Source organism: Pezoporus occidentalis, unplaced genomic scaffold (assembly GCF_034315485.1).
Source record: "Pezoporus occidentalis ecotype Australia unplaced genomic scaffold, CSIRO_AGI_Poc_V1 ctg243, whole genome shotgun sequence".
NCBI classification, from domain to species: Eukaryota; Metazoa; Chordata; class Aves; order Psittaciformes; family Psittacidae; genus Pezoporus; species Pezoporus occidentalis.
Genome location: NW_026914319.1, coordinates 698,002 through 986,359, shown reverse-complemented (window position 1 = coordinate 986,359; position 288,358 = coordinate 698,002). Strand labels below are relative to the sequence as shown.

General features: G+C 41.2%; 4 protein-coding genes and 3 long non-coding RNA genes across 10 annotated transcripts; 4 read left to right on the top strand and 3 right to left on the bottom strand.

Annotated features, from left to right (window-relative positions):
• Positions 1 to 59,494: 59,494 nt before the first annotated feature.
• LOC134165602 (uncharacterized) lies at positions 59,495 to 86,735 on the bottom strand. The gene is made up of 2 exons (XR_009965580.1): positions 86,592 to 86,735; positions 59,495 to 60,439 (listed from the first exon to the last, which is right to left on the bottom strand). It is a non-coding gene; the product is annotated as an uncharacterized LOC134165602 (long non-coding RNA).
• Positions 86,736 to 91,129: 4,394 nt separating this feature from the next.
• NPVF (neuropeptide VF precursor) lies at positions 91,130 to 101,959 on the top strand. The gene is made up of 4 exons (XM_062622563.1): positions 91,130 to 91,412; positions 98,339 to 98,436; positions 100,222 to 100,591; positions 101,466 to 101,959. The coding sequence occupies exons 1-4, from the start codon at positions 91,181 to 91,183 to the stop codon at positions 101,471 to 101,473; spliced, it is 708 nt and encodes a 235-aa protein (XP_062478547.1). The 5' UTR covers positions 91,130 to 91,180; the 3' UTR covers positions 101,474 to 101,959.
• Positions 101,960 to 106,862: 4,903 nt separating this feature from the next.
• Positions 106,863 to 127,715, top strand: SPMIP4 (sperm microtubule inner protein 4). Its single transcript, XM_062622583.1, is given in 9 exon segments — positions 106,863 to 106,990; positions 107,808 to 107,963; positions 115,471 to 115,542; positions 120,965 to 120,998; positions 122,086 to 122,254; positions 124,470 to 124,551; positions 124,912 to 125,081; positions 125,278 to 125,369; positions 127,497 to 127,715. Coding segments are annotated over 9 exon segments (1,080 nt in total). The 3' UTR covers positions 127,674 to 127,715.
• Positions 127,716 to 129,263: 1,548 nt separating this feature from the next.
• Positions 129,264 to 135,724, bottom strand: LOC134165612 (uncharacterized). The gene is made up of 3 exons (XR_009965590.1): positions 135,531 to 135,724; positions 133,419 to 133,513; positions 129,264 to 129,671 (listed from the first exon to the last, which is right to left on the bottom strand). It is a non-coding gene; the product is annotated as an uncharacterized LOC134165612 (long non-coding RNA).
• Positions 135,725 to 137,873: 2,149 nt separating this feature from the next.
• Positions 137,874 to 139,532, top strand: LOC134165600 (cytochrome c). Its single transcript, XM_062622562.1, has 2 exons — positions 137,874 to 138,083; positions 138,243 to 139,532. Exons 1-2 carry the CDS (start codon positions 137,915 to 137,917, stop codon positions 138,386 to 138,388), a joined length of 315 nt encoding a protein of 104 aa, XP_062478546.1. The 5' UTR covers positions 137,874 to 137,914; the 3' UTR covers positions 138,389 to 139,532.
• Positions 139,533 to 142,209: 2,677 nt separating this feature from the next.
• LOC134165599 (uncharacterized) lies at positions 142,210 to 174,337 on the bottom strand. The gene is made up of 2 exons (XR_009965579.1): positions 174,190 to 174,337; positions 142,210 to 146,070 (listed from the first exon to the last, which is right to left on the bottom strand). It is a non-coding gene; the product is annotated as an uncharacterized LOC134165599 (long non-coding RNA).
• Positions 174,338 to 175,076: 739 nt separating this feature from the next.
• OSBPL3 (oxysterol binding protein like 3) lies at positions 175,077 to 275,346 on the top strand. 4 transcript variants are annotated; one of them, XM_062622559.1, is made up of 25 exons: positions 175,077 to 175,354; positions 181,310 to 181,390; positions 200,660 to 200,785; positions 235,863 to 236,105; positions 245,010 to 245,126; positions 245,342 to 245,395; positions 245,605 to 245,718; positions 246,485 to 246,655; positions 249,440 to 249,566; positions 250,387 to 250,490; positions 250,632 to 250,724; positions 251,342 to 251,498; positions 253,890 to 254,020; positions 256,805 to 256,912; positions 259,359 to 259,493; positions 260,173 to 260,266; positions 263,353 to 263,603; positions 265,469 to 265,606; positions 267,900 to 267,963; positions 269,168 to 269,246; positions 270,125 to 270,269; positions 270,958 to 271,102; positions 272,169 to 272,295; positions 272,873 to 272,995; positions 274,227 to 275,346. In XM_062622559.1, exons 4-25 carry the CDS (start codon positions 236,013 to 236,015, stop codon positions 274,321 to 274,323), a joined length of 2,667 nt encoding a protein of 888 aa, XP_062478543.1. In that variant the 5' UTR covers positions 175,077 to 175,354; positions 181,310 to 181,390; positions 200,660 to 200,785; positions 235,863 to 236,012; the 3' UTR covers positions 274,324 to 275,346. The 4 variants fall into 4 exon arrangements, with proteins under 4 accessions (XP_062478543.1, XP_062478541.1, XP_062478542.1 ...); XM_062622557.1 differs by having other exon boundaries at positions 181,307 to 181,390; XM_062622558.1 differs by lacking the exon at positions 181,310 to 181,390.
• Positions 275,347 to 288,358: the final 13,012 nt, after the last annotated feature.

Below are 288,358 nucleotides of genomic sequence, written 5' to 3'. Positions count from 1 at the left end.
TGCAGATCCATCATGGCAAGAGGGGGCAAGAAAACACAACAAGAACCCCCAACATCTGACAGCAGGCAAAGCTGCTTTGGGTTGTGCAAAGATCTGAACTGTGTCCCCAAAGTTCCTATTTCCTAAATAATCTCTCTGCAGAGATGAGTATGAGAAAATGAAGGCCAGAGATTTACTGCAGAGTTTATTTCCTACCTGTTACAAGTCTGTGGTACTGAAAAGTTTGTGGTGGGCGACATTCTCAAACACAAACATGAAACACATCATTATTCCTGGTTTTATTTGAAATTGCCAGTAATAAGAGTAATTTTCTCAGAATTTGTGAGTTTCAGTTTCATACACTCACAATATATTCATGCTTGAAAATTACTTTTGGCTGATAAAAGGATGTTAATACCTTATTTTATCACACTGTGCATTTTCTATTACATTAAATCAATAGAGCCATACATGACAATCTCAGTTAATACCAATATAACTCACAAGTACTTAGTCATTTCTTTTGGTTGAAGGAAGCTCGTTAACGCACTTCTGTTTTGGCCTAAGGCCCCCTCCCACACTTTGAGATTGAGTTTATGTCTGTATACTCTCTTACCCTTACTTTCAGTACAACAAAAGAATTCTTTCCTAAGCAGACCAGGACCACCCAAACTAATTTCATTCAAGAAACATCAGTGGCCTCTCAAGATAAAAGGTCAGCATGTTAATTCACCCCAGCCCAGATCCCAAATCTTTCCCCTTCTAGAAATGAAAGGCATTTTTAAGACCTCCTGTGCATGAAGTTGTTTGCATTTTTGTCCAGTGGGATTGTTTGGACAAGGTTGTCAGAGGCTTTCTGAGCACGAGGACCACAGAACAAAGATGTGTTGCCCTGCTGCTCGCTGAGGCTGCCAGGGTTTTGCTCCTGCTTCAGCGCACAGGCAGGCACTGTTGTGTGAGGCAGGGTGCTCCCATGAATGCACAGGTACCCGCATGGCTTGTCATCCCCACGTGGCTCTGACACCCCTGCCACAAGGGAAGCTCCCAATGGCATGGGAAGCATTGAGAGATGCCCTAGTAGACATTGCAGGGGAACACTGCCAGGGATGCCAGCTGGTTGAAGAGCAACTTTGACGGGCTCTGGTACAGAGAGGAGGGGGCTGTGGATTTCATGGTGCCATCCCCATTCTGTCCTCATTAGGGTGCTCCAGGGAAGTGGCCCCATGTGAGAGGTGCTGGCAATGCTGCAGGGCATAGGCTGGGAACAAATCACCTCGCCTCCTTCCTGACCCTGTGCCACCCAAACCCTGGGCCAAGAGATGGCAGTGGCAAAGTTGAGAAGATGGAGAGGAATGGAAATGTGCTGCATCTATAACACTGATTTATCTTTTGTTCAGGGAAAAGGAGTGAATATTCAAAAGTAGCTGGTAAAGGTGATGGCCCCACCACACATGCACATACACAATCATTTGCACAAGCTAGTATTTATGAATGGACTCTCCCCAGGAACCTGGTGGTGAAGCGGCTGGTATCTCATTATGGATGTAAACTGAAGACTTTGCGGATTAGTTCCTGGAATGTATCTTGTAAAGCATAGATATTTATGGATAGAACAAGTCTGTTATAGATAAAAGTAGAGTCCATATGTTGCAAGAAGTAAATAATCTTTTCCAAAATGCAACAATATATATTGATGTAAAACATGAACAGTTGAGCACTCATTGAAGATGACTTTTAGAAGATTTATCTTAAGCTGCTTTTCTGAGTGCCATAGCATTAAATCTTAAATCACTACGTGCATTGCAGCATTCTTGAGTTTTTACACTTTTTCTTTTCTTTTTTTTTGAGATTCCAGCTGTGCAAACCACTTATATGTAATCAAGAATTTATCATCATATGTGTCGCAGAAACTGGGCTAAGAAATACAAATGAATGTTTCAACATTGCAAGAAATGTGTCCTGTTGAACTTTTTGCTGAATTCCCTACTTACAGGATAGATGTAATTTTGGACCCCAGTCTTTAAAAAGGTGATAGCTTAAATTTTTTTTTAGAATTAGAAAGTTCATAAATATAGCACATACAAAATACGCACTAGTTTCCAAATCCATACCAAGACCCATATGACTGAAAACATCTACTGTATAATTTCCTAGATATTTCATTTTTGAACAGCAGTTTGATTACTTTTCCATGAAACAAATTTAAAGTTTATTCACAGAAGTAGGAATTAATGTAATCTCAGTGAGAGAGAGGGAGAGAGAAGTGAATTACATCCAAACTCCCTTAAAGGTTGAAAGACTGTAATTTAATCTTGTAATCTGATAAACCAAGACAAATGAGGCAATTGGCAAGCAGGTATTTTAATCACAATACCTTTAGAAACCCACACAAATAACAAACACATGCCAGATCTGAAAGACACATTCATTTCAAAGTGCTGATTTAAGAAAATCTGGCCAGTATGTGACCGATTGAATTACCTCCATATTTCTGTGCCTCATGTATGTAGTATTTTCAATTTCAGATCAAGAAGGTTGCCTTTAAAAATGGCAAAGGCAATATCCTAGCATAGTCACAACAGAAAGACAGTCTCTATTACATGCCAGAGTCATTAACCTAATAATTTTTTCATGGCTGTAAGTTAACCCCTGCAAGCTTTTGCTTTCAGCAGCAGCTGCATATTAAATCCTTCCTTGAATTTGACTAACCCTTTGAACAGTTTCATCCCGTAACAGGCAAGTTTCTACATCTAGTTTGTAGTCAACATTTTATGGAACAGTTCCTATTGTTATGAAAATGTTTCTCTGCCTTTTTGTTAGTGCTTTTCTTTCTAAACCCGGCTGTTGCTGTCTTTGCATTTTTCTGTTCAAAGGTCAGGTCAAAGGTACTGAATGGTTGACCATGGCTATGTGAAGTGTAAGTGAACCCAAGAATAGCCTTTCTGATTGATCATCTATTTAAACAGTGAGAGTGTTATGCCTTTGGATTAAAATGTAACCCAGGGCACTGGAAAACTGGAGCTACTGGCTGTTCGTGAAATATGCATAGAGAACTTTCTATTGCTTGCAGTGTTTGATGTGGATCTGAAATTCCATGTGAGCCTTCCAGGTCTTCTTCCCATAACCTCTGCAAATGTCTTTCCCTTTGCTTCACATGTCATTATAAAACAATGTCTTCTATACAGTGCATCGGCAAAAGTTACTGTATCTGCACAAAGAACAAGTTAAATGTGAAACACTTTTCAACACCACTTCCTAATATAAGGCAATTAAGAGTAAAACGCTGGCAACCTCGAGTCTTTCTCTTAACCAGGGCCTTATTGAAAAGGTTGGCTTGAATAGGTTTTAAGAGCTTATGACATTTTTGTAGGCATGGCATAATCTTCTTTTTAGAAACTTGTCCTTGTCAAAAATGAATCTGTTCCACACTTTATGCATGTGACAGCAGCTGCTCTTAATTTTTGCTCTTGAGATTTAGTGTAGTACATTGCAGCAAATGTACAACAAAGAAAAAATCTGATATAATCTCAGAACATCAAGCAGAATAAAGATCACTGCTAATGCTCACTCCCACCTTCTGCTGTATCATTACTTCTGCAGTTAAGTAGTTATAAAATAACATCCATGACACCAGTACCTGTGCTTGTGCATTACAATATCACTTAATGAGACCTACTTTGATGTAGCAACTGCTGTTTTGAACAGTTTCTTTTACTTCTGAAGACAGAATGAAGTCATTATGAGCAGGGAGAGCATCATTTTCAGATTATTAATTTCAAAAGCTAAGAAAGTCTCCAGCCAATTCCAAGCAGCTGGATCTGGGACTCGGTGAGCTAGCAGGGCATTTCTCACAGACTCTCTGCTGACATTACATCGTAACAGCCAAGATGACAACCTTTACTCTACAAGTCATCTACTGAATATTAAAACAAAATGGGATGGATCCTGGGAGAGAAAAAGGGCCCCTGTGTCTGCTGTTGAAGTCAAACTGTGAAAAAATATTGAGTCTTTAATACTTTCATCTTGTTTTACTAGATTCCAGTTTTACTAGCTTGGAGCTTCCAGGTTGTGGCTTGACAATTGCAGTTGCTGAGAGTGCTGTTATGCCACAGTAGGTGTTCAGGACAGGAGGTCTCCATACCCTGTCAGAAATTATTCTGGTGACCCTGTCCAGTGCATTGCAAAGTCCTTACAAGAATGCAAAAGGCATGACACCTTCTGGTTTAGTGATATTTCGCATTGTTGCTTCCCAACAAACAGGAGTCTTATACAAGGCAAAGCATCAGAGGGCTGGGTTGCATATGCTTGAGAACAGTGAGAGCATCTCTGAATGATAACTAACATTATTTAATTGCAAGGGCTTTATAGCTCAGACGAGTCCCCTATGTAAGCAGGTCACAACCTTACCTTGGAGTATGCACGAGTTACGACTTGCTTCCTATCAGCTCTTGGCATCAGCTTCTACCAGCCAATTACTCATTTTCCAAACAAGCTCTTCCATCATAAAAGCATGTGCTGTCCATTGGTCCATGTGACAATTAGGAACTAGGAGGGCCTCAGTGACCCACAGGTCCGTGACTGAGCTCTTGGTGCTTTTATGACATTAAAAAAAACCAAACCTTTCACTTTGAAATGTCTTTGGATTAAGAACTAGTTGTGAATTTGGCGTTCATTAATTTTAGATCTGAACAGGATCACTATGACCTTTGATTTTATCTTTGTTGTTGCAGCTGGGGGCAAAGTAGCAATGTAGTTTTTTCTTAGGAGACCATAATCTCAGCAAGAAAAGGACATTGCCAGCTGCACTCTGTTTCTGCCTAGCAATCTGAGATGGAAAAAGCCTGTGAGTGTAAGTGGTACAGCCCGTAAGTCGTACAGTAAATAGAGCATATTGTGCAATACAATTACTTATCTGACATTCTTCTGGACAAAACGTCCTGAATGGCTTAATGTTTTTAGTGCATATGAAAGAAGGGCAAAGAAAAGCCTCCTCAGTTTCCTCAAGGCAGACTGACTCCTAGTATTAGCGCCTCATTTGCCCTGGCTAAAGATAAATTAGCCCATTACACTACACCTCCTCTGCCCTCTGGCAATGGATTAAGTAACTTCAGTCAGGGTATGCCACAAGTTATTTTTGTGTGCTTTTACACCACAACTCAAACAACGTTCTTCTTATGCAGGCTCCGTATGCGTGTATGTATTTATTAGGGTAGGTCACGGCCCCATTATGCTAGATGATATACGTGTACATCATTAGAGACAACCCCAACTGAGACTGCACTGCGGCCTTACCTGCACCAAGTGGAACAGTTCAGGCTGCCCAATGTGTTCCCCAGATGTGCTCCCCAGGACCAGACGCTGCAGAAAAGTCCCATTCAGCCGCCTGGGCTGTGCAGCCCACAAGGGGACTAATGGCATAGTTTCAGTTAAGCATGTGCTTAAATGCTTTCCTGGGCAAGGGCCAGAACGATCTGTGTCCTGCCGGTTTCAACCCACACGGCTCCAAAGACATTTGCAAGGGTTCCGTAGAGGTAAATCAAACCCCTAGACTTGAATACAAAGTGAGCTCCATTTTCCTCACACCGCCCAGATGAATCCCATGGAAGAAACAGAAGCCTATGGGATTTTCCACTGACGGCGTTTTGCCTAGCTCAGGCCTTCTGCGACTGTCAGAGCTGTGGTTAAAGCTGGAACCCCAAAACTTTGGCAGGCTGTCATTCTCTCAGAATGTGCAGTTTCATCAGATACAAAATGTTTTACAAAACTGGTCTTGCTCGGCCAAACTAAGGTTTTGGAAAAAAACAGGAAATGTTTTTTCACTACGTTTTCAGTATTTTAAATTAGGTTTTTTGATGTCTCAATTAAAAATTTTTTTTTTTTAAAAACCATGAGTTTTAAGTTATAAATATCACTATTTAAAGTCAGAATGCCCATTCCATGATAAGTATGTCCCCTTTTGGGTAAGAAGGGAATCTCTTTCAACATGAAAGGTACAGTCATCCACTTTACCTATGGAAATTCGGACAGAGTCTCATTTATGTATAATGCAAATATTCCATTACTTATAATCAGAAAGCATATGAGCACCTGAGAGAATGCATTCCCTGAGGCAGCTGACTTACTCAGGGGCTAGGGTTCCATCTCACATCCATCTGGAGAACTCCTTCAGGCTCTCAGAAACCCCGGGAACCCTGATAGTTCTAGCACAAGCCAAGGATTTAACAACATCCAGATACTCAGCTGCAGAGCTGAACCAGCATCCCAGGTGTTTCTAAAAGGAGAATGAACGCCCGGAGGACTCCCATCCCAGACTGAAGGAAGCTGCAGAGCACAGAAACTCTGCAGTTTACTGACCAGAGTCAGCTTAAAAAGTAACACTACCTGAAGGGGATGGGAAGATTCATTGTCTCATCAGCTATGCCAATGAGCTGGTGGGAAACCAGACGAGAAGAGCCCATAGTGGAGGTCTTCTCCCAGTGACACAAACCTTCACCTGCTTCACAAAACTGTCATCCGGTGCTAACTACATCTCAAGAGAAGGAGAAAAAAAGAGAAATTGAGAATATTAATCTACCCGAAAACATTGTTTTGTTTTGTTTTTCTCTTATATAAAAGACAAATCATACATTTGGGGATGGAGGAACTGCAATTTGAGCAGAAGATAAAGGTCTCAAAATCCTTTGCCAAATGGAACTGCTGCTGTGAACACAGCTTTAATCACAGTAGGACAATGTTCTTCTCTATTGTACCTTAGTGGGAGATCTGTTGGCTCAAACAAAATAGATTCTCCTCAAAGAATGAAATGAGTTGACAATGTTGATATTGTCTTTGAATGACTTCCAAAAGAAAATCAGGAAATGCATACCAAACTTGATTTGAAATGTACTTGTTGTACTGATGGGGGGGGGGGGTGGGGGGTGGAATCAGATGAAATATCCTGATTATACAATTCATGAACATAGAGTGAAGTGAGAAACAGGAAATACATGAAAATATCCCTATTCATAGGTTTATATGGTCTTTTCAATTTTCATCAAGCATAGAAGACAATGAATAGCAGAGGATTTGAAGTTTGCAGAGATATTTCTGCAAATCTAGAAGCAGTGAAATGTTATAAAAGCACAGTTTAATAGAGGAAGAATTGCTTTTCCTTTTCAAATTGGTGTGTATAATTGTTTTGCAGTATTCTAACCATCTTTCCATGATTATCCTTATTTTTAACTATCATTTTGTTGTCAGACATTTGATTCTTTTCTCACTATTGAAAACTTTTCACACTATTACCTTTATTCTTATCCTGTTATATCTGATTTTTTTTTAAACAGGGATCTTTCAAGGTGAGTGTTGCTGCACAGTTTGGTTTTTCAAAACCTAGCTAGATCCAGGCACTGATCTAATGGTTCAATAGTGGCTTCTGTTGACTTTTTATTGCCCTCAAGGGAAAAAGAAATTCTGCCCTTGGGAACATAAGGGCAGTCCATCAGAGCTGTGATCTCAAACTTTATTCAGAAAGTTTTGAAACAAAAACACACTTTGTGAAATACATCTATAAAAGTGTTAAGTTTTTTTCTTTGTCTACTACATTTTATTGGACCCAAGGAATTCCTTGTTAAAAAAAGAATTTATGACTGTCACTTTATCATTATATTGTATTTTTCCCATTATTTTGATCAATTATATCACCACCTTACAGAAAGGCACAGCCCATTTTCAAATATGAGGCTTTGTTTCTCTTAACAGCTCAGGTGTAAGAATAGACAGGGGAAAGGGATGTTTCCCTTAACAGCTCAGGGCTATACAAATAATAAGGACCATGATAATGATGAGGCAAACTGAATACAACAGGTCTCCTGAATGGAACCCCCTGGCAATACAAATAGAAGTGCAAAAGGTTGTTTTTTAATTAGCAGAAGGGCACAAAATATTGAGTAATTTCACTGCCAAACTGCAATAGGAAATTGCTGTCTTCTGAGTACTACTCCATATTCCCTTGAGATCAGACCAAGCGGCTGTCTGACTAGGGCCTTGCATTGTCCCAGGTTTCATAAGTGGGATCAGAGCAAGCCTGAGTGACTTTAAGGGATGCCCCTGTCCATGTGTGCCCACCAGTGTGCCATGGCTGTCCAGGCAGAGTGGAGGCAGGGCTGCAGTGGGATGCAGTGCTCTCAGCTGGACCAACAGGCAGTCATGTTTGATGCTAAATCCCAAGAGCTCTTAGTGAAACCTGCCTCCAAGGTGTGTTTCCCTAAACAGTGGACATGCTGAGCCCCTTCTCCTGATGCAAGGGCATGCCCCACCTCCATGCTCTCTGAGCCACTATGTGCTTCCTCCTGTGCACCTTTGAGTCCAAGCCATGAGAAGAAGAAGGATATCATACAAGTCCTAGGTGTGAGCTGTTTACAATACAGAAGGTACAAGAAATGCATTTAGTCCTGTAACAGGAGGACTTGGCACAGGAGTGCTGGGCAAAAGAACCTTTTATATATAGGCAGATGACCACATAAATATGTCTCCCTTTCATTTTCTGTTGGTTTCCTCTATATCTGTAAAGCACCTCATTTTGGAACACTCCTGTGTAAATAGTTACTGCACAAGCAATCCTGAAACCTGACGGTTATGCTGGAAATCTGGGCATTCTCAGAGGTAGGGGAGTCACAAGATTTGGGATGGGTGTTTTGTACATGGATCTTCACAAAGCAAATTTTTCTGTGCTTTATGCTCTGAGGGATATGGTGACAAAGATATTTTGCTGTAGTTGCAAACATCCCCATCTGAGGTTTGCTTCAGATTAAAAGTGACAGTCACTCGATCCAGCTCTTAAAAGGCACCTAGGTAGTTAAGCTGAAAAGTCAAATGTATCCTAGTATGATGGTCACCTCATCACTCCAGTGTGACCCATTTGATCACATACATGTTGACGTACCAGTAAAAAGAAAAATATCAAGATCGTAAACAAAACATCATTATTACTTTATGAATTTTTATTTTCTATGGTTACTTACAAGCCAAATAAAACAGCACTCCAAGGGATTTATATTCAAAAAAGAACACTTCGGTAGTCAAAATATCAGCCTGAGATAGTATGTGGAGGAACAACTAAATCTGCTTCTCCAATCTAAAACAGGATCACCAAGGTGCCTATGTCCACACCTGTTAGTCTGAGGAATATGGAGAGCATAGGCTGAGTGAGGTGAGCAGATCTCAAGATCTTGCATGCTGAAAACAGGCACGTTGAAGTCCATCCACTGCTGTGTTCCCCTCCTTGCCCCTATGCCCTTTCAACATTTACTCCTGATGGAGACGAGATGAGTCAGACACAGCTACTAACTAAAACAGGAGTAATGCAGTGCTCAACCTTATTCTATATTGATCTTCTTGCCTATTAGTAGCATTGGCAATATTTCTGCTGCCAGGATGGATTTTTTTTTGTTATCTCTGTCCTGTTCTCTCACTATATATTCCTTTGTGTTCTCTGCTGTGGTGCCTGATTGGATTAGTCCTAGTAAAGTTAATTGATCAAGGCCTGTTGGAGTCCCAAGCTTCTAATACCTCTCCTAAAGAAGCCCATAAACAGGCTATGCTGGATTCACATAACTCTGAACACACAAGAGGACCTATAGCAGAAAAATAATGACCTAAAATCCAAGCTCCTGCCTTTCTCTGGAATTTAGATATGCATTTGCTGATTTTGAATACTACTTGGATCAGTAACGAGAGGAAAACTTCCCAGAGTCTCATCAGGAAGGTTCAGGGTTAAAAGCTGCAGCAAACAGAAATTGCACCAATTATTTCCATCTGAGATTCCTGTGTAAGAGAAAAGGCTGGTAGGCAAATTGGGATTGGTGTATTTGGACGATGAAGAAGGCATCGGTTCCCAGGAGCTGGTAATTAGCCTAGTATCACTGTTTGGACTCGTGGTTAAGCCGAGTCTGCCAGAAAAAGGGGAAGACAGATTGAGCAAATTATTTATCCTGAAAGCCATCTCAGAAACCTTGGGGAATGTTTTTCTGACCTTTGTAGCAATGTTATAGTGCTCTTGGGGGATTACAGACTGGTCGAGTAAGTTGCTCACACGTTCACTGAGAGCATTAGGCTGTTTTGTCTGAAAGACCTTCTAGGGAGGGAAAATTACTTGTCAAAGAATTAGCAGAGATGGTGGGCCTGATTTCAGCTGTTAGACTATGCCACAGGGAAAATGGTTTCTGGTTGCTGATGATATGCTATGCCTGAAGGGTGTCCCTGTGTGCCTGCAATACAACCTCTCCCCTGGCAGCTATTCACTGATGCCTGGGGATGCCTTTTCCAGCCCTCACAGCCTCATTTGACCCCGCAGCTTTCTTCAGCAGCAGATGAAAAAATGAAGAAGAAACTTTGTGGCACCTACTCAGTTACTCTTCCAGAGAGATGCTTTTTTCATGCTGCCCTTAGGAAAGCCTCATTCCCCCACAGGGTGTGTCAAGGGCTTCCTTCACTCAATTTGGGTGTCTTAGGCTCTTCAAGACTATCGTGAAGAAGCAGAAATGAGCTCACTGAAGGGCTTGCTGTGAGGTGGCAGAGCATATCCCTGCCATGCAGGGTAATATAGGAAGGACCACAGGTGGCAGGTACTAATAGGGTCACCATTTCTGTCACTAGAACTTTCCCTGTTTCAGCTGGCACAGATTAAGCAGTTAGTGAGCAGCAATGAGCTTCAAAAATAGAGCTTCCACCCCCAGGAAGTGTCCTACAATGGTGATTGCAAGTCGCAGCAATTCTCAGATGTAAGCCTGTATTCTCTCTATAACAAGACTGAAAATACTGTGGCCCAAACATTCATATGTGCTTAACTTTAAATATAGCTATCTCAGTCATCTTCTCAGAGTGACTTATCCACCACATCCCTTGGAAATCCCACACTGACATAAGCATCTCATAAGCACACCTGTAGCTCACTAAATGTCTGCCTGGTGCAGAAACATTTTGGAGACAGGCCCAAAGCTGCTGCCATCACTATTCAGAGCAAATTAGTGAAGCTGATGTGTTGTTTTGGAATCATCCTGGCTGACGTCAGAAAACAGGATAAAGTTCTAAACACAGAACTAAAATCAGTGTTGCCACAAAGGCTGTCTGGTCACATCAGAGGAACAAATGGAAGTTATTGCAACTATCCTCTGCCAATTTATGTCTATCCAGGGCGATATTTGCCATCTCATGGCAGGAAGATACTGAACTGCTCCTCAGCCACATAAAACAGTTTCCTTATCTGTGAAAGGCAGGTGCGAGGACAGTAAAATGTTTCATGCATTTTAGTGCAGCATTAATGAGATGCAGTGGTAGAGTCAGGCACACTGAAGTAAATGGCATGAGGTGTCCAGTCCCATTACTTTTGTACCCACTGACTTGTCAGAAAAGACTATTCCTAGGAGCTGCTTCGTCTTTTAATGTTTTCCTCCCTTCTCCCCATTATTGTAAACTAAAATAAAAAGATTTAGTATATATTTTTGTGTCCTATTTTGCAAAATTCTGTGCTGTGGCAAGGTGGAATACCTGAATTTTACAGCAGCTCTGTTAGTTTTGTGAATTGCTTCTGCAAGTCTCAGAGCTGCTTCCAAAAAGGAGAAGCACAGAATAAGAAAAGAACAAAAAAGAAAAGAATGGATCTCTAGAGGTGAGGTGGAACTGAGCACAGAAATAGCGATACTTTCATGTCAGACACAGATTCACAACTCTGGGGCTCAAGTTGTACATCATGTCACTTCCCAGAACAGTAAGGAGTTGTTTAATAAACTGACATATTGGTATGTAGCCTGAAAGAAAAGGAAATCATAGAGGAATTGTTGCAGTTTCTGAGAATGAGAGAGTCTTCACATACACATACATGTTACAGGCTTGCATAGGCCCACTGAAATCAAATACTTGTATGTTTGAAGTTACTAACAATGCTTTCCTGCCTTAGTGGATCAAGGCCAGCAAGCTCCACACCACCCAGAACAATCTTGAAGCAGTTTCTTCCTCTCATTTGGCTCTCTTGGTATGAGAAAAAGCTTTCATAGGTTGTCATCTCTGCTTAGCAGAGGCTCTTTTCATGGATAATATGATGTTAAAGGAGAGATGAGTTGTCCTAGGAATACCTCAGTGCATTAAATCTAATATGATGAAAGGAGACAGCCCTAATCTGAAGAGAAACACAGCCACCTCCACCCAGACTCTAGTGGCAGAAGAACATAGTGCATATCTATTAAGGCACTTTAGGCAGTGAGTCATTTCTGGCAGAGAAATAACTTTATTATTCTTGATCTGCAAGAACAAGAGGCCTTCCAGGTCCACAAAAAAGAAACCAGACCAGCATCACTTCAGTTTGTAGACAAGGCAAATGGGTAAATAGATTTAGGTGAGAGACTTAGTCTTCAATACTGCATAGAAGAAAAGGGTTCCCATACTTACCCAAACCTGCTTAATTAGATCATAGCATCATTTATGATTAATTATTTCCAGGCCATAGGAAAGATGGAGAAAAATTATTCCAGTAACATTGGAAAGAATTTTGAAGGAATACAATTGAAAAGGGACTCTAACCCATCCCAAGGCTGTCATCCCATTGCTGCCTATGTTTGCTTTCCACTACACCATTAGCTGGATGGCAAAATACAGCATGAAATCTGCCATGGGAGTAGAGTCACTGCACGCAGGTCTAAGTGAGTTACTTGCTCTGCCTCCCTGCCTCCCTACTGCCTGTCATAGATGGATTTCCACAGTAACACAGGTGTAGCTGCATCACCTGCCTCTTTGCCTGATGCTGTCACCAGAAATGGCATCACAACCATGGTATAAAAGGTAACGATTCTGTTCTCACATCTGAAAGGGCTTTTCATGTTAACACATCAGAGCCTTGCTCCCTTTGGGATTGTACTCTCAAGGAGTATCCTCTCTCTGTCTGGTTTAAAGCAGGAGGTTTCTGAAGCTTTGAAGGAGCAATCGCTGGGACAGCCTGGCTTTGGTGCAACAGTAACTCTCTATTCCAGCTCCCCAAACCACCACTTTTGAAGCGGTCCCTTTGATTTCACCTGATGTATTAATTCTGTAGCACATAAAATACGTGTTTTTCTGATTACTGTACGCAGAAACTTATTAATAACTGGACCAGACCCACTCACTGAGGTTGTCCTGCCACCAGATTCACCTTCAGTGAAGTTGCTCTCAATTTTAATTGCTTCAACTGAATGGGACAAGAAAAGGGGTAGTGATGGTTTTGCTTTGTGCTTGACTGTTCACTGAAAAAAAAAGAGGGAAATCACACTACCCAGCTTGGCTTTTCTCATGCTGTTTGTGTCTTTAGTGTCTATGTGTAATATATATATGTGAGTTTGCTACTTCTCAAGGAGTCGGAACTGTGCCAGATGTGTGGCAGAGCAAAAAGCAAAAGAACTCTACCCAGAAGAGCACATAATTTTATGGTGGCATTATAAACTTTTCACTACTTCTCCTACCTCCCCAGCTACAAAGTTCCTTTCCTGAACCTCAGCCCATAGAAAAGCTGAGGTACGTAGTTAAGGAGTCAGATGCAAAAAAAAACCCAAGTCAAATGGAAATCCAGTGTCTCAGCTGTGGATGTTTATAACAACAGAAGAAAATCTTCCTCAGCCAGCAAAATTTACATTTTGTTCAGCTTCACTGCTTTCTTTGCATATGAGTGCCCTGAATGAATTCACAGGTTTGAAAAAGAGGCTGAAAAAGTCACTGGTTGGATGGACTTACCTCCAGAGACAGCTAAACAAAGGATTCAGGCAACCAAACCAGGTTTTGTCTTTCTGCCCTCTGATGGCTTTGGCCTGATGTGCTTAGAGGGTGATAGTCTTAAATCAGGGAGATGAGAAAGAGAGGAAGCAAGCCATTCAAAAGCATCCAGGAGACACAGCAGCCTGCTCTGGTACAGTGCAGCTAGCCATTGCCTCAGAACTGTCACTGAGCCTCTGCTGGACTGTCGTGTCTGTGTTAATCACATACTCCTGGTATAGAAATAAAGTGGGGCAAGCGTATTCCAAGCATATTAATGATTATATCTTTATTCATCAAATTTCCCTGTTTTTTTTTTAATATATTGTCGTGGTTTAAACCCAGTCAGGTAATTCGTTCGCTCACTTCCCCCCCTTTCTTGCCCTCCCCCTGCTCTCGGAGGGACGGAGAGGCGAATCGAAAAGAATGCAACTCCCACGGGTTGTAAGTTTAGTATCACAAATCACTACTGCTACCACCAGTGATAATAATGATAAAGGAAATAACAAGGGAAGAGAATACATCATCTCACCACCAGCCGACCGGCCCCCCCCAGCCCGACCAAGCTCTGACCGATATTCCAAGCATATTAATGATTATATCTTTATTCATCAAATTTCCCTGTTTTTTTTTTTAATATATTCAGCCTGATTCTGCTGTCCCTTCCACCTGCTTGAAACACAAGTAGCAGAAGTTTCAAAGCCTGGTGCCTGTAAGGTGGGAACTGAACCTGTGTTCCCCCAGGATAAAATCCCAATTCCACTCATGCCAAGACTTTGTGAGGCAGAATTTACCAATTTAAACCCCATTTCTTTCACTGACATAAAACCTGACTTACACAAGATGTTGTTCATAAGAAGAGGTTTAGCAAGATGAAAGAGGAAAGGAAGGAGGAAGGAGTTTAGTTAAGAGGTTTACTTTAGCTTCTTATTGGAAAATAAAAGTAGAATTCCCACTGAAACTAGCAATGATTTATTTATTGGAAAAAAAAGGCAATTAAACTTTATAGTCACTAGTACTCTGTAAAAAAAAAAACCAAAACCCATAATAAAACCAACAGATATATTAAATAATACGTTTACACTAATGGCAAACAATGTTACCATCTGCCTGCCAATCAAAGTGCATGCTAAAATTCTTCACTGAACTGGAACTGCAGAAACAAAAAGGGATACAGGAGCATTATGGCAGCCTGGGTTATAAATTACAGGCAGTAGGTATATTGCTATGAAAGTTATATCATTCCTTACAATGAATTCAACCTCTTGACCCATCCCTTTTCTTCAAAATTTCATCTCTTTATATGGCCACTTCTTGGACAGCCAGGCCAGAATTCAGGTGCCTGAAGATCTGCAGCATGTTTAAAAAGATGAGAAACGACAAATACTTTGACAAATTATCTCTCAAGCCTGGCCATTTCTGTAGTACTTCATGCATTCTGATCAGACCTCCCAGCTTTAATGAGTTTGCCCTTGGTGGAGGCTGTGAGAGCAATATTAGTGCGTTTGCAAGAGGGTGAAATCCAGTGATGGCTGTTGCAGAGGGCAGTGCCAAAACCTGGCCAGCTTCTAGCCTGAGCTGGAGAACCAGGGAAGGAGAACCAGCTCTAGGGAGGACTGGTAAGATTGAGATAAACCAGATCTTTCCATGTCTGAAAATATTTTTCCTGGTTCCTGAACAAAACAGAAACATTTGTGTGCAAATGAAATTCTGTGCAGAGTGGAGGTCTGATAAAATGTTACTTTGGGTCAATCAAAACTTTCTGCCATTGTGAAATCAAAGCATTTTGGTCCAAGCTTGTCCTTTGAAAACTTCTTGGTGTTTTCTTGTGTGAAAATAATAACAATGAATTGCATGTGGGAAAAAAAAATCATTTCCAAATGAACACTGAAAAGATTCCATTCCAGAAATGTTCACATAGGCCACTTCAACCTTAGGGGAATGCTTTGTTCTAGGACAAGAAGTTCTGGAAACAGAATCCTGCCAGAACTGACAATTTTTTTCAAAACACTGAGTGTTTTGAAATGGCACTTTTCTCTTAGAGGAAACTTTGGTTACAAAACAAATAGTTTGGGCGTACTTTGCGGAGCTGAACCATCATGGTCTGAACCTGAGTGTCAGGAGATAACCATCAGGCAGCTTTAGCTCCTGCTAAGGTGACACTGAGTGAGGATCCTGGTCCTTGCTGTTAGTCAAACAGCATTTACTGTCGATCCTGGTAACCTCATGTGTGATCAATACTACAGATGCACCTTGGTGGATATAGTTCAGGCTCAAGCCTGTATCATTTTAAACTTGTAGGCATCCTGACAGTTGGGTACAACACCATGACGTGGATTTATTGTAACTGGCTGCTTTCAGGAGCAGAGAAGCAGATCTCTGTTTCACAGGAGGCAGCTTACTTTCCTCGTATGGACCATGCTGAAGGCCTAACTCTGCCTATGCAGAGGTCTGAAAAAGAAGGGGTGTTTCCCTGTGCCTCCCTACATCGATATTTATTCATTTTCCATTTACTGGCCAGAGCTGTCTAGGGGAAAGTGGGAAAGCATTATCGGCAGCAGTGCGACCCACGGATAGACCACCAGATTAAGATAAATTTCCTAATTTAAGAATTATTTTGATGGGGTGGGAAAGGGCAGATCAGTTTTGTCACCTCTGCCAACAGCCCCCGGCATGCACGACTGCTCTCATTGTGGAGGAGAGCCGTGCCTATCAGCACGGACATTAACTCTCAGCCATTACTGCAGGCAGAGCAGCTGCAGGAGCTTAGCGACCCCCCCCCCTACGCTTACACTGCCGGGCTATTTTAATTGCAACCCATAGCTTAAAGTCTTCATTAAGTTCTCTCCGAGCCCTGCCTCCTCCTCTGTAAGATCAGCCGCTTGTCGCCCTGACTGGCGGAGCAGCGAGGAACATCTGCAGTTCAAAAGTGATGCATATGCAACAGCGGGCTCAGGATTAAAGGTCAACAGACTCCTCCGACACCCAGGACCGTCCCTCCCTTGCAGGGTGTCTGGTGTCTTTTGTTGGAAACTCTATACTTCCTGCCAGGCTTTTTGCCCACTCGCTCAGCCCAACTGCCGCAAGGCTGGCGCGGCACCTTAGCAAGCTGCCCGGGGCTGCCCTCGCACAGTGGCTGCCGCAGGCGAATGGTAGGGTCCTTCCCTCCGCTTCTTGTCGCAAAGCCCATAGAGAGGATGACTGCAACAGCTGCAGTGCTGGCTTGCTCTTGACAAATGGTCCTGTCACTCTTCTTATTGATTAGCAATGTTATGACATTTCCCTTCAAAAACACAGATGTGGCATGGGCAGCGACAGGAGCACCGCTCTGGGAGGAACATAATGTTTGCTGTTGTTCCCATTCTCCTCTCTGCATCTGTTCATATCCTTGGCGATGGTTTCATGCACTGACTCTTTTATCAAGAAGCAGTGGGAGCAGGTGAAACCTTTGCCTGGGTTAAAGGCAAATACGTCTTGTTCCATCAGGGGACTGAGCGGGCAGATGACAAGCCTGGTTTTCCCCCACCTTGTACCAGTGTGCTTGGAGATAGCTGGGGACTCAGTCAAGCCAGTTTTTGCAAGGGAAAGTGAAAGTGTGGTGGATCCATATGTGATTTCAGACTCCTTTTGTGAGGTCCTTGGGCCAATTTTCTGTCTCGAGAAGTATTAGTAAAACTTCATAATCATACCTATGAAGTTTTGGTGGTATATTTGCATCCAGCAGGTCATCCCAGAAGCACTGAGTCCTTGCAGAACACTGCTTCACCTCCACACACAGCACCTTGCCCAATCAATCTTGTGTAGGTACACAGCTCTGCACAGAGACATATCCAAGCCCATGATCTGGATCAGGGGAGGTTTTCTCATGCCTTTGTCAACTGTGTGCAAAACCTGGAAGCATTTCAGTATGCCTCTCAAAAGCCAAGCTAGAGCCTGTCTTGGGAAGTTGTCCAGGTGAATGGGTTTTACAGCCCTTCAGGGAAGCCATTCTTTCATCCCCTGGAGCCCCCAAAGGGGATGTTTGCACATCAGCAGAGCCATTCTCATGCAGGTGAGCCCTAACTGCAATCCACCTCCATGGAAACCTTTCCTCCTGCAATAGAGAATGGTGATCTAGTATTGCCATGTTGCAGAGGCTTGGAAGGGGTGGCTAAGGAGGGAGGACACCAGGACCCATCTTTGGCATGAGGATAAAAGCTTCTGAGAGGGATGGTCTGAGATCAGCCTTTCTACATATGGTTAAACTGCGTTTCTGGCCAAAGCCTGCACCAGAGAGCTGTGGGTATCAGCATTTATCTCTGCTCTATGCTCAGATTTTCAGTGTAAAGGCAAGTCCTGTCCATGTGCTCTGACCGCATTGGAGAGAAATCCCAGCTGATACAGTGAGAAGCAACATTTTCCTCAGTTAGGGCATAGAAGCTGACCTTCTTTTATCAAATATTCATAGGCCAAAACACAAGTTTTGGAGGTTCTCTGTATTTTAAAATGACTTAAAGCCTTTCTTAATAGTTTGAAACATTTAATTCAGCTTTCAGTAAATCCTTTGTGTGCTTCACAGATTAGAGGAAGAGTGCTTACCTTCCAGTCCTAAAGGCTGTTCCTTAGACGCTGAATTGCAGAACCACACACGATCTGCATTAAAAGCCTTGGAAATTCATGATAAGCTGACCCCATACACAGCAGTTAACGAGCTTGTTGTTCCATTTAAGGAATCTCTGTATCTTTTGAGTCAGAAAAAGCAAAGTGTGTCCAATATAATTTCTTTCCTTGACTAAAGTCTCTTACAGTGCTAATACATCTAAAATGGACTGATCCACAAGCTTGATTTACATGAACTTGAAGCAAAACACATTAGCATGATTGTGTAGGCATTACTGTACAGAGCATGCTGGTAATGAGAAGCATATTTGTGAATGTCTCTTGTACAGCTTTCTGCACATTTTGCAGCCAAAAAAAGAGATACAGTCTAGAGGGAAAAACAGAAAAATACAACAAAAACAAGATTTTGACCCCCAGGCAACATGATGTAGATTAATATGAGTTAAATGGTATGTGACCAATTTGTAAGGCATTTGGTTTGTATCTTGAGAAATTGAAGACGAGATCATTTTTCCTTGCAATCACAGTAAGCCTTAGGCTACAAGCTCTTGTAGTCTCTACAATTGCCACAGGCCTCCTCTTTAATATACTAGTGTATCCTAGAATATTTCTTACAACTTTCATAGTCCAACGATGTGATAAATTTGCTTGCATGATACTCCTGCTGCCTTTCCTTGGGAAAAGCCTCCATTAGTTGTAATGTGTGTTTATAGCTTCTGTGAGTTTCATTAATTTCTTTGTAATATTTTGCCCAGAGCTGTTCATTTATGCAAGAGTTGCAGTAATCTACATCCTATACAGTATGCAGGGATTATACAATAAGAAAAGCATTTTTCTGCCACAGGTTCATCACTGTTTCTGAAGAAGATTGTTCCAGGCTGGTAAAAGGCCAGTAAATTGTGGTTTCAGAGTCAACCCACCTCTTTTGTTTATATAAGAAATTTTTGTTTATTTAACAACAGCAACAAAAATGTCAAAATGATTTGGTTCTAAGTGTTTTATTGAGGTTTAGAGGTGAAAACTTTCAAGTATTTTACCAAACAGGTTGTAAGACAGCATTCTCAGTGGAGCAGCTGGTCCAGAGACAGACTAATTGAGGTCACAAGGAACTCAGTAGAAGGCTTCAAATACACCTGAGGAGCTCCATACTCATGAAGCAACCTCTTCCTCTAAAATTCGTCTCCCTTATCACATCACATCGCATCACATCACATCACACCACCTTCCTATGTGAGCAAACAGCCAGAAGACATCTCAAATGTCTCAAGTTCAGTTTAAGTTTCTACCCCACTCTTTGCAGCTATAATTCAGGAAATGAGTTGCCTTTGCTTTTCAAATGACCTAAAGAAAGTGCTCCAAAGGCAGCAAGTAGAATATGCCCTTCAGGTTTCCATGCTTAAGAAAAGAAATCTATGATCTGTTTGGCAGTCTTCCACTTGGGTGTGTGGGCAATATCATTCAGGAATATGTGGTAGATATAAAGACAAGATGTTCTGTAATTGTTAAGCTCATTTGCCTGAGTAGTGGACAAGGAGGGTCAAATAGAGGTTGCTTTTCACTTATTTATTTATCTCTTTATTTATGTAAGAATTAAGATACAAGGACTGAAAGATGGGCAATCAGGCAATCATGGGCTCAAGTGCAGATGTATGGGTCAAAGCTCACCCAGGACCTCTTTGCGCCTCCAGATGCCAACATCCTTGCCACTGACAGAGGCAGGTATGCAGTTCTGCAACTGTTAGAGCAGAGAAGCAGCACCCATGAACAGCTCCTCCTGCCCACCAGAGAGCAATAACAGTGCTTGAGAAATTTTGTCTCATTACTGGCTCCGGGTCCTGGCTGGTTGCTGTGTCCTTTGCAGAGTTTTGCATCACAAAATACACAAACCTATCCTTGGCTTTGCAGGCAGCAGAGGGGCATATTTCCTATGACACTTTGAGCAGTGCTTGTTGAAGAGAGAGATGTGGGATTGTGCTCTCAGTTAATGACACCTTGTTAAATGCTGGCTGCGCCATGGGAAAGGAGGGCTGAGCATTTTGACTCTTCACTGCTGTTGCCACCTTCTCTACTGTGCTAATGGTTATGGTGTGCTAGCCCTCACAAGCATGCCAAGCCAGGATTAGACTCCCTCTTCCTTCAGTGGCATTATAGATGGTTTGGAGAAGAGAGGGAAGGCAGATTTGCAATAGATACCCATCCACAAAGAAAACAGGGGAAATGAGTCTTCATCCTTTTCAACATCTTCTATTTTTCAGTGAGAATATTACGGGTTTAAATGGGGCTTCTAGAAAATGGGCATCCACGTAGAATCACAGATATGTTTGGGGTGAAAGGGGCTGCTAAACGTCACCTAGTCCAACCTCCTATTCAAAGCAGAGCCAGCTTGACTGTTCAGGTGGGTTTCAAATACTTGTCAAGCGGAAGAACCAGGATTTAAACAGACATTATTTTGTTTACCTTGAGCATCTCAAACTCCAGATATGACACTCAAGAAGGTACATGTGGTAACACAAGCTGCTTTTCAAACCACTTCATTTGTATTCGGTTTTCCTGAAAGCACCCCTGTTGGAGGAGTGTACGTACACTGAATTCACGGGGTCACAGCCCTTCATGTCAAGGTTGAATCTGTCCTTTCCCATCCAACATAGCCATTTAACCCTGTATTTTCAAGACTTACTGTCCTTTTTCCCCCACCTCGTTACAGGACATAGCCTCCAGTTCATCTGGCCTGCACCCTTTGGCCTTGGGAGGATGGCAGGCTGCTCATTGAGGGCATTGGTTAGGCAGGAATTTTCTTTTCCCTCCTGCTCTCCACCATGGGATAATTACAAAACTGATGGGCTATCTCTCCTCTAAGCCCAGCAACAAAGCCTCGCAGCTTGTAAGAATAATTCAGACACAATTAGCCTTGGTGTGAAGCCAGGGCCTCCCACGGATGCGTCTGCTTGGTCCAGTGCAGAAGCTACAATCTCTTTAATGATGGGAGGTTCAACTAAATTAAAGTTGACCCTCAGGCTTCTGGCAGCTAAATTCCAGCTGTAACCTTCCCTCTCACCCTTTCCTCTGGAAAAAACCTTACCAATAACAAAATGCAAGTGAGAGGGGGAGGAAACCTCTCTGTTGTTAACCTTTACAGGACAGTGGATGTATCCAAATCAGACAAAAAACATGATGTCTCCCGCTGAAGTGCCATAAATAGTGCTATCTCCCAGTGTGATCTTTGAGAGAATCTGGTTTGGGGAAAGAACAGAAGAGTCCTAAAAAGAGTGCGTGAAAAATGATGAAAGTTGCTTTGAAGTGAGTCCGAGAGCTGCAGTGCTTTCAGCAGCTTCCCCCTGGAAGCCCTTGAAATTCTATCTGCAATAAAAGGTACCAAAAGAAAACAGCTGGCAGGAGCTGTTAAAGTGGAAACAATATGCAGTTCAGAAGAGATAAACAGGATGGGCACATAGTAGAATGAGAAAGAAGGTATGGATCTGTTACCTGATAAGAGCAGCACTTCTGTCCTGAGCTGAGACTGCTCAGCCAGGGAGATATCGCTGGCTTCAGGAAAGTGGCCTGGGAGGAAACAGGTTTAGCCCTTGATTTACACGGGCACATGCATTTTGCTTTGCACTGGAGGACAAGGGCAATCGGATCTGGTCCCCTGATTCTTTTCTGAATAGGTCTTGGCTTGCATAAAACAGGTTAAGGTGTCATGCTGAATGACACTGCCAAAGCAGAAGCCAGTCTTCTGTACTGATAATTCTCTAGTACCCAAGACAATGGCAGCTGGAATGGGAGCTGCTTTGCAGTTTTGGGACACTGAGGCACTCTTGCTAGCTGGGCAGTAACCCTGCTGCCAGCTGCAGAGATGGATCCACTCCTTGTGCAACTCTGAAGCAATGCCACAGCTGTGGCCAAACCTAAAGCCTGCAGCCAAATATAAAGCTGGCTTTTGCCCTCACTGATACTACAATCTTTAAAGAGAGGAACTGGTGAAGGACTAACAGTTGGGTTGGAACAGGATCTGTCAGTTTATGCAATGCAAAGTAAAGTATTGCTAACGGAGAGTGCATAGACCTTTACCTGTTTTAATTTAGAGAAATCATAGACCTTTCTGTGGTCCCCAAGATCTTTACTGAAGGGACTGAGAGCAGAATATGGCCATGGGATGATGGTGAGGAATCCACATGCAACCACATCTGTGAAAAAATCTCCCATGCTCTGATCTGCTATTGACTCTGCCCCTGTCACTACTGACAGAAAGTCTGCTTAGAGACCTCTGCTCACTGGGAACGAATATTAATCAAAACTTTTGTCCCGTCTCTACAGATGCACTTCAGATCAAAAGCATTTCTAGGGGAAAACAATAATTCAGAGATGTGGTGGGAGTGGAGCAGAATGGAGCTGAGTCATTCTTTCCATATGCTTTCATTTCTGTTTTGCACAACTCTCATTCTGCAGCTCCGATGTAATTATTTGTGTAACCATTAGATTGCCCCAGTGTTAGGTTCAGAAGCAAAACGGCAACCCACACAGCTCCACTGATTTTCCAGGCTTGTGTAATTTCAAGGAATATTAAAATACAGAGAACTGGCCTCCAGTCAATTTTAGAAAAGGTGTGAAAATGTTCATATCAAATCATTGTGCAGATGACCCAAGACGTTGTACAAATAACATGTGACATGGTGTACTTAGAGTTTTGGTGAGATGTCAGCTTGGGCAGGGTCATGCTGAAGAGAAGAAAGAATAGCCAGGATTTATGTTTTCTAGATATATGTTAGATCTCCTTCATGTGGCAAGGGTCTGACACCTTGCGGAACTCTAAAGGATAACCCATAAACAGGGAGAGGATTGCATCTGTGATAGTAGGTATCATTTTACATTGTGGGCAATTCCTCTGTCTTCAGAAAGGTCCCAGTTACTCAAAATGCTTTGGGGGCTTAAATACTACTGAAGACGTGGGTCTAAAATGCTTATTCAGAAAAGGAGTCAGGCAGTCACATAGTTCCAGCAGCTCCAAGTACTTTGATATATCTGAGTCTGCAAAACTCCTTCCCACTTGCACCAGTTTTATCCTGATTTACAACTGATTTAGCTCCCCATAGAATCAGTGAGCATCCCTCTACTTTCTGTAATAGGTGCTTGACTGGGTGTTAGGGAAGAAAAGTTCAGTCTGGCTAATCCATATGCACAGATACTGTTGAACTTGCTTATTAGGAAAAGAGCTTGGGATGGATGAAAATGAAGTGCTAAACACATCCAGAAGTCAGGAGACTGAAGATGCCACCAGCAATGGAAAGATGATTCCAATCCATAGGAGTAACAGATTGTATGATATTCAACTACATTTTGTCTTACAGGTAAATCCTCTGGAAGTTAATAAAATCTTCAATCTCTTTTAAAGGCTTTTGAGCAACTGAATGAAATTTAATTGTCACTTACAATCTGACCATGAAGTGCTAGATCCAGAAAACTTACAGAGAGACTCTTTCATATTACATTCTGTAGCTTTTATAAGCAGAAGATTTCATTAAAGCATTGAGATTCATTCTTTATAAATTCTTCACAAGTCTTTCACTGAACAATTAGCAATAATATATTTTTACCTGAATGCATCCAGCTAGCAATTGATCTGTACACTGAAAAAAAGGATGTTTCTCTTGTGAGAAATTCTCTGTGAATTTATAGTTCAGATAGAATCAAGAAAAGCGAACGATATTGCAGTACAGTGAACACCATTCGCCATCCTCTCCTCCAGGTCAGTGCAAGATCTGTTTTATACAGGAAGTGGTCTTCACTGCCACAAGACCAGTGTCTTGTGTCATTGAGATCTGGTTGTACATTGGATTTTCCAGCCTTCTTATATACAGAATCAATAACACATGTGAGGAACTGAATGGTTAGTTTCCATGTATGATTTTTTTTTTTTTTTAATGTTTGCCGTTTGTCTACCCTGATTTTTGACTTACCAAATATTGTTATGTTGGCCAGTTTTAAACTTGAGCCTGTGAGGACTTCTTTGGCACTCTGCAGAAATAAAATAAGGGAGAGATTCCTGTGCTCAGCAAATTCTCTGTATCTTTTGAGATGAAACCTAATTTTCAATCTTCCTGACATTTTATTCCAGACTCAGACCCAGTAACCCATTGAAGCCACTGTTACTGAAAACCACAGAAACCCTGTAACACTGTTTAGAGTTAGCCACATCCTGTTCACCCAGTGACAGCTCTTTGTTTTCCACCATCCATCACCAGGAAGGTTACCCCCAGCATCCAAGGACTGGAGCAACCAGATCCCCACCGCCTCACCAGAGCTCAGTCCTGAAGCAGCTGCCTGCATCACTGGCAACCACCTTCCAGGAGCACTGGCCCTCGAGATGCTGCAAAATGAGGGCCTCAGGCAAAAGATAGCAGGATGGGTCTTGTCTGAATTGGACATGATGCCATTGCAGCCAAAAAGCTATGGGAGAGCAAAAGGGGAGACCAAGGACTTGTAATCTCGTTATATCCCCATCCTCATTTTCCTCCCCCTGATCAAATTTAATTTGATAAAGTAATGAGGGCAATAACTGCCAAAGCTCAGGCCACCCAGGGAATAGCTGAGCACATGCAAAATGATGGATTCAGAGCAGCACATAACATTTCTTAACACAACATGTTTCCCTTTAAATCATCATTTGAGTCTTAACTCCTGGAGCAACCTCAATATACACTGCTTGTCTCCTCAGAAGTGCCCTCTGACAGGGAACAGGCTCTGTGTGCAATGCCTTTGTCTAATTGCGTTTTGGCAGAGCACAGTGAGGAAAAAAAAAAAGAGAATATGAACCAGTTAATTCCATGGTCAAAGCCTGCCTATGTCTGAAAAGTGGAGGAAGGTCAAATCCTTCTCGCTTTGCTGAACTGTCCTGTGTAGGATGTGAAACACTGCTGTCCTGGTGACTCCAGGTGAGCATTAAGGGCAGCTTTCAGTCAGCTGCTCACATTTGTGCGCGTTCACTGGTAATGGTTAATGTGACTATAATTACCGCATGGATATACTTGGTTGGCTTTCCCACACAAGCTATTTGTTGGTAGATGTAAACTGGGGAGAGGCAGGAAAGTATTACAGGACACAGGTACTTTTTGCTGACAAGTTAGAAGTATTTCTTACAACCTGAAGCTTTGCATGAAAGTATTTAAAATATTTTCAACTCAAGATGACAAACACATTAAACATCACCATGCAGAATATCCCACTTTACATCTCATGACACGAGCCTGTGTTTGTGTGTCTTACCTCTCAATTACACAATCAGCTTTTGCTTTTCTGTATGTCTTACATTGTAAAACATGCCCTACCTTCTACAAGAGGCTAAGACAGCTGGGAAAGGTGGCTGCCCCTCTGAGCTGTGCTCCAGGAGGGGATTTAAGGAAAGGCACAGTCTCTTTTAGGAGGCTGTTGATGCTGCTGCTGCTCAAGGGAGGCAAATTAAGATTTCGGGAGATGAAAATCCTCCTTGCTCAGGCAAAGTGCCTGGGCTCTGTACTAGAACAAAAACTGTGTCCTAAGACAGGGTCTTGCAGTGACTACTGTTTAAAATACATGCTTGATATTGCAGAAAAATAGGGGATGATGATAATTTCTCCAGAGATGATAAAAAATAACCTTTTCTTTGTCTCTCATTAACAAGGACATGCAGGCAGATGAGCCTGAACCCTGGCTTCAAGAAGCATCTACCTGTCCTTTTTAAATTGGTGGGACTACTCTTGAAAACAAAACAAAACAAAACAAAACAAAAAAGGTAGAACATAAGCCAGCTTTATTTTTCACAATTTCCTATATTCTGGCTGTGCTAAATCAGGGTCAGCAAATGACAGTCACACCAGGAGTATCCTCACAAGGATGAAGGTGTGGGAAGGCATCCAGGATAGTGTTAATGGGACTCTGAGTCTTGCAGCAGCTCTCTGCTCTGTGGCAGTCTCAAAATTCACTGTAGAGGAGGAAGGGGGAGTGTGGTCCGGAGGGGGAAAGATGGATTACCTTGTAGCTGACCTGTTCTTTGTTCATCTCTGTGGCACCACATCCTTTGCCACACAAGTCATAAAATTTCCTACCAGTAGCTATTTTGACAGCGACATAATAAACTCAGAAGGGAATGAAGAAACACATCCAGAAGTGTCAAAATAATGTAGCCTACTCTGTTTGTACTAATGTTATAATATAGTAAATTATCAGTCGTTGTATACCAACACAAAAGTAAAACTCATCTTTTAAAATTTATTTCAGAGGTTCAAACATATTTTTGCTTTTGCAAAGTAACATCACATACCTTGATAAAGAGTCCTTTTTGTTAACCTAAGAAGGAATGATTACCTCGGAAATGAGCGTGATTGCTATGAAAACCTCTGGCAAGAACACAAACAAGAAAAATATAGTCTAGTATCAAAGTGGCCCGGAAAGACATGACTCAGATCATGGGTTTAATTTATTTTGGACAATTTCTCATCTGGTAGCATTTTTCCATACTATTTTAATGGCTCTGGTACTCTTACTGCATTCTAAAATTAACCTTCACCTTACATGCACTAAGGAAATCTCATAACTACATCCGTATGCAACATTGCATAGGATTGCCAGTTGCTGGTACTATGGTATTAATTTTAAATATATTTCAATTTTCTTTGAAAAGCAGCATAATGTAAACTGAAATTATATCAAATGCAATAATAATAAATATAAAAAAATCTGTATGTCTAAATGTAGTAGTCAGAAGCTCCCCTGCTACTGGTGTGCAGTTGTGTCAGACAATTTAGGAGCGCACTCTGTGCAGCAAAAGGCTATGAGCTGCTAGACCTGACACTGGTATGAACTAGGAGGGGCAGCTGGAACTAGATGGTCCTTTCCAACCTAAACCGTTCTATGATTCTATTATTTGAGGTGCCACAGAATGATGTGACCAAACCACATTGTCAAGTGCTGGAGGGGCAGCAGATAAAACATAGGACTGAGAAGTCCCCCAGTAGATAATCTGCCCACTAATGATGCTGTCTCTGTATTTTGTGCAATCCTTGTACAGCAACAAAATAAACCCAGCAAGAGTAGGGAGGGTTTGAACCTAGGCACTGACAAAGTCAGCCTGGTGCAGTTCCATGTGAGAGACCCATTTTGCCTCTCTCTAAAGGGAGGTGGGGCCAAGCCTTGCTGGAGCAGGGAGTCACAGTGAGTATTTGCTCCTGCTCTAGTGAGCACCAGGTACATCTGGCCCACAAAGCAGCACCCAAGAAAATGGACCTACTGCAACATAGCAATAGCAGGGCAGAGTGCCTGTTGTGCTGAGCACAAGATCACAGACCTGGTTTATCCTGGCCCTCAGTGACAGCAAAGTATTTACCAATGGACCATGATGCCTTTGAAATGAAGGGCTTTTCTGGGCTGAGGGTACCGGGGGTAGCTCAGGAACTCAAGCAGAGAGGAGTTGCAGAGCCTGGCTATGATGATATTTGAAGTGGAAAGAAAACAGCCTGATGGCTTTGGCTGCTTCTTCAGGCTGTGGAAAAATATAGTGTAGAAATCAGTATGGAGAAGCCACTTAAAGGGATGGCATTTTTACAGTTAATATGCAATTTATCCCCTATGTTCCCAGATGCCTACTAGAAGACGATGGTGGCTTGTTTGGGGTTTTTTGCTGCTTGCTTTGTGCCTTTTTTTTTTTAATTGGTACTAATGTCTGTTCATTTTTATACACTTGGCAGGGAGCCTGAGGGGCAGGTAGATGGCTTTCAGATCATCTGTCCTATAAAGTCACTAGAAATTACCTGGTCCTCCTTTGCCCAATTATTTGATTCTCCAAATGTTGATAGTAGAGGAAGACATGAAATTGGCTCCAGGGCAGGCTTAACCTTTTCAAGAGCTCCATAATAGATTTTTCAAGCCAATTCCCTAAGTTTTATTAAGAGAAATGTACAGCAGTTCGGGTTTGCCTATATGGCCACTCATCTTTGACTGCTCGGTGGTGGTTTCGAAGCGGACTGCCAATTAGTGCTAATTGCACAGGGGTTTGTGTGCATGTACGTGTGCGTGTAACATAGACCTGTGTCTCCTCCTCAGGCCATCAGTCATGTCACACATGCCACAGGCCCATCCAACAGCTGTGAGGTGACCTGGAGATGAAAAGCTCACATCCCATATCCAATCCCCAGAGCCAGCTGGGTCCGTCCCCTAAATGACTATATGAATCCTAATAACAGCTAAGGGCATTGTCAACAGGTACCCCAGGCTTTCCTGCTGCCCCCAGGGAGCTGCCATGGTGGTGTGATATCTCAGCTGGTCTTATGGAAATCCCCATGATACTGTGTTTGCCCCCACCACAGAGGGTGTGCCTCTTGGGTCAGGGGTGGGTGGATGGATGGCTCCTCACCCTCTGCTCCTAATGAGCATGACAGGTCACTGAGGAAGGGAAAATGGCCCCATTTTCCCAGCCACTCCAGCAAAGTTGTACCATCCCCAGTGAGCGGATGGTGTGGCCCTGGCTGGCGGGACAGCAGGGTTTTTTGGCTCTTGGCACACCAGGAATGGGAGAGCTGTATGCTCCCAGGTGCTTGCCCACTTGCACCCAGCTCCCCACCACTCAGTCCTAATAAAAGTCAGTTTTGCTCTTCTGTTTGCTTTGCAAGTGCTTAGAGTACAGCACTTAGTAAGAAGCCTGCACCCAGCTAAGTAGGACATTTGGACCATGTGAAAAGCCTTCCTCGACCCATGTTGTCTTAAGGTTTTAATCTCTTTTTGGTTCACTGGGAATGTCTGCAGTTAACTTGCCATGGTGGGAGCACAGCCTGTAATTCACTGTGGTGTGTGTGCTGCACGTTTACAAGCTGACACTGGTAGCTGGGCCTTTTAAGACTAAAACTGAGGAAATGCACAGTGAGAGCAGCCAACTCAACACTTGCAAATTGTTGTTTCCTAGAATCACAGTAAGAAATAAGATTATCATGAGGAAAGATTTTCTTTCAAAACCATCCAGATAGGGTTCATTTTAAAGCACAGTTCAATATCTGCTTTCATGGATCTTAGCATTTCTATATAAAAAAAATTATTAAAAAAAAATATAGAATCCTCTTTGCACCAAAACCATTAAAAACTGCTGCTGGGGAAAGTTCTGATACAGTATCAATGTTGTCATTATGGCATGTATAATAAATTGCTTACCACTGTATACTGCATATAGTTCATTAAAGAGTTGCAGGTAAGAAGAGGTAAACAGTATTTTTTCTGGAAGGGAGAGATCACATCCACCGAGGAGTTAAAACTTTCGCCTGGGAAAGACCTGCAGAAAATTGTGCGCCCTGATTTACACTCGTTAGTCAGGAAAGACGAGATCTGGGATGTGGTGGCAGAGGCATTTTGGGACTTTCTATGCTGTTGCTGACTCTTTGCAGCAGAGCTTGAGAAGCGAAACTTGCGCAGCCCTGTGCTGTCACCGGTAATGAAGTAGCTCCACCATCTGGGGCTTTTTAGAATTGCGTTTCTTCCTCCGTAACCCCAGACTCTATGCATGGGTTTGGTTTTGTTGTGCCTTGTTTAATTGGTAAGACCGCATATTCGAAATAAAAGTCATTATAAGATAGAGCTGTAAATGCGGATGGCAACATCCAGCTGGTCCTTGTGGTCTATCCAGCAAGAACTTCTGTCTCTGAACTAAGAGGAATCTTTGTTTTACAAGCTTCCCATTGCGTTGTGTTACAGCTACTAAAGTCTTTAGCAGTCACTGCCCCAAGAGATAACAGTAGAGTGGAAGAAAGGATGTATCCTAAAAATATTTTTCTGACACACATCGTATTTATTTAATTCCATTAATTTATTTAATTCCATTAAGGCCAAGTGGAGTTATTCCTGAAATGCAAGGGTATGAAAAAAGGCAGATGCAGAGCAGAAAATGAAAGGCTTTCATGAAAGAATGAATAAGGCCAGTGCCTTTATAGCTATAATTTGGTTTTATTGTTAAGAGCCTTGTCCTAAGCTCCTTGCACTCTGTTTTCAAGTAAAAATCCAGTATGTAAGCATGAATTTCAAACAGTAAGAAATTCAACCCAGCCAAAATCAGCCTGGCAGCAGAAGAGTATAATCAAACCCAGACCTTGCCCACAGTGTGGCTCTTCTCAGTTGCTCCCACAATAGTGTTGTTGGATCTCATATTATGCCCCCAAAGTCTTTATTATTTTGTGTTCTTCCATACTTCCCCACACCCATTAGCTCTGGACTGGTTGGTATGAATTAACTGTGAGTCCACACATATGCAATTTAAGGTGGGGAGTGAGCAAGTGGCTGCATGGTCCTGAGTTACGGGATGGGCTTAAACCACGACAGACAGGTGGGCAAACTGAGTGAAGGTACGAACTTTTCAGAGCTATCTTGGAGCTCCAAGGGCTCAAGGGCTCCTATCCTGCTGGCACTGCTGTCCCCAGGGCTCTCTGACAGTGCTACCCTGCCTAAGGCTATGACTGAGAACCAAGCACCGAGCAGGTCCAAGTGGCGATGGCATCCCCTCTGCCACCCCCCTGCAGTCCTGCTATCAGCCCTTGCACAGCTTAGGACTAAGTGGCTTATTTCAGTCCCACCTGCCTTTTCTGTCAACATGGGCACCCCTTTACATGGGACTCATATACAACAGGTCTCAACAGCCACTGACCCCAGAGGATGTGTATGAGCAGCCTCAGACCTCTGAAGCTATGCAGAGAGAGAGGGAGAGGGATGGTGGTGCCCTGGATAGACTAAAGATATCTTTTTCCCAGCAGTTCTAGTTTTAAGTCCCACTGCACACAGAAAATGTTTATTCCTCTATCGCATGTGGCTAAAAAAGAGCATACCTAGTGTACAGAGAACTGGCATTTGGTTTTCCTGTTTGTGACCTTACCTGCAGCAGCTAAAATCCCACATAGAGATCAAATCTATTTTGTAAGTGTTTTACTGGGCGTAGCGGAAAATTTGGCATCAGAGCAAAGAGATGAAAGAAGGCAAAAGTCATTGCTGACATCATGACACAAACAAAATAGACACACTCACTCCCTTTCAGAAAGGAGATAAAGAAGCATATGGGCACTCACAGTTCTGATGTTTTGTTATTTCTGTTCCTCCCCCAGCCTTACTTCCATCCTCCCTAGAAACCTCTGCTTTCTTTTCTAACTGCTGTCTTCTTGGCACTCCTCAGGATGAGAAGAAAGCAATCCCAACAGCAAAAAGAATAATGTCCTCATTTACAGAAGCTGTACGAAATCCAACAATATTCTTAACAATATCAACAAGGCAACAAGGTCACGTTAGAGTTTTGAGAAACTGCAGACCTGTGTTTGCTGGTGAGGCAATAGGGTTTACACTGCTGACCATGAACGGTTGTCCCATTTCCTCCAGTCACACAAACAGTCAGAGTCCATGACCTCAGTGTTGCTGCAAAAATCATCGCACTGCTTTAACTGGTGGACCAGTAAGTTTATATCCTGAAATCAATGAAACTTAAGTAAATGAGAGAAAGAATGGGTCCACCAGCAGACACTCTTGGATAGCAATGCCCTAGTACTTCACCTGGTTTTTGCTGGAGGAGGGCAGACCCCTGCTTTCATTCAATAGCTGTGCTTGCTTCACCAAGGCAGCACTTTTTCTTGGCAAAACAGAAACCTGGAGTGCAAGAAGCACTTCCTGCCCGTACCAGTGTATACTTTCATAAGCAATTGTTCTAGTCACTAGTTTTCTCAGACTGGTCCCTATTGCTGGGTTATACTAAGTCAGCATCCAGCCCAGGACCCTGTCCCAAAGAGCAGGCTCACAGAGCCCAAGTCCCAGAGCAGCGGTGAGCAAACCAAGCCAACCCTCCCTGTGTCCTGGCTATCAGTCAGCAGGGCAGTTGGGACTTACCCAACCAGAAACTGCACCTACACCACCTGTGTTTAAAAGCCACCATCAGATCTATTCTTCAGATTCTATTGAGTTTTGTTTTGAACCTGTCTAATCAGCCCATAGTTAAGAGTTTCATGGTTTAACTATTCATTGTGTGAAGAAAAGTGGTTACTTTATTTTGTTTCAATTTCCTGCCTCTCAATCCATCAAAGATTTAAAAAGAGGACAGAAAACAAAAGAGATCTTAACCCTCTTGTGAAGCCAAGTTGAAGAAAAGGAAGGTGTTTGATTTGAGATGAGATCAGGCTTCCAGAAGGGCTTTTTAAACCTTCCTAATTTCATTTATTTAAGCTCAGTGAAATAAGCTATGAAAAAACACATAAAAAGTCTCAGATTTTAAAGAACCAAAATTACCAGAAGCTTCTGATAGTATAAAATTCCTCTATTATATATTTGGCAGCGAAGTGGCTGCATAGACAGATGACTTGCCATTAGAGCCCATATAAGTAACCGCTAGGGAAAGCACCTGCTGCAATACAGAAGATGTCGTTAGAAATGCAAAGGTCTGATTGAAAAGCAATTTGTATTCCAAGCAAATGCATAATAAGAGAAGACATACTACCCAGCATAGAGCTTCCTGCAGAGGAAAGTGACAGACAGTAGAAAGTAGTTAATCCTCTGGAAATAATTAAACAAGATTAAGGGAAAAATATATTTGAAAATATACAGTGCTTAGGCAAAACACACCTGATTCAGCTTACTGAAAAGGGAGTTTTGTCCTCTTGGTCACAGAGTCTTGCAATCTAGAGAAATTCTTTAAATTAAGAAATAGATACCGAGTCTAATTCAGTAATGAGATAATGCTATTTCAGTGGCTGTACTTGCCTATTGTTAGAGTAAAATGAATATGTACAAGGAAATTCTGGTTTTGTTTCAGAATAAATGACATTATTGCCTTCCTGTCCTGTTTCTGAGAGCGATGGGAACACAGAGAACAAAGGTTCTTGCATTCACTTTTAATACTGGTAAAACAAATGAAGCTGAAGTCAGCCTGTGTTTTCTGCCCTATTTCTTTGCACTGATTGGGTCTTGCTCCAGTGGATGTTAACAGAAAAAGTCCCATTAAAGCTGGCAGGAGACTGAGTCAGACCCTGGAGTTAAACACAGAAGTGGGATGGTGATGAAGAAAATAAATAAGATTGGCTGGTTTGTGCTGTTCAACCCACAGGCAACACAGGGCAGAACCTAAGCTGGAAAACGACAGAGCAGAAAGTCTTACGAACGTTAACAAATTGAGCATTTTCTCTCTCCTGGTATGAGAGAAAGAACTGACAGCTGTGTTTAGGAATAAGTCTTAGGAAAACTGAGCAACTGAACTGATCCTGGTAAGACTATGGGACTTTTCTGCAAGAGTATTGATTGCCAATGTCTTTCCTTGTCCACTGTCCTGTGATGTCCACTAACCTGTGGTGAAACCATGTTGAAATGTTAGGGGCAGTGTGAGAGAGGCAGGAGCAGACAGGAAGAAGGAAATACAGACTGTCAGTGAACTCTGCACTGCACCTATCATCTAAGGCTTGAAGAGATCTGCAGGCTAAGCAAGGAAACTGACAAGTTCCACATACAAGTATATTCAGTCTCCTGTCCTCACAAATTTGCCTTTCACTTCTTAGTCTGTGAGTATTCATGTAATTCAGAAGTGTAGTCTCATGGCCAGTGTTCTATTTACCCTTGCTGACACTGAGTCCCTGAAGGGTGAAACCACATAGCCTGTTGGAGTAAAGCTCTGGCAAGACTACAGGAGCTGACAAGGGCGCATGTGATGTCCCCTTTGGCCTTGGGATGTTCATCAGCTGGACTGTACCTTATGAAAGTATGTTGGCATTGGTATTTCTTCCTTAGGAGCTGGAAAGTTACATACAGAGCCAGGTCTGGGTGCTGGCTGAGAGCAGCAGAACGAAAGGATTTCTCTCATGCACAGCAGCCCAGCATGTTGGTTTACGCTCAGTGAAATCCCTCCTGCTTGTCTGCAGTGGGGCTGTTGTTAATGCTGGGTTTTATCTTTCTAAGGTGTGATGCACAGCTCATTACAGTAATTTCAGTGGTCACAGGTGAGGTGCTGAGTATCTGCTCAGAACTGAGTTACTGAATAGGTGACATGGGGCTTTACCTCTGAGTGCTTTTGCAAGCAGAAGCAAGAAAAATGCTTCCAAAACGAAAATGACAAGAATCTGACTGCGATCTGCAAGTCAGATAGGAACACAAAGAGCATTTCATCTCCTTTGTGATTAAGAGTGAGCTTGACACATGGAAAACAACCAGACCACACAGACAAAGGAACACTGGAAATAATAACCTTTAAAGAAGCACATCTGAAAAAAATAACTCTTCCAATGTTTAAATTTGCCTAGCAAGTATAGATGCCAAATGCATTTCAGGAATAGCTTGGCAATGACTGAGTACAACATTTAATTAAGTGATTATATAATCAACCCTCTGTTTTATGAAGCAATAATTCAATTCCCAAGTGAGTAAGCTATGAGGCTGAAGGCTGTGCAGTTTATCACAACGAAGGAATCTGATTACTGCTGAGGAAAACATAAGGACAACAATGTCATTGTTAAAATGCTAGTTTAATTAATATAAAATTAATAAGTCCTTTTTTTGGTTCATAGCAATGCGTGCCCTGCCTGAAAGATGGTGCTTCCTCCATTTTCCATGTGGAAGTGGTGGTTATTTATGGCCACACAGAATGTGCGGGAAGTTAATGATGTCACACAGTCAATTTATTGGGTATAAAATTATAAGAGTCATTTTATCAGGGAATGATATAGTTCTTTTCCTGGAGCATAGGTAGACAAGAGACCCCAGTTATGCTGTAAAAGAGAGATCAGACAAGGTAACTTCATTGCTGGAAAGCTTTGCACTGGATTATTAGTAATAATTCCACTAAATCAGAGGTTCTAGCCCCACTGTGCTGAGGTTTCACATATACACAATATGTGATCAGGGAGATTTGATCAGCAGTTGGTGAAAATACATATGGTATCAACAACATACACAAAGTTGTACCAACAGCATACATGAAATCGTACCAGCCACAAGACTTGCTCAGAGAAAAATATAATATCTTCTGCAAATAGGGTATTACAAAGAGATACAGAATGGATTGCATTGATTTATAAGTGTTTGGGGTTTGTTTAGGTTATTTTATTACATATTTCAGCAAATCTGTGTAGGAATACGCATAGAGGGCTTTCTTGAAAGAGATTCAGAGAAACGGATCTTGTGGATGCAAGAGCAATTTACTATTTGAGCATCAGAACCACAGGGAGAAAGGAGAAAAAAGCAAAAGGAGCATGAATTTGGGAAAACAATTGGACATAGGGACAGGACAAGGAAAAATAAGAAAAGAGATGCAGTGATCAGTGTGATTAATATGTGCAGAGTGTGGTCTTCAGTGCTGAAGTGAATAATGACTTCAGGAGGGTATGAAACCTCCTGTCGCTGCTGCTATTGCATTTGCAGAGGGTCAGGGAACCCATGTGCAGACTCGGCATTTCTGAGAGGCACCTGAGATGATGTCCCACCTGCTTTGAGAGATCTGGATAAGAAGAAAGAAAACTAAAATCCCAAAGAGTCTGAGCATTGAATTTAGCCTTTTGCAGTGAATTCTACTTTTACTGTGGCACTAGGATATTAGGGGCTGTATTATGTGCTGGGTTCCCAGGATGGGCAATTCAGTGCACTGCATGCCATATAATCATTGATTTGGTGCCTTGAAACAGAGCTTATAGGGAAAGCTGCTGGGGGAAATAGCGCTAATATAGGCTGAGACTGGTTACTAAAATGAGGAGGAAAACTATTAGGTTGTAATCATTTTATAGGAAAGTGTTCTTAAGTGAGGGAGAATGGAGTTTATGTTCCATGTAGAGGAATCCCCACAGAACAGTTTCTGCTTATTAGTACTAAATTAGCCACAGCAAATGAGTGCCACTATTGTCAGTGACCTGGCATTTTATAAGCACACTGGGGCTCAGTTTTAAACTATTTTACACACATAAAGAATGTGAGATGGAAGATAAAAACAAGGAAATCCACCCAGCAGTCACAGCTTCAAAGACTGCTGTAGGAGTGTTCTCAAGGGTGCATATATAAGTACAATGAAATTTGCTTTGCTTCTGGAGTTTGACCACTTGGCACTGAAATATGAGGCTTGTATAGAGCAATGATAGCCCTTAACAGGGAAATTGTTGGGGGTATGCACAAGTTGCAAAAAGATGAGGAATTTAAACCTTTTGAAAGAGAGGAGTCAGTGAAGGCATTTAAAAGTGGGAAAGTAATAACACCAATTGATGTGGAGGAATGACCTGGTAAATGGGACAGGTCCTTTGCGTCACCGCACAGCCCAGGATTTTTCTGTGCCGTGTCCCAGAGACTTCCTGTGCAGAGCTTCTCTCTGCCCTGCATGCTGGGGCTACAGGACAAGCCCACCGGCCACTCAGCTGGACCTTCCTTTACAGCAGGGACAACACAACTCCCATTACTCCAGATTTTGAAATCATGCCACAAGAGAATAGCCATCCTGCAAGCTGTGGGCTGTGACAGGGACTCTACCAGCTTCTCTTATGCAAGTGCAGCAGGCGTGGTGATCCTAAAGCCCTCGGCCAAAACAGCCCATCTGATCTTCTTCCTCCATGTCTATCTGTTGTGTAATGTCTATGTACTCATCCTCATGGACAGCATGTTTTTTTCACCAGGTGAAGAACAGCTGCCATATCACAACCTAGATGAAAAGAGGGTAATTTATTTTATACAGGATGTGTTGCAGTGTTCTCTGGTGAGGTTTTCTGGGGTGAGTCAATAATCACAGCACAATCTCCTTCATCTAAGGCCCAATGCCAGTGTTGATTAAACTCTGTGTTCAGTGAATCTAGACTTGAAGTTTTGATATCCGTGGGATTTCAGATGTCAAATGGGCAATCAGATAGCCAAAGCAGAATTGGTAAGAGGCCACAGGCAACACAGGACAGATTCTGATGCCAGTTTCCAAGTGCTGACAAATATTAACCTACCAAGACAAATATTAACCTACCATCCAGACTATCAATCAACAAGCAAAGCTGTTGATACACCAGTGCCAGATACCAAAGAGCATCAGATACTTTTATGTTCTTCTTTCAATTTATTACACTTCAGCACTTTCCTTCTTAAAAGTTTTACAAGAGCTCTGAATTCTTAACTCAGATTTTAAAATGCACTGAGCTTCCAGATACGATGTCTAACAATGTTAACGACGGCTGGTTTCAGAACTCCCAGTAGAATTTGTATGCAATTAATGTTCTCCTCTTCTGAACAGAAACCTAGAGGTTTGCAAAACACACCATATGTTTGTCAGTTTGCCAATGAATCAAGATGTTTTTTGCAGCCTTCTGAGTTTCAATAATTAATGGTAATGTCTAAAACCTAAATCACAGTTCAGGGGCTCAGAACAGAGCTTTTGCCATGTCCAGGGTTGTTCAGCATCATCAGAGCGAGACATTTCAGGTGAGAAATTAAACATTTGTACTAACTCCCATTTTTCCCTTACCTGGCTGATCTCCCACCCCATCACCGTTGCTCCTTTTAAAATATCTGACTGGATTCCTGCAAAAGGCTTACTTATTATGCAGAGTAATGTTATTACCAGCAGGCTTTAGTCTCAAACACCTGAATGTTCAGTACTCCAGTGTAATCTGCTTAGGTTGACTTGCTGTTAGTGACTGAATGATGTCTAACAGTTCACAGGTCTGAAAATCTACTTTATTCTCATCAAGTGACTTATTATTCACTTTAGCAGACTATTAGCAACCAATTAACGCAAGAAAATTAAACAAACAGAATAAATTGGGTCTTAAAATTGTGTTCACATGCAGAAGGGCTAATTTTTATAAGCCATATTTTATCAATGATTATTTTAAAATGTGACTGCTTGAAAGGCTGGTCCAGAAGAGATTTCATGTTAATACCTCATATACTTATTTCTTTCACCCTTGGGTAATTCTTCTGAGACCTCTTCTGCTTCCACACTTGTGCACAAGCATCCCTGCCTTAGCTGTGACTTTATGAGTAGGTTTCCTTTCTTTGAGGTGATGATTTTGCTTTTTGCTAGGCTACTAGAAGTCTTTTCCTTTTTATTCCCCTGTGATTTGACCTATTCCAAGTCTTCTTCCCCAGTCAGATCTAAATTGGCAGTTCAAGATGGCTGATAAAGAAGCAGGAAATTCCTTAAGTGTCTATACTATGCTGGACTGCTTTTCCCCTTTTTCCCCTCCAGAGCAGAAGTATTGCAGGAAGTGTTCTAATGATAATGTCAGTTGCACTTCTGTTTCAGAATTATAAACACCACTTGAAATGGATTATTCTTTAGTTTGACTAGTATCATGAGAACATGCACTTTAGGACTTGCTAGTTTTAATAATACTTTCCAACACAGCACATCCACAAAACATGGAGTACATTAGAAACGTTCAGAATAACTCCTTCAACCAATTGCTCCTGCCTGACAGAGGTGTGGGATGTACCAGCACCATTTGGGTCACTATCAACCTTTCCATTTCTGGGGTTAGAACACCCTTAACAGCATCCAGTGTAGACTGGAACTGCCAGAAGATTTTCTGGAGATGGGTCAGGAGTTCAAACCCTATCATGAGAACTGCAGCACAACACCAAGTGATCACAGGCATTTCATTATGCAGCCTCTTTCCCTTTAAAGATGACTGTCAGCAGCAGCAATAAAAGTTTCTGGTTTAAGCCATCTCTGAATATCTCTGGGTTTCCTATTAAATGATGGTTTGCTTGCAGTGCGTTCTTTACTAAATTGATGTGGCAGCACTAATGGAGTGCCTAGCAAGAAAAAAAAGTGTTAATGCTAAGTATGACTTGCACCAATATGGTCTATTTCAGTTTGAAGCTGGCTGCAGAAATCTCAGCGCAGATAACATCTCAGTCCTATTGAGCTTAATGCGAAACTATATTATTAAGATACAAACTTGGCAGCAGCAAACACAAAGGTTTTCTTTAAAGATTCACTATCTGTTTTTTGTAAAAGCTATGTCCAGTCCACCTCCATGTGGTCATTTTAAGCCAATTTTAATCAAAAAAAGTTCTGTTTTTCTTTTTGACAATCCAGTTCTCAGCTCCATGAAAATAGTCACGAAAAAAATCTCCCTTCACTTGAGACAAAGATGGATTTGGAAAATAAACCCCACTAATGACTCCAGAATTTAAACGGTTTTGCCATTCAAAATAAAAAATAAAAAAACAGAAAGAAAGAAAAAGGAACATTTGAGCAACATCCCTGCCCAGTAACCAAATTACTTTAGCTGGAAATCCTACTGCAAGAAATACTTTAGCTGGAAATCCTAGCGCAGTGACTCCTGGGTGCTGCAGGATAAGTATCCGATAACCCCACGCTCCCACTTCCCATTAGAAAGTGCTCAGCTTCTTGCCCCATTTCTACCTGAAAGATTGCTTTCCCAGCCTTCTGCAGTGCAGTGGGTCCTCCAAACAGGAGACCTGGCTGTCCACCGGACTCTCAGGCTGGCCAGGATGGCAGGTCCTTAGGGAAGGGCAGGGACATCAAGAACCAGCACTAAAAACCCACAGGCTGGACAGAAAAATTCTGACAAAAGCAATTTTCCATTGAAAATTGCCTGTTCAGGAAAAGGGATGGTGATTTTCACTCACCTTGCAGGAGTTCCAGCAGAGCACCGTCTGCTTTCCTACCCACAAACCCTCTCCCTTCCTCTCTCTGCTAAACTTAGCAATCATCAAAATCCTGGGGGCTGAAAAAGCTTCAGATTTCCCAGGCGGGTACCAAAAGCTCAAAAGCACTTGTGGCTACAGATCATCGACTAGGGCTCGTAGGGCTGCTACAGTCCACGAGCAGAACTGGGTCCCACAGTAGGAAACAGGGGAAGGGGTGCCTCCTGGATATCAAAGAATGAGCTCCCCCACTGATGTTTCCTTCTGAAAGCCTTGAAGTGAGACATTTTTGATAGTTTTATAATTGTTTCCTTTAAGAAAATCCCTGCTGAAGGGAGTTTTCTAAGTTGTTTGAGGTTTTTGGGGGGTCTGAATTTCCCAGAGAAGGGGCAGTTTAGCTTTAGTCTGGATTCAAACAGGAAAATATTTTTCAAAGTTGTTTTTTTACTTTTATTTTAAATGAAGTCAAAGTTCATAATGTCAACTGCTAGAATGACTCTTTTTTAATCAATGCGGGAAATTTCCATGGGGGCAGAGAGAGAACAAATACAGAACAAGAAGAAAAGAAGTCAGAGAATTTCTCCTGTATGGAGAAATCCTCTGTTACTGTGCAGCTGTCATCAGGACTTTTAGGTCATCCTTTTCTCATCTCCTATGCATGAGAACGACCTATTGTATAAGGGGGTAAGAAGACAACTACACCGTCATGTTTGCCTGCCACAACGACACCTCAAGGCCCTGGGTAGCCACAACCATAAACCTGCTTTAAACTTATACTTAAGTCTGACCTAGGCTTTTAGCTAGTCAGAAAAGAAGTGAAAAGAAGTAAAAATAAGTGAGAAACGTTGGAAGCAAACTGCAGAAATAGCCTGAACATAATTTGTTTTGCCACCCTTAACATAAAGCAGGGCATGGGTTGGCTGGTCCACAGGATGCATCCATCCCACATACTCCGAATTCTCCAAACAAACCCCCATCAAAATATTTCCTCTATGTGCCTGTTGGTGTTTGCGAGTTGTCAGGGCTCCCAGATTCAGTAGTACATCTTAGCAATTCAAACAGAAAACAGTGCACTCTTGAGGGGGAACTGGGAGAATTAAGTGTGCAACCCTTACTGACTCCCGCTGCCTGATGAAGGCACAAAAATGGGCAAAGGCAGGCAGATATGTCACACTGGGAGAGAGAAAACTTGTTCTCTGCAGCTGAAAGGGTCAAAGAAATGCTGTCACCCTGCCAAATGCTCTTACACATGCAAAGTCCAAGAGCGTGTTTAGCAACGACACACACAGGACTGGACCAAGAGATGGGGAAGTAACTCCGCTCCTGGTGCAGTACAAGCAGGTCATGGTGTCGTTGTTGTGTGCTGCTGCCAACGGTCAGCAAAATGGCCATGCCACTGAGGAGGCCCCCAGGTGAGGGGAGACCAAGTGCCCCAGGGAAGGCAATGAAGGAATCTGCCAACGATTCCTCCATGGGACCAGCATGATGATGCTGGGGCAGTGGAAACAGCAGGCAAGGAGGAGGAGGAGGGCCTCCAGAGCACCCTCCAACCGATGACTGCTGCCATAGCAACAGCAGCTATGTGGGAGAGGAGGAGAGAGGCACCAGCTGTGGCTGCAGGATTGTGTTTACCCCTTATTTTCAGCAGAACTGCTCAAACACAGTACAGTGTTTCTGGGTTTGAAGGACGAAAGGGCAGATGTCCCTCTGTCAGTGGTGCTGGCTGGGCAGCTCTGCCCATGGGCTGCAGGTGCCAGTAATACTGCTCCAAGCAGAGGAAGCTCCCAGCTTTCACTGATCCCTGAGCTCCCTCACACTATTTTCACTTATTTAACACAGTTGCTCCTAGCTTTCTGTAGATGTGAGATAAAAACAATTGCCAGAGTGCCCCCATGACTGTAATTTGCAGACTATGAGCATGGCTGTACCAGTACAGACTCACATAGCTTTGTACCAGATTTAATTCCTCGTAACCAAGCCATTTTGCCCTGGAGTGTCTTGGATCAAACTTGGTCCCTGGCATGATACCTCTGATCCTAGCCATGATCACCAAGAGTTTAGTGTGCAAGTATAAGCCAGGCAGGATCCATTGTCAAAGGCACCTGCAGAAGGCGAGTTATCCACAGATAAGGAGATGACATGTTCTGGAAATGCAGGCCCTTAGCACTGATAGGATAAATTGCCCTCTGAGGGCAACAGAGAGCCACTACTCAGCCAAATTAAAGTGCAATATTCAAAGCCTAATGTCTGATGAAGTGACTCTCATCTGCAGAGTAATGTTGCCTACAGACCTACAGAGTCTCATTCATCTCACACAATTTACTTTCATTTCTTGCTCCCTGCAGCTGAGTCAATGGCTCACATTTTCAGAGCTGCAGTGCAGCCTCCCTCTTCTCCGCTTGGCGACCCCACGTCAGGCACAGCTAAAGATGATCCTGCCTCCTTGTTGCAAGATGCCAGCTTCAAAATATGATGTGTTTTTCCCAGACAGAAATTATCTGAGTAATGTGATTAGCAATCGTACCTATAGGGCACATTCTGTACTCCAGTTACTGTGTGATTGCCCAGAGAGTCCAGAGAAACTCAAATAACCCATTTCAGTACATTTACCAATTATCGTGCAAGGATGGGTAAGAAACAATTTGCTGTTTAAAATCAGCAAATGAAATCAAGACAACTTTCAGCTTTATGAGTTTCATTTGATTTTCTTGTACTCCAGATGAACCCCCACCCCCAAACCAGGAGTCACAAGTGATTAATATACATATATTCCACTGAAAGCCACCAAGGGCACTAAATTAAATCTGCGGTGCTCTCTCTCACTCACCCCTACACACAAATGGTCTGGAAGCCTGTGCAAGGCTTCCTATTGGATTGAGATTGCCAGCCAGCCTGAAAGCTATTAGTACTGGTTAGAGAGTCGCAGAATGATTTAGCAGAATTTGAAATGATTGCTGCAGCAGCGTGTTCCATGCTGGAGCCTGGATGCTGCTCTTGGAAAAAGCTCATGATTTTAAAGTTATTTGACAGATCTATTGGTGTTTTGGATTTTTAAGGATCCAGACTCATGCACAATCACACTATCTTTTCATGATTTACCATCAAACTTCCTGTTTTAAAGACTAATCATGTGTAATGCAAGTGTTTGTTTCAACCCTTCCTGTTGGCGATCCATGCCAGCAGTTGCTGTGCAAATGGATGTTTTCAGAAGGGTCAAAGGTCTACTAACATATCAAAGGGCAATTCCTGTAACAAGTGATGGTTATATACCATGTATATTGCACTGACTTGCTGCCTGTGTCTACCAAAAGTGCATTCTTCTAGAAGTCGATCACGCTGAGACAGAGAAACCCTGAAATCCCCCAGGCCCTTCAGCACTGCCTGTTCTGATATGTAAGAGGAAAGCATCCAGCAGCACACATACATATACTCTTCTGTTCACACAGATGGTTTTTAAAGAATATTTCTTATCAGACCACTGTAAAAATGAAATCCTCTTAGCAGAAAAACTGGAATCACATTTGGAACTTGAACCGTGAAATTCCTATTTGTACCAGTGCAAAGCAGTGTAAGGATCTTGGGGTTACAGGGTGAGAAAAGGGACATATGGACATCCTTCAGAAGTCTGTGCAGAATAAAAGCCATCTTGCAGTTTGCAGTCCAAAATGGCAGACTGAACTAAAGGCTATGAAAGAGTATGATTTTGCCCAATCCTACCAGCCTTGGTCATCATCTTGACAAGGACTTTACCCAATCAGGCCACTGAGGTTAGGAAGAAACCTTTTTTCTTTTGAATTGTGACAGACCTGTCTGGATGGGGAGAGCTCTCTTATTTTCCTGCAGCATACAATCCAACATGAATGGCACCCTCCAGTGGGATTCTGCCTCTGCAGCTTGCGCTAGCCATTGTGCTGCTACAGGTTTTTCACTTCCTATGATTCAGTTTGGACAATTTTGAATCTGGGAATATACAGCAACTGAAAAATCTCAGAGTCGCATGGAAGACTTACGTTTTGCCTGCAGGAATCCAGGCAGAGGTGAAAGAAAGCTTGTATACTATAGAAAAACATTTTTTTCCCCTACTAATTTGCCTTTGTGAGAAGATTTATATAGAGTGCTTACCTATTTAGCTTGGCATTTCCTTGCTGGTTTTAGGTCTAAATAAATGACCAGGATTTGAAACCATAATCTCTATTGATCAAGTACTGCAATTGCTCAGTCATAGAGAAAGGGTAATGCTGATTCCTCAGACTCAATAAGCCTGAGGCACTTTGTAAGGGCAGTGGCTTTCTTGAGTGTCCCTCCATCTCAATTCTGCCAGACAGTAAGATCTTATATCACAAAACACAAGCCTTTGTAATGAATAGAGAGGTTATTACTCAGACAGGAATGGGTATTTTTCAGCTGTCTAGGCTAGTTATTCCATGCAACATTTGGTTTTGTACCATCCTATTTCCTATCAGAACATGCCACTGTCCAATGGTGAGGTCCACTTCATGGTTGTCTGCTGACCTTCCTGGTGCCAGCCCATCTTTCAGACTGCCTTCAACTCATCCCTCTTGTTTTGATACCCGCCCTGCCTCGTTTCCCCCCTTTGCGTGTGACCCACACCAGCAATGATCAAAGACTGACGGATGTTGTAGGTTTGTTGTGGGAGGAATAAGAGAACTGTTTTTTCAAGCCTGTTGGGTTTTTTGTTTGTTGGGTTTTTTTCCCCTATCTTTATATGTTGCCCCTTGAACCTGGATTTGCGGATAGTTTCTTTTCATCATGAAAAACAAGGTGAGCTAGTTGTCAAAATAAATGAGCTGGGAGAGCATTTTCCTTGCAAAGCCTGACCTTAGAGTGATGCTATGAGGTGTCACAACATCATTGTGAAGTTCTTGGTAAATAAAAAAAGCTATACAAAAGACATTATGAGCTGGAGCCTTCAACCACTGCAGTCAAGTGAAAGACTTCCAAGGGCTTTGGACCAGACACTTAAAAACCATTAAGCATGGGAATACATAATTCCCCAATAAATCCTAATCTCTGAGAGGCAGTTTCTTTGTGGGAGGGCGAAGCTGGAGAGTGCTATGGTGAGGAGTGATGCTGCCTAAAGCTTCCTTGTCTGGTAGTGTTGCCTTTCACAGAGAGCAGGATTGCACCAGAGCTTCACCTTTTCAGCTCACCCACTGAGTGCAACTAGTCTCCTTCTCAGCATCCTCACTGTCCTTTGTAAAGACCAGGGAAGTCCATCACATCCTAAAATCAAAGCACCTGATCTTACTTTAAAAGTACCTAAAGCTCCAACACCCCATCACTTATCAGAGTCACTCAAATTCAATCAGTTCTCCTGCGTGTTTTTCTTTTCCTGTTTTGGCTTAAAGTCTGGCTTGGGGCTGAATCTCAGTATTGCTGCCCTGAGCAAGGGCAGATGGAGCTGCAGGAGCCAGAGGTAAGGTGCAGGCTTCCCTGGGGCTGCACACCCGCAGATGCGTGGTAAGCAATGGGAGAGCTGCCCCAGGGCTTTTCCCAGTTCAAACTGTGTCTCAGGGCTGGCTTTGGCTTGGCTCCAACTTCACGTTTTCTGGCTTGGCCAAGTCATTTCTTCTCCTTGTTTTCTCTCCTCCTTTTCTTGATACCGTGCCACAAGGGTTTTTGTCTCGGGGCCAAAGACAACTACACAGACTCTTCTGATCCCATGACGGGGAATGTAATAGACATCCCAGGGATCTGTCTGACATTAGTCTGAAGACTTCCTTGCTAAAGCACACAAATACGGTTTTGAAGGAGCTGATGTGAATAGGACTCCACATTTTTTAATTTCAGGCAAGTGAGAGTTTTGTTTCATATTCCTGTGACTGTAGATATGTGCCAGCTCTAGGTGGGCCTGACCTAGCAGACAGAAAGGAGGAAAAAGCCCACCAAAGAGATTTTCAAGATGTGAGGATCAAATCTCCATAAATAAATTCACTAGCAGTTAGAAACAGGACATAATCAAGATTACAGCGTCTTAAAGGAGAGAACATATTCTCTGTGTGTCTTTGCTATGGCCTTCAAATGGGCCTCTGTATTTAGCACTTTTCGGATTAGCTTTCTGCAAATTTGAGTGGAAACAGCAAATCCCAGGTCCAAGGTCCAGCAGGCAGATGGGTGGATGAAGAAACATGAAGGCAGTTCCATAACACAGAACACTTGGAAAACAAAACAAAAAACACAAAACCCAAGTTGCCAGTATAAAACACCTCCAAGCTCAAATGAAGTACTGATTTTGTAATCAGTTCTAGAGAGGCCAATTTCTTCCTCTCGGTATAACTGCATACATATATATACACCTATATATACACACATGTGTATATGCCAGACTATAAAAAGCTGTAGGGAAGTGCTGACTGTGTTTCAACTGGTGTAGGTTTGTGCATCCTTTAACTGGAGATTGGATTCTGCTTCTGCTGAGAAAATCAGATCAATCTGTGAAAATGTAGGTACCATTTTACTGTGTCTTTGCTACCCTCCCCTTCTCTTCCCCCAGCTTTTATTGCTGAGCACAACATCATACAGTGTGGATATCTATTGAGTCAGTTGTGGTCAGCACCCCCAGCCTATACTGTGGTGGGGTGAGGAGCAGAAAATGCCTTGCTGCTGTGTAAACGCTGCTCAGCAATAGCTAAATCATCTCTGTATTGCCAACACTTTTTTCATCACAAATCCAAATCATATCATACAAGCTGTTGTGAGGAAAATTAATTGTATCCCATCCAAGCCCAGCACACCATGGTTCCTCAGCTAATAGAGTTTATTTGCTTGGGTTGGTTTTTTTTTTGAGGGCTGTGTATAATTGTTTTTTTAAGGTTGTTTTTTTTCCTCCAGCCATACATTCATTTATTTTTTTATGTAACTTTCCCCCTTGATCCTCATATTTCTGTAGTAACACAAATTTGAGATGTTACAGCACTGTCAGGAGCAAAGTTGCGTGAGGAAAAATTAAACAGGAGGATTTTACCTATTCACTGCTCTTGAAAGTTTAAGTCAACCACTGAAACTTGTATCGTCCATCACTGACTATTATCATCAGCTTTCACCTCCAGTTTGTTAGCACTGCATGCAACTCTTTGTCTTGCTGGTTCCACTGTTTGGACAGACACAGCCAGACACCAGACAGCTGTAGTGCAAGCATGTAAGGTAGGAGGGAGGAAAGGATCAACCACAAAAGCCTTACACCCCTGGCAATAATTTGATGCCGCTCCTGAATCTCAGGGGGAAGCACAGTCCCTGCTTCATTGCCCACCAAGAGAGCAAGGTGAAGTCAGGCACCAACACTGTAGCTGTCTGGGGCTAGGAGAGACAAGTCCCACACTTTTTCTACAGAGGCAGATGTGGAAAGGAGCAATTATCTATTCACCACCTTCCACTTCCCCTCTGGGCCATGTGTCACCCATCAGAGCTGATAGGAAACCCTGAGAGGATGGAGAGGGTTTCAGACTATCATCCAATTCACTGTTCATTCATTTCAGCAGCAGCTTGTGACTCTTACAAAGCAAACACTTTTTATGGATCCTCAGGAAAAGTTTCAACAGGTATAAAATCCATGAACTAATCAACCTGTCAAAACTCTTCTTTTTCAGACCCTGGTCTCTTCCCTCAGAAGTCGCCTTCTGAAAATCTCTTTCTTACTCTGCACAGCCTACTGCAACTGTGAAGTTTATTTCTCTATTTTTACCAGAGCAGTATCAACTACAAGAGTTTTATCTATCAGATCATTTTTCATGGGCAATGTAGTAGAGCTGTCAACAGGAACAGAGGTGTGGGAGGGTTGAAGAAAAGGCCAGGCACCCAGTGCAAGAAATATTTAAGTCCTTTCCCATGAGTAAAGCCTGAAATCTCCTTGAAGCTTCACAGGCAGTGCTGTTCACAAGAAACTATGTGCATATTGAGCAGAGCAAAAGGCTTCAGAAGGCTGGTTGAAGAATCATACAGCCACAGTAACTGCTGACTGCTTTTGTCTTATGCACACACACAAAGTGGGGCTGGGAAGAATATCTGAAAAACTGCTGCTGCCAGTTTCATTTACTAAAATACATTTCCCTTGGGTTTAAAGAAAAGAGAAAACAAAAAAGAACAGAAATGTCATTTGCTGACATTGTCATTCCCTGCTGCCCAGTAAATAAACATAACAACTACTTGTCACTATGGAAACTTCTTCCACGGTCCAAATTATGTAAAGGAGAGGTACTGGAGAAACTCAGAAGTCTGAGGAAATGAGCAAGTATCTAATCTAGAATTTCACGCTGTGTCTCTCCTGCAAGCATTCACACTTCTTCTAAGGTTTTTTCCTCTCTAAGGTACAAGCACACTTATTCTAGAAAGGGCAGAACATTTATCTTAAAGCTTAAACATTTGCTTAACATGCTGTGTCCGCTGTGCCTAGTGCTTTCTCCCTCTTCCCTGCCAGGGAGGCATTTGTAAATAACTGCCTTATTTGTACATCTAAAAGGCATTTGTCCCTCTAGGGAGACTGCATTTGTTCTCATTTTGTGTATCAAAGTTAGAAAGACATTGCCACAAGCAATATAAACAATGTATTGGTTTACATCAATAAAGCTAAAGCTCTTCCTCTGCCCACACTGTGTAGGAACTCACCTAGAGATGTGACAAAAGTGTCCCCTCCTTTCCGGGGGACTGTGCTGCCACTGACAAGGGTCTGCCCACCCTGCTTCCTCAGGGACAAATGCACTCTGAGGTGGCACCATGCTGGCACCCAGATCCTCACAGTGAAGTGCCCTTCATTTACGCAATATATAAGTCATTCTTGTTTCTAGGTCTCTAAAGAGCTACAGACTTGGGAAGATGTATCCATGTTGATTTTCTGATTTAATAAAATCTCAGCTCTCGCAGCTTTTTACACACTTGCACAGGAATACAGCTGAGCAGCACACCACCTCAGATCCAAATTTGGGATTTTCTGTTCAATTAATTGGTTTATTTTGCTGAGAACCATTTCTCCTCAGTGGAGCACCTCCTGGTTTTCACCAGTGCCACAAAGGGGAGAACTGATTACTGAGGAAGTTCTTCTTTCTAGTTTTGATTTTTTGATTTCTCTTCAGCTAAAGAAATGTCATTAACACTGCAAAGTGCCAGTGAATATGGAGCTTGTCTCATTTCCACACCTGTTTCCTGAGCAGCATGGGAGCAATATCTGCTTTCTTTTGTTTTTTGTTTTTTGGGTTTTTTTTTTTAGCAGTTTATCACTTCTTGGGACTGTGAAAACCCCTCTTAAACCTGAAACACACACACAGAGGTTTTCCTTCATCATCTTCTCACAGACTCCCAGTGTCAGTCCCTCACACTCAGGGATCACCTCCCTGCCTGAGATATAGCCCAAGATGTGTTCCTGCACACAAGCCAGACCAAAGCAGGTACAGGTTTCTGGAGGAGTTAGTATGTGGAGTTTGGGTTCACACTCAGCTTTAGTATTTCTTTGGGTTTGTTAAGATTCCTTCTTGCCCTCTCATCTCCATGACATCATACACACTCCACTAATGCATCTCATTGTCTTCTTTCCACAAATGGGTATCTCTCATGCTGTTCTTCCTCTCTTACTTTAGTAGTGTAATTTCTTTTTCTCATCCCAAGTGACTTTTGCCTTCTCACCTACCTTCTTCATAGACCTGAGACTCTGCTCATATCAATGTACAACTGTGTAACTGTCCATCATCTTTAGTTAAGTAGTCTTGATTCATTGTGAGAAAATCATTTGTCTACACTGATCTCTCCAGTACCAAGCTTCACATATTGCTTTGCTTCTCATGCCCATTGACATAACTATAGCACATGCCCTAGTAGTAACTTTCCAACTACAGTTACTTCCTTCCCCAAGTACCAAGGGTGGATAAAAGTTCCTCTTCAGATACATTTTTTAACATGTATTTCCCTATGTTTTTCTTTTATTCAAGAAAAATTGCATAAATACAAATAAATAATGAGACCCCAGGGAACTGGCAATGGAAAAATAGACACAAAGATGCCTAAGGTGGTATATTTTTGCATTGTCTTTCACGTTAGGAAAAAAACCCCAAACTTTTGATCTTTAAAAAAGGTTGCAAATAAAAAAATGGCCATTTTTCCCCATCTAATTTCTTGCTGATCTGTGCAGACCTGGAAAATCAGAGGCAATACTGGTCAGATGTAGTTATGTTGGCTGAACTTTGGCAAAAAGCTGGTGCAGCTTTTGCTTTCACAGTACTCCATTTTCCAAAGTACTTTTGGATCCTCACATTCAGGAACATTAAAATTCATTGATTTTAACTATGTTTTTTATTAAAAAAGGAAAAATGGCACAATTTTTTAGCCTGCGATTAGGAAGCAGTCGTTTATTTATAGACCCATTTGTTGCCTAAAAGCATTTCTTTTACATAATTGCTTCCTCAGAGTGTTTGCTTATGTCGATCAGAAAGCGGTTTTTGGAAGATTAGGTCATTTGTACTTGTGCAAATCTGAGCAATAATTCACATAAAGCAAGGTCAGTTTAAATGAATACTATATCTAGCACAGGGGTAAACCTATTAAATTAAAATCACAACATATGACTATGCTGATCATGTACTTACAGTGGAAAACGTCAAATGAAGATACTTTCTATTTACTAATTCATGTCAATGCCACAAAGATGAGATGAAATTCTCTTTAAAGTTGAAAGGTGGTTAGTGCATGTCAGCAGGTCAAATAGGAACTCTTTTCCAGTTGGCAGTAAGATAATGCTACTTCCATCAGTCATTGTAAATAGCTAATAGTTGAATGTTTTAAAAAAACAAAAGTAAAACCAAGAACCCAAGAGTGCTAAACAACTCAGCCAGCCAACCGAAAGAGCTGGCTTGATCTTACCATTACATTTTAAGAATACAAAACAGAGTAATTAAATTCATAGTATCTACCATCTGGTTTTTGAAACAATGTGGTAATTCTGTCCATAATATTGGCGTTTTAATCATTCATGGACAAAAGCATAATTTCAGATGCATACCTCAGGCCTGCAAACTTCACACAGGTGCTTAAATTCACGTGTGAGAGTAGTTACACTGAATGCAGAGCTGCAGACTTCTTCTGCCTTTGGTGATCAAACTGTTCTTCTATTTCTAATAGTCAGAACCTGTTGATAATCATTACACACAGGATGCGTAATTTTCAAGTTGTTTGCAAAATGTTTGTGTTAATATTTAATACCTAAATTGCACAGTACTGTCTTTGTTTTTCCCATGCATGACTGAAATGGGTCAATTCAACGGAATTTTATCCATCCTCAGTGTTTCAGGAAAATACAGAAGTATATGTTTCAGCTAAAGAATGTACACAAAGGCTTCGCTGAATGAAGCCCCAGTGGTTAATAGAGGAGAGCTTCACAATGGCCATGATGATTCTATGATATTTTATGTATGCATTTATGTGTACACAGAAATACATATTCATGTAGGAAAAGCTAGCCAGTGCACAGACATATGGCCCCTGTCCATACCACAGCCACAGGACATGAAATTCCTGTTCTGATAAGAACCATGCTGTCTAAAAATTGAGTTCACGCAGTTTTGATCCTCTTTCCCACAATCTCAGTTTTGTTCTGCAAGCTGGCCTTAAGCCAAAGCCCCCTGTCCAGCGCCCTGCTGCCTGATGAGCCCACTCATGAACTATTCAACCACCCTGGCACAGCACAACCTCACCCATTCTCATGGTTTGCAGACATAACCGTCCTAATTCATCATGTATGTCATTTGCTCTGTGATGCTGTCATTGTTTTTTTACACAAACAGTCCCTCTTAACCTCCTGAGATATGACAGTTACTATTTTGCCCTAATAAAACCACACATTACTCAGGAGATGGCAGCAGTCCCAATGCCAAGAGATATTTCATCCACAGAGGGTCTGTGTGCTTTTCCTATACTTGGTTCATCAAGAAGGGATAAGTCATAATTTGTAAACAAAATTGAGTTTAAATAATTTTTTGTGATGCTTTCTGCTTCAAGTATCCCCTAAAATGTATCACTTAAAGTTAGCATTAAGAGGAAATGCTATTAAGAGGGCACAAGGTAAACTCATTTAGTTGCTCAAATTGTGTAACGCAATGAATGAATATGGTAATGTATCTTCAGAGACCACAAGTAGATAATAGAGGTGAGCAGAGGTTTTCCAGCTTGGCTTCAGAAAGGCAAAAGTAATTTATCATTCTGTTGCGGTTTTGGAGGGAAGCATTTCTCATTTCTTCTGACTCTACCTCTGAAATTCTCTTAGTTTCCTTTTTTAAACCATCCAGTTTTTAAGGTTTTGCTTTCTTTTTATTTCAGACAGAGCTCCTATTGAATTCAGGCACACATAGCTTCCCCTGGAGAGGCAGCAAGCACCAGGCACTTTGAGCTTCAGCCTTGTGCTTACAGGCTTTAAGGGGCTGCAGCAACCTAGGGGTTGCCTCTCTTGGGTATCCAGCCCTCTTCTCCAGCTAGCGTAAGCAGCGTTTGGAAAGAATAAAATCATACTTTTCTCCTTTTTGCTTCTGTTGTCAGGGTCAGGGTGAGACTCCAACTATGATTGGTGGTCTATGAATAACCTCACTCCCTTTCTTTATGGCCACACAAATACACATTACGTCTTTACTACTTACATGCATTGTCTGATATGAGCCTATTTTTAATTAATAGAAAACAAAGCCCTTTTGACCTTATCCACAGGAAATATTGCCTTATTGATGCTAGCCATAAATTAAGCTAATACATCCTGAGTGTCCAACATATTTCTCTCAGGTAACACTCACTCAAATATTAAACAGGGAGAGAAAATAAGGGAAATCCTATTACTAAACCACTGGCCTCAAGACAGACTCTGTAATTGCTAAAAGGCATATCAGAGAGAGAGATTTTATCGTGCCATAACGGTTGCAGAAAGTATCTGATACGATCGAAACAGAGGGCAATTTTAGCAATGCAAAATCTAGTTGCCCAAATGGGGATGTCATCTGATGCTATAGTGAGGCAAACATCTTCAAAGGAATTCAGTGGAGAAGAGCAACCTTTACAGTGGAGAATAAAAGCTGCTGTACAAATATATACTAATTAACCTTACTAGTTTGTCTGTATAATTAGTTAGTCTCTTTGTTTTGCTTTTGTTTTTTTTAACTTCAAGCAGGGCACAGCAGTAGCAATACAAAACATTTTACTTTGCCTTATATATGCTCAATGCTGGCAAACAGTAGATATCTCCTCACAAATGAGCTGTCACAAATTACTCCTTGTTTGGTGGTGACATCTTTGGTCTACATGGTAGCTACAGGAAGCCTAATCAATTATGCTTCTAAAATGAAATAAAAGCTCTGTGGTGCTGGGGCATAGCTCATAAAATTAATTACAAGCAAGTTTAGGTATTGAAGTACCAGTTTATGGAGGGACACATAACTTTTCATGAGACTTTGACAGGATATTACTCACAAAGATTATGAAAACACAAAAATCATTTGCAACTAGGTATTCAGACAGTGGCTTGCCTCTCACAGCTGTACATCCCAGCCATCACCCAGGGTCTGCCCCTTTCCTTTGTCAAGTGCAGACAAAGATACCAAATGATACCTCAGTATCATCACCCATACAGAGAGCACAGAGCAGTCTCCCTTAGCTGACAGCATCAGCTCAGGCAATGTCTTGACTCTCTGCCTCTTCCTCCTACAATTCTATGTTATTTCCTGCAAATTATGGCAATGGGGGGAAAAAAGAACTAATTTTTTAAATTTTTTTATAACACTGGGCAACCGTGGCAATGAGAAAAATGGGAATCTTTTTACTGGCTGCATTGAGGACAAAGCTGCAGCGTGAGTCATGGGATCCCAGGGAATCCAACTAGGAGTGAAACTTCACAACTGCTCCAGCCTCAGGTCACATCCAAGGTTGTGGATGTGGATGCCCAAGATAATGAAAATAGGATTACTCAGTCATTGGTGTTTGCTTAACTGTGGAGCATAAAAATATAGAAGGTGAATTGTGACAGATGGCAGATCTTTGGGGGAAACAAGTAATTTTAATGGTAGAAGCAAACAAAGCAAATTATGGCATGGATTAATGTGGAGCCTTTCATGCAAAGATTGAAAACATGTTGCTAGTCAGCCCACCAAATGGGAGAAAAGGTAGGTAAATGCCAGTATAATCATTACACTGCTGCCTAAACTGAGGCACCAAAAGGACAGGCACCTTGTCGGTATTACTGCAGCCTGAGGCAATAACGCAGGAATGCCATGGCCAGCAGTGGATGTGAGCCATTGGCTTTCATTGCCTTGCTGAGTCACCTCCTGTTCTGGCTGAAGCTGTTTAATGAATTGCCTTTATGAAGCTTCAAGACACTGAGACCCATGTAGAACGTCAAATGATGAATAGCCTGCCTCAAAGATGCCATTCATAATCAAATTTTAAATGTAATTCAGCTGAATGGAGTCATTGCTCTTCTGTGTACCATTTACAAGGCCAGATGCTGATCTCTGTGAGCAGGGATGCTGCCTTCACCTGAAAGACAAGCTGTGAGCTATCCTGCACCAGAGCTGGAGAGTGAGCTGCACAAAAGCACGCGGATTAACACATCATAGAAGGGGATACGAGAGCAATGAGACATGTGAAACCAGGGTGTACATAGGTGTGTGCATGTCTGTATATAAGCATCTTAACTTTTGAATGCATTGGCCAGTTTCAAGCAGGCAAGATCCACAGGCAGCAGTCTGGGAGATAGTGCGGTTTTCCAAGTACTGAGTATAGGGAAAACAGGTTGCTGAGCAGGCAAGAGGGGGACCCTATCCATGACCCATTAGGGGAAAAAAATAAACGATGAGCCAAGGCCATCGGCCAGAAAAGCTGAAAGTAAAATTTTACAGCAACTTAAACCAAATAATTCAATTTCCAAGCACAAAGCACAAGTATGTTCTTTAAATTATCATTACAGGGTTCCTTGTTACTTAGACTGGGCAACAGATTTTAATTTAAATGGAGGTCTCCTCAGAAGTGCAAAGGGGCCTTTGGGGAGGTGCAGGGGAGGAAAACTGTAATTTTTCAGGCTCCAAGTGTTCTTTTGTGTTTTATAAACAGCTGAGTGACAGCCCAGTGATTAATAAGTTACATAAATAATTATAAGCGACATGTAGCTGAATCTAGTCCACATTCCAGACATGGTACATTAAATAAAGAGAATTCTGCTCTTCCCCGCAGAAGAAAATTTATCTGGCAACAGCAGATAAATCAGAAATAATACTGTTAAAGCACATCCAGCTCTTTGGAGAGACAGCTCATCAAAACCAGAAATTTCTACTGAACCTACTTTCTCAAGTGAATTGTTTCATTTACTTCAGTCCTACCTTGTACTTATTCAGTATAAAAAATTACTTTCTTCAGTTATTCATCCTCTCTGGTTGAGCTTATTATTTACCCAGGAGTGTCCTTGTGAAGAGTTTTGTGCCAGTACAGCCTCAGGCATAGGAAGGTAAATGTTAGTTTGCATTACTGACCCTGGAGTTTACTAGTAGGCTTATCAGATGTGTTTAATTGGTCATGCTTTACAGCACCATCAAGAAATTCAAGCTAAATTGATCCCTCTCCCTTGCATTAGGCACTGAAAGAGGCAAAATTAAAGACAGTGCCTGCTTATGTTTTCTGTTCTAAACACACATTTATAGTACACAGGAATCGAGCAGTATCTCTTTTAAGTTGCTCTTAAGGCTTTTAGAGAACTTTTCTGTCTCTTCCACATCAAAATGTATGAGGATGTAATAGAAAAAAGTTCTCTGGCCCAGCACAGTACCATGAGGTGAGGAAAAAGCCCTGTTTGAAACCCAGATGTGCCCCAAGGTCTTCTTATTTTGTGGAAGGCAAGGATGTGACCTCCAGGTAGAGAGTTGTGTGATGGGAGTGATCCTCGTATTCAGAAAACATTGAGAAGTATTTTGAAATGTGTCTAAGATGATTGAGAAGCACTAGTTAATGTTTAGCACCTCTTCTTTCCCCAGAATTCTTTTTGCATGTGTTATTCGGGTATATATATGTGACTGTGATCCTCTGGCATACCTTGTGTTCCTATGGGTGCTTCATGCCTTCCTTGCTTTTACAGGGAAAGGGGGTCACACAAGGAGCTACTTTGGTGTGAATTAATTTATGTCAGTTTTATATTATAACACTGAATGCTTTTCTATATTTTGGAGTTCTAATGAGCTTGTGGAAATAATAAAGAAGAAGAATTCTGGTAACAAACCCTGTTCTTTTTGTGAATTTCAATAAAACCCCGATTATCTGCTATATCATCTTAGCAGATAGTAGCCACATTTCCAAGAAATGTGATTACTTCAGTAATGAAAGTGTGTTTTTAACGACTTAGATTGTGAAATGAGGCATCATTTCCTAGATTCATAGATTTTAGGGCCAGAAGGGACCTAAATGATTGTCTACTCCCTGTTCTCCTGTAAAAATGCCACGAACTTTCTCACTGCTGTTCCTGAAGCAAATGCATTGCTTCTAGTGAAGCTAAGCACAGATTTCTCCAAAATGGATTTAGGCATAGTTAATTTTGTTTAGTGACAGCACTTAAACTTGCTATGTTTATATTAAATTGCATCTTCATTCCTTTTCTTGCACTTGGGATAATTCACCATTTTAAAGGCAGCTGGTTGACAGCAACAGGAACACTAACATTTGACTCCCAGAATCATACATAGATACACATAGACACTTATTTAAACTAAATTTAAGCAGAGTATCCCTATAACAGGAGTACTGCACTGCTATTTTCCAGTTACCACTCTTGGCAGGAACAGCTCTGATGCTTGTGGCATCACTAGCAGGGGAAGCCATCAGCTTTTTGATGGGCCATGCATCCCTTCAAAGTGGGTTGCAGCTGGGATTTGCCCATCAGCCTTCCTGAGGATCAGAACACATATTCAGGGTCTCTTTGTTTATTGAGGGTTTCTCAAGTAGGAAAGCTTTGGTGTAAAAGCTTCTGCCTGGGACCTGAAGATGCAGAGAACTGCCAGCACATCTTAACCACGTCTTGCCTCCTCCCTCTCCAAGGTACAAGGGTGAACACTTATTCAGCCTTTGCTTTCCAGGCTGTGGCCATGGGCAGGGAAAACATGGTAGCACCTGTGAGATCTTTTGTATGAATTTTGTCTTCCTGGCTCTCTTTCTAACTAACCTTGATCTCTTTTTTGACCCCTCAGTGTACATAAAGGCCTTCTGGTGGAAATGCCACCTTTAATCTGCTCTTTTTACTTCTGCAGTACACACTAGTGACCCCTATTTTATCTTGCAAACTTTGCCATGACACAACATCAGCTTAATTCTCTCATTTAGGTCCTAGCCAAGCAAAACTCACCTTGTTTTCATCTCTTGTTGTAACTCATCCAAAGCTCTTCTAAGAACTTCCAAGATTTATTCTGTCATTTTAATCTGTTCTGGGAAAATAAATTATCCAAACAGATGCACACTTTATTTTTAGTTTCTGATTTGCAAACTGCAGTAAAAGTGGAAAAAATGCAATCTTCAGTAATAACTGAAATTTTCAGGGAAATTCTGATCCATCTTAGTGACTGTATGAGAAATGCAATCAAACAAGGCAAGAGCTCAAAATATACTGGGAAGATATGGGTGAGAAGGGAACATTTGCTTTTTTATTATGGCACAGAACTGATGTGCAAAATAAACCTTTTTCTTCTAAGGCTTCATGTTCATTGCAGAAATACAATCTTCCAGCAGCTGATGGAGATGCCATATAACCACATCAAGTGTCCTCTGACTCCTTATGTGCTGGTTTTGTGGCTGATTGAAAAATGAACCCATGGATGAATTTCAAATGTTTCTTTTTGTCTTACTGTACTGCACATCATAATACTGTGCTATTAAAAGTAGCTTTCAAGAGAAAAGCTCAAAAGACAGCACGCTGCAGATCATGTGCAAGTTGTTATAACCCAGTTAGTTGCATATTGCAGTTCTTAAAGGTTCTTAACTTTAGAGACAATGAATGGATCTTATAAAACTGAACACCATCGAAATAACTCATCCATCAGTAATGAAAAAAAGAGAATGATATAATTTCTATTTGTCAGGGTATAATGATGTCACCACTCATTTATCCTCTGCACTTAAAGGTTGAAGCTGTTCAACAAATCTCTCCTGAGCCACATACATCTGTTGCTTTAATGGTGGCTATAGCAAAGCTTTCTGATTAGTTCACACATCATTCATCAGTTAGAACAGAAGGTAGAAGTTATTTTTCCCTACCCACAGTGCTTCATTAAAAAAATAACCTTTAATGAAATAAACGACAGCAGAATCAAGAGATAAATAAGATGAGACACGGTGCCTTAGGAAGTCGCTCTTTGAATAACTCTTTCACTCTTCCCAACTCTTTCTAGAGCAGAGAGAAAAAAGGAGGTATGGGCAGAGGGGGGCTTAACATCTGGCACAAACACAGGCTTTTCTGTGGCTCAGCACTGTGGCTGTTAGTACAACCAGATACATATGCTACGTTGCAAGCCACTTACAAAAGAATTTACAAAGCAGAGTAATTCCAATTAACCAATTCCAACAAATTCCAACCAGGAAGCTGAGCAATTTGTTCAGATTTTCATATGAATCTTTAGCTGAACAATTTTGGTTTTATATACTGTATATGCTGAGAGAGCAGCACCAACCAAAGAGACCCACTGTGCCTCTGCTGCCCACCCCGCAATGCAAATGGCATTCAGCCTTATCTCCATGCCCTATAACACTGCAGGTAGGGAAGGCTTTCCTTGAGGACAGGTGACTGTGACTGCCTTCAGGGGAGGATGAGACCTGATTCCAGATTCCCCATTTTCTATGAGTGTCCTAACCACTAAGCTATCGGGTAGTCAGCATGAATCTAGCCCAAGGCTTTCTCTTACAAGGGACACAAAACTAGTAACTTCTTTTTTGTTTGGTTTTCTGTTTGCACCTCAAGTTGGACTTTTTGTGTATAATGAATCCATTTTATTAGGGCAGAGGTTGAAGGAGGATATTTGTTTTGCCATTTAAAGTAATAATAATAACTACTGATTCAATCCAAATTGAATTCTTTTTCTTCATTTGGTTTGTCCAGCAAAGCAAAACATTAACTTGAGCAAATACCTCAAGTCAGGTATTCATTTGGGAAGCAGTTGCTGCAATTACAAAGGTAGCTGCCCTACCTATTGTATCAAATAGGGTCAGTAGCTTCAGGCACAGTCAGACTGAGGTGATGAAAATAGATGTATTTTCATTTACCTGGAAATGGACCTGGAGCGGCTGCAGGGCCAGTTACAACACTCCAAGGACAGTAATGCACTGCAGTGGGATGGGAAGGTGGGCAGCCCCAGCTGTCCCTCACGTGGATCCCCGACAGCACCCTGAGCTCTTTGCTTTGCTCCCACTGTAGCTTCCAATGTACTGCAGTGGGCACTGCTGGGAGCCTTGTGCACTGATGGCACACAATGCAATCCCATACATGTCCCAGGTTTTGGTCTCAGCTAGACCAGCTTTGCAGAGCCCTGTTCCCATCATCTTAGTGACTTCTCACAGCTGTCCAGACTGCCGGTCAAAGAATGTTTTTTCTTCTCACAGTGCCACCAGTAGCATCAGTACAAATCCTGAACTCAATTTGTTTCCCACTAGAACTTCATCAGTAGTAATTATTTCAGCAGAGAGGAGAAAAATCAGACTGGATACTGACCCCACCATCTATTCAGTGGAAAAGATACAGCATTGTGCTCTAAGCTGCTGACTGCCAGGGCACAATCAGCCCAGAAGCAACCTCGTTTTCAGCAGCAGCAGTCAACAGCTTTGGTATATGGCACTCATCTGCAGCCAGAAAACACTTCCAGGATTTTGCCAACATCCCTGTGACTGTCAACCCTATTATAGCCCCTGCACTGGCTTTGCAGAGCTACAGCAGGCTGTGTGAAGTACACAAAATCTGTGCAAGCTGCGGACGGATGTTCCATTGTTTCATTACTCTGATGCTGGTGTGAACTGATGGGAAATCAGAGCTAGAGGCAGGACCTCTATTATTGACTTTGATGCAGAAGGCAGCAGTCTTGCTTTTCAGTTTCCAAACTGAATCTGCTAGGAGAAACAGTCAGCAGAATCGAACCAGCAGAGAAGCTGGCTATATATTTTGTTTATAGTCTCACTTAGAAAGCACAGTTTATGATCCGAGTAGCAGTAAGGCTGACTGTACAGTTGTCAGCATTCAAAACACTGTTGCTAACTCAGTCCAGGTTCAGTTTTGCCACTCTTAGGAGACGTATCCAGGGAAACCCTTGGTACAGGCTGCCATAGATTCTCCCTGTGTGATCTCACTGGTGAGGTAGGGTTGGGGTGGAGCAGGAGACGAGGTGATCCCATTCACTCCACTTCTCAGGCTGTCACACAGGAAAAGTGTCTCTCCCTGCAGAAGGAGCACAACTGGATCCCCACGTGTACTCTGATGGGCTGCAGTAGAGTGGGACTGAGAGGATGTCTCTGGCACCATTTCCTGCATGAGCAAATAAAGGACAGACAGAGATGTACCCTCACAGTTTGAGCAGAGATGAGCAAAGCCATTACCTAGCCACCTCCCTGAGATCTGTGGTTTCAAGCAGTTGTCAATGTCAGCCTGTGATTGAGGAGGTTTGATGAGTCAAGATGTTATAAACCTTCATCTCCATTTCCTCTGGAGAAAAAAATTTCTCAAGCACATTCATGGCCACAGGAGATGGCCACAACCACTTCTCTCTCCTGAAACATGCAATGAAGTAAAGCTTGCTCGGAATCATCTCACACTTCCTGGCTTTATGAAATGCATTAATTAATCCCACATTAGCATGGGGATGGATTTCCTCCCATTGTGTATCTTCTTCCAGCCATTATTTCTATTCTTTTTAAAGTTACTTAGAAAAAGCACTGTTTCCTATTAATCAGCATTATGCCCATGGGTTATGTATGTAGAGTAGACTGCACACAAATATGATATTCTAACACTGATTGCTCTTGGTTTGCTCCCATTTGTTACCTATTGATTTTCAGGGCTTTGGTATATATGACCATGCATGCAGTTAGTAAACCCCCTGTGTCACAGTGAAATGGCACAGGTTAAACAGTGCAGTGTATTTGTGCCTGGATGTGTGTATGTGCAATCTGTGAATTTCAAGAGCTATAAGCACAAGCTCGCCTGTACAAGATAGGTTTGAAGAGCTGACATTAAAGGTAATATGAAAGTTCAGAGGTGCAAAATAATTTAAATGCACAGAAGAGGTAGCAATAACGTTTCTAAACCCAGGCAGTGAATTATGTATATAAGAAACATTAAAAATGCAAAGCTGACTCTATTTGCATTTGGAATGCCCCCTAGCTGTTACCAAAGAGGAGGAAATTGCTTTATGCTGGATTCAAGGACATACTACTTAGTGCTGTATTTAAGTCAAGGAGGAATATCACTCATTTTTATTCTACCACTTTACTTGGTCTTATGTAATCTGTCTGATAGCGGAGTCAGTTGTCTTACTGTATTTTCTATCACAGAGAGAGAATATATAATTCAATCATTAAACCTTTATTTTCAACCGGTTCAGAGATCCCTCGGAACCATATTCGTGCATGTAAATCATGGGCTGTCATCAGCCCAAGAGGATGGAAATATCAGTATCGGGCTGTCCTTTCCCAAATCACTTTTGAGTAATCACGGGACAAAATTAAACTTATTCACCATTTGGGGAATACGTAGATGATGTGAAACAGTTGAATGACACATGGTTTATTTGCAGGGAGTGGGGGTAAGGTATCACTTCAGGGCAACCAGGATCTAAAACAGGAGGTCTGGTTCATCTAAATGAATTTAAACCCTGCCTGGGAGGAAATTTGTGAGTGAAAATTGCCTTTCTTGGCCCTCACTCCAACAGTAGTGACTGTGAGCTGGACGTCAGCAAGTGGCATGAATAAGTGTGTGAGCAAATGACTCCATCTAAGTAAGGATTTAGGCTTGGACGTGATACTGAGAAAAACGTCTCGTATCCTGCTATCAGGATATTTTAGCTCACAGCATCTGTAGGTTGTCAAAACTGACCTCACCTGATGTCAGGAGAGTCATCTCGGGTGTAATTCTGGAGTTCTCATAGGATCAACTGTTTTTCTGAAAAGACCAGTTACCTCCTCATCTTTTCCCTCTCTCCCAAAGAACAACAACTATTGCATGGGTTTGGTCAATTTTAAACAGAAGGACAAAAGATGGTAGAAGAATTACAGCTAAAGCCAGGAAGAAAAACACTGGAGATTAAATTCAGATATGGGAGTAAGAAACTTCCATTAAAAGAGACATTGATGTGAGTCAGTGTATCTCGCTTAAGGGGCAAAGCAAAGCTGGAAAAGTGAACATCTCCTTAATGAATATCAGAAACATGGGGGCAAGAGACAGACAAATCAGAGGTCATGTGTTGTATCACCCGTGCCAAAAAGAAGCAAGAAAATAAATGAGACTTGCAAGAATAGACTAAAGCCATTAGAACAGGGACGGCTGGAAAGGGAGGGCTGCGCACAGGGATAGAAACTAGCAGTGTGTCTGCAGAAAGCAATGAATACTGGATTCACCAGCCTGGTAATTTCTGTAACAGAGGACTTCTGGAGAAATGGCCTTTGTATGTGTTAGGGGTGAAAGAGTGCCGGATTACACTGTGCGGGGCAGTGTGGAATAACAGGGACAACTGCTCCAGAGAAGTGGTGTTACAGGATGGAGGTCTGAAGCCTGCTCTCTGAGGGGGATCAAGAAGTATCCATGGAGAAGCCCAGAGGAAGAATACTGTTAATGCTTCAGCCTGACATATTTTGTTTAATATTAAAGGCCAAACTTATGCTGACTGTTAAATCGATATCAAATCAAGACTGGAATGTTTTATGATCATGGACAGTGAACTCCCTACTGCTGGAGTCATAAATGATGTCACTTTTCAGCAGTCCTGGGGCTGCCAATATTCAGGCCAGAAATGCCCATTTTAATTAAAAACTTTAATCTTAAACACAAAGCGTCACTTGCTGACAGTGAGAAGTACTCCTTTGTGTTCCTCTTGTGCTTTCGAGGCTCTGTGTGGAGCACGAGACAGTCTATGTCCTGCTCAGCACCATCCCATCCCTGTGGCAAGGCCCTGACTGAAGACAAACCTACTGTCAGAACAAGCTTGATGTAAGAGCTGAGGAGAGCACAGGTCTTGAGATGTGAAGGATGGCATTTGGGTGTGAAGGAATGCCACATACTTGTGTACAGCACACCCCCAAAATACCCTGTGCACTTCAAGCACAGCTTAACTGGGATCGGGAAGTCCACTCCTTTATGTTCCTCCCCAGTACCAAGGAGCACGGTAGCATGTGCTTTAAATCAGTAGTGCTTAGTCTGACTTTGCTATTATTTTTGCTTGGCATGGGCTGGACCCAGAATCCTCTAAAGACAGGTGTATTCTGCATCTGAGTCTTTGAATCAGCCCCCAGAGGATGAATTTTATCAAGGATTTCATAGCCTAGAATGATTGAAATCAACAGAGACCTTTGCCACTTTATTTATGTTGCCCCACTTGGTGAATACATGCCAGTGACTGGGAAGGCTGCACTACAAGGTCATTTTTTATACCTTTTAAAGTGAAGCATTATTTAGGCACATGTCAAAGCTTTCACAGGTCTTAAGGATTAAACATGAGCCACAGGTGTGGCTCATCTCAGGGATGAAAAGGTTTGTTGGCACTGGGGGGGGTTTGAAGTAATGTCTCCCATAAATCCGAAGACTGACTGGAGGCTTGTGAACAGGAATGTCAGGAACTGACTCCCTCTTGCTGTACTCCAAATCTGTGCTGTGGATCCACAAAGACATAGCAACATCAGGATCTCATCACCATAAAGTCCATTCCCAGGTCAGGATTCCCTGCACAGCCTGCGACAGATGGCCGACCACAGCCGAAATCAACTCATCCTGTTCAGTAAACCTTTTCCAGCAGTAACAATCACAAGCCCTCTTCTGCTAGATCAGTCACCTTAGAGAAACAGCAAACTTGGAGGAGATTTCATCAGACAGAAACAATGTCAAGTCAGAAACTTTGCATTACTCTGGTCTAGTAAGCCATTCAAAGTAGCTGAGTAGGGTTATTTTGCTGTTGTGAAACACATCTGCGTTCATCCACCAAAGTAGTGTGAGTAAGGGGGATTTGCTTAGTTTTTTGCCTTCTTCAAACAGACAGAAAATATCCCCTCTGCAAAATTAATGCCTGCTTGTAAGTTCTAAGGCTAGCTGTATCCTTTGCTTTTAAATTTGCCCCAGATCTGTCAAAATTGCTTTCACAAGTGCAGGCTGACATAATGATAATAAAAAAAAAAGACAGTTTCTAATTGGAGTGGGACATACGTTACAGTCGTGTCATTTTACAAGGGGAAAGTGATGTTTTCTAGTTCATATGTTATGATAATTCCCCTTGAGAAATGTTTCTCCTAGATGAGAACTTTGCCTATATGGTGTAGATCATCTTGCAGTAAAGAGATAGAAATATGATGGGAGTTTCCACAACAAGATTTTGTGGAAGAGCTCATAGGTTAACATATTACACATGCTCCATGGAGGGCATTCAACATCTACAGCAAAACATTCCTGGTGTATAATTAACATCTCATTTTACCTCTGCTTTTCAGTTCAGAAAACTGATAAAATATGTTTAGCCAGAAAATAATTTTTGCACATCTCACAAGTAAGGAGTGGAGTTTATTCAGAAATTTAATAAAAAAATAAATCTACCTTTTACTTCTAAGAGCTATTTTTTTTTCCTATGAGCAGGCATCTCTTCCACCTTTGCCCAAAATGATTTGTGCTAGATACCCTTTGACTAAGAACACCGAACAAAATAAGCTGACAATCCAATGCAGTGTGATCCTCCTTATCAATAATATAAGAATATTACTTATAATTACTTTATTTGAAAATGGCAATAACATCCTATTAACCTGGAAATTAACTTTGGACAACTGTTCCTATGAGATAATATATGGAATCTATTTCATTGAAATCTCTGTCTTTATGTGAATAGCTTTTAGCTAATTTTGTTGGCTGCAAATGGGTCCCCCTTATTTCATTTAAATGGAGACAGAATTAAAAGGAATGGGAAGCTTCACCATGAGATCCAGGTCTTTGTCTTTTGTCTGTATGAAAAATCCTTTTCCTCACAGTGTAAAGACTACTCTGTTAAATTATGATGTAGCTTTTACCTAACAAAGTTTTCTGCCTTTCCAGCATTAGCTGCCCTGGTTATGCCAGGAGCCAAGGGCCATGAATGACAGGCAATACCTTCACTGATTTGACCTGGCACTTGCAGATCTGTGCTGTTTTCCAGGTATTTGAATACATTCAATAGCAGCAGCCACAGTGCATGCATTGATCCAGCACTAGCAATGCTGCCAATGTAATCCTGACCTGGTGCTCACTGCACCCTGACTTTTGTGGAGGGTTGGAAGCTGCTCCTTGATGTGAAATACAGCACAAAAACCTCAGTGTTCCTTCTACTTGCAGGGTCCCCCAGCTCTGAATTCCTTTTCTTTCCCCTGATTTCCATTTAGCCAGGCTTTTCTCATTCCCAGTGTCAGGTCAGCTTTGACAATTCACAAGTCATCATATTTATCCTCCAGGGTCTCTCCTATAGCTGCCTATAGGTGGTCTAAACAGGTCATGGAGGACATACTGCCTCATGGTGAACACAGTGAGCACAAGGAAGGCAGTGTGACTACAGCCTTCCCTGCTCTCCTGCTCTCCACATGAGACTGATAATCCCCTTGACTATTACACCATCTAACACTCCAGTGAAGGAAATAATGTTCTATGATCTCCATTCAACAAAATTCTTAAATACCTGCTTAAGATGTATGCCTTGCTGCCTCTGGAGTCAAAAAGATTAGTCATTTACTTGCAGTTAAAACACATGCATGAGTATTTAATATGTTTTAATGGTTCTATATATTCATTTGTCTGTTAAATGGCTGCAGCCCTGGACGTCCCCACTGAAAACAGGATGAAACTCATACATCAGATGCCTTCAGTCCACCAGACTGTTCATAGCTGGGGGAGGGAGAGGAGGGAGGAGGTGTGCTAGTAGTGAGTAAGCAGAGATTTTGTATCATGCAACAATAGGTAGCTATATTTTTTTGTACATTGATATGAAGTACTCATATTGTTATTTCTCTGAAAGAATGATTTGAGGAACTATTATGAAAGGGAAAGCACAGCTGTACTTTAAATGCTGTTTCACTGCTCTCTCCATGCTCCATGTGGTGCAGCAGACCACAGATATGGTTGTGCCAACTCACACAAATTGATAACCTTCAAGATAGACTTTCACCATGTATTTTAATTTTCAGCTTCTGGATCTTCTATATTCTTTAATCTATTAAACAATTTTCATAATATCACCTCTTTAAAATACTGATTTTATTCTGAGCTTTACCAAGTGAACAATAGTCTGGCTATCACTGACCTAAATGAATCCTATTTTAGGTAAATGGTCTTTGTCTATTATTATAGTTCATACTTAATTGCTGAACAGAACAGCAACCAACACACTTGCTTCTATTGGAATAATTCCATTCAGTAGCAGCTTCAAGAGTTATAATTCTTTAGGTTACACCAAGTAGAACACAACATTATTTCACAGCAAGTTGGTCATTTCAATCAATGTACCTGTTAAAACAACCTAACAACCTGCTATATGGTGCAAGAGGCAGCTTCTACAGTGCAGGCACTCAGGGTGGCTGTAGACCTGACTGAACCAACCACTTCAGGTGATTTGATAACTGCTTTGCATTATTAAAGCAGCATGGATAGCTAGAGCATACCAACCAGTGAGGCCCAAAGTAGTCTACCATAAAGTGCCATATGGTTATTTACAAATGTGAATGCAACTTCTATTGAGATTTTAAGCAATTATCTGTTAATGGGACACCATAGAAAGAGCTGTACAGAGTGTTAGTCTTTATTTTAGAAGCAAAGTAGAAAACTCTATCCTTGAATAAGACTGCAATAGATTCTGGTTTCATTGCATTGCTAATGTCCCTTAAATCTGAGCAGTAAGGACCTTCTTAGCAAAGAAGAGATTCACAGTCCGTGCCACTGGACTTTGGTTCTGGTCAAAATATAAACAAATGAACTCACTAGCTGAGACAATGATTTGGGCACCATGTACCCTAAAGTTCCATTCAGAGGATGTCTTGAAGCACATGTACTCATTTAAGAGCTGCAAAATGCTCTACTTACATTAGCTTCAGTGGATTTCTTTGCATACTTTAAGTTACAAGTATGCTGTAGTACTTTATTTTAGCTGAAGGCTATATGTGATGGGAACATCCTATTCATTCTTTGTTGCCATAATTAAACAACCATCACATAAAACCTCTGCCCCCAAAGAGTGAGCTTCAAAACAACAACTTTGTGCTGTCTGATTCTATTTCCAGATACCTGTTTGCACAGCCAGACAAGCCTTCATTATTTATTTTATCCATTGTCTAATAATATTTTAATATTTACAGTCTCTGAAGTGAAGGCTTTCCACACTGGGGCTCTGTCACTGCTCATCCATGGCTGAATTGTCGTTGAATAAAAGGCAGTGGTCTCATCAGCTTCCCTTAAAGAAGGACTGGGACCCCAAGTCAGTCACTGTGTATGAAATATACATCTCCTTAGTTTTCCCCTTGCCCTCTCAGTCCCCCAGTGTGAAATGAAGAAAAGTATTTCCTCATATTTCTCATGTCTGAATGTTATATCACTTAAGCCTGCGTAATAACGTTCTGGAAATGGCTGGTTAACAACTGCCACAGCACAAGCAAGTAGCTTTGATCAATCTTAAATCCTCATCCCTTGACACTTTAATCAAAATAATTTAAAATTCTATTAAGCACAATATGCGGAGCATTAACACTCTGAACCAGTGAGCAGTTAGAGCGGGAACGCTGAGTGATACATCTGAATAACAGCCTTGTTAGAAAGGCTATCATCTTTTGCTCCTTGCTGAATCATCAGCGATGATAGTGGCAATATCACTCTTTCATTGCTAATGTATGGCTCAAAGGATCTGACAAGGAGCTAAATTTCTGATTACCTGGGATAAGCTGCTTTACTGAAGTAAGTAAAATCTTCTGTCCTTTAAGACTGAATTGGGTTCTGGAGCTGCCCATCACCCAGGAGCAGGGGTAGTAACAGGCCAGCCAACATTATTCCTGCTGTGCAATTCTCCAGCCTCCCCAGTCTTGCTGCTACCAACTCATTTCATTCAGATCTGCTGCTCTGTCTTGAGGTTTCTTCTGTTCCTTACTGTTGTGGTTTTTTTTTCTCCATTGTTTTTCTAAACACCAGAATCCAGCATCCCAAAGGACAGAACCAAAAGGCTCATCCACCAGTCACTGGGCAACTGCCATCTCCCAGCACAGTTACCATTTAAGAATTGAAAACACTTAAATGCCTTTCAAAGCTTTGTACTGACTAAATGTTCCAATACTGACTCAGATTTTTTAGAGGATGGGGGGTTTTGTTTCTGCTGGCAATGCAGATGTCCATCTGGAGAATGACAAAGGAGAGTAAATGTTTTGGGTTGATCTTGGCTGTGCCTTTGTGGCCAAGCCCATCATGAGAAGTGCACACAGAAATCACAGATACCCTCACAAGCCCCCTTCCTTTGGACTAGAGCTCTGGTTTTATTTGCGCAATGCCTTAGGCATGCAGATCTGAGGTAAAGCCCGTATCTCAGGAAATATGTGCATACAAAACCTCATTTTTGTTTCCTTGTTTAAAATAGAATGGGGTAGGTTTAGGTGATGTCTCCAGGCCCTTTCAACCTTATCTTCTATAATTCTATGAAACTAAAAAAAAAGTGACACCTACTCAAAAACACAGACATGTTTTTCCTACGACATTATAAATGGGCCAATACTTACACATAGATTGAATCATGAATGGTAATAGAGAGGAATTTCATAAGAAATGAAAGAAAAAGGGAAATTACAATAATTAACTAGTCGTGACAGAAACTGGAGGAATTCCTGGATGCTGTTTGTGTAATGCAAAGAATCCTTTGAAGCAGCAGAACACATTTTCCAAGTCACACTTGGGAAATGTACTTATTACAGTCCTGTGTATATAAAAAAAATTAAAAAAAACAAAATAAGGTTAAGAATAGCTTTGAAAACTCAAAAAACTCACAGGAAAAGGCAAATTAGCTGCTAAACTATCTCAACTATTACATTGCATCTTAGCCACTGGAGTATACAAACAACAATCTCCCTTGAACTGTTTGCAAAGAGCTAGATCAGTGATTGTGATTATTAAATTCAAACCCGTGAACACAGGGAGCTTTTTAGTACAGCAAGTGAAATCATTACTAATTCCCCACTGCCAGAACACATACCTCAGTGTGTGTGTGAGCACAGCCTCTCACGTAGTTTTTTCTTTCACAGTAAGATCTGGTAAAAAGCTGCTTCACTAGGTTTTAAAGCCCACTGGAGGTGCTGTACATTAACTGAGAAGACTGATCAACCCATACAGTATTAAAAAGACATTTGTAGACTCATTTAATCAATAATGTACAGTATTAGTGTGCAATTTAGATCGAGAGAAGACAGCTGTAAGACTATGATGCGTCAGCTAATGAAAATCAGAGTGTGATTCACTTAAGTAGAGAGGCCAAGAGGCAGCTCCTAAGCTGTGGTGGGAATAGGGATGGTAGCGTGCACTCCTGAGCCTCTGAGGCCATACCCCAGAGGAGGATTTCTCCCACAGCAAAGGTCTGAGTGAGCTGTCTCTCATGCAACATCCTTTCCATGCGTATAAGCAGGAAATTTTCTGAGCCACAAAGGCACCAGGTTTCTAAAAGAGTCAGACAAGATGATAAAATTTGACCTTGAAATGTTTCAGAAGTTGACAGCCACCTGGGATATGTCGACATACACAAGCCTGATTTGAAATCCTGTTTGATTTCAAGACTCAAGAAAGAAGGATTTCTTTGTGAAAAGGAGCAAGAAGAGGAAATTCTGCACTGTTCACATGAATTACTCTAAAGCTATATAGCAAACCCATATGATAGCTTTCAGTGCCATTCTACAGAAATGGTTATTCAGTCCTAAGCACTGTCTTTTTCTTAGAGATTTGGACCTTTCTTAATGCTAGAAAACTCACAGTTCCCTTCAGGTGTGAAGTCCACCTTGCAATGGGCCTAGCTGGCCTTGTGCTTCCATTCCTTAATCACTTTTGTGCACTGAGCAAGCTGCCATGCAGGACTGGGAAAGTGTAGAGAAGCAGTGGTTACCTGGGTCACTATCCTTAATGCACTGTGCCTTGGGGTTAAAACCTGCTTTGAGTTGCCCAGGAGTTTCAGACAGGACTGGGACCAGCAAAAGAAGCAGGATTAGATACTTAAAGCTGGCTCTTCTTCCCATCCTCTTTCCATCTACCTCTTTACACCCCAAATATAAACCTCTCAGGTTGTTTAGAACCTATTCACAAGTTTATATAGATTTTCACAGACGTTCTCTACCCAAGTGCTTGTTTCATTTATGAGGCAGATACGTTTCAATGTGCAGAACATGCCAGGCTCTTGGCAGTGACAGTCACTTCATGGATGCACCATCTGCTGCTCTCCGGTGTGACTGGTTACCTACTTTTCATGGCACATTTCTTTTTGCTGGCTGAATGACTCCCAAATCCATGAGGTGCTCTTTGAGAAAGCTGTGTAGAATCTCCTGATGTCAATACTTATGCAAACACATATTTCCATTAGAATAGCCTTGTTCATCTTCATGTTCTCCTATGGAAGTGTGATACTTCTTCTGTCTGCAGTTTTTGCTAGCAGAAGTCTGCTCCTTCCATTTGTAGGGAGGCACAGATAGAAGACTATTTTCTACCACAAGTGCTGAAGAAAGTAGCTGTGATTACAAGATATGAACTGACAGAGAAGGGAGCTTGGAAAAAAGGGAAGACTTTCTGTATTTCCTTAATCTTCTGCATAAATCACCACGTGTCTCTCTGTTGTGCCAAACATCACAACTACCTTAAAGGGAGGGAACAGGGAGGGCAGGTAGACAATGATTTTTCCTGCACGAGAAAGCAGGCATTTGGACTGCTATTAATAGAAGTTCAAAATAATTTGGGGGAAAAAAATCACAATCATAAAATTTCAAGTTTTCTGACATGTTCTGTAATCACTAATTCTTGGTAATGTTCACTGTCTTACTTTACATAAAATCACTGCTGATACAAGTTTAGTTTTATGTAATACCCCATATGGTGGATTCATAAAAACCTTCTACAGGGAATACCATCATAAACTACTATTTTCTGCTATAAAAAATAATCATTAAAGTCCAGACATGCACAAACAAGGTAATCTGCCATAAATTCTGAAATGGTAAAAACACTACAAATGTAAATGTATTCAACTCCCATTGCAATGCATGTAATTTCCATAGCTTTAATAGAAATCCTGCAGTTGCAGTGGTTTGGCGATGGGTTATAAATATAGTAGGAATGAGTCAGCATGCAAATCCCTTCTGTGGAAAACAACTTGGGAGATTTTATAGCCCAAAGCTGTTTATTATTTTGTAAGAACAGTAATGCAAGTTCATGTTCAAAACCTGCTGAGAGAAGAATTTGCAAAACATCCTATTACGGAACAGGCAGGAAAAAAGCTAAGACCTATGTAATAGGACTGCGCTAGAACATTTTCACATCCCCATTTAGCTGATTTTTTCTTTTTCCTCATGTACTTATTAGGCTCCTTGTGAGATTATCACTATGTTATCACTATTATCACACTGATAAAATGAGAGCACAGCTAAGGTTTGGGATTTCATTTCTCAGTTAATGCAACAGCCCTTAAAACTGCAGACACATGGAACAAAAAAGAGGTTTCTGGAAGCTTGCTTTAAATAAAGGAATTGCAATTAATTTTTAAAGATTTGGGTTGGTTTTTGTTTGAGGGTTTTAAAAAAGAAAATATTTTTCTGTTGCTGTGATTAATAATCAGGAGAGAATGTATTTCTGATGCTTCCAGCCCCCTTTATACCCAGCTGACTCAAGCATTTCTGTTTTACATAACAGACTGTAATGAACAAATTCTATAAACATGATCTAATGATGTTGCTTAGGTATACTAGCAAGTGCAGAAAGCTATTTACTTTCAAGGCTGTCTCCATTATGCATTTCACACAGCAGAGAAACACTTTTGATGCCAATGAATAAATAACGAGGCAGGTTCTTCAACTGGACTAGGGCAGAAGGAAATTTCCCAGCCCTCAGTGCCCTGTGCCAAGCAAAGAACTTCTCTGGTGTGGTCCTATACAGTCCAATGCTGGCCCAAGGCCATATGGACACCAGCTACGCTAGCACTAACAGAGCCGGATGCATAGGGCTGCAATGGTTACACCACTCAAAAGCACAGAAATCTGAGCTACTTGGGGCTTTCAGACCTCTCACAAATCTAGGCAGAGCATATGTGTGCACTAACTTTCGTGGATTAGATAGAGCTGTCAGTGTAGCTATAAGGATTACTTTTTTTTTTACCAGGACCATAAAGTTGCTACTGGAAGTGAAAGAGTTTTACCTGTTTACCTGGAGACTGGGAGAACAAAAATAACAATTAGGTCCACATTTATTCATTCATTTATTTATTTTAACATTTCAACTATATTTTGATAGGAAAATGCAAACAAAGTGTATAGATTACAAGGTCAGTTTGCATGGAATGTTGTAGGGTTGTTGTTTTTCAAAGCAACAGAAAATATGATTTTTTGGATCAGTTTGAATCAGTGGGGGCTCATCTGGTTGCTGCAATGCTTGGTCAGAGTTGTCACTCGGGTCTTTCATGTTCCTGCTTCTCTCTGTAGGATGGAAACCTTTGCTAAATTATCCTTCCTGTGCAACCTCCCCATCTACTGATTGGCATCAGGTGAGTCAGATACCCTCAATATACAATGACAGGTATGGCCTCACCTGGAGAAATTCACACTGCAACCCAAATGAAATGCTAAATAAGATTTGCAAGATGCCTTTCAAATGGAGCCAGAAGGAAAAAAATCTGATTAAATTTGATTTAAAGAAAAATCAAAATGTTTGGACTCAAAATGCTCATGTTTTGTTTTCATCAAATACAGTCTAATTTTGACATTTTAGGGCTATTTTGAACATTTTCTTATTTTGAATTCTTAGACTGTCTTGGGAGAAATAGTAGATTTTTTTTGCAAACTGGCTGCGTAATGAAACATCTAAAATACAATTATTCACTTAGTCAAAATGAAGAATATAACTTAGGTCAGCTAGATAGTGAGGAGATATAGAATAATAGAATCACAGAATAGTTAGGATTGGAAAAGACCTTAAGATCATCAAGTTCCAACCCCTGATGTGAAATAAATAATATATATAAATTATCTATATAATAATATCGATAAAAAATGTTTATTTAGATAAAGACAACTGATTTGCAACCCACATATGCAGCAGTCATAGTTATAAAAAGCCAGTTAAGCCCAAATATATAAAATACATGTAAAAAGCCTAAGTTATAAACTTAGCCAGCACCGGAAAACAGTCGTTCCTATGGTATATCTAATTTCCACATTACTCAGAAAAATTATTTTTTTTACTTAAGAACCAGTACAAAATTACTTTTTAAGAACTTTCAGTTCTGATTTTGTTACTGTCTCAGAAGTCTCATGACCATATATCAAATCTAAATAATAATGTTTGAGACTAAAATCAACAAAGGCCACATCTGTAAAATGTATCCAAAGTGAAAGGGGCAGGAAGCCTCCATTTTCTATAAGCAGCTAACCCTGTCTAAATAACCATTATCATTACTGTAATTTCCTTCTCCAGTTTAAAAGAAAGGCATCTTTCCATATGCAGGACAGAGGAAGTAGGAATTTTTCTATTAATAAGAATAACAGGTCTTGGACTATTCCAGTCAAAAGCTGATCCCACATTTAATTATATTATTAGTTTCCTAAAGAACATACTTTCCCAGCAGGAGACAGAATTGCATGAAACTCTATTTTCCCTTGTGGCAGCATGAACGCTGACTAACCCCATTGCTACTAACAGGACAGAGACAGTGCAAGAGCAGAAATCTACATTAAGAGCTGAAAGTCACTAAAATCATTGCCACTCAGTTTCCCACTTCAGCTCCCAAATTCAATAAAATTTTGCCCAAACTTAGATCCATTTTGCACTTCTGCACTTGGCTTATCACAGCCCTGCTGTAAATAAGCACACAAAATCCCTGTTCTAGGGTAATAAAGGACATGAGGACACAAAAAGCTGCAGGTTGAAACAGCTCACAGGTGACATTCTCCTTCAGTTCCCTATTTTCTTCCAGATAGCTGAACCCACAAGAGCTATATGTAACAAACCTCTCTTAGGTCTTTAATTTCTGAACAAAGTCAGTGCATGCTGGTGCTGACATCCAAAACTGCACCTTCCTGAGCAAGTTTTGAGCTAATAGCCACCAACACCAAAACAAGATGAATAGAATAGCAGAACTTCAGTTGTCCTCATCAGATATAAAGCCACATAAAATCCCATATATTTCTAGAGCTTTCTGAGGGTGAAGTAGTCTGCCTGTCTAAAACATTTTAAAAATATAAGGCCTGTAGCCAAATCTTCCACTGCATGAAGCTCTGTCTTAGAGCACATCAGGAGACAGCAAGGCACCTTTGAGCCAGTTTCGACCTTCTTTCCCTATGGTGTCCAAAACTGGTCTGTATTACTCTTGGTTCCTCACAGGACTGCCAGCCTGGTGGAGCACCAGGAGATGTGCCATGCGCTAGCACTGCCTCTACCCTTGACAGCCACACTTCTTGTGCACCTCTTGTAAGCACTGCCCTCCCTCCCTGCAGGAAAGCAGGAGGCAGAGAGCAGAGAAGTGCCACTGCTGCCCTTCTGCCACCTCAACGTCGTCCTGAACCAGGGCCCAGGATACGAGCTCTTCTTGAAAAGTGTAGCACAGGGTGTGCATTTGCAGGAAGACCCACAAAGGTACCTCAGTTACTGACACACTCAACAGACCAGTGCCTAAAAGCTACGCCTACACGTGATGAAGCAAGATGCCCAAGGACATTTCTCTTGCATAGGTGTAGATAAGGTCACCCAGAGGTTCCCTGCAGATGTGGGTGTCCTGGGTTCAGCAGTAGCAGTCATGTTTCTCCTTCTTGGTAGCTGGTGCAGTGCAGTGTTTTGACTTTCAGCTCGGGAACAGAGCTGATAGCGATGTTTTGGTTTGGCCAAGGACTTTGTGAGGCTCATGCTCTGCCAGGGAGGAGGGGAAGCCAGGAGGAAGCAGAGACAGGACACCTGACCCAAACTGACCAAAGAGGTATTCCATACCACAGCACGTCATGCCCAGGATGTAACTGGGAGTGAGCCGGAAGGGTTGGGAGACTGCGGGGTTGGAGGAGGTATCGGTCAGAGCTTGGTCAGGCTTGGGGGGCAAGTTATCAGTCAGCTGGTGCTGAGGTGTTGTATTCTCTTCCCTTGTTATTTCCTTTATCATTATTATCATTGGTGGTAGCAGTAGTGATCTGTGTTATACCTTAGTTACTAAACTGTTCTTATCTCAACCCGTAGGAGTTGCATTCTTTTCGATTCTCCTCTCCGTCCCTCCGGGAGTAGGGGGAGGGAAAGAAGGGGGGGGTGAGTGAACGAGTTGCCTGACTGGGTTTAAACCACTACAGTGGGAATGGCAAGACATACTCAGAAAGGTCTTTGGGGATTCTCCTTTTAGGGTCTGTTATTAGCCCTGCTACCTGTTAATTCCACACCTTTCCAGTGCAAGAGACTTCAGCAGAAAGCAGGCATAGACATGAATCTGTCCCTTACAAATATAATCTCAGTTCTCTGAGCTGGGCTCCATGAGCCATGATACTGTGGCTTAGCAAATCAGCATCTGAAATTGGCAGGTTTCCACCACCAGCTCACATGTGTGTGAGTGTTTTTTCAGGCTTGTGCAACAGAAGTTGTGATTTCTCATTTCTTTCCTCTTCCACTGGATCATAATTTAAGATCCATCATTCAAGACTGCCTGATCTTGATCCACGTCCATATATCACAGAGAACATTAAAACCTGACCTTTATACGCAGGATAATAAATACCTATGAGTCACTTACAAGGTAGTAACTCACTCTCACAGTTCAGCAGAGAGTAAAGGCTGAACCTCAACATGAAAACCTTCAGTTGCTGCCAAATATGAGGGGGCTTATAATAATACTTTTACATTGGTAAGCCAATAAAGAAGGCTAAATGTATTTCAGAAGTGTGATGATACATTAGCAAACAGAAATGGAGCTGAGCAGTTGCCAAAAAAATGGAAAATCCAGGATGCTGCAATCTCCACCTGCATAATTCAAGGAATTACTGTATTTGTCCTAGAAGCCAGCTGGGTCGGTCTCACTTCAACACAACAGGCAGTGTGTCAGCCAACACAGTCATCTGCCAGCTTCTTCACTTTTACCATCTGATACAGCAGCTGATGCACTGACATTGTTACTGTGAAATGGGGAGTGGGTTTGCAGGGCTTCTTGCTTCTCAAGATCTGCTTTTTGACACTGGAGTCACACCGGTGGGCAGTGTGAGGATGGCTTTTCTGTGGGGATGGCTGATGCATGGCTGGTAAGCAGCCAGAGGGAGTCGCAGGCAGTTTCAGCATCTGCAGCTGTAGCCCTCAGACCAAAAGGAAAGATGAGCCTTGAGGTATTTTTAGGCTTCCATCATGAAGCACTGTCTGTGTGGGAGGGCACAGGCATAACCTTTAGAACACAGCACAAGAAGAAATATTATCATGATTTAAAGGGTTGACATCCGATGGCCAGGTCTCTTGAAACTCTCTTCCACCTCGATAGCTATAGTTAATATTTATACAGAGAGCTCTTGAATCAAAGAAGAGGAGGGGAAAAAGAAGCCTTGATGATGTAATTTCAGCAGCCAAGAACACCCAATACAATATTTTGTGCATTCATCAGCACACAATTTTAATGTGACATTAACATTCTTCCCTTTGCACATTAAAAGGGACCAAGAAGCAAGAGGGCACGGACAATGCCTCTTTGCTCTCCAATGCATTTCCCCACCTTGGAAGCAAGGCAGTGGCAACAATGGGTACATGTCTTTTGTGCCACCTGAGCCACCATTTTTCTATCTTGTTCTTGTTCATGCCATGCAAATATGAGCTGAGATCACCATACTTTTGGCAGGAAAGTGGCAGAGGGGGAGTTACTGCTGCTCGCCTAGCAGTGAATTACAGCCTTTTGGCTCATAATTTATACTATCCTGAGAGGAGACTCAAGGAAAATTAATTTACATAGCCTAGAGAAAAGAGTGCTAAGGAGCCCCTGTCACAGGGGGCTCACTGGTGTAAATCTTACATACCATGACCAAAATCAGAGGCATTATGAAAGGTTTATAAAGTAAAAGTGGACTTTGGTTCACAGTCCCTAAATACTAACAGCAAAGCACTTGGAAGGACAGGAAATCTTAATTTCTGGTATGGGGACAAGGAAAAGGAATAGCACAAAGCGAACAGAAGAACCCTGAAGTGAGAAAAAGGGAAACATGTTCAACGAGAAGCGTCAATGAGATATTGGAATGACCTGCTGAGGGGGGACACAAAACCACGTCTGGTTTGTTCCTTTCATTACTGGCCAGGGAACCTAGGAAATACTCAGAGAATTCAGCGTTGACTAAGCCACATGAGGCAGGCCACAACGCCAGTCTTCCCCCTTGACTCACAGCAGAGCTCCTTTTGCCTGCCCATAAGGGCACTTGAGGTCCTTGCTCATAGATGCCACCTGGTTGCTAAGCCGCAGGCAGCAGCGAGCAGGAACAGCATGCTGGCTCCTCTGGGCTATGGTGCTCCTCTCAGGACAGGGACCACAGGAGAGATTCTGCCTCCTCTCAGATTGTTAATCTGCACTGCCTTTGTGCAGAAAAAGATAGGCAGAATCTTTCCACAAAGAGCAATTTTTTCACCCCAACAGTTTCTTTTCCAGCAGCAAGGTACAAAATGCACCTTTTCTTCCTGGAGCCTTGAGCTGATTATTTCCTTCTGTGAGTGCCTTGCCTTCATTCTGTCAACAGTCAGGTGGCCTAAGCAGGCATCGTTTTGAAAAGACAGCCCCTGGCATTAAGAGGTAGAGACATTAATGGAGAATTTTGCTTCATTAAGTAGCCCATAAAATTAGGAATCATTGAACACCAGGGGTAAGAGACCACAATTAGTCAACATTATAAATGCCTGGTTTCACAAAGGAACATATAAAGGTTTTAATATAGCTCTACCTGCTGATCTGCTGGATGTGAACTACTCTCACTTGAGCAGGATCTTCATTCACTACACCACAGTAGCAAACCTCTTTGAATTAGAAAGGGCTTATTATGCATCTCAGTGATAGCACTGAGCATATTTACTGAACTGTAATGTGAGAAAGCCTTGGCAGGGCTGCTTTTGGACTCTACCAAGCTGGTGCCTCTCACGATACAGAAACTTTTACAGGAAGATGTCCTTGTAATCTCCTGCCTTAGGAAATTCTGTAAAATCCAAAAATGAATGCAGTGCAATTTGTTTCCCTGAGACTGAAAATATAAACACTGTGAAACAGAACCAAACAATGAATAAGACTATAATGTACATGTTTTTCAGTCTCCAAAAGTCAGCTTTTTCAGTGGTCCAGAGAGTGCTGTGCTTGATGCTTTCAGCAACGCCGGGAGAGTGACAAATATTTAATTAGGAATAATCACCTTTTCTTTTTTTTCCTTTTTGGTATCACAGAACTTATAATGACTTTGCTTTACTCGAGTAATTTCACCCAAAAAATATCTAGTCTGTCCTGCTGGAACAGATGTCTATGCACACAGTTCCATCCAATGCAACATAATGTAGCTTTTTTGAAACTAGTGCAATATCTATTTTCCTTTAATGGCACATGCTCAGTACTTAAACAAACCTCAAAAATCATTAGCATTCATAATTCATTCTCTATTCATTCAAACTCTGTAGTAGCCTTGCTGGGCTACCCACTCTTTTTGTAAGATGGGCTGCTCTATCTGCTAGCACCCCTGCCTTCTTTTAAGCATCTAATGCAAAATAATAATGATCTTACAAACACAAACAACATATACAGCATCAGAGAAATAGTTATAAAGCAGTAAAGAGAAAATGCAGACATTCCTTTTCTAAGCATGTTAGCCCTTTCCTATTCTTCTCTTCGTTCTGTAAATTAACATTTTTTGCAGATAAAAAAGACAAATTCATAAATTACTGCATTTGGCAGTGGAATGTAGCAATGGTGGCAAGGCACAGCTGGAGAGCTTGAAATGTGGCAGCTTTCTTCAAGGCCATCATTTTCCTGCTCCTTTGGGAATCGCTGCTAAATGTGGCTACTGCTAATGTAATGAATATGAATCCATGTAAATCTCAGATGTGGAGCTGGGAGCTGTCCCCTCACAGGCAAAAAGGGAAATTTATTATTTTCCTATGCAGATTTTGTGAGCGTGCATGTGTATATAGCTGTGACCTTCCTTCCGCAGCTCACCTGCTCTTAAATACCCAGGTACTGCCGAACTTCCCATTTTTCATTCTGCGGCAAACCACCAACATGCACTCCCTCCCTTTTGAAGATGCCTGGCAGAATAATACACCACCTGTTCAGCCCCCATTTCTACCCCCCTCCTTACTAATTAAGCTCTGAAACTGTTTCCAAACAAAATTGGATTTCTTTTCTTCTGCTCCCCCAGCCTTCATCCCCTGACTGCACCTCCGTAAACATTTTTGATTGGCCATGAAAGGCACAGAAACAGCCACAAATAAGAGGACCTGTCACTTCAGCCAAAGTCATTAGTGCTGCATGGAGAAAGCTGGCTGGGCTCATACTGAGTGACTGCGTGACATGCCCAGGGATGGAGAGCAACAGAGAGGGTTCCTAACCTGTATCCAGAGGGGTCTCAGAAAGGATGGGGTGGATAGGAAAGAGCTGCTTGACTTCCCTGCCCTGCAAAGGCTACAGGTTGACTGACTCATCAGAAAAGCAGGACATCTGAGTAGCTAACAGACATTTTCCATAGAGGAGGGGGCTGTGTGAGGTATGTGTGTTCTGAGTTTGTTTCCACCACAGAACAGGCAGTTGGAATTTTAATCCATGTAGCTTTTGCCTCCGTGCTCATACAGTGCCTCACACAATGGGTCTTTGTCTGTTGGCACAGTACTACTGCAGTACATACCATAAATAATAATTGAAATAACAGTTATAAAGCTAAGATTTTTTTTTAATGGTCTCTAGAGCTGGAAGTTGTTTCTGGGCAATTGGCATTTTTGAAAATCAGGTCACCTGGTTAGGTTCCTAAATTCTGAATGCAGAGTCTTATTTTACCATTCATTTTCTTTAAAGTAAGCCTCCAACTTGGCTCATGTAGACAAATATGACGTGAGGGAAAGCAGTGGAAACACTTGTCAAAATAAACCAAGAATAATCATTGGATTCCATTCACAAGTTTTTGGAGAGAAAATATCAGGCCAGCCACCAAATAAGAACAGTTTCAGCCAAGATCTACAAGTAGAGGGACATTGTTCTGCTTGACAGTTCTTCACCAAAGTGATTAACAAGCCTGACTGATGACCCTTTGGGCTCAGATGCACAGTTAGGGTATTGCACATCAGCTGAGCTATCAGCACACTTCCTATGTGCGTGGCCTTGCAAATATAAAATTATGTGACTTGGCTTCACCCCCTTCACTGGGACTAATCAAAGTCATGTTGTCTTATATTTGCTGTCACTAAAACCATTCATGTGGCTACCACAGGCTCAGTTGTGGCCCTGCAAACAATACTGGAAACTAATTCAAGCAACAGCCTGAGTGCTGTTTGGATTCATATAACCAAAAGCAGAGTTCCTCCTAAAATGGTCTGGGTGCCATCCACCTTCTAAAGTGCAAGTCTTAAAGTCAGAGGAATTGCACCTGAGAAGTGCAAATCTTTCTCTCCTGATTATGAAGGGAGCCAAGTTAATCACCTCACGTAACTAGACTGGAAGCAAATAGTGCTAGCTGGTGCAAGTCCCATCCCATTTACTTGAGCTCTCCGAGAACCGCTTTATCCTCTAACTTGAAAGTTCCAGTTTGGAGTCCTATATCCCAGTTCATATGCAACAGCAGAGCCACATATAAAAAAGTGTCCATTGGTTCAGTCCAGGAAGAAAGTGCTTACTGGGTTCAAACTACTCCAGGGAACCCCACCTCTCTTTTCTTTTCTGGACTAGGGCAGAATTGAACTAGTGACCAAAGGAGAGGCCATGCAAAGGTAGTCAACTACAATAATCTCCTCTAATACATTTCACAAGAAATTTTATTAGTTTAGCTAGTATCCTGCTCTGCTGCACTTCCAAGCACACTAATTCATGGTTCTGCCACATCTTGATTCAGAAGCCAATGTGATCAACTTCAGCTAATTACACATCCAACTTGTGAGTTTCTAAAGGGGTTGCACAGAGCTCATGTTACCATGTATAGCTGGACCATTGATGGGAAGCAGGGTTTTGGCAAGAATATTCTGTGTGTGAAAAAGTATGATGATAATTTCACAGCAGAATTTGGTTTTAGTGTTTGTGGATGTCAGGGTTTAAACCAAGCCGGTACCTCAGAACCATGCAGCCACTCACTCGCTCTCCCCCCTTCCTCCCCCTGCTCCCAGAGGGATGGGAAGGAGAATCTAAAGAATGTAACTCCCACAGGCTGAGATAAGAACAGCCCAGTAACCAAGGTATAGCATAAATGACTGCTGCTACCACCAGTAATAATAATGATAAGGGAAATAACAAGGGAAGAGAACACAACCGCTTGCCACCGCCTGACCGATACCCAGCCCAACTGAGCAGTGGTCTAGCCCTTCCGGGTAACTGCCCCCAGTTTATATACTGGGCATGATGTGCTGTGGTATGGAATACCTCTTTGGTCAGTTTGGGTCAGGTGTCCTGTCTCTGCTTCCTCACGGCTTCCTCTGCTCCCTGGCAGAGCATGAGACTCACAAAGTCCTTGGTCGGAGTAAACGTTACTGAGCAGCAACTAAAAACATCAGTGTTATCAGTGTTGTTCCCAGGCTGGAAGTCAAGACCACAGCACTGCACCAGCTACCAAGAAGGAGAAAAATGACTGCTACTGCTGAACCAAGGACAGTGGACCTACTTCTGCTTCTGCTGAAATTAATAGTGAAATTGCCACTGCCTTCAGCAGAAAAACAACCAAGGTCTTTATTCCACAGAAACTCTAGCAGTAAAATACAAGAAATTCATTTTAGTTATTATATTTTGGAAGGCTGACAACAGCTGCATGAAGAACTGAACCTGCATCTCCCAGGGAGACACATAACACTTAAATCACTAAGCCATTCCCTTTGATGTCCATGTTGTATTATAAAATTAATCTTTTGTAGCAATTAATTAGAGTAGTTATGAGGAAAGTCATGCAGTCTGAGGCTCACATTTATTGCTCAGTGTGGCCTTGTTTGTTTAGTCAGATTCCCTTAAGCCATTAATAGAGCTGTATGTTAATTTCCTTAATGCTTCTGATCAGCATGTTCTGAGTTACAACTCCACTAGGGCTTCATAGATTATCCCAATACATAGTACAAGTAAACAAGAGATACTACTTCCCTCTGCATGTCAGTCTCCCTGGATACCCTAATGAGATTACATCTACACCAGTCAAAATTGTTAGAGATAAGCAAATGAAACTCCTTGAGCTGTGACTGACTTTTCTGGAACATTCAGCCCTGAAGAGTTTAAAAATAAAAAGTTGCCTGGGTTTCTTGCTGAAACTGTGAATAAGTAAAGAAAGCGAATACATTCTTTAGCCAGATTTCTTTTCTCCAAAGGTATTTCTCAGGAAATGCTTGAAAAGCTCAGTAAAGCACAGTCCCAATTTTCTTGAAAGGAAGTGAGCTAAGAGTAAATCTTGAAAATGACAGACCTAAAAACTGAAATGGAATTTATTCAAATGTCTTTCATGTCTAATGCATAAAGCCTGGTTGCTCTATCAAAGTTGCTTTGAATCAACCCTAGGTGCTTAAGCATGTGAAAAACCCTAAGCTCATGTAGGAAATTTTGAGCTTATGTATGTAACTTAACAACCGGTCCAAATCTCTCACTGGTCTCACATTCCAGTAGTGATATGGAAACAACCAGGCACTTGTCTCAGGATGCCAGAGAATGATAACTACATTTGTTATGCTTGCCTAAAGGAGTCAGATAATGGAAAAATGAAACATTACTGTGCTAAAAATAAAAAGTACTGCACCCCTCAAAAACAACCGAACAAAAAACAATCCCCAGACCAAAATGAGTGGCAGTCACTACACAGTGTCTGCTTAATGCACTTGACTATGTATGTTTTCTTCTTCAGATTCTACAGCAGCTACTCACAGATGCAGAACTGGAGGAATGATCTTCAAGTCCTTCATTTCTGCAACTCAGACTGGTAAAAATGGCAGCCTGAGACTGTTTCAAAAAGCCAGGAAGCCCTTGGAACAACATGTAAATGGGAGTTTGAAGGCTGCAAATCTCACATACAGAGAGATCAAGATTTCTCAGGAGGCAGGAGCTCACGGTGTGGACAATGGGCGAGACCAGGGCAGGCCAAGCCCTCCAAGCTGCATCAGGCACAGCACTATGGTCCCCAGCATGGGATAACTGACTTTCTCACAAAGCGTTTAGCCACTGGATCTATGCGTCTCTCCCCATCTCCTCAAAACCGGCAAGTCACCCCCCCAGTTGAATAATCTGAATGTCCATTGACATCTCTGTCACGGTTTATACCTGTGCAGCTCAGCATTACTTCTGAGAAGAGGTTTGGTCCTTAAATATCTCTTCTTTGTTGTGCAGAGTACTAGCTCTTTAAACAGTCTTTTGTCTTGGTGCTGATTAGCAAAAGAAATCATAAGTCAGTGTCTCCTTCTATACGCTGACTTCTTTATTATTTACTATGGGCGGGGAAAGGGGTGTTTGTCTTGAAAATGGCCTCTTTTAATTTTTCTTTCTCTTTTTTGAACTCCCCCCCCCCCAAACCTGAGCTTCCTGTTTAGGGTCAAACTGGTTAAACCTTATACTCTATAGGTATGTATGTCATGTATATCCACTGTAGTTCAAAGCCACTGTCTTTCCACCAACTCTTTGGAAGAGGCTGCACTAAAGAAAAGCTGTGGGATGCAGAACCTACTATTGAGTAGTTCATTAAACTCTTGAGATCTTTGCTCTACAGATGAACCTAGAGGAAAAAGATGAGACGCGTATCCTGAGAGAAATGGATATGTGCATGTCAGTGGTGTATCAGTTTCTAATCAATATTAAACCTCTAAATGCCAAGATCAATAACAGCTTCAGGGTTATAACTGTCACATAGTTTCTCAAACATATGGGTCAGTAATGATTTTCGCTTTGTGTTCTTTATGTTTAGCGGATGAGGAATCTCTACTTTCATCTTTAATATTTTCAATATTGAAATTCATATATACTCTAATGATCAGATGTCAGGGCCATGAGTAAGATCACCCTTTAGCTTAACAGACAATAAACACACCACAAAGATCCTACACTCTTTCCAAAACATAGTTCTGCAACGATGAGTTGATGTGGAGTCAGGGACTCTTTTCAGTAATGGAATAGGTCAATAGGTTTTGGTTTGGGAAACTGTCTGCCAGCAACCAAAGCCATACTGCAATGGCTCAGCATGATCCTTAAATGGGAAGAGTTGTTCTGTATCATTTTGTCTCCTGCACCTTAAAGAATAGCTGGAAAATTGTCACTGCCTACAGATCCTCAGCAATATGACAGCTCCGAGAGCACCTGACTGAACCAACCACTTAAGAATTCTTTTCACCTATGATTTTTCATCAGGAGATATTGATTCCCATCATTTCACAGACAAGTGAAACAATTGCATTTCTGGTGAAGCTTTGTTGTAGTTGCAAAGATATAGAAATGGGCAGGGTCTAAACAAAAGCATTTGAACTCTCTTTGAGTTCAAATATGAAGTTTGACTGGATAATGGTAATTGTTGGACTGTCTTAGAGAAAAAATAAGTAGTTCCATTAGAAAGGGAATGGGTTACAAAGCCTCAAGTTTTTCAGCTGTAGAAACTTGGACTATTCACCCAGGAAACTGGAAGTACTATATGGGTTTTGCTCATTAGATGTAATATTCCTTGAAGTCTAGGTATGGGAACGTGGAGATGCAGTGCACCCTCATGGAGAAGTGACAAGCGTTTCTGTAGTGCCCCCAAAGCAGAAAATGAAATGAATGTTATGTATTTCTTCCCTGTCTCTGCTCTCATTCTGATAATAGTGTGGCTGTGAGGGCTCTGTTTTGTCACTGTGTACAATCTACATACACAGCTTGAGAAAAAGCCCCACACAGTAAGATCCCTGCCAAATTATTACCCTCAGTGCCAACTGCTACACAGTGGAGAAGATAAGACTTCCTTTATTCTGCCATGTCCTACCATGAAGGCATGGCCCAGCCTTTGTTTTAATTAATCACACTCAAATTTGGATTTAAAAATGAGCAATTTTTAAAATGGAATAATACTTTAATATAACTGATGTATGCATGGTAGAAGCAAAGATAATTGCTTCTATTAATTGTTTCAATTAATAAATATATTACAGGAAAATGGACATGATCACCCCCAGAAGTGGGCAGATCTACAAAAATGAACAGCTCTACTTTTAATGAAATCCTTCTTTATCTTTCCCTTATATGTGAGGTTTTGTGAAAACTAAAGCTCCCAGGAATGTCTGTAGGCGACTGGTTTTGCTCAGTTTAAAAAGTGCTTCTCTTTGTTGGCATTCAATGGTTTTACAAGAGAAAATAATGAAAACAAGTAAAACCTGTAACCATCCCCAGAGGGACAGAAGTCAAACAACAGAAAGCTGATGTCTTTGAGCTAACTGAGCCACAATAGACAGGTCTTAACGCAGTAAGACATTCCAGAGACTGCATTAGGGACTGTCAAACCTGCCTCACTAACACTAGTTAAGTAAGAGACAGGGGGATCTTACTGTTTGGATCAAAGCTTTTCTTGTCCGGATGAAAGATCACATCAGCTTTGAAAGAAAGTTCCAGATGTCTATGGGAAAAATAAATAAATAAAAATTTCCTCTTCCATTCAGCTTGTTTTCCAGCAAATTTTGAATTACTTTGTCAAGAAAACAAAATAATATCCCAGCCGGAGAATGTGCCAGATGTTTCATTTAAAAACAACGTGAAGTCAGGAAGGTGGTAGCCAACTTAGAGGGACTGTTTGATCCTTTCCCAAGATTCCATTATTTCTGAGCAAGAGCGATATTAAATCATTCACTCTAATCAGTTCTCCATTTAAGAACAAGCAATCTTTATAAAAACGCGTCTAACTGTGGTCTCCTTCATACAGGGATGTCATGGCATCAGCATGTAGTGGGTGATATAGCAAACCAGATCTAGGAATAGTGACCTTACTATGCTGCAGCTCACTAAAAAGGCTGCAGGGGTTATCAACAAAATGACTTAATAGTGTTCCATAAAAAGTTATGTGAATAGTAAATTCAAATACATTTGGTGCCTTAGTGGATCAGAAAAACTTACCGGAAAACAGTCTCTGACACCATGTTCATTGGCTCATCCATTTTAGAGAGCATATAGATGAGCTGATTGCTTTAGACATTAATACACGCAAGTGCTTCGTTGCTAGCAAGGAGCAGATATATTAGGGAACATGAAAGAAAAGCAGTCAAACATAGACTTGGTTTGGCAATAGAAAACGCACACTTAGTGTCAGTGAGCATTTTGCCAGGGTAAGGCTGACTCATCCTCTGTTTACTTATCATAATTCCTCGCATATGCTTGTGTTGTGAGTGAGAACACAGCCGAAGACGTGAGCTTCTTTGTTAAACAAGTGGATCAACAGTCTCAAGTTATTTTAGCATTTGTTGGGAAGGATTTTACAGGCCCTTAAAAATGCAAGATGCCAAGAATAAATTGTTAGAGCAAAAAAAAGTGTATCAAAGCCTAGGCTTTGAAATATGAAGGTTTGCAGCTTAGGAAAAACACCCAATAGCTGTAGTCTGCTAGTTCAAGAATGAACTCTTCTGTACTGTACCAACTACATTACATTCAGAAAGTTTTGCCTCTGACTGCTATGACAGTGGCATTATTTAGACTCCCTGTGGAAACGTATTTCCCACAAAGATGAGTTTATACCAAAGGCAAAGAACAAAGTAGCCCAAGTTTTGATGAAGTATGGATTAAATCTGAGGTGTTTTCCTCAGCTTCTTCTCTCTGAGATGAACGGGAGGACTATGTTCCCTCTTAGATTAAGAATTCACCTGTGTGCAGTGATCTTGCTTAGACACAGATCGGTATGCCAGAGGCACATGCTGAAAAGTGTGCCATGGAAAGCACACAATGTCTCAAAATACGAGACCTAAATTTATGGTTCCTTTGAGCTGTGTGAGCATTAAATATTTGGATGAGAAATGTGCAGTACAAAATCCTGATTTTCACATTATTTTGAAAAGAAACGAGCTTTCGGGTACTGTGAACACTTGTTTATACAGCCTTACTGCTGCTCATTTTTGCTCTGATTTAAAATTGCAGAAGCAGAAGTAAAAATATTCCACCCTTTTAAATACCAATAAAATGTGCGAATTATCTTCTAAATAAAAAAAAGTCCATAAAATAACAGACTTGGAAATTTTCACATAAATATTCTGCTGTAAACAAACCAGTTGACTGAGCAAAATAAATTCATAAATTTAGGGGAGAACAACAGCAGAAAACAATGAGCTTTCATTCCCTTTGGAAACCAAAGTGGATAAATAGGTTTAGTCATTTCTTTCCCAAGAGAGGCTCAAAGCGTGCATTTTTTTCAATGTAAAGTGCAAGGAATTGCATTGCGTTTTGAATTCCATCTTAAAACTAATTAAAGGTTTGATTGTGCCACTTTCTCTGTGTTGGAATGCACTTCAATATCTACTCAGCTTAAGGCATGTGCTGAAGGAGAACTACTCAAGCACTTAACATCATTAACTGTGATTTTATGTGCTTTGCTGGACCTGGGCCAAAATGTATAGAGCATATTACTCATCTTGCAAGTGAATGACAAAAATTAATGTCATCGAGGCAATTAATGAAATGGATTTACTCCAGATCTAGGTTGCTGTATCTCAGAGCAGCCTCCTTTTCATTTAATTGAAATGTTCAGGTTAAATCAGATGCACAGAGTTATATGGAAGACGTCAGATTTTGTTTAGAAAGACACAAAAATAGCATCATTAAAATGTATTTCGAGGCCAGGTTAACTAATGGGGATATTTAAAATCTGTTTAATATTCTTTCCTGTCCATGCTGTATTTTTGTTTGTTACTATATTTTAGGTTAATGTCACTTGCAATAATTAGTTGCTTAGTATTTTGATTGCAAGCAGCCAGCTAAAAGACCAAGTGACAATCCTGATCCCCGTTTACCAGTAAGGCTTCCCGCCTCACAGGTTTCTGAAGCAGGTGCCTAAAAAGCTCTCTTAAATAAATATCTCATGCCCCCATGTGGTTAAATTGAGAGATTGCAGAGTAAATCCTGTGGAGTTGCTTTTCTGTTTCTTTCTATTTGCGTACAGCACTGTGTGCCCAAAGAAATAATGATAACCAAATTGCATAACAGCCTAATTTAGATATTTTATCAATAATGAAATTATACATATAAGTAAAATCTAGAAAATGCTGAGTTGTTTTAGGCATTACCATGGCCTAACCTAGGATAGAGTGCACAAAATCTGACAAAAACTGCTTCACATTAAACTGCAGTATATACTGCATTGCCCAGTGCTTAGGAGGGAACTAGCTAAAACCTGCTCATTAATGTCTATGCATCTTGGCGTTTTAGGTATAGTTTAATTGAAAATACACCCCGAAGATAGAAATTTATATAAATCAGTAGATCTAGTGTCAAAGAGGGGATGTGTGGGTTTTTCTCCTGTACAAATGTCCTATCTTAGGAGCTTTGACAAAGCGGATATCATGATAGATTTTTGTAGTATATTTCTTCCCATCCCAGGCTAAAGAATAAGAAGAATGATTATCAGCATCACATCCAACATCTGGCTCTTTACAACAAAAAGAAACAGAAGGCAAAGTTTTGGCTCCTCTTGGCCACAGATATACTTTTTGACCTGTAGTAAAATCCCTGAAACTTGTACTGAAGGATATTAGTAGAGACACTGAGTTTTTCTAAATGCCAAGGTCAGTTACTTCCATCAAAATCAAAAGCTTTAGGGCATCCCCTACCTCTCTATGTTTTTAACTCTCCTAAGCAGCTCCACAGCACTGCTGCCAAGTTTGTGATGCCTCTGCTCTCAGTGCTCGGGGTACAATGGGTAGATTGTCCAGCTGAGCTGACTGTTAGACACTTATATTTATTTATTTGCACTAAGTAATTGGCAGTTACTTGTTGAGCAGAATATGGCTGTGATGCTACAGCAGGCTAGCACATGACACTTAAATTAGCTACCTACTGTGCTCATCCCCTTTTGCTGTGATTGCCTCCCTGCCATACTCACAACTAATCAAATTAAGGGTTACGTCCATCTGTTCTGAACCAAAATCCATGGCACAGCGTTAGGGTGGGATTAAGCCCAAGACCTGCCTCCTGCTCTGGCCTGGCATCTGCCTGTGATGTATCACGCTGACCTCCCCTCAGCCTTCTATTACAGTGACATCCTGTGCAAGAAGCTGGTGAGGTTAACTTTAATTGAGAAATTAATATACAGCAGGGGGGAAAGAAAGAGAAAAGAAAATATGTGAAAGTGGGAGTCATACAGCTGTTTGTCATATAGAGATGTGAAATTGGTAGTCATTATGCCCTCCTGCATCTGGACAAATAGTTTCTAAATTAAACAGTCTTTAAAGAGACAAAGACAGGCAAAACCAGAGCTTCCTCCTTTTGCCCCCAGCTTCTGGCAGCCTGCTCCTAAAGAATGATTGTAATTCTACAAAAACAAATGCAAGAGTATAGGGAACTACATGATAGAACTAGGTGACTGTTATCAGTATCTCCAGTGATGTACTGTTGTAAATAGAGAAATAAACAGCTCACTACTGTAAAAAAATTACAGGGCTCTAAATCCACCAGGGGATTGTGGTGATATCATAAACTATAAGAGCAAAAGCTCAAGTGGCCTTACGCAGTCACCACAATCCAGCAGAGGAATTATAGCCCTATAACTCAAGATTTACTTAGTTCTTACACTTTACAGAGCACAGAACTGAGCTTTGGATCAGTGCCCTGCACAGACTGTCCAGGTTTGATCTTCTCCCCCTGCTCTTTGTCTCTTACTCTCTTCCTTCACAGGCACCGTACACGGCTCTCATCGTTCCTAGCACTTGCCTTACAACAGCCACCGAAGCTCCTTTGCTACAGGACTGATTTTGTCTCTAATAAATGCGTGCAAGGTTCAGGGAACTGAGCAGCAAATAAACTGACTTGGCATCTGAGAAGGATTTTGGGGGACACTGTCTTACAAAACCTCCCTCCAGTACATGCTTATCTGATGCCCAAACCAATATGTCAAGAATTACAAAATGACTTTTCGAGGCCATTGGCAGCCCATCCCAGAAATGCTGGGCACTACAGGTGACTCTTAGCAGTAAATGTTCTTTATTCATGAACTAAGGGCATACTGTGAAACAGTTGTGAAACGTTCTCTTTCAAAACAAAGTGAGGTTGCACACAGCTGTTTCAGTATATATGGGTCCCAAACCAGCACAGCAATTAAACCTGAGTAATCCTGTCTTTTCTTCTAGATCATTTCAGCTGAATATGGTGTGTCCCATCCTGTATTCAGATGTTAGATTTGTTCTTTCAGGGCTTTGTTTTTTAAAGTAATTTCTTCGTATCATCCTTTCCCCATTCAGCTGTCCTGAGATACCAAAGAGGAGCTGCAGAACAGCTAGTGTTGGGTTCCAGTACTCACTTGCACCTTGCCATTCCCAGTCTTCCCATTAGAAATTTTCTGATTCCACAGTCACACCATAGGGATCAGATCTTCACAAGAATTTGCCCTCTGTATTTCGGATGAACAGGGATGCACAAACAATTAAAAAACCAAAAGGGATGGAAAGTAGTTCACCAGACCATAAAACCTCAGTGATAAAGCAGCCAAGCTGTCCAGCCAGTCCAGCATGCTATCTCAAACAGTATCCAGTACCACATTTCAAAGAAAGTTGCACAAAATATGCAATCATTGGACAACTGTCTGCATTGTTAACCTCGCCTATTTGCAGTCAAGTTGGTACCTCTCTTCCCAAGCCCTGCTTTACCTCGCTGAGAAGCCCTTGACTGTCTCTCTCTCTAGAAGGCGGCCCCGGCAGGAGGCTCACTCAGTGTCTTCTCGGCTCCTCATTTCTTCCCCAGGTGAGATAACAGCAGTCTGTCAAGCCCTTTTCTGGCTCCAGCTGATTTGGTCAACAGCAATGGGAGCTGGCAGGAGCTGGTGAGGAGCAGCAGGCTGCTTCTTGGTGACCTGGTTTGTCAGAGATGAGCACAGCCCTGACCCTGATGCAGGGAGATGCATGTCTGACATGAGGCAGAAGTCTACCCCACCTCTCCCCATGCTCATGGTGGTGAGACGGACACCTTCCATGAGGTAGGATTGTGAATTATTATTTCTATGCAAGCATCAAAAATGACTCTCAGCCACGGACCATGGCCCCATGGTGGTGGCTGTGCTTCTCCACATTCCCTTCACAATGTAAAGACATGTTACAGGCCCTGTGGGTAGGATTCAGCTCAAGGTTAAGTAATGGCACCATCAGCTCCTTCACCACCAGATGCAAAGTTTAGTACTTCCCAGTGCAATACTAATTCCCATTCCAGGATACTGTCTAAAGTCACTGTTGTAAAACAGCAAGGATGAAAAGAACAGATTTTTCTCTCCCCTTTTCCCTTTAAAAAGCTACACTGGGGGAGGGGGGTGTAGAAGGAAAGGGGGGGGAGGGAACAAAAAAATGAAAATCAACTCAAAAACTGGAGAGAATCTTTGTTTCAAATAAGCTGGACCCGCTTCTCTAGTTTTGTCAGTAAAATGCTTGCAGCCCCTTTCTCCCTCCAAGAAACATAGGTGTTTCCCTTTCATTTTTTTCCTCTCCTAAATTGTTTACATTTTTTCCTAAAGCGAGTTTCAGACCCTGCAGCCCACAACTCAGCTAATGAATAGTGCAATCTTCGTGCTCCTCTGTTTATGTACAGTGCATAGGGGAACTATTAAATGAGCACAATATTTCTAGGGAAAAAATCATTCCACAAAAGCTGAGAGCAAGGAATGAAGGTGTCTGTATCTACAACTAACACAGGTTCCAAACTGAAAAAGGGAAGGGGGAACATGGAATAATGAAATCTATTAAGAATCCCTTGGTTAATAGTTAACTTGAATAAAAGCTGCTAATGATATTTTAAAGTCCTGAAGGAGTTTTTCAAGACATAATTTAATGTTGTATTTTTTTCCTCATGCACTTTCCATTGCTGCCTGTGGACCCTAGATTTAATCAGATTTCCCATTCTTCTAAGACTTTATGAAGTCCTTCTTGATTTGCAGCCAACCAAAGCACTTTCAATAATGTATGGTAAAAGGGTTTAATTTTTAATATACAAGAATGGGCTAGAGCTGCTACACACTGTAGTAGATTGGTAAGTACAGTATTACACTCTGCAGAGTAGTTAGTAAAAAAGAAGAATGCATTTATATCCCAAATGTTATTGAAAACATGTTTATTTTATTACTAACAAATGTATAATTGAAGAACCTGTCTAATCCAGAATTACTGTTCACACCTTCTTTACCAAGATAAAGTCATTTTCAGCTTGTTACCATAATAACTCAAGCCTCCTATGGTTTTCCGTCTCTCATGCTGCTCTGCTGCTCCAAAAGCTCAAGGAAAAAATAGAGAACCTATTAAAATGTGAAGTTACACATTCATATTCTGGATTCAGCTAAGCAAGGGGGAAAATATCTTCTAACACCGGAGACCAATTCATAGGGGTTAACCTTAAAATAAGATTATTTGTACCTTGATATTTGCATGCATTTGTCCTTTGTTTAATACTACCCAGGAAACAAGAATGCTCAGAGCTACATATAGATGAAAACCCAGGTTAAAAGTGAAGGTCTGACACTGCAAATCAGAGAGGGCTGTTTCATAAAAGTTGCTTTCCTTTACCAAGCTATAGTACACAAAGAAAGGGGCTTTCATAGTAAATTCTCCTATTCTTCAAAATCCCCAAAGATGAACTAATGCTTCCTTAATATATTAATAAGATAGAAATTATCACTGTGCCATAGTAACTGTGCAGATGCTGAGGCTTTATACCTGTGGTAATTCATCTGAGTCATTCCTGATTTATTATTGGTTTCTTAATGAAATGAGGCAAATCTGTTTCTCTATGCATAAGTGTGTGCCTGTCAGTCACCCTCGATAACTTTCAAGTCTAGAAGCCAAATTCAGTTGAATTTGGCAGGGAGAAGTCTTGCTGAAATTCCACTTCATGATACCACGCATGGCAAGAGAGGATAGACACGCTGCTCATGCAGGGATCCTACAGTAAGGTTAATCCTTACTGGACCTCAGAGAATATACGTTATTGTTTACTCTTCAATCTCAAAGTCATGGGAAACCAAGCTTCACTGGCTTCCCTGATCACTGAAATATTTACTGTCAGTATGAGAGGGACACCAGGCCTACATTAGAATACAGTGTCAGGGTAGTGAGTGCACTGGAAGTATGACCATCTGCTTAGAGTCATAGATATTTCAGGCAAATACACCTTGGCTTGTGCACCAGGACTAAGCACAACACAGAAAAGCCAGCACAACCCACTGCATCCCATAGGAATGCCTGGAAAATGAACAGAATTGCTTGCCAGTGAAAAAAAAGTATATTTTTAAATCTTCTTACTTCAAAATGAGCCATAGAATAGGTCACATGAAATATAATGGCAAAATTAATATATTATGAATGATTTATCATTATGGAAATATGCAGATGCTTATTGGTGACAAGAGTCATATAACATACAATTTTCACACAATAGGTTGTTAATAATGGATAAGGATTTATCAGTATATCCTTTTTTAAAGAAAGTGCAATATTAAAACTTGCTCTTTCACTGGAATCAAATAACTTACTGTACATTGAGTTGCTTGTGAAATTGAGCTACTCTTGCCATTACTACTAATTACATTTTAATGTTGAATTTCTACAGGAAATGTACATCAAATCACTGCAGGAACTCATCACAGATCAGATCCGCCTTACTGTTACACCACTAAGCCAAAATCAATGCTTTTTCCTGTGCCTACTTACACTACATTAAGAGAAAAAAAGAAGGAAGCACTACCTTGTCCTAGTCTGTAGCATGTTCCTGGTAGGAAAACTCTTAAAACTGGTCCTGCCTGTGAGGCTTGTTTCACATGCACATGGGAGGATTTGCTCCTATTTAACTAGGAAATTTTCAGAACAGAAGCTCAGTTATGGCCAAGTCCTACGGATAGCTGGGCTGATGAGTGATGTAAGATAATGAGACAAAACAAGCGTGGGACAAGAGGCTAGGAACTCGCCATGTGTTTTCAGCAATACTCAGAGCCTGCTCCCCATCTTATGCCTTAGTCAGACCCTTTGAGATCAAACTGGAGCAACTCAAGAATAGTCAGCCCTCTTCCCAACACTGTTTGTTGTTACCAGCAGAGGTGTCTTCCCTCCACAAATAAGCAATCTTAATAGATCATGCCTCAGTTTGAAGCTAGCAGAGCCAGTTTATTCTCTGCTGAAGATGGTCTAAACATAGCAGAACTCGCAGTCACATTGATGTGTGCTCACATTATCCATTCTGGTACTTGAGTGAGAGGTTCCGACAAGTCCTTCCTCAAGAAAGATAAAGAACAATCGTCGTAACTGCTTGAAATTTCCAAAGAGTTCCTGCTGTAAGCCTTCAAAGGCAAATTAATCCATAAGAAAGGTACAGGGACGTACAGCTCTCTCTCTGCCTGGCATGCAAAACACCTGAAAACTTCACTTTGTGTTGATTAGGAAATCAACACACATACAAGGCAAACTGAATGTCAAGAAGGCCTGATGTTTAGACAACAGCAATACATTTTCCTATCCTGTCTAGGGAAAACAGAAGTTGTATTTGTGCCAAACAATGCAGGAGAGTTTTTGGAGCTTGCCAATTCCATTTAATTTAGAAAGCAAATATCTTCACACAGTTAATTGAAAGACCATTGATCAAGAAAGGTTCATAAACCAGCAGCTAGGTAAAAGGAAAGCCCAATGGTAAATGACCACATGGTAGATAGATGTTAGCGCATGAATTGCATTCATTATTGTCTTTATTGTTGCCATAAAGAAAAGGAATTTGGAAAATCCATCTGTTCCCACAGATGGAAGCCCCCTGACATGAGGCTCCAGAGAGTCAGGAACCTGTATTCAGTCCTCAGTGAAAAGAGACAATTGCTGTCCCTGACCTACCAGAGCACTAAGAGGACACGAGCTCCTTTTAGAGGTCTTCTCCATTGACAGCCTCCTTTTATTCCCACTGTTTTCCAAAGAATTTGACCCAGATTTGCAAATACAAAAATTTTGGCACCCCAAAAACTCCATTTCCCTGCCAAGAATATTTATTCTTTTTGAAGAAAAAAGAGAAGTCACTTACTCTGAGAGGAAGCTACCAAGGCGCTCTGAGGACTGATGATGCTTCCTTACTTCCTACATACATTTATGTATGTACATACAACCACTCTTCAGGAATCATTACTGGTCCAGTATCTTTCCCCTCCTCATCTACAATATCCTACTCTAAACATGTAGAACAGTCTCAGGGAATGCAAAGGTTAAGCACTGTCCCTTGAGACTATACAGAACAGTGTTTTTTCTCATCATATGTCACTTTTCCAAGCAGTTTTCTGAAGGAAGCACCAGAACTTTGAATCCAGCCTTTGCTGCTGTTAGCCGGGGCCAGAAGGATTACATACAGCTAAGAAACAAAGAGGAAATTAATGTAATTAGTGTGTACAACAAGGGAAAACAGCATATAAAAGGCAGTGACTGATTAGAAGGCATTCTTTCCTCATAGGGGCTCCTAATTAGTTTACTAATACCATTCTTATCTATTTTAACAATTTAATGGTCTCTTGTCACATCAGAAATGAGCAGAACCTGTCACACCCTCTCCACCTGGGGAAGTTCACCTGAGAGGAAACTGTTTCCTTTTCACTTCCAGCTGTCAATGAGATTTCCATCTTCCCTGGGAAGGGGGCTGCTTCCCCACATGCTCTGTGCCAGGCAGGTTCACCTCAATAGCAAGCTCTCCCCACATAACTCTGCTTCCAGATGCTACCTCTACATCTGGCTCCCAGATCACCACTTTCATCTGGCTGACACCTTAGTCTAAGCCCCACCAGAGGATAGACTAGCATGGCAAACCAATCCTTTGGTGTCCAAAAGTATAGTGGTCCTAATCTCAGGGATAGGATTACTCCTGATCCCTGGATTGCTCAAGCAGTAATGACCTTAAGATGACAGAGGGTAGATTTAGATTAGGTATTAGGAAGAAGTTCTTTACTGTGAGGGTGGCACAGGGTGCCCAGAGAAGCTGTGGATGCCCCACACTTGTCAGTATTCAAGGCCACATTGGATGGGGCTTTGAGCAACCTGGTCTAGTGGAAGGCATCCCTGCCCATGTCAGGGGCATTGGAACTGGATGATCTCGAGGTTCTTTCCAACCCAAACCATTCTACAATTCTATTATTCTATGGCCCAAGCTTAAACAGGAACTTGCTGCTCCTCCCCCTATTGGATAAGAATTAAAGTGTGGGAGAGGGAAAGAAGAAGTTGTTATTTCTCCTAGGGAGATCATTAATTGAAATTTATTTTTCTCATTTTTCACTTTAAGTGGATCTAGTAAGCAATGTGGGTGACACGTTTAGTGTTTCCCGCTATTTTAGTCAAGTTAAAGCAATAGTCATGTCAGAGCAGTTTCCAACACACCTGTGGTTCTCACAAGCCCGAAAGGAGGTACGAGTATCTTGTTAGATCTAATACAATGCCACTTAATGCCTGCAGGATCTCAGAGAATCTAAGGCAGAAATTAATCCATGCATGGCACACAGCTTTAAACCCATAAAACCTGGCAACTTGATTCTAAAATCAGGTTACTTCCAAATCCTTCAGCTTCACAGTGCAGTAAACCCAGTAACATACTGTCAACAGATAAAAAGTCAATACTATCCATACTGCCTACAACATAAAACGTTCTCTTGGGACAACTTTGCCCATTTTACGATGAGCAATCAGATTTTTTTCCTTGTGCAGCTGATTTTAAGTAGTACCATATGAGATGAAGGCAATCATTTCAAGAATTTAAGAATAACAAATGGGAGAACATCACAATATGCCTTTTGTATGGCACCCTGGCTCACCAGCCTATCTAGCAACCAATTCAATGTGCACTTTAAGGGCATATTTAGTGTGCAGCCTGAATCCCCTTTGGGGACAGAACACACATGGGCAGTCCAGTGCTTTCATAGCATGCAGCAAAGGGGCAGGTGCCTTTTTAAAACCTGCTATTGGAAATTTGGCCCTAAGAACATAGAGGTAACGCAACTTTGAAATTTCTGGAAACTTAACTGATGGGCAGGGTTCTAAAAGCATTTTCCTAATTCAGCCTGAATGCAAATTAACATGTTCAATTTAGCGCAAAGACACGATGTAGATCAATAAATGTCATTGGTGCATAACATCTCTTATGACCTGACCAACAACTTCAGTAGATACCACTTGATTTCAATAGGCCAAATGTCCCTAGTTATACATAAAAAACAAGCCTTATATGATCACTTAAAGAGAGCAATGCATATATGAAGAAAGCTTCCTTTCACAGTCCTTCTGAGGACACTGATACAAAAGAAAGAAGGTGTTTTCTTCTGGTGTTGATGGAACATTGTGGCTGTTGTAAGTCCCTATGTTATGGCTCTCAAGTTTAGTTAATTAAGACATATTTCACCAGAGGAAACTATTTGTAAAGACAGTGTGTCCCTAACAAGAATCTATGCTGCTTAAGAGGGCTCACAAAACAAATTCCCAACATTCTTCAAATAAATTCAAATTACTTCTCTAATTAAGAATTGCAGCTTTTGAGAGTGATGTCATAGGAACAAAATCTTTTTGTTTTCTGATCATATAAAATGATGGCAGTTTTCTTTTCTGTACAGATTCTGAGCTCCTTAAGTAAGTGTAATTTGAGAGAAATGAAATTCATTCCAATTAAGTTTGTTCTGTTTGCTTTAGCTATAGTGGTCTTTCAGACATCGAATACTATGTGCCTAGATGAGCTGATGAAGTCCAGTCTGCAGAGCACAGAAGATGATGCTGATAAGTATTACAAGGTAGGAGCTGTATTGCTATAAATTATTTGGGAGAACTGTGGGTCAGACCTTGAGCACTTTGAAATCTTTGGCAAAGGCTCTCCTAACCCCACTGCACAGTACTCAGCATTGCAGAACTAGCAGTATGGAAAAAGCTTGTTGGAAGAATTTTCAGGAAATACATTTGCTTGAACACATACACTGTGCAAATCAATTCGTGTTTCAATTTTCTTGTAATACAGCCTTGCAATTACATTGAGACTTACTCTGAAATGTTTCTTGCTTACATAGTGGGGCCTCACTTAAAATTCCTGTCAGGCATTTTATGCAAGGAATATAACAGATATATTATTAATCCAAAATTAATAAAGGCATGCTTGTGATACTCAAAGAATAATGATAAACAGGGAACATCTTAAATTTAATACAATTAATGGTTTTAAAATTCTACTCTGGAAATTGACTATAAAAACATCTTTGCGGGGCTGCACATTTATTATATCTCAATAGATGCCAAATTAAATTTGTGCAGTTCATCTGTATTATTTTTCTTGTCTACCCTACAAATACTCTCTGGGAAATGAGAGCCAACCTCTCTTTCTGACTCATCATCATTGGTGTACTAAAGATCCTTCAAACCAAAATGCAACTTTAATTATTTTAGTGAACTGCTGTGGTTTTCAGCTCACTGTCTTTTATATACTTCAGAAGGGGTGTGCAGGTGCAATCAGAGGGATAGTTTATTTAATGTTTTAATCATGGAATATGAACTAGAATGGTTCATTCCCCTTCTCTCTGAGTAGCTGGAAAAGTTCCCAGGAAGTCACCAAACAGGGACAAGGAACTGAAATGAAGATTAGTAACATTTGTGTCTTTAACTGAAATTGAAAAACATATTTTTACCTATTTGCTGTTAAGGCTTGGAAATCTATCATTGCCATAAAAATAAGTGACTTTAATATGCCCAGGGAAAGAACACTGCTGTAAGGTCATGTTGATATAGCTAGTTTTCAGGCAGCAGCTGCCCTTTGCATCATAAGACCAGAAATACACCAGGCTCAGTTCTTCATCGTATGCCAGCATAGACACAGAATGTAGATTTTGTGCTGGCTGCACAAAAATTAGGAGCCCAGGAGCTCCTAATGCATCTTGTGTCCTAGTGGAGGACCAAAGCAACTTAAAGCTGAGGACAATCTCTACACTGCAAGGCCAGAACAGGCATCATATCAACTTGACTGAAACACTTGCCATTCACTTCCCTGGCTGTTAGCCCAGGAGGATATTGGGCCAAAAGCATCCATCAAGTGCTTAGGAAGAAATGAGCTATACCTTCAGGTAGCTTGACCCATCCTTCTGTTCATCCAGACTAGATGAGTAAGAGGCTGGGTCTGTGTCAAGTTACCAAACATAGCCAGCATCTTCCCCTGCAGACAACTTCAGTTGGTGATACTAGAAAATGTGGACCTGACAGTGCCTCCTGTCTACACTTAACTGATGGCACAGGTACCAACAACGATGCCCAGAAATATTTCCAACTGACACCATTTGAACAGTTCTAGATACTGATATGGAAATGCTCTCTTGAGTCAGTGTACTGAAAAGGTAAGCAGGACAATGTCTGCATATGAAATAATCCACATTACAATGGAGTTTAGCAAATAACATCTAAAAAGCATTAGACACCCAAAAGAGGGTGTTACCCATGAGCTTTCTAGGAAGATATGAAAATGAATACTTTGTGTGATTGGTAGCTGGAGTAATGCCCCATAAAATGATAGTATCCTTTATTGAATTCTTTTTCTTTAGATTAAAGATGTCTTGGAAGAAAAGGAGAGGAGTCTCAATTTTGAAGAAATGAAAGACTGGGGATCGAAAAATATCCTTAAAATGAACCCTTCTACCATAAACAAGATGCCAAATTCAGCTGCTAATTTACCTCTTAGGTTTGGAAGAGGTTATCCAGAAGAAAGAAGCATTAAACCAATTGCTAATTTGCCTCTGAGATTTGGCAGAGCTTTTGGAGATAACATACCTAGGCATGCTCCAGAAGTATCACACAGGCCTGGGAGGTCTCCACTTGTTAAAAGTTCCAGTCAGTCACTTCTAAATTTTCCACAGAGATTTGGGAAGTCACTGTCTGTCAATCTGCCTCAAGAAGTTCAGGAATCTGAACCAGGTAATACTATACAAGTGTTCAAGCCATATATTAAAATGCATATTAAATCATAGGTTAGGGATGATCAAATACAACCAGATTTCCTCAAGGGATATTCCCTAAGCATTTTGATGAGTCCAGTTTGCAGTTCATCAAATCAAAAAGCCTCATCACAAGTACTAGTAGAGAGTCTCTTTATGAAATCTTTTCTAATGAGAAGATGCCAAATATCCAAAGCTGCAAATGTTCGTATGACAAGATTAGGTTTGAAAACACTTTTTTAGATCAGTTTTCACTTTGAAAAGTTTAAAGCTTTGGTGAAAAAGGTTCAGGATTATTAAAATATCTCATTTCAGCACTATAAAGTGACCAAATAAAATTACTCTCCTATTTTCTAAATTTATGCAAATTAGAGTTAAAAAAAAAAAAAAAGACAAAATTCCAAGCTGAATTGCAGCATCTTGAAAATGATGGCAGTTCTCATGCAAACCTTCTGTTTTTTTTCCTTCAGACTCCCTTACTGAGGCAAGGTTTGAGATTTTGATTCTTCCAAATTAAGATGAAAAATTTGTTTTGACATCTCAGAAATTTTTTTAGGATAGGAAAAACTATTTCTTGCCTGTTACTGGGAACAATTTAAAGCAGCTCCTCAATATCAGTCCTTCGTATCATATCTGCTGCTTTATCCAAACTCTCCATTTGCCTTGTAACTGAGTTTCAGCTGGCTCCCCCGTTGTGTATCTGCTGCATGCATGAGGTAGAAATTCAGGCCAGGAAAGGTAACTGATATATTCAAAGCCAAGGTTCTTTCTTGTTTAATCTGATTCCTGTAATTTCTTTCTCACCATCTCACCTGATTGTAACAGATTTTGTTTTATTTGTCTGATATTTTTAGGGATATGAGTTCTAACAGTTACGGTAATACTGGAATGAAATAATGAAGACAGAATCTGAAAGACTCTGAAAATCTGCAATGTGTTTTCAAAACTAAAGGTCATGGAAAGGAAACCTAAAAGAACTGTAATGCAAACCTGACTTCATGTTATGAATAATTCTGTACAAACCCTTGATGTATAAGGCAATGACAATTGTAGTGACTGTTGTAGCAGTTTACTTCAGTGGCAGTGTAGTATAAATTCTGTTTACTTCTGTGCAACTTCTGTCCTGTTGGTTGTAAAACCTGATTTCAGAACAACGGCTGTATAACTGAAAGCATTTCAACCAAAATTAAAAGAAGCATAGTATGAATAAAGCAGCATGGCACAAATAAAATGAAGTCTACAATACTAATAACAAACAGGAGCAGGATCAAAACCACTGGTACTCTTTGTGTCATATGCAGCTAAAGAAAAACAAAATGTAGAGAGAGCACTTTTCCTGTTGTTTATGAGTCATGTTAGACATAAATCTGAAAGGTAACTTGTCAAGAATTTGTCACAAATAAAACCTACTATCTTGGACCCCACTGAGGAATAACATCTAACTAAAGTCACATGCGTTGTAATGTAATGATCTTGGGCTTTATATCTGAGATAATGCCCTCCCTAATGGTCTACAAGATCTGCCCTGTGGGTGTCCCACTTCCTCTGTTAATGTGAATGACACGTACACATGCAGAAGGGACTACTCCATTTAAGCCTGAACTTCTATTTCATACTTCCTATCAAAACCATTCTCTTCTAAATGAAATATCATGTGTTCAGGCTTCCTCCAAAACTGAGTTTTCAGTAAGCTTTGAAGAGAAGCTAAATTCGCACCTGTTACAGGGAAGCCAAATATAGTAGACTACAGGATCTCAGGGATTCTTTCTTCTGGTCTTCAGATGCTGCATTACTTTTACACCACGTCTGGCCAATGGTAGAAATAGGCATACCCCCCAAAACCAGACCACATGTACAAACGTGTATGTATGTACTTGACAGTCACACCTTGACAGTCACAACTGATTACCAACCAACAAGAGAGCAGCATCATTACAGTCTCCAATTATATACCAACAAGACTGACATAAACACACAAATGGGCTGATCCCTTTATCACCCATAGGTTAATAAAACTGAAAGTTGCTAGCAGATCTCTCACCCAAACAAGGCAAACAGGTCCCTCCAGTTGCTCTTCCATATCTGTTATCTCTTTAGCAGCTGGCTTTCAGACCCTTGTTCGCTCACTGTCCTGACCTATGGTCTCCCTGGTAGCTGGCTCCTACACCTCTCGTCCTGCTCACCACCTAGTCCAGCTTTAAATTCGTATTAGAATCACACACACAAATGGGTCCCTTCATCAGCAGCTGTTAGATATTCAGTCTGTTGAAGAGCTGATATCCACGCAATCCATCTCTCCAGTTGCTAGCCCTCAGGCTTGCAGGATTCTTCAACCCTTGGTCTCTATCTCGAGCTGCTGGCACTCAGACCACTCACTCTACTCACCAGCTAACCTGGCTTGAAATCAGCTAGCAGATCATGATACGTGTGCATGCAGAATAGTAACACATTCACACAGGAAAACATTCAATTCTCAAGTTTACCAAGAAGACAAGACATACTGTGATGATCAGGCACAGGGCATAGCCTGACAAAAAATGACAGCAGCTTGACTACATGCAGCTGACCTCTTTTATCCTCTCTCTTCCTCATTTTCCCATACTTGCTCCTCTCCCATGTATCTCGATCCCTGCATTTGACTGTTTTTGGCTCTCCCCTAAACATCCCAAAATAAATCCAGCACTTTCCCACATCTCTTGAAACATCCCATAATAAATTTTATGTGATTCTGCAAGGCCTCTCAGATATCCCATTGTAAGTTTGCTGTTTCCTATGAGATTCATGATAACCAGTTACAGAGCTCTGGCTGAACCTCCTCAAGGCATTGAGTGGTTCCTTAAAGATCCCATCAATCACTGATCTAAGACTTCTGCTCTTTGTTACTGTCTTCTTATCTCTTCTTCCTTGGGGTTTGGGTATCTGAGAGTTTAATTTATTGTTTCTTCTGTCTCGTCTTAGTCTTTTATGCTGAATAACTGGTAACCAGATATCTTTACATTCCACATATCTTTAGAAGAACATGGAAAAAATCCTAATCAAACTGATCACTTTTATCAGATAAATTCATACTTGGGACAGAGCCTAAGGTGCTGTTCTTCTACAAACTTAATGAGGCTACTTGAAACAACACTATTCAGCCTGTGGCTGGGGAATCGAATTCAACCCAAAGTAGTAAGAACACAGTCTTGAAAATATCTAGTCCCTCTACTCACTTAAACATGAAATATCAAAGAGATAGGGCCATCTAAACAGATCATAAACAATGAGATTGTACATTTTGAAAGGAAGAAAGAGTCCAAAACCAATCTTCGGGCTTCTCAGTCTCAGAAAACTACCTAACAAGTGCTGGTGAAAGACCAGGTTTGTAGCATTACTTGGGTACTGCAGCCAAGTCCATGCTGAAGGACACTGGTCAACAATTTGTGGAGGGGAAAGTTGAAGGCCCAGCCTATGAAGTAGAAATCTTGTCATTGCCTGCCACCAGAACAGGATGTCATTCTTTCTTTAGTCTTGAAAAATGGGGATCTTTTAGTGATTTACAGTCAAATGAACAGCAGAAGGAGGTGCCCTGAACTTTGTGTTGTTCTGGTTCTGCAAACCACACTGCACATCATGCAACCCAAGAGCAAACAAGATTTGTGAGAATCCCTGAGCAGCAATAGAAGCTGCTTTTGCAAGGAACGTATCACCTAGCAACAGGAAAAGGGTACACATCAATTGGCATTAATGATGGCTGCTATGGGAGGAAAGCAGAAGCCCAAACACTGGCCCAGCAGCAGGTAAAATTAGGTTGCCCTCTTATTGCACGCTCCACAGCACAGATACAGGAGATGGCTGTTGATTTATTTTCCCTCAGCAGAGGAAGAGCTAGGTGAAAAGTACATAAAGAAGGAATTATGCTATGCTCTGCAAAATTTCTGTTTGGCTTGAAAGTGTGTGAGCCAAGAAAACAATCACTGCATAGTGCAATGGGAGGAGAAGGGGCACGACAGGCAACATACACAGCTATAGCTGTTACTCACCAGATTATTTATTATCCATATACAGATACTATTCATGAATTGGGAAAAAGCAAGGAAAGAACTCACGTAAATCAAGTGACAGACTATCAAGGCTTACCAGCAGGAATTCTAGAAGGGCTCAGGAGCTCCCAGCCTTCCTTGTCATCCACATAATATTTATGTCTGGTATTAAAGCCTCCATGCAAAAACAACACCGGGCTTATTTTAGATTCTGACTTAAGCTTATAGAGAGGACACCGACAACCCACTGATTAATTTATAAGTCCGAGAGCTCATCATGCTGTTGACTTCAATACATCATTTGGACAGATTTAGTGGAATGTAAAAAGACACTGTTTTTTTACTCACAGAAGGAGCCAAAGACTTGGGCATCCGGCATTCAAAATCTCTCAGTCTTAGATTCACTTCAACTGCTTTTTTAACCACCTTTTGCATTTTCTGCAAAGGATGACAACTGGGCTAGCCTTGGGCATCACAGGCCACTAGAAACTTCCAAACCCTGAACAAGGCATTTGAAAAATTGCCCCCTCTTGAAGAGTACACATTATGAGGAATTGGAAATGTTTTCATTAGTGACACCCACTAAAATACATCTAGCACAAATGCATGGAAGCCCATAGATACCCAATTCACACTTGTGCTGCTCTTCTGATGACACAAGGTGTAGAAGGGCTTCAGCTAATGCCACTCAGATCTTTAGTAGCATAAAATATGGATGAGAAAAATCTGTGCTTTAACTCTTTCCATCTTCTGGAACTCACTGACCACTTAGCTCTTTCCCCCTGTTTTGTCATATTTGGTACACCTGTTCTGGTTTTGGAGTTTTTGCGCTGTATATCTTTATCTTGTTTCTGATGCTCATAACAATTGACTTTTACCTCACTTATCAATTACCATGTTCTTTGTCCTTAGTATGACATCCAGCTACTTTATCTCTTGCAATATATTGAAAACGATAGGCACAGGCTTCACCATGGGCTGCACCACAGGCTGCCGGGGAATGTCTGCTCCGGCACCCGAAGCATCTCTTGACCTCCTTCTTCAGTGACCTTGGCGTCTGCAAGGTTCTTTCTCTCATATATTTTGACTCCTCTCTCTGGCTGAAATTGCAGTTTTCTTTCCCTCCCAACCTTAACTATGTTATCCCAGAAGCACTAGCACTGTTGCTGATGGGCTCAGTCTTGGCCAGCAGTTGGGTCCACCTTGGAGCCAGCTGACATTGTCTCTATCAGATGTAAAGGAAGCTGCTAGCAGCTTCTCACAGAAACCACCTCTGTAGCCTCACTGTGACTAAAACCTTGCCATGCAAACCCAGTACAATGCTGAACAAAGGCAGTAAGGTCTGATGAGCCCATGTGCTGTTCATTCCCAGGAGGGATCAGCTGGGCCATTTAATGGGTTAGGGAATGAATTAGAACAGAGAGGAACTTTTTAAGATCAGATGCTTCTCTTAGATGCTCAATTCTGTGGGTACATAAAATACATCTTTATCTTGGGGTAATAAAAATCTTTAGAGTTAACTATACTATATGACCAATATGGAGAATTTTATTCCTAACACAGTAGAGACAAACTTCCTTTGAACCCTGCTATTGAAGAGACAGGCTTAAAGAAAAAATAGAACCGTATGTTGGATGCTGAGCCTGTCTTTAAGCGTGGTTACCTTTCTGACTAAGTACCTACTTGCCCTTAGAGATCATCATCAATTCTAAGAGCTGCAAGTTTGCCTCTCTCTCAAGAGGCATTTAAAATGAAATGATAGTGCCTAATTCATCAGCTGATTTCTTTTGGCAGCTATGAAAGAGAAGTTTCAAGTTTAATTTAAATACCGGTGAAGAAATTAAATATCAGTGAAGGTACACCAGTGTACCTATAGTGTAGTTATACTAGGATCACATATGGCTTATGGGATCTTGAAAAGAAGTGTGAATGCAGGGGATTCTCAATTGCTCTTGGAGTATCAGTCCTGTGTGGAAAGAGCAGGGGAGTCAAAAGTGGAGACCAGCTTCAGAAGCTACTTCCTGTGCCAGCTCAGCCACTGCCATACGCTTCCCAAAGTTCCATATTTCAAGACATTTCCTTAAAAATGTATTCTTGCAGACATTTATACTGCATATGAATTTATGAATCCCTGGGGTGGCCTGGAGGATTGCAGAGCCCACCCTCATCTCAAATGTGTAACTAGTGATAAACTCTTTCTGGTCTTACTTCCTTCCCTGCTAAGCGCAGATGGTGCACGGTTTGGCACTAGCACAACAGCAGCACAGGCTGTGCCTGTGCAGTGGGGATTTTCCTAGTTACCCAAGAAAGCACAGAGATGAGGAGATGGTATCTTGGGCTGACTGTGAAAGGGGCATGTAGGTGAAAGTTAACAGGTAATGTATAAAGTAATGGCTTTCTTTTTCCATTTATCAATGTATAATAGCAAAATATTCTCTTTTATTAGTACTACCTTGACTGTGAATAATCTATTCTTGGTTTGTATAATTGCTTTCTTAAATCATTATTGCATTATATGCTCTCACACGCCTGCTACAGAATCTCTTGTTCAGATCCTCACCAGCTAACAAGCACTAGAGACATCACTGTACATGCATGTGTTACCTATTCTGGCTCTGTGTACTTGTCAGAAAAATGTGATAAGCAGCAGTCTTAACTGAAATGATACAACCTTCTGTAAGCCTGTATTTGATAGCATTATTCATACAAGGGATAATTAAACTGTATACAACATAAACAGGCAGTGTGGCCTGATCCTGACCTCAGACTGGGATAAATCTAAATTAATCAATATATTTACTGATTGATTGACATGACATGGAAAGTGAGTGCAATTTAACTTACAAGTAAACCAAAGAATCAGTGAAAGCATAAAGAAGCTGTCACGTGCAACTATGCAGCGTTTTTTATGTAAGCAGGCCAAAAGTGAGGCACAGACCAACGAACTAAAATTACCTTAGTTGACAGGAAAGAAATGGTTCTTACTTGATTCTTTGAACATGCAAGTCACATCTTCATATTCTGGGTTAGGACATAAAACTAAGGAAATTGTGTGCAGCTAATCTGACAATCCAAACAGCCAACTGCTGTACTCAAATGAAAGATGTACATAAAAGCACTGTATACAGAAAAACCTGTCCCGGAGATACACAATTTTATGTGTGTTCTCTAAAGCAAAAGCAAGACGTTTGCGGTTATCAAAACGCAATGTAGGTCTGAAATCCCCGCCGCTGCAGAACTGACCTGTGGCCACGAGAGGGCAGAAAGAACATTCCTTGTAAAGCTTGATTTTGAGGCGAACCGTGGACAGAACCTGGGCTGGGAACTGCCGTAAGAGGGTGCTGGAGGGCTGACGAACACGCGAACTACACGGTTAGCTTTACAAAAGCTACCTCTTGAAGTTTCGATGTTAACAAAGTCTGGTCACACTCAACTTTCCACCTCTAAATAACTATGCCTAGAACAAGTACAATTAAAAAAAGAAATCACAGTGGCGTTTGACATAAAGCCTCAGTAAAGCATTTCTTTGTATTAAGCTGTATACCAATGCTAACTTCTGCCTTTTAGCACTGGCTTAAGGGTTAGAATATGTATCATTTCTCACTTCAATAAGCAGCTTGCTTTGGCTCCATTTGGATCCAGCTGCATGTGCAGTTCTCACAGCATCATAGATATCAAAATCAGTGAGAATTCCGGAGAACGACATCTCAGTCCACTGAAACGCTCACATCCCTCTAGTTTCTCCGTCACAACTAGGGGGGAAACATGAATTAGATAAATTACTTTTCTCCCTATTTAGCTGAGCTGTTCTCACTTTATCTCAGCACACCACCACAAAGGTAACAGAAACACAGTTTTAATCAGTTAGAAATTTTCCCTTTCCACTGGTTATGTCACATTACACCACCTGAAGCATGTAATTTTTCAGTGTAGAGGAGGTACTGGTTTAGTAACTACCTCTGCAAATCGTCATCTTTTCTGCATTAGTCACTTGGAAGGTTAAAAGAGCTCTGTCCTGATGTAGCCTGGTAAGGGAGCTATATAGAGAGGTCTCAGGGACCTTAGTGCTCCCAATTAGCTGTTTCTCAAAGAAACTCACTAACCTGGAGATGCAGGTGGCAGAGATACACCCAGCTTAGGTACTGATAGATTTACATGTTGAATGACCTCTTCTGTGTGAAGATTTAGCAGGTAGAAGTAATGTCCTAATCCTTTTTCCTCCAGCTAAGCACACCCTCTATAGTGACAACTAAGGCAGGCTGAGGCAGGTCATTCCCATAGTATCTTAAAACCACAACTCTAAATCTTCCATATATTTTTTTGGAAGGAAATAACAGAGTTTTTCAACAGTTGAATAATAAATGAAAGAAGGAAAAGGCTCTGCTGAGCCTTTCCATACATCCAGCTCCAGATACCATGAAGCGCGAAAAGGAAATATAGAAAATACTTTTTTGTTTTTTTCAGAATGTATTAAACTTGTGAACTCTGGGAATTACTGGTACAGCTGTATCACTTGTACATGGCACCGACATTAAAGTGCAGTTCACTTTAATGTGACAGCCAACTCATCCATGTTAAAAACAAACCAGTGGTCCAAAATCATAATAAACCAATTACTGGCTCTACTGGATAATAGCAATACAACAGTGCATTTAATAGGTATTCAGAAAAGCTATTTATGTATTATCACTTGCCAAATGACTTACTTCCAGCTTTTTCACACTCCTTTTCCAAGAAAAGCAGGGCTTCCAGCTACTTTTGCCCTGGCTGGTGAAAGAAACACCAGAACAAAAACACTCTTCTCAAACACATCCATTTATTTTGATGCCAATTCAACTCAAACAAAAGCCACACTGAAAGGAAAGATCAGCAGAAGAAAGTAAACCAGACCAAAATCTATCACCATGCCTGTCAAACACAAGAAGGCAGAAACACCCAGCAAGTCAATTAACCGGAATCCAAACTCCACCAGTGGCCAGGTCCAACTGTCTTGAAGGGTGGTGTGAAAATCCCACACAAGAACTAAGCAAATAATATCGGTGTCTCCAAGAATGGGAATAAGAAGTGGCAGTTCAGGGAAGTCCTGCTGATGTGCTGCATGCCTTATTCGAAATGGTCTTGGCTCAGGTGGTTTGTCAAGAATTGAACTGACACCCACATGACTTTACTCAGTTCTTCCCAATTAAACTTTCTGTAATGAACTGGCTTTCGGTTTGGCTTGTGGCTCTATTGACCGCTTTGCTCAGGAGAGGTAAAACAGCACATCACCTACATGTCTCAGATCGCAGCTCCCAACTGCGCTCTAACATCCTCCCTCTCACGCACAAGGCAACCATCTGCTGCCATCACCAGCTGCCTCACCGTGTGTCACCTCAAATGATCCAAACACCCTCTCACTGTGATATCAAATACTACCAGAATACAGGCCAAAGCATACTCACAGTGCACTGCACTGAACAAGGACATAGGCTTAGTGCACAGTTCTGCCCTATTATTCTCAGACTAAAGCCAAAACATAGCACTGTAACAGTTTCTAGGAAGAAAATTAACAATCCTAGCTGAAACCAGGACACACAGTTTCCCATTAACCTTTTCTTCTGAAGACAGAGAGACAATAAAACTTGAGATAAGAGCAGCTACTCCCCAGATACTGTCTCCCGTTTTGGAATAATATCTCTTTGGGGCACAGTAAACACAATATTTGAAGGCTGTTACATTTAGAAATTAATTCTTACTTAGGTGTCATTCATCAGTACATGAATGTATCATCTTCATATACATACCTGCCTTCTCCCACTGGAAGCTCTTCCTCATCAAGAGGCTCATAGTGAGATAATTCATTCTTTTAGCCATGGATTTCTGAAAGCTCTGGGGATGAAATGTGAATTATCATGTTTCCTGCTTTGGAGAGACATCACCCTGGAAACCAGTGATTTCCTTTGTGGGTGATTTCTCCTGGATGAATAAGGACTTGGAACTTTGGTCCTGCCAGCACCTGGCTCAACCTGACTTCATCCTCTTTCTTCTACTGCTATCTTCCCCTACCTACTGTCAGCCCTCTAGCTGGAGTGGCCTCACTGCACTATAACCCCATTGGCTTCTTCTGCCAAGGAACTGAGCCAGTTTGCCAGGAGCAGCAATGGACAGACAGTGGATGTCCTTCTGCACGCATTGGACAGTGTCCAGAGAACATTGTTCATAGGGATGCCTTAACCCTTGTTCTGTATCCTACTGCTAAATACAGGTGTCAAGGGCTGGGAACTTGAGATTCCCAAGCCAGCCACCTGGAAATGCTGTGCTATTAACTGTTTCTGGAGATGAAGGCAGATTTTAGGATTTGTGTGGTGGCTTTGGACTAGTGTAGCTGCAGAGACATGGGATGTATGTGTTCAGAACCCTTTTGAGGAAGGGGTACGGACTACTACCTATCAGTGGAGCTGGTGTTGGTATGATGGGTATGACTGCAGATGGGTGTAAGTCTGTATATACATTGTGGATTTGGTGGTGTAGATCCCTGCCTCAGTGAGCAGCTACTGTGATTGAGCTGCAAAAAGCAGCTGTGAACTGTGTGGCACCTCCCTATATGTGCAACAGGCAGGGACAAAAAAAGCTACTAGTCATAGGTCCCAGCTGTAAGTCTGGCAGCCAAAAATACATTTATCAGAAAGCTGGATATATAGGAAATTCTGCTAGGGTCTGAATAGCATGGCCTCAGAACTGCATTACATTCCAAACCCACAGCAGTCCTGCTGGAATGGAAGTCTGGCTTCTGTTTCTTGCCCACTTCCAGATCATGAATCAACAACTCTTAACATTTGTGTCTTTGCAAGCCACTAGTACTTGAATCTGTCATCAGTAGAAGATTCCCACAGTGCTCATGTAGACACCATAGCAGACCACCCAACACTCTAGAACCAGAACTTGAAAATGATTCCATTCAAACTATTTGATATCCATTCCCTGTTACTAAAAGTATTTTCTAATGGTTAAGTTCTTCTGGCAAAACACAATTTTTTCTTTCTGTTTTAAGGAAAGAAAGTGCTTTCTGCTATGTGCAGTAGTCTGTCAGTTCCCTGGGAAATGCAGCTGAAAAAAAAGGACTGCTAAAATATGTTACCTATCTATATACGTATGTATATATATGCAGGTTTAGGGCTCAAAATCTCCTGAAATAGCACTCATAAAGAATAAAAGCATGTATATTTTATTTCTAATTTGGAATAAATGAGGACCTTTCGCAAACTTATCACCAACATTTATCATGTTATCCTTTGATAAACTCCTCTTTTGAACTTCTTTTCCTCGATTACAAGTTGGCCTAGAATGACTGCGATAAACTTTAAAATTAGAATTTAAAACTACAGGAAGATGCATTTTGCTTTCACAGTCCTCAGTGTGTATTCAGGAAGTTTCAGGAATCAATGCATTTTTACTGTACTTTACAGGCACAATTCTATTGTTAGCTAGGGGGCAGATATGGCAGAATTCCTGCAGTGGTTAAAGTTCTGGAAAGCTGAACCTCCCTGATGCTTAATACTCTTGGGGGTTTTTTTTAACCTAAATTTCTATATTTTTTTTTGCATACATATCAGTTTCCATCATTAGCCTCAAGTCCTCCAGTGTTCTTTCACCTGAGATTTTATGTTATTTGTTAGCAAAATCAAATCTTAGTTTCTGTCTTACTGACAGAATAAATCTACAGTTGTGGAAGTTAGAAATGGCAATAGTTTCTACTAAATAATTGACTACATTGACTATATTTCTGAGGTTCTTACCGACTGCTCATGATGCACTCTAAAACTTTGTTCACTCTAGCCCTTTTTGATATTCTCTGGGCAGAGACACTTTCATCTGTGTCCTTGAGATTTTCAGTATCACTGGATCAATATTAGCTATAAATGTTTCTTTAGGAGAAGGAGACTTGGAAGCATTTTAAGCTTAACAGAGTCTGTTTGGGCTGAATGGATGATCAGATCTTTGTGTGCAATGCTTCTCTTTCTGCCGAAGGTAAAGGACTGCAACTTAATAACCTAAGTCAACAGGAATGATTTATTAATGTTTTCAGAGTCAGCTTAATGAATACAACCACTACAGCCATGCAGGTGACTTGGCATCTGCCTGCCTACTTTCAAAAAGGGGAAATAAGGCTTTAGATAGAAGAAATGGATGACTGAGCTCCTTCAGAAACTTAAAAACAGAAAAGCTTTTCAGTAGTCTATAGCTCACCAGATTCATATTTGGTTCACTGTACAATGCAAACACATTGTACTGGCAAATAACTGATGGGTATCTCTTCCTAGTCGAGCTCAATGACGTACTTCTTGCAGGCAAGAAGTATTCCTTTAAACGTTCTGTGATTTTGGTGTCAATCTTCACAACACTAAATCAAAACTATGTAAGGCGAACACGCATCTAAACACATCAAACTGCTTGATCTCAAATGACACAGATGTGCGGAAATGTACTGACTGTCCTCAGCCACTAGCACATCCATGTGAAGTGCCTGACACAGCTTGCATTCAGTGTGAATTACAGCTACTAAACAGTAATGTTTCTCATGCCTCTCTAGAGATGGAGAGAGGAGCTTTTCAAAGGCACAAATAACAAATGCTGAAATCAGTGTGAATTAGATGCTAAAGCTTTCATCTGTGTCATTGCATATATTCACTGCCCATATGCCAGTATGAGTGCAGTACTGAAGGGCCAGTGCAGGTATCTACATGCTAGCAGCTGAGACTCAATTACACATGTGTATGTGCTGCACATTTCTATCACCTTTCTTCCTATCACTGATCAAAACATAATAGACTTGATTCAAGTTCATCAAACAATTGCCAGTCACCACTGTACTTCTCCTAGTGACAGTTCACCATAACAGAATGAATAATTCTCACCCAGAATAAGGCTCAGATAACTAAGCGCCAAGAAAACCCAACCAAGTTGTCATTGTTTAAAAGATATCAGGTAGCCATCACTGCTGCTTCCATTGAAAGACATTTTGGTTTGTGTTTATTTTTTCTTTCAGATATAGACTTCATGGAATCCCTTCACTTTTGCAAGCTTTCCTGGGGAGCAATTCAAAGGATAAGTCTCCACGGACGTTTGTTAAAGAACATGATAGCCTTGTGACAGTGATGTAGACCCTTGGCCAAGGTCTTCTCACAGTCAGAATGTTTAAGTGAAGTGTTTTTAACAAGAATAGCAACCGACAGCTAGCAGGTTAGCCCGAGATGTACAGACATCTGCGTTCCAAAAATGGGCAATTTAGGAATCTACTCTTTCCACAATTCCCAAAATGTTAATGGGGGGATATACTAGTATCCACAAATCTCTACACAGTATTTTGCTGAAACACTCTGCACTTTGCAGAGACACTGCTCCAAAAGATGTCAAATCTTCTGGATTTGATTAGTATTACTTAGTGAGCCATGCCACCCAATGCATCAAACACAAAAGCAGTGAAAAGTGCAAGCACAGTAGTCAAACTAGGCAAAGGCTGAGCATTTCCAGGTTAGTATGTTTTCGTTTTAATGCTGGAAGGAGAATTTGTGTCATGGCAATCTTACATATACATTGATCAACCCAGAACAGAATTCAGACCTCTAAAATCCCTGAATTTGGCTCTAAAGTGAGCGCTGCTGCACCATAGAAGCACCCTCCTGTGGCACTGTCATAGGGGAGTACCCCCAGCACCAGCTGTCCTGCCAGAAGGGTGCAGGGGACCTGACGTCTGGGATGGAAGTTAAGTGCTACCATGGTGTGATGGGGCAGAGAAGGAAGGAAGGGAACCTCAGTGACTTTAGTTTAACATGGACGTGCTCAGCACTTCTGAACACAGCCTTGCACAACAGCTGGAAGACTGATGCCTGCATTGCTCAACTGACAGCATTGTGGCACAGAAACACACATTATGCTAGACTGTGTTAATATGGGGAAGTTCTTGAAGAGGAAGGGAAGACAATAACCATTCTGAACTTGTGGTTATACCTGGAATATTATGAGCATATTCCTGTTGGATTGCTCTAAAACCCCAAGCTTTGGGAGCTCGCAAACCAGACATAAAAGTCAAAAAAAACCTTCTGATTCAGCATCATTTCTCTCCCATTCTTGCAACCAGCATCTTTTCTTCAGCCATGCAGTGAAGGCCACACATTTCTTTCAGTAACAGACACTTGATTACATGCTTTGGGCGAAGCTCAGCTTTAGCAAGGCCAGGTCAGACCAGGAAAATCCTACTGGTTATGGCTGATTTTTCCAACTGCATTTCCTTCATTTTGACACTCCCATTTGCTCTCTTCTGTTGTGTTGGTTTTGGGGTTGTGTTTTGTTTTTTTTACCTGATGTCCCATACTAACAACTGCTTTGTTTTTCCATTATTTAAACTCAAAGACATATTTGGTGCCATCTTCTCTTTAGACTGTGTTCAGTGAAAAGCACCATGCAGTTTGGCTGGATTTGGCATCAGAAAGAGATGAAAGTGATCCTTATAATGTAGGAATAATTCCTCACAGAGCCAAAAGTTGGAACATGCATCCATTCGAGGCATTCCCACAGCTCCTACTGAGTGTTACGTGTGCATGGGGTGGGGCTGTAAGGGTCAGGCTTTCACAGGGGGAAATGATCAGTGTTCTCAGGAGCTTTGGATTCAGGCATGGGTGTTCAGCACCTCTCAAGATCCAGTCCTGCACAACTTAGATTTTGAAACCCAGGACACACTTCCACACACCTATGAGTTTTGATATTAAGGGTATCTGAGAAATCAAGACAAAAACATATCAATTTATTTATAAGCAAATAGTGCATAAGCCTTATAAATTTACGCTTTCTTTTTGCACAGAGGCCTTCCCACTGAGCAATACTGTGATGTCACTCAGCAGAATAAAAGTGACGTGCGTATGAATGGTGAACTGTAAGTTTAAACTGTGCGTTAACCAGATTGTGAATTTAGTGCATATAACAGCAAACTGAACATTCATTCCACTCTGGTGATAGTACACACATGTGATATGAAGTGCAGACACCACATGAAATCTGAAGGGCCATGGTCTCCAAAACCAGATTAGTAACAAAGCAGAGCAAACACAGTTGTGAAGGAAATTCAGAGTATGGCATTGTGACCCTCCAGTTTAGTGTCTCTTCAGCAAGGGTCTCTGAGTTTGCTCTGCAGGTTGTCCATACTTATCAACTAGGAAATACTCAAAAATATTAGCCTTTCCACTAGTTAGAATTCAGATCAAACTGAAGCAACTGAAGTAACCACAACACCATGTGCATTTTAGACCATGTTTTCTGGTGTGTGTATATATACAGAGGGATGTATTTTCGGAGGAGGCTTGGCAAGTACTGTTTTCCTCACTGCTGCTGTTTTAAGAGATACCAGGTTGTGAATTTGGATGCTGCTGCAATTCTGCAATTCAACATTTTGCCACTTGATGGCACCAGCAAAATGCTTAAATTCGATGAAACTACCGCGATTTTAGATTGAGGTAATTTAACGTGTACGGGTAAATTCTTCAAAAGCAGGAAATGAACAAGTTATACCTCCCATATTAGCAGTAGAGCATATTAGAAACTCGAAAATAATTTTTCAACGAATTCTCAGTTATCTTTGAGATAACGGTGAGGCACATTGACTCCGCTGCTCTCCTTTCAGCCCTTCAGCATGAGAGGTACCTGTTCCCCAGTCTGTGTAAAAGCAGGCACTCTAGAAAAGCAGGAGAGCTAATGATAAACAGCCTGCAGAAGGTGCACAAGGAAACCTGCGACCCTGCTCTTTGTAATCCACTGTTTTTTGCAGGCTTCTCTCTCTATTACCTCATTAGAGCATGCAACACCAGCAGAAATGAGTTACCTATCAGCGTGTACAAGCCAAAACTCCTTTGTGCTAGGACAGCTGAGGCCTTTGACCTGCATCACACATTAGAAGCAGCACTAGAGGCACTGGCTGTGCTGCTTCTGCAGAATTTGATTACATGCTATAAGGAAGTAGCAAGTTTCCCTGCAAGTTTCTTCCTACAAGTTTCCTAAGCGCTAAGTGACAAGAACTGTCACACGCAGTTTTGTAACATAATGGAGCGCTTTTAAAGTTGTTTTAAAACCAACATCCATGCAAAGTGAGCACTCTCCTGTTGCACAGTCAAGCTGGGTGGTTCAGTTTTGTTACTGAGTTGATCCTCAAGAAAACTCCATTGACTGCAATGGAATGATGGAACAATTTGATCCACTGGGACTTGCTAGTGGAGTATTCTCTTATGTGACTTTTATATTAGCACCCCTGAAAGAGCAGAAATACGGGCAAATTGGAGAGTAAAATTAAAACTCTCTGTGCACGGCTAGAATGTTTTCAGTTGTTCCTAGGCTGGCCAACCTCAGATGCACCTTGGTTAAGGATGCTTTGGGACTCATTCATTTCTTAGCAAGAGCATTTCTTGTGCCAGTTGCTCACCAGAACAGATCATCCATGCACACAGGCCAAGGTAAAGATCACAGCACCTTTCTGGATATCTGCTTCCTTCTGAGGAAGCCAGCAGGGACTGCTGTGACTCTATGCCCGTTTGCTGCTAGCTATATAAGGAGGAGGGAACTTTTACACAGGAGTAGATCAAACTGTGTCCCTGAACACGCTGAAAAGTACATGATCTTGGACTCTGGTTGTTTGATCAACAGCGCACACATTATTTTGCACTCACAACTTAACTTAAAACATGTCACATACCTAAAAATATTTTATGGTCTACGCTTTGTCCTAGTTGGAGTGTTTTCCTTTTCTATAAGGTTGTATATTCTTGATCTTTGAAAGACTTTTAAATTTAAGGAAAGAATATACCCTTTAAATCAAAAAGTGAAACACACACATGCAAAAAACCACCCTTCTACGTTCATAGTTCAAGGACTTTCAGAGCAAATAGCATTCCTGCTGCCAGGGACTATTAAGTGGTGACAGCCACATGAAAACTTTCCTGAAAAATACCCTCCGAGTGGTGCTCTGCAGTCCTACCTGGGAGCTATTAACACTCAGTTTATTTACCTTACAGCCTGTGAGGGCTCCTTCCAGCCACTACTGTCTTTTGTGGGAAATTAATTACTAGGTATTTGCAATAACTCTGTACACTTTCATGGAACAACTATGCCTCTGCCTTAAGTAAGCACACTGTGTATCCTTGTGCAGTTTTGCACTAGAATGAATCACCGGGTTTGTGCAGATGTGCTTTTGTAAGTGCTTTAGCAGTGGGCCACATACATATGACCTCCCAGTCAAATGTACTGGAGGAAAGTAGTTGCCTCCTGTCTTCTAAAGGTGTAATGAGTCCTCAAACTCACATCAAATGACTGCAAAAATCATGAAAGGCCTTGAAAAACATCCTTCAGCCCTAGAACTCTAGTTATATACACACACTACACCAGACTAGAGCATTTGCAGCTATTCTTCCATGGACAAGTCACACCAATGAGGTTTTCCGTGAGTGTAATGACAGCACAGAATGAATGAAAACTGGCTTTTTTCCATGCGAGATTTAATCTGTTTTCACTGCTTATCATGTCACACAGCACTTACATTCCTCTGGCTGTCCTCCAGCTCCTCAACCTCTGGTGGTTCTCTGACCTACAGCTCCCTGACGAAGCAGGTTTTAAGGTTAAGCAAGGTAAGTGATTCCCTCCCTTCACAAAAAGGCTGCAGAGAAAGCCAATTTACACATGTGAAATGTTTTATTCTCCAGCCATAATTTCATTCCTGTTAAAATTTGCAAGACTGATACATCTTATCATCTTAATAATTTACAGAGTATGTGGGAAATTAATAGGAAAGAGCCACAGAAAAGTTCTCTGACCTGATCTAGAAAAGAAGATGAAGATCATGAGGCTCCCCACACTGCATCCATTTCAGGCCAACACCACACTTGAGAGAAGAAAAAGTTCAGAGGCTCTTACCATGTGTCAGAGAGAGGAAAAATAGTGGTAAGTGGGAGCCCCTCACGAAGGTCACAGAGTGTGTCTTTTATTACCATTACTGGGCAAGTGTGTCTCTGCACCTTGTGCTCCGCACTACAACCAGAGGGGAGATGCAGAACTACTGCAGGCAAAGCCAGTGTCTCCGTAGGGTACTCTCTCACATGAAACTGGTTTATATCTATTTTATCTAAAATAGGTTTTGAAGAGTGACCACAGAGCACTCCTGACTGAGGAAATGGGATGGTGTCCATCTGGACCACTCCCTGGATTTGTATGAAGATAAAACCCCTTTGAAAATGCAAAGCTTTGCTGGCTCTTACAACATGAGCTCACAAAGCTCCTGTAAATCATGGAAGAGTCATGAAAATGCATGTTCATCCTTACTTTATTGCTGCCTTAAATTTGGATATTATAATGAAAAGTGCTCTATAAAGGCACTTAAGTGTTTCTGCCATGCCAGAGCACAAAGCAGATGTGACTGTCCTTATTTATACCCATTTGTATCAGGAACATGTTCAATGAATGCAGTGAAGAATGTGTCAATTCACAGTGTAACACGGTGTGAACAGAAATGGAAACTGAAAATACTTACGTTTCTTTTCAATTCGCGTTGTGTTACTGTAGTAACTGTAATATTTGCATTGTAATTGTAATATTCTAACACAATGCGAATTGAAAAGAAACAGTACGATGTCTACAGCACCAGTAGACATACGGCACCAATTCTAACTGTAGAAATGGAAGAACAATTAGAAGTATCTCTGGAATAAACTTTTAAGGATTGCTGTTCTTTAAGTATGGCTCTGTCTGCAAAAGCTTTCCATTTTCAAGACAGATACAAAGCTTGAATCAGAAGTACCAGGTTGTTATAGATGTAACAATGTACAAATGGTTGTCGGAATCCAACACTTTGTTTAAGCCGTGCTATCTTTGTAGCATCACACATTAAAAGTAGATCTTTTGTTCAGCTCAGCTGAGGTGAGAGTTATGCTGGCAGGGTAATTTGTGAGATATCACACCTTATGTTGATTGCACTGAGTCCCATAGCATCACACCACAGATTTCACAATGAAATGCATGACTTCTGTACGTTGTATCAGCATGTATGAACAAAATTGATCTGGCACTTAAACTCTGAAGTTTATTTTCAAAACACCCACATCAGTATGGTAAGAAATAAGCAAGAGAGAAGACTTCCTCTTTGCAACTGTGCAACACCTACTTTTGTGGAAAATAATTCAGTGATGGAGTGGCCAAGCTGCGGCTCTTGAGTCACAGGTTACCTGGAAGAGAGCTTAGATGCAGCTCCTGTGCCACAGCTATGAATCATTAACCAGGCTACTGAGTAATCCCCAGATGTGGGAGCAGAACCCACAGGAACTCCTAAGGCTGAAATGATGGAGTCCCATGGGGCCTATTAATATCCCATATGGTTCTGTATTCAAACTGAGCAAGGGCAGGGGCCCTGAGAAGTTATCACCATCTCCTGCTTGGGAATGCATCTGGGACATCCCTCTCATCACTGAGAAACAGAAGATTTCTTTTTCTTTATCAATATGAAGATTTTGGTATATGGCTTGAAGAATCAAGAAACTTCATGTGATCACAGGACAAATAGAAAAGCCTACTCTCCTACCCATACATGGTGATGAACCTTTCAAGCAAGGTCTTGTAAGTAAGCCTTTCTCATGAAACACATGATTTGGAGCTCCAGGTGAACCACTGAGATTAGTGCAGTAATACTGTAGTTCAGGGTCTTCTTTTTTTGACTACGCCACAAAGAACCATTAAGCCAATTAATTATTGTTTTAATCTTAGATATTTTTCTGACTTGGCACAATTGCCAAGAGACTCTGAGCTAGACCCGGTGATGAAATTCTTGCCCTTTAAAGTTAGTGCTTTCATCTGATTGCCTCTCTTCGAATTTATTTGAAGCATAAAATAAGTCCCCGTGGCAAAATACAAATACTTTAGCGGCATGGCATGGATACGTATTTTCTCTGCAAGTATAAACAGGATTCTTTTTGTTTTGCATTACTGAAAAAAGGATATATTTTTACTAATAGCACATACCATTGTGCTATTAGTATAGAGCTTATTACACAAAAGTGAAAGAGGCTAGATTTTTTTTTTCCTTACTCCTTTTAAAAAGACATTCTGCACATCACTTGTTCCCAGTGTCTTTTCAGACTTTGGCACCTGGCAACACAAAACATTCCTGATGTAATGAATGGTATCAGTAAGAACACTGGCTGCGCTGCTTACATACTGATTTGTCCCTAACGTATACTGATTACACTGATTCAGATAAAATGTGGGAGGTACAAATGAACACAGGTCACTTTAGGTAATTTATTTATTATTATTCCTCCCTAATTCAGACTTCGTAAACCACCAGGCAGTTTAACTAAGGAAGTACATTTCACTTATATCTTACTGCCCCTTAACGAAATAAAAAGGCAAGTTGTTCTTACGGCATAATTGCACAGTGTAAGCTCCTTGGCAATAAGCAGCATCAATGCAACTAGGAAAAAATACCTCTCTCAAGAAGCACGTAATGATAGGTTTAGCAGGTTAGCAGTGCTTGCCTAGCACACCTGCTCTCCTAACAAATTCTGATCTTGCTGACTTGCCTATGGGCTAATTGGCTTTTCTTGGCTGTGCTGTTCATGGCCTCTTTACCTAACGGGAGTTAAAGTCCTTGGGAGCATCTACCAAGCACAGCTAACGGATCAAGAGCATGCATAAAGCAGATTTATGAGAGAGAAGCCTCTGAAAAGTCCAGTTTGGTAATCTTGTTATGCCATGATCCACAGCCTCAGGAATGCAATGTATTTGGCTCCTGTATAAGGTTGCGACTTTGTTTTATACAGCCCCTGGGGAAAGGTGTTTGTTTTCCGTAAGCTGCTGCATGCAGCTCTGGTAAAGCGTGGAAGAATCCAAACAGGGTGCTAAGCTTTCTTACTGGAGTAAACTGCTGCTTTCATTTTCTTCAGAAGATTTCAGGATTCCCTGATTTTAATAGGTTTTTTAATCATTCCATCACAAAAACCTGAAAGCTGAAAAGAACAGCTACAGGAACATGGGCACTCCATGAAATCCTGGTTCTCAGTACCACAAAAAATTCCCCATTTTAGCTTCATCCTCCTTCCTCCCTGGGAAAAAAAAAAAAAAATGTCTTCTTAGAGGCAAATTTTGATTTCACAAGCACAAACTCAGTTACTATTAATTGGATATGAATCAGAAGTCCATATTTTCCTTCCCTCAAGCCACACGGAAGTAAATGTGAATTGGTATGACTGATTCTGTACAAAAGCCGCAAAGGAATTATCATTGTGAATTCTCTGCAGCTAAGCAAGAGGATTAAAGAACTAAGATGTCACCTTTCTGATTCTCACATCTCTCCCAGTTCTTACAGTGTTATATTTAATGTTAAAATCTGAAATGCAAAATAAGGAAATTCTCTTTCTGTTCTTCTTCCTGACAACTAAAACCAACCCAGTTTCCTACTTCTCATCCCTATCAGACACACAGCTCTAGATACACCATATTCCCAAACTCCAGATCACCTGAGGATTGTGACACTGCGATCAATGCAAGCAGTCACCAGCTTTTGCATCCCAATATCCCTACCAAGGCCAGCGATGTGGTTGTTCTGAGGAAGACCAGAGGCAAGACAGCAGTCTTGTGTCTTACCATGTATTCTTGAAACCTAATCAGAAACACTACTGAACTCCTGGCTCTCCTCTACTGCAGTTTAACAGAGCCAAAATCTGAATGTAACAGTGGTCAAGCTATGCATTATGGCTTAAATTAGAGCTCTATGTGTTGACAGTTGCAGTATCCATGAGGATATCTTCAGCACTGAAAATGATGAATAAACCCAACTCATGCGACCACCTTGTAGCCTCAGAAGCCAACAGAGCTATTAACATTGCTGCTAATCCCCACAAAAGCAAGACGGATTATTTAGTGTATCTGATCTCTTCTGCCAGAGAAAATCATTCTCTGCAGTCCAAAACAGTGAAACAGAAAGGAAAAAATTGCATCAGCAGGATCAAACACGAGCAATTTTGGGGCCTAAGTCATGGCTGCTGTACCTGTGCTGAGGACAAGAGGTAGTCCTGAAATTGCAGCTGAATATTTTAATATACTTTATTATTACACACATGGTAGAACAAGGTCCAGGGAGAAAAAACAGCTCATCCCTTACGAAGACTGAGATGAAGCCCTAGACATTTGTTATTTACAGAACACCATGTAAGCCATCATGACACATTTGGGCTTAACCCCAGCAGCATTTTACCCTGAAAGTGTTTTACATAATATACTGGAGGAGAAGGGAATGAAATTTTTGTTCTTATTCTGCTTTTCCCTGGAGTCATTTTACTAGGTTGGGATTTTGACAGGTGCTTAATTTTGGAAGACTTCAAAGATCACCTGCATGAAGTGATGAGGAGTCCTTGGCAGCTGCTGACAACTCAGTGTTATGGGGAATTTACACAGGAGAAAGCCAGCAAGCACCTCTGTGTACCATAGCAGGGTTTGCCAGGAAAGGTTTGGCAATAACTGTGTGAAACAGAAAAAGCATACGCTGGCATGGATAAGAAGCTTTTCACCAGAGTAAAAGCTGATAGTATTAAGTAAGAGGCCAATTTGCATTCATTAGCTGCCATTCCTAGTCATCGGCACAGTGCTGTACAGTTATGTATGTAATCAGGTACACAAGCCATGTTTCATGGAGCATTTGTCCATTCAAACCTAAAATCTTTCCACAGAATTTGTCATGCTAGGAGTAGTCATTTTTTAGGCAATTTTCATTTATCATTGATTAGTTTAAGAAACACAAATCATGTGTTTTGCACAACAGGGGGATCTTCAGAGGCCAAGACCTATTTCCAGCAAAGCTTAGCAGGTTCAGAAGTGCTAGGCTGAGGCTGAAGTGCCACCACTGGCACTTAGAAAACACATCAACTTCATTTGCTGTTCCCTTCATACAGTCTGGCTTCTTCTGACACCAGGACACCCCAGCTTTCAGTGACCAAAGAGAAATCTCTGGTCAGGTACAGATAACCCACACCACACTCAGGTGACTTTTACCAGTGGGAGGTCGTATTTAAAAGCTTTGCAACTATTCTACATCTGAGCTTTACAAAACTCAAGTGTAGCTGTTATGTAGTTAATACTAACAGCACTATTGTGAAGTAAATAGGGAAACTGAGGCAGAAAGTCTGGGGAAAAAAAGCAGTGATAGACCCAGGGTCAAAAATTAAGCTCTTCCAAGTATGCAGTGCAGTTTCATTTTTCTAGTGCATCTAGTAGCACTCAGTTATTCCTCTGATGGTGACAATATGAGTTCAGAGCCAGCTTCACAGTTCATCAAGCTTTAGTGTTTGTTGTTGCTCTTTGTAAAAATCACACACAGAAAATACAAGAAGAAACTTCCCTGCCGGTATGTGAATCAATCCAGAGATCCTGGAATTGGCCATGGACAGATGGCCTTCTGCAGAGGCAGCTTTATCTGGTATAAGAGCCAGCCCAGAGCTGCTTGTCACCACCTCTCTGCCTGAGACAACTCACCTTGCAGATCTGGTGATGCAGATAAGTCCATTGGGTGCTTCTGAAAAGACATCTGGGTTAATTTATGCTGATTAAATGGATGATTTAATCTAACCCTGCCGATTTTGTGAAGATGAATTCTGCCTGCAGATCCATGAGGTCAGTGTCCCAAGGTAGAAGAGACATTAACAGCAGTGCACAGAAAGAACCTCTTCCATCAGCACAGACATCTTTTTAGTGAGCATACAACTACAGCTTAAAATGCAGATCCATCTGTCATGCTGATCAATGATGTCCCATTAGAGTATGTTAACTATTTCTCCATAGGTAATCCATGAATCCATAAGGTTGTCAGTACTTCCTCTGACTCTAAGAAGGCTGTGCACTGGCCAGGACACACATATTTACAATATATAGTTCATCTTGAAAAGAGCAAAATAGGGGTTTTTGTTTTTTTCAGGTTTCTTCTTAAACTTCTCTGGATATATTTTTACACAGAGAGCTACAATGAAAGACTACACGGAAGAACTGGATTTCAAGTTATTTAAATTGAATTCAGCTGAATTGTGTATCTGTTCAACCTTCCACCTCAGGAGTATACCTTACTGAAGACATTTTTCCACCACATTTTTACTTACATTAGCATTTACTAAACAGGTAATTGGGGAGGGGAGGGCAACATGACACGTTATTTCAGTCCTTTAAAATAGTCTTTTCCATCCAGCACACATATTTGGTTTATACTTTACCTATTTCTTCTTATCCTTCTGCTTCCTAGGTTCGCTGAAGGAAAAGGTCAAATACACCATCCAAATCCACCAAAGATAATGGCCCCCAACTCCACTTTTAGAGCCAGAACATAACCTCTCTCCAAGAACAATATGGTACAAAACACTGAAAGGGCTCTGGGGATCACAGCATACAGTCAGGACTTCACAGGTAAGCATTTTTTGTTATATTAATTTACTTGGAATGGCAATGCAAGACAACAAAGTGTTAGCCCCTAGATTTCTCAGTGAAATTCATTAAGGCCACAAGAATTGTAAATTATCTGAGATTTTTCAGGGGACTGTGCATTAATTTTTATTTCCCTAACCTATAAAAATGTGGGACAATAAAATATATCTCCATTAAGGAAGAGCTCCTATGAATCCCCTTATCCTAGATAACTATGACATGAAAGCTGTTGGCAAATTAACTGGAGAACTAGGTGAAGATGTGGAACTAGTAAGTGCTGCATTTACTAAGAACCTTGTGTTTCCACCACATGTAATGCTGGCAAGAGTATTATCAAATTCTTCTAGCAGAATTAAGCCTTCCCTTCGATAATACTCAAGCACAGGGCAAGGCTCACTCTTAAACAGAGGCACAAATTCAGTACACTAAATCAGTCCTGACAGATGGTTGACAGAACTTCTGCAATGAATTAATGACTTGTTCAGGGTTTGCCAGGGAGGAAGTTATTGTTATTAGCTGCTTATTTTTTATCTTATTTAAAGTTGCCACCAACATATGACAGCAATTCAAACAACCTTTTGCCTTGAGAAGTATGAGTAATAGCTTCCATAAAAGAAGTTGGCAGCTCTCATGTGAATGGTGCAGCACAGCAGAGACTGAAACATACTGGCTAGATGTTCAGCTGGTGTTGATCAGGACAACCCCACTGACCTCATCAATTGACTGTCTTTATTTCACATTGCGCATTTGATAGGTGGCCTATTACCATTGCAGACTATTGCCTTACCAGGTTAAGTCTGGCAGAGTGTCTATGATTCATCCTCCTCCATTTACATGATTTGCCTTTCTTCCTTAAGAGTCCATCAGTAACATTATCAGATTCTATTTTAATGCAAAGATTTACTATAAAGAATGTACAAATCTATACTGGAAAATTCCACATTTAATGTTTTCAACAATTTTTACATTCTGTGTGGCCTGTATAAAAATGAAAAGACACCATTTGTATTAAATGCTACTCATACAAATGAAGAATAACATGGTATATAAGCATAGCAAATCAAGTTGAGCTGCATTTTGCTAATGCAACATTACCTGTGCTGGCTTAAGCCATTCCGTGACACCTACACATTGTCATGCAGAGTACATGCACAGGTCTAATTGATTGTAACTGACCAAGCAATTCTGCGGGTAAACAGAAGGAATGGATTCCTGCTCTGCTGGCTTTACAGCACTTTCAGGTTCAAACTCCACAGACATATAATTAGCAAGGCAACTATGATAGATGCTGTCATTTTCTTAGTCCAAAAATGGCCCTGGATAGAAAGTCCCCAAATTGTCCTGGGTTTTTTTTTTTCTTCTATTGGAATAAAAAAAACCCACAGAAACAAACAAAACACCCAAACAAACAAAAAAACACCCAAAACAAGCAAACAAACAAAACCCAAGTGAGGACATCTCTTTTGAAATGGCATTTACAAGTTTCCGATAATTGAATCCCTGTATCTGAAAAGGAAAAGCTGTCTAGCTTTTTCTCCAGTGTGATGAAAAATGTTTCACTTTATGATGATGAACACTTGAATGCTATAAAGAACATTTTTAACAGCTTGTCCCTGGAAATGAAAATCCAAACCAGGAGTTTACATTAATTCAAAACTGAGCAGTTCTATTACCCTCTGGCTTCCAAAGTGAGATTGGCAGTGGCCTAATGTGACACGTGCTACTTTATCTGAACAATATTATCCCATTTAAAACATACATACCATAAATACCGAACACTTGGATTGTTCAGCACAGTAACTGCTGAAACCCATTATTTGGCTGTAGGACTCAAATGCACTTTTTGCTTGAACAGTTCCTGTGCAATGTGGTTTTAACTCTGCACCAGTATCTGAAGCCTCAACAGTACAAATGATTAATACAGGGTAACAGCATTCAAGCAGTGAATCAAACTGTGGTTGAGAAAGCTAAAAAGCCCCACATCAGTGAGCATCCTCAGTCTCACTCACAACAGTTCCTAAAAGAAGTTAAAAACACACTAATGCAAGTCACAGTTTATACAAACACACTGCTTATGAGACCACTGCTTATGAGACCACAAATGGGAAGACAGATGCTTATAGAAGAAAGGAAAAGAGAACATGAGATACTTAAATCCATTTAGATCTCATGAATTGGGGTGGAGCAGAATATTTTCTTTTCCAAAGCATAAAGACTGACTCTAAGCTCCCTATGTGCCAGGACAGTAATACATGCCTGGGCAGCTTCCCTTTACCTGGGAGACTCCTAACAGAGCTATTTCACTAGTTTCAGGCAACAGTCTTGCTAAAATAAGTTTTCCCTGCTAAAATAAAAGACTCACATGACGAGGTAAATCTTGTGACTTCCTCCATATAGAAAGAAATATTTCTGCCTAGTCTCCCACAGGTAGGACCCCTTGAAGGGTGCACTGTGTATTTACTTCAAGGTCAATGTCCCAGTGAGTCAATTCTGCAAGAACAGTGTTCAGATGCCTCTGTCTTCATTCAGGGTTTCTACTGTCATAGCCGGCTACTCAGGCACAATGCTGAGTAAAATAAAACCAGTGGCCAGCCTAGATCAGGAGTGTAAAGTGACAGAAAGCACAGACCAGAAATGGGATGTGAGCCCAGGGCAGGCCACTGTATCAGCATTACAGTCTGACTGGGAATAAACTTAGGCTGGGAATCATAAGATGATTTTTAATGGTCACAGCAGGGAGGTTGGGGAATAGCTCTTCTATAGATGAAGAATCAGGAAAAAGGCTGCTTCAGAATGCAGTTTATGAAAGGAGCTATAACACGGTTGCCAACAGCAGTGGGGGATCATAGTTACTGACCTGACAAGGCCCTTTGCAAGCCCTCACAAGCACCAAGCTTCCAGGTCAAAAGGATCCTCTACTACTCTGCAGGGAATCAAAGGCCAATATAGTCAGCACTACCATGTACACACAGGGACATAGCACATTCCCAAAGCTTTCACGCATTAAGGTTGACCGTGGCCTGTCCAAGCCTACATTCCTATGTCAAACCTATTGTAGCTTCTGTTTCAGACTCCTCTTTCTTTTTTTCCTCACCATCTAAGACAGGAATGTTTAAGAGAACTGTAAAGGCCATAGAGACTATTTAAACTACAATGAAGACTGGTAGAGAAAGAATGGGATTTAGCAATCCCTGCAGGGCTTTGAAGGAGCTTTAGAATGAATCAGGTAAACTGCAGAAAACATGTAATCTGTTATCAGGAGTTAGCCCTAGATGGCTGCAAGCAGTCAATACAGTAGCTAAGGATTAAGAGCAGGCATTAACTTGGTGGTTATAAAAAAAATGAAGAGCAAGAGATAGGGACAGAAGAGTGCTGCTGTGTTGTGCTTACTGAGCCATTTAGGATGCCCGAAAGTGTGAACAACAACCAACCAAACAGAAAAGTACCCAAATACAATATATTTAAACATCTTATATAATTTTTGTAAAGACTTTTGAAAATAAAACAGTAGCAAAGGAAGATTTAATGAAAAGGTATCTCACAGATTAGCAACTGGCTTTGCAAAAAGAATGCAAAGAATCAGTTTAAACTGCTATTTTCTATGTGCTGACAAATAAACATTGCAGCTACCCAGAATTCAGGAACATTGCTAATATTGGTTCAATGAATGTCTTAAGGACCTGCAGCCAAGCAGGGATTAGAGAAGCAGAAATAGCACATCGGCATTCATTGTGTTGGGGTTTTTAACTGCTTAATTAAACAGGGGATTATTCAGTTAACCCACAGAGGACCTGAAGAGGGAGCAAAATACCACTGTATTTTTCAATGAGAGTTTTTTCATTGCAGCCTCCTAAGCCATCCCATTAAGAGATCAGGCATATTCCTCTCTCCCTTCAAGCAAATCGCCAGAATAGAGGAGACTGCCAGGATCAGACACGGAATATACACCTTGAACAGAACCGTGCTTCCAGCTAGTCTTATCCACTGGACTTCCCTTTACAGAAAGAGATATGAGGAAAGAATCATGGCAGAAACACAAATTCCTGATTACTTTATTCATGTGTGAGATCCTCAGGAGGCCAGTCAGGACACAGTGCCCCAAAAGTGCACTAGTTTCTGTGCAAGTATTCAGAGTACAAAGGACACCGTTTGAATATATAAGGATATAAGGAAATAATGGGGTTCTAAAGAAAACGATGTGAAAGGAGTCAGAGAGCTTACTTTCCATAGAAAGTGGGAGGATACTCACTTTCTATCCCACCCTTAACACACCTCAGAAACAATCAGACTTTTGGTTCTTAAAACAGAGACAATTAATGAGTTTATCAGTACACAAAAAGAGTGCAGGAGACTATGTAAAGGATTTAGTACAAAAGTAACTAAGCAGAATAATAACAGATGAAATTTAAAAGTGAAGTATGAAAAAACATGTTTCAAAGACTGTTGAAGACAACTGAGCCACAAACGGGTTTTTAATTAGCTGTTACCTACTGGAGGAATGATTTCAAAGTAAGTGCAGACTCCTGCCTTTTGCTCTGCCTCTAGCACTATTTAGAAGAAACTGATGTTAAGCTGCAGAGAAGAAAGAATATTATGTTATTTCATAATCCCTGTGTATCTTGCATTTAGTTTTTGTTCACCACATTTCAGAGAGAAAAAAATATTAAAAATGGGGGGTTAGTTATGCCCAAGAAAGACTTGTGAAACATGAAATTAATTTTGGGGGAAAAACAAAACCCACAACTAAACCAAAACAAAACCCACCACACAAACAAACAAACACCACAAGCAAACAAACATAAAAAACAAACAACCCCAAAAACCTATAAGCTGTAATTTAGCAATGAGTACATTTACGGCAATAGAGTCTCATCAGTCATTTGTATCATGTATCTGTGAGCTCCTGAATGCAAAAACTTTGGGACATTTTGTTTGGTCAAACTGATCAGACAAAAGAAGAAATTTAGAAAGTATGCTTTAATTTACTTGTTTAGTTTTCTGCTTGGAATATGATGAAGGCAAAGATCTTAGTATTTTTATAAAAGACTTAGAGCACATCCTAGCAGCATAAGAAAAGCATCTGCAATGCTAGTAGTTTGGATTAAGTGTTCTCAGTGCTCTGAGACTTCATGCTTTAGGATAATAAGCTCATCCTTGGTAGTTTTTAGTGTCAGCAAAGCATCCAGCATTGATCATTGTCGCAAACAGTGCTAAACCCCTAATCTGCTCTTATATAACACCTGACACCTTCCTAAAGTCATATGTAAAAACAAGCAGACAGTGAAGCTGCGATGTTAAAGCCTGATTCTAAAACTACCAGCCCTGCAATTACAAAAGTCTTGAAAACTTGACACAACAGGCAGCAAAAATAGCATAAGATCTCCACAGGGAAGAATCCCACCTCTTCACTGCCAGAAACATCCCATGGGTGCTATCACTTGCAGCAGTGATTTCCTCTTAGTGAAGGCGACCTATGCATCTATGAATCATGTTCTTATGACTTAGTAAGGCTTCATATTCAACTGCTCCTCCTGCTGCTATGCACAGAACCCCCACAGCTCTGCAGAGAACTGGGTATATACTTAGAAGCATTAAGCCTGCCATAGCATACAAGTTTTAGATAGAAGAACAGAGCTAAATTTGCCAATATATGGCGTTATTTCTACTTACATTATAAACAGTTTCTACTTTGAAAATCCTCAGGTAAGCAAAGCTTTCATTTTTTAAGACTCTCATCTGAATAGCGAGGCAATGCAAATGTTCTTATTTCATGAAAGGTTCTCCAGTCTGGCCTACAGTTTAACTGTGGAGGCGTTAGTAGATTACATTAGATTAGCATACCATCACTACATAAGGAAGCCCAGCCATACAAATCTCTTTACAAAAGCAGTCTTAATTTGGAGCTTTTCTCAAGTCTAAGTTGATGCTTGGAGACTAATTTGACAATATCTTCATTAAAGTGGCTGCAGAAGTGCTTCTTCCTCTATGGCTTGGATTATTCAGAAACTAATGTCCCAACTGATCATGTAAGTGAGAAGACAGTATTCTTTCACTCCCACAGATACACACAGCAAAGGTATTATCACGGCAGGTAATTGTCATCCCCTCCAAACAGGATACAGCTGAAATTCTTCTGTTTGATTCATTAGAAAGAAAAAAATTTTTTTTTTTTTAATTTGAAAATGTGGTATCTTTGGGAATGGTTTTAAATTTAAAGAGGGAGATTTAGATATTAGGAAAAAATTCTTCCCTGTGAGGGTGCTGAGGCGCTGGCACAGGGTGCCCAGAGAAGCTGTGGCTGCCCCATCCCTGGCAGTGTTCAAGGCCAGGTTGGATGGGGCTTGGAGCAACCTGGTCTAGTGGTAGGTGTCCTTCCCCATGGCAGGCGGTTGGAACTGGATGAGCTTTAAGGTCCTTTCCAACCCAAACCATTCTGTGATTCTACGATTCCTTGCCTCCTAAAAACAGAAACTGAGGCCAGTAGAAAGTACTAGTCTTGCAGCATGTTTTTTGTCAGATGGAATCATACTCACAGACAATGCCGAAGGACATTTATTATACCTCCACTATGTTAAGCTTTCCAGTAAAAATAGCAAGAGACTAGATTTAGAGTTAAAAACATAATGGATTTAATAAACAGATACCCTTTAATTTGTTGTTCAAGTATTGAGCCCTTAAAGTTCTTTTCCAAAAGCAACAAAACTATGTTTTTAAGCTGAACTTCTGGCAAATTGCTAGGTCCCAAATCTTTCAAATGTGAATGTCCTTGTGAGTTAACTTGATTAACTTTGGCCTTGAGTCCAGAAATGGTCTTCTTTTAAATTACTATCTTGGATCACCTGTCTTTTTAGCCTACTTTCACTACAGGCACTGGCTTATAAGGATTCAGAATGAGTTTTCTGATAGTAAAATAGAAGTTGAGGCAGTCCTATCCTAGGACAACTCTTGACACTTGCAACTCCTTTTTTGCTATTCCACACTTCACTGCAAATTACCTGACATCATGCATTTATGTTTTGTACTCACTACTCCTCTAAACTCATTCAAAAAGATGCCCCTGTTGTGTTACTTGCCTCAAACCATGATCAAAGAAGTTGTTCCCCACACTTCTATCTTATAGTGAAGTCCAAGGCCTCATTGTACTCTTCTGTGAGTCTACAGGTAACTAGACATCTATCAGACTACAAGCAGCTTCTAGAACAAATGCTTCAGCAGGGTATTCCAGTGTCTCAACACAGAAAAGACAGGCACTGAGTCAATATGCTGAGCTGGAGGTCTGTGTCTAAGTTGACAAAGAGTGACTCTGAACCCTGGATCTTCTTGATCTATCCAGCTCCCCACTAGCCAGATGCTGGGAATGGCAGGGGCCTTTTCCTACACCAGTCTTGGAGACACCTCACCATAAAAATAGATCTACATACCTGTGTCATAAATCCACAGTGTCAAATAAAGGACAAAGTACTTTGCTATTTTTACACCTGGTAAATTCATTAGTAAATTTATCAGTAAGTCATGGCATTATAAAGGTTGTGTGACTGATTCAGCCATGAAGTATTCTGGCAATCTCCCAGCTGCTAGCTCTGGCTGGATTGGCTGGTGTCTCTCTGCCTGTGCTCCCTGTCAATTTTTTGGTGCTTACTGCGATGGTGAGCAGCATTGCCTCACCCTGGGCCTAACTGGAGCCTACAACAATGTCCTGGCCATGCAATTCTCAGCCTCTCCCCTCACCTGAAACCTCGTATAGTAGGATGTCTTGGTATTTTCCCCTAGTGTCAAGTAGTTGCAACCACAGCCCTACAAAACTCACTCTCCAAAACCACAGCTCTGCCTTCATCTGCTAAGATCAAATCCTTCAATGGACACTCTGCACTCTGGGGTGCAGAAAATACTTCTATATCCCATTCCCAAATATTTAATCTTTATAGCACACGCACGTGATGATGCCGCAGCAGTTCTTTTTAATTTGAGAATAGCTTTCATGTTTTCAATAACAACAAATATGCATTGAATGCAATCCACATATTAAAAAATTTAAGTCATGATGTTGTCAGAGACAACTGCACAAAGCATAAATATGGTGCCACAGGATATTACTACTAATAGAGCTTAAAATAAAACCAAAACTTCCTTGATGAAAGAGTTACAGAAAAGTAAATGCTGTGCATAAATTTAGCTTTGTCTTAAGAAGGAGCCTAATACGCAGTGGTCCTGCAGCACCTCAGAGACTCTGCCTTTCCAGCTGTTTCAAGCAGTAGCACATTTAACCTTTCTGTCTTAGACTGTATAAAACACAGCAAACAGAAGAGATTAGAGGCACACCATTCATCAGGCATTTTTATTCACTCTTCAGTTTATAATGTTTCCATCTTTGTTCCCATTTGGGTGAGCAGGCTCCTGTCTTCCATCCAAATGCCCTGTTAAAAGACATGAATAACATAAAGCCATCAGTACGTTTCAAACGACTAGACTTGCACTGTTACTGTGTTGAAAAGTAACCCTCGAAGCATACGTTTGCCACTACAGAGTATTTCCGAAGGGTGCTAGCATCAAGAACTTTTCAACACCAGCCTAGAATGACTCTTTCATGTTGATAAACCAAGCTTTGAAAAAACTATGGTGAAATACACCTTTCTCTCAAACAATTTCATAGGCAGAAAAAAAAAGAAGTGCGGGTCTTCTGGACAGCTTCAGTACAATTCAGAAACTACAATGGTGCAAATTAGTCAGTACTATCTTGAGATGAGGTAAGATTTATGACCCAGATCATAACTCAAGCTTTTTCTTAAAACCAGCTCACACCGCCGTGACTGCAGCACAAATCAGGGACTCATCAACACCAGCACAGTTAGCTGATAACTAGTAACGGCTCAAGCTTTGTCTTATTTCCCTACAGTAAGAGGATGAAAAGAGGCCAAGGTACTCAAGCACCTAATCCCTGATGATTTCGACACAAGAAATAGGTTGTGAGGTATTTGTCAAGGACCAAACAAGAAATTTACCATGTAACAGACAGGTGCTCCTGAGTGACAGTCTAGGTCTTTAACAAGGCCATCTTTCTTCTTGTATCTGCAGTGTACCTTTTAAAGAGAAGTTGCTGGCTCTTTTGCCATGTTTCCTTTCGTGTTAGATTTCGCACATTTGGTTTATTTTTCCTTCCTTCAGGACATGAAGCAAAAATAAATTACATAGCAGTAATTCTGATTGCAAAATAACTACTGTTCCAGCATGTAATGGTCTGAGGTAGTAAAAAGACAAAAGCATTTCAGGTGTAACCACAGTGAATAACTGAAGGACTAAAATATGACCCTTCTAGGCAAACCACACCAAATCTAATGAATGTTAATACATGTAGGAAAATCACAGAGCATTGAAAATGAGCCCTGGGTCATTTTAGTTTGTTCCAGCAATTCAAATCCACAAAGCCAGAAAAGCCCTGACTTTGAATTTAGCATTGCCTCTGGAAGTCACACAACACACTCTGTGCCGCAGGGGAAGTCATACAACACGTGCAGGATTCACACATATATACACTACAGATGTTTATATTTAGCAAAGAAAGGTAAAATTTCACTATTTGTCTGTCCTAACAACCACAGAATATTTCAAGAAGTCAAATACTGAGCGTCTTGAACTACACCCTCTTTCCTGCATGTCCTGGGTTCAGCAGTAGCAGTCATGTTTCTCCTCCTTGGTAGCTGGTGCAGTGCAGTGTTTTGACTTTCGGCCTGGGAACAGAGCTGATAACAAGGATGTTTTGGTTTGGCCAAGGACTTTGTGAGCCTCATGCTCTGCCAGGGAGGAGGGGAAGCCAGGAGGAAGCAGAGACAGGACACCTGACCCAAACTGACCAAAGAGGTATTCCATACCACAGCACGTCATGCCCAGGAGGTAACTGGGAGTTAGCAACGGCTGGGAGACTGCAGGGTTGGAGGAGGTATCGGTCAGAGCTTGGTCAGGCTGGGGGGGGCGAGTTATCGGTCGGCTGGTGGTGAGATGATGTATTCTCTTCCCTTGTTATTTCCTTTATCATTATTATCATTGGTGGTAGCAGTAGTGATTTGTGTTATACCTTAGTTACTAAACTGTTCTTATCTCAACCCGTGGGAGTTGCATTCTTTTCGATTCTCCTCTCCATCCCTCCGAGAGCAGGGGGAGGGCAAGAAAAGGGGGGAAGTGAGCGAACGAATTACCTGACTGGGTTTAAACCACGACACTGCACCTTCTACAGTTCTTAGCACTGTCTTGCTTCAGATTCACACTTAGTAAAGCCCAAACAGGCTAAAACAAGTAAGTCAAGTCCTCTCCACTTGAGATACTTCTTAGTGGTGAAAACACATCTTCTAAACTAGTTTATTTTTATATCAGGCAGAACCTCTGCTTCCACTAACAGTACAGTCTGCAAACCCACAAAAACATTTGTATCATTCACACCTCCATGGAAGGGTATTCCACCATGCCTGCTGGCGCTCACTCACACAGCAGACATCTGCATGGTCAGGCGTAAGGAAAAGCAGACAACAGTTTGTTTTACAGGCTGATTGTTAGTACACTGATCTTCAGTGCTGAAAGCCATTCCACTGTCTGGAATTCAGATGCAGTTTTCAACAACAGCTTCCTGGAGAAAAATTAATGTAACATAGCTACAGTGTCCTGGAGAAAAATTAATGTAACATAGCTACAGTGTCCCTCCACATGCATCAGAAAGGTTAACCATGAAGTTCAGCATGCAATGCTCAGTATGGAGCATATATACTTAGAAGGCAAAACCCAGCAGAAATCAAGAGAGCTACAGAAGCTTGAAGTCTGCCTTCTGTGAAGAAAGGGAAAACCTTTGAACGGATTCAGTGCCCATCAGTCCACAGTAAATGCTTAAAGAAGCTTAGGAATTTACACTGCTATAATTTCTTAAAGCAGCTTAAAAGGCACTTTCAGCTCCTTCCTCTTAAAGATAAGAGAGACCAGGGTCTTATCACAGGTCTTGGTATTAGTTACAAACATCTGACTCCTAGAATCATACAAGATATGGAAGCCTTCCTAATAAAATTACCGTCCTTACAATCATGGTAGAAAGTCTGAAAACATGAGTAAAGTGCACCATGAAGGCTCAAAACCAAACGGGGAATAAAAGAAACAGTGAATGCCTTTAGTTTTTAAACTGGTATTTGTTCATTCAACCTCGTGATTCCAGGAGTCTGAAATGATTTGAGATCTCAGCTGAGCAACAGCCGGAGCCATCAAGATGCCCACTTAAAGTGCTTCCATTGCGCACTCACTCACTCCCCATGAAGTACAGGAAGTTAGGTGTGTATCATAAGCAAATTAGTTTTATTGTGGTAAGTGTACTGTCACGAAGATTACAGTGATGTGAAAGTTGAGGAGCGGATCAGTATTTTATATACGCCTTGTGGTGAAATGTTTCACAAACGTGTGTATCATGGCCTGGACACCGTGAGCACTGGAAGAAACACAAAGTAAGAAGTGACAATTTAATGGACACCTTTATGAATTGCCTCTGATGAGGCTTCACCCTGTCCTCATTCCCCTTTCCTTCACGCGGGCACCTGAGGTGAGCGCTGCTCCACAGGCAGCCACAGGATGTCACGCAGACCCGCTCTAGCACAGCACGGGCGCACACAGGGAACTGAAGCATGTTAAGCGCCGGATTCTCGCAGCGTTACTGCCCGCAGCTGAGGCAAACAGCTCACTTCCCTTGCCCATCGGGTATGTGTCCCCACACGAAGCCCTGCTACCGGCGGGGCAGAGCTGCGCTCCGCACCCCCCAGGGCAACCACCGCGCTCCCCCCGCAGACTGCCACAACGCCTGTCGCCGCGGCCCAGCGGAACCGTTATGTGGGAGCGGGGCGGGAGGGCTGAGGGACGGGGTGGGCAGTGCTTTCGTCTTTCTTCGAGGCGCGGTTCCCGCCTGCGCGGGCCGAGGCGACGGAGCCTGGGGCCGCGGCCTAAGGAGGCGTCCGGGGCGCGGCGGAAGGTCACGGCGAGGCCCAGCGCCGCGCGGTGGGAGCCTGCGGCCGGGGAGCCGGAGGAGTGCGGAGGGAACTCGGCCCGCCCGGGCTCTGCCGGCCGGGGGTGGCGCGGCGCGGCCCACCCAGCGCGCCCTCGGGTGAGGCGGCAGCTGCCCCCCGGGTGCCGTGCCAGGGTCGCGTCGCTCGCCTGGAGGGTGCTCCGGGGCCGGGAGTTGACTTCCCGCCTCAAGGTCAGGCTCTGCGGGGTTGAGTCGGGCCGCGAGGTACGGGTGCCCTTGGGAGCTGTCGCCGCACCGCGTGCAGATAGCGGCGCTGGTGGCGAGTGCTCGGGGGCATGTGGGCCCGAGGCGGGGGGAGCCGGGCGGCTTTGTGCTTGCCCCCGGCCCCTTCCGACCAGGGGTGCCGGTGCGCTTTTTCAGCAGGAGAAAAGTGTAAACGGCCCTGACCCTTTATCCAGGGTTATTTATGATTGGGAAACTTCCCTGTTGTAGATACATAGGCTGCATGTGGAAGTCGTGTTTAACGTACACTTCAGCAATTATCTCCATGCTGTTTAAGTGCCGTGGGGCAGTTACCTGGGGGGGGAGCTTTTCCTGCTCTTAAAGCGTGTTTATCACCTTGGTGCTTTTTACATAGTCTAATGAATCAATTCTAATCTTCACACCCAGGAGTTAAAGCTTGTGGATAGAAAGTGTGCTGGCGAATTACTAGGCTGGTGCGCCATACATACCATTTTATAAACTATTAGGATGCTTTTAAAGTTCCTGTTCAATAGGTGACCTTGAAATTGCGACACTGACTTCCGTGTGTGTTCTTGGTCTAGTGTTGAAAATGGGAGATATTGAGAAGGGCAAGAAGATCTTTGTCCAGAAATGTTCCCAGTGCCATACAGTTGAAAAGGGAGGCAAGCATAAGACTGGACCCAACCTGAACGGCATATTTGGACGCAAGACTGGGCAAGCTGAGGGCTTCTCTTACACGGATGCTAACAAAAATAAAGGTAAACTTAGAGCTGCTCGTCTGAATCACTGGGGACAAAACCGTTCAGTTCTTGGGTGATACTTTCTGAAGCCTGACAAAAAGTGAAATAACATGGAGTACAAGAACATAAATGTTTGTTATTTTAAAGTCATTAACTATCTTTTTTTCTTCTCTCTAGGTATCACCTGGGGTGAGGATACTCTGATGGAGTATTTGGAAAATCCAAAGAAGTACATCCCAGGAACAAAGATGATTTTTGCTGGTATTAAGAAGAAGTCTGAGAGAGCAGACTTAATAGCATACCTCAAAAGTGCCACAAAGTAAAAGTTATCTGCTGCCTTATTTATTTCACAAGGGAGATGGTTATGGAAGTGTCTGTGATGAGTTTGGTTTTTAAACTTTCTATTTTTACATATACTGTGTCTAACCTTAAAATCTGTCTCGCCCATCAGATGACATTGCTCATGGTGGGTCACTGAAGTACACTCTTGTTTGGCAGCCATTAACTTAATGGAAACTATGTAATTGGGTTGATTTAAATGACAATGTTCAGTCATTCTTGATCATAGAATTAAAAAAAATATAAATAAACATTTCCTGCCTCTTCATTGTTTAAAAAAAGTATATAAATAATCAGATGAATAATTGTCAACAGCATAATAGCTTTGACAAGCCCAGCTACTTCAGGGTGTTTTTTGGCATTTTCCACCATACATCTTCTGTTACATTACTTTAAAGATTAAAAAAACCAAAACACCCAAACTGAACAGAGCAACAAAAACTTTTAAAAAACCCAAATAAACCACCCCAAGATAATATTTTTCTAAACTTAATCAGTGCTAAGTGTTGTGGTATATATTAATCTGTCTAAAGCTTGCACTAAGAATGCAATAACTACATCTGACTTAAGTACTATTTGTGAAATGGCAGTTGTGCCCAGCCCCTTTTCTTTTATCTAGGGGAAGCATGTTACCTAATTTATCCAGGCTGACAGCTGCATGCACCAGTAGAGTACATCTCCCCTTCAGAAACATCTGCAGTTTTGAAATGTGACTGAAGCCACTTTGTTCAGTAAATCTTCCAAAACAGCCATTCTTAGTGGAATGAGTAGAACAAGAAAGCATCCTTGGTGCTAAAGACCAAGCTGAGTGTAATTAAATCTTCTTAATCCAGCACAAGTGTTCACTTAAAATCCATTGTTACAGGCAATTTCAGATGAGGGGGTGCCAGAAAAATGTGCTGGTAGACTGAAGGGAAAGTCTTTCTCCATGCCTGGCTGTAGCCAATGTCATTACTTCTGAAGGTTCTGTTTTGCACAGTGTAAAGTGGTATTTTTAATGTTTTAACTGCATTTTTTTTCATACCAAGTGAATTGTTCAGATGAATGTATTTACTGTGTACCAACAGTAAGACATAACTCGGAGCAATCAGTACTGTAAAATTAAAAAAATAAAAGTTGTTTGCTGTATGTGTCTGAAATTCAGTGAAAAATGGGGAATGTAGACAGAAGTTTGGGCATCTAGCTTTCCATCACTAGGGAATAAGACAAGCAGAAGCTCACCATGAAGAGAAGTATGGAGTTGGTGTGAGAAGTACTTACACATGTGGCAAAGTTAGAAAGTATTTTTCACTAGAATGAGCAAAGCTGAGCTCTTTCACTGTTTTTCTCTTTAACAGCACTTTTGTTGTGTTTCCCTGAGTGTGACAGGCAGAAAACTCAAAAGTAGCGTGAAAGCTGTAGCAGTGCTGTATGATTGCCTGAGTCTGAGTCATAACAAGTTATAACGTTGTGCTTAATGGCTGAGGTGCAAAGGGCTGTTACACAGAATTAATGAGTGAAAAGAATTAAGGTTTCAGTGAACAATGAAACAAGTTTCAATGGTTGCTAACCCTGTGTGTTGTGATTTCCTGACTAAATACACAAGCAGAGTTTCTTGCAGCCTTAGTATTAACCAGCAGCTCTACTAAAGCTTGTTAAGAGATAAACTTCAAATTGTAGCAGTATACTACTGTTTCAGTTTCCAAAAGTGGCATAACACCTTTATGGCTCTGCAGAACTTATTTTTCACTGTGCCAAGTTCCTGGTGGAGCAGTTGTAGATAGAGAATGTAACCTTGCCTGGCTCTGCAGTCCTCTGAATGATTGGGGTGGATTGCATGGAGAGAGTTGTGACACTTTCTGCTCTGTCATCACCTTTATGAGATGAAAAAGGACTGTGTAATATCCAAGCTGCTCTTCTTACCTAGTTGAGCTGGAGAAGAAACAGGCTGTAGAGAAGAGGATTTTGCAGTAAGGTGGCATTTAATTTTGTACAGGCTACAATTTGCAAACAGGAAGTTATCCATCAGCAGAAAAACTTAGGAGAAAGCAGAGTGGCCCTTTGCCCAAAGTAAGCAGAGGACGCAGTTCAGCTTGGCTTCCTCTATCTACCTCAGAGACCTCAGTGCCAAGACTAGTGCAGCTGATACATACCACTGAAGATGGAGAAATCGGAACTTTTAAATTCTATCCTGGGGATGCATCTTTCTTTACATTTCAGGGAAGAAACTCTTCTGACCTTCAAAATTTCATCTTAACTACAATCACAGGCCTAGACAGCAACAGCTTAAAACATTTTTTGTAGTAGATGGCTAGCAGCCATTTACCACTGGACAAACACAACAGTATATTCTACTAGTGGGTCAGCAAAGTATATTGAAATGAAAGGTTAGATTATTGTTTAGATAACACAAGTGCCTGGGTGCGCCTTTTGGAAGGTGGGAGGGAGGTGTCCAGATTGGTTGTGGAATCAAGCTTTAGTTCTTTCTAGTTTTATAGAAGAAGAAGTGAAGGTGTGCTTTTGTTTTATGAAGAAGCCCTTTAGTGTTTTTCTTCCCGGTAGCAATACCAGTCTAGACTCTTGGCATTTCAGTAGTTCCAAATTAGGGAATCAGGATACCGTTGCCAAACATTGCACCATCCTGTAAAAAATGGTTCTTGGCTACTAGCTCACAGATCTGATGGAGCATGCCTTTAAAACTGATCTTGCAATATTTTCACATGTAGTTATGCAAATGCATAAATATGTCAATAACATAAAATCATTTAGGTTGGAAAAGACCTTTGAGGTCAAGTTAAACTGTTAACCAGCATTGCCAAGTGCACCACTAAACCGTGTCCTTATGCGCCACATCTGCATGTCTTAAATACCTCCAGTGATAGCAACCCCTCCACTTCCCTGAGCAGCTTGTTTTGATGCTTGACAACTCTCTCTGTGAAGAATTTTTCCCTAATACCCAGTCTAAACCTCCCCTGGTGCTGCTTGAGGCCATTACCTCTTGTCCTATCACTCCACCTAGCAGCTTTCCAGCCACTTCTCCCCAAGCCTGTAGGGGTTGGCGTGGCCCAAATGCAAGACCCAACACTTTGTCTTGTTTGCCCATCAGTGCAGCCTGTACAGATCCCTCTGCAAAGCCTCCCCTATCCTTCAGCTGATCAACACTCCCAGCCAACTCAGTGTCATTCACAAATTCACTGAGGGTGCACTCAATCCCGTCATCCAGATCATTGGTAAAGATAAAAAAGAGAACGGGCCCCAGTACTGAGCCATGGGGAGCACCACTTGTGACCAGCCACTAATGGGATTTAACTCCATTCACCAGCACTCTTTGGGTTCAGCCAGACAGACAGTTTTTTTACCCAGTGAAGCATATACCTGTCCAAGCCATGAACAACCAGTTTCTCCAGAACAGGAGAACACTGTGGGAAATGGTGTTAAAAGGCTTTACTAAGGTCTAGGCAGACAACATCCACAGCCTTTCCCTTGTCAACTAAGTGGGTCACCTTGTTACAGAAGGAGATCTGGTCAGTTGATAATGACTGGAAAAGTAAAATTCAAAAGTACAGTTTCACAGCATGACTTCTCAAAATCAAAATGAAATAGGCAGAGTGTTTTTAAAAGGATGGAAGTAATTGCATCCCATTGAAATTTAGTGATACAGAAGCTCTTTTTTTATTCAGAGTCTAATGATTCAAGTGTAATCATGCTACAAACAGTTTAATTTGGGAAAGTTCCACTTGTAGCCATCTGTGCAACTGTAGATAATCACTTCAGGTAAAGATGTGTGCATTTTAATAGATCTAATCTTGTTGGGATTATGTAATACTTTATTTTTTTATATAAATATATTATTAGTGATCCAAAACAGATGTGATACATTATGTTTCTCTTATGGAGGAGAACAGAAATTAAACAGCTGTAGTTAAATAGTTAAGAACCATTAGATACTCCAGTCTCTCTATATCAAAGGTCATTGAAGTGCACACATTTACCTCTGTAGTAAGCCTCATCTTTTGCCTCTATCCAAAACACATCCTAAAAACTCTTCCAGGGCCAACGCCAACAGAAGACTCTGTTACCATATATCAGATGAGTTGAATCATTTCAGTGATGTCCTGAAAACCTGGTTATTTGGGAGGTGAGCAGCCCAGAGCTAGCAGTAGCAATTGCTAACCCTGGCGAAGGATGTGAAGTCCTGTTCCTTTTCAGTGCTGCAATGGCTATCAGGTGGTTGTCACCATCTCTGTGTGATTCAATATTTGCATGTTTTTTCTGTGATCTTTCTTTCGTTATGAAATGCGGGAAATAGTGATGGACACCTTTTGAATAATTGGTTTCTGGTTACAAGTGTCACAGAAGGTGAGAGATGTGGATGACGTTTGCTTCTGTGACAAGGTACAGATCCACATCCTCAGATTTCCAGAAGGCTGCATTAACCACCAAACTGAATGTGTGTGCTGGAAAGAAGATTCTCTATACCTCTGTTGAAGCTGTCATTTTGCAAAAGGAGACCCAGAAGGAAAATGAGCAAAGGAGGAGCTAACTGTAGCATAGTGTTCAAAACATGTACCTTGGAGCAGGGGAGAAGGTGTATTCTTTCCAGGTTGTTTATGCATTTAATTTTAAACAGTCTTGGGTAAAAATAAACCTGGAAGTGGAGAAGTCATTACTCTGCTGGTTTTACATCTCATTAATGCTGTTCACTGCAGCTTGCTCAAGCAACGTGAGCCCTTGCCTTGTTCCTTTGAGAATAACCCACTCTCCAGATGCATTTTTCCCCTACCTCTCCACGTGTTAAAACCTATTTTTGTATGCAAGACTATGCTGTCCCTGTTTCATCACAGTGCCAGTCTCTTGGTCAGAAGCACTCAAAAGCTCTTGATGGAAACATAGAGTAGTGTTCTCATCCTTGCAATAATCTGCAGGAATTCACTGCTGACGTCCCCATTCAGTTGTGACTGAATGGTGGACAGAATTACGACTGATGACAATTTCTTTTTAAGAAGAAATGGTTCTTTAATCTATGTGATATTTCCTTTTATTGATTTCTTAAATCCTAATTTTTTAACACAGCTAACTAGAGCACATAGAGTTTTACACGGCTTTTACCTGCACTATGTCTCTGCTGGGTTTTTTACTGTGAGATGCAGCACAATGATGTGAGCATTCCCTGGTGTATGGCGCTTCCAGACAAGCAGGGAAAATGCACCACATACACTGAATTTTATAAATATCATTGGTGTCACTTACATGTCACTGGTAGCCTCAAGCATCAGGTGCTTTTACCCATGTTTCATTGCAGGAATGTGCCTACACTGACTGTAACCAGTCTTTCCCTGAAAGCTTTTCTCGCATTTCTGTTCCACTGCTGGAGAACAGGAATGGAAATCAGACTTCTGCATATCTCACCATGTTTTCTGTAAGACTCTATTTCCAATTATTCTTTAGTTTACCTGCTATTGCCATTAGATGTGGAGTTCTTCCAGTGCTGTTTTTAAAGAAAAGGTACCACATATTCAATTCCACAAATTTTAATTCTAATTTGCATGTACAAATTATCACTGGTTACCCATCTGGTCTTCCTCTTCTTCATATTACCTGTTACCATTACACTTTATACTTCTTTTGTATTGGCTGAACTGCAGGCAGCTTCTTGTACTTTACTATTCAAATGTACTTTTCAATTTACACATCTCTTAAGTGTGATAGTGGGCTGTTTTTTAAAGTTTCCAGATAGTGACTTTACTTGAAAATCCTTCTTTCATTGCCTTTCTCATGGTTAAAAATATTTATTTTAAATTCACTGGAAAGGACTTGGGTTTTAACTATCCCTCACACAATGACACTACATTTTTGTATATACCACTGCTCTGGACGCAGCTATTCTTACGTATTGAACAAGGATTGTGTCCTTCACTTGGATACCTGAGAAACAGTCTTCTTGAGAACCTCAGAAACATGATTCCAAAAAAGCAATCATGGTAAATGCTGAGAAACTTCTGCAACTGGCACTACTTGACCAGTCTATTGCTTACAGCAAATAAACAGGAGGGGGAGACAATGTACTAAAAAGCCGCAGAAGCAATAATGCGCTTGAAGGTAATCGGAACAAACCTCACGGTTTGAAAGATGAAGTTCATTTGTACAAAAAGCAGTTTTACTGCAAGTTCTCAGCCAAAAGCACCGGAGGTGATTAGTACAGCAGAATGCATTGTTATGTCTGCAATAAGTTTAGGGTCTTGTGAATTCTTAAGCTGATTCATGTTTCATATTTCATCAGGCTAGCTCAAGTTTGAAATAGCCTGTATTAAATTTCCACCTATTCAGATGGTAAAAGATTTAGCTAGAATGCAAAATGTTTCTTTCTGACTGCTCAAAGAATCCTAATCAAAAGTGGCAATCTCTAATGCATATTCTGGCTTTGTTCCTACTGTGGAGCTCACTTTGGTATTGGCACTTGAACTATTATGCTTGAAATGGATACATAGATTGTCATATAGTTTCTGCACTAGCAGTCAGATAGGATCACGAGGACCTTTGTTAGTAAAAATGAACTTTAAATCCTGTTAATACTGTTTTATGGATGGTGTTTGATTATAGACTCAAATTACTCTGAAAACCATGGTAAGTTTTGTAATACAGGTAAAACTAAATACTAGTATTGTTACTATTTAAGGTCCTAGGAAAACTCACATTTGTAATATTGAGTCAATATTATATTACAATGCAATACTGTAGCATGTTTTACTTAGCTGGGATATTTCTCAGGGGGTTATCAATGTCAGTTTAACTATCAGTATGCATTTTCTGGCACACGGTCAAACAGGAAGCCTTTGCAATTCTTCAAAAGACCATGTTGTCTTTCTTCCTACCAGTCCATGGTTGACGTGTATGTTGGAAGTCAAGCTTGGTTTTCAGTGCCCAACACTATCAGGAGCAGTGTGATCAGTCATTAAAAATTTAGCTCATATGCGTGTTTGCTGTCACTCTGAATTCTCAGAAAGATGACATCTCTCTCTGTACCAGCATGCAGTGACACATCAGAAATGTGCACAGAAAGAAGCAATCCAAAGGGAGAGCTTTGCAGTTGAAAGAGACTTCCACATCAAGAACATAGCCTTCTACAAACGAACAGGGTCACAGGATACAAGATGACACAGATGAAACAAAGACAGGGAAATAATATTGGAATAAAACAAGGTTAGTACAGGGTGAAATATTACATATTTCTCATTACATGTTCAGCAGTTACAAAGACTGTGCCTGTGCTTTAACCTACTGAGCCAGGTATTGCTGTATGACAGAAAAAGCAGTGGAAACTCAGAAGCAATAAAAAACAGACTTGGCTACTTTCAGCAAAAGGTCTGGCAGCTCTGTGTGAGTTCAGTGACTATCCCTTTGGTTGGATGCCTTTAATTTTGCTTCATCTCTGTGAAGTCATCGAATTGAAGCTACCTGGCTCCAGCAGTCTGTACTTCGATTCCACTGATTTGAGTGATATATATTCCACATTAGCAAATCAGCCAGCTGAGAAATGGTGTGATGTTTACTCAGTGCACGTATCAAATGATGTTTTGCAGGGCTGTAAGCTCTGATCCTTCTGTAACACTAGAGCATAATGTTCTCACTCACACAACATGCTTCAGTTACACTGCAGCTGATGGCATAGCTTTAAATTTTGCTCCAGCTTCAGATCTGAAAAGTACAGGTCAGTAATTTTCAGTAGCTATGATGGGCATAATGTAGATAAAAGCGCAACAAGAAGGGCTCTACACAGGAGAAAGTCGTCTTACAGTAGAGTCAGCATAAAAACCAGCCTTTTTTCCTTAGCCATGGTATATAAAAAGCATTGATGGAGAACATGACCTAAATTACATTTACATTGCAGATTTATTTTCTTCTAAGGATATTCGTTCTCTGAGCTGCTCTGTGCCAATCCAGAACTCAGTTGAAATTCAAGTCATCGAGAAAGTCATCAAGATAAAAAGACCAAAAGCCCAGTGAATCCACATCTATTATAGTGCCATCTGGCTCTTTAGCTGTCTGGCTTTTTAACACCAGTTTTCAGTTTCTAGATAGTGCAGTCGGATGCTCTGATTGATCAGGTTAGCCAGATTTATCTTTTTCTCTAATAAAATGGTTTCCAATGAATATTCTTAATTATTTCAAGATTTTAAGAAAACTATTCCTTTGATAAAGCAGTTGGTTTTATTTTTCTCACATCATTTGAATCAGCAGTCTGTATAGCACTGATGATCGCAGTTTGGGCAGGTGGGTTTTTCTGGGTTATTTGTTGGTTGGTCATTTGTTTGTTTTGCACGAACTAATAGGTTTTCATTTAGAAAGTCTCTGAATGGCCCAGCCAGTCCCTTCCTCATGGAAGAATATACTAGTATTATCACAAGGGCTATGCTTTTTTTCCTATTTCTCTGACTGCTTGAAGGTGACTCTGAGGGACTACAAATACTGGGTAATAATTGAGAATTTCTTATTACTTCATGTGCAGAAATTAATTTTACTGTTGCACATCATATGCTCACTTTCTCTTCATTTACGCACCTGAGGTAATCTGAGAGCTTGTAACTTCACTGAAAACAGTGGCAAATATCGAGTGTACGTTTTATGAGAGCACTCAACACCAGAGGTTTCAGAGCTAGTTTAACTTCCAGTAGCACAGGTGCATAAGTCTAAACAAAAGCTTTATACCAGCATGATGAGAATCTTTAACGTGGGAGTTTCATATTAGAACAAGAAAACATTAATGAAATTCTGCAATGTTTGATCCTCTGGTGGCCCATCCTGATTTCCTTTGCAGGCCTCAACTACATGTCTCCACAGAATCAAATACATGGCTACAGTGACGGCTAAAACATTCAGCTGGCAGATGCTTGTTTTAAGCTATTTTAAGGGAGCTCCTGCATGAACACAATAGCATCTTAATTTTTCTTTTATTTTTGTGTAACTGAAGCCCTTGTCTCTCTCACACACATGGAAGATGGAAGAGGAAAGAGAGGGGCTAATGAGCTGTGATTGCTTTATAGAGCTCTTTTCAATAGCTGTGGATGTACTCCATATAGGTGAGACTTTTTCCTTTTCCTGTGGCTTGTTCATGCCTATGGTTTATCCCCAGCCACAGAGGAGACCTTCTCCCTTATTGTGAAGCCACCTTTTAAAGGAAAGCCTGTTATTTTGTTGCCTAAGCCCATCTTTTCCAGTAAATGTCTATTTCAGCAGGAACCAGTCCGAGTCTGCACACTCTTGTGCCTGTCTCTGAAACTTGTTTCTTTGCAAGGACATGGAACTGTTGGAACAAGTCCACAAGGATGATCAGGGGCCTGGAGCACCTCCCATATGAAGACAGGCTGAGAAAGTTGGGGCTGTTCAGCCTGGAGAAGAGAAGGCTGCGTGGAGACCTCATAGCAGCCTTCCAGTAACTGAAGGGGGCCTATAGGGATGCTGGGGAAGGACTCTTCATTAGGGACTGTAGTGATAGGACAAGGGGTAACGGGTTAAAACTTAAACAGGGGAAGTTTAGATTGGATATAAGGAAGAAGTTCTTTACTGTGAGGGTGGTGAGGCACTGGAATAGGTTGCCCAGGGAAGCTGTGAATGCTCCATCCCTGGCAGTGTGCAACGCCAGGTTGGACAGAGCCTTGGGTGACATGGTTTAGTGTGAGGTGTCCCTGCCCATGGCAGGGGGTTGGAACTTGATGATCTTAAGGTTCTTTCCAACCCTAACTATTCTGTGATTCTACAAGCTTTAAGAAGTGCAGGGGTTTTATTTGATTAATAGAAGCAGAGTTTTCACTACTCTCAGGAGTGATATCCACTTACAATTGTAAAATTGAAACCTTTGAACTTTCTAACTGTGAGCGAACATCCATCTATTTAAAATCTGCAAGTAGGTGGAAATTTTCTGTCTTGCCAAGCTATTGCTACAGGCAATTTTGTAAGTACTGAATAGACTTTGGTTAGTTCAGAAATGCTAGGGTGTTTCTCTTGTGCTTTAATGGATATATAAGGCTGTGAACCTGCCAATGTCTAATCACAGAAAATGCAAGTGCCATTAAGTCCACCCAACATGTATAAAGCATGCCAGAGGTGTGAACTCAACTGTTTATTTCTTGTCAGTCTCAGGAAATCCAAGACCTAAGAAAAACTACAGGAGTCAAGTATAAATTAATGTGTGCATGTCACACATTCTGCCTGAAGTTTGGCTCCTACACTCAGGATTTACTCTCCATATTCACCTTGGGTTTAGTTCCCTGTCACCATGACCAAAATAAGAAACCTCTTCTGGCCACTGTATGGGCTGGGAAAGTTGAGTGTAGTCCACTGCAGTAAAGCATCTCAACAGGGGCTTGCAAGGCTAGTGTTTATATATATGTATCAGGCCTGAAGTTCTGGGGTTTTATTTGTCAGCTTTTGTTTTTCAGCTTTGTTGGCTTCTTTTTTATATGTCCCTTCCTGGATTATTTCTCTTTAGCTGCAAAAGTTGCCTTGGAAAAGCCCAGAGGCCAGTATTTGTATTCCTTGTTTGAATCCCATGCTAAGGAAGATATAGGAGAGGCAGCCCAGTGATTGAAAAGAAGCTAATATTTTGCTGCTGTTGAATCTCTTACAGCAAGAAAAGCTAATTTAATGACTGAAGCAACAAATTTGGTTAAAAAGACATACTATACCCGGAATCCCAGATTTATGTCCTAGAGGGATCAACTCTTCATCCTTCATTTATCCAGCATTAAATTGTCTATTTGGAAGGAACTTGTCTACAGTGAATGGATGATGAATCTTCCCACCTCCTCCCAGTTCCACCCCAGCTCCTTCTGGAAAAGTTGTAGTTTCCCTGTCTTCTCTGAACAGCCTTTTTTTGGTACTACTCTGCTGTTTGCTCCTTGATTGTAATCTCATATACATGTTCTATAGTCTCTTGCTTTACACTTTATGTACAGATAATGAGAGGTTAATAGTCTGTACCATATAAGTTACTACAATAACAATTACAGACTCTGTGCACTGAGTGTTTTGGTTTTTTGTTTGCTTGTTTGGTTTTAAAGTAATGGTTCCTAGCAGTTCAGAATTGATAAATAGGATATTGGATAAAGATATCTAGCCCAGGACAATGTTTTCAGCAGTCTGCTTTTGCAGCTTCTTTCCTCCTATTCGTGTGCATTTTCTTGATCTGTGTCTGCAGCTCAGGAGGAAAATAATCAGCTTTTGTGGGATTTAGACATTACAGTGCTTCTCTGTTTCTAAGCACTCAAGTAATAAAGGCATTGATAATCATTTCCAGAATACAGTATTACTATCTTTCCAAACTGTCATTTCTGTTGAGTTTAATGGCTATTCTGCAACCTAGAAGCAGCTATGAAAATCAAAAAGGATGGCACCACAACTACAGACTGAAATCCAGAAAGCTGTGGTTCTTGCTCCAAGAAAAATATTGAATGCATTAGCAGAACATGACTTCATTAACAGCATTAAAAGTTATCATTTACGGGAAGGCGAGCTCTACTTTGGCACGTATCAGGGAACAACAAAACTTTCTGAATATTTAAGCTAACTTGCACTGGCAGCTAGTTTAGGGCAGCAGGTCTAAAAGCATTTCAGATTACTGCTCCGTCCTTTAGAATAGTATGAAGAATTGTTATTGCACTTACTTTTTTCATTTTAAAAACCATTTTGCAGAATATTCATATATAATTAAAACCACAGGCATGTCCCACAGGCTCCTTATGTTGCTCAGTTTCTTTATAAAGAAGTCTTTTAGACTTTTTTCTACACAGTAGAAAAAGAAAGAGATTATAAATTTTGTTCCTTCATGGCTTTTATAATTTTGTTCAGGGTTGATTCAGTTTGGGGACTGGGGGGTTGAATTATTTCCTTCTGCTTCTCCTCCATCCTCACCTCTATACACAAAACCTTACATAATTCTCATCAGTCCTTTCTGCAGCCCTGGCTGGATTTGCTGATGATCTTCGATTCCCATCTAGCCAACAGTGAGCCTTCTCCTAAACTGCTGTCACTGCTACTGCCACACTGAGATTAGGCTTTTGTGACATTATCCGTTCTGGGTACAGCAGGACAGATCTCTTGGATTTCTGAGCCACTTGTCTGAATAAGACTATACCTCTCTGCAGCTTGAAGACTGCTGTTGCTTCCTCAGCCAGTAAAACAATATTGATATTTCTTAGCTGTTTTGACAATTATTTTGTTTTCTCTTCAGTCCCATGATTGTTGCATGAATAACTGCTGTAATTTTGATTTAGGTCATCATCATTCAGTGTTTCAGAAAATCAGGATCAATTTCAATTAGGCTTTTCCAATTATCTTTTACTTACCGTAAAAAAAAAAAATCAAAGTGAGTAAGAACACTACTGTGTCTCTGGGGATTTCTTGTTTACAGTTGTAAGGTTTAATTCTCTCCTGTTTTACAGTGATACAAACAAGGCATAAATGTAAGGCATAGTGTAAATTTAGACTGAAGTAAAAGCAGGGGGGAGAGAGGAAAGAATTTGGGCCTAAGATGAGCAAAACTGAGAGTATTTAGATGTGGGTAGAGTGCATGTTCTTTAAAGTAGAGGGGGCAAAGGCAGAAGGTCTAGAAATCTGAAGAACCAGGAATCTGAACTCAAATTCTGCAGAAAAGCATGAGAGGCAGGTGGTTTGATGTCCCTGTACAGTCTTGCCACAATTATGTTTTCAGGTATGACTCTTCAGACAGGAAAAGATACAGATAAGACACCTGGCAGACAGAAAGGGAACATAACCATGTAATACAAGCCTTCCCTTCACCTGCAAGGACTGGAAAAGGAAAGGAAAGGCAGACTGACTGTTCCCATGTCCTAACTGGTTCTGGGTTAGCTGCAGAGACTAAGCACATCTCACCAGAGCTAAGAGTACCCAGGACAGCATCTCAACAGCTGCAATGCCTGAGGTGCTGCAGGTCTACCAGGACCAGTCTTCCCTGTGCCCAGGCGTGGGAGCAGCTGGTGTAAAGCAGACTTCTCAGGCAGTTGGAGAAGTTGTGCAAGCCTCATTTGCTGTTTCCTCATCCTAACAGAGTCAATAGCTCTTCTTAATGGATCTGGGCACTGCTGCTGTCATACTAAAAGGGATGAAAAATTAAGTTTAAAGAAATTTGAGAAGACAGAAGGAAGTAAATAAAGTCAAGCTAAAATAAAGCCTACTCATTACAGTGAAAAGAGTGGGATCAAGAAATCGGCAAGTCCTTGAGGGATGGAAAAGTTCACTGCATCAGCTAACAGTGGGAACCAGAAATGCACAATGTTTGTGCTGCAAATATTCACTTGTTGCTCACATTTAACTTTTTACTAATGTTTTCAACAATAATGGCAATTAAACAACAACACATATATACACAAAAGCTTGTATTGTAGAAATGGTATTCCCCTCCTCAGTCACTACAGACCACCCTGTGGCACTAAAGAACTTCCTGTGCAATGAAAGGATCTGCTCCCTCTTGCCGCCTGCAGGCACTGGATGCATGTATCTGTCCTTGCTGCTAGTTACTGAACATGGGCTCTAGCATCCCTGAAGGAGCTGCAATGTCACCAAAACCAGCAAAGTTTCCTTGAGTCACTGAAAAATCAGCTACATCATTCACATTTGGTGAGGGTGTAGAGAGGAAAGAAAGTACAAATCATGGAGGTGGTTGGTGTGCTTCACGTCCAGCACAAGGATGGAGAAATGTGCAGGCACTGAAATAAAAGGATGAAAATTCAGTTGTGGAAAGGAGTAAGGCAAACATGGAAGGGGATGAGGGAAAGGTGAAGAGATTTCATGGGAGAAAGAAGGTCCCTAAGACTTCTTTTCATGAAGAGGATGAAAGGACTGGAGATAGTCAAGGGGAAGGAAAGCTGGTGAAGTGATCACATGGCAACTAGGGAGACAGACCTGATGATGCTTACTGGGGAGACAGCACTTAAGGGAGACAAAGTCATAAGGAAAACAGAAGGCTTTAGGAAGGAGCAAAGAAAATGCAATTTAAAAGGGCCAAAGAGTTTCCATGAAAAGTATGAAAAATTAAGAAGAATACAGAAAATTCAGCCAGACATAAAAGGATGATGCTGGAGGAACAGAAAGTAAGACTCAGAGCAGGACTAGGATGTTATTGGCTCTGTTTTATTGTTTAGCACTCTGCCCTGTGAGTGACTAATAGCTTGTTTCCCTTGCTAGATTCTGTTCCTTTGAATACAGCCTACACCAGGCTCTTTTTTCTTTTTCTTTATTTTTTCCATTCTGAAAAGCTGGCTGATCTTGCACTTCTACAGCTGAAAGTCCATAAAAATTCAAAAAAGTAATCTTACAGCAAAAAGCAATATTACAATAGCAAAGTGCTGTTCCTCCACAGGCAGCAGCTGCAGGAATGGGGTCTAATTTTCACTCTGATTAGCTCTTCAGCTGAGTATTTTCACATGCCTGTGGTCTCATTCTACGCAATAAACAAGAAATAACAACTGAAAACTATAGGGAAGCTTCATATTATTAATTATGTAGTTACTTCTTTAGTAATGAGAACATATATACCAGGAGGACGTACAATTATAGATTACTCAGTTTAAACCATGCTTACCAAAATGCCCAAGCAAATTATGCTCTCTTTCATATGGTTTTGAGCTTTGTATCTTATTTATCATAAAGAGATGAATCCTTTAATTTCTTTAATTTTTTCTCATGTAGAAGAAAGAGAACACTCATGATCCCATTTTCTTTGGAGGAATTTCAAAGCAAAGAGTATCTCTGGTAGCACTAAATAACTCATTGAGCTAAGCCTTATTTGAAAACTCATAAAATAAGAGCAATTCTTGGAAGCATCTTTCACTGCTAAAATGGGTAGTCCTATAGTGTCATCTTCTGATGAAAGTTGCTTTGGAAATATGGAGTGGGGAAGATCACTACCCAAGCTCTGTGCTTCAATATTATTGACCTATGGTTCAGTAATAACCAAAATGTTGCTTATACGTAAATATATAGAAAGTTTCTATCTTCTGATCGTAAATACATGTCCAGGAACATCTGAAGCACAGCTTTAGTTTTAACTGGAAATGAAGTTTTAAAGAAACTCTCATGCCTCACAGGACAGGCACATTACTGGGGTCTTGACGACAGTATTTTAATTTCTGATCAGCTTCCTCTATTTCTTGAATTTGTGCTTAGGAGAAGGCCTGCTTAAAAGGATGTTTCGGTAATCAAGTAAAAACTCCTTGAAGCAGCAACGCTTCCATACACCAAGTTGGCGGCAGAAATGGGAGCTCTAGTATTCTCTTTTGATCTGTGTTCACTATTGCTTTTCACTCTAAGGTTTAGGTATGCCTCTGCTGAACAATGCAGCATGATGTAAAGATTTCCAGACTAATTCTTATTGAGGTAGCATTGATATCAAAGAGGAAAGAGCTGCATTAGCAGACTGCTGCACAAGAGCCAAGTTCTCCTGCCGAGAAACTAGCTTGGATTCCTCTACTCATTTAGCACTAGGTCAGGTGGCACAGCCAGGTACCATGTTCTGGCATGGAGATGTGGCAGTGCTTCTGAGGGGAAGAGCACTGACCGCCTCCCCCAGGCAACTCACCAGGCAATCCAGCCTGTTAGAAATCCATGCACAGTGTCCTGCAGCCTTCCAAGGGACACAATTGGTCATAAATGACAAGTGAGGTCAAGAGACCTTCGCATCTTTGGCTCTCGACCAGACTCCTCTACAAGAGGAGAGGCAGGTGAGTAGCCATGGCTGACTAGGAACATTGATGTGGATATTGATTTGTTTCTTTCTCCAGCCTAAGCATAGCAGGATCCTGCCCCTCCTCTGGAAGGGAACTGGCTGGGCAGAGCCCAAAGCAGAGCAGCTTGTGTCAAGTGCCAGTGGAAATGCCTGGGGAGACTCTGCAGTCATTACAACCAATGCTTTGCCCAGCACCAGGAGCTGTGCTATCGATTTTGCCCCATTCTCTTGTCATCAAGACTCAGTTCTTCTATAAGCTACATTAGAAAAATGTCAGCAGAAGATCCACTGCACCTCCACATACTGTTCAGAAAGCCTGTGGGATTAGCTAGGCCTAATGCAATAGGATAGTATATAATCTTTTGCTTTGATTGCTGGAAATCTGTTTTTATGCCAGGCTCTGCCTGTCCTGAGAGAGAAAGAGTAGTGTGCCAAATTTCATACTGAGTGAGTGCAGTTCTTTGAATCAGCATTAATGCTTAGCTTATTAGAACTACAGGCAGATATGAGAAGGCTAAATGAGCAATACCGGGTATTTAACTATGTATGAGGTGCAATTCAAAAAGCACAAGGCCTGTGTGTTGGATGTATTGTCATTGGACTCGGTAATAAAGCTGTTTACTGGGGAACACTCATTTTCCTTCAGCCAAATGACAAGAAATCCTTTTTGGCATTGTATGATTGTGATGCGGCAAGTTTTGCAGTGCAGAAATAAACTTGACAATCTAATTTAACACTGAGCAATAGATTGCTGATCACAGACTGTAACATTTATCTTAAGGCAAATCACTTTACTCTGGACAGCAGCAATTCATGTTTAGGTGTAGAGGTATAATGGGTAGCTCACAAAAAGAGAATATCTTCATCCCTGTGTCTCATAAACTCATTTTCCAGAATGCACATAGCTCTGCTTAACCTTCACCCATGTCCTCTGCAGAACCCACTGCAAGTGTTCCAGATATCTGCTGTTGAAAGCATTATCAGAAATATAATGAGATGAAAATGGTTGTGATTTATTCTTGAAGGAAGCTGTTTGTTGCAAGATTCTGACCCAGATTCAGCCCTCCTTAGGGCAGTTTTTCACTGCACTCTGGGCAGAGTGCCCTTGAAAAGGGCAGAGCTGGTGGTGTGTTTGTGGACTACATGTCAACGTGTCTTAAGCAGCAAAAGTCAAACTGTTTGCTCTGTGATTTTTCTTTTTTTTTTTTTTTTTAGTACTAAAGTTAAAAAAAGGAAAGTATAAAGAATATGTTAGAGAATATACTGTCTAAAACCTGCACTGAGATCATGTTTGGTAAGCAGGGCATTAACAAGAAATTAAAGTGATTGTTGGAAAGAAATAACAGAGGAGATTAACCATTCCACCTATTACCCTTTGAGTTTGCACTTGGGTACTGATACTGAAAGTGTCAAGCTGGCACTCAGAGTCCAGCTTTACAAACATGACCCTACTTTTACCTTTTGCCGAAATGCTCTATAACATAACAGAGCTCTCATTTCCTTTTTTCCTGACAGATTGCCTTTTTCCATCCTAATTCTGCTAAGAGAAAGAAACATAGGAAACCTTCACTGGCTTTGGCTTGTATCTGAAACTTGCTGTTCTTCCTACAGCCTGTCCTTTCTGCATTCTCCTTCTTTACATCCCACTTTCATTTCCCTTCTTCACCCTTCTCCCTCTCCTTGAGCAGGTAAGACTGCCCATCTCTGTGACGCCTGGATTAGAAAGCTGTGCCTTAAAGAGGCTGAATGCTAATACCAGCTCACCAGATTTCACAGGCTGTGTATTTATACTAGCTGCAAGGGTGCAAGGAGTGCTGCAGCAGCACAGGCCTATTCTGTGTCCCTTGCATTTTTGCTCTGCTCTGTTCACTTTGTTTTGTCTTTCCAGAAACACAGCTAGTTTCTCAACAGCACCCCAGAGAAAGACCATGTTCTTCTTTTCTAGACTCTTTTCAGACATGCTTCAGCCGCTGCGATGATCAGAGAAGTCCATCAATAAAGATTCCTGTCTCACTGCTGCTAGACCAGACAAATTCATCTTGATACAGAAAAAATCAAGTTTGTTTTCTTTCCCTCTGTATGAATTACAGCCATATACACACAGGTAGTCTCCTACCTGTTGTTTCTCATTCCTCTGGGCCTGATTGTCACACCAGCAGTCTATAACATGATGTAAGGAAGTTTCCATTCCTGCACTGATTAGATTTGTTCAATGACATCCCCCATCATCAAAGAGAGCCAAGCTTGAGAGCATCCTCTACAAACTGCCATTTGTGGCTGATAAGCTGCACTCTGTGTTAGGAATGTCAGCAGACGTTGTATTCCCCTACGTGTAATGAACCCGTTCTTCAGTGTCTGCCCTGAATTGTCTCACTATCTGTCCCAGGACTGAACAGTGGTAGTTGGCCTCAGCACTCCACACTGTTTAACTATTTACTGTCATGCAGAGATTTGGTTGTGCTAGCCCTGATCATTTGCCTGGCCTGTCTCACCATCAAAATTAGACAATCACTTGACACCCAAGTATCTTTCACTCAGAAGCCATTACATAGGAATATAAGAGCACTGTTAAGACTCTTCAGCACGTATGTGTTAGAGGAGGCCTGCACAGCTGATCTGCAGAGCCTGGGGCCCAGTTCTTCAACATAAGCGAAGCTGTGGGGAAATGTCTGCCCACGCTTCAGCTCATACAGAAGTCAGAATGGAGAAAACATTTGTTGCAACTGATAGCAGGAGTAGGCAATCCCAAACTGCAGGTAAGCGCATGTTACAAGATTAAGTAAGCATGTCAAAATATTCAAAGCCTGATGCAACCCACATGGTTTCTATCAGTGTCAGTTTTGGCTTTCCTCATTAGAAAATAAATGGCTTTTTTATCTTCCTCCTGGAAGATTTTAAAACAAGAGTGAAGAAGGTGTGCAAGTGTCAGGAATAATCCCCATACTTTTCGTGCTGCCAGTGTCCTTAGGATCGACATTTTCCTCCTTTAATAATGTCAGTTTTAATTTGCTGACTGTTCTTAAGGAAGCTGCTATCCTGGAGCAGCTGCAGGGTCTGTGCAAAATTAACCTGAGCCATGTCCAAGCTCTAGCAGATGGGTGCTGTTCTGCACAAGCTGAGCATGCCGTGCTGACATCCCTCTTGAAGCCAAGTGCAGAAGGCTGGAAGGGGGCTATGCCATGAAGATCGGTATGTCCTGCCTTCCTCTGGGTTTATCTTCTTAGGCATTGCAGAGATGGATTTGCAGGGGGACATGAGGAGGATTGTAATTCTCCTTATCTGTAAGTACCAGAGCGTATTTTGTATGCTGAGATGGGGAAGTGATCGTGGCAAGCACTGCTTTCTCCCCCAAAACGCCATCATGACTGCTCCCCGCTTTCCGCAAACATGGTTTATCCTGGGAACAGGAACTTTTGTGTTGTTTCCAGGGCAGCTACCATGGGGCTTTTGCCTGGACATTTTTATCTCAGGGCAAGTCTTCTTAGTGATCTTGCTCTGGTTTTACCTGTTCTCTGAATGGTATTACGCAGTCTCCAGTGCTCCCAATTCAGTGCTTGGTGACAGTTTGCCCAAGACTCGTTACATCCTATCACTCCCAATGCTCTTATTTCAAATTAGGGATGTGTATCGGCAACATTATAGTAAACCTAAAAGAAGAATGAAGTCAGTTGGCATAACTTAAAAAGGGAGAAACCTTCATGTTGAAGATTTAATCCTACAAAATGCCTTTGAATCAATTCAGAGCACTCTTTCACCAAGGACTAAATCCCTAAGGATTAAGGACCACTTTAGTCCTATTAGGACCACTTTAATCCTAAATGAGGACACCCATTTGAGGCTTTAATGCATGTTGATTTCCCATGGTTAAATGAATTGGCTTAACTTACCAAGTGACCCCTTGCAGACAAACCCCAAGTCTCCTTGGGTTTGCACTTCTGCAGTGTCCTACAGCAAAGGACTGCCATGTCATGCCTGCTACCCCACCGTGTACCCAATCCTCTTTCCTTCTCTAAGTCACTGACTCATCCCTTTCATCAACTGACTCTCTTTGCAAAGTTTTGTACGCTGCAAGCTATATAAAGAAACAAATTGCATTCAACTGCATTAGCAAGCAGCCTGGAGGGGTATTTTTAATTTTATTTTTTCTCTGTACACTGCCAGAAACCAATTTTCCCAAATATTCAAACTTTCTGAAACACTTGACTCACATTCCTGAATTATTAGGGCTACTTCGTGGTTGTGTTTTACTCCTTCATTCACTGTGCTCTTTATTCAGAACTGATCATTTTTTTTCCCAAAATGATTTAGCTGATGCTACAATTAGCATGTTTCAGACAGAACTAGCAAGTCCATCTACTCATTCACTGTAATTAGAGAGAAATGTAACACATTTGAAAATAAATAGCCCCAGGCATGAGGTGGTTTTGTGGAACAATACAGACAAGTGGGTGGACAGGAACGTGGAAGTGAAGCCAGGATTCTGATGGTAAAAACTGGCTCATCTCCATCAGCCTGCTAGAGCTACAATAACTTGAACTCTTGCACTTGGCGATGAGCTATAAAACGATAAAAATACATAGTATAAGGAGAAATGTGCCCTTAATAAGCTGTTCTTTCAGTGGAGTTGTGCTGGCAGCAGCACAGCTTCAGAAACAAATGATCTAAACTTAGGTTTCTGTAGTTGCACTCTGGGCTGTAACTCACGTGGAGTTACAGCAGGGGAAGCGTGCAGAATGGGGGAGTGTCTCTGTGGTAGCTAGAGTGGCTGGAGATATACAGGAGGCAAATGAAGAGATTTCTCCATGTTGAAGTGATCTGAATGACCAGGAAATACAATGACTTCGACTGACTCTTGTATAAATTGTAATTTTATGCCATTGAGGAATGGAGAGGAATATTGTAAAGTTCCTAATTTTTCCCCTTCTTGTAGCATGGCTGCTTCCTTTCCTGGGTCTAATTCTGAAGTACCATTTTAAAAAATGCTGACATATCATCATAGAAATCAGGATACAGGTTCCAAATTCAAGGTGCTGGTGGAAGCTGTAATCTCATCCTGCCAGTCATCCCTAACTCTGTATCACAAGTCTCCTCCACCACAGCTTCTGTGTATAGTTTCTCACAGGCAGATTTCTGGTTGTGTAAATTGGCTGGGCTCCACTGGCATCTTCCAGGAGATCATAGGCAGTGCTCTGTAAAGAACAAGGCACCTCAAATCTGCTTCAGCCACTATTTTGCTAGAACTAAGAGGAGAAAATCAGATTGGTGTGTCCCAGCTTCCTGGTGCAGTATCTATGGACATATGTCTTGAAACAAGGCCTTATCTACTTCTTTGTTGCTGTTTCAGGAAGTCATGTCATTAAATCCAGTTATTCATATCAATCTTTACTTGAGAATTTTGTTCATCTTTTCTATTTTTCTGTAAGTCAAAATATTTTATGACAGCTTAGAAAGATCTCATCGTAACTGTGCTGTATTTATTAGTCAGAAGTCTGATAAGATGTGGCCTTTTCTCCTTATGACTCTCCAGTATGTTCTTCCACTCTCTTTTATTTGCTGCTTCTGGCTGACAGCAGCTCTTTATATGGCTTAATATAGCATGTAAATATCATGAATTTGCAAAATACAGAGCACCAAAAAAGATAATTACATTGGTACTGTCCTCCCTCATTTCTCAGGCTAATACAAAATGTCATATGCTTCTGTTATTGAATTGGAAACAAGTTGTTGCTTTTCTCTAGGTTATGGTAAAAGACTAAGAGTACTCCCACATGCTTACATGGGGAATATTATAAGCATGAATCATCTTTGTTGCATTTTCTTCCTCCCTGATGGTAGCAGTAGGGCTTGTGATCTCTCCCAGCAAGGTGGCTATGTATGCTGTTCCATTCCTTGGTGTATGTCTGATGGCTGGTATTGGGACCAGAACTTGGTTTTCACAGTTGTCAGCTGAGTTTCACACTTTTATTAGTCCTAACCAGAAATCAGCAGGACAAAAGGATTTGTACAGGTCTCTACTGAGCTGTTAGCATAACAGCTGTTGTTAGGAAAGTGTTGTGAAGCAAGACTCGTTTTTCATTTATTATTGAATGAAGTCTCTGGACAAGATTATTTTGTGCTGCTAACTCAGGTTCCCTACAATGAATGATTCAACAGTCAACTGCATTGCCACTGATCACGCACAGGCAGACCACAGGAATCCTGGAGAACCAGAACTTTCTGATAATTGTTAATGCAGATACAGTTGAGATGTCTGCAGCCTTTCAGATGACATCTGTAGCTCAGGGCAGGCTGGGTAGGGGAGAGTCAGAATTAAGTCTGAGAACTAGCACGGTGTCCCCCCTTCCTCTTATGTTAAGAGCTGCCTGGAACTGCCATCATCACTTATCTGCAGACAGAAGGGCATGAGTAATGCTTTGTATGTCACCCCACACCTCTCCTGCTGTGGAGTGGGGGAGCTGTTGCAGCAGAGCCACAACCCATCCTGGAATACAGGATGGCAGCAAGAATGCTGTCCCACTCATGTTTGGCATCTCAAACAAACCTCTTGGCATAAATGACACTGTCCTTGGCTAAGAAGAAATACAGAGCTGAACCTAAGGTTTTTCCCTAAATTTTTTGTGGTTCTTTTGTTATTTGGAGCGCCACACACCTCCAATCCTTAGCCAGGTTCTCACTTCTGTAGGTTCTCACTGTCCAGTATTATAAGGATGCTAAGTATGCACACTCTTCTTAGTGGGTTATTTTTCTTAGAGAGTGAAAGAAAGAACAGGTTTGCTTGTTTGTTTCAATCTCATGTTTTAAGTAAATAAAGTCTTTGTCAAAGAGTTTTGAATAGGTTGGCCAGTTTCAGCAAAAGGGATGGATGAGCAGAGATCTCCAAGGCATGAAGATCTGACAGGTGACTGGATGAGAGCAAGAAAGAGGGAGCAGCAGGGGGAACTCAGCTGAGACTTCTTTCTGACAGCAGCTGGTTAACCACTGACTGTGCCTGTAGGTCTTCATGCCATGTGCTCACTTTGTGCTCAGCAGAAAGCCTGGAGGCTGGAAACAGGGGACATAAGTAGATCTTTGGATGTTATATGAACAGACCAAGCGAGTCTAAGAGGAGCTTGAAGAGAGGAGGATTTAGGAAAGACAAAGAATGGGGGTATGGTGATGGCAGTGCTGCAAGAAACATAGGTGAGATTTGGATTACATATATGGATTAGAGCTCAGGACACAGAAAATATATTTGTAAGATGTCAAGCTTAATTTGCTTTACTGTTAATGGAATTAAGTTATTTCTCTCTTTGGCCCCAGTTGCCAGATCTTTGTTTTTGTACTTTCTGTCTCACTGGCCATAACTAGAGAGGCAGACACAAACTTCCACAGCAGCTTGAAATTTTAGCATGCCAAAAAATAGTGTTTCCTAGCCAGAAAACAGCTCCCTGATAACAGCAGTAAGCAGATGAAAGAGCTAAAGTGTGTGTGTGCTTCTGCCAGTAGCTGTTTTCTCTTTCAGTGCAGCTATCTGTACAAATCGGAGGCAGAAGTCACTACAGAGCCAGCTCATGTAAGTAGAGCTTACCCGAAGTGTAGAGTTTAGCACTTTCTCCTACTCTTGGCTTTCTAATGTGTTTAGTGTGGGTGTTCTGCAAACATGAATAGGCCTTATCAAGCTGTGACCTTGAAAGAGCAGTGTTATGCAAGAAACCAGATTCCTCTTGTACAGTGCCTGAGTAAAAGTCATTAGCAGTCCACCATAGTTATTTGCCACTTCCTCAGTAAATGGAGGTTTTATCACTTGGAGGCATGCCTAGTTCACAGTTGGTACCAACCAGAGACTAACTCTAGATCTGTTACCTCCTTCCAAGGATAGCATTTGCAATAGATCTGATCACTGTTCCCTTTGTCAAGGTAACTGTGTCACCTTTTGCAGTTCAGTGTTACATTCTTATATGACTTGAGCTTTACTGAAGTCCTAAGGCAAATGGCAACGACAATTATGTTTCTGTGAGCTTCCAAGAAAGTGGTGGGATATGACAAAGTGAAAAGTCTTGGGATAATTACCCCAGACTTCCAGTACTGATGTTACTCACTACGTATGTGATCTGACGTAAAGTATTGTGGAATTTTACAAGATCTGTGAAAGGAAGTGCAGTGCCTTCACAAAGAACAAAAAGCAGATGGAAAGCCTGGTTTCAGAGAACATCTCAAAAGCTTTGCATGATACTTGTTTCACCAAGCTGAAAGACGCTGCAAGAATATTCTTTGTAGACACGCAATCTGCAGTCTGCAAAATAATCCAAACCATAAAAAAAGTACAGGCTTACCCTGCAGAAAATAAGAAGACAATAATTTACTATTGTTCTAAACCAGGACTGTGAATATTTAGCAGTAAAAAGTGAAAAGGAATTAACCTGCCAATCTAGTGACACCCTCCATTTCCTTGCAAGAGTTATACCACAGCCAGAGTCCTTGCAATTTGGGTTGCTCCCCTCACCAGTAAGTTTCAGAAACTCTCTGAGAAGGTAATTGTTTCCAGCTTTTATGACTACATTGCTGGAATGTTGTCAGAACAAAATGCTTGACCTGAGCTGCCTCCAGGTATTGTACTGCCAAAGAAAGTGGGTCTTTATAAATGAGGAACTAGAGATCTCTGACTTTTCTCAGCTCTGCTTACAAGACTTTGTTGAAAACAGTGACAAAAAGCTATGTCCACATGGACAGCTTAACACATTTATGAAGCAAGTATCTGGCCATCAGAAGGAGTTGTCAAGAATTTATTGTGGAGACAGAGGAGAAAGAAGCAGATTGCTAACATGAGACTAGTGCTTATTATCCGGATGAGCTTAACACACAGTAAGATGTAAGATGTCATTGCAAATCTCCAGTGCTTCACTTCACACCATGAAAAGGACTTAGTCACTCAAAGGCATGCCCCTGTTAGAGGACAAGTTGCTTGAAAAATAACTATTACTACACACTTACCAATTTTATTGCATTGTAAATCGATTGTATTCCTGATAAGTTTTTTTTTAATTGCACACATTTTAACAGTTTGCAGTAAATATTGATGAGTCTCTATATTAGCTCTTTTTATTATACCTAGAAAAGGCCTTTCCTATTCACAAGTATTTAGAATATCAGCAGGTTTTTGAAACAGATCAGTGTTTACCTTTTATACTGCGTTACTCTCTTTCAGGTGCCTATTTCAAGGTTAAAAGCATCAGTGTTCCTCTCCCACTGAAATGTGTGCTTTGGAGTGCTTTTATATCAGCTGAGAAATCTTTGGAGGAAAACAGTAATTATATGACAATGTTCTTTTTAATCTTTTCTATCACAGCAGCAAAGAAATGTACAAAAATCACATGAGCCGACACCATCTCTAGCCCAGGAAATGCAGACTGCTTAAAAAAGGGCAGTGTCATGGGTGAGACAGAGTAAATGAGAACCCATGGTGAATATGGGAACTGAGGGTTACTTAACAACCAACAAGATTAGAACTTCTACCCTTCTTAATTATTTCACATACTCCTGCCACCACCCCAGTGTTACGTCCACTACGTCTCAACTTTCCTCCCCAGAGGGCACATCACTGTCCATCCAGGAAGGCCATCCCCTGGCATTCACCTGCATGCAGCCCTGTGGTCTCTAGGACCTTCTCCCACTTTCAGAACTGCTCCTCTAGCCAGGATCTTCACCTTCTTTTTTCCAAGTCACCTTCTTTTTACAGAGACCACTTACTTTCGGAAGCCTTTTGTTTTATCACCAGCTTTTCTTTCCAGAATTCTGGGGGCCCATTTTTCTCAGTCTGAACAGCCAGTGTGCAGAAGCACAATGCACATGACCAGCCTTGTAACTGGTGTTTCTTGTAGCAGGTTTCTGCTTCACAGTTCAGAAGTTCAGCTTCACACATTCACCCCCACGCACATACACACACCTATGTGTCCCCTGTTAGCTTTCACAATTTAAGCCATTTTTTCACCTAGGACAGCAGGACATTCCTTGCTCACCGCTTTAGCTGGGACGTGGATTAAAGGGCTTGGGGTGAATGCTAGAGGACAACTAGATACTAAAGGATGTCTGGCTGGAGAAACAGCGCTGGATCCTACCTGGGCTCTACTGGAAGAAAGAATCTAGCTGGGAATAACCTGGTCATTTCTATCTTCCCCAGCAGAGTCCCTGAAGGCCACGCTCAGGTTGCTGAGCCAGCTTTAGGAGCACAGTTCTGCAAAGTTGGTCGGAGGGATGTGTTAGAATAAGCTAGACAAGGCAACAACAAAGTTAATAAAACTTGTAAATCTTGCTATTGCACATGCAAAGAGATTTAATAGTAGGCAACTCTGCAGTACAAGGCTCTCCAAATTAGCATAATAAGCTCAACCCAGTGAGTTTAGAGCACATCCCAATGAGAACATGGGTATATTGCTTCCTAGATTCAATCTGGCTCTACTTGCAATGCTTCAACACAGCTTTTATTAGACTCTTTTGCCTTTTTCTTTTGTATTTCTAGGATCTGCTTTCCATTTATAGTTATTTCAGCTGGATCAGACAGCTAGGTTTTACTTCTTTTAAAAAATTATTTAAGTCTATTCATTCTGAAAAGAGGCCCCAGAGTGTTGGGCATTCACAACAGAAAACTATTTTTGGTCTGTTTTCTTAAGGAAACAATGCCTACTCAGCTAAGTTGTTTGTTCGCCCATCTATCAATTTACTTCTAATAACCATGAACCTGGGGGTTGATTTCAGGCAGATTTGGCAAATTTGCAAAGTTGCTGCAAATTATGTAAAAAAATCTATGGTTAGGTAGAAAAAGCCCATTATTTCCTTCATGATGCAGGAAAAGGAGGAATAATTCAGCCATTGTTCTTCTGGGTCAGAACAGGCAGGCTCATTAGTCTGCACTACTAATTGACCAGGGGCAGAACTCCAACTCAGCTACAGCACATCTGGCCTCTTCACTCTGGTAATTAGAGGACCTGCAGTGAGGTGAAACTATTGTAGAAGAGCTTAGGGACATGTAGGTAAACTGGAAAAGATGAGGGAGTTATTTAGTGGAGCTTTGTAGGAAACATACAGAAATAAATCTGTAAGAGATCAGACTGTAGTTCTGTTACTGTAAACAGGTAACTCCTCCTGTTTACTCTCTCCTCTTTCCCCCTGGAGTTTCTTACTCGGGGGGGGGGGTGGGGTGGGGGTGTCTGCCATTTATATTCAGAAATCTCACCTGAATGACTCACATCTTTTCAGCTGGCAGTTTGAAGATGTCACTGCCATTCAGCCTACATTTGCTGGATAAATGACAGCCACCTTTATGGGCACCTCCTCCCTGAGCTACTTTGAGAGCACAGAAGCCCAAGCAGCACACTCCATTTTTCTCTGCACACACTGTCTGTGTCCCTTTCCTTCCTTTTCTTCTTTTTGGGAGTGGATACTGAATATACACCTCACACTGACACTGGGGAACTTCTATGGTGAAAATTACGATTTGTGAAAGTGCCATCTGGTTACATCTGGATCATTTTCTTTTAAGTGTGAGATTTCATGAATCAAATGCATAAAGAGAAAGCATGCACTTGCTCAACAAGGTGCTTTTCAAATTCAAGTCACTCTCAAATACATACAGAAGTGACAGGAAGACCACCTGAGACCGTGCCGGGGGGGGGGGGGGGGGGGGGGGGGGAGGTAAAAATAGAGGAAAACTAGTAGAGAGAATGTTTGAGTCTGCACTTACGGTACATATGAATCTGGTGAAGGAATGAAAAAGAGGCAGACGAAATGAGCGAGTGGAAATGCAAAAACCTGCACAAGAAAGCCATGTGGGTTGTCTTCGAAAAAATACCTTTAAACTTCAAACCTTCCCTGTAGCAACCTTCTGTTAACTAACAAAGTTAAGACCAGAAGACCACTGCATGGTGTCCTACTATTTCATTTATCACCTTCTATTTTCTTCTTACACATGTTAATTCTTTACTCACTTTTTGACATCTGCTGAGCACTTGGCAGATGTCTTGGATGAGCTGTCAATGTGCACTTCCATCTTGAGCACCACAAACTGATTTGACAGCTACACTGGACAACTTACACAAAAACTGGTTACAAACAAGACTGAGGTCTATCTTCTCCATACCAAAATAAAACCCTGAAAACCACAGGTTCATTTGACACAAATATTCCAGTCAGCCTCAGAGGAAGGTTTTGCTTAGAAGAGAAGTAGAGGAAAACCCTCTAGCATTTACTGTTCCTGCTTCTTCAGTGAGTAAGCATGAAGCGGGAGCCCTGACCACCTGTCTGTAGAATTTTCTGGGATAGCTAAAATGAATCAAGGGTTTTTTTGACATACAACTAATTAAAAATACTAGATCAGGTAGAGGCATTAAAGCACTGCATCTTCCTGAGAATATCACTGCCAAAGTTAGGGATTCATTCTCTTTTGGTTTTTTTCTCTGACTAAATGAAACCACTCAACCCGCAACCTCTGGCACAGCTTGTGCTATGTTAGCTCTGGCATTCCCCCATGAGACATGCACTTCCCTCACAGGAAAGGAAGTGGAACTGGTTCTCCAGCATCTTTGCCAAGTGCTCCAGTTACTTCACTTCTATTAATCTGGCCCTCAAAAATTTATGGGTCTTTTCTTGCTGAAACTATTTGTCAAAGCCAGTTCATATTTGCAAACAGTCTCGAGATGACAGTAATCACACCAGCAGTTTTACTGGTCTTTTTTAATGGTCGTCTTGCCAGTTCACTTAGAGCTGCCCTTCAAGGTTACAGTTCATTCAGAGCCCACCTTACACAAGTGTGCCACAGCCCATGTTCTTTCCAACAAGACTTGGAACTTTTTCTGTTGGTATTTCATTTACAATTATGTTACTTCCAAATGTTTACAGTAGCTTTATTAGATCCATCTGGTATTCTTCAGAATCCTCCCAAACTGTGCCAAACCCAAATAACGTGTATCACAAGCAAATTTTACTACCAGACTGTTCATCCTCCCAGACTCTGAATAATATACAGAACACTGGCTCCAGCCAGGGTCCTCAGGGCATCCTGCTATTAACCTTTTTCCATTTTAAGAGGTAGTAATTTATTCTAGCTCTTCGCAGTGTCTCTCTTTCAGCTGGTTTTTAACTCACGACAGAGCTTTACCTTTCACCTCTGATTCTCAAGTTACTTTACAGCCTCTTTGGAAAAGACTTTATTGACAATGTTTCAAGGCTCTGAATTAATTGCATCCCTCATCCTTCATTAGCCACTATTTTAATACTGAAATAAATCTTAGAAAACACTTTTCCCACCATTAGCAAGTGACTTTATTTTCGCTTATTGAAGCCAGTGCAAGGGAAGCATATTGCTTGCTTCTCTCCCCCTACTGTTATGACTGTTTGCTTCCAGCCTGTAATAGTCCCACGTGGAGCAGCCTCAGAAATGCACCTTTAATTCTTTACCTCAAAACGGAGCTAAAACTTTATAACCTATGAATCCAAAATCAACATGAGTTTCACTTTAAAGAGTGAATACTATGTTTTCTCCCTGCAAAGTAAATGTTTGCCATAACACTTGCCTTAGCTCTTTGAAGTCGATAAAGAGCCTATTTAATTCCAAGTGTGTTTTTCATTTCGTGGGATGGGTTTTCCAGAATTCAGCTGCTTCTTATTTTACCTCTCACTTAGGCATTGTTGCATCACCTGCTCCCAGTTATGTAATGTGATTTAATTCCATCTTTTCAGAGACATCTCCAGGAGTTTTTTGCTTTTATTACTTCTAGAAGCCAAGATAAACCCCTGAATTCCCCACAGGTAGTAATTTCCTGCCATTCCATTACACTAACTAGTGTGTGATAATGAATGTACATAAACAGCTCCCTGTCTCTGCTAAATATTTTTCTTCTTAGGCTATGAATGGAGGACTTCCCCTTTTCCAAAGGCTTTAATATAGACTTGTTCACTCTTGGTTCCTACAAATGTGTACAGACCAATTACCTCAACATTTTTGCTCTAGTATTTGCTTAACTTTTCATCAGCTTCTGTTTTGGGGTGTGGGGGGGTTTATTGTTTGTTTTATTTATTCCTTTAAAAAAATAAGAACTTATTAAACTAAAAATCTTAACAGCCAGTAAATCCACATCTATTTGTATTCAAAAGGAGATTTTAAAAGTGGCTGGCTTTAAAACTCTATTGATATCCCTTTTCCACACCTCTTGTGAAGGCAGGAAAGTAGAAAGGCAGCTGCACAACTCTGTCATGGTTGAGGGCACTGTTAATTGAGTCTGTGCCAAGCGACTGTGGATTGAGGTGACCATGTTGAACTGGCTATACCTGGGCTGCAGGTGAGTAAACTTCCTTTCATGCCTTTTGCTAATGACCTCTCTGTGTTTGCCCAAGGCAGGCTGTGTGGGAGGTCTGCTTTTCCTCTATTTTACTTTGTCAGTCAGTTGTGTCAGACTGTGGCTCTAATGTCATAAATACTTTTGTTCCTCTTTTTCTGCAATCACCTTTGAGTTCAATGAAGACTTTCATTGCTTCATCATTGTAAAAATTTTCTTAACCACAGAGACTCATTCTTCAGCAGCAAACCCATTTTAAAACAGCACAGGTGAAAGGATGCATTGAGCAATAGACCGGCTATCCTGTTTTGCCTCAATTATCACAGGGCAGCAGTGGGGGAAGGTGGCTGTCCTTCTGACAGCTGCCAGGATGCTCATGGTTGTTTTGAGACCCAAGGGAAAAATCTCAGCCACTCAACATTTTGATCTAGTATGTAAGGCATCTGACCCAAAGCTTGTTGAAGGATGATTATTCCATTGATGTCAATACTGCTAGATCTTTCTTGTCTGATACAGCTGCCTGGAACTGTAGTGCAACTTTGAATAAAGGTGACTTGTTTTGTGTGGAGTCAGGGTTGTGATGTCTGAGAAGGCGTATTTTTCTGTCAAATAAGGTCTTCTGACAGGAAGTAAAGCCACATACTTCTGAAAACAGGAAGTAAGCTTTACTAGTATGCTTCTGAATTGCTTTAAAACTCAGGCCATGACATTGATGGATGCAGTACAGAAAGAGGAGAGACTTCTGCTATGCATCAGCAGAACTCAACCTACCTAGCTTAGCTCTTCCCCACTGGAACTTGGCAACCAGACTGAACAACAGTTTCCCTGTCAGAAATCTCTTGATGCAAAATGAACAGTTAATTCACAGCAACAGTCACGCTTTCTACTCTAAAGAAATTCTGACCTAAGTTCATATATCTAAGAGTTGTGGCTGTGGACAGGTCTGGGACGTTGACTTTTTACTGAAGTGCAGGTCCACGGGTGCAAAGTTTCAATAGGCACAAACTGGCTGTAACTATGCCTGATCTGACAACTGGGAGACTGTCTGATCACTGGAGCACGAAGGCTCTGGAACAGCTCTTTGGTTGGAGGCCAGATGCCTGACTTTAAAGTGAGTGCATAGATTGTTGATTCTGTGCTCTTTCATTCTAACGCTAGTTAGGAATTACTGCTAATAAATTTATTGTCTACAGCTGGACATGGACACGTTGTCAGGGTCATACTTGTTACTGCCATTATTGATGCTTGCTGAGTATCACATGCACCAAATGAAGCATTAGCAACTTAAAGAAGGTCACACAATGGAAAACTTTGCCCATGCTGGTAGAAAATGTACCTTGTAGGTACAATTTACAAGGTTTGAACAATATAATTTATTTTTACTTTGAACTGAAATGCAAAGGCATCTATCCCATGGCCTTTCAGAACATACCTTCCAGATATAAATTCACTGCCTTATCTTACCTTCACGGTCCTGAAAGAATGAAATAACTTGACATCAGCAGTTTTTGTGCGTTAATGTTTCCACATTTTTTCCTATTGTGTTTATTCAAAGGAAAATAATACCAAAGCTAGCCCTAATAAGAAAAATCTGGATCCTATTTTCACTGCAGAAAACATGGCAGTCTTCAAAGATTAAAGAATCTGCGTGCAGTTCCTCTGAGAAAATGGAGAGCAGGGACCTAACCTCTGGACCTGAAGCGCTCCACACTGTGTGTGATAGTTACGGAAAAAGAGTAACACAAGAGGTGTGCCTGGGCTTCACAGAGAGCCTCATGAAGTAAGCAGAAACTTTGGCTGGAATGGACAGTATATTAAGTCTTCCATCTGCAGCTGCTTAAGACTCTAGAAAGCCAAAATGCCCATGAGTGTGGAGTATCTTTGCTAATCCTTTATGGCTCACAGGTTTCTGTCTCTCCTGCTCCAGGGAAAACCCCTCTCTAGCAACCTGAATAACCAGGCTTGTTTCAGTACAGAAGGATAATCTGGCCCACAGTGCACTGAATTACACCGTTTCCTAATAGCTGTATTACTCTCTGCCAGCTGAACAGTGTCTGGATGCCAGATTCTGCAGAGATCTGTATCATATCTCTGTAAACACGCTTTCTGAATATGGCAAACTTCCATATATTCTGGTATTTTCTGCTTCAAGTAATACGGAAAAAAAAGAGACTATTTTTTTTCCATCTGACTGCATTTTAGATAAATACTAAAATCCCAGAATACTTGGAAGAATGAGTAATAGTCACCAATGAGGGGGAGGAGGACAACTGTTATAAAACAGCATCTGCCCTGTATGAAACCAGCTCAAGACTGACAAACCCAGAATCTGCAATTGGCAGTTTGTTTTGCTTTTCTTCAAGAAAAAATCTACTTTTAAAAATCAAAAAGTCTGAATAATTTTACCTTGAAAACCTTGGAGGTGCCTCTCCTTTCCAAGTCAGTATTAGTTACAACTTGAAGTGTGTCCTTGTCTGTGTGAAAGAAGAAGCTTAGTGATTCTTAACTACCTTTTTCTCTAGAAGTCTGCATGTTAGATTTGCTCATTCACCACAGGGTCACCACTTGACATTCACGAGTTGGCTCTCAAATACAGTAAGCCTGGGAGCTAGACCCAATACAACTGGGCCCTCCCAGTTTCCCTGGAGCTAAACAGAACAGACAAATGCAAGTCAAACCAACAGCAAAAAGCTACTTTTACTACCAGCAGTGAATATTACCATTTGAATTCAGCTATTTCTAAGTCCGTAGATCCTACTGTGGAGTTCACTGGTGCCTTCCAGGATGGATCAGCAGTGCCGTGGAAAGAGGCTGTAAAGCGATCGTGTGTCATGTTACCCAGCAGGTATACTCTATGGACAGTCATAGCAGCCACAGTAAATCTGTGCATCTTATTAATGCTTGCAGCCTGGTTCATCCTACTTCTGCTTTGTAAGGCTTGGGCAAGAGGAAACTTCTTTTGACTCTCTGGCACAGGGACTCTCTTGAAGAGCAATTTGGGTATGAGGAAAGGAATGTTTGCTTACTTTCTTTACTGTGGTTCACAGGGGTAATTCCTTGCTGAATACCAAACTGGTGGATATTCATTCACATTTTCACTAACTTCTGGCCACACATCTTTTTGCCAACACGGAAAGCATGCCCTCTCTACTATCATCTGAATAACTACAGCCAGTTAAGCAGTTTGTAAGGAGAAAAAGAGTAAAGGCTGCTGTGGAAGCAGATCTGTTTTACTCCACAGCTGTAGAGCTCTGATCACTGTACAAATGTATGACAGAATCAAAACTGCTCAAGTATTTCTAACAATGAATGAATTTCACGACATATGAGATGCTTTCACATATGAGACGGACTTTACTTCAGAAGTAAACACTTAACTCAGAGGTATTCAGAAGAGCTCCAAAGGGCATTTAACAGCTAATTCTAGCTGGGAAGCCAGAAAAGCCACGGAAGAAGACCCAGTGACTATGGCCATGTGAAGAGGGGACTGGGGAGATGAGGGAGATAGGCAAGCATTTAGAAATACCAGCAAGAAAGACACAGGAAATACAGTGCCAGCTTACATAATACCAGCCTGTAAATGCAACAGGACAACAGCAACATTTGCCAAAGCATTGTCAATGGTATAGAAGGCTTCTGAGCTGTGACTGAGAATGAAATAAAAGGTACTGGCATAAGGACAGAAATGACATGATGAGAAGGGCTGGTGGAAAGTAGAAAGCTACCAAGGACAGATTTATTTTGGTGCACAAGGAAAGATGTTGCTGAATTTCAGGACAGATAACTCCTGCCCGAGACTGAAGATGTATGTGCATAGTCATCTAAAGACCTAGATTAATCCAGTAACTTTGTAATGTATACAGTTCTCCTGCTGCTCATACCTTCTCAGCCACAAGGATACATTCCTCTGCTGTAAATGTAGAAGCTCTTCTCAAGTCTTATTTGTCTTAGTTGTTCAGCTCAAACCACAAGACATAACTTCTACTTCATAATGAGCTTTTCTTTGTCTAGTCCATATACATGGTATGGAAGCTTGTTCACTCACATGAGAACAAGATTACTTAAACATGAAACATCATTGCACGTCTTCAAGTTCAATAGAGATGCAGAAATTATTTTCACCTCATAATTAAAACAAAACCTGGAAATCAAAAGACAATCCCTTTCATTGCAGCACTGGAAACATTATTGTGAACTGCCTTTACAAAACCACAGTAAAGAGCAAGCTAAAAGGACACACATAATGGTAGAGTTTTCATTCAGACCATGTAATTTAAGTCTGAATTATATTAGATCAAAGGCAAACTGAATTAAAAAAATACCTGTTGGATTATGCAGAATGGAGTTCCTCTGCTTAATAGCTCTGGGAAGATTACAGTGTCATAAGGCTCTATCAATCAGAACAGAAAAAACAAAGAGCAAGGATAAATCGAAGGTTAAGTGCATGGTGCTGAGGAACACCCTAACCACCTTCCTTTTACTATTATAAACCGGATGGATTTGTGTTGATGGATCTATTAAGAAGGAAAACCAGCAATCTATATTCAGACAGAGGCTTTCTGCCTATACATTTCCTCTGATGTGTAGAACCATGTTATATTTTGGCATCTCAGTTAACAGACTGTCACTATTTCTGTCGATTTTCTAACAAAAAGAAAAGGGCTCAAAGGGCTGCTTATTAATTTATTTATAAACTTTTCTTTAGCCCAGGAAAAGACAGCACTCCAATATATTTTCATTGTTTCTGTTTAACAGAAGATCAGAACAAAAGAAAACAAAGCCCTAAATCCACAGAAAGGCAAACTCCTTCCTAATATAACTCCAGTGAAATAATTTCATGTAGCCCAGAGATGTGCTCAGTCTGTGTTTTTTGCTGTGATGAACACAGGAACAGCAAGTGTCCTAAATACTTCAGGAATCTCAAACAACGTAACACCTACACAGCAGGATTCAAGATGGAGATTATGGACTGAAGTGAATTTCATTTCTGCTTTGTTTCTTTTTTTGTTGCAGGGCCTGGAGACTGTATATCCTCACAGAACCACCCAGCTCCTTTCCAAATCAAGAGGTCATCTGAGCTGGGTTTCAGTGGGAGCTGGAACAGGCCATACATGCATAGGACACCTACTCTTACCTAACAGTGTGTTATTATATCATGCGATCCCTATAAACGTGTACCATCAACATATTCCAGTTGCCTACATACTCCTTTTTGCTACTGCAGGCTATTTGGTGCCTTTAGTTCAACAACCGCACTCTTTAAAAGGACAGTGTTAATTTTGTCCTAAAACTTCCATAAAACCTGAAACCTAAGGAATTGCTATAAGCTATTGTGATAAACACCCCGGGGCAATGCCTGAATTCCCATACAGCAGCAATCTGAAGCTACACTAAACAATATAATCAGAAGTAAAACTGCTTCTGTTAGCTTTCATTAACTTTGTTGTTTGATGCTGACCAAAACATCATTACTTGAGTTTTAATTGTGTCAACAGCACCTCCGTAAGTTGTCAGCAGGCTGTATGGCTACAGACAGCAGCAAAGGCAATAGAAGCCCTCTGCTGTAGTAGCACCTAGGCCAGCTCTGAAAGAGACATTCAGGGTGCTTGGGTCTCTTTTGTGTCTATGGTTTGGGAAACCTCTGCTTCACAGTGTTCTTAACAAACTTGATGTCTCTCATCCCCCTGTAAGATTTAATTTAAAATTGAATGTACAGCTTTACTCCTGGATTATGCTACCACAAGTTCTGATCCATTAATACCCTCCCTACCTTTGGGATGTCACTCCAGCTTGTTTTTCCTAGTGCTTCTGCTCTTTTCTAATGCAGTATGAATGGTATACATGCTGAAAAGGGTTTGTTTCCCATAATCATTCCATGTGAAAAAAGCACCAAGTTCTGAATGGAACTGAAAGGCTCAAATGGAATTGATCATTTCTAGGCACATGAGGCTGAGGAGAGAAAACAGGGTGGTTCTTCCCACCCCCATCCCTTTCTTCCAAGTATGGATTAAATCACACTTTGTAAATAAAACCTGTGCGAATTGTGTGCCAGGTCACATCCCGTCTACATCCTCACAAGCACGAACGATTCTGGAAAGATTTAGCACACACATTAAAGGGCTCGTGGAAACAGTCCAGAGCGCTTCTAACGGCTTGGATCCAATTAAGTCATTCAAGTCGTTTCTTTTTAAATAAGACTCGCAGGAACACGCTAATTTTAGGAAGCGAGGGGGCGGGAAGGGGTGTTCCTCTCCCACTGGGGAGCCCTTCCCGAGGGGGCGCGCAAAGCAGGGCAAGGAGAGCGCTCCCCGCCCGCCGATCCCCTCAGGCCGTTGCGGGTCCGCCGACTCCGCAACAAGCCCTCTCCGGCGGCGGCCGCTCGCACTTCGCCCCGACGGGGAGGGTAAACCGCTCCCTCGGGCAGGAGCGGCTGAGGGAGCCCCCGCTCCCGAGGCTCCCGCGGGGACAATACGGGAACAGCTCCGCACCTCGCCCCGCGCCGCGCCCCAGCCGCTCCAGGCCCCCTGCGAGCTCCGCCTCACCTCAGTGACCGCGCCCCACCTGCCAGCCAGGCGCTGCCCGTGACGTCATGGACACACCCCCTGCCCGGCGGGCGGGCGGGAATAACGCCTCCTTAGCATGCAGGGGGCGGGGGGAAAGGGTGAGCAGGCGCTTCCCATTGGCCTGCGCTGCTGCCAATCAAGCGCGGCGGTCCCGCCCCCAGCCCCGCTCGTGGACGTTCCCCAGAAGGCGAAGCAGAGAGCGGTGCTGCTTTGCGCGCCCCGGCCAGGGCCGGCGCAGGTGGAGCGGGCGGGCGGCTCTTTATGGTTGCAGTTGTCGCTGCCGTCAGACTCTTTCCTCCCGGCCGCAGGGCGCAGCTGCCCGGGGGCTATGGCGGAGGCGCCCGGCGGGCGGTAGATCGGCCGGTGAGGAGCTCAGGTGGGAAGCGGCGTGGCAGGGCGTATCCCCCGGGTGGGCTGGCGGCGGTTGTGCCTCCCCTCGCGGAGGTGCTAGTTCTGCACGGGAGTAAAGTGTCCTTTTACCTCACGGAAGGCACCGTTCTCGCTCGGTTCGCGCCGAGGGCGACTGCGGGCCGGGCCGTGGGCGGGCTGGCGGCGGTTGCCGTTGCAGCGCCTTACCCTCCCGCCTCCAGCAGAGCCCCTCCAGCGGCCGTCTGGAGTCCCTGCCGCCCGGTTACAGCCCCGCGCGGCTGTTCAGGAGCTGCCGCCAACTTAAACACCTTTTCCTGCTTCGGGAGGGTGCTGCTGAGGGCTGCGCGCTCTTTGTGTGACTCCCGCTGTGCGCCGTGTGGCACCGGGACGGAGCGGATTCCAGATTAGCTGTGGTACCCTTGGCACCAAGAAGTGGCTTTCCTGGAGGGAAGGGGCGAGGGCAGGGCTTCCCCCCTTTCTGTGTGTTCTGGGGAACGGAGCTGTCTGTAAGCGTAACTTGGGAAATGTTGGGCATGTTTGCAGAGCCGTCGCTCTCGTCTCAGTCTGTGGCTCTCTGTGTGCGTGCAAAGTAAAAACGCCACCGTTTTAGTTAGTTATTTGCTTTCCTTTCGCACATCTTTAAGAAAATAGGTTAATTAAGGCTAGCCGCTTCAGTTTCAAGGTTGATTTAGTTTTCATTTGAGGACAAATTAGGCATTACGAGCATTTAAATACTCCATTACTCGAGAGCTGCTTGGTGCGGTTCACTGGCACTTGCTGATTTATTTTTATGAGGGAGGTTATCTGGAATGGCTGGAGAAAAGGGCGTTTAACAAATTTACTTTGCCTTGTAAGGTGATTTGTGTGCCTTACGTTTTTGTCCTGCGCCTCTAATGCCAGTAGTAGTGTTTTTCCTTCTGCACTTTATTGAGAAGGGATACAGGGAGCACTTGATTGTTGCTTCATCTCTTGACTTTCATCGATTAATGGTAGAGTTCAGAATGTTTCACTCTAATTTCAGCAGTGCTTGTAAGTCTGGTTTCAGTATTCAAAGCAGGTATTTTCATGTACTTTTTCTGTAAAGCCATAGATAACAACAATTTTAATTTCTGTGAGCTTTGTTTTTTATTATTGAAAATGTAAAAGGAAAACAGATCTGAAATAATACTCCCTAGGGTGTAGTTCCAATAGATTAAGCTAAATATTTTCTACTTTGGCTCCTAGTCTATTTCCAAAGGAATAGCATTCACAGTTCATTATTCTGTTTTCTTTACCCTGATATCCCCCTTCCTACACACAGTCTTAGCCTGTTTGTTTCCTCTCTTAACCATTTTCTGTAATATCTAGGTTGTTTTGGGGATTGGAGATGCTCTCTGTGTATGAGTGTGCACTGAACAGTTGTGGTTAGACTGAAATTACTAGCATGTTCACTAAGGGCAGGAAGTGATGGTGAGACTCAGTTATTGCAACACTGCATGCGTGTCTTGCTCAGACACATTAACAAATGTCAGCATACTGTATTTTATACAAAACCTTATTTATTTTAGTAGCTGTGTGTATGCCATTGTAAAGAATATTGGATCTAGTTCAAGCCTCATCTGTTATAAACAGATGCATGTCACTCTTAACAGCCTTTCCTTCATTTGTTGCATTCTGAAGGTCTTGTTACATGCTGTGTAGAAGTAGAGTGAAATAGGCCATTACTCTGGCAGTCTTGGATCTTACGGTTTCTTGTTGAAAAATTGAGTTTTCAGTTGCTATAAACAGTGCTTTTAGCTACAAAATGAGGAAAGCCTTCCCATTGAAAGGAAACTCATATATGAATTGCTAATATGTTTTAGGCTTAAATCTTAGTTGCTGTAATGTGCCTTTTAAAAAGATGCAGTGATGAATGAGGCAGCAGAATATGTGACTGTGCAGACATGAGGTACTTTTACATGTGAGAAGCAGCATAGTATTTATATCAGCATATTTTGATCTTACTGAAGTCAGTCTCAATTGATTTCAGTTACGATTTGACTCACCAAAGGCTCAGAGTTTTGCTGGTAAAAGGCTGAGGGATAGACACTGTGGTACACCACTACTAAGGTAGCTGAAGAAACTTCTAGGAGAATCTAATTGCCTTTTCCTGTATCAAGTTTCAGATAATAGGTTGCAGATATTGTGAGTTCTGGCAAACAGCTCCCCAGACTGGGACTGATGTTTCTGTTACAAAATTTACCTGGCTCTGCTCTTTGAGATTTGCATGTCTGTCTTGTGCGTTTGTGGTTGTGTTCAAGCAGTATAATTTGGGTGACTAGTTTTGGTTTTGTGAAGCTGTCAGTTGTGGTACAAGTATGTAAATTCTTGAATATTATGCCTCAAAGCACATGTTACATTGCTCTAGTTTGTCGTTTATCCAAAGGACAAGGAGGTTTTGTGTATTTAACATTCTGTCCTGTTGTGGGTACTTGTCCTTATTCTGCTAATGTAAAACATATACCCTCAATGTTAATTACCTTAGAGCAAAGTTTGCTGCCTGCCTTCAAGGTCGAGTGATATGGGCGTTGATGCTAATGAAATGACAATCTAGGTAAAATTGGAAGCATAATAGCTAAGAAAAGCACAGCTGTGAGTCTGATCCTGAGAGGCAGGATATCCATAACTCCTCCTCCTTTCAATCTGTTCTAGCCTGTTGCTCATGCGAAGTTCTTGAAGCTGCTTGTGACTTTCATGTAGTGCATATGTTCAGAAATAGCAGATTCTATTATATATGAAGTTATGACATGAATTAGCACAGTGTTGCAGTAGTGGTTTTGGAGCTCTGTTGATATGAAACTTATGGCACATTGTTGCAAGTTGCTTGAAATAAAAATAAATTTGAGGACAGTCTCAGCAGAGGAGGAAAACACAAAACTTGCACAGATTCTTTATGATTTTCTGTATTCAGGTATCTCAACTGAGATAATTGTTAAATGATCAGAGTTGTTTTTTTTTTAAATATGGGTTCAATAGCAATTCTGGTACCTGCCTTGTTAGTAAAAGCAGCAAGTACTCTTACTGAGCACTAGCTGAGACAGAGAAATGTATTCGGCCAGTTCAGCCCAGTGCAGCTCAGCTTCTGCCTGCCTGGTGTGCCAGAGCAGCGCTGACTCAGTGCAAGCTCCTCAGGGTAGAAGTCACGTGTTGGTGTGTAGCGCTGAGCATGGAAGTGCTTAATCCTATTTCCGTGTCTGGGCACTCTGTGATGCTAACCACGAATGTAAAGACATAGAGTTGAGCCGCTTTTCATGTAGCAGGTGCTGAGCAATTTTTGCAATGCCTGTTTGCTGATGATTGACAGAATTTGGCTGAAGCTGTTCTAGATATGGCTCTTGAATCTTTTTCTGTGGGAAGTACTGATAAGCGTGACTTGACAGGAATCCCTGTTATGTGCAACAGGAGGAAGTTAAAAGGGTGAGAACTGACTTTCACTGAACTCTAAGCACTAAGCCGAAGCAGTACATTAAGAATTGCTATGAGTTTCTAGCTCGAGAGATCTCCAAACTTAGCAATTGTATATCTGGCTGTAAGACAGACTGAGATAAAGATAGAGGCTGCCTAATAGCATCTGGTAAGTCACAGAAGGAAGGCTGTAGTTATGATTCTTTATGCAGCTCTGTGCACTGGTTTTCAGTTTTTTTACAATTTAGACTGAACTTGAAAAATCCTTCCTTTGAACTCACTGAATAGCGTATTAGACAAGCTCTGTGTTCCTTGTCTGACCAAGAGGTGGGTATGTATCTGTGTTTCTAGATTTACCACTTTAAAGTCCAGTTGCTAAATTACAAGTATTTGAACTGAAGAGTCCCTCTTTAGTCTTTAAGTTGTGGGGTTTTGATGGCTGAATCCTGTTTAGGTTGGCAAACACAGCTGCCGCCATGCCAACACTTAATTATTTCTTTCTGGATGTTTTCTTTGACACTCATGTTAATATGGGTGTGCAAACACAACTCCCTTATTTTCTGCCTTCCAATGTAATGCGTAGATGTGGTATTAAGGAGTTTTTTTTTCTTGATTCGTCTTTCCATAATAGCAGCTTTTAAAGTGATGGCTTCAGATTCTGCCTGCATGTTGGCTGAGGTGAAACCTGAAAAATAATCACAGCAAAAGAAAAGGTACTATGTGGTGCTGCAGGTGTCATGCATTGCTTGTTCAAAGAACTCTATTCTTCGAACAGAGGTGGTAGCAATACAAAATAGTAAAGGTGAGAAACCAATCCTTGTTTGTACCAGTGTTGATAACTATTCCGTGTTTACTGAAATACCTGTTGGATTTCAGTAATGACTTTTTGTTGCCATTAGGAAAACCTGAAGCTTTCTGGCCATTTATTGTATCCTCTGATTAATGTTTCTAGGGTAGAAGTTTTAAATGTTTCCCTGGATGAATGTAGTTTATATATACTCTTTCCTCATCTTAATTTCTGCCAATTTTGTTATCAACACTTGTGATGATACTGCAAAAAGTCTATTGTCACAAGTGCCATCTCTTATCTGTTATGCCGATAAATTAGGTGACTTTTAGATCAGACTTAATGCCACTTTTTCTTGTGATTCTGGAGGCTTTTCCTATTCACAGTGTATGCATTGTTACTGTTCTGACTTCAGTCTGTTCCATTTTCATATAGCTGCTGGTGAAAATTAATGAAGCTCGGTTCCAATAAAGAAGGACTGTGTGGGTATACCCCATTTGCCTTACATGTTAACTTTGTTTCTTCCTGAAGTGTAGCTGAAACCACAGAAGAGACAATTTCTAAGCAGCTTGTCAATCACCAAGAGAACTGTGTGCGCAGGAGACTTTATGCTTCTCAGTGTACAAGCCTATCTATGTCATTGTTAATTCTGCTTGTTACAGAAAGTTAAGTCCTGCCCTTCAGGTTTTCATACGAGTGGAGTAGGATACAGATTTTGGGCACCACTTCCTTCCGTCTTGCCAACCACTTGCATTAAAAAGAGTCTCGTTCTCTTCAGAGATAATTGCTTTTCCAGGGTGGCTGGAAAAATAGCCTTGAAGAGGGATAGAGTTTATTTGTACTCTTAGTTCCCCAAGTGAAATGTCCAGTTCTTATTTTCACAGGACTTTTGCTGTTCTGTCCGCAGTGACAACACATAGCTTTGAAACCAGCCGTGGTAAGTTTCATTGTCAGAAGGGTTCTGCTGCTTCCTCAGGCTGCGAGGCACAATAGCAGCGTCTCCCCTGAACTTGATGCATTACACATCTTGCTCATGCTGGCACCTGGGACTATGCTGGCCGCAACTGTATTGCTAGAAAAGAAACTTATTTAATAGTCTTATAAAATACTGTATTCTGAAGGAGAGTGAATGGTTCTGTTGTTTCTCTATATCCCTTGCTTGTAACAAACACAAGTGCTGAGATTCCATAGACAAAGCTTTGACAGCGTAAACTGTGAATTTAAGTGCAACTTACAATGTAGGGGAGGAGGAGGGAAGAAGTTTCACCGTGAATGTGTTTCGGTCACTATTTTGTGTATCTTAAAAAGAAGCAGTGAGTGTCTGTTACTCTTCTGTAGTACTGCCTGAAAACTTTAAAATAGCAAAGTGTATCATCAGTAGCAACGGGGATCCTGAAGACCTGTTAGTGATTGCATACGGGGGAGCTGATGAAGCTGGTTCTGAATGATATGGGCTACTGAGTCTTTGCTAGCTTGTTAAGATGACTGTGGTAGGAGTTTGTGGTGGCTTTTTCAGCTTCACTCCCTGTTACCTTGCTGCTTGCCAAAGGCAGGCAGCCTAGTACTTGCTGAGAGATCTTTCTACAGTCTGGTAACTGTGTGGGATTTCCCACCTGCAGTTGGATGTATCTGTGTCTGTGCAGCTCAGTGGCACATGACCTCTTAGTTCTTGGGAGCTATGCAGCCATTTAGATAGCAGATGTTCCAAGAACTTGCTAGTCCATATTTTTTTTTAGCAGTGATCTCACCACCTCAAAAGAAGTGGGCTGCCTAGCACACACTGACTATTTGGAGCTGGCATTATTGCTGAAAGATTACAAGTCTTTTGCTTTTTAAGTAAACAGTACTGGAATAAAAAAGCAAAAATAACAAGCAAAAGGTGTTACAAAGACTATGCCTGAAGACAAAAATTCTCCTTAATTTTTGGGGGTGGTTTTGCTAGTAAGAGTGGTTAATAAGCTCTGTCTTCTAGCCTGGTGCTGCTGTGTCTTGGAAACTTCTCAGAACTGCATCTTACTTGTCGTTATTGTTAATACGGTTAGTTAAATTGCTTAAAACGGCCATTTTTAGTTTCCTTTAAAGATAACATTCTGATAATGGTTTTGTCATTTGTTAAGATGTGTAACAGGGCAGTGCCAGAGGCAGTGGACCCTGAAACACAGGAGGTTCCCTCTGAACATAAGGAATTACTTTTCTCACTGTGAGCATGATTGAGCACTGGCACAGATTGCCTGGAGATCTTGTGGAAACTCTCTCCTTGGAGATATTCAGAAACTGTCTGGACATGGTCCTGGGCAGGTGTCCCTGCCTGAGCAGAGTGGATGGACCAGGTGACCTGCAGAGGTCCCTTCCAACTTCAGCCATTCTGTGATAATTCTGGTAATGTATTTTGAAGTTTAATGGAGTGCAGCTTTGCTCCTCAGACTCTGTTAGATCTATAAGTAATTTTGGAAAAGCCAGCCTGGTGTTTCTCTCCAGTCTTGTCTGGGTATTAACTGCATCAGTAAGCAGCCACCTTTCATACAACAGGGTGCATCATTGTTGGAATAGGCTTATTATGGAGGATTGGTTGTGTTTGACAGAATTTGACTTATAGACATAAAAGAGAACTAGAACTAATGGGGCTATCTAATTTGCCAATACTAAGGTCAGATAACAAGCAATTTGTATATGAAGAGGTATAATCTAGGCGAAATTGAGTCCTGTAATTGAACTACAGTAACAACCATGTTTAGGAAGAAGATTTGATATTTCTTGTTTGTTTTCTGATTAAGGCCAAACAATGGAAGGAAAAGAATGTTGGTCTACAGGACTTTGTCATGTTTTGGCAGGAAAGCTTTTTAAAAGCTGTTTTAAAAAGTGAATTCACTATGGTACCCTTACTAGAATCAATAAACATTATTTATTGAGTAAAATGATGGACAGCTAAGATGTGGTGTGGACTTTCATTTCATTTGCCTACCACTGTGGTATCTGTACCACTGCTAAGATGCGCTGAGACACACTGGGATTTAAATTCCTGACCTCAGTATGAGGGGTGGTTTTACTGTGTTATTATTAACCGTGCATTCAAAAAAACAGATCTGAAATGAAATGTAAACTTTGGATGTTGAGCAAAATATCGTGCCAGAGTGTTGTCTGACTGATTCATGTCTTCCTTAACTGAATGGTGCTGCTGTTTTTTTCAGTAAGTGACCTAGCTAGGAAGTACCAATTCAAAGCTTTACACTACTGCCACAGCTGTTGAAATCCAGGAAGCATCAAACCCATTCATTCTTTCCTGTTTAACAAAAAATAAAAGTTGTATCTCTGAGTTTGTTTGCAGATTTGTTACTGTCCTCCAAATCTACCTTTCTTATCTGTGAGGCATTGAAACCAGAAGGGCATTATAATGAACTTATAAACCTTATAGAACTAAGGCTCACTTACTAGATATCTCTCCGTGGTTAGAAAATGTCAAATTATAGGGAAGGGAGAACTTAACTTAGGTAGAGAATTGCTGTTGTGGATAAAGTTTTTGACTTTTACCTTGTGTCCGGTTTGTTTTGTTGAAGCAATCTTTTTAACATTCCTTTTCTTAGAGTAAGAATAAAAATGCACCACTGAAATCATGTTTCATTCAATATGGAATTTCATTTCAGGTTTAGAGATGTTAAAGCTTTCCACAGGATGGCTGAATCATAGGCTTATGTGCACACACATGCACATACACTTCGTTTCACAGCTTGTATTCCTATGTATAATACTATATTGTACTGTACTCTTTGAAGTTTGACAGGATCAACACTTCTACTTGAAAATCAATAGTAGAGCCGTTGCTGGGATGTTACTTTGGTAGATGAGGCTTACTGTTTATTTTCTTGTGGGGTTTTGTTTGTTTGCTTTTCAGAGAAAAAGGAGGAAAAAAAGTATTGTCAGACTTGCACAAAATGTCGTGTTTGATGAGGGTGGCTCGTTGCATTTATTTACTTTTTTTTTTCTTTTATTGTAGGAATAAAAAAGTACATAAGGTCAGTTTCTTCTGCCATGTTACATGCATACAAATGCTGGTGTACTGATGGTCCCTTACTGGTGACAATCTCACATTATAAAAGATCAAATTTCAAGTAATGGGGCATTATTGGGTATTTTAAAATGCATGCAAAGTTACTGTTTTCATCTACCAGACTTCAGTAATCTGCTTTTAGTCCTAATTGATTAGCTTGATAAAATGAGCACGGAAGGTGCAACTTCCTGTTTCTAGCTGTATTGTCAGCCATCTCTTTAAATAATTGGCTTCTTTAATTTCATAGTAATTCAGTGAAAGAACAGTGGCTGCATTTCAGTATCATGAAGTGACAGTGTTCTCACTTCAGGAAACATTTTTGGGGCTTGTGTATGGAGATGACTGCTTCCTACTGATGAGCCTTAGGAAACCGTGGTATCATAGAATCATAGAATAGTTAGGGTTAGAAAGGACCTTAAGATCATCTAGTTCCCCCCCCCCCCCCCGCGCCATGGGCAGGGACACCTCACACTGAACCATGCCACCCAAGGCTCTGTCCATCCTGGCCTTGAACACTGCCAAGGATGGAGCATTCACAACTTCCTTGGTCAACCCATTCCAGTGCCTCACCACCCTTACAGTAAAGAACTTCTTCCTTATATCCAATCTAAACTTCCCCTGTTTAAGTTTTAACCCATTACCCCTTGTCCTATCACTGCAGTCTCTAATGAAGAGTCCCTCTCCGGCATCCCTATAGGCCCCCTTCAGTTACTGGAAGGCTGCTATGAGGTCTTCACGCAGCCTTCTCTTCTCCAGGCTGAACAGCTCCAACTTTCTCAGCCTGTCTTCATATGGGAGGTGCTCCAGTCCCCTGGCCCTCCTCTGGACTTGTTCCAATGGTTCCATGTCCTTTTTATGTTGAGGACACCAGAACTGCACACAATACTCCAAGAGGGGTCTCACGAGAGCAGAGTAGAGGGGCAGGATCACCTCCTTTGACCTGCTGGTCACGCTCCTTTTGATGCAGCCCAGGATACGGTTGGCTTTCTGGGCTGTGAGCGCACACTGCCTGCCCATGTTCATTTTCTCATCAACCAACGCCCCCAAGTCCTTCTCCGCAGGGCTGCTCTGAATCTCTTCTCTGCCCAACCTGTAGCTGTGCCTGGGATTGCTCTGACCCAGGTGCAGGGCCTTGCACTTGTCATGGTTAAGCTTCATAAGGTTGGCATCAGCCCACCTCACAAGCATGTCTGGGTCCCTCTGGATGGCATTCATTCCCCCCCAGCATATCAACCGAACCACACAGCTTGGTGTCATCGGCAAACTTGCTGAGGGCGCACTCAATCCCACTGTCCATGTCACTGACAAAGATGTTGAACAAGACCGGTCCCACCACTGATCCCTGAGGGACACCACCCATTACTGGTCTCCAGCTGGACATTGAGCCATTGACCACAACTCTTTGTGTGCAGCCATCCATCCAGTTCTTTTACCCACCGAGTGGTCCATCCATCAAATTGATGTCTCTCCAATTTAGAGACAAGGATGTTGTGTGGGACAGTGTTGAATGCTTTACACAAGTCCAGGTAGATGACATCAACTGCTTTGCCCCTATCCATCAGTTCCATAGCTCCGTCACAGAAGGCCACCAAATTGGTCAGGCAGGATTTCCCCTTAGTGAAGCCATGCTGGCTGTCACCAAGCACCTCGTTGATTATCATGTGCCTTAGCATGTCTTCCAGGAGAACCTGCTCCAAGATTTTGCCAGGCACAGAGGTGAGACTGACTGGTCTGTAATTCCCCGGGTCATCCATTTTCCCCTTCTTGAAAATGGGGGTTATATTTCCCTTTTTCCAGTTGTCAGGAACTTCAGCTGACTGCCATGATTTTTCAAATATGATGGCCAGTGGCTTAGCAACTTCATTTGCCAGCTCCTTCAGGACCCGCGGATGGATTTCATCAGGTCCCATGGACTTGTGCATATTCAGGTTCTTAAGATGGTCTCAAACCAGTTCCTCTCCTACAGTGGGCCTAAGGTCTTCATTCTCACAGTCCCTACATCTACCTTCCAAGACTTGGGTGATGCGGTCAGAGCCTTTGCCAGTGAAGACGGAGGCAAAAAAGTCATTCAGAACCTCAGCCTTCTCCAAATCCTGTGTAGCCAGTTCTCCTGAGAGCTTCCTGAGGGGGCCGATGTTGTCCCTAGTCTGTCTTTTATTTGCAATGTAACTATAGAATCCCTTCCTGTTATCTTTCACATCCTTAGCCAAGTTTAATTCTAACTGGGCCTTGGCTTTCCTAACCTGGTCCCTAGCTTCCCGGACAACATCCCTGTATTCTTCCCAGGCCACCTGTCCTTCCTTCCACCTTCTATAAGCCTCTTTTTTCCTTCAAAGTTTCCTCAGGAGCTCCTTATCCATTCAAGGAGGTCTCCTGACCCTCCTGCTGCGCTTCCTTCTAGTTGGGATGCAACACTCCTGAGCTTGTGGCAGGTGATCCTCGAACATCAACCAAGAGTCTTGGCCCCCCCTGCTCTCTAGGGCTATATCCCATGGAACCTTACTAAGCAGGTTCCTGAAGAGCCCAAACTCTGCTCTCCTGAAGTCCGGGGCCATGAGCTTGCTGCACGCTCTTCTCACTGTCCTGAGGATCTCAAATTTGACCATCTCATGATTGCTGCATCCAAGGCTGCCCTGGACCATCACGTTTCCAACCAGCCCTTCCCTGTTGGTGAGCACGAGGTCAAGCATGGCACCTCTCCTTGTCGGCTCCTCTATTACTTGCAGAAGGAAGGTGTCTTCCACACAATCGAGGAACCTCCTGGATTGCTTGTGCTGGGGTGTACCATCCTTCCAACAGATATCAGGGTGGTTGAAGTCCCCCCTGAGGACAAGGGCCTGTGAGCATGAGGCTGTTCCTGTCTATAGAGCTCTTCATCCACAGAATCCTCTTGATCAGGCGGTCTGTAACAGATCCCCACAGTAATTTCTCCCATAGCTGTTCTCCCTTTAACCCTGACCCACAGACTCTCTGTTGAGTGCTCACCTGTCCCCAAACAGAGTTCTGTACTCTTCAGCCTATCCCTAACATAAAGTGCAACTCCCTCTCCCCGCCTGCCAGGCCTGTCATTTCTAAAAAGCCTGTAACCTGCCATTCCAACACTCCATCATGGGAGCCATCCCACCATGTTTCTGCAATGCCTGTTATATCATACCCCCGTAGACGTGCACACATCTCTAATTCCTCTTGTTTGTTCCCCATGCTATGGGCATTTGTGTAGAGGTATCTCAGCCGAGCTCTAAATGAAGGTGGCTCATTGGCTGGAGCGGCTGGAATATCTCTACATTGCTCCAAGCATTTATTATAGGTGCTGGCAACAGACTGGGTGTGTTGGGATAGAATGATGCCCCCCTCCCCTAACACATCTAGTTTGAAACTTTCTTGACCAGCCTGGCAAGCCTCCTACCAAAACCACTCTTTCCCTTCAGTGTCAGACCAGCTCCACCTCCTCTGACCATATTAGAGGTATGGCTCAGCATTTGATAACATCCGTGTTTTTCTTCCTATCTGTAGATGCCATTTCAGTCTTGATAATCCAGAGATAATGACAGTTCACATTGAACTAACAAATGTTCCTTGCCAGATGAGCTCGTATTATGTACATTAATGTGACTAGAATGATAGCATAAACACACCCTCTGTTTGGCGCAGGAGGAGAGTTGTTCTGGTTTGAGAGTTCTGATTTTCTCAAACTATGAAATAGCAGTTCAGTCTGCAGAGCCCTTCTGCAAAATGATCATCTTTGCTTGCTATGAAGTGAATCTTATGTTCTAATCTAAAAAAACAAAAGCTTGTCTCTTGACTATGAGAAAGGTGTAATGCTTTTCTTGCTATGGCCTGTCTCCCAGCACTCAAATCCTGCAGAACTTGAATTCTTGAGGGATTTTCATTCTTAATGTTATTGCTTAACAGTCTGCAAGTGCATTGCCACTTGATCAACCTTGCAGTGGGTTACTTAAAATCTGTAGCCTGTGCATCTGTTAGGCATTACTTCATCAATAAAACCATACCTTCTATATTAGCCCACCCTAATGCACCTACAGTTGAGAGGAAGGGTGGTATTTGGTAAGGAATGTAAGTATAGAGGGCGGTAGATCAGATTTTTTTTTTATCAGTGTACTTAACTTTAATTCTCGCTTCTTATTCTGGTTGACCAAACTGTTTCTTTTACTTTCTTGTGGGTTTTTGACCCTTGAAAATCATGGGGGGTGTTCTGAGCAAATACAAGCAAGTGACCTTAGGAAAGTGTTCAGCCCTGTTTGTGAACACCACTGGAGCATTTGCATGCAAGAATGTTTTGTGAAATGGAGGCGTGCAAGCAAAAATCACGCGGCATAGATTGGCTAGACTTTTGCTTGGATTGGGGTTGTTGAAGAAGGGAATTGAAGAAAACTGTTCTGATCTCCCTGATTCCTCCGGGCAGTGGCGGCTCTGAAACTCTCGTTTCTGTGTATCTGAGGCCCAGAACTCGGAAAACTGCAGTCATCATCTTTGGGAAGGCATGGACATGCAAAGTGTTAACATGAAGTCAAGAAGAAAACATCAACAAATTCCATTGTTGGAACTGATGTAGTAGAAGCTACTTATCTCTGGTAGCCTAAACTTAGATTCTGAAGAGTACAGCAGACTTGATCTGCCACTTTTTGAAATTAATATGCCTTCAAAAAACCCAACAAAGCATTATTCACAAAAGAAATGCATTCAAGTGAGTAAAGCTGAAATAATTTCTTCTTATGAATGGAAACTTTAGGGTATTAAAGCAGTGTCAGTTTGCAGCCCAGATTAAATCAGCAATAGTAACATTGGTAAGTGGTATGTAAAGGCTTCCTGCTGAAAGAGGCTGTACTGATACGTCACAGGACTGGAAGAGTTCCTAGATGCTTATGTTCAATAGTTGTTGCAGTCAGTACATTTGTATATCCCTATTTGTAAAGTGGCCAAGCATAAAATAGTCAGAGCTTTACCCCAAAGTGTCTCATTAACAAACTGTTTCAAAACTTCCCTGCTTTGACTAAAACTTTTATTCCAGGATTTTGGCTAAATGTATCCACGACTACTTTGTACACCTGTCTGAAACTATCTCAGTGTTTATAAGAGCATCTGCATTCCCTCTGAGTCTTTGTCAACTGGTTAACTTTTTGCTTTGTTCATGTGGGGAGACTCTTCCTTTCCCCCAGTCATTTTAGGAAACTTGCATTTAGACTTGAAGAGATGCAGAAAATCTTGTGATGGGGCTGACTGCATATGCTCATGGTATTCACTTCAGGACAGTATTCTGCTGTTAATCTTGCATGATCTTGCATTGATCTCAGGTGTATTTTGAGTGACATGTTTCGTTTCCTGATTAGTTTAAATGCTGGCAGGGCCATATGCAATGACTTTTTTAACGTTTCCCTATATGTCTTTGTAGGAGATGTCTTACTTTGTCAAGTGTAGGTTTTTTCTCTTTACAGTCTTTCGTCAAACTGGTGATGGAGCGAATGTGTAGTCAGTTCATATATGTTTGTACCTTTTCTTCCTCGGTTGTTCCAGATGTCAGAAAAATTTCTCCTTGTCTTACTCCTTGGGTCCTGACCTTGCCTTCAGGAGTGATGAACTGTGTTTCTTGGTACTGCTTCTGTTCATGTGGTTCCTCTCACCTGGTGTTCTAGTTGTTTGATGCATCAGGGGTGCCTCAGTATGGTTTGATACCTTCATTCCCTTGCTGCTAGTAGGACTATAAAATAAAACTAGCCCCAAGATAATTCCTGGCAACCTTTTCCCATGATCTGTGTCCAGCCTGATATTTTTTTATCGTTTTCTGTGGCCAGCTACTTAGTCACTTTGCAATTCTTCTACTAAATAAGATTATTGCCAGCTTTGTTATTTTTTTTTAATGCAGCTGTTTTTAGGTCCAGATGAGAGATCCAGAATTCTCTTGTCATTTGTAAAAAACTAATCTGTTACCATTGACTTTGGTATTTCCTTCTGACTCTTTCTCTGAAATCCTGCATGTTACTGATTGTAGTAGGGCTAATTACTTTTGGCTTTTCTCCCCTCACTTCCAACTCTAAAGGCAGGTATTATGTTTGCTCTCCTGTATCTCAGAATACGTCCTGCTCTCTTTCTGTCTGCTTTAGAAGTACAGATTATGGAGTTTAAATGTCTGTATTGCCTAGAGGTGAAGTAGGCACAGTAATACGAGAATTCATTAAAGCTATGTTTGCAACTAGGTGTATAATTTAATCTGCCTTTTCTTGCAGAAATCTATGGCAGTATTATCTGGTTTCCTCAACTCATGCTCAGGAAGCTGTTACTTTTGATTCCATGCAGGTTGTGTGAAGTTTCCAGGCCTGTTTCATAGTAGACATCCTGTCTTTGTTTCTTTACTAAGAAATTTTCACTGCCAGGTTACTTCTTCACTTAGTTTCAATGTGTTGTTGAGGAACTTTTTTTAAAGGTCTTTTAAATCAATTTTTGGAAAGTTTTAACTTTATTCTGTTCTTTAACATGCAAAGTGCCACTTCTTTAGTCAACTGCTTCCGTGCCTTTTTGGGAGCTGTGGAGAAGCTATTTATCTAGCTAATCCTGTTTCCTCTTGCAGGTTGTCTACCGCACTCTGGATCCCGTGAGGCATTTCCAGATTTGTTTCTGCACATTTAATGAAGCAGCAGCTCAGCATTTTCAGACAGTCTGAATTCCTCAGTCCACCTGACTACTTAAACTAGTTCCTTTTGCTTATTACTCGCTTGAGTCAGAGAAATTAATCTCCTGTAATGCACAACTCAGTGTGGTATTTTTCATTCTAATAAAATAAAATCCATACCAGCCCCAAAATTCCATGACTTCTTGGAATCTACTGCAGACTCTCAGCACTCTGAGCGCGGCTGATCTTTTTCTCAGGTGTTTTTTTTTTTGAACCCAGTTGGATTATGTTTGTTCTTCTGTAGCGGCATGTTTGGACTGTTTAAATCTATCACAGTTTTTAAGTGGTGTGGATACGTACTACCCCTACCTCTGCTGGCTTTTCTGAATAGCATGTACATTTCAGCATGTGTTTGGCAGTAAGACTCTGTTGCCCCTATGATATCTAGTGTTTTATTTAATTCAAGCCCATTAGTTTTGCGCGCTTTAAAAGAGGCTATACTATTTCAATGTTTTATCTGGCCATGCCTGTTTACCAGGCAGACTACATGTCTGCCTGACCCCTGCTCCCATCTGTGTTTGAACTTTCAGTCCTTTCTCAAATGATCAAAAGTAAGAGCCCTTCTTGGCCATATCACCATTTTCCTTTGCTAGTGCAGAGAGGGTAGATGTGGTGATGGTGTGGGTGCCCAACTACTCTCGCGTCTCGCTTTCATCTGCAGGTCCCTCCCTGTGTGTGTCACTCTGTCCTAAAGGTCTCTTGGATGAGAGTCCATCAGCAGGAGAGTCCTGCTCAGTGGTTCTGAGTTGTGTTTCACCTATCTTTCTCTCTCCTCTTTATTTTAATGCTTTTTTTATCAAATCCCTTGAGATACAGCTGTATCAATTGTTTGAAGCCCTGCCATGTAAATAATATCTAGATTCTGTCCCCCCCGCTTCTGTTCTTTGATTGTATCTTAAGTAATCTTGAACACCCAGAAAGAATATAGCTTCAGATCAGCAGGGAAATACATAAAGTGCAAGGAGGGAGGGGAAAGGTGACATGTATGAATCATTTGATCAAATTGCAAAGCATTCACTTAAATGACTTAATATGTTTTATAAACATAGAATCATAGAATAGTTAGGGTTGGAAAAGACCTTAAGATCATCTAGTTCCAACCCCCCTGCCATGGGCAGGGACACCTCACACTAAACCACATCACCCAAGGCCTCGTCCAACCTGATCTTGAACACTGCCAGGGGTGGAGCATTCACAACCCCCCTGGCAACCTATTCCAGTGCCTCACCACCCTAACAGGAAAGAATTTTCTCCTTACATCCAATCTAAACTTCCCGTGTTTAAGTTTGAACCCATTACCCCTTGTCCTATCACTACAGTCCCTAATGAAGAGTCCCTCCCCATCATCCCTATAGGCCCCCTTCAGATGCTGGAAGGCTGCTATGAGGTCTCCACACAGCCTTCTCTTCTCCAGGCTGAACAGCCCCAACTTTCTCAGCCTATCTTCATACGGGAGGTGCTCCATAAATCAAGCTAAGTGAATAGGTGTATTTCAGTGAAAATATTTATATATCTTCTTTTTTCCCCCATAAAGTCACAGATATAGTAGTAACTGTTAATAGGTTTTCAGCAGCTATTGCTACAGCCAAGGCAATTTTGTAGGTCCAGATGTAGGGAAAAGCATCTGGTAAATAGATTCTGGATTTGTAGGCATCATAACTGGCCATCTGTTTATTTGTTTTCTGCAGGAAAAATTTTCTGAGTAAACTTAGTGTGAATAGGTTGCAGCTTCTGCAGGATTGGATAAATTTGTTCTGGTGGATCCTGGAAGGATAGTGTATATATACTGATGGATCTTATTGTTTTACCATAGCTGCTTTTTAATTAAGGCTTCTGTGAAAGTATTGGGGATGTGTAGGCCTCAACTCTCCTGACCTGAGGCTGATGAAGCACTTTTTTTCTTTGTTGTGGGTTTTTGTGTATACACATGAGACTAAGACGAAAAGAAGGGATATACTTACATAGGTATTCAAATTTTGGAGATGAAAGTGAAACATCTCTGGTATTACTCGTGGCAAGAAAAAAAATTACCTTTTTCTGGTATTTTTTTCTGTCCTGCTAATCCTCAGATCCAGACTTAGTGGAGAGTTACGTGATGCTGCTTTAGCCTGTATACTTTCCCAGACTAATGCTGTGGTTGCTTTGGCTGATCTCCACTGTTCTTCTATCCTTCCACTTATGTGGGTTTTTCTACTAATTTCTCAAAAGCAGCATGTGGGGTGTCTCTACTTGCTGCACCTTACATGTGGGTTTTAAATGTGGGAAGAGGGTGAGAGGTAGTTTGGTGCTTGAGACCTGTGTGCCTTTACGTTGCTGCCACTGCCTGAGAGTGGGAACACCTCAGCCAGGAAGAGCCCCGTGGAGTTCTAGGTCACTCAGTCTGATTCATGACAGTTAACACAGCACTAAGAGTATATTTATCTGTTGTATATGCATGATGTTATATATATTGTTGTGGAGGGATTTTTTTAAGCACTCATCTGTGCTAAATAGGCGATTGTGATTGTCGGTCGTAAAAATGCCATCTGTAAGAGTGATGGGTCTAATATGCAAAGTGCCTCCAGTATTCATCCCTATTTTTGGTGCTATTTATCCACATTTTGGTTTGTCACCAAAAGGAAAAATCCTGATGGCAAAGAGTGTCGTGATTCTGTGCTTTATCAGGAGTGGGTAAATGAAGTCTGTGCCTGCACTGACAGCAGGAAGCCTTTCTGTTCTACAGCAGTTCAGTTAGGAGTAAGAGGAGCATGGGTGTTCCAATGTAGAGTAGGGTCACTTTTAAAATCTCTCTTAAGCAACAGATGGACATAGTTCTTTTAACCTGTTCTATTCAGCCTGGTCTGCACCTCAGAAATGGTAGGTCAGAGGACAGGAAAAGCTGTGGCATTTTACCTTTGGTCATGTTCAGTGTATTTGATATTTCCTGATACACCTCCAGCTGGTGTTCCTACAGTGCATGTTCAGCTTTAACACAGGCAATCCTGGAGTCTCAGCTGCCCTGTTTCCTGGCATTCAGCAATTCGTATGTTCTGATAAATAGTCTTTTCTATAAGCTGTGTTATTCTTTTCCTCACCAAGGACAAGGATGATAAAAGACCGTAACTCTAAAAAATGAAGAGTTCAGCTCAGTAAAGAGGATGGATGAAATCAGAGAGAAAATAGGTGGAGGGCACAAGCCAGGTGATGGTTTGGGGAAAGAAGGAAATTTGCAGATTGTAGAAAAATCATTCAGTTCTATAATGAGCTCCAAACCAAAGGTGAACAAACAGAAGTGCTAAATCCGTAGGACACATTTCTAGCTGTCAGGCAAATTTTTCTGCCTGGAACCCACAGCTCAGAGAGAGAAACTGAAGCCTGCTATGTAGAGCTCTTCCTTAAATTTTTTAAATCCTTCTTTGGTATAAGAAGGCAGAAGAGCAAACTTGTTTCACACCTTTATTGGGGTGCTGCGGGGTCTGCTGCCATAGCAGACTTTGGAACCCCTCATATGTTATGCCAAAACAGTAGCTGCAGGGGAAGGGTCAGGCTGTGTGTGTGTGTGTGTGTGTGTGTGTGTGTGCACAGGAGACTTGCTCTTTCCCTTCCTCCGCTGTGGTGTCTAGCAAAGCAGCAGGAGTGTGTGGGTACGAGGGCAGCTTGCTGGTAAAGGCAACATCTTGACTGGAAACATGGGATGAGCAAGATCTGTTAGTCTGCTAATAAAGCAACAAAATGGCTTAGTTTGAAAGGTGCAGGTGTGTGTGCTCCATCACCTGCTGTAATTAGAACCAGAGGGGTGGAACAGGAAAGCAATAGGTCTCTTGAAAGTAAGAGTTCTGAATGAGTGTTGGAGACTCTAACATAATCATCTTAATGATTTGCTTCCTGCTTCTCTGTGGTAATGTGCATGCGTGTTTTTTTCCAATGGGAAAGGTTTTTCCCTCCTGGAAAGACAGAAAAGCTGAGGGGGAGCTATTAAATTCTGGAAGCTATATTTAGCTCAGAGCAGTTAAAGCTAGCACTGTATAATAACACTTTTAACTAGCTTATCCATCATGCAAACTACAAGATTTTAATATTTGGTTTCAGTCAGACTCGGTATTACTGTTAGCCTTTGCCTCATTCATGGAACTCTAAATCTTAGAAGGCATGTCTGTTGCAGATTGTTTTGGATAAATCACTTGCTTTCTTACATTGTCTATCACTCTGTTCCTAGTTCCATTTTTTGTCTAAACCAGCATAATCCTGTGTTGCTTCTGAAAGGGGTAGTTCTGCTCTACCCTCCTGTCTGCAGTTGCCTCATATACTCTTTTCACCTCCTGCATGCTGGCAGCAGCTTCATGTGGTCAACTGGTTCAGCAAAACAGTGTGACTAAAAATCTGGCATTTTTCCTGGTTAGTTATTAACTGGATTAATTTCATACTTTCATGTGTGCTGTAGTCATGTTGCTACTTGTTTTAGTAGATGTTGCAGCAGAAATAAATGGCTAACTTTGAGAAGAGAGAGAATTGGCTGGTTCCTCCCCAGGAAACCTGCTTGTTGCAGATTTACACCAAATTACAGTATTGGCAGATCAGGTCGTTGTTAAGGTCCTGGTAGGCTCTTCCAGAAATGCTCAGAAATGTGTAGCTTCTTCGGAACTAATACAGTACAAAACAGCTTAATGGATGTGTTGTAGAGTTGTTAAAAGGTCAATGTTCATTCTTCTTTTTCCTTGGGTACCATATAATTAATTTTCTCTCTTCTGCATTAAAAGAGCATCCCCCTAATAAGATGCTCACATGAGCTGTAGTCACCCCCTGTGGGATATGTTTATTGTTCAATTTATCCTTCTATTCCAACATACCAGCCTATAGATTTTTTTCTAATGCTTGTATGTCTCTGCAAGTGTGGATTTATCTTTTGTGCCAGTGAAGTAAAAAAAATAGTTTTAAATCCATCAGCAGTGCAGTTAACCTGGTCCGAATTTCCCAGATGATTTTAGAAAGTATGCATGTGTATTGCAAAATACTAGGAAACAAAATGCCATATGGGTGCATCCCTGTGCTCACCAGACTAGGTCCCTGCAACCCAGTGATCTGGGGAGTAGTGGGGAACATGAAACCTCTTTTGGACCAGCAAGTTTCAGGGAAAATTTCTTTTTGGGAGGAGGAAGACTTCCTGTGTGTTCAAAAATGTGGGAAGATTGTGGAACAACAAAGGCATTAGTTGGCTTTATGGGGTGACTAAGTGGCTGATACAAGCCTCAGTTCCCTGATAGCTTTAGAAACACCAGTCAAAAATAAGGCCCCTGCATTTGGCTTGTCCTGGATGGCGTAGAGTTCATGGATTCTGCAGTTGTGAAGACATCGAACTCATATGCAGGGGGCTGCATAATTAAGTGGAAAATTCTAGTTATTGTTTTAGGTAACTCTTAGATTGATAAAGGCTTTAAGATTGAAATGGTAGAAGTGACAACTGCCCTTTCCTGTCCCTCAGCATGTGGAGTTGCTGCATAAGGTCTGACTTGGTGGGCTGTGTTGAAAAGCTCTATTATTTTCCTTGCTGTTTTGGGGGTTAGTGATTTACTTATTTTTAATATATTTATTTTAGAGGGGCTTTTTACAAGAACATGTAGTGATAGGACAACAGGAAATGGTTTTGAACTGAAAGAGGGTATCACAGTATCACACAGTATGCTGGAGATTGGAAGGGACCTCAAAAGATCATCTAGTCCAATCCCCCTGCCAGAGCAGGAACACCTAGATAATGTTACACAGGAATGTGTCCAGGCGGGCTTTGAATGTCTCCAGGGAAGGAGACTCCACAACCTCCCTGGGCAGCCTGTTCCAGTGTTCCGTCACCCTCACTGAGAAGAAGTTCCTTCTCAAGTTTAAGTGGAACCTCTTGTGTTCCAGTTTGTACCCATTACCCCTTGTCCTATCATTGTTTGCCACTGAGTAGAGCCTGGCTCCATCCTCGTGACACTCCCCCTTTATATATTTATAGACACTAATAAGGTCACCCCTCAGTCTCCTCTTCTCTAAACTATAAAGACCCAGCTCCCTCAGTCTTTCCTCATAAGGGAGATGCTCCACTCCCTTAATCATCTTGGTTGCCCTGCGCTGGACTCTCTCCAGCAGCTCCCTGTCCTTCTGAACTGAGGGGCCCAGAACTGGACACAATATTCCAGATGGGGTCTCACCAGGGCAGAGTAGAGGGGAAGGAGGACCTCTCTCGACCTACTAACCACCGCCCTTCTAATACATCCCAGGATGCCATTGGCCTTCTTAGCCACAAGGGCACAGTGTTGGCTCATGGTCATCCTGTCGTCCACTAGGACCCCCAGGTCCCTCTCCCCTACACTGCTCTCTAACAGGTCGTTCCCCAACCTATACTGGAACCTGGGGTTGTTCCTGCCCAGATGCAGGACTCTACACTTTCCCTTGTTATATTTCATCCCGTTATTCCCTGCCCAACTCTCCAGCCTGTCCAGGTCTCGCTGGATGGCAGCACAGCCTTCTGGCGTGTCAGCCACTCCTCCCAGCTTAGTGTCATCAGCAAACTTGCTGATAGTACACTCAGTTCCCTCATCTAAATCATTGATGAATATATTAAATAATACCGGTCCCAGTACTGACCCTTGAGGCACTCCACTAGTTACAGGCCTCCAACTAGACTCAGCCCCATAGACTACAACTCTCTGGCTTCTCTCCTTCAGCCAGTTCGCAGTCCACCTCACTACCTGGTCATCCAGTCCACACTTCCTCAATTTAGCCGTGAGGATGCTGTGGGAGACTGTGTCAAAGGCTTTGCTGAAGTCAAGGTAGACCACATCCACCGCTCTGCCATCATCCATCCACCGTGTTATTTCCTCATAAAAGGCTAAGAGATTGGTCAAACATGATTTCCCCCTGGTGAAGCCATGTTGACTGATGGCACCAAGGATAAGGTGTTCCATCACTTTCCCAGGGATGGAGGTGAGGCTGACCGGTCTATAGTTACCCGGGTCCTTTCTTGCCCTTTTTGAAGACTGGAGTGACATTTGCCTTCCTCCAGTCCTCAGGCACCTCTCCCGTTTCCCAGGACTTGGTAAAGATGATGGAGAGTGGTCTAGCAATGACTTCCGCCAGTTCCCTCAGCACCCGCGGGTGCATCCCATCTGGACCCATGGATTTATGGACGTCCAGATTGCTCAACTGATCTCTAACCCATTCCTCATCGACTAAGGCAAGTCGCTCCGTCGACCTGACTTCATCTAAGGTCTCAGGGGTATAGGGCTCTTCAGGACTGCCTGCAGCAGAGTAGACAGAGACAAAGAAGGCATTCAGTAACTCTGCCATCTCTGCATCTTCTGTCACCAGGGCACCCATCCCGTTCATCAGTGGGCCTACATTGCCTCTGGTGTTAGTTTTGTCTGCCATGTACTTGAAAAAGCTCTTTTTGCTGTCCTTGACCCTTCTTGCCAGGTTTAATTCTAAGGAAGCCTTAGTCCTCCTAGCTGCCTTCCTACATCCCCTAGCAGCAGCCTTATATTCCTCCCAAGTGGCCAGCCCCTCCTTCCATGACCTGTAAACTCTCCTCTTCCACTTGAGCATACCCAGCAATTCCCTATTTAGCCACACAGGTCTCTTGGCCCTCTTCCTTGACTTCCTACGTGTCGGGATGCTCCGATCTTGAGCACGGAAAAAGCAGTCCTTGAATGTCAACCAACTATCTTGGGCCCCTTTTCCTTCAAGCAGCCTTGCCCATGGGATTTCCCCTAGCAATTGCTTGAAAAGGCCAAAGTTTGCCCTGCTAAAGTCCAGGGTTGCAATTCTACTTGGTATTCTACTAGTCCTACCACACAAGATCCTGAACTTCACCATCTCGTGGTCGCTGCAACCAAGGCAGCCCTCAACCCTTACTGCTTCAACCAGACCCTCCTTGTTAGTGAGGATGAGATCCAGCAGCGCTCCTCTCCTGGTCGGCTCATCCACCATTTGCAGGAGGAAGTTATCATCCACACACTGGAGGAACCTCCTGGACTGCGGCTGGGTTGCCGAGTGGTCCTTCCAGCAAACATCAGGGAAGTTAAAATCCCCCACGACGACCACGGCCTGTGACTGTGAGGCCTCTCTTAGCTGCCTGTAGAAGGCCTCGTCAACTTCCTCACCCTGATCTGGTGGTCTGTAACAGACACCTACAACAGGGTAGATTAAGATTAGATGTCAGGAAGAAAACCCTCACTGTGAGGGTGGTGAGACACTGGAGCAAGTTGCCCAGAGAAGCTGCAGCTGCACCTGCACCATCCCTGCCAGCATTCAAGGCCAGGTTGGAAGGGGCTTGGAGCAACCCAGTCTAGTGGAAGGTGTCCCTGCCCATGGCAGAGGGTTGGAACTGAATGATCTTCAGGTCCTTTCCAGTGAAAATCATTCTGTGAATCTATGATTCTTATTTTCTTTTGTAACTTTTATTTTATTTTATGCCAGTGTATGTTTGAAGGTAGCACAGCACTGCTGATGGCCTCATGTGCCTAGTAAAGGAGAATATTAGGTTGTGGTTCTTTGTATCTGTCACTTTCCTTTGGGGTTTCTCTGGGGTCCCTGCTATTTCAGTGTGTTATGTAATATACTCCTGATAACAAACGTGATTGTCTATAATGTATATCAGATTTTTTTTTTTATATTACTCTTACATTGTTCATTCAAATAACACAAAGAATTAAAGGCACTGTTTTTCAGATGAAGGCTTATTGTGGGGTGATTTTGTTGCTTTAAACAGGAGAAGTTTTTTAGGATATGATTAGGTGGAAGTTTCAAATATAGAACAGCTTAATTTGTGAGTTACTGGGAAAAATGCCAGCCATAGATTTGGGAAAGTCTGAGTAATAAAATCATAAAGCTGGTTCACCACTCAAATATGTTATTATTTCAGCTGCGTCTGCCCACTGCATGCTCCTACAGGCTAAAAATGTCAATAGGTTCTTATTGGGTCTGTAATCTTAAAAGGCAGCGCAAACAAAAGAACGTTAGATTAATCTAAAATATCCAAGTTAAGACATCACAAGTTTTTTCTTATTCTGGTTTTAAAAACTTCCACCCTTTATTTTGGATTATTAAAAATACACAAGTTTATACATTAAAAACTAATCATGAAATTAAATCACAGAAGCTTGGACTCCAGACTAGCTGAGGGCAGTGGCATTTTGAGGAATGTAACAAAAAGAAGCAGCAAGGAATTGAGTGTAAACATGAAATTAGGAGTTATTAAATGTGGACAACTGATAAGAGAAGGCAGATCTTGCTCAAAGCTCAGTAAGGTGAAAACAGGGAAAATTACTTTTTTTCCTTTGAAAATATTCTAACACTTCAAAAAATACTAAACCGATGCAGTAATGTCAATAATTCAAGAAATGCAGAATAATTTAGTTCCATCACTGAAATGATGTGTGGTTTGTTGACAGCACATAGAAATAATAACTAAGAAAAAAGTTAAATTATAACAGTGAATACCAGTGTTCAATCTAGGACACAAATAGTTTGAGGAATTCAGTTTCTCATACTGATCTTGAAGAAAGATCACAAAAGTCTCAGAGCACAAGAGGAAGCTTATTGATGCGCTCTTTTTTTTTATAAATAGTGAATATGTGGTACTCAGATACTGGTGTGCCTGGTGTTGATTACAGACTTTTGGAAAGATTATCATCAAGCTGATTTGGGTATCTACTGACTCAGTAGCAAATGAAATAATTGAAGAACCATGAATGTAGAGGCTAAACTAATGAGCTCAAACTGAGCACATTAAACTTTGTCATGATTTATTTGGTAGCGTTCATATTGTGCAGAGAAGTCCTCCTGCAGGCTGCTAAAACTATAAACTTGGATAGACTTCAGAAAAGGTGCACTGGCCGTGCATGTCAGAACGGCATGTTGGTTTCTTCAAAGCAACAGTTGAATAGTGATATGAGTTTGTCAAAGAGTAGCACCTCTGGCGTCTCTTTCTGCGCAGCGTTCTTTTTTCTTTGTGCTGACAAGATGTTTGCATGGGTTCCCTGCACCCTCAGAGTTACACACTTGTGCAAAATTCTGGATCCTTGGGGCAAGAAAGATTTCTGTTAAAAATGCATTGCTCTGCTAGCGTGTTAGTAGACTAAGACTTAGTTGCTTACTTATATAGGAGAATGTTGCAAACCTGAACTTCTAGTATGGCTCTTTCAGGAGAGGAAGATACAGCTCTTGATGCTGTATTTTAGAGAATTAATTTTTTGGGGGCGGGGAGGAGGGAGGGTAGGGGGCACACAAAAAAAAGGTAATTTTTTTTTCCAGATATTCATATATTGTCCTCTTTATCTCCCTTGTGCTTCCCAGGTATGAAAGGACAATACAGCAGCAAGTTTTACTTCTTCTTTTGGTTTTCAGATCGAGCACAAGAGTCATGTGAGCTTTCCGCATCTTGCTTAATGGAATTGCTCAGAGTTTCATTGCTGTAAAAGAAGAGGAGATTTGAAATCTTCATAGTTGGCACTGAAAGACTACCAATTCACTGTAAGTCAGTCTTCCTTATATCACAGATGTAGTACCTTCCCTGTAGGAAAGTAGAAGTTAAATTGATGTGGAGCCTGTTTCAGCCTAGAGGAAACATAATGAAAGAAGCTGTGCAAGAAGCTTCCTGCTATGAAGAATCACTCCATTGATAGCGAATGGAAAGAGGGCTGTAGCTGGCATAGAGTCAACACTTCAGTACCCTTTTGGGATGATACATTGTGCCTAATTCTATATCTGGAAGAACTGAAGGATGTAGCAAGGAAATGGAAACCTGTGGCTGTGCTAATGTATTCTTCTGCTGAGATGAGGGTAATTGTTCCAAAATACCTCAGTGCTGTGCTACTTTTGAGGGAACTGTGGAAAAATAACATTTGTTAGGGTGTGCTGCTGTCTTTGGGTTCCATTTAATCCTAGGCCTTAGGGTTTCCACTGGTCACCTACCAGGTCAGGAGCAGACTCTCTCACCTGCTGTACCACCCTGGGTAGTGTCTCATCCTGAAATGCTCTCTATAGACTGCAGCCCAATATAGGACTTCAGCAAGGTTGAGATTGTTACCAGTGACATTGAAAAATGTTATGTTGCTGGTGGAGGCAGTTTTTAGCTGAGTGTTCACCAATTGTGAAGTTTGTCGTTAGGAAAAAATTCTGTCCCAAGTCGTGCTGCCAGTCATGGCACTTCTGGTGTTTTACCTTCTCTGATAGCATGCAAATGTACTCGTAGTGCATCCTGCATACTTAACAGTTTCTGGTTTTGGGGTAAGGATGTTGATAATACACTTGAGCTTCCTGGCAAGCTGCTTGTGCTGCATTTTAAAACTAGGTTGGTTTTTTTTTCAGTATGTTCTTGGTCTTTTTAACCTACAGGCATTAAATGAATACTGTAGGGCACATAGGACATATAGGATGTTGTAGGTCTTACATCCAACTCACTCATATACTTACTTGCAGTTGTGGAAGAAAGGCTGGATGTTCTGAACTGTGCAGTTCTTAAAGACTGTTAGTGTATATGAACTAATGTTTTGAAATTAAAAAGCTTATGTGGATCTCTTACCTGTACAGCAGAACTTAGCACTGCTGTCCTGCACTAATTTCCCATTATACTTATACCTGTGTTTGTGTAGGCTTTGTCACTGCTTTAAGGTGGGTGAATTTTTTTTTTTCTTTTTTTTTCCTAAATCTCTCACAGTTTCTATTGTGAGAACAGCAGCGCTCCCTAAGGAGTCCCTCTGGCCCAGTACTCTCTCTCCAGTGGCACCCCATGCAAGTCTGAAGGAGAGTATATGGGGAGCAGAGGTCTACTTCTGTCAGGGTCCAGAGGGTGCTCATAGGCCTCAGTGCCCGGGACCGGCCTCCCCTGGGACCTGCACTGCAGATAGCCCCTCAGACCTAGGTCACAGCTTGTCATGCAGAGCTATATGCATAACATATCAGAGCTCTTCTGTTCCATTCTCTTCTATTCCATCCAATTCCATCCCATTCCACCCCATCCCATCTTGTTCCATTCCATCCTATTCCATCTGATTCAATTCCATTTAGAAACAAATCAGACACATGTAAGGTTAGAGGGGAAAAGAGTATTTTATTTATTTATAATTTAGTTTAGCTTAGAATTTAGTTTAGCTTAGACTTTAGCATAGCTTAGACTTTAGGTTACCTTAGACTTTAGCATCGGTTAGACTTTATCTTAGCTTAAACTTTAGCTTACTTTAGACTTGTTTACATTACCTTACACCTTGCAGGGCTGATGCCCGGAGCATTAACCCGATGCAGACATGTAGCCAGCAGCAGCTGACCTTACACTTCAGTTTAGCTTAAAAGCCCTCCCTTGCAGCCCGAGAAAGGACACATTCACCTTAGCTTAGACTTGCGGTTTAGCCATGGTTTAGTTTACCTTACACAACCCAGCCAGAATGGGCTGAGACTTTTGATTAGGAGAAGCAGCAAGTCCTTTTGGTTCCACCCTGGGAGTGCAGAAGGCTTTTGCCCCCCGCATGCGGGGCGTGAAGGCCACCTGCGTGGAGCACGAGCAGCTGCCTTTGGGCTACAATAGCCCAAAGGAGCCCCATGAAGGGGCTGTGCACAGCTGTGGAGGAGGCAAAAAACCCTGGGGACACTTGCTAGTCCAGCCTGGGGACAAAAAAGCCTTCCCCCCCCCCAGCTGCAGGACACGAGGGGCCACCTTCGTGGTGCATGAGCACCAGGCGATAAGGCAGAGCACCAGGACCAGAGGAGCCCTGGCAAGTGGTCACGCTCAGTGCTCAGAGGAAGGCAAAAAACCCCCGGGGACCGGTGCCAATCTGCCCCGGGGGAAAATTCCTTCCTGACCCCAGTGCTGGCGATCGGCTACTCCCTGAGCACGTGAGCGAGACCTGCTCCCGGTCCCCGGGCTGGTTATGCCTCTGAGGGGACGAGGGGACGCTGGCGCTGCCTTTTCTGCCTGCCCCTGGCGCCACCGCAGGGGCTTCCAAGAGCAGCAAAGTGCCGCTGGCCTGATCTAGCCTGGGAGCAAGAACCCTTCCGGTGCCTGGCACCGGAGCTCCAAAGCACTGGGGGAGAGCGCTGCTCTTATAGTGCCCCGGAGCATTGTGATGCTGCGTTGCCGGGTGCTGGCACTATGACACGGGGGTAGACGGGGCCCCCCCCGCAGCCCTGCTCACCCCCCCCCCAGCCCTGCTGCTGCTGCCCCTTCTGCCAGCATGTCTTGGAGAAAGGCCTTCGGGCTGCTGGCCCTGAGGCAGTGCCTGTGCCCAGGAGGCCCAGGGGGATGGCTCTGCCCGTGGCGGCCACGCACCGGGCACCGCTGCGGGGCGTCCCTGTAAATGCATCTGTGTGTTCAGAACTTCAGGAACCTCTTCTGCGTTTGTTACACAGGGTACTTAGGTATTTGCTTGTGTTCAGTAACATTCATGTGTCCAGCTTGGGGGTTTACCTCTGGAATTACTACTAGAATGCAACACTTCACTGGCTGCTGCCTAATTCCATGTTCTCGAGAGCTCAATAAAGTGTTTGGATCCCAATGTGGTTTGAGCTGCGTGGACTGAGCAGCTTTTCCCTGCAGCGCTCAGGCTAAACAAGTCACTGACTCAGTACTGTAGGGCATTTAAGCATCACGTAAGGGCATTGTGTGGGGGGCAGAGATTGAGAGATTGGCAACAAATCCCCCCAGCACGTTTGTTCAGATCCTCGACACGCAGAATGAGCGCTGGTCTCTCTCCCATGGTCTCATTTCTTGAGTGGTCTGTCGGGGTGGGAAAAGGGAAAGTCACCGAGATTGTTACTGGAGATGCCGGTGCAGGCTGCAGAAGGCAGCCCCAGCTGCGTTCCTCTCTGAAATGAGGGCATTTGGTGTCTTTTTGAGCAAACTGTTCTTTTAGGCAGAACACCTTTGTTTTTCACATGCACTAGTAGAAAATGCTGCTGCCTCTGCCCAGTTCTGGTAGAAAGTGAGCGTAAGCACCTCTTGGAAACAGCAAGGAAAACACAATATACACAAACACTCCCTTCTCTAGCTCTAGCTCTAGCTCCAGCTATAGCTATAGCATCTCTGTCTCTACATCTCTACATCTATGTCTACATTTCTGTCTCTCTCTCCCTGTCTCCTGGGCTAGTGCAAATAACTCCTCACATCACAGCACTCCTGGTCAGTGCAATGGAGGGCGTGTGCTGAAGACACCGGTGTGAAACAGCAGAGCTGCAGCCCAGGCAGAGGGAGACGAGCTGGAGGGAACTGCAGCAGCGATGCTGTTGCAAAAGCTTTCCTAAGCGAAGGCAGGAAACAGGAGAAGCTGTGCAGGGAGAGCTTGATGCCGGGTTACACGGTGTCCTGAGCTGGCATCAAACGTGTGCTCCGGAAGGAAAGCACCAAGAAATAGTGACCTCCCTAGACGGGAGAAGAGCAGGGCCGTGGGGGAAAGGAGGCGATGGATTGAAATCTCTTCTCTGTGTTACAGCCACACATCACATGCTCGGTAAAGGGAAGCACTGACGAGTTTTGCTCTGACAGGCAAAGGACTGGTGTTCTTCTGCACAGGCTGGCACATCCATTCGTGGGCCCCAATGTCAGGCCTGTACCCGTGGTCCTTTACAGAAAAAATTCTCCAATCTAGTCTCACAAGTGTGTGTCTGTTAATGTCGATGGTAAGCAAATCCACTGAACACAGCACCCCAAATTACAGTGCAGTGCACCGTGGGTCCTGGCAGAATCATCAGTCCTCTCTTAGTTCATTGTAACATGCCCTTTAATGTGGAAGTGTAAAACTGACATGCAACTCAGTGTGATCACCAGGCACAGACAACGCGGGTTCACACAGGGAAAGTCCTGTTTAGCTAACTCGAGCTCCTTCTGTGATAAGGTCACCAGCCTAGTGAGTGAAGGGATGGTGGTGGATATAATTTTTCCAGGTTTCAGTGAGGCTTTTGCTGCTGTCCCTCACGGCACCCTGCTGGACACATTGTCCAGCTGTGAGATGAACAGATATAAGGTGCACTGAGTGAAGAACTGGCAGAATGGCAGGGCTCACAGGGTTGTAGCCAACGGGGCTACATCTGGCTGGCAACTGGTCACTGGTGGTGTTCCTCAGGGTTCAATACTAGTTCCAGTTCTGTTCAATGATCTGGATGCAGGAGTTGAATGCATCATTGGCAAGTTTGCTGCGAGGTGCTGTTGACTCTCTTGAGGGACAAGAAGTCTTGCAGAGGGATCTAGATAGACTGGAGCATTGGGCAATCACCAACGGCATGAAGCTGAACAAGAGCAGATGCTGAATCCTGCACCCGGGATGCAGGAGTGCCAGCCACAAGTGTAAACTGGCAGAGGGGTGGCTGGAGAACAGCCCTGCAGAAAGGGATCTGGAGGTGCTGGTTGGCAGCAGGCTCAGTGCGAGTCAGCAATGTGCCCTGGCAGCCAAGAGGGCAAAGGGCATCCTGGGGTGCATCGCACACAGCATGACCTGCCAGTCAGAAGAGGTGACTGTCCTGCTGTAATCAGTGCTGGTGCAGGCTCACCTTGAGCACTGGGTGCAGTTCTAGGGCCCACCATTTCAGAAGAACGTGAAGGTCCTTGAATGCATCCAGGAGGGCAACAAAGCTGGTGACAGGGCTGGAAGGCATGTCCTGTGAGGGGCGGCTGAGGACACTGCGTTTGTCTAGTTGGGAGAGAAGGAGGCTGAGGGCTGACCTCATTGCTCTCTACAGCTCTTCCCCAGGAGGGGAAATGGAGAGGGAGGTGCTGATTTCTTCTCGCTGGGATCCATTGATGGGACACGTGGCAATGGTTCACAGCTGTGCCTGGGCAGGTTTAGAGTAGACAGCAGGAAGCATTTCTTTGCCAAGAGGCTGGCCAAAAACTGGACCAGGCTTCCTAGAGAGGTGACCAGTGCCCTGTGCCCATCAGTGTTTCAGAGGCATTTGGACAACACCCTTAATAACATGCTTTAACTTTTGGCTAGCCCTGAAGTGGTTGAGCAGTTGCACTTGATGATCACCGTAGGTCTCTTCCAAGTTCCAGTCTTTTTCTCTCCACTTCCTTCTTTCCCAAACAGTACCTGCTTAGGAAATACCAGAGGACGTTTCTTCCCAGCCCTGCGCTAGTGGAAGGCATTGAACGGGCATCATGTCCCATCATAGGCATTGGCTTTGTCACTTTGTGGGAAGGAGGCCTGTGCCTTCTGATGGGGGTGAGAGATGTCGATTGTCTCTCGGCCATTTGAGCACCTGAAGACATTTGCAAAAAACCACGTGTGAACTGGTTTTTAAAACTCTTCTGTGCTCAAACAGTTCAACTGGATTTCCAGAGGGTAGCAAAAGACCACATCTCTGACCTCAGTGAGGCTCCAAGATCGACCTCGGCCTGAAGCAGGGTGCGCTCCTGAACTCCGTGGTTGCAAATCTTCTTTACGTGGGCAATAGCTACTCATTTCCTTGTGACTTCCCCCACTCCCAGCCCCACCCTTCCCCCAGATGCTGGGTTTTAAAAATGCCTGAGTTGTTTCTTTTGGAGAAACAGAACCAACCACAAGAGCCTGAGAACAGCAGCGCTCCCTAAGGAGTCCCTCTGGCCCAGTACTCTCTCTCCAGTGGCACCCCATGCAAGTCTGAAGGAGAGTATATGGGGAGCAGAGGTCTACTTCTGTCAGGGTCCAGAGGGTGCTCATAGGCCTCAGTGCCCGGGACCGGCCTCCCCTGGGACCTGCACTGCAGATAGCCCCTCAGACCTAGGTCACAGCTTGTCATGCAGAACTATATGCATAACATATCAGAGCTCTTCTGTTCCATTCTCTTCTATTCCATCCAATCCCATTGCAACCCATTCCACCCCACCACGTCCTATTCCATTCCAATCCATTCCGTCCCATGCCACTCTATTCCATTCCATTCCATTCCATTCCATTCCATTCCATTCCATTCCATTCCATTCCATTCCATTCCATTCTGAAACAGATCAGACACAAATAAAGTTACAGGTAGAAAGAATATTTTATTTATTTATAAATAAAGTTCTTTTATCTTAGTTTACATTTAGCTTAGCTTAGACTTTAGCTTAGCTTAGACTTGACTTTAGCTTAGAGTTTAGGTTACCTTGGAGTTTTTGTTACCTTAGACTTGAGGTTACCTTAGACTTGAGATTAAGTTAGAATTGAGGTTACCTTAGAGTTAAGCTTACTTTAGTCTTTAGCTTAGCTTAGACTTTAGCTTAGCTTAGAATTCAGTTTAGCTTAGAGTTAAGTTTACCTTACATGTTCAGCTTAGCTGAGACTTTAGCTTAGCTTAGCTTAGACTTTTGGTTACCTTGGTGGTTACCTTAGACTTTAGACTTGGTTACCTTGGACTTTTGGTTACCTTGGACTTTTGGTTAACTTGGAGTTTTGGTTACCTTGGACATTTGGTTACCTTAGACTTTTGGTTACCTCAGACTTTTGGTTACCTTAGACTTTTGTTTACCTTGGACTTTTGGTTACCTTGGACTTTTGGTTACCTTAGACCTTTGGTCACCTTAGAGTTTTGTTTTTTAATTACCTTAGACTTTAACCTTTTTTGCCTTAGACTTTTGCTTACCTTAGACTTTTGGTTAGCTTATACATTTGGTTAGCTTAGACATTTGGTTACCTTAGACTTTTGGTTACCTTGGAATTTTGTTTAAATTGGACTTTTGGTTACCTTAGGCTTGTGGTTACCTTAGACTTTTGTTTACGTTGGACTTTTGTTTACCTTAGACTTTTGCTTACCTTGGAGTTTTGGTTGCCTTGGACTTTTGGTTACCTTGGACTTTTGTTTACCTTGGAGTTTTGTTTACCTTAGACTCTTGGTTACCTTGGACTTTTGTTTACCTTGGAGTTATGATTATCTCAGACTTTCGGTTACCTTGGTCTTTGGTTTACCTTGGACTTTAGGTTACCTTAGATTTTTGGTTACCTTAGACTTTTGGTTACCTTGGACTTTTGGTTACATTGGACTTTTGATTACCTTGGACTTTTGGTTACCTTGGAGTTTTGAGGTTACCTTGGTCTTTTGGCTGCCTTAGACTTTTGGTTACCTTAGACTTTTGGTTACCTCAGACTTTTGGTTACCTTAGACTTTTGGTTACCTCAGACTTTTGGTTACCTTAGACTTTTGTTTACCTTGGACTTTTGGTTACCTTGGACTTTTGGTTACCTTAGTTTTGGTTACCTTGGACTTTTGGTTACCTTGAAGTTTTGGTTACCTTAGACTTTTGGTTACCTTGTACTTCTGGTTACCTTAGGCTTTAGTTTAGCTTAGACTTTAGCTTAGCTTAGACTTTAGCTTAGCTTAGACATGAGTTTAGCTTAGAGTTTAGGTTACCTTACACTTTAGACTTTTGGTTACCTTAGACTTTTGGTTACCTTAGACTTTTGGTTACCTTAGACTTTTGGTTACCATGGAATTTTGCTTTCCTTTGAGTTTTGGTTACTTTGGACTTTTGGTTACCTTAGGCTTGTGGTTACCTTAGACTTTTGGTTACCTTAGACTTTTGGTTACCTTGGAGTTTTGTTTACCTTGGACTTTTGGTTACCTTAGAATTTTGATTACCTTAGACATTTGGTTACCTTGGCCTTTTGCTTTCCTCGGAGTTTTGGTTACTTTGGAGTTTTGGTTACCTTAGACTTTTGTTTACCTTAGTTTACTTTTTTTGTTACCTTAGACTTTTGTTTGTTTACAAGTATTTTGGTTACCTTAGCCTTTAGCTTAGCTTAGACATTTGGATACCTTGGACTTTTGCTTTCCTTGGAGTTTTTTTTACCTTGGGCTCTTGGTTACTTTAGGCTTTTGTTTACCTTGGAGTTTTGGTTCCTTTGGAATTTCATTACCTTAGACGTTTGTATACCTTGGAGTTTTGGTTACATTGGACTTTTGGTTACCTTGGAGTTTTGGTTACCTTCGACTTCTGTGTCCCTTAGTCTTTTGGTTACCTTAGACTTTTGTTTACCTAAGTATTTTGGTTACCTTTAGTTTAGCTTAGACTTTAGCTTAGCTTAGACTTTAGCTTAGCTTAGACTTTAGCTTAGCTTTGACATAGTTTTAGCAGAGAGTTTAGCTTAGACTTTTGCTTAGCTTAGACTTTAGCTTAGCTTTGACATGAGTTTTGGTTACCTTAGAGAGTTACCTTAGACTTTTGGTTACCTTGGACTTTTGCTTTCCTTAGAGTTTTTTTTACTTTGGACTATTGGTTACCTTAGGCTTGTGGTTACTTTAGACTTTTGGTTACCTTGGAGTTTTGGTTACTTGGAATTTTGATTACCTTAGAATTTTGGTTACCTTAGACTCTTGGTTACCTTGGGCTTTTAGTTACCTTGGACTTTTGGTCGCTTTAGACTTTTGGTTACCTTAGAATTTTGGTTACCTTAGACTTTTGGTTACCTTGGACTTTTGGTTACCTTGGAGTTTTGGTTACTTTGGACTTTTGGTTTCTTCAGACTTTTGGTTACCTTGGACTTTTGGTTACCTTAGGCTTTTGGTTACCTCAGGCTTTTGGTTACCTCAGACTTTTGGTTACCTTAGCCTTTGGGTACCTTGGAATTTGGTTACCTTAGACTTTTGGTTACCTTAGACTTTCGGTTACCTTGGTCTTTTGGTTACCTTATAGTTTTGTTTACCTTGGACTTTTGGTTACCTTGGTCTTTTGGTTACCTTGAACTTTTGGTTACCTTGGACTTTTGGTTACCTTGGACTTTTGGTTACCTTAGACCTTTGGTCACCTTAGAGTTTTGTTTACCTTAGACTCTTGGTTACCTTGGACTTTTGGTTACCTTGGAGCTTTGGTTACCTTAGACTTGAGTTTACCTTAAACTTTTGGTTACCTTGGAATTTTGATTACCTTGTGCTTTTGGTTACCTTAGAGTTTTGGTTACCTTAGACTTTTGCTTTCCTTGGAGTTTTGGTTACTTTGGACTTTTGGTTACCTTAGGTTTGTGGTTACCTTAGACTTTTGTTTACCTTAGAGTTTTGGTTACCTTGGACTTTTGCTTTCCTTGGACTTTTGGTTACCTTGGACTTTTGTTTTCCTTGGAGTTTTGGTTACCTTGGGCTTTTGGTTACCTTGGGCTTTTGGATACCTAAATATTTTGGTTAGCGTAGCCTTTAGCTTAGCTTAGACTTTTGGTTACCTTAGACTTTCAGTTACCTTAGACTTTTGGTTAGCTTATACTTGGAGTTTTGGTTACCTTCGACTTCTGTGACCCTTAGACTTTTGGTTTGGTTACCTTAGACTTTTGGTTACCTCAGACTTTTAGTTACCTTAGACTTCTGTTTACCTTGGACTTTTGGTTACCTTGGACTTTTGGTAGACCTTTGGTTACCTTGGAGTTTTGGTTACCTTGGACTTTTGCTTTCCTTGGAGTTTTGCTTACTTTGGACTATTGGCTACCTTAGGCTTGTGGTTACTTTAGACTTTTGCTTTCTTTAGAATTTTGGTTACCTTGGACTTTTTCTTTCCTTGGACTTTTGGTTACCTTGGGCTTTTGATTACCTTAGGTTTCTGGTTACCTTAGTCTTTTGTTTACCTTGGAGTTTTGGTTCCTTTGGAATTTGGTTGCGTTATTCATTTGGTTACCTTAGACTTTCGTTTACCTTGGAGTTTTGGTTACCTTGGAGTTTTGGTTACCTTGGAGTTTTGGTTACCGTAGACTTCTGTTTACCTTAGTCTTTTGGTTACCTTAGACTTTTGTTTACCTAAGTATTTTGGTTACCTTACCCTTTAGCTGAGCTTAGACTTTTGGTTACCTTAGACTTTCAGTTAACTTAGACTTTTCGTTAGCTTATACTTTTGGTTAGCTTAGACATTTGGTTACCTTAGACATTTGGATACCTTGTAGTTCTTTTTACCTTGGACTTTTGGTTACCTTTGATTTTTGGTTACCTTAGACTTTTGGTTACCTTAGACTTTAGCTTACCTTTGATTTTAATTACCTTAGGCTTTAATTTAGCTTAGACTTCAGCTTAGCTGAGACTTTAGCTTAGTTTACACTTTTGGTTACCTTGGAATTTTGTTTAAATTGGACTTTTGTTTACTTTGGACTTTTGGTTACCTTAGGCTTTTGGTTACCTTAGACTTTTGATTACCTTGGACTTTTGGTTACCTTGGAGTTTTGGTTACCTTGGAATTTAGTTGCCTTAGACGTTTGGTTCCCTTAGACTTTTGACTACCTTGGACTTTTGGTTACCGTGGACTTTTGTTTACCTTGGAGTTTTGGTTACTTTGGACTTTTGGTTTCTTTAGACTTTTGGTTACCTTGGACTTTTGCTTTCCTTGGAGCTTTGCTTACTTTGGACTATTGGTTACCTTAGGCTTGTGGTTACTTTAGACTTTTGTTTACCTCAGAGTTTTAGTTACCTTGGACTTTTGGTTACCTTGGACTTTTGCTTTCCTTGAGTTTTGGTTACTTTGGAGTTTTGGTTACCTTCGGTTTGTGCTTACCTTAGACTTTTGTTTTCCTTGGAGTTTTCTTTACCTTGGACTTTTGGTTACCTTAGACTTTAGCTTGCCTTAGATTTTTGGTTCTGTTCGGCATTTGGTTACCTTAGACTTTTGGTTACCTTAGACTTTTGGTTACCTTAGAATTTTGGTTGCCTTAGTCTTTTGGTTACCTTGGAGTTTTGGTTACCTTAGACTTTTGGTTACCTTAGACTTTTGGTTACCTTGGACTTTTGGTTACCTTGGACTTTTGGTTACCTTGGACTTTTGGTTACCTTAGACTTTTGGTTACCGTGGACTTCTGGTTACCTTGGAGTTTTGGTTACTTTGGACTTTTGGTTTCTTCAGGCTTTTGGTTACCTTAGACTTTTGGTTACCTTGGTCTTTTGGTTACCTTATAGTTTGTTTACCTTGGACTTTTGGTTACCTTGGTCTTTTGGTTACCTTGGACTTTTGGTTACCTTAGGCTTTATTTTAGCTTAGACTTTATGTTAGCTTAGTCTTTAGCTTATCTTAGACTTTAGCTTAGCTTAGACTTTTGGTTACCTTAGACTTTTGTTTACCTTGGAATTTTGGTTACCTTGGACTTTTGTTTACCTTGGAGTTTTCTTTACCTTGGAGTTTTGGTTACCTTGGAATTTTGGTTACGTTGGAATTTTGGTTACCTTAGACTTTTGGTTACCTTGATATTTTGGTTACCTTTGAGTTTGGTTACTTTGGACTTTTGGTTACCTTAGACATTACCTTAGTTTAGACTTCAGTTTAGCAGAGAGTTTAGGTTATCTTACACATTTTGGTTACCTAGCCTTGAGACTTTAGCTTAGCTTAGACTTTTGGTTACGTTAGACTTTGGTTACCCTAGACTTTTGGTTACCTTGGAATTTTGATTAATTTGGACTTTTGACTACCTTGGTCTTTTAGTTACCTTTGGACTTTTGGTTACCTTAGACTTTTGCTTAGCTTGTTGTGGTTACTTAAGACTTTTCGTTACCTTAGAGTTTTGTTTACCTTGGACTTTTGGTTACCTTAGACTTTTGGTTACGTTAGACTTTTGCTTTCCTTGGACTCTTGCTTTCCTTGCACTTTTGGTTACCTTGGAGTTTTGGTTACCTTAGACTTCTGTTTACCTTAGTCTTTTTCGTTACCTTAGACTTTTGTTTACCTAAGTGTTTTGGTTACCTTAGCCTTTAGCTTAGCTTAGACATTTGATTACCTTGGACTTTTGTTTACCTTGGAGTTTTGGTTACCTTGGGTTTTGGTTACCTTGGGTTTTGGTTACCTTAGGCTTTTGTTTACCTTGGACTTTTGGTTCCTTTGGAATTTCGTTATCTTAGACTTTTGTATACCTTGGAGTTTTGGTTACATTGGACTTTTGGTTACCTTGGAGTTTTGGTTACCTTCGACTTCTGGTTCATTTAGAAATTTCATTACCTTGGAATTTTGTTTACCTTAGACTTTTGTTTACCTTGGTATTTTGGTTACCTTTAGTTTACCTTAGACTTTTGTTAGCTTAGACTTTTGCTTAGCTTTGACATTGAGTTTTGGTTACCTTTAGTTTAGCTTAGACTTTAGCTTAGCTTAGACTTTAGCTTAGCTTTGACATGAGTTTAGCAGAGAGTTTAGCTTAGACTTTAGCTTAGCTTAGACTTTAGCTTAGCTTTGACATGAGTTTAGCAGAGAGTTTAGGTTACCTTACACATTCAGCCTAGCTGAGACTATAGCTTAGCTTAAACTTTTGGTTACCTAAGAATTTTGGTTACCTTAGTCTTTTGGTTACCTTAGACATTTGGTTTCCTTGGACTTTTGCTTTCCTTGGAGTTTTGGTTACCTTGGCGTTTTGGTTCCCTTAGGTTTGTGGTTACCTTAGACTTTTGTTTTCCTTGGAGTTTTCTTTTCCTTGGACTTTTGGTTACCTTGGAGTTTTCGTTACCTTGGAATTTTGGTTACCTTAGGATTTTGGTTACCTTAGACATTTGGTTACCTTGGACTTTTGGTTACTTTGGACTTTAGGTTACCTTAGGCTTGTGTTTACCTTAGACTTTTGTTTACCTTGGAGTTTTGGTTACGTTGGACTTTAGGTTACCTTGGACTTCTGGATACCTTGTACTTCTGTTTGCCTTGGCCTTCTCGTTACCTTGGACTTTTGTTTACCTTAGACTTTTGATTAGGTTACACTTAGCTTATCATAGACTTTAGCTTATCATAGACTTGAGTTCAGCAGAGAGTTTAGCTTCCCTTGCGCATTCAGCTTAGCTGAGTCTTTTGGTTACCTTAGAATTTTGGTTGTCTTAGGGTTTTGTTTACTTTGGACTTTTGGTTACCTTGGGCTTTTGGTTACCTTGCCCTTTTGGTTTCCTTGGACTTCTGGTTACCTTTGAATTTTGGTTACCTTTGAATTTAGGTTACCTTAAAATTTTGGTCACCTTAGTCTTTTGGTTACATTGGCCTTTTGCTTTCCTTGGACTTTTGGTTACCTTGGACTTTTGGTTACCTTAGACTTTTGGTTACGTTAGATTTTGCTTTCCTTGGACTCTTGCTTTCCTTGCACTTTTGGTTACCTTGGAGTTTTGGTTACCTTAGACTTCTGTTTACCTTAGTCTTTTTCGTTACCTTAGACTTTTGTTTACCTAAGTGTTTTGGTTACCTTAGCCTTTAGCTTAGCTTAGACAGTTGATTACCTTGGACTTTTGCTTTCCTTGGAGTTTGATTACCTTGGAATTTTGGTTACCTTAGGCTTCTGGTTACCTTGGAGTTTTGGTTCCTTTGGAATTTTGATTACCTTGGAGTTTTGTTTACCTAAGTATTTTGGTTACCTTTAGTTTAGCTTAGACTTTAGCTTAGCTTAGACGTTAGCTTAGCTTAGACATGAATTTAGCAGAAAGTTTAGGTTACCTTACACATTCAGCCTAGCTGAGACTATAGCTTAGCTTAGACTTTTGGTTACAGAAGTCTAAGGTAACCAAAAGACTAAGGGAAACAGAAGTCGAAGGTAACCAAAACTCCAAGGTAACCAAAAGTCCAAAGTAACCAAAACTCCAAGGTATACAAAAGTCTAAGGTAACGAAATTCCAAAGGAACGAAAACTCCAAGGTAAACAAAAGCCTAAGGTAACCAGAAGCCTAAGGTAACCAAAACCCAAGGTAACCAAACTCCACGGAAAGCAAAAGTCCAAGGTAACCAAATGTCTAAGGTAACCAAAACACTTAGGTAAACAAAAGTCTAAGGTAAAAAAAAGACTAGGGTAAACAGAAGTCTAAGGTAACCAAAACTCCAAGGTAACCAAAAGTGCAAGGAAAGCAAAAGTCCAAGGAAAGCAAAAGTCTAACGTAACCAAAAGTTACGTTAGCTTTGACATGAGTTTAGCAGAGAGATTAGGTTACCTTACAGATTCAGCCTAGCTGAGACTATAGCTTAGCTTAGACTTTTGGTTACCTTAGTCTTTTGGTTACCTTAGGCTTTTGGTTAACTTAGGCTTTAGTTTAGCTTAGAATTTAGTTTAGCTTAGAATTTAGTTTAGCTTAGACTTTAGCTTAGCTTAGACTTTAGGTTAGCTTAGACTTGAGCTTAGCTTAGACTTGAGTTTAGGTAAGAGTTTACATTACCTTACACTTTCAGCTTAGCTTAGACGAGAGTTTAGCATAGAGTTTAGCTTACCTTACACATTCAGCTTAGCTTAGACTTGAGTTTAGCATAGAGTTTAGCTTACCTTACACATTCACCTTAGCTTAGACTTGAGTTTAGCAGAGAGTTTAGTTTACCTTACACATTCAGCCTAGCTGAGACTTTTGATTATATTAGAGTTTTGGTTCCCTTAGACTTTTGGTTCCCTTGGACTTTTGGCTACAATAGCCCAAAGGAGCCCTATGAAGGGGCTGTGCACAGCTGTGGGGCAGGCAAAGAACCCTAGGGACACTTGCTAGTCCAGCCCTGGGGCAAAAATGCCTGCCCCCCCCCAAGCTGCAGGACACGAGGGGCCACCTTCGTGGTGCATGAGCACCAGGCGATAAGGCAGAGCACCGGGACGAGAGGAGCCCTGGCAAGTGGTCACGCTCAGTGCTCAGAGGAAGGCAAAAAACCCCCGGGGACCGGTGCCAATCTGCCCCGGGGGAAAATTCCTTCCTGACCCCAGTGCTGGCGATCGGCTACTCCCTGAGCACGTGAGCGAGACCTGCTCCCGGTCCCCGGGCTGGTTATGCCTCTGAGGGGACGAGGGGACGCTGGCGCTGCCTTTTCTGCCTGCCCCTGGCGCCACCGCAGGGGCTTCCAAGAGCAGCAAAGTGCCGCTGGCCTGATCTAGGCTGGGAGCAAGAACCCTTCCGGTGCCTGGCACCGGAGCTCCAAAGCACTGGGGGAGAGCGCTGCTCTTATAGTGCCCCGGAGCATTGTGATGCTGCGTTGCCGGGTGCTGGCACTATGACACGGGGGTAGACGGGGCCCCCCCCGCAGCCCTGCTCACCCCACCCCAGCCCTGCTGCTGCTGCCCCTTCTGCCAGCATGTCTTGGAGAAAGGCCTTCGGGCTGCTGGCCCTGAGGCAGTGCCTGTGCCCAGGAGGCCCAGGGGGATGGCTCTGCCCGTGGCGGCCACGCACCGGGCACCGCTGCGGGGCGTCCCTGTAAATGCATCTGTGTGTTCAGAACTTCATCTTCTGCGTTTGTTACACAGGGTACTTAGGTATTTGCTTGTGTTCAGTAACATTCATGTGTCCAGCTTGGGGGTTTACCTCTGGAATTACTACTAGAATGCAACACTTCACTGGCTGCTGCCTAATTCCATGTTCTCGATAGCTCAATAAAGTGTTTTGATCCCAATGTGGTTTGAGCTGCGTGGACTGAGCAGCTTTTCCCTGCAGCGCTCAGGCTAAACAAGTCACTCACTCAGTACTGTAGGACATTTAAGCATCACGTAAGGGCATTGTGTGGAGGGCAGAGATGTTCCTTCCGCACAGCACGTTTGTTCAGCCTTTGCTGCTGTGCTCTCCCATGGTCTCATTTCTTGAGTGGTCTGTCGGGGTGGGAAAAGGGAAAGTCACCGAGATTGTTACTGGAGATGCCGGTGCAGGCTGCAGAAGGCAGCCCCAGCTGCGTTCCTGTCTGAAATGAGGGCATTTGGTGTCTTTTTGAGCAAACTGTTCTTTTAGGCAGAACACCTTTGTTTTTCACATGCACTAGTAGAAAATGCTGCTGCCTCTGCCCAGTTCTGGTAGAAAGTGAGCGTAAGCACCTCTTGGAAACAGCAAGGAAAACACAATATACACAAACACTCCCTTCTCTAGCTCTAGCTCTAGCATCTCTGTCTCTACATCTGTATCGACATTTCTGTCTCTCTCTCTCCCTATCTCCTGGGCTAGTGCAAATAACTCCTCACATCACAGCACTCCTGGTCAGTGCAATGGAGGGCGTGTGCTGAAGACACCGGTGTGAAACACCAGAGCTGCAGCCCAGGCAGAGGGAGACGAGCTGGAGGGAACTGCAGCAGCGATGCTGTTGCAAAAGCTTTCCTAAGCGAAGGCAGGAAACAGGAGAAGCTGTGCAGGGAGAGCTTGATGCCGGGTTACACAGGTGTCCTGAGCTGGCACCAAACGTGTGCTCCGGAAGGAAAGCACCAAGAAATAGTGACCTCCCTAGACGGTGAGAAGAGCAGGGCCGTGGGGGAAAGGAGGCGATGGATTGAAATCTCTTCTCTGTGTTACAGCAACACATCACATGCTCGGTAAAGGGAAGCACTGACGAGTTTTGCTCTGACAGGCAAAGGACTGGTGTTCTTCTGCACAGGCTGGCACATAATAATATTTTGGTTTTCTTACTGAGGTTGTACTATCCTGTTGGTGTATGATCTTGTAATGCATTAATAATCTGTAACACCCTTTTCTTGAGATTTATTAAGTATCACATTAACAGATGGTATCATTTCACTGATACAGCTCTATGTCTTTGAAAAAAGGGAAAAAAAAAAGTACTTGGTGTTCAAATTGAATTCACCTTAAAGTGAATTCATTTTTACAAAGTTGAAAACTGAATCTATGGCTGTTACAGAAGCAGTTTTCATATGTTACTGAGTCCTTAGAGCAATTCTTGACCGCTCTCTAGAATGCAGGAAAATACAGTGAAGGAAGTTATCCTTATTCCTCAATCCTCCTAAATTTAATTTAAAAAACTCCATGGAATGCTTGTGTATTTCTGTGTTGGTATTTTCTCTCAGTTTTGCCAACCAGAAATTCCAAGCTTAATTCTTCAATGCAGGCATTTTTTTACACTGATTTTTGTTTTTTTTCTCACTTGGACCACTGACATAGTAAATCATGTGAAAGGTATTTAATTTTACTCTGTAAGCCGTGGTGGGGCGAGAGCAGTGAATATTGGCAGCTCGGTATTGTCTGATGGCCTTTAACTTCCTGTCTGATAGGAGAAACTCTTTTACAGAGCTAAATTCTGTGCTAAAATGCCATTCAGTACTTTCTTCAAAAGAAGAGGAGATCAAATCTTAGTGTGCATATACTTGTAAATGCTAAAATAAGCAATGTGCGCAGCCATAGCTCTTCTGTGTGCACAAGCTCGTATCTAGGAGTTTAAGCTGCTTCTCTCAGATGAAATCCAAAGTGTTTCTTGTGGATTTATTTATGAATACTTGGACTGGTTCGATGGGTAGTAGCATAGGTAGATGTTCCTGGAGAAAGGGAGGAAAAGGATGTTTATTAACTTACTGTCTTACTGGTTGCTATTGAAACAAGTTGATTCTGTTATTGTTTAAGGCTGCAATAAACTATACACTGAGCATCATGGATGGTATCTATGGAAGGGAGGGCTGAAGAAGCGGGATAACTTTACCTCAAACAGCATAATTAGTAATTTTTAGTATTAGTCATAGGTACTTTAAACAGATAATATCAGATTGAACAGAGAAGATGTTTGAAACAACTGTACTGCTGATTTAGTCTTATTACAGTATAAAGTCATTTTTAGAGTGTGTCAGTAGAAATCAAATGTTTGTGAGACTGTGGAAGGCTGATCAAACACAGGCACAGTTTCACTAATACAGCACTGTAAATCAGTCATTCCAAATTGCTGTAAATGCATCTTTTAGGGCAAGTTATCACTTATAAATGCCAAGCACATGTCAGACTGATGGGCTTGAAGTGGTGTGAAAAGGTTGTGAACTCCTGGACATCAAGGCCACAGACTGCCCCTGCTGCAGGGACACAACATGTCTTGTGCTTGAAAATTCGGATCTTTTTCATAGTTACTGTTTTCTACACTGGGAGAGACTATGAACTTAAGTGCTTGAAATAGATAATTAACATAGCCAAAAGTATCTGATAAGAGAAGATTGTGAATCTTGTATTATATTATCCAAACTTTCAATTCCTTCTGCTTGTGTGTACAGAAGAGTAGCAATTGCTGTGTGTCTTGTCATTCCAGAGTTGATCACCCTGTGTTTTAGCAACAGGAACAAATGGCCTTCTTACTGGCATTACAAGGAGGATGTTACAAAGTGAGATTCTACATTTTGCTTCCAGAAAGTGATACAGATAGTCCAGATTCTTACCACCGAATGTTTTCATTGCACTCTCACTGAGCAGAAGCACACACTTCTCATCCGGAGATCATGATCTCAGTCAGTCCTTTGATGTAAAACAGTTTTGTATTTAGAGAAACATGAAAACTTGCCCCTTGTTAGAGTAGCTCTAAGATGCCGTCTGGCTTTCAGTGTATATTTGAACATGTTTCCATCAGCCTTACCTCTTTTTAGAAAGACTGGGTGACTTTTTCCTGTCTTTGATCATGTAAACTGTGTAAGTTGCATATTTGTCCACCAGGTGAAGAATAAAAATAATTTTTCATATACATCAGAAGGCAGATGTGTCATACTTCAAGGGCGGCTTTAGAAATCTATTATGAAGAGCAACAGTTGTGTAGCTTAAGGGCCCTTTGCCTTCCTGCTGGGGGATGGCTGAAGAGTGGAGGTGTTCACTGTCCTGTTTCCAAAGTCATGCCATGACCAGAAATTAAAAATGTTTTGAAACTCTCCTAAGTGCAAAGTTATTTATCCCTTAGGATATGATTCATGCTTTCACTTAGACACTGAATCTAGAAGGCTATTTTTCTGCCTGCCCAAAATGCCGTTTGTGTTTCACCTTTAAATTTTTTGCATATGGTTTATGTTTTGGGTTGGGTTTTTGTATGTTTGGTTTGGTTTGGTTTTTTTATGTTTGTTTTTTTTTTTTTTGGTGGGTTTTTTTGGTGGGTTGGTTGGTTTGTTTTAACTTTTGGTGCCATACAATTATGAAGGGTATCCTAAAGAAACTAGTTAAGAGGTGGTAATAGCTAAATAACAGCTGTTAAGGGCATGCTTCAGCGTCTCCCTCTGCAGCGATCTGCCCCTGCAAGTTGTGTTTTCAGTCTACCCTGTATTTGCAAACTCCTTGGTGAAGAAATGCTGGTGACCTGGTGCACCAGCAAGGGTGCAGGGACTGCCATGATGGGTGCTGTGGTGGGTTGACCCTCGCTTAACACCAGGTGCCCACCAAAGCCTCACTGTGGTCTGCACCATGGGCTGCTCTGGCACATGGAGCACTTCCTCCCACAAGACTTCTTCACTGACTTGGTGCCTGCAGAGTTCTTTCTCTCACGTATTGTCGCTCCTCTTTATGGCTGCAATTGCTCCTGCACAGTGGCTTTTCATCCTTCTTAAGTTATCCCAGAGGTGCTACACCATCGGTAATGTATACTGTTTCTACTGGCAACCATTGCCTTGACCTAATGTATCAACTTGAGAAGTAATGCTCATTTCATTTAAATGAAAAAGTGAAACTACAAAAAATAAAAATATAAATCCCCCAACACCAAGGTAAAGGAATCAACGACTGTAAGAAACTGTAGCAGCTGTAGTGACAAATGAAGTTAGCCCTTGAAATGAAAAGGGGAGTTAAACACCTCCCTTCAGTGAAGTGCCTTTATACTGTAACATAAATCTCACTTGACAAAATTAAGATGTCTTGTTCAAGGCAATTGCAATGGCAAACTTCATTTTTCTTTTGAGGCTGCTATCTTCCCACCCCCAGTAATGCTTGTAAGCTCTCACTGGTTTTAGCTTTATTCTTAAGTTTGGGGTTATTTTCCCCCTGCAGTTGTATTTCGGATGGAAGATTTTTGAACAATTTTTTTTTCTATCAAAAGAAACAACACACACCATGTGTAAATACTGAGTATCTGTCGCATCATCAGTATGTCAAAACAGCATCACTGAAATAAGCTGTGCTTTAGTAAAAGGCGGTATAGTGGTAGGAGAGTGGCACCAGGCCTCAATAGTTATCATCTCTGCATTGTCGTGGGAAGCACAGTGGACAGTACAGCTAAAAGATGTAGAGGACTACAGGCTTCAGAGAAATATAAGTGAGGAAGAAAGAAAGGAGTGGTGAGAATTTTTTACAACTTTGTATTTCTGCACTTAAAATCAGATATTGGGCTTTGCATAATACATGTATCTTTCAGAGCAGAAATAGGCATTTTTTAAATCATGAATAGATTTCAGGGTTCTGTAAAACACAATGAGGCTAAAATCTTACGTATTTAATTTTGCTCCTGTCAGTGTTACCTCGCTTCTTTTGTAAGTTTGAAAAAGCAAATTTAAAGGTTTTATAAACCCCTATTAAGACTGAAATGCAACTTAACACACGAGTATTACAATTTTCTTCTTTTCTTTTGAAGTTCTAACAGAAAAAGATGTAAATACCTCTGAGATGTTGTGTTAGATGGGACCAGGTTGGACAGGGCTTTGACCAACCTGGTCTAGTGGAAGATGTCCCTGGTTGTGGCAGGGGGCTGGAACTGGATGAGCTTTAAGGTACCTTCCAGCGCAAACAATTCTATGATGTTAGCCAAGCCACAGATTAGGTAGTGTGCATCTGTTTAGGCAGATTTGAGTATTTTGGGATTCATCATGTTAGCATTTTCAGACTTGGTTAATTCATGACTAGCTGCATAAAATTTGAGGAATAATTCTGAACTGGGATCTTTGGGTATAAGCTGGAGGCCCTTCATGTAGTGGCTTCAAAGGGATAAGGGGCCTCTAACACTGTCTTTTGCCTGGATGTCTGGCTCTGTGTGGGATGCTCCAGCTGTGCTGTTAGAGACATAACCTGTGGGAAGATAAATGCATGTTTTTCAGTTACATAACTGTGCATCACATTTTGTTTAACTTACAGCCCAGAAGTCTGACCACAGTATGCTAGATATGATGCATGTATTTAAAACACAAAGGCACTGCCACAGAAAAAATAAACATGCACATTAAGACTTGATTGAAAAAGGATCATTAATGCTTGAAACAGGTGATAGTGTCACTGCAGATGTACATATAGAAAGAATGTATATAAATATGCATATACTTTGCACAGGTCTTAGAAATAAAGCAGCTTTATGACCAGCAAGAGTTATGGGATTTGCCATGGAAGGTGCTACAGAAGCTCTTAGCTTTATAAATGGGTTACAGCTGCTGAAGGTGTATTTTAGTGGAGAGGAAGGCTGTGGTCCACCTGAGTGTCCCAGGAAGGTGGCATACTGACAGATAGTAGTGCAGTGTCCCACCCAGACAGCCCAAATAATACAGGTGCTGAATGAAATGTCCTGACCTGTTGAGACTCTGCAGTGACTCAGAGGTAGAGGGCTTCAGCCTTAGCTTCCAGATATACTCTGTCATGAGGCTGGTGTAATCTAATAGGCAGCAACCTTTCATTGTCCTTCAGCCTTGCAGCATCAGGCTGCAACTGCCAGGATTGAGTATTAGTAAAATTCCTGTCCTTAAGCTCAAGCCTGAGAACAGGTAACATGTTATGAAGAGCAGGGTAAGGAAGAGTTACCTTCCTTAGGAAGATTACCTTCTTAGGAAGAGTCACCTTCCTTCCTTTATTCATAAAGAATATTTTATTGCTGTCAGAAAAGTATTCGTATTTCTGCCTGTATTTATATTTCAGAGTACTCTGAAATGATTGTGAAAACCAGTGTTGTTGATGTTTGTTTGTTTCTGTTAGCAATAGTGGACAAGTCCTGATTCAGTGTGTTGCAGAGAAGATCAAATGGAAGGCTGTTTAGTGGTTTTAGATAAATCATGGCAAACCAATTTGAACTGTTTGCTTTTACATGGTTTGCTTAATATGCTGTGAATATCCTGTTCCTGTGCATGGGGACATGAAGTCTGGTTACTCTAAGTGGATGTTGTTGAAATAATACCTCACAGCTTGCTCAGTTGAAGAAAAGTCAGGCCTGCAGCATCCCTGGAATTGGTTCTGAATATAAAAAAGCCAGTGGTTGATTATGTACAAAATGTTAATTGTTGCTCTGCTCTGTGCAGAAATAACTAGTGTGTGCCTTAATTTAGATACATTAGCCGAGAATCATTACATTCACATAGGAAGAAATAAGTTTGTCACATGTGTTTACTTTCTCATGCCTAGTGCATAATGTCCAAGTTGACAATTCCTGTACTTGTTGGTGAGTGTAAGCCTCTTAAATTTACTTTATAAGGTGGTTAAGCTGCTGGGTTTAACTTCCAAATGCCTTTTTCTATGTCCTCACCTAGCTTTGGAAAAGTACTCCAGGCACAGGGCATGGGGCAGGGAGGAAGAAGAGGGAGATGGAGCTGTGAATGCATGAACTGGCAACAGGAGATGTGAACTCTGTGCTGTATGTGGAGTCCCCAGGCAAGATGACTATGAAGTCAGATCCCCCTACACAAGGCAGCAAAACTAGTGCATTGCTTCCATTTACTGGAAGCTCTCATTATTTCACAGCACTGTATACTGGAATTATAGGGACAACCCAGGAGAGCAAATTACAGACTTTCCAAAATGTGTTGCTGGATGCCATAGGGAGTAAAGGCAATTTTACATCCCATTTTTTTGAATAATACTGAATTTTTGAATAGGTTGCTGATTGGTAATAGGTCAGAATTTGCATGGTTGGGAATGCAGTTATTTATGTGAAAGCAAAATGTGAGGTGTGAAAGCATTTAATGCAGTTTGGGTCAGCCTAAATGAACTGCATTTCGGGTGGGTATTTTTTGAAGCACAAAGATGTGATCAGTTTTCACTGGCTACTGTGGCTTCTGTTTGTCCCACTTTCCACATCTTTGTTCAACAACCTTATGGTGCTGAAATAAGAGAAATGTAAGAGGAGAGATCAGAGCCTTTTTCTCCAAGTAATTCAGTAACTTTTTTAATTCAGTTGACCAAAGAGGTGAGAGAGAATTAAGATTCAGTTGAAGAGGTGGAATACAGCACCCAGGTGCTCAAGAAATGTGTTGTATTATACTGTACTCTCTCTGTCTTGACTTTCACCTTTTAAAAGTATGATGCTTATTCAGCATGATGAGAGAATCTCTGTGGTCCTGCAAACAGTACTGGAGCGTGACAGGAGATCCTACTTGTTTTGTCACTGTATTGGTTACTGGCTTTAAGCAGTGATCACCTTCACTGTTCATCTGTCTAACTGCGTATTGTAAAATCACACTAGAAAACAATCTTTCAGTGCATCAGTTTGGAAATAATGTGGGAGTAGCTTCAACAACAATTATTTAATGTTTCTCCTAATTAATGTGAGTTTCCTACTCTGGAAGATCATTGTAATGGGGGACATCTGGGGGTTGGTCCTTCAGTCAAAATAGGAACTATTTATCGTTTGAGTCTCAGCATGTATGTGCAGGGTTTCTGAGTTTTGTTAGGCAATCAGATACATGTGGTACTTTTCTCAACATTGTTAAGTTGCTAACCATGAAATGCTGCTCATAAATTTCATTCATAAAGAATTTGTTACATAGGAGCTCGCAACTTCTACTCCAGGAAAGCCTGTAAGTCTTTCCAAAGGATATTTTTGCAGCAGTCTCTCTGTTGCGTATGAAGTGCAAATAGGCTCAGGCTACCTTGCTCTTTTCCCCAGATGCTGATGAACAGTCGGGCAAGTTAGCATGCTTGGGAGCCATGCTCTCAAATAGGAGCCTGGGGATTGCTGGCTCCCACTGCCACCTTGTGTGTTGCTAGGACGGGCAGTTGACTTGTTATTTTCGAGTACAGAAAACTGCAAATGCTGATGGTTTAACATCTCCAAATGAAACCTCCCAGCTGCCATCGGCCGTTCCAGGATTTATCTTTAATGTGAGGTTCTGTGTAAATGCTTGTTATTTTGGGGTAACAAAAGTGAAAGATTTGAATATTTTTACATTTTATGGCGTGCTCTTAAGAACAGTCTTACATAATACTTAAGAGAGAAGATTGGGTGCATTTTATACAAAAAAAAAAAAAAAATTTTTTACCTAAATTACTGTTCACAGGGTTGTTGGTTTTTTTTTTCCACATTCTTCCTGTTCTTCAGTTTCTATATGCATTAAATTTTTCTTCCTTTTCACAATTAAATGCATATAGCAAAATAGTTAAATCCAGTTCAGTGGTTGTGTTTTAACTGTCTGTATGGCACAGGTGTATTTTTAGTTTTTCTAGAAGCAGCTCAGTTATGAAAATGCTTTAATGTCTGCAGACTTGTGGTCAAGACTTGATGAGAACTTTGCACATAGAGTTTCAATCTTGAGCAGCCTTTGAGAAGACAATTTTATGTCAAAATTGCAGTTTTATGGCATCAGCTTTGTAAAGGTGTTTTCCTCCTTTACACGTCTGTATTTTACTATGTAAAAAAAAGATGAGTTTCCCAGACCTTTCATCCTAAAAGTACCATTTGCTGGCAAAATTATGGAAAACACAGTGAATGGAAGATAAATATTAATAAAAATTAAGGAAAAAAATATGTAGGTCAACATGGATGAAGCTGGCATGACTGCCATCTGTTACAAAATTAGCTTTCAGTGTTATGTTTCCTTCAACTTCATGTTATACACATTTTTATTAAAAAATAAAGCCCCCTTTTAGTTCCTTCCTCTAAGAGATTGCCTTTTTTTTTCTGTTTTGCTTTTCAGAAATTCATCAAATGCATTGTACAGTGGAAATAATTGTGGAAAATAGTGGGAATAGTAGTGAATAATAGTGGAAAATGTCTTGTTAAGTATGCCAGGATGCACTTTCTGCTGCGCTACTCATAATTAAGCACAGGTTTAATTTATTTTTGTGTTGTAAGCCCTGGTGGTCTGGAAGAGCCAGTACTGTATGTTAGCACTTCAGGAACAAACACAAAATTATGAGAGGCTGGGAGGAGAGTAGAGAGATAGGAGGCAAAGACAAAGAATGGTGGCACTCTTCTAATATTAAGCAGTTTAAGGGGAATCTACATCACTTGTAAACACTTCTGTTTATTGTTGCTTTTATAGCCTGTAATTAAAATCCAAGTTGTTAGTTGCAGTTCAAGTATAACCATCCTCAAAAATGCTGTGAAGCAACCAAGATGGTAGACTACACACATTATAAGACTCTTCACGTTGTTGTCTGCTGTTTCTATAGCCTATTCACAGTGACTGGAACTGGAGTAAAAAATGAGTGTACTCATCAGAAATAACAAATATGGATTGTTAAGTTGTAGCATCCTTTCACTGAGCTCAAATGAAGTTCCTTATAAATGATTCATTCTTTCATATTGCTGAGGCATCCCAATTAAAACCTTCCACCTTCTCAACTTCTAAAAATGCTTGAGAACAGGAGCGTAGCTGAAGCTTTTTTTAATCATGTGGAATTTCTTTTGTTTTTAATTAAATTCAAGTACAAAGCTGGTAGCTTGCACTAGCCTGAATCTAAGTGCGAGATTAGGGACATAGTATCTTTTTCAGATCTGTCTGGAGCAGTTGAAAACAACACTGCTTCCACTTTCTTGACCACATGTTGATGATGATGACATTGCATTTTGGGCAAAGCAAGGTATGTGAACTGCCCCTGTCAGAAACAGCTCTCCCCTGAGGTGGATTAAGGAGGGCTCCTGTGGTACTTTTTCTTTTTTCAGTGTACTTATTTTTTGGCAGGGGAACTACTGATCTCTAGGAAACAGATGGTAACAAATTGTTTGGGAGCAAGAATTTCTTTAACTGCTTTGGCAGTTTTAAAGTGAATATGAATTTGAGCTCTAACCTGTCAGTGGAGGCACTGAAATGCAACTCAGACCCATAAAAGTTCTCAGCAGCTTTGTATTAACTCTGAGTTCTACTGCTGGAGGCGGGCCGTATTTTTTACATGTGGATGTCATACTGTAGTAGACTTGGATAAAAGAACCTAGTGCATTAAACCTCTATACATCTTTCCTGTTCTGGGTTGTCTGCAATAGCATTAAATTATTCACAAACACTTAATTGAAGCTTTCCTTTTTGGCCAATTTCCTAACTTGCTTTTAGATTTGTTTCATTGTAGCTAGGCAGTAGCAGGACAAGATCTGATATGCAAGCACTCACTCTGAAAGGTTCTTCCGTTCTATCCTTCCTGAGCATGGCTGCTGTTTCTACAGCTTTGTGATCACTTTCTTCCTCTTCCAAGGTCAGAAGTTGTCTTACCAGCTCTGTCCAAGTAGAGCCTCTAAAGTAATCCTAGCCAGATTCTGGTCTGGCTCCAGCATTTCAGAACTCAAGGTGGTGGTGGGGTTCTGTCATTTGATGTGGGGAGAGGATCCCTTTTCTGGTCTCTTTCCTGCTCAAGAGCTACCCTGTCAATCTAGCCAGGAGCCCTTATCTCTGTTCTGAATCTTCTTTGGCTCACCCAGCTATTACAATTGATAATTTCCCATTTTGTATTACTTTGGCAAAGCATTGCATGTAATGATTCAGATTTATAGTCTGGTTTCCTGCATCTTGTGTCTCTCTGCTTCTAGGTCTCTTTCAGTTCATCTTTATCCTATGCCATAAGGATAATGTTTCAGAAAACCTGATCTGTGGAACCTCTTTCCTGGTTCCCATTGTCAAGGTGTTCATTACAGTCATAAATATGAATGGGTTTAAGACCAACTGTGATGCAGAATCTCACAAGAGCATGGTTCACTCCATCCGACTCCATCCATATCTGCTTCTCACAGTTATTGTCACATGCATAAGTGTATATGAAACATGTTTCCAAGCAAAAGGACAGTAGCAGGCATCATCCTGTCTGTCCTTGAAGATCTCGAGACCAAGCCTTAATGTTCTTAATTTTTGTTTCAAAGCAACACATTTCTATGCATACTTTTTTCTTTATATTTGTGAGGGTGGTTTTTTTCTCGTTGAAAGCTTGGAATGAACTCTTACCTTTTGGCATTAATAACAAAAGTACTCAGCACTTGGACTAATTGCCCTCAGTATACTTTTTAGGTGTTCATTATCTTCAACACATCTCTAAAGTGTCAAGGTTTATTCAAATGCTGTGTGCTCAGAAACACAGTGTTGGGAAATTAGTGGCCTCTTGCCTAAGATGGTGTTAGAAAGGCTTAACACTGATGGGCTAACAACTACCTGCACTTCTTCAGGATACTACACACCTCTTTTGATGTTTCAGGCTATCTTAATATGAAAGACCTTTCATAAAGAATCTACATAATACTAAAAAAAAAAAAAAGAGCTGTAGCTCTGCATTTATAAATACTAATGTTGTAACACTGAAAAAGGTGCACTGGAAGGGACCTGGAGACAGAAGCCTGTAAAGATACAGTAAGTCGATCAAGAAGAAATGTGAGGTTTTCATAACTCATGATCATTACACTTTATAAAGTGTGTAAATGAATTTCTGTCTATCCTGGGAAGTACTGAATCTTGTTACCACGGTTATTAAAGTTAATGAGATTTAAATACTGAGTTAATAGGCCTGCCTAAAAAGGAGAAGCACTAAATGTTCTCAAAGGGAAGTGGTGTTTCCTTTCTAACTTTTCTTCTCTTAGGAATTAAGTGACATACACAAGACATACATGACAGTGCCTGTTTTTCCAAGATACACTGGAACATGGGAGGGGACCATAGATTTTTGGTTGGGATTTTTTTGTTTGTTTTTTTTGGTTGGTTGGTTTTGGGTTGTTGTTTTTTTTTCTGTATGGGTTTTTTTTTGTTTGTTTGTATTTTTTTTTTTCCCCAGAAAGTAGATGATGCCAAGGTGTATAAACACCACATCAAAGAGGACAAAGCAGGCTTGTTGGATCCTGCCAATCTTTAATGAACATGTCTAGCTTTCTTGCATGAGATAAAGGAGCTCTGTGTTGTTTGCTCTTCGTACCTACTCCATGATGTTTTTCTTCAGACTCTCATGAGGATCATTCCTGGGCCACCAAAATTCTTTCAGTAGTGTCCTATTTGCTTTTCTGCCTGAAATCACAGGTGATTGGGTTTGGGTTTCTTTCTCCATAGTTAAACTAACTATGTTAGCAGGTTTAATAAAATATATTGCTTGATGACAGTCTTGATAGATGTATGCATCTCACAGCATTATGCAGCTTATCAGGTTGCAAAGACACAGGCTGATTTGACACTGCATGCCTGCCTTCAATGATTTGACAGGAAGATTATGTCTTTTCATGTGCAGGCAGTGCTGTCTTAAGATCTTGAATTACCACATGCTGGCAGACTGACAGATAATTCCAGAACTAACACTGTGCCTATCAAAACTGAGTCTAGGAAAACAAACAGTGTGTATTTCAGTAACATTTTAGCAATAACAAGTGCAGTTTTAAAAAGGAATAAGCGTTGGGGCATAGTGGAGTATCTTTGTCTTAGTGAACAAAGCAAAGCTTTAAGTAGTAACAGATAGCAGAAAAATGAAAGGCATTTGCACTCCTGCCAAAGCTCTGATGGTAATGTTTCCAGCTCTGGGATGGTATCACTAACAGATGGGCCTTTCCAAGGTGTTTAGTACAGACTAAAATGATACGATGTGCCTGTTACTTTCCTTACTGATAATAAGCCTTTCTGTCTTTTCTATTACCTCATCATCTTTCGTCTTTTCTAAAATCTTCTATAGATGAATAGCACTTCCAGTGGAAAAAGACCCAGTGCTTCCTTATTAGTGGAGCCCAGGGAAGGCTGTCAACCTTGTTAGCACTGCTGTATGCAGTGTATGTGCTCCCAGTGTAGGATTTGACCACAGCTGTTATTTTCTACTCCACCCTCTTGACAGGGAGATTGTGCACCCCTCTGTTACTGGGTCACAAATCATATCCTGTGGTCCAGAGCTTCTGGCTTCCCAGTTGAGTGTGTAAGTCATGCTCAGAGCTGGAAGGGGGAATGTAGGACTCAGTCCAGCAGCTTGTACTAGAGAGCCTTGAGCTGCCAGGCTGTCCCTAGGCAAGGCTTTGTGAAAGAGGCAGGGGGAGAAAGATAATTACTAATTATCTAAGACCTGACTGTGAGCTAGGTCAGGCCTATTAGTTATGACTCTCTACTGAGATTAGAAGTGCAGAGGAAAAGGTGGTGTGACAGCTGACAAATTACTGTAATAATACAGCCCTCACTGCATGTATTTTCTTTATCACTAGTCACCAGGATTTTTAACATATGTATCTAGAATATATACCTAGCAAGATTGTTATACAAGTGTAATCTATAGCAGATTTCGGGGAAGGAGGAAGGAGGGGGGAAAGAGTGTCAAGATTATGCATTTAAAATAAATCATTTCGTGTGCAATTTTGTAGTCAGTTTCTATGGTGGATGTGCAGGAAAGGTAGTATTTTTATATATGCTTATGTTTCAGGATGTTGATTGACCTATTTCTAAATTTATATGAGATTTTCCTAATACAAGGATTGAATTATTTGCCCCAAGGGTTAGTTAAACAGCAGAAATTTGTTTTGCTTCAGGAGATTCTGACTAGACTTGACACTGAATGTTGTTTGTTATTTGGGTTTTTTTGTTTTTTGCTTTTCATGCATTGGAACGTACAGGATTTTCTTTCATTAAATGATGAACATTATACATGAAAAGTAATCTGGTGTTGAATGCAGTGTGTTTGTCATTTGTCTGGCTGTTTCCCTTTCCCACTCTGACTATGACTCTCTTGATTAGACAAGAGAGTTTTGTTTGAACTAAATTTTCCTCTTTTGGGTCACTGAAATAGCATGATTTAATTACTGCAGTAGCCTCCTTCAGGAGGTGGGCTAGATGGAACTGTTTCTTTGCATCATGGACTACTTCAGAGAATAGTACATGTCTGTGGCTAATGAAAGGATCTGCTCAACAGACATTGTGATATGTACGATATCTAGAGACAGCACCTATCTGATGGAAGGCAGTTCTGAAATACTTCCTGTTATTGTTTGCCTCCCTAAGCTGTTTGAACTTGTGCTTTCAAAGACAGCTTGAATCACTTAGTTGTTTTAAACTATTCTCTTTCTGCAAGTTTTTGTACATAAAGAGAATAGCTAACAACAGGACAGTATCTGTGTGCTTTATCCTTCAAGAGTGTGAATCTTGCAGTAATTCGGGAACAGCAAATACCTGCCTTGAAAAGATACCTCCAATGGTTGTACACAGTGTATCTGTGGTCTATAAATAATTCTTTCCTGTGTTTTTTTGAGCCAGATGAGACAGTGGGATAGATTAAAGCTGACAATTCGAAGTATAACAGAGAAAGCCATGAAAGCAGTATGTGGAAAAGGCTATTGCTTTGTGTATCCAAGTGGACATAAGTGAGTTTAATTTAATAATATTAGCTACCAAGCAAAGGTTTCAGAACAGATTCTTTTTTAGTTCTGTGAAAGTCAGTCAATGTTGCTTGCAACTTTGATTTGGATTGCTCGGTCCTGTGCTTGCTGTGTCCACATGACTCTCATCACGCGTTCTGTTGTGCCTATTCTAATCACAAAGCCTTAATTAACTACAGTTACAGAATGAGATGTACACTTTCAGTTTTGCTGCTCAAAATCTCTCCACAGTGCTCTTCCACTGCTGAATCATCTCTGAAGCAGCTGTTAAGGCTTTATTTTTCTCCCAGACCCATAACAAAAGTAACTGCGTAATGTTGATTTTTTTTTTGTTTTTAAATTTTTCTACTGCAGTTTTCCTTTTCTTCTGAATTTCTGCCTTTCTTCTATGTGAGATGTGGAAAAACTTGGATTTTGCTGTCAGCTGATTACTTTGAGAGTTGCAGGAGATGAGTTGTGATACTGAGAGGTGGCTTTGAAGCTGTGCAATTTTAAAGGTTTGAGGACAACTTAGGGAAGTACTTTTTTAAATAGGTCTTCCTGTTGTATGTATTATTAGATGTTTACATTAGCTTTAATTGATGCAGAATGATAAGGCTCTTAGTAACAGATGATAAGTAGAGATAAGTGATGCTTATGGGTTTAGGACGTAGTAGCTATAAATAATATTTGGTACTCATGTATTCTTAATTCTTTAAAATGCACCTGGCGAGGTCATTTGCAAAAGCACTCGGCCTACTTTTACTGCTGCTGACTTGATAGCGAAGAATTAGGCCAATACTTAGCACTTGTGGAAATTCTTCTCCTGAATTGATTTGGATTTGCCTCAGCCTCACACCTTTGATTGGTCTTTTTTGGGTAGGCCAAAGTAAATGGCAGTGTCTGCTCCAGAGTAAAGGTGGGAAAAATACAGTTCTCACAGAGGCTGTCCTGTTTCATGAAGCAGTTGAATCATGATGACATCAAAACATCAATTTTAGCTGCAAAATCTTAGCTTAGTTAGCGTAATACTGATTTTCATGGCTGCTTTAAAGTTGTAATTGCTCTTGTAACTGGTAGCCTTACATTCCACAGGTAATGTGAAATATCAGTTGCCCTAGAGAAGCCTAGTCTCTGCTCTTGGCAGCCAGACTATGAGAGTCAGCTCTGGGTGCAAGATCAGTGTTTTCACACCTTCCTGGATGAATATTCAAGGAGATATATATATTATTTTTATATATATATATATGGATATACATTCAAGGCTAATTTCAAGGATCACCTGCTCCAAGCTCAGGAGCGTTGCATCCTGACAAGAGGGAAATGGGCAAGAAGGCCAGGAGGCCTCCATGGATGCATAAGGAGTTACTGAGAAAACTCAGGAGGAAAAAGGAAGCTTATAGAAGGTGGAAGCAAGAACAGGCGGCGTGGGAGGAATACAGGGACATGTCCATTGTCACTGGTGGGATGCTAGGGATCAGGTCAGGAAAGCTGAGGCCCAGACAGAATTTAGTCTGGCAAGGGATGTGAAAGATAACAGGAAAGGCTTCTATAGATATGTCATAAACAAAAGACAGACTAGGGACAACGTGGCCCCTCTCTAGAAGCTAATGGGAGGACTGGCTACCCTGGATTTGGAGAAGGCTGAGGTTCTTAATGACTTCTTTGCCTCAGTTGAAGGAGGTGATCCTGCTGCTCTACTCTGCTTTTGTGAGACCCTGCTTGGAGTATTGGGTGAAGTTCTGGTGTCCTCAACGTAAGAAGGACATGGAACTGTTGGAGCAAGTCCAGAGGGCCATGAGGATGATAAGGGGGCTGGAGCACCTCCCGTATGAAGATAGGCTGAGAAAGTTGGGGCTGCTTAGCCTGCCTCCTGCCCCTTGCATAAGCACCTCTGATTAGGTGGCTGAGTCACCTTCAGCTCATTTGAATTCTGGAAAAGTGCCTGTCACTCTTTTTGATTCCAGAAGGACAAATGACATTGCCGGAGGAAATCTTAAGCACTCAGTTTGGTGGAGTAAGAGTGTGACTAGATGACGTCAATGTTAGCAAGTGCAGTCAAAATGGACCTTCGTAGTCATTCAGTTAAAGGTGAGGACCCAGCATCTATACCCAGAAGGGACTAGTCAGGACTAGCTGTAGTCTGGTGCTGTGCACTCAAGGCTTTGAGCACTGGATGTGCTCCTGGAGCACATTTCATTCAAAATGGATTTGATTTCCATGCTCCAAGACTGGCCTGCAGTGCAAACCTAAATGTGGCAAGACTGAGAGACCAGGAGGTTTGCAGTGGAAGTGCATTTCTTCTCTATCCCAAAATGCTAATGTAGCCACAGCTTAACTTCATTTAGACTCCATGCCAAAAACATGATAGAGATACTCTTCTGATTATATAGCTTGTGTTAAAATTCAAGACCTCAATTTTTTTTCATTTACCTGATGCTTCCAGGACATCACAACATTTGTGCTGTGTGTTCCAATAGGAAAAGGGCATTGTATAATTTAAATCTAGTGTACTCTGGAGATAGATTCATACAGTACTAATGACAGCAACTTCCAGTGCATTTTGCTGCAAATTAGAATGTCTTCTTGCCATGAACTCTGCATTCTTTGCCAAAATGCCGGATAGTCACCAATGAAAGCCATGTGATAAAGTGCTTGTTTGGATCATGGAGTTGTTATCTGAGCAATCAGTGTGCCAAAAAGGCAAAACACCTGCTGCATAGTAGTTTCAAGGGGGCATTTGAATGATGAATTTGCAGGAAGTGTGTTCCTGTTGTGAATATTTGATCATTGGTTGTTACTTGAGATGTTATCGTTAAACTGTTTCACTGAATACAGCTCGAAACTAAGCAAGGAAGTTATACTTACTCCAGTCAAAAACCTGCATGAAGTGTGATAAATCTTAAACCTATTAAAAGTGCTAGTTCTTAATGACATGCCACACAAATTCATTTTATGGATAGAAAGGGACTATACCTTCTGCAAAATGTACTATTCCTAATCTCAGTAGTAATTTCAGTGTAAAACCCTTATGTTAGGCCCAGTTCAGGCCTTGCTTTCACATCACTTTGGTGTTCAGGTTTTCTTTGGCTCTTGCTTGTGCTCCTTGGCTTTGTACCTGTCAGATGGTTCCTGGAAGTAGTTGCCAGGCTGATTCACACAAGGGAGAGTCCCATCAGAGCTCGCTTTCTCACCTGACCTTTGGCGACTGGGGCTGATTCATTACTATTGCTAATAGATTTCAGTCTGGAGGTAATTGAGTATTTCTAACTAGGTAAGGTCAATGCCACGAAGAGTGACGTTGTTTCAGGTGAAAAGAGGGCATGTTGGTTGAAATGTTACAGAAAACTGTACTGTCAAAGGGGCACTGCAGATTGGAAAAGGTCTCTGGCAGTTGGTTGCTTCAGACTACAGCAGAGAAGTTTTCTGCAGCATAGTGCTGTCTTCATCTTAAATATAGCACCTGGTTTTATTTGTGGGGTTTTGTCTGGTCTTTTGGTTTTTGTTTTCCTTTTTTTAATGGGAATTGAATTCTTAAAACATGTGAAGTGCTTCACTAGGGAGCTGAAAATGCTGCTGCTTCTCTCAGAATAGGTTTTTAAAACTCTTAAAAAAAAAAGCATGGCAAACTTCAGTGCTGTGATCCTAGTTCAGGACTGCTGGCAGCATGAGGAGATTGTGAAGTAATGCCTTCCTGTCTCAGCAATGAAATTTCTCTTCGTGGAAACATCTCTGCCTTCCTCAGTGTGGTGGCTCTTGCACTCTTCCTAACATGTAAATTCCTCACCCAAGACAATAAACCCTGAAATGATACAAAATTTATAAAAGTTTCTCCACCACCCCAAGTTTTGGAAAGCATCACCCTTTTGTCATGTCCTCTGTTTGGTTTTAAAAACCATATGCAGTTACCATGACAGCTCTGGCCCACACTGGAAATCCCTTAGTGCGAGTTTCTGGCATGGCTTTTATTTGCATATGCTGCAAGCAACAGTGTTATTAAACAGGCTGGTGGTTATTCTTCCAGTCACTGACTGATACAACTGATGTGACAATGATTACAATTTTCTGATTCCAGGTGAGAGTGGTCATGAACAGCTCTGAGCAGCTGAGTTTCCATGCTCACTGCTTTAATGTATTGCTCTGTTATAGAAAGAGATTTATTTATTTATTTTTTCTTTGCAACCTGAAGCCATGCTTGCTTGTTTAAATTATCAAGGAACAGGGAAAAAGGGTCTCACCGTCCTTGTGAGACATTTTATTAATGATTTCTTCTCATTTTGAGACTGTTTTGGTTCATTTTAGATAGATACATTTATACTCTATGAATGTTTAATGAATTTAAATCCTTAAAAAGATCCTTTATACTGTACTTTATCTTCTGAATAAACAGTGACAACCAAAGCGTACACTTCGTATTCAAAACTTGTTGTTCCTGTTTGAGACTTGGAAATCTATCTGAAAGTGATTGTTGGAATAATTTATAATAATGTGCAGCGATGCGGCCAGCTTGTGTTACCAAAGGCTTTATTTATGATTCATGCTACAGGCTGGCAGTAAGAGACAACATCTAATAACTTGGCTTTTTGGTTTTCTCTTCCTTTTTAGGAATTTCCATGGGATGCAGATCATGCTGCAGGACTGCGTTTGGGTAAAGGATGAGTTCTGCATTGCTCTCAGGAGTCTTCCAACACATTTTCTAAATTACCTTTTAATGGTGTTCTAAGTGAGCTTATGCGAAACCAATAGCATTGGATCATGAGTGAGGAAAAAAACTTCGGTGCATCCCAGAAAATGTTGTCTCCTTCAAGAAGTACTAGCAGCTGCTCCTCCAAGCAGGGAAGTCGACAGGTAATGCAAACCTTCTTAACCAAACTGAGAACATTACTAAGATTAGCTGTTACTTTTGCTCTTCAATATCAGTAGATCTCTTAAACTCTGTTTTTCTGTTGCTTGCTTATGTTATCACTTCTTTGTTTTCCTTACTCTTTTTTTCTTATTTCTTCTTATTTTGAGTCATATGCAGTAAACACACATTATTGAATAGCAGGCATTTGTAAAACTGAAATGCTAGCAGTGAATGTGAATTTCTATCATGTTGTATTTGTGGTGTCTTTATAGTGAAATATTGCTGCCATAGGTCTCAGATGCTGGAATTCTGTATCTTCCCTGTAAGATACCACTTTTGTGTCATTGTGTAATTGCTCTTCTTATTTCAAGTTTCTAGGGAAAGGGGTACATGCATGTGTGAAAACACATTTTTCTGAAACTTACCAGAGTTTTGAGAACAAAAAGGTGTTTGTGTATGTTTGTGTGTGATGGTTGTTGTAAAACTATACTTTTGAAAATAAGTGTGTGTCACATGATTCATCTGAATGCCTAATGCAAAGGGTGCTCTGTTGTTTGCAGAGGTGATGCTGTTCTTTAACCGTTATAGTTTTAAAAGACATGTCTATGAGTGTTTGCACCTGAATAGCATCACCTCTGTTTTTGCAGAGGTGATGCTATTCTTTAACCATTATAGTTTTAAAAGACATGTCTATGAGTGTTTGCACCTGGAGAGTGAGGCTGCTGAAGACAGCTTTTGTTTGTGGGCAAGAAATGTTGAACTGCAGCCATGCTGACAATTAAGCTTAAAAATGCTCAATCCATGCTTGCAAAATCATGAGCACTATGCTCAAGGTAAACTTTGATTTGTACCAATGCTGGCTTAGTGGAGCTCTTGAACCTGCACAGGTCAAAATTTTAATTGAAATTGAGCATCCCAAACCCCAGAAAGCTTTGGAGACCTCAGCTGTGTTTTGAAATAGCACTTGCTTTTCAGGGACTTGTGACTGTACGTGCAATTGGCGAGGCAGACAAATCTGAACAAGTGATGCATTTTGAAGTGCTGTGCCTGTAAGAAATGCTGTGCATTTCCAGGATACCAAGCAAAAAAATCCTTGCTGTCAGGGTGCCTTTTTTGTTTTCCTGAAACATTAATTTTTTATATCCTTGGTATGAGAGTACCTTTGAAAAGTGTAATTTAAAACATTTCATATTGTCTGTTTCAACAGTTCCTGTCTGTCAAGTGTTTATCATGTAGTATTTAAATAGTAAGATTTACATGAGCATGACTAAACCCATTGGTGTATTACACAGCCTGTATAAGCTACAATACATATGCAGAAGCAGTTTCTATTATATATACTATTATTAGTGGGTCCCATTTCTTATCCATTCTGTTTTCACCTGCTCTCTTTGGACAGAAGAAATAACTTAGGAGGGTTTAATGTCATCTTGTCAATCCCCAATTTTTCAGTCTTTGATCCTTTTACAAAAATGCAAGGTGTACCTGTCCAAGGTGAGAGATGCAACCTGGTGGTTTGTTTGTATTCCTGATGCATCTGTCCTTATTCATTGTAGTCAGGCAGATGGCAGATTGCCTCATACACCTGTCAGGTCAGGCTAAATGAAGGTATAAAGTAGGTTGTTTCCCAAGATATATTGAAGTGATAATATGGAACATTGTGATAAGTAACTCCATTTTGATCCTAGATATACTCCTCTGTGCTGCATGTGGAAAGATGGACATTTAGGTGTAGCAGAGCCAGTACTCTGCAATACTTATTGGCCTGGACACAGGAGTGCTTTGGGTGAGGAATGGAAATCTCCCTGTTGCTGTTCTCTAAAAGGCTCTGGTCTTGCAGATGATAAAGATTTTTACCTTTCTAGATAGACCCTCTCTAGTGTAGTAATCATATAGTAGTGTAGTGTAAATCATATAGTATAAGGTGTATTATAAAATCTAAATTGTTAGTCTGGGCAGTGAGGGTGTTACAACTTTCTTATGTCCTGTCTCTTTGCTCCCCCCTTCCCACAGATAATTTCTTGTCACAGCTGATGAAGTAGTTTTGTTTATATCATTAACTACTTCTTTTCTCACTCAGCCTCTTTATTGGTAAATTGGAGCTTCACGGTCTGTCCCAGCTAATACCCACCTATGCAGGGCTGACAAGGCTGAGTGATACTAATGTCTGAGAGTTATTTAATTTGCCCTTTTCATCTGTGTGTTAGTTGAAACGACAGCACTTCAGGTGTTCTATTAAGAAAACAGCAACAATCTGCCGTTTCCTAAAACTGTTAAAAATCCCCTAATCCAGAAAGTACCACAAGTGCAATATAGGCCTCCAGGAGCTTCCCCTTCCGTCAAAGTCCGTAGAAGAGTACAATATGGCATTGTTATTGGTATTTTATTAATAATATAATGAAAGTTTAAATAATTTTGCCTTATGATGTGCAGATTAGAGTGATGTGCTGTGATTTTGATACTCTTTGCTTCATCTTCCAGCTCCATGGAGAAATTCTTGCTCCTCCTTCAAACACTTGCACCTCTCTTGGCGACCTTCAGGGCTAGGCTCACTGCAGCTTAATGACAGATCTGCATTATGGGTGCTTTTCTCTGTGCTACTGGTCTGACACAGAAATTCTTTTAATCTGATTAAGAAGAAAGGCATTCTGAAAAATGCAGAGGGAAGACTGGGAGATTCTGGGAGTGGGGTGGGGTTGGTTGTCCCCAGAATAGTGGGATCTGCATGTTAAGCCTCTCGGATTTCTGAGGCACAGGCTGCTGCTGATACGAACTAGCTCTATATAGTAAGCGACCTGAGTTTGCATGTGGAACCACAGTAGTGTAAGGCTGCTGTGTCTGCTAAAATTCAGTTCCGTGCAGAAGATGGGAGAATGTGTTAGAAAAGAGTTGACTTCAGCAGGACTGCAGGACTTGGGGGGGGGGGGGGGGTGTCTCCTTCTTTTGCTACACTTGGTGCCCCCATTCTGCCAGATACATTTGCACTGTGAACTGAAAAGGTTAACAGTTAATCCTGTTCCACTAAATTCACCTTGAGGCCCCATAGCAGGTTAGAGGCTACTGCCACTTCCCACCTCCCTGCTCTTCTCTGTCCCTCCTTCAGTCATGGACAGGGATCTGTTGCATGAAGCCATAGCTCAAACTGTATTTTGTGAGGAAGGAAGGAAAGCTGGTGTTGATCTTTACATCGAAATTGACCTGTGATCAAAAGATGGTGGCAGTTATTTTTAAGTCTAATATGTTAAGTAACTCTTAAAATAGATTCAGTAGGGAAAAGGTTTATGTCTGGAGCGCCGCTTAAAAAAAACTGATGTTCTAAAAAAGAAAATTAAATCATTTCTGCCCATTTTATGAACTGTAACAAATGCTTTAGTTCCAGCTGATGCCAGCCCTTACCCTCCACAAAGCAGGTTTCTATTCTTGGCACTTTAAAATATTCTGTACAACTGACTGCATTTTACACTGGAAGAAAATCTGGCACTGTCATCTGTTTCGTTCAGGGAGTTGCAACAGCAAGCTTTGGTCTGAGAGCCATTCAAGCTCATTACTTCATTCTTTCTTTTGAAATAATTCACCTTGAGGAGCTATACAGTATAGAATAATGCAGAAAATGAAGAGGCTTTTGTATTATTAAACAAAGAAAATTACTACAGTTACATAATGACAGGCTTATCTCTGAAGACCAAAGTGTATGGGTCTTTTTAATTCAGCAAGAGGAGGTATAAGTCAATTAGCAACTACAGGGTGATTTTTTTCCGGTGCCGATCTGAAATGAACAACTTTGGACCTGAGAAAAGTTAAGAAGTGTGTGCTCATCCCTTGGCCTTGAGTGAAATTTTTGCCTGGGCAGCAAATGCAGTGTTGATCATCTTGGGCAGATACTGGCCCATAATGATACAGGATATTTTCTAGGGTTGTAACATTCAAACACGACCAATCAGGACATCAGAATTCTGTGTTAATGCCATTCAGCTGGGAGTTCTGGAGGGTTTTTTGGGGTGGTGGTTGTTTGAGTTTTTTTTAGTTTAGCACTGTGGTTTGGGGTGTCTTTTTCAGTTCCCTGTTTTGGGATAAGAATCAGCAGAATTGACAATAATCTGAAGGCTTTCAGTAAATCCTCGATCTCCAATTTCATAGAATCATAGAATAGTTAGGGTTGGAAAGGACCTTAAGATCATCTAGTTCCAACACCCCTGCCATGGGCAGGGACACCTCACACTAAACCATGTCACCCAAGGCTCTGTCCAGCCTGGCCTTGAACACCGCCGAGGGATGGAGCATTCACAACTTCCTTGGTCAACCCATTCCAGTGCCTCACCACCCTTACAGTAAAGAACTTCTTCCTTATATCCAATCTAACTTCCCCTATTTAAGTTTTAACACGTTATCCCTTGTCCTATCACTACAGTCCCTAGTGAAAGTCCCTCCCCAGCATCCTTATAGGCCCCCTTCAGATACTGGAAGGCTGCTATGAGGTCTCCACGCAGACTTTTCTTCTCCAGGCTGAACAGCCCCAACTTCCTCAGCCTGTCTTCCTATGGGAGGTGCTCCAGTCCCCTGATCATCCTCGTGGTCCTCCTCTGGACTTGTTCCAACAGTTCCAGGTCCTTTTTATGTTGAGGACACCAGAACTGCACACAATACTCCAAGTGAGGTCTCACAAGAGCAGAGTAGAGGGGCAGGATCACCTCCTTCGACCTGCTGGTCACGCTGCTTTTGATGCAGCCCAGGATACGGTTGGCTTTCTGGGCTGCAAGCGCACAATGAAGCTGGCTCATTTTCATTTTCTCATCGACCAACACCCCCAAGTCCTTCTCCTCTTCTCTGCCCAACCTGTAGCTGTGCCTGGGATTGCTCTGACCCAGGTGTAGGACCTTGCACTTGGCATGGTTAAACTTCATGAGGTTGGCATCAGCCCACCTCACAAGCGTGTCGAGGTCCCTCTGGATGGCATTCCTTCCCTCCAGGGTATCAACCGAACCACACAGCTTGGTGTCATCGGCAAACTTGCTGAGGGCGCACTCAATCCCATTGTCCATGTCAGCGACAAAGATGTTGAACAAGACCGGTCCCAACACTGATCCCTGAGGGACACCACTTGTTACTGGTCTCCAGCTGGACATTGAGCCATTGGACCACAACTCTTTGCATGCAGCCATCCAGCCAGCTCTTTACCCACCGAGTGGTCCACGTATCAAACTGATGTCTCTCCAATTTAGAGACAAGGAGACAGTGCTGAATGCTTTGCACAAGTCCAGGTAGATGACAGCAACTGCTCTACCCCTGTCCATCAGTTCTGTAGCCCCATCATAGAAGGCCACCAAATTGGTCAGGCAGGATTTCCCCTTAGTGAAGCCATGCTGGCTGTCACCAAGCACCTTGTTGTTTTCATGTGCCTTAGCATGCCTTCCAGGAGAATCTGCTCCAAGATTTTGCCAGGCACAGAGGTGAGACTGGCTGGTCTGTCATTTGCTGGGTCATCCATTTTCCCCTTCTTGAAAATGGGGGTTATGTTTCCCTTTTTCCAGTCATTGGGAGCTTCACCTGACTGCCATGATTTTTCAAATATAATGGACATTGGCTTAGCAACTTCATTCACCAGCTAAATTTGTTCTTCTGTTATTTCAAACAGATAAGAATAGGTGATAACCGATCAGCCTCATTCATTTGCCTTAATTTTAGAGAGTAAACACTTTTCTTTCACTTCTGCAGCTGCTCCCAGCAACAGCCAACTGATGCTTATTTCTCATTAAATGATGTGTCATATCTTGTTGCAAAACAAAATACTGATCAATACCCTGTAGGGTCTGGGTGAAGAGTAGACATACCCAAAAGCAGTCACAGCAGCAGTGTTTTGAAAAATGTGGAGTTTGGGGTTCAGGTGGAAAAGGCTGGGCTCTTCTGGACCGACATACATGGAAGAGGACCAGATGCTGTTAGCGCAGTGTTGCATCTCACAGCTGTTTATCCTCTGAGCTATTCCTTGCCCTTCCTTGGATAATATAGTTACTGAAATAATTTTGTGCTTTTAGAAGGATATGCTTTTAATTCAACAAAGCTGCCTTTACATAAAGCTTGCAATTGAAGCGTGAGTAGGAGACTTGCATTCACCACCTGAGATTTAGCAGGCCATTGCGCCTGCTTGATGGGAAGAAGTGCTACCACTTTAGCTTTCCTTCCTGTTTTCACACTTTTTAGTTGTGAAGGCACATTCTTGGCCACCTCACTGACCTGAAGAACAGTGAGAAATGTGGGTTTCCTGCAGGAACGTGGGACACACCTTGTGTCTGGACTGCAAGAGAAGCCCAGACAAAAGTGGAGTTGCAATGCAGGCCAGGATATGCTCCTTATTTTAAAGTCTGACTAAAACTATTGACACCGTGTATATTCCAGGTAGATGTAATTGGTTGAGCTGTTTCTGAGCTGCTTCCTTTCTCTTTATCTCATGTGCACAATGCAGCATGGTCTGTCTCACTTCAGGAGTCCCTTTCTTTCTAACTCGTTCTTAAAGAAAGATGAATCTGGATTCTTGTGTTTGACTTGATTGTGGTCAAATTTCTGCTTGTCTCCAGCAAGCAGACCACTCTATCAACCATATACTGTGTTTAAGCTTAACAAAGTCTTTTGAGAACTTGATATGAAGTTTAAGAAAGTTGTTTCATTAGATATAATATTAGAATATGGAAAAGTATCTATTGTTCACTATTCTTGACTTAGATTAGTTCTCAGTGGAAAAGTTATGTGTTTGGGTACTGCAGTTTAATATATTTTGGTGAAGGCAAGGGAAATAGCTTGCTTGGTCATCAGGCAAAACAGCTTTTAAACTCTTCTGGCTAATTTAAAAAGAGGAATAAAAACATAAATGCAACATTTTTCTTAATCTTGTAGGTACTCCTGTTAGTTCTTGATGAGAATTCTCTCTCACTAGTTCCATCAGGTTTCCTGCTTTTTAGAATGTTTAACTTTATCCAAGTCCATAATTTGAAGTCATCTAATGTCAAGATTACTTTTTATATTGGCTCATTTAATAGATTATGTTTTCTGAAGAGATGAGCTTTTATCCACATGGGGACAGTTAAGCAGGAGTAAGCTCAGCTATTACTAAAGTTAATGTAAATTGTAGCATTATAGTTTATTTCATTATGTTTAAAGAGGCTCTCTGTCATAATGACAGTCTCAGCCCTTGTGATTACGTAAGGGTTAGTAAATAGTATTTAACAGGGAAAAGAAATAGAAGACCACTGCAGAAACTATTTAGTGGTCTAATATTTACATAAAGAATATGGAGTGTGGCTTCTGATTTTCAACAGGAAAAACATGATTTCAGTAATGTTGGTTAGAAATAAGGGTATCTGAGTAGCTGTGAAAATATCTCTCAAACTTGAGGGAGTTACAAAACCGAGAAGGATAAAACCCAAGCTTGTAGGGGCAGAATTTGTGTGTTGTGATAACAATTTCAGTTAGGACAACCACAGAGTTGACTTACCTTCAGGTAGTAGAACATCACTGGGTGGTGTGTAGGATGTTGAGTGATAGGAGCTGCTTAGCCCCACATTTCCACCAGTGGTGTGTGGTGAACTCAAGCCTGGGTAGCAGAGCAGCTTTCTAGTTTGTTCTATAAAGTGCAGTGCAAGGGAAAAGAATAATTAAATAGTGGAGTGCCACCAGTAATGTGGTGAAATAAGAGGTCACATTCTTTAAGCTGTTTAATGAATGTATTTTTGAAGATGGTTTGCCGTTATGCCTTGTTAATGTAATGAGCATATCACCTGATGTAATTTTTTCTAGGTTTCTAGGGATGAATGTTAAGGACTCTGGAGATGAATAAATGAGCACAACTAGCACTCTTGCTGGTTCTTGTTTCATTTTTGTTTGAAGGGTTTTCTGTCAGGCAATTTCTTTTTGAGAATAGTTCCCTATGTATCTTACAGAGAGGACAACAAGTACCTACCTGGTATAATTTTGTTTTCCCAAAAATGTTTCATACTTGTCCTTTTTTGTCATTAAATGCTGTATGTTAAAGTATTCTGTCTTTTTCAAATATACAGTGGTTCTGGCACATGACATTTCCTGTCCGTTGTCCACAGTTGTAGATTTGTTAAATCCTATGGTAGCTAGCAATAAATAATTCATGAGATCTCTGATCAGAATTCTTGAAACTCAGGTCACATTATCATTAGCAGTCCTTCCATAAATAAGAACTGTAAAAATACTATGACATTCATTCTCTTCTCTGTTATGTTGCTGCAGGGTCTTTCATTTAAGAGCTCCTCATGGCAAAAAGAGAGATTAATTAGAGGTGTATCTGATGCAGGGTGGTTTGTATTTTTCTTGTACTCTTCCTTTATGTCATGTCCTTATAAGTACTTGAGTTACTTCCCTAGGTTTTTTTATATGTTTTTATTTAATGTAGTTATTTTTACTTTAGGGAGGCTGCAATTCACACCAAACACAAAACCTTGAGCTGATGAATATAGACTAAGGAGTTTTGTAGAAAAGGTCTTAACTTCCAGCGTCTCTTATTTCTGCTTCGTAACTTACAAAACACGTCCTTTTTGCATAGGCTGCTTGCAGAATGGTTTTTATGCTAAATGGTAACTAGGCTGTGGCTATACACTGTGTGTATAGAAAAATATACATACAAAATTCTGGTAAGCACATACATTCAGTGAAGCATGGTGCCATATAAACAGTGTTTAGTTTGGTTCGTCTCATTTCTATCAAAGGAAAAGAATCTTGTCTCTGGGAAGATACATAAAAAAGTATAAAGAGAAATCTAAGGTTAGATTTCAGCATAATTTATTTTATTTTAATTTTATTTATGGCCTTTTTCCTCTTGAATCTCTCTTAACAATTCTGTTCTTTGGAAGAAATACGATCTACATCTGGATTTTCTGTTTAAGCAGGACAGCTGGGAGATTGTAGAAGGGCTCCGGGGAGGAATGAATTATACCCAGGAGCCACAGAAGCAGGAGGGCTGCTTGCTGAAAAAGAGGAAATGGCCTTTGAAGGGCTGGCACAAGGTAGGAAAGGAATGTGTATCTGTAAGCCTGATGCCGTGAGAGTGGGACTTACTTGGTATGGTTTTGTGGCAGAAGGATTACTGAAGAGCAGAGAAAGTGTTCTCCAAAGAAATGGGGGGGGGTGGGGGGGTGTTGAAGGTGTGATGGGTTTTTGTTTGGTGTTTTTTAGGGTGTCTTGATTAGTTGGTTTTGATTCTCTGCATTTCTGTTTACAGAGATACTTCTTCTTGGACAGAGGGATTTTGAAGTATTCTAAATGCCAAGCTGATGTAAGTGATCCTAACCTTTTAAGGCTGTTATAAAGTAAAATCACTGTTTTATCCAAAATAACAGTAATTCCATATTGATGGCAATAGGAAATAGAGTTTCAGCAGTTCTAAACAGTAGGCCGAAGGGGGGAAAATGACAGTTTCAGCAGGTAATATCTGTCTTTTTGCTTCATTCTGGAGTGACTGTATTCTTCTTACTTTTTTTGCAGATAGAGAGAGGGAAGCTTCATGGCTGTATTGATGTTGGACTTTCTGTCATGTCTGTAAAGAAATCAACAAAATGTATAGATTTGGATACAGAAGAGCAGATATACCATCTGAAGGTAGATCTTCATGATTGTTATAACCTTCCTCCCAAAATGGCAACATTAGCTCATTAGCTGTATATAGTGGAGGTCTGTTAGTTAAATTAAAAAACCCACTTTTTAGTCTCAGCAGGCTAGTTTACACTAGTTTGTAACATGAGAGGCCTTACTGTACTGTTCCAGAGTCAGTAACCCTGTTCTGAATAGAAACTTTGAAGATGCCTCATATTTGGCAGCACTCTTTTCACCCAGCACTTTTTTCAGCAAAAGCACTTGTTGCACAAATGCTTTTTTTTTACAGTACTTTTATCTTGCTCTTTGTCTTATCTATAGGAAGCATTTTTCACTGCCAAGTATGCGGCTTTATCTATCCTTGTGAAATAAATAGTTTTAAAATACATCACCAAAATCAAATTTCTACTTGTAGTTAGGTAAACCTTGACTAAACCTTAAAAATGGCAATTAAGAAATGACAAATTAAATGTTTTTTTTTTTAATTTATATTGGTTTTTTTTCCATCTACGAGTTGCTAAGTGTTGTGTTCTGCATTGGAAGTCGTAACTATACCAACTCAAGTTTCTCTTTTTGTTGACTTTATCCTGTGATTAATTTTCTGTCATGATTAAGGACATAAGTATGCATTTTAGTAGAAGCATCATTAGAAAAACTTTTCTGATATTCAGTAAAGGTCAGCCAGGGCAGCTGTCTAATGAGTACAAAATACCTTCGTTTCTTTGTTAGTGATTTTGCATGTGAATGCTATAAACCCTGCATTTTTGTGTAGGTGAAATCTCAGGAGCTGTTTGATGAATGGGTAGCAAAACTTCGTCATCACAGGATGTACCGTCAGAACGAAATCTCCATGTTTCCTCATGATGTCAATAATCTCTTCTTCCCTGTGTCTACTACTACGGACTCTGTCCCTGGTTTCTGTGATTCTACCCCAGGTAGAAAGGTAATAGTTGTGATTTATAAATAAAGACCTTTCATCAGGGATTAAAGTTGGCTGATTCATATTTATTAAGTAAAGAGCATAATGAAGATTTGTGGTGGGGTTTAAGTTATGATCTGAAATGTCAAGAGCAAAATATTTCTTGATTTATTCCCAAGCCATTTCCTCTGTGGTGCTGTCAGATCTTATAATATTCTCTCATTGTTTAACACAGCAAATTGTATTTTCGTGATGATTTTTAAAACTGCATGTTGAGTTAGAATTCTCATAATTTTTGACATCATTCAGTATTTGTCCGATATGTGCTGGTGACTGTTACTCTGGGTCACAGGAGAGCATTCAGCTGATTTACTTTTTCTCCTTTTTTCATTTATCCTTTGGCTAGTGAAGTATCTCTTTCTGCATTAATGAATCTGACTACTGAGGGGTATATAGGAATTATCCAGGAGCCATCACATGTGGCCACTTTTAATATTTTTTCACTGAGGTAAAAGCATTATTCAGACCAATCCAAGGACCATGTTGTAGGTGGGTATGGGATCTGGATGGGTCTGGCTGACAAAGTACTCTTCAGGTAGAGTCTGTGACTAAGATTCACGAATGACCTGACAAATGCTCAGTCCAAAACTGACCTCTCTGATGCAGTCTTGTGGAAGAGTGAAAGAGATCTGTGCCTGAATACAGCTTCTGTGCCTTCAGGAGTCTGGACATTGATATTCACCCAAAGAAGCTCTTCTGCTCCAGTTTAGATTCAGTGATCTCTTTTGAGAATAATGGTGGTTTTTTTAGCGATACTGTGTTACTATAACTGTAATGACTGTTTCTGTCAGCTCTAGAGTGGCTCCGAAGCAATTGCCTCTTTGTTATCCACTTATCTTAAGGTTTCCTTTTCCCTGAGTATATTGCTGAATGATCTGAGTGGGCTTCAGTGGGCTTCACTTCCAAAGTTCGTAACTTTGGTAGTGTTATCCTGTAACCGTCCATAAGTCTTACCAAACACAAACGTGCCTGAAAAGCTTTTGGCTATTGCTCTAGAGGGAAGGGATCTGTTTGAGTGGGCAGCTGAAAGAACAGCAACTCACCCTGAGGTAATGGGGCTATTCTGCAAAGGGCTGTCTGCGTGCTTTCTGTGGTGCCAGCACCTCTGTGCCTCTGACAGCCTGCTCTCTCCTGAGGCTGTCCCCAGAAGGAAATGGTAAACCGCCTGTGACCTTTCAGTCCTTTTCTCCCAAAAGGCAGCAGGGATAGAAGGGGAGAAGAATATTGAGGGCAAAAGTGAAACTTTGCAAAATCCGTGATATATCTATGCCTGTGCTCTCCAGAAAATGAAGGAAAAAAAAAAGGAAAAGGAAATAAATAAAAATAAAGAATCCATGTGATCCATATCTAAAATCTGTGCTCAATGTCAGGAAACGAACCATTTCTTCTTTGGCATGAAATTCACTTCTAATTTATTAACCCAGATTTGCACTGCAAAGAAGCCTTACTTATTTTCATGTGAAAAATAGAAGGGGATAGTTCTTAAGCTGCAGTTAATCACCTTAGCTCTGCTGAAGCTAAATGGTAGTTTGCCAATTTACACCAGCCCTAGCTTGATGTTAGTTGCATCAATCCAGCAGTTAGGTGATTTTAAGAAAAATATGTAGAGTGAATTTGGCATTGCATCTTATTTGCTTTTAGAAACATCTGATCAGTTTTCACATCTGGTTTTTATTGCTGTTGGCAGGTAGGTGTATGTATCCACATATGTACATGTGGAATTCTTGGATTCTAAAGCTTAGCCTTGCTGATCAAAAGCAAAACTATGCTAACTGGAGCTACACACACTCTCCTGCCTGTTTCTTGGCAAAGCCTACTTCCTTCTTCCTTCCTGCTCATCCCCCTCATGTATATGAGTACTGGAGAAGTTGGCTATATGGGATAGATTTCTGAAGAGAGAAACATGGGATTTTTTCACAAAATGCCAGTACAATTGCTCATCTTTAAATTCAGCTTACTTGTGCTTTCGAAGGCACTAGGGTTACTATTTGAGAGTACATATATAGATGACTAAAGCTCATACAGCTTTATGTAGGAATGAAAAGCTAATCTACACATTAGTTTAAAAATAGTTTAAAAATAAATATGCTTATTGCTGCTTACTACTCTTGCATGCTGACTATATAAATTGACACAGGACTGAATGACATCATGTGGACAGTGCACTTTATTTGATTCTGTGTGGATAAGTTTGAAAATGATTACTGAGATATTGTAAAAAGGTAGTATTTACCGGGATGAGGTGTGTGGTCACACATGTATTAAGGCCTGTCAAGCCAAATCCATGCTAAAGTCATACAACCTTGAGGGAGTGATATTTTAAAATAACATCTGTTAGATCTTGTTTCTTCACGGAAAAACGGCTTCAACAAATATGTATGTTACATTTAAGTTACTTTGGGGGCTTCTTTGGGGAGCTTGGAGTAGGAACAGAATGTCCAACTGGTCCTGTTCAGATATGGTGCTTTAACTGTGTTAAGTTGACTTAACTCATGCAGAACTTTGCCTTTCCTCAAAATCTGGCTTTCTGAAAATTATGGTTCCTTTACTGCTTGTGGACAGCAGTTACGTTAGGTATCCCGACATTATGCTCAACAACTGCACACCTAGTCTAGCTCATACACTTTTTTGCCTCCATGTTGTTGATTCCTTCAGCCCTGATCACGGACTTCCACTGTTGGTTGTTGAAATCTATGCATATAACATTAAAATACCAGGTTTTAATAATTCATTTGTTCTTTGGAACAGGCAGGCAGCTTGACCAAACAGAATTCATTGTCAGCCGGAGGTAACTTGTCATTTTCCTTTTCAAGTAATGAGTCCAGGATTTCGTCTTGGCTACAGTCTTCTGAAGACATGGACAAATGCTCAAGAGGTAATGATAATTTGAAGAAAATTGAAAGTAGCCTAAGATTTCCCCTAGTTTCTCTTGACAATGAGAGTACTACACCGTTAAGTGGTCATTAGAGTTTTTTATGAAGCTGGTGGGAGGAAAGGGGTGGTTGTTGGTTAACTAACTACTCATCTTCAAAAGGACTAGTGAATTTGAATGTGGGGGTATCAATTGTGGGCACCTCTTCAATGAACCAATATATTTTAGTACATTTCCTTTTATAGACAAACATCACCTTCAGTAGTAAGATTTGAACTTTCTTAAGCAGTGTATTCAAAAAAAGGAAGCATCCAAAAAAATTGACAAAGCACTAAATCTTTGTACTTGAAAGTCACCTTCTGCTTTCATGCTTTCTTAAGAGCATGAAGATCTTTCTCATGTTGGTAGTGTCTGTGTGACAGACACTGTGTGACAGTTCTAACTACCAGTGGGCTTCAGCTCTAATACAGGGGTGCCTCATCTAGGATCTGAATGTACAATTCAGTCTTGATGCTTATGGCATTGTTATCCTCACCATGAGGAGCTCTGACTAGTCCCAAACTGCAGTAATTATCACATTATTCACATTTTTCTGCAACCAACTGGGACAAAGTATCATGGTCATTATACACACCATATAGATGCATTTAAATATACTGAACTTGAAGGTAGAATACAAGTGTTTTAGCCAGTTGTCTCAGAATGAGCTTTTAGTCAATGAATAACTTAACCTAGTTACAATCAAAATTAACCTACAAAGAAAAAAACTTTCCCCGTGTCTGTTACTTTAGGGCAACTGAAAATATTCTCTTGTTCAAAACAGAGCTCTCCAACTGTCACACATACTTACTGGAAATGAACCAGCTGTTACAGAGCATGGATGTTCTTCACAGGACATACTCAGCGCCTGCTATAAATGCTATGCAGGTTTGTTGTTTAAAAAACAAAACCAAAAAAAGTTTTCCCTTGCAATTCCGAACATCAACCCCAAATCCTAACGGATCAGAGTATTCTTAGCTCTGCTGATTTTATGTCAATCTGTATTATTTTTGTCCTGTGTGTTAAAAGGTTGGACCTTTTGAAAGCCCAAAGAAGGAAAAAAGGACACACAGGAGGTGGCGATCCAGAGTTGTTGGGAAAGAGCCTAAAGGAATGTTACAGGTAGACTCAGTCAGTGCCCATCTTTCTCTAAATCTTAGTTATTGATCACTTCTGGGTGTGACCAGTTTAGGAAATATGAATACTTTCTAAGTAGTGTCCTGTGCTACGTCATTTTAAGTGGTAATATATCAGACAAAACATGACTATGTTGTTACTGCTATCCGTAATAGGATTTGTGCTGTTACTTTCAGGATACTGGCCATGTTTTTTACTCATGTTTTCAACCTGCCTCCGATGTGGGGGGTTGTGGTGGTGTTTTGCTGTGGTTTTGGTTTGGTTGGTTGGGGCTTATCAGTACAGATTTTTGTAATTTCTCCAGGTAGATATGTACACATTTGCATCCAGAGATGAAGTGATTAGATACTTATAAGTGAGGAAAAATAATATAGCATATGCTACAGCTCTCAAAGAGCTTGTTTCTTGGAGTTTCGCTGAATTTCCGATTACAATATCTTGGGAAAAGTCGTATCTATGGTTTCATATGCCATGTACTTCCAAGACTATTGGTAGTTGACAGTTTTTCCATTTTGGTGCCTCCAGCATGTAATGCAGCTGGGTACAACCAAACTTTTGTTTATAGTTTGTAAAACCATCATGAATGGCTGTCCTCCTTACAGGTGCCTTCAGTATTTTCTGCCCCTATGAGACTGCATGCTTCCAATCCAAACTTATCTACAATAGATTTCGTAGAGGAGAAAAATTACTCCGATGGCTCTGAAACATCATCAGAATTTACTAAAATGCAAGAGGACTTATTTCATATTGCACATAAAGGTAAATGAAATTGTCTTTTGTGTGTGGCTGTATATTATCGTGATTTAAATAATGATGTGACTTCTGAGAATGTTTAGAAAGAGCAGAAAATGCCCTGCCTGCTTTTAATTCTCTTTAAACAGGAACTGCAGATGTTGAGCTCTTGAGTCATTTGAAAAAAGTATCTTAAACATCACTTAAAAAAAATTTCATTTAATGAAGGGCAGCACTTTCTTTGATGTGCTAAAGACCTAAATTGCCAAAAGGTAAAAATCCTAAACTTAATTGCTACAAACACAACAGCAGATTATACTCTTTTGTGCTTGCATGCATATGTGTGTATATGAGCACATGTATGTTTCTATACTTGGTGTGCTTCACTGTATTTCAGTTAACATTTGTTGGTGATGCAAGGGTTGCTATGGTAGTAACCTATTTTTAGTGAATACAGAAGAGAATACCCTGTAAAGCAGCCAGAGGGGCAGCTGGACTAGAAATGTTTCTTCTCTCCAAATTATTTTTCATTAGCAGTGCTTTGCTCCATCACCCTCACACCAGAAATATTTTAATAGTTTTAAGTGATCTTGGTGGGAAAGGCATTTGAGCATTTATATCTGAAAGGCTTCTGGAAGTACTGGCTTTGTCCCCTTTTGCACAACATAATGGTTGATGTTATCAATAGGCATTCTTTGCTTGTTGTCCCCCCTGGTGCTAATGTATCTTGATTCCATTACATAAGGAATGTATCAGAGTCGTAAACTTCATAAAGTCAGTTATAGTCAAAACTGGTGTATGTTTTCCAAAAAGAGAAAAGAAGTGGGAGTAGGGCACAGTTGGACAAGTTGCTGTTAAGCAGAGCAAAGAAATCACCTGCTCAGGATGATCTCACCTGAAATGTCCATGTCAGAAACTTTGGTTAGATTGACCCACACATCTGAGAGACAGTAGACTTGGTACTATTTAATACAGTGTCAATTTATTAAGAATACTAATAACTTTTTTCCAAAGTTGTTTTATATCACACACCTTCCAAAAAAGGGCAGTGATGAAAACTTTTGCTTTGGCTTTTGATAAAAATTAAATAAAATGTAACATTAGTACTTTAGTATGGAATAATTCTTGAAAAATCTAACTCAGTAAATGACAAATTACTAAATGACATTTAAGGTCATTGAAGATTCAGGTCATGTCATCCATATCTGAAAGGCTTACAATAGATTGTAGCGGATACATCTTCCTCCCCCCACATGTGATACTGTTAAAGAGTTCTCCAAGTAGGTTAAAGTTAGAGAATTAGCTTTAGTAATGATTCACAGTGTTGAAATATACCTTAAGAATATTTTCTTAGAAGAGGAAATTAGGTTACATCAAATACTTAATGAAGCATTGAGGATTCGCATTAACCCAGAGTGGATAATTAGAAAAGAGAGGTAAAAAAGATTTCTTGTTCTTTACCTTTTCCATGCATTCATGCTCAGATTTTATATCTCCATATCCCTGTAAATGGATACATTTTTGCACTGGCAGATTTTGTGACTGTATTGGAAGGCTTGATTAGGCCCTCGGAAATTCTCTGATTCCCCAGCTAGATGAATGTTGAAATCCTACATAAACAAATATCACTCCGATAAATTTTTATTCCTTGTGGTTAAACAGGAAATGTTTTAATTGTAAAAACAAAAGACAAACAACAAAAGAAAAAACCCTAAGGAAAGTGCATTCCCTTTTAAAAATCCAGTGATTTTTAAAATTGTATGGTCTGTTGTCTGATTTCAATGTTTCAGGCTGGTGATACTGGCTTAGGAAGGAGTAGAAATAGCAGTGTAATGTGCACAACATTCAGGATCTGACCCTTTGACTGACTAAATTATCTAACGAGCTGACATTTTTCTTATCCTCAAAAGAGAAAACAAAATGCAACACCACAGTTGATTTGCTTGTGGGGAAGCTACTAACCCCATAGCTGTGGCACAGTATGTGTTATAGATGCTTTTTGATATTATTTTCTATTTTACTTTTTTTCTTCCCTCTCTTCTCCCCCACTGGAGTTCTTAAAGGAGTATGGATTAGAGTCATGACCATCTGAAGGTGCAAGCTAATTGGGGAACAAAAGCAAGAGAGGAGCAGATGTGGTTTAGTTAGCTTTGTCACCATCTGTCACAAATAATCAGAGTAATTTTGACTGTGCCTAATATAGTCAACATGGTAGCATTCATCATAAACGTTTCTCCTACTAAAAAATCTACCCTATAACCTTCATTAATATTACTTGGTTTTAGTAACCCACTCTGGATCTCTCAATGTAAATTCTTGTTTCTGTCACCATAAATGGTGTTTCAGTGAAGTTTTATATAGTTGGTATGTGAACAAATGGTAGCTGGTTTTAACTCACTTTTAATGAAATGCTTCTAGTTTACTTCACCTTGAGGTCAGCTTTCAGCACTATATCTACAGAGAGGGAAAAGATGAAGCAGATGCTGGACCACGATGCATCCTCATCTCCATCTGCACAAATAGCTGGCTTGAAGAATGCCTTAACATCTGTAAGTGACATGCTGAAGTTCAGCAAGTTTCATGGTTGTCAGATACTGCTTCAAAATTTCACAATAGTTTGTTTCTTTAGTGTCTGTTCTGTGCTAGAATTTTCAGTATTGAATCATAGTATGTTATTATATATGGTATTTTTCAAAGACTCTTTCCTAAATATTAAAGGTATTGTGAAATCACTGAAGTTTGATAGATTAATTTTGGTATACAGTATAACATGTATCATTTAAAGTTAAGAAACAGAAGGCTGTTCTGTAATGATGTCTACTTTCTCTTGAAACACGCACCATTTAATCAGTCAGTTCTGGTAGTTTGCAGGTTTCCTTTTTTTCCTTTTTCCTTTTCTTTTCCTAAGCAGCACTGTATGACTTGGCATAAAATAAAGGTGAGAGTAGCTGAAAGCACTCAGCTGTCCCTTCTAATGCACTAGAGCTTCACTGTGCTACACCAAGATATTGCAAAGCAAATACAAATACAACGTGTTAGTATTGGCTTCCAGTTAATTGTTTAAAAGCAGTAATGCAGCTGTTAGGCCAGAGTTCTAAATGACCAAAGATTGTGCGCTTTAAAAAGGTTTTTGGATGGTGTGCTTTTTGTTAACTAGTTGAGACCAGAACTTTTAGGTTGGTCTTGTTTGAATGTATCAGTCAGTGGTCTGATTTCAAAAGCAGTGAGGGCCATCGTTACCATGGTCTTAAAATCTCAGTGTCTGTTGCAAATTCCTAATCAGAGGCAGGGGAGACTCTGGTATTGATAAATGTGATATAGATCACTAAAGAATTATTTCAGTATGAAAACTTCCCTTTGCTTTACAGGAACTGCATATGGTTACAGTTTTTTAAGTGTATAACATGCCTCTTTGCGGAGACCCTTAGAGGCCATGATGTCTATAGGAATTAGATAAAACTGAAACCTATTGTGTAATAGCTACACTCACTCACTTGCACTTCTTTGTTTCTGGCTTTCAGATGTTCACCTTCTGATGTTTGAATAGGTGACTTTTGTGTTTCCAGTGTTATTTGCCTCACATTTTATATCAAAAAGTCTGTTTTAAAGATTTCTGAACTCAGTGAACACTCAGCTTAGCATGAAGTCTTTTTTCTGAGCAGTGGAATTCTGTTGTCCATCTTCATTGTTTAAATGTCTGACAAAATTCATGCTTTTAGGTCTTATTTGATACTTAATAAGCCTTTTGTAACCCATCCAGAAGTCATTTGTGAACCTTGGCAGTTTCAACAGAGGTTAACACCCATGAGAGCTGTTCTTAGCCTGCAGCTCTGTAAAGCCATGATGCCAACAGAAATTTTCTCACCCTGTACAGCAGAGATCCTGTAGGAGAAAGGAATAAGCTTCCTTTGAAGACATATGGAAGCACAGATATAATAAACTTGACATATTTCTAAGGCTTCCTTGCAAGAGAGTCCTGTGTTGATGACTTTGATTTAGTGTTACTGTTCATTTCAGTTTGTTTTCTGTAGATGAGGAACCAAGTATCACACTCACAGGTTGAAAAGTATCAAGCTTATGTCTGTTTTGCTGTCATCAGCCTGGCAGGGGAAGAAAAGCGAACAGATTTAAAGTGAATAAAACACCACAAAATTAGCATCTCTGCCTCCACTTCTCCTTCATAGTAACCTTGACTTACACAAAGTCCAAGAAAAGCAAATACAGTGGGGAAAAGTAGAATATTTTTATTTTGGAGGCAGGAAGAAAACAATAGAAGGAAGAAAACACTTTGTAGCAAACAATGAGAATTGGAAGATGCTATTACAGGGAAGCTGTGTAAATATTTTTTTCCCACTTGTTTGATGTTGGTATAATACAGTGTTGTCCACTTGAACTCCTGACACAGAAGTGATACATGCCTGTGTGTCAAGTTCAGACCACACATACATAAAGCCAGAAATTAGTTTCTCCCCTCCATCACTACTTTGAGCTTACAGTCTTTCCTGTCCTCAAGGCTATTTCCAACAAAAATTACTGTCAACATCAGAAGCATCTGTGGGACAAGTGGATGTGTAAACAGCAGGGTTTTCCACATCCTAGTGTAGATTCAGATCACTAAAATGGGCAGTAAGTCTTCAGCATTCTTCCAAAATTAGTAACCCAATCTTTTCTTTCAGAGATACTTTCATTGTGGGCAAGGTTGCATTCTCTGCCTACAAGTCTACTCTATCTGACATCTGTCCATCAGATGCAGGCAGCATGTGTAAATAACATACAACAAACGTGAGTTTGCAGTAGAGGCTTTTTATTCTGATCATTGCCACTACAAGCTGGTAGGACACAAACCATACCTGTCTGAATTTAAGTCTTTTATTTCTCTGTCGGTGGAAGGCAAAGGGAACTGTCAGTATACTAGGCTGACGGGAAAATCAAATGTTTTTGAGGGTGGCAAGAGTAAGAATTTAATGTTGAGAGAGGCTAGGTTGGAGATAGGAAAGGAGCTTGAAAAGATAAAAAGATGAGGAAAATTCGTTTATAACTTACTAAATCAGCTTGCATAACCTGCTGACTTGAAATATCGCTGCCAACTTTGGCTTTTTTCCTCCATTTATGTGTCTTTTCCCTCACACTGAACAAAAAATTGTTTTAATTTTAGAGATGAGCAAGATTTGAAGCATTTATAATAAATGATTTGCTGGACCAGTACAAAATCATACAGTAGTGGTTTTTTATACTGCACTTTAAATAATCTGAGCCCCTTTTTACACAGTAAAGCCAAGTTCAAATTAGTCAAGAGAACTTTATATTCCCAATATTTTTGTTAAATATTCCAGGCAATAGCACAAAACACAGATCTTAAAGACCGGTTATGCAGAATACATGCCGAATCTATGATCCTTGATTCAGCATCTAATGCAAAATCAAGTCCAGATTTGGTGAAGGTAGGTATGGATTTCCTCTTTCAGTGATGTGTATTCCTCAAGCCCTTATACCTAGACAGTGCTGCACAGCTGCATCTTGTCCTGTTCTTAACATCTTTGCTATGGTGTATTGTGTTAGTAAAACAAGTCCGCTTTTGTGGTTATGAGTCATTTCTGATGATGTACTGTGTAATATTTGATTTCAAAGACTTCCCTGGTGAGCAGTTTTCTTGAGCACACTTCCATTGCTTCTTGCTACTGGTTCCTGGTGTTCTCCCTTGCTTCCTGCCTGCTTCCCATTCAGCGTGAGCAAAGCTGCTGCCTTGTTACTCTTGTACTACTGTTTCTCTCCCCCTTATTCCCTTGTTAATTTTCAACTTCTGTACTACTTTCTGTTGCCTGTTTAAATATTGTTAGCCCAAACCAGTGGCTAGCAGTGTGGATCATGTAAGGCTTAGAATAACTATCAGACATTTCCATGAAAGGGTCAAAAATATGAGATGTACAAGAGCACTTCCTGCCATTTAGTTTTCTTTGTGTGAAGACAGGGAGTCTTCTACGTACCCAGTTAGCCAATTGGAGATGTACTGATTTTCAGACACTTTTTTTGCTTGCTGCAGAATGCAGGTGAATGTGGTATATTTATAGGCCATGGGATCTAGGTGTTAATAGTGCTAGTGAGGGAAGCAAGAACTGTGCTATTTCTGATGGATTTTTCTCAATGTTAACTTGTACAGAAACTTCTGCTGTAGTTGTATTCTAAATCTCCCATTAGAACTTGAGTGGATGTAATGCTGGGGGTTTTATATAACTTATTATTTCCTTTTATTTTTAAAGACCATTTAGTCATTCCGTCTGCTCACTTCTGATTTAGTTCTGTTTTAGTAGAGCTGTGTTTTGGTAATATTTAGCTGTTCAGGGCTTTTTTGGTGGTGGTTGTTGGAGCTTTTCTTCCTATTTGAGGTAGTTTTAAGGTAGTTTATTGTTCTAATGCCTTCTGCTTTTAATCCCATGAGAATTTGAACACCACTTAAATTGTTATCCATGCAAGCATTAATCTGTTGTTTTTACTTTCAGGAGTTCTTTATTTCCTTATTTAGTGGGAGTCCTTTCAATGATAATAGATTCTGATACTTGTTCTATGCAGTACACACACACACAACAAAAATAGCTTTCAGAATGTTCTTTAGAGATTCAATTCACAAATTCCTTCTGTCCTTGTTTGGGATGGAACTTAAGGATGAAATTTCTTATACTGGAGAAGTTTCATTTTGTATCTGTGGGAGGACTGTGATCCAGCAATGCTGCTGTGAAGAAGACAGGGCTACTGCACAAAACTTGGCTCTAAATGATACATCCGGTGCTGTGATAGACCTGTGAAAACTGAAGCAATATAAACTAGTATCCCAAGCTTTTGCATAAGGTGAAGTTTAGTTTGTTTATTGGGCAGTTTATATTGTTGTTTATCATGCCAGAGTGGCAACATGAAAGAAGACAACCTTAAGCTCTCATGTGATAGATATAAAACCTGCTGTTCTTTTATGAGCCTTTCCTGCTCACTTTCCTTCTCAGATTCAGAATGCTATTGGAAACATTCCCAGTAGCAATGCCCACGTATGTAAGATTTTTTTTTAACTTGTAGGCTAGTGTAACTGCCTACCCACAGAAGAGGCAGTGCTGAGGCAATGCTGAGGTTCCTCTTCTTGCTGCTGTATCAGAAGTATTCATAAAAAAAAAGGCTTTTGTAAGGTAGCAGTTTGGTTTGTTAACCATCTCACCGTTATTAGCGCATAATGAATAACATGCCATACCATAGTAAAATCTGCCAGCAGAAAAGCTGTGAAAGAAGATTTGTCGGTTTGATTATAGGCTCGTCAGAATGTTCATTATGTTGTTCTGAAAGTAAACCACTACACCTCCTGCAGAATTGCCATAGGGCAGTCATGGTTACAAGTTAGTAAAGCATCTCATGCAGAAAAACTTCAGAGCAGCTTATTACGCTCCTTTGGGTCAGCTAGTCCTTTTCCTTAGCATTGTTGGAGTTATCAGGGAAAACAATAGTGCACGATATTCTCTGATTCTTTTACTGCATCTGTAAAATGAACCAAGCCTCACTGGTCATCCCACCTTTGCTAGGCCACCTTTTGGGACTCTGCTTATGCCAGTGATCTATAAGGCTCCCATGAGAGGAGTTACCAAGATCTCCATGGCAGTCAAACAGGCCAGCAGCAGCAAAAGCCATGTACTGTATATGCACCGGGCTTTTTTTTCCTTCTCTTTTTCTTCCCTGTGTCCTAGTTTACTTTGGTTTTAAATCCCTCTTTGAAACACATGCTACTTTCACTAAATTGGAGAGGAGCATGTGCAATCTTCTCCCAGTGTTTTACAGCCCTTTAAGTGACTGGAATTGCATGCCTGAATGCTGTGTGTTGTGCTTCTCTTAAAACTTTTTATTTCTTTCAAACAGGAAAATTCAAGAGAAGAGAGCAGAGCTCTGGTTCACCAGGTCTCCAATGAAAGCAGACTCTCTGTAGCTGACTCTCTCACTGAATTTTTTGATGCACAGGAAGTCCTACTGTCTGCTAGCTCTTCAGAAAATGAGGTCTGAGCATTGAGATCGGTATCATTCTGATGTAGTTTCTTATCTGCTACTTGACCTGAGTGCTAACTACACATCAGATGACTGCCAGAAAATGTCAGTTTTCAAAGCATTTAGAAGCTAGTATGTTGCCTGTATTTATTTGGTGTCATTGTATCTTCACAGTAAAACATAACAATTAGTATGGAGAAGTCTTATATGCAATTGAGGCAAACGGCCATTAAGTAGCTAATATGCAGAAATTGCATATATTGTCTGCCTTTAGTCATTATACAGGTGCTTAAGAAATTGTATTGTAGAAATATATTCATAGCTGTCCTCCTGGTAGCTGTAGGTACTTCGGGGCTGATGTCATGCATACTGAAACTTACTAGCTCATTTAGCTATTTCAGACTCCATAAAAACCTTGGCTTCCAATATGAGCAAAGCCTCCGTAGCTGTGGGGCCAAGAAGATGAAGCATGTCTCCACTAAAAGGATAGCTGAATTTTCAGTGATGGTGATCTCTCCCAAACTCAGTTGTGTCTTAGAAATTCTTAGTACTTTCCTCTGATACTGAAACACATCTTAAATAGTTCAAATCCATTAAAATAATAATTGCAGCAGTAAGTAACAGTTTTCATGTGTATATGGGGTTATGGTAGTGATTGATTATTTTGCTTATTTCTCCACCACACACTCAGGTATCAGATGATGACTCATATGCAAGTGATATCAGTGATAATGTCTCAGAAGATAACCTAAGCAATGACATAGAGAGTGAAAGACAAACTTTAGGTAAGTTCAGTGTTTTACTGCACCATGCTTATTACACCATGTTATGAGAACTTTCTCTGTTTATTTTTGTTTGGATTTTTTTTTCTTCTCTTGCTAGAAATTATTTGATGTTACAGGTTTTGAAACGTAAACAGCCTGTGTGTTTTTTTTCTCTTACAGCCTCAGATTGGTTTAGAATAGCACATTCTGATTAACCTGCATAACAGAGCCTAAGTACCATTGATTAAGCCGCATGGTGGTTCTGTATCAGCAGAGAAACACTTATTTCCTTGGCTGCTCTGGTGCAACTCCCGCTCCTTTTCAGTTCCTTTCATGGCTACAGGATTTTTTCAAAGTAGCAAGGCCTAGCTGCTTGCTTTTTTTCCCCTTTTTTTCCAAAAAGTAATTTTCTTCATGTCAGTCTGGTTTGGTTTTTTTTTCAGTCTGCAATTTAACCACCGCATTGCAAGATCTGTTGGTTTTAGTAGAACTCCGTGTTTAAAGGAACTTGAGAATAATTACACACTGGCAGGCCTGGTGTATGACTGTAAGGATTTCTTTTTTGCATGTTTTAATCGTGATAGTCCTATTAGTACATATGTTTATTAAACTTTCTTGCTAATTAGAGACAGAATCAAAAAAAGAGGGAAAAGAATTGGTCATAACAAACTAATTGGGTTTGTGCCTTCAACTCCCTTCAGCTAACCACAGTGTTCTTCCCACTTTATCCGTATATATATATATATATATTATCTTCACAAATGCTGAATGGTGATTTCTTACCAGCAGCTGTTTCCTGATCATCTCAAAGGACCAGTGGATCCCTATGAACTTGGGTAGTTTGATATGTCTGGAGATCTGTGGTATTCTGTAACTGTTTAAAATTAAGACTTTTTTTGAAAGATAGTAAAAAATTAAAGATTGACTTATCTCATGACCTTAGAAAACTGTGCTAGTGTGGCTATTCATCTTCTGTAACACAAACTATTACTGAAGCTTTTCCGTGTTAGCAGCACTGCCACGTGCTTCTGGTACTTGATATTTTTGTGCTTTGGGCAGCCTACCACTCATTAATACCAAACTGGATGTCTTTCTCCTACAGGGCTTTAGCTGAACCATAAATTGTGGGATTATGATAAAATCCTCTGGCTACTGTAATGTAGGAGGTCAGACCAGATGATGATAATAGTCCAGTCTGGCCTTAAAAGTCATTGAGTCTAGCTGGAGGTCAGATGTCTTAATCTCCTTCAGTATTATTGCTGCCTATTTGTCACAGCTCTTAACAAACCAGAACTGCATGGGCTTTTCTTTTCATGGGGGGTGGGCAAACTTCACTGGATAGAAAATACGGTATCTGAATACATTAGTTGTTTGTACACTCTGTTTTGTCACTGGTTTACCCTAATTAATAGGCTGGTCCAGGATATGTAGTTCATTCAATTAATATTCTATATAATATTTTAATCAGAAACTGTCAAAGGGCATAGCCAAATCCCATTTTGGAGAGCTCTTTTGAGCAAGGATAATTTTTTCACATTTACCTCCTTCTCCAGAGATGCACTCATTCCTGAGGTATCTGAGGGAACATCCTTCTTTTTGGTCTGTTCTGTTATTAAATAAATTCTTCCAAGAGGGAAGTATAGGAGGCAACCTCTTAACAGTATAATTGTTTCAGGTAGATTTCTTTTTATTATCCATACTGCCCGTGCCATTTTTATGCAGAAAGAAAGAGATAGGCAGTAGACTTCAAATAGTTCACCTGTCCTCATTACAGTAACTTGGTCATATGTGATATTAAGACTTTTAGATTGTGAGGGGCAGGAAAGATGGAAACTTCTTCCTCAGAACTTTAAGGCTGTTGATTACACTTGAAAACTTCCATCTGTGGCATACGCCATACATGGCAGTGATGGAGAAGTTAGCCCTTGTGGTTTTCGGTCACTTTGGAAGCACTGCTGGTATCATGCTTGTCACTGGACCAGCAGAGGAAATACTGGTTGAAAGAATGCATTTAAGGGCAGTGATTCTTTGGCACGTGTAGCACAGTGCTGCCCAGTGATGTATTAACTCCTCCCAAAGCAAAGCTGTGTGAGGAAAGACAGGTGAGGACAGGGGTTGACACCCGAATGTCTCCAGACAGTAACTATTTCTCGATTAGGAGCTTCCCAAGTGCCTCTAAGGATGTTGAAAGATAAAATATGTTCTTGTAGTAGCAGCTGTATTCCTCTGAAATGAGACTGATGCACAGTTAAGCAATGTAATCACTTCAGACTAATGCCTGTTGCAGAAGCTTGTAGCTCCATTTTGATCCTTTGACAAATCATTTTATGGCACGCTTGGAACTATTTATCCTGTTCCAGTTGCTTTGAAATGGTAACACAGACTTCAGATATTCATGTCAGGGACTCTTGACATGAGTCTTTTCTTTTTTTTTTTGTTTTATATCTTCAGCAAACACATAGCTCCACAGTTACATCAGCTTTGCCACCTTTACAAGAGGCCAATTCTTCCCCAACATGTGGGTATATCTAAAGCTATTTTAAATGCTAAGTGCTATGGGGAGCACTTTGGAAAAAGCCTGCGTATATATACATCCATGGTGTGATAAATTTCCCTGCTAGAAGTATTCAAGAAAGTAAAGATAGGTAGGAACTGTTATTATGCTTGGAACAGTAACATACGTTTTGCCTTCTGAGAAATGTCAGCTTAATTGAAGCTCTGTCAAGGAGGGAGGTTTTCTGTCCCTGAAACAGATAGGAATCCATCTCTGTCACAACTTAATTACAGTATTTACTCTTTCAAATTCAGTGTAAAGCCTAAGCCATTCCTATAGCCTGTAAGGGGAAGGGAGGTAGTTTTCTATGTATCTTTTGTACCTGGCATTTACCTCAGTTAACGTACAGAAGTTTAAAATCATATTCTTAAATTTATCTTTTTAATAAGAACCTATCTTCAAACCACAAATGAAATACTTACATGAATGAATTGTGAGGGTAGAAGGACCTTTTGACAGAAAAAAGATGTTTGCTTTTTAACGTATGCTTGCAAAGGGGATGAAATCAAGTAAATAGTGAATTGACTTCTTGTGCCACTTGCTTCCTTTTCAGACTGTATTTCTGAAAGTGGAATTGGATGCAGTTCTAAACGGAGAACATGTTTACCAGCTCCATGTCCTAATACAAGTAACATCAGCCTGTGGAATATCCTGAGAAATAACATAGGAAAGGATCTCTCCAAAGTGGCCATGCCTGTTGAATTAAATGAGCCACTTAACACCCTTCAGCGTCTCTGCGAGGAGCTGGAGTACAGTGAACTGCTAGATAAAGCAGCGCATATGCCTAACCCATTTGAACGGATGGTAAATATGTTATTCCAAATATTTAGTAACATTCAGCATAATTAGAATAGATTAAATATAAAAACAATCTACCAAAGAAGTGAGGATGTTCTGTTCTGTTTTTTTCCCAGCTGAAAGGCAGACTCACCAAAGACCTATCCGTACATACTTACATAACCCCGTTTTTTTTACTCTTCTGCATGATCTCCGTTGCTTTGTCAGGAAGTCTCTCTCCTCGAGTACCTTGTTGTCCTGCAAGGTTAAACAGAGAAATAATTTAGTTCTGTTTTGCAGCTCTTACTCTGTAAGATTAGGGGGGACTATGGGCTAATATACTTCTCTCTTGAGTGTGACAGCTACAATATCCTTTATTTTTTAAGGCTGTCTAATCTGGTAACACAATTGTGGTGGATCTTCCAGTCCTACCCTACTGTGATATCTTTATATTGACTAAATGAGCTCTATTTGTTTTATTAACTGGTTTTGTGAAGTTTTGGGGTTGATCCAAAATGTTCAGGATCCCAAAACCAGGGAATATGAGTGTATGCTGGGTACAAGAATGGTGTCACCTTCTGTCAGTGCAGAACCCTGAATTCAGCATTTGGCAAAAGAACAAGAGAAAAATGCATTTTGATCATTCTGCTTCCAGGTGCACAAGAGCTACTTAATATATAAGCCCATAAATAAAGAATTAAAGGCTCTCTAAATTCTCTTAAATGGAAGCTATAGATTGTCCCTTAAATTGAATTAAGCCTTTTTAAATCAATATATCTTAACATGAGATTATTAATGAATGTAAAATGTTATAAATACTGTTTGAAAAGCCTCTTGCTCAATTCTGACATTGTAAGGGTTACAATTTGGTGTCTGTTCTCAAGACAGTGTGAGTATTCACTGGGGATATTTCCTGAGGTTTTCATTGCATAGCTTTTCTTGTTCTTTTGAGAACATATGTGAAAAGGAAGAGGAAATGAGCAGAAGTTAGTTGTTCATACAGGAATGAAAAAAATCCTTTTCCCTCCTTCCCACACCCAAGCATCTGGAAATTACCTCAGGCTGGAGTATTCTTTGCCTTTGAAAAATTCCTGAGGCAAAACTAATGCTAGCTGTTGCATAGTAATTGCAATAGCTCATAAAGTAGCCATTCTGAAGTGGATTCAGTTTGAGAAATTGTGAAAGGAGAGCATCTACACTTTCAGAAGATGGGGAAAAGGAAATTAAAAGGGAGAAAAATGGTACAAGAGAAACCTGAATTGAACAACCCCAGATTCTAATTCCTCAGGTGTAGGAGGAATTATGCTTGAGTTGACTGCAAAAATTTGGGAAGGTTACCTGTGTCTCAGTCATAATCAAGAACAGTTTCATAATTTGGTAATAGCACACAGTAGGTAAAAGGCAATTCAACTCAAACTGCATTATAAATAACAAACTTGGTGAAAACCAAATTCCTGTGCCATGTTTAGGAAAAGGATAGTTGATAGATCCATAGAATCACAGACCATAGCTATAAAAGCCAGTTATAATACAAAATCTAACAGTGATTTTTAAGGTTACTGCTCTAACTGTTGGAGAATGCTAAACTGTTTCAAACGGCTTTCAGAAATGCTGGTTTCCATTGATTAAATTTGCAGTGTTCGACCCTAATAATCCCATCTGCAGACCAGTGGATGCCTTTCTGAAAACTCAATTCTCTTAACGTGTGAGCTAGTGCTTAACTTGCAAGAGGCATTCATGTTTGTAGATTGCAAATGATGGGAAAAATACAGAATCTGAGGTCAGGATATGACCTAATTTTTCTTTCCTTCTGTTAAATCAGAATGTATAGAAAAAAATTGTGCCTGGCTGTAGAAATGAATTACTCACAATTCCACGTATGTTATTCCCAGGTGTATATAGCTGCATTTGCGGTCTCTGCATATGCCTCCAGTTACTACCGAGCTGGAAGTAAGCCATTTAATCCTGTGCTTGGAGAAACCTATGAATGTATTCGTGAAGATAAGGGTTTCCAGTTCTTTGCGGAACAGGTATTGTATGCTGCAACCCTTAGATTTGCTACGTGATACACTGCTTAATTCTAAATGCATGGCTGGAATCCTCTGGAATTAATAGCAAAATGCAACACTACTTTAACCCGAGGCCAGCAAAAACTCAAGGGACATTGCAGAATTATACATGAAGGAAACTGTATTTTGAGGAAACTCTGCTAATTCTGGGGTGGAGCATAACAACCAACAGCTGACACTCGAGCAGCAAAGGCTGGCAGGCTGCCTACTCCAGTAACTAGATAACTTGTTTAAATAGAGTGCAATTCCCCATGCTGAAATCTGATCATGACTGCATTTACATTCTTGTCATTTTCTTCTGCGTGTACTGTATCTTCACCTATTTAATGTCTTCTTTGATAACAATTATATCCCTTGTGTGAGTCAGTCAACCACTAGTATTTTCTGTGGTACCATGAATATTTCTGCTTTCTATCCAAGTACTTTTGGGCTAAGCTTTTCAAATCTGGTACCACAGCCTAGTAGGTGAAGGATGTATACATCAAGGTCTGAGTGTTTATGAATAAATCAGTACAAAGGCTGCATTTTTTAAGAGGAATTTTAATACATGAGGGGATTTGGGCTATTAACTATCATTCCAATACAAGCATATAAGTGATGTGATATATGGAGTGGTAAAGGTACTATAATCATATGGGGTGGAGGAATATTAGGAATGAAGGGCAGCATAGGGGGAAAGACATTTCATGCAGCTTGCAAGCATTAAATATTCCTCTTTTCATCAGGAGCTGTTGCTTATTGCTTGTGCAAGCATTTTGATGCTTACTCTAGATAATGCGTTAGCGCAGGTAGTATGTAATTCATGGAATAGATAGTCAAAATATAGGAAAAAAAACCCTCAGCAGAGATTCTGTTCTATTACTAGAGTGAGTTTAGAATAACTCCACTTAGCACTATGACCTTATTCTAGAATTACAACAGTTTAAGTAAGAGCTAAATTTAACCCATGAATTATAGTGACATTTGGGGTTAATCTGGCTGCCGTGAGAGTGTTGCTCTTGGTGGATTAGGGCATAGCTGAGATTAATTAGTTGTCCTGGGTTCAGCTGTAACAGTTATTTTTCTCCTTCTAGTAGCTGGTGCAGTGCTGTGTTTTAGCTTTAGACTGAGAACAGTGACGGTAACACACCGATGTTTTAGTTGTTGCTCAGTAGCTCTTCGGCTGATCAAGGACTTTTCGTCTCTTATGCTCTGCCAGTGAGGAGGGGCACAAGAAGCCGGGAGGAAGCAGAGACAGAACACCTCACCCAAACTAGCCACAGGGATATTCCATACTACAGCACATCATGCCCAGTATATAAACTGCGGGGAGTCACCTGGAAGGGACTGATCGTTGCTTGGGTCAGGCTGGGTGTCGGTCAGCAGAAAGTAAAACTTCATTTGAGCCATGTAGGTGCTTAAGAAATTGAATTCATAGTGGGAAGTAGCAATTGGACTTGAAAATAAAGTTGTCTTTGTCAAAAGAACAGTAGGCATTGAACATCAAACAGACAGTCCTGGTCAGTTGTTGTGTTCAACCAGAAGGGTGAATTTACAGCCAAGGAAGAGTGGTGGCTGCTTTCACTTTGTGCAGTTACTTCACTATTTACTGTTTCCTTCTAATAGTCTGCACTGTGTATTCGTTTATTTACTCACAGTCCTTGCTTTGCTGTTTTGGTGGTTGCGCTAATTCATGTATGTGCTATTACTCAAAGCTGATAAAATGCAGTGTGTATGGATAGAGTTTAGCACCTGGGGTGTCACTGCAGCTGACAGGGGTTGCTAGATGGAATTTGACTTCTCCACCCATGCACTCCCTCAGGGATTCTGATTGCTGCCTCATCCCTCATAGTCAGGGTTTTGTGGGTATTTGCTATACAGAAGAATTTATCCCTTTGCTTATTTTATTCTTGTCTGTGTGCTCAAAGTGTGGCTTCTGTCAATATATTAAGAGATCCTAAGGGTAAATATAATTATCACCTTAGAGACCAGGTACAAAATAAATAGTTCGATTTTCACTCAATGAACAAAATTCACAGGCCTTTTAAAATAAGTACTTCTCATTTCTTTCAAGGCTTCCTAGGTCTCAGTACCATATTAATCTCACTGACACCCCCTTCAGGACACATCTGCAAAGGGAAAGTAACCGTTCAAATTGTAAATGATATATATGAATGAAAAATTATGGAGAAAAACAGAAGAATCCAAACTGAAATGACTGCTCAAGTGTTAATATGTCCATCTTTTTTTTTCCCCTTTCACGTCTTGCTATTAGGTCAGTCACCATCCACCTATTTCTGCATGCCATGCTGAATCTGTGAATTTTGCTTTTTGGCAAGGTAACTCTTCAGTCTATCATTTACTTCTACAGTGTTCAGAATATTTTCATTGTATGTCTTACATGAGGCACCTAGAAATTTGGAAAATGTGAAATTCCCTGCTTAAAGTGTATTAGAATGACTTTAAGAAATGCTAGCTTATACTTACTTGCATGTCTCTTGCTTGGATCTTCTGCCATTAGAAAAATATTCAAGTTTTTTAAATAACATTGATTATTCTCATGTACAAATAACTGCATTTCTTTGAAATCAGATTTGTTGAGGGGGATTCTTTAGTAAGGAGGAGTTGTACCTCAAGCTATCTATAAATCAAACAGTGTGAAAAACTACAAGTTAAATCTGGAGCCTTGGCAGATCGTGTAAACCTCTTCTGAAAACAATATCCAAAAATGAGCATAACAGCAAGGATAAATATATTTACCTTGTCTTTCTCTGCTGACATTATTACAGTACGTAAGAAATTGTGCTGCTTGACTCTGAACATTGTGTTTCAAAAGGAGTGCGTTGGAGCTTTGTTTGCTCTGTGATGCTGGTGAAGATGTCAGTCACAGTGCCTGTGTGGCTGGATATTTTTGGAGTGTATACAGAACATAACTATACTTTTAACTCAGTTAAAATCCTTCACCCAGTGTTTTTTCAGTCGGCAATGTAGCCATATTATAACCTTTAATTCTGTTATGACTGACTCTGCTGGCTTGATTAGAGTTATTACAGATGGAGCCACACTGAACAGGAATTGGAACTCTGACATTAGTCTGGGTTTCATTATTCAATTTAATTCTTTGTTTTGTAAACAAATACAAAGACACAAGAGTCCCGTTGATGGCAAAAAAGCAGAGCTGACCAAAAATTCATTCAGTAACTGAATACTATATAAATAAGACTGGATATAGCAGCCTGTCTTAATAAAACCTGATGAATTCCAGAGAAGTACATGCTGTCTGTAGCTTATTCAAATTCCTCTCATTTGAAAGAGTTCTTGAGAAGTGACTTTTAGACCTCTGTTACTTCAATAATCCATTATATAATGAGAAAAAAAACAAACCCAATCCCATGTTCTAAGGTCCACAGCATTATTTTAACACTTTTATTATGATGCACTTTGTTATTTTTCATTACTTGAAAATCAAATAGAGCCCAGAAATAGATATATTCACCCATGCCTATGACTAAACTGTCTTTTTCTTTCCTTTTCCTGTTTCAGATGTAAGATGGAAAAACAAATTCTGGGGAAAGTCCATGGAAATTGTTCCAGTTGGTACAACACATGTAACTCTTCCAGCGTAAGTGCTGCAGCTGTGCATTGCTGCTCACACATAGGCACAGACATGCTTGTACACACAGGAGCCACAGTTATGCAGATGAGACCAAGCTATGCTGTGCTGTATTAGACCTTTGGAAGAATTAGTGATTAGGATTTAGTTTAAAAAGGAAGGGGGCGGGGGGAGGGGGGGGGAGGCAGGGAATAAAAGCCCTCACCAAACCAAAAACTGAAGCATAAAACAGAACCACTGACTCTTCAGAAGGTTATAAAAACCAAAAGATGAAATAGAAAACATTACTCCTGTGTATCTTGAATAAAAGCAAAACTGGGAGTTTCATACTTGAGTTGAATTTCAAGCTTCATGCATTATAAACTCACAGGGACAAACTGCATGGTAAAAGAAGCTATGGGTTTCTGGGAGAGGGTGTTGTGGCTGTTCTTGTCTTTTGTACCTAGATTTGTACAGATCATAACACCATGGGGTCCTGGTTTGTAGGTGAGGCCAATAGCCATCATCACTACGTAAATCATTACAACAGAACCAGTTGTGTATCTGTTGTTTATTATCTAAGTAAGTAAGCAGCCACTGTAGGTAAGTGTTGAGTATAGTTTAATTAAAAACAAATAAAATCTGCAGTGTTCCTGTGCAGGCTTGTCATAGTGCTCATTACAGATCAACCAGTAAAATCCCTTAAGGAGCCTTCTGGAGACAGGATTGTTGTCATAGGGTTTGTTTTTGAGAAGGTGTGGGGCAAGAACATGAGGCATTCCAGGGAAAAAAAGTGGTTTTGTGGGGTTTTTCTAATCATGTTCTCTACAATTATTTTTGTTTTTCCACAAGTTGAGAGTTCATTTGACCACAGAATGAGATTTTTCTTGTGTGTATTTTTCTTACAGTTTTAAAGACCATTTTGCATGGAACAAGGTGACATCTTGCATCCATAACATTTTAAGTGGGCAAAGATGGATTGAACACTATGGAGAGATCATCATCAAAAACCTCAATGATGACACTTGCCACTGCAAACTGACTTTCATAAAGGTAACCACAGCAATAACCACAGCAGTGTTGGCAGTGCCTTTTCTAACAGACGCAGCAGTGTGTGGATGCTCTGCTGAAGCTCAGTACAACTGCTTACGAGCTTTATTTTCCTGTATTTCTCTGTAATTACTTGTGGTTCTTTGAGACACTTTAACTCTGAAGGAACTGCTGTTCACTAGATAGAGCCAGATAAGAAACAGAAGCAGCAGCTTTCTCGGGTGATTCCAGTGGAGGTGCGAAAATGTATGAGGAAATGGAAGGAAGAAATATGATGAAAAACTACTGTGTGTTTGATGAGAGAGGAAGGCACAAGGTGTCTACTGACAGTGGTTTACCACATGCCTGATGATAACCCATTGGCATGTGCTGTAGTTACATTCATTCACCAGCTATAGAACCAGGGCTTAGGCATGGTGCTTCACCCAGCGCTCTTTTCTAGCCCTTTGCAAGTTTTCAGAGGAGTTTAAGGGATAGGTTGTGGTGTTAATAAGCTTTTGCTTCAGTACAAGGCATCTAATACTGCCCCTAAAAAAGGTAAACAAATTACATACAGTTCTCAATGTTAGTATTTTAATAAGCTGGTTAATAGTACTAACAGTAGTTGTTTGCATGGTGCTACTGACATGGCAAAATCACTCACACTTCATCTCTTATGCACCTTTTTTCCTCTTGTTCCTCTTACTTCTAGGCAAAGTATTGGAATCCAAATGCACATGAGATTGAAGGCTGTGTCATGGATAAAGCTGGGAAAGTTGTGCATCGACTCTTTGGGAAGTGGCATGAAAGTTTATACTGTGGGACGACTTCATCTTCAAACTGCATATGGAGAGCAAGTTAGTGATCAGAATGGATAATGTGCAGAACTTTAAGATCTGCTTAAGTTTATTATTTTCATCTCTTTATTAGGCCCCAACTTCTTGTTATTTCTATGTCAAATACTGGATTTTTGTCAGCACTTAAAATTTAGACCAGGAGAATGCCTAATTTATCTTTAATAATACGGAGAACTTAATCCCACGGCTTCCTGCATTTTCCTCATTCTCCCTCGTTTTCATATTTGGGCATGAAGTGGGTATTGAGGACCCCAAAAGGAAGAAGGAAAAAAAGGAACAAACCCTCCCACTTCCTGTGTAGAGAAGTGTTGTGTATTTCATGTATTAAACATTGGAAGATAGCCCACAGTGCTCAGTTCTGTAATGACAGCCATATTTGAACTTCTCCCAGACTTGTGGGGTTTTGCCTACTGTAGTTTGAAAAAAGCAGTATGACAATAACATGACCTTCTGTTTAGAATCATAGAATTGTTAGGGTTGGAAAGGACCTTAAGATCATCTAGTTCCAACACCCCTGCCATGGGCAGGGACACCTCACACTAAACCATGTTACCCAAGGCTCTGTCCAGCCTGGCCTTGAACACCGCCAGGGATGGAGCATTCACAACTCCCTTGGTCAACCCATTCCAGTGCCTCACCACCCTTACAGTAAAGAACTGCTTCCTTATATCCAATCTAACTTCCCCTATTTAACACGTTATCCCTTGTCCTATCACTACAGTCCCTAGTGAAAGTCCCTCCCCAGCATCCTTATAGGCCCCCTTCAGTTACTGGAAGGCTGCTATGAGGTCTCCACACAGCCATCTCTTCTCCGGGCTGAACAGCCCCAACTTTCTCAGCCTGTCTTCATACAGGAGGTGCTCCAGCAGAGAGAACAGAAATCTGTTTTGTTGCAGGGCAATTACGAAGCATGATGTTGCCTTTTGTCCCATCATTAAAACAGTCATATTCTCCCAGAGCTGAAACTGTGGTTTGTAGAGGAACAAATGAGTGAGGGGAGCTTGGAATTTTCCTCCTAAAGATAATAGTATTTAATTAGGATTCTGAATTTACTCTTCTTCTGTAGATCCAATGCCTAAAGGTTATGAACAGTGGTATGGATTCACTCAGTTTGCACTGGAGTTAAATGAACTGGACCAGCAAGCTAGGTCATTACTCCCATCCACTGATACGCGTTTTAGGCCAGACCAAAGGTAAGAAGTTTTAAGTGTCTTCCTCACGTAGTTCTTCATCTTTTGTATGGTCACTTTACCCTAAGCTCCAGCTATTTTGTGCAGATACCAGCAGTGTGTTTCTATTTCTACATTAATGTTCATCTGAAAGAGACATTTTAATCACTTATCAGAGATGGTCTAGTCATGATGGACCAGTGTTTCCTAAATTGGCTCTTCAATGCCTCTAGATAACTACCTTTCAAAAAAATATTAAAACTTCAGTACTTCAGGTATACAGTATACAACTGGATGTTGAGTGTCCTGTGTTTGAATAGCCAAAAACTGAGGCACTTGAAACTTCTCTCTGCAGTGGAATTTCTGCTGTTTCTAATTTCCAAGTAAAAGAATACAAAATTACTACACCTCTGAGCTTGTCATGAGACTTACTTTTCCTGAAGCGCTTTCGGATGGTGCAGTTGCCTACAGATGTGGCTGTTCATCTTTCAAACACTGTGAACTGCCTGCTGCAAAGATTAGATTCTGGAGCTCTAGAGGACCTGGCAAAGATGGGGAACATGAACACCAATTGTCTCTCTCATCGCTGCTGGTGCTACAGGTTTCTAGAAGAAGGGAATATTGAAGGAGCTGAAATGCAGAAGCAGAGGATTGAGCAGCTACAGAGAGAACGACGGAAGGTGCTGGAAGAAAACAATCTAGAGCATCAGCCTAGATTTTTCAGGTACTATATAATAAGTAACATGTACTACCATGTATTGCAATTCTTGTTATAGATCTGGTTCTAACCTGCCATAAAGCAGGCTCCATTCAGTGGGATTGCCTTGTGCAGAAGTCTGCAGAGTTGGAGCCTTTCATTTCCAGGGCCATTTTTGGACATGTTTCCTCTATTTTATGGGGCACTTTGTTTCTTCCTGTTGTAAATCAATTAACAGGGGACTTCAGCCATCGAAAGTCAAAAAGGAATGCTAGTGAGGACATGGCCTTTGACCTCCCGTTCTGCACTGAAAGAGTTGGAGCCTAAGTGAATGTTATATGGGCCTATGTATCATAGTTAACAAATCTGGGATCATAGTTTTTTTTCTGGATACATAGGTAATGTATTTTTGAGGAACACAAAAGCATTTAAAATAGGTGCAAAAAGGGAATGGCTTAGACCACTAGATGTGTGACTGGCTGGTGAGCTAACTCACCACATCAATCACACCTACTAAAGAGAAGTAACTGTTGCTTCCAGCAGAACAGAGGCAAAGTCTAATACTTCACAATTGTATACTCACAGAACTGTGAATAAGTGAGGATTTGAATCCTTCCAGTGATGATTTGAAAACTGAAATTTGTGCTGTAGATTAAATTAACAGAATACAGAGTTTAATTACTATATAGCAGAAGTGTTACCTGGTGTTAGAGAAGATACGCTTTTCAGTACTGATTTCTCTCTTCAACAAGTTACAACCCTTGATTTAGTTTCAGAATAGTTGTTTATTGTGTGAGAAATGTTGCACACTAGATTAAAAGCAGACTGATTCTTTCAGGGTAAGGTATCTAGTGCAATGAGCTCTCATGACTGAGAGCTTATAGGCTGTCTTTATGCAGTAACTATGGCAAGCCATCTTTAGAGAGGGAAAAGGAATATTTCCACTTATCCACACAAAGCTGCCTTTGAGACCATGAAATAAAACGTGGACTTTATTTAGTTTTGGGTGCTAAGCACTGGTATGTGACAGTGCAGAAAGTGTGTTGATCTCAGCTGAACACTAGGCTGCTGAGGTGCTATCTTCAAGGCCAAGTGCAGACATACAGTTTGACTCTCCAAGCTATACTGCCCTATTTGAAGGCTGCACCTGGTTTGTGGGCTAGATTGGGTATTTTTGCATAGTGCTACATTGCATTACACAGCATGGGTATGGAAAATATAAGCTTTACATTTAAGACATCTGTTTAATCTTTAATAGGAAATCCAACGATGACTCCTGGGTGAGCAATGGAACCTACATGGACCTTAGAAAAGAACCTGGCTTTTCCAAACTGGACAATCCTGTCCTCTGGTGAAAGAGGAGCTAAATGAAGCTATTCTGTGCTGCATTCTTGGATCCAATTTAAAAGAAGTATATATAAAATATACCTATCTATAAATATATCTATATATACACACACACATATAATATATGTGTGGGGTGTGTGTATGTGTGCAAGTGTGCATATCTCCAGAATTGTTCTTAATTTAGAATCCAGTAATTCGTTTCCTTTACTCTATTGCAGTGATTGTTTGAATGTATAAGTAGCCTGAGTTCTTTTTATAAGATATTTAATAAAATAATACTGAATGTTAACAGCAAGAGGGAAAAGAGGAGCTTTTACACTACTTTCCAATGTGTAATAATGTCAGTTCTGAGTTAATGCCTTATTGAATTGCAGTGGAGACAGTGGCATCAGCAGTACTCTAGCTGTGCTGAGAAATCAGAGTGCAAGCCTTAGTAACTCAAATTGTAGGTAGGCTGCCACAATTCAATAGTTAGTTTGGCTGCCTCTGGGCTGGTATAAATTGCTAAAACAGGATGACAGCTGGTGTTGGAAGCTGAGTACGATCTTTTGCTGCTTGTACAAAAGATTTAATTAAGCTTTTGTTTCTATTAGCTTTCTTCTTAGCATTATGGAAGAGGTAGTTCTGAGCTTACATCAGTGGTTCTACTGCCTTATATGTAAACTGTACCCAGCTAAGTGTAGTGCTAGAACTTCAGGATTCGCCAAAATTTTCCACTGGGAAAAAATTCCACTTTAGATTTATAGCCCCCAACAGGGCAAGAGGAGGAGATCTTTTGTGTATATACTGCTTGAGCACTGAGTAGACAAAGAAGCTCTCTTTTTCCAGTAAATAAAACCTATACAGAGCACGAAATCCTGTGCTTCCATAGCTTCATTTGTTTTTATTAACCTAAAAATTGCACCAGTAAGACTTTTTAAAAAGTAAGCAAACTGATTGTTTTAAGCTAGACATTTTTTCTTAGTATTTTGATATTTTCTACCTCTTAAGAAATAAACAACATATTTAAGATCTTATATTTAAAAAATGACCATCTGCCTTATGGAGAAGTGTATGGAGTCTTTGATCTTCCTCTGTTTGTTTGTTATGTTCAGATAAATATTCAAATGTCTTGCACTAAATCAGTTGCATCCCTTTCCTGTAATTTCACACATATGGCTAGATTTGTGAGACTACTGAACCATAGGTCAGAAATTCAGCAGGAAACAAATGTAGCAGAAGTTGCACTTTTGAATGAAGATTATAGAGATGGGCAGTGTTCTTCATTTTTCCATCAAATCACAATGCCACAATTCCTACCTGTCTGCAGTTCACACCTGACCCATGATTCTTCAGGTCTGTTCTATGAATGATCTGTGTACCTCTCTGGCAACAACACGGTTATAGACTTGTCACCACCACCACCACCCCTCTTTTCTTTTTCTTACATGCCACTTCAGTAACACAAAACATAACCAAATGTTGGCATGTTAAGACTGGCTTATGACTGGAACAACTAGACATGGCATGGATAAGGTAGACTCCTTGGGGGGTAGCAGCTTTGAAAAGCTTGCATTTTACTGTGTGCTGCATTGTGCTAAAGAAAACCCATTCAAGATGGATCCATCTGTTATATGTAACATGAAGGAAATACTATGAAAGCTTCCATTTTAAACCAAATCTGTGATGTCAGATTAGATGTATATTTGAATTTTGCTTTCTGTTACCTTGAAACTCCATATTCTTAGGGGGAGATGAATGATTTTTCACTATTTTTCCCTTTGCCTAGGAACTCTGCCGCACTATCATTTCTGTAACTTATTACCAAAGAAGTCAGCATTACTCTTTCTGTTTAATATGTCTTTTAAATACTTGACTACAATCCAGCAACTTGCAACAAGGCGAGCTTCACATTACTATAAAGACAAAATCTGGGCTTTGATTCCGAAGGAAATCTTAACTTCTGGGGGCTGTTTGGCTTTTCAAGGAAAGTGAGGATCTCTTCGTGGCTTGTTCCCTTCCTGTGTTTTATTCTTGTACTATCAAAATATGGCAAAGAAATGAGCTGATATTTGTAATTATCCTTGCTGTCGGTAGTTACCATTTATACTAAAACTAACATTCATTTAACAATAAATTAGGGTTTTAAATAAAAAAACTTTTAAGAAAGGGAACAATATGTGGACAATGCAGTAAACTTGTTCATCGTCATATTTGGCAGCTACTGTGACTACTGTCTGATCTGATTGCTGGGTTTGTATTTTCTCTGTATGGGGGGATTTCCCCATACTTTGACAGGTGAACTAATAGTTGATAGCACCTGAAATAAAAGAGTTAGTTGCCAAAAGGCACAGTATTCCCATGCATTAAAATCAGCAGGTTTTAAATGAAACTAATCTCATATTTGGTGGTTTTGATGTTTGGGAACTCAGACTGGCAGTGTTGCCATTTATCTTAACAGTCCAAAATATCTAAAATACATAAATGACAAGAAGCATTTATTTGGCTTAGTGCCTTATATAAAATATTCTTCAGCAAAATTCCCATATCAAGAATGTAAACTGCAGAATTTCACTATCAGCTCCAGAAAAATAATGCGTGAGAATAATCCAGGGCATTTCTTAAATACATGAAGTAAAAATCATTGCCCAAGTAGTAGCTCCTTTTGTAAATCTCTTGACACATTTGCAAACACAGTTATGACAAGTTGTGAATGATCCTCTGACCCCATGTTTCCGACGGCAGCATAGTTGTCCCTGCTTGCTTTTGTATTGTTTTGGTTTAGTCATTAAGCTTCTGTGGAAGAAAATTGTCTTGATGTTTTCTCTATGTATTTCTGCATAAAAATATATTCATTATCACAAACCTTAATATACTCTATACAGTTATTCTTGTTAAAATAAGAAATTTTGGTAATTTTCTTCCTCAAAACTTTGTTAATATGTGCACAATTTGCAGTAGCTTTCTGCAATATAACTAAGACTGTTGTTTTTAATAACTGACATAGAGGGACTTCTCCCTCCCCTGTTTCTACTCTGTATGGTGAAAAGAACACACTGGACAACTGTCCTGGGTTCAGCAGTACAACAACTTACTGCTCCCTTTCATATGCAGCAGTGATCCCCAAGCTGTTCAGCTCAGTGGATCAGGCTTAAAATTTCCTGATGCCCACTGCCTGCTGTTACAGCTTTCTTATTTGATAACTATATAAACATTACTAAGTATGACTTGGGAGGGCAGTTTGAGAAACACTCATCTAGCACTGCCTTTCTTTGTGAATCCCTTCAGGGTAAACCACTCACAATGAATTTGTATCACGATAGATGATGGAACAGCTAAGCAGCTAAAACTGAGCCCTTGGGTCTTAAAACACTGGCTCAGTTTTGAAATTACATAGCAAAGAAAGCAAAAAAAATCCAGGGAAATAGTGGTCATAGAAGCAGAAACTTACAACTCTGCTTCCAGGCTTAACACTTGTTACAATGGGATTATGGAACAGTGTCACTTGTTTAGGAGGCTACTCTTGGTAGCACAAAGGACCCTTAAGACTGAGTGGAACTGAAATACCCCATTAATCGCTGCTTTTCTTTCTGTATCTCTGCTCTCTGAGATATGCTTTGTGTTGATTTGCCAGCACTGATGTATGTCTTTCAGATACAGCAAAGTACTTAGGTTCTGTATCGGTTCTGTATACAGAACATAGAAAATCAGATGCTTGTAAAGAGCAAAACCAGCCAGAATTTTGATAAGGAAACATCCTAAAGAGCTGTTCTTCCATCAACAAGTTTTTTTTAAGGACTAGAAGCAGGATTTCCGCTTTTAAAACCTGGCCTCTGGAGGAGGTGCTGGTTGCAAATGGTCACCTTATTATTTGGCAGTTTACTGTTGAAGCCAGATCACTGTACAAAAAGAACACAATGGGGCTGGAATGTACAACCAGGGGCAGCTTTTGGATTGCACAAGGGTCCAGTGCTGGTCCCAGAAAACTCAACCAAAAACCAACCTAACCTCACCCATTCCCATGCCTCAGGTGTTTGCAGTCCTGTGTGTGCCCCCTCATGTCTAACAGTCCTTATTCAGCATTCCATTTTTTCTCTTTTCTCTTTAGTAAAAACAATCTGAAGAATAGAGAAACAGTCCATTCTAACAAGCTTTTAAACAACAAATCACGCCTAAGATTTAGTTAAAAACTTTCCCTCTAAACAGTGTGACCTACTTCTGTATGTTTTCCTTTACTCTGAGCAAGACTTTCCTCCCATTTGCACTCTGGAGTCAGGCGTGGTAAGGGTGGCATGCTACGGAAACGTACATGAGCTCTGTCTGATCAGTATACTCCTGATCAATGTCCTTGCATCTGCTTTTGTGCATCTCTTCTGTTGTCTCTAGATGCCCGGCTTTGCAGAGCAGGACGTTTCCAGCATCTATTGTTTTATTCAATACAGCACTTTTTGCATACAAAAGGGAAAGATGAAATCCAACTTTTCCACAACTGAATACATCTTGCAAGGGCTAGAGTCAGATGGTGCTATTCAAAGGAGTGATGTTTGAGAAAAAGGTTTTTTTTTGGTTGAGTGTGTTTTCATTCATGGATTATGCCTACTATAAATAAAGTCACAGGATTCACTAACTCATCCTTTCTATTTTCTAGCTACTGGTGGGTGCAACTTACTCCAGCAGCTGTGGGTTCATAAGAAACTGCACATGTTGTCTGGCTTCTCTGTTGAAACTCAGTAAATGCTGTACCTGACCACCAAATGTATTGTTGTACTGCTGAGTTCTTAGATACTGTTCTTGCTGCAGCTTTTGAAAGCAATAAGAGATTTTCCACATACATAGCTGCCATATGTTAAACAATTATTTTAAGCAGTTCCTTTTATATACGAATTGTGGATTTGATGGTTTTGTTGTATGAACCAGAACTGTATAAAAGCTTATGAGAATGTTTGGGAGGTTGATCCACAAGAGGTGATGAGCTCCTTCAGTGCCACACCTTGGAGATTGCTGGTATCCCTGAGAATCAGGCAGTCTTGTATTTATGTTAACAGTATTTTACTCGCTCCAGGACTGGAAATACATACCACATGTATGAGGTATTGCATACGCAAAGCTGCTAAATGCTGAATTTGTTGTTTGTTTTGATAGGGCATTAGTGATTTCAGAATGAAGAAAGGTATCTTGTGTTAGAATTATCACTGACTTCCAGATTTTTGAGAAAACTTTCTGTAGTCAGGATTGTTCCTGGTTTCTGCTTTTACTCCAAAAACCTGTAACAATGTTGGAGCACCTTGGTGCACAAGTTGATTTATTATTTTTGTCTCTGTAACCAATTTAGTTGGATGTTAATAAACCATACTTGCAAAAGGTCATAGAGCACCCTGACTTTTTCCCAAGGGTTGTAAGCATCTTCATCTTTTAAGTCTAGCTGCTGTAGTGATCTGTGCATTTTACACTTTCCAAAATGGCAGGTATGAAAGAGCTTCCATCTGCCAGAAGCCTTGTTCATCACTCTCACAAGTCTGTCCTATAGTTGTGCAATGTTACAGTTGTTTACCTGCACTCACTATACAGCACTGTCGCATGGCTGTTATGCCTGACACTGGGGCAGGGCCAAGGGGTAAGCTAATGAAATTCATTTACAGCTAGAAGTTGGTTTTTAAAAGCAGTTTTTAGTAGACAGATGTGCAGCATAAATGTCATGCTTTTAGCATGAATGTGGAAACCACAAACCACATGTTCATAAAGCAACTTTAAAAAACGTGAAAACAGAGTATTTACTGAATCAATAACTGGAAGGAAATGGTATTCATGTGGTGTTTTCTCCCTTAGAGATGGTGATTCAGGACAACTCTGCCAGTCAGATCTCAACTACGTCGCACCATGTCACCATATGTATGTAAGATGCAATACAGATGGATTAGGATCTTGAAAAACATGAGAGTACAGTGAGTGTAATTCCTGACCAACCTATAATTCCTGACTGCAGTTCTGCAGCACTTCCTAAGCTTAGTGTGTACAAAGATTTGGTGTGAGGGAGCATGGAAGTTCCAGGAAGAGCTGGGAAAATTGGATCAATAAATCTGTTACCACACAAAATATATTCAGCTGTTGTACACGGAGGAATAAGGATAGAGACCGAAAGAAAACCAGTTTTTATAGCAGGCAAGAATCAGCTTCTGGTTTTTGAAATCCAGCCATTTTGGTTCTATATTGGGTGAAGAAGTTTGGAACTCGTTCATCATGTCAGTGGGAATCACTTCATTGCTGTTTAATTTCATAGAGATCTAATGTGCTTAAAATGGCACCTGAAATAACCAGTGTTTGGTTCAAGTTCCTGGGAAAACAGCAGTTTACAGAAGCAGTAATATTTTTGTCATACTCAAGGGAGAGGAAAATGGCAGTGTGTTCCTTATTGATGCTCTAATCACGAGCACCTAGGGCAGCAGGAACTCCTCTCAACAGAGAAATGGGTATGGAGACAATTTCTCTGGATGGGCCCTTGAACTAATGACATGCCAAGTACCAACAATGTGGTCAGTGCTACTGAGACAAAACAGGCTGTTCTGCCCTATAGAAGGGTCAGGTAAGCTTTGCTGGTATAGACCTTGCATTCAATTTGTGTTTAAGGTCAATTGTCTATTCATTTACAGTAACCTTTATTTTAAAGTCATTTTGTTTACTGCAGTGATTCAGACCATCACAGCATGAGGAAAACCACTGACAGCTGAGCAAAGCTTACTCTGCATCGTAACTGACACCTCTTGCCTTCTTTTTCTTCTTTTTTATGCCTGTTACATTCTTTTCTCTTGCAAACATTGCTCCCTGTGCTCAATTTGTTAACTTTTAACTTAGATAGCCTCTTGTGCAGGGGATGCATAAGCATATGTAGGGTTATGCTGAGTTTTATGCTGGCCAGCTACCCAATTCTGCTGTATACTTATGCATTTGTATTTTTGCTTGCTCTGTACCAAAGGAAATATTTGAAATTGCTGTGTGCAAACCCTCATTTGAGGTAAATCAGCATTGCTCTACTGAGCTGAGTATAATGGAGTCTTAAGTTAACTGTGAATTTGACTCTGGGGGCTCATTTATGGAAGTTTTTACAGGATCTTGAAACAATAATAAATTCCTGGGAGACAAAATGTTGTGTAAGAACATCAGCTGATTTTTCTGTCTGTAGTTTCACAGACCTCGGGAATCACTGTCTTTCTCTAAGTGTTAGGCACTATTTGAGGATTTTCTGAGTTGATGTTTCACTTGCTATTTTTACTGAGACCAGAGAACCTGAAAATAAGATTATTTTTTTTGCATAGTTAACATTGGTTTTATTAGAACTTCTTCAATAAAAACTGCTTTCCTAAATTACAGATTTCTTACTTTCTAACTTGTGATGGAAAAAAAAAACAGGAAGCCATGATAAAAGGCTGCTGTAAATCTAGTTTGAATTACTGCAGTACATGCCTTGAAAAATCCTTCCCTCCTTCGGTTTTATGAGGGTATGTGTGCAATGTCTAGATTGCTGCCTAGAGCAAGGAAGATTATGTAGATCTATCAATAGATGAGAACCTGTCTAATAGCTGAGAAAGATTTACTGTTTTGTTTACTCTTAGGTTTGTTATTATTTCAGTCACTGACAGACTGAAGATGGAGTGAACTCAAGAGATACTTGTATTCAGTGTTACTTGCACTTCAGCCAATGAAACCAATCTTGTGAAAGCAACTAGAGCTATGTAATAGCTATACAGGTATTTTGGATGAGACAATCAATTTTCTTATGAAGTTCAAAAACACTGCACTAAATTTTTAAGTCCTTTCATGGCAGAAACTTCTACTGAGGAATTTGCTTGAGAAAAAGCACCACAAGCAGGTCAGTTAGAGCAAACTGAGTTCTCTAGTTATCAGAGGATGCCTATTCTTAACTTGTTCCCTTTCATTTTGAAGAGAGAGTAAAACTTCAGCCAAAGTTGATGGAGGATAGGGAACTCACAGATATTATAGTCTCATCTTTTGTGAATAACAGAAACTGGAAGAGACCTGCAAGAGACATTGCAAGAAAGGCTGTAGCAGGAGCTTCACTGTATTTTATCTAGCTGCAGAGCTCCCTAAGCTGATGCTCATGTGAATGCTTTGGTCTTGATACCAGTGGGGATTGTCTGAAATGATGGGGGAAGGGAAAGAGAGCAAAGAGTATATGTTGTTGAAATAAGATTCTCAGTATTGAAATGTGCTGTCACAAGGTCCTCGCTAAAACAATGACTGCAGTTCATGCTTTCCCAGTACTGGTTGCTCAGAGTTTTCTTTCATACAAACACTTCCTTTCCGGACACAGCTGGTCTTCCTTCTCTCTTAGAAACTGCACTCTCACACTGTGGTGTATTGGCGGTGGTGAGGCCTGACGGTAAGAACCAAATAAGCCCCAGCTCAAGCTGACTGCGACCAGTTCTGGAGAAGGAAGCACATTCCTGTGTCCTGGTTGCAAAGAGAGTAGTCCACACAAGGTTACTTGCATCACGCATTATAGATGCTACTCGCTCAAATCAGTGTGTTGTTCAGACAAACACAGGCAGTGTAAGCAGCAAGAACGCCAGTTTCAGTCTACGACAGAGGAAAATAAAACACATTTTTGTCAGAGAACAGGATTGTCTGTCAAGAGACAGAGAACTGACCTTGCTGTCTTCTGGGGCAACACTTGCATATAATAAAAGAAACTCCCATGCAATGAGGAGCCCACACAGTTTTCAGCCACTTGACAGCCCTTGCTCATTGTTTCAAAACGAACTGTGTTCTTTTCATCCTGCTTCCCGTTAGTGGGGAAAAACCAGGTATGCTCTTACCCCAGTGTCTGTAAGACATTGCAAAGAAAACCCTTCAAGCGCTGAAACAGGAGAGCAGCAATAGCAAGCTGAAAATTTAAATGGCTTTAAGAAGAAACCTGGGTCAGAGCAATCCCAGGCACAGCTACAGGTTGGGCAGAGAAGAGATTCAGAGCAGCCCTGTGGAGAAGGACTTGGGGGTGTTGGTTGATGAGAAAATGAACATGAGCCAGCTTCAGTGTGCGCTTGCAGCCCAGAAATCCAACCGTATCCTGGGCTGCATCAAAAGGAGCGTGACCAGCAGGTCGAAGGAGGTGATCCTGCCCCTCTGCTCTGCTCTTGTGAGACCTCACCTGGAGTATTGTGTGCAGTTCTGGTGTCCTCAACATAAAAAGGACATGGAACCATTGGAACAAGTCCAGAGGAGGGCCATGAGGGTGATCAGGGGACTGGAGCACCTCCTGTATAAAGATAGGTTGAGAAAGTTGGAGCTGTTCAGCCTGGAGAAGAGAAGGCTGCGTGGAGACCTCGTGGCAGCCTTCCAGTATCTGAAGGGGGGCTATAAGGATGCTGGCAGGGTGGACTCTTCATTAGGGACTGTAGTGATAGGACAAGGGGTAACGGGTTAAAACTTAAACAGGGGAAGTTTAGATTGGATATAAGAAGGAAATTCTTTCCTGTTAGGGTGCTGAGGCACTGGAATAGGTTGCCCAGGGAGGTTGTGAATGCTCCATCCCTGGCAGTGTTCAAGACTAGGTTGGATGAGGCTTTGGGTGATACAGTTTAGTGCGAGGTGTCCCTGCCCATGGCAGGGGGGTTGGAACTTGATGATCTTAAGGTCCTTTCCAACCTTACCGATTCTATGATTCTATGATTCTACGAAACATGGAGCCTGAACTGTCAGCCCTGTGACAAATAGGGTGGGTTTTCCCTTTTGTCCTCCCTTGCAGTACGTGTTTCCACAGCAGAATGTGTAGAGAGCCCCTGGAAGCTCCTGCTGCAGAGACCTTCGAAAGCTGCCCAGACTCACCTTGTAGTAGTAATGCAGCCTCGCAGGTTCCTCAGGACCCTCCGGGGCCTCTGGCTTCTTTGCCACTTGTGGTCTTCTCCTCAGTGCATGTGCTACTTTCGTAGGCTGTAGCCTGCTTCAAAGGTCTCTAGACAAAATTCTCAGTCCCTTTGTGGGTACTTAAAAATGCGTTTACTTTGTTCTCCTGGAGAAAGTCCTTTCAAATTGCCCTGGAACAGGAATTGCAGTTGTTCAGTTCTGAAAGAGCCAGAGCTGACAGCAGGTAATGAGAATGGGGGCTGAGGAGTTGCAAATTAACTGGGAAATAAAACAAAGGAGGCACAAAAAACAAAAGGGAGAGACAAATTGTTTTATATCATGACAAAGCTATTGCTACAAATGTAGTAGATGAAAATGTGTCTGTCATTATCCAATGAAATAATAATGTTAACTTCAGAACATGTTGTGAGGTTTGACTACAGCCATGCTCCAGTTGTGTGTCAGTGTAACACAAACACCATCCAGCTGTCTGCCTCGTGAGGAACAGCAATCACACGCTGCAGGTTCTTTGGAAACTTCTGCCCAAACCATTTGTGCCTGCACTTGGATAGTGAGTGCTTTTGAGGGCATACACACCCATTCCAGAGATGCTAGAGGAATTGTGTGAACCACAATAAACATGGGGAGCTGATCGAAGAAAACTTCCGACAGTCAGCTTTCCTCTCTCCAGGCAGCTTCAGTCACAGGCTCTTCCCTGAAGGCCATTTAACTCCTCTTGTTTTGCCAGTTTTGTCCTACACTCTATGTATTCTTTAGATATGCTTTTCTTAGTTCTTCCATTCTCTGTAACTTTAAGGATGTCTGTAAATAAAAAAATCAATATGAACTGCACTAACTTTAGGATCATGTTTTTTACTGACCTAAAAATGTGACAGTAGAACAACTATGAGTGGAAGTATCATTTATTAAATCACTATGTATTGTGTAATCATTTACAATCAGTTGTACCTAGCTGCCTGTAGTACTAGGCACTGTGCAACTACACTTTAAACAGTGCCATGTGCTGTATAGTCATATTTTAAAGAACCCTGCTACAGTGCTTACACTCCGAAAGGTATATGTGTGCAGAGACACAGAGGTGAAGTCTCATTTTTTGGAGGCTCAGTGACAGGTATCCTCTGTTTGTAACGTTCCACTGAAAAAAAAAATCCTAATATTTGTTATTTTAATACAGTTTGACTCTGTAGGTCCTGTTCTGATCACCTGCTAATGGTCAGTTCCATCTCTCTTTCAGAAGTGAACAACTGGAATTCCTGTTCCATTCCTTTTGGCTAATTAATGAAGAAGGCCTGCTACTGAATAGCTTGAACAATACAGCAGCCAGCTGGTTTTTGATAAAACATTGATGAGCCCAGATGGTTCATAATAAGCTATTATGGAAAAAGACTTTTGAGACACACAAGAAACGTTATCTATTCCTAAGTCTTTGTTTATCATTACTGTAAAAGAAATAAGTTCTGTGGCTGCCATCTAATCTACAGTTTAAAGTTAGAAGCACTTAGTTCATGCAGCTTCATGCAAACTGTCCTCCGTGTTATTGTTGGAGAAATCACAAGATGACTCTTTAGGGAGCCACAATCGATGAAACATGATCCCAGCCTACCATTTCTGACTATTTTCTTAAAATCATGGTGAAATCATCAAATAATCACAAGGTTTTCGTAAATGTTTAGAAAGTTATAGTCACCCTACCCTAAACCACATCCATTAGCGGTGAGAGCTTTCACAGTGACAGAAGGGAGCCCTGTGCCACAACATGCTTGCTACAGGAAGGCAGTTAGGACACTATTTCTCCCCATCAGTACTTAAAGCACCAAGATCTGGCTGAGTTACAGCAAAAAGGCTATGCTGAGTTATACTGAACACATCTGCCTCCTTCTGCATCTCAGTGTGGGATGCTCCAACTGTCCTTCAAAGGGATTAAAAGATCCAGACGTAAACCATTTTTTCCTCATACCGGTCCCTAGAGGTAGCAGAGATGAACCTGACACTATCAGACAGCCTCTAAATAGTGACCAAACTCATCTCACTAGCAAAATCTTCAAGTGGTTAAAGATGTCACCTTCTTATCACTGCTGCCAAGGGCCGAATGGCTTGGCCCACGTAAACAGATAAAGAAATGCAACAGAACAGCGCTCTGGCTGCTATGAACTCACAGGGTCCCCCCTTGCTTCCTGAACCCTCTCTCTGATCTCCCCTGAGCAGGACACAGCCACTCTTTTCTAAGCCTGTCCCTAGCTGCTGGAAGCATGGCAGGGCTGATGACAGCCACAGCAGCAGGAGAGTCAGAAAGCTATTGTGTGCAACAGGAAATGTTTTGGAGGACTGAAGGCTACAGGCAAAAACTACAGATCATCCCACCAAAACAGCTGATGAATTTTAATGTGAAACACAAATGAGGCTGGAGAGTTGATCTGAAACAAACAAAAACTGCTGCTCAGATCTTTTATTCTTGCAGAAAGAAATGGGGCGGGGGTGAAAGAACTTCATTCTTTGGCTGGTGATTTGGCTTATGCTGCTGGACACCTTTAAAAAGATTTGCTACCCAAGTATTCTTTTTTTTTTAAATAGAAGCCCAAAACAATTTCACACTTTCTTCCCATTTCCTCCACAGAACTGAAGCCAGCAGACCCTTCTCCAGCCAGTGTGAGGATTTAAAAAAGCCTAGCATGCAGCAGCAGGGAGCACTGGACAACCTCCTGACACACCAATATGCAGGCAGAATTTCAGTGAGCACTTTCCAGCCAGGCTGAATGCAGCCCCAAACAACTCAGTGACAGCCACAAGGCATTATGTACCATTAGTACTGCTGTTAATACTAGCCCTGTGAATGCACTTAGAAAAGCTTTTTAGGATAGAGGATGAGACAAAAAAAATATTGCCATTAAGAAACCCTCCTTTGCAGCCAATTTTGGACTTACAGCCCTGTGCCAACGGCTAAAAAGATAAGGCCATATTATGCCACGATACAAAACAAAAAAGTACTGCTGATAGGATGAAAGTAACGCTGATAGGATGCAAATCTCTTTTCTGTACCTGGCAGGAATAACCATTCTGCAATGCTGACATCTTGTGGTGGCTCGCTCAATGTTTTCTTACCTTAGTATTACACCTGGGGAACTTCACACATAACTATCATGCTGTTTTGGGGTTGTTTCTTTTCCATTCAGACTACCATCTTCTGTGTTACTACCCACTTCTGTGCATTACTGATTTCTTAAGTTGTGGCTGTGAAGTTGTCATGTCAATTGTCTCACTTATTTACTTAAATGAAGTAGCCAAATCTTGTCCTATACCAAAAGCAAGTTGTCCAAGAAGTAAAAAGTTTCTGTTTTTCTCCTTCTGCTCGTTCTTCTGCAAGATGGTCTTCTCATGCAACAGTAATGCAAAGAATCTTCTGATGCAGAAGCGACACACTTCATGCTCAGGAGATGGAGTGTGTGGCAGACAGATCCCAACACTCAAATGTGTACTTCTCCAATACGATGTTCTCCCTGCTGTCATCCCATGAAGGCATGAGTTGTGACTGCAATACACCTGAAGGGCATTTCCACAAAGACTGAAGGCTCAAGGTGGGTGTTCAATCCCAAATGTCTCCTATTTGCAGTCACTATTGATAACAGTCTTCAAAGCCTCCAAGTTAATTGCTGCATAGCCCCAAAATTGTTTTCTAACACCCAGACACCTGTGTTTCTGTCTCTTCTAATTAGAGAAGCATCTGAAAACTCGCCTATATTGGCTTGTATCTCTCAAGTGGATAGATTCCTGCCCAAAGCTTTTTCTTGAAAAGATGGAAATATTCCTGGTGTGGGCACCCTTTATTTGGTGTGCATGCAACAGATGGTAACATCCTTAAAATGACTAGCAAGTTTCACTGGTTTTATTTGTGTCCTCCTTCCCCAGTGAATATTTCCATGGCAATGTGGTTCAGTGCAACTTCCTGCCTCGACTTCTCAAAATATGCTTTAGCAGACACTCGCATTTGAAATGAATCACACGTTGCCACTCCCTGGAAAAACACATGACAGCTGATGAAATATGTGCTATTACTGGCCACTGTGGGAGATTATTGCTGGAGCTAGAGATTCTGAAGCTTGGCGCTGCTTCTAAAAAGAGTTCTCTTGAGGATGTGTGGGTGCTTTTCCTCAGGATGAGGCTCCAAGAGTGGAATTTTATATATATAAA

Bases quoted from the DNA above. Each gene is read 5' to 3' on its own strand.
- NPVF (XM_062622563.1), top strand. From the start codon at position 91,181: ATGCTATCTCAAACAGTATCCAGTACCACATTTCAAAGAAAGTTGCAC. The intron at 91,413-98,338 runs GTGAGATAACAG...TGTTTGCTTTAG, and splicing joins GCTCCTCATTTCTTCCCCAG to CTATAGTGGTCTTTCAGACA. The intron at 98,437-100,221 runs GTAGGAGCTGTA...CTTTTTCTTTAG, and splicing joins ATGCTGATAAGTATTACAAG to ATTAAAGATGTCTTGGAAGA.
- LOC134165600 (XM_062622562.1), top strand. From the start codon at position 137,915: ATGGGAGATATTGAGAAGGGCAAGAAGATCTTTGTCCAGAAATGTTCC. The intron at 138,084-138,242 runs GTAAACTTAGAG...TCTTCTCTCTAG, and splicing joins GGATGCTAACAAAAATAAAG to GTATCACCTGGGGTGAGGAT.
- OSBPL3 (XM_062622558.1), top strand. From the start codon at position 236,013: ATGAGTGAGGAAAAAAACTTCGGTGCATCCCAGAAAATGTTGTCTCCT. The intron at 250,491-250,631 runs GTTTGTTGTTTA...GTGTGTTAAAAG, and splicing joins CTGCTATAAATGCTATGCAG to GTTGGACCTTTTGAAAGCCC. The intron at 263,604-265,468 runs GTAAATATGTTA...TGTTATTCCCAG, and splicing joins CTAACCCATTTGAACGGATG to GTGTATATAGCTGCATTTGC.